The 283,490-nt window shown below is 48.2% G+C and overlaps 10 protein-coding genes and 1 long non-coding RNA gene across 12 annotated transcripts in view; 8 read left to right on the top strand and 3 right to left on the bottom strand.

The window, feature by feature from the left end:
- LOC117058274 overlaps positions 1–16,842 on the bottom strand; it is a 23,317-nt gene extending 6,475 nt beyond the window's left edge. The window contains exon 1 of one of the 2 annotated variants that reach the window (XR_004427847.1): positions 16,795–16,842. This is a non-coding gene — a long non-coding RNA (uncharacterized LOC117058274). Of the gene's footprint in view, positions 1–16,782 lie in introns of both variants that reach the window. The other variant, XR_004427849.1, reaches the window with a different exon arrangement.
- Positions 16,843–70,128: 53,286 nt separating this feature from the next.
- Positions 70,129–88,097, bottom strand: PELP1 (proline, glutamate and leucine rich protein 1). Its single transcript, XM_033169317.1, has 18 exons — positions 88,014–88,097; positions 87,582–87,646; positions 86,461–86,566; positions 86,103–86,252; positions 85,278–85,349; positions 85,120–85,179; positions 84,436–84,586; positions 81,601–81,730; positions 81,414–81,501; positions 80,236–80,324; positions 80,027–80,143; positions 79,338–79,488; positions 78,703–78,844; positions 77,414–77,469; positions 76,469–76,675; positions 74,190–74,999; positions 72,603–73,307; positions 70,129–70,402 (listed from the first exon to the last, which is right to left on the bottom strand). Exons 4-18 carry the CDS (start codon positions 86,229–86,231, stop codon positions 70,310–70,312), a joined length of 3,000 nt encoding a protein of 999 aa, XP_033025208.1. The 5' UTR covers positions 86,232–86,252; positions 86,461–86,566; positions 87,582–87,646; positions 88,014–88,097; the 3' UTR covers positions 70,129–70,309.
- Positions 88,098–88,581: 484 nt separating this feature from the next.
- On the top strand, positions 88,582–107,021 carry ARRB2 (arrestin beta 2). Its single transcript, XM_033169320.1, has 15 exons — positions 88,582–88,659; positions 91,348–91,378; positions 93,658–93,718; positions 95,451–95,495; positions 98,589–98,785; positions 99,167–99,226; positions 99,416–99,483; positions 100,128–100,263; positions 101,453–101,537; positions 101,731–101,803; positions 102,401–102,538; positions 103,861–103,944; positions 104,960–105,042; positions 105,188–105,242; positions 106,031–107,021. The coding sequence occupies exons 1-15, from the start codon at positions 88,637–88,639 to the stop codon at positions 106,125–106,127; spliced, it is 1,236 nt and encodes a 411-aa protein (XP_033025211.1). The 5' UTR covers positions 88,582–88,636; the 3' UTR covers positions 106,128–107,021.
- A 398-nt stretch (positions 107,022–107,419) lies between these two features.
- LOC117058267 (golgin subfamily A member 8M-like) lies at positions 107,420–113,219 on the bottom strand. The gene is made up of 9 exons (XM_033169325.1): positions 113,084–113,219; positions 111,614–111,704; positions 111,451–111,526; positions 111,140–111,213; positions 110,784–111,047; positions 110,210–110,272; positions 108,708–108,795; positions 107,626–107,698; positions 107,420–107,538 (listed from the first exon to the last, which is right to left on the bottom strand). The coding sequence occupies exons 1-9, from the start codon at positions 113,172–113,174 to the stop codon at positions 107,507–107,509; spliced, it is 852 nt and encodes a 283-aa protein (XP_033025216.1). The 5' UTR covers positions 113,175–113,219; the 3' UTR covers positions 107,420–107,506.
- A 239-nt stretch (positions 113,220–113,458) lies between these two features.
- Positions 113,459–116,936, top strand: MED11 (mediator complex subunit 11). The gene is made up of 3 exons (XM_033169330.1): positions 113,459–113,626; positions 113,973–114,103; positions 116,448–116,936. The coding sequence occupies exons 1-3, from the start codon at positions 113,494–113,496 to the stop codon at positions 116,583–116,585; spliced, it is 402 nt and encodes a 133-aa protein (XP_033025221.1). The 5' UTR covers positions 113,459–113,493; the 3' UTR covers positions 116,586–116,936.
- A 7,447-nt stretch (positions 116,937–124,383) lies between these two features.
- On the top strand, positions 124,384–130,579 carry LOC117058798 (gastrula zinc finger protein XlCGF57.1-like). The gene is made up of 3 exons (XM_033170166.1): positions 124,384–124,530; positions 125,105–125,231; positions 127,897–130,579. The coding sequence occupies exons 1-3, from the start codon at positions 124,384–124,386 to the stop codon at positions 129,546–129,548; spliced, it is 1,926 nt and encodes a 641-aa protein (XP_033026057.1). The 3' UTR covers positions 129,549–130,579.
- Positions 130,580–150,617: 20,038 nt separating this feature from the next.
- On the top strand, positions 150,618–171,574 carry LOC117058795 (zinc finger protein 250-like). Its single transcript, XM_033170164.1, has 7 exons — positions 150,618–150,684; positions 156,263–157,401; positions 161,250–161,384; positions 166,393–166,474; positions 166,691–166,773; positions 167,973–168,099; positions 170,128–171,574. Exons 1-7 carry the CDS (start codon positions 150,651–150,653, stop codon positions 171,288–171,290), a joined length of 2,763 nt encoding a protein of 920 aa, XP_033026055.1. The 5' UTR covers positions 150,618–150,650; the 3' UTR covers positions 171,291–171,574.
- On the top strand, positions 165,755–166,293 carry LOC117058271 (zinc finger and SCAN domain-containing protein 16-like). Its single transcript, XM_033169328.1, has one exon. The coding sequence runs from the start codon at positions 165,822–165,824 to the stop codon at positions 166,287–166,289; it is 468 nt and encodes a 155-aa protein (XP_033025219.1). The 5' UTR covers positions 165,755–165,821; the 3' UTR covers positions 166,290–166,293.
- A 9,372-nt stretch (positions 171,575–180,946) lies between the features above and the next one.
- Positions 180,947–182,275, top strand: LOC117058794 (zinc finger protein 665-like). Its single transcript, XM_033170163.1, has one exon. The coding sequence runs from the start codon at positions 180,947–180,949 to the stop codon at positions 182,273–182,275; it is 1,329 nt and encodes a 442-aa protein (XP_033026054.1).
- A 9,410-nt stretch (positions 182,276–191,685) lies between these two features.
- LOC117058793 (zinc finger protein 665-like) lies at positions 191,686–193,244 on the top strand. The gene is made up of 3 exons (XM_033170162.1): positions 191,686–191,733; positions 191,772–192,117; positions 192,370–193,244. Exons 1-3 carry the CDS (start codon positions 191,686–191,688, stop codon positions 193,242–193,244), a joined length of 1,269 nt encoding a protein of 422 aa, XP_033026053.1.
- Positions 193,245–203,518: 10,274 nt separating this feature from the next.
- LOC117058791 (zinc finger protein 850-like) lies at positions 203,519–210,970 on the top strand (the record flags this gene model as incomplete). Its single annotated transcript, XM_033170160.1, has 3 exons — positions 203,519–203,579; positions 204,690–204,772; positions 208,802–210,970. Coding segments are annotated over exons 1-3 (2,313 nt in total), but the record flags the coding sequence as incomplete, so codon positions are not given.
- Between the last annotated feature and the right edge of the window lie 72,520 nt (positions 210,971–283,490).

The following is a 283,490-nucleotide window of genomic DNA, read 5'->3' as shown; positions in this document are numbered from 1 at the left end:
ATTTGCTGGCATATTGAGTGTAGCACCTTAACAGCATCATCTTTTAAAATTTTTAATAGTTCAGCTGGAATATCATCACTTCCACTGGCCTTGTTGTTAGCGAGGCTTTCTATTTTTTTTTTTTTATAAGATTTTATTATTTTCCAATAAAAGAAAAAGAAAAAGAAAACAAAATACAACATCAACACATGACATAGACATCAATAAAAACACAATCAACATTAAACATAATCAACAATAAACATAATCAACATTCAAAACAATAACAGCAATAAAAACATAAAAATAACATATACAAACCTTAACCAATATCTTTCTTTGTATATTTCTTGTTTCTAACTTCTCTGTTTGGGGACTTCCCCCATTCCCTCCACTGTCTTCAAAAAACATATACTTCTTCAAGGTAGCTTTATATATTGTTCAATTCACTTTTACCCAAATTTTTAATATACTTAGCTTTTACTTAGTCAAATATCTCAATAACTATGTATCTTATCTTAACAACCTATCTTAACATATTTTGACACATACATCTTTCACATAACAACAATTCCTCTTACCATTCATATCTAACACATATCTACCAAAGCCGATGTTCTGTCTAATTCTGCTCAAATATTCAGTTTAACTGATTTAACTAAATAATCTTTAAATTTTTTCCACTCCTGCGACGCCTTCCCCTCCCTCTGGTCCCGGACTCTGACGGTCAGTTCTGCGAGTTCCATGTATTCCATCATCTTCATCTGCCATTCCTCCACCGTTGGTATCTCTTCACCTTTCCATGTTCTCGCCAATAGAATTCTAGCTGCTGTTGTGGCATACATGAAAAACACTCTATCCTGACTGGGTATCTCTTCATTGGTTATGCTCAGGAGAAATGCCTCTGGTTTCTTACAAAAGGTAACTTTCATTACCTTCTTAAGCTCATTATAAATCTTATCCCAGAAAGCGCTTACCGCTGGGCACAACCTCCACATATGAAAAAAGGTACCTTTCGCATGTTTACATTTCCAACATACATCTGACATTTTGGTATTCATCTTAGCAATCTTAACTGGTGTCAAATACCATCTATAAACCATTTTCATTATGTTTTCTCTTAAACCATGACAAGCAGTAAATTTGATACCTTTTTGCCACAATCTCTCCCAGTCATCCATCATAATATTATGTCCTACATCTTTTGCCCAATCTATCATTGAGGATTTAACCAGTTCATCTTTTGTATGCCACTCTAGCAGAAGGTTATACATTTTGGAAAGGTTTTTGAAGTTCGATTCTATCAGTTCTGTTTCCAGTTTTGATTTTTCTACTTGAAAACCAACTTTTTTGTCCATTTTAAATGTTTCATAAACTTGATAATAGTGCAGCCAGTCGGGGACCTGACTTTTTACTTGATCATAGCTTTTTAGCTTAAAGGAGTCCCCTTCCTGCTGCAATATGTCCATATATCTTAACCAGTTTGCAGACATATTCGGTCTCTTATATGCCTTGGCCTCCACTGGAGAGATCCATCTAGGAGTCTTTCTCTCTAACAAGTCTTTGTATCTAGTCCAAACCTGATATAGGGATTTTCTCACAATATGAGACTTAAAAGTTCTGTGGATTTTAACCTTGTCATACCAAAGGTATGCATGCCAACCAAACATATTATCATGTCCCTCCAAGTCCAACACATCAACGTTCTCTAGTTTAAACCAATCCTTTAACCAGCAAAAGGCCGCAGCTTCAAAATAAAGCCTTAAGTCCGGCAGGGCAAAGCCTCCTCTGTCTTTAGAATCTGTTAAAATCTTGAATTTTATTCTTGGCTTTTTGCCCTGCCATATAAATTTCGATAGGTCCTTTTGCCATTTTTTAAAACAGTCTAGTTTGTCCAAAATTGGTATGGCTTGGAATAAGAACAGCATCCTTGGTAGGACATTCATTTTGACCACTGCTATTCTTCCCATTAACGACAGTTTAAGTCTTGTCCAGATCTCCATATCTTTTTTTATCTCCATCCACAATTTTTCATAGTTATCCTTATACAGGTTCAAGTTCTTGTTTGTGAGATTGATACCTAGGTATTTTACAGATTTAGCAAAATTGAGGCCTGTGGCTTCTTGAATTCTTTGGATCTGTTCTGCACTCAGATTTTTTCCTAAAACTTTGGTTTTCTGCTTATTTAGTTTAAAGCCAGCTACAAGTCCGAATTGTTCAATTAATTCCAAGGCTCTGGGGACACTGCCTTCTGGTTCTTGCAGGGATAGCATCAAATCGTCCGCGAAGGCACGTAATTTGTATTCCTTCTCTCCCACTTTAATTCCTTTTATCTGTTTATCTTTCCGAATCATATTCAGAAGGACTTCCAGGACCGTAATAAAAAGTAAAGGGGAGATAGGGCACCCTTGTCTTGTTCCTTTCTCTACTTCGATCTCCTCCGATATCACACTGTTTACAATGACTTTTGCTCTTTGTTCTGTGTAGATGGCCTTAATGCCATTTAAGAATTTTTCTCCAACTCCCATCTTTTCCAAATTCTTTTTCATAAATATCCAGGATACTTTGTCAAAAGCTTTCTCTGCATCAACAAACAATAGTGCTGCATCTGTATTTATGTCTCTCTCCAGTTTTTCTAAAATGTCCACAATGATTCTCGTATTATTGCTTATTTGCCTTCCTGGCAAGAAACCTGCTTGGTCTCTATGTATATAATCTTTCAACACTCTTTTCAACCTTGTAGCCAAAACATTTGCAAAAATTTTATAATCCACATTCAAAAGGGATATTGGACGATAGTTTTTCATTAGAGTCTTATCAGTATCTGGTTTTAAGATCAGTGTGATAAAGGCTTCTTTCCACGTCTCTGGTGCCCTATCTCCTTCTAGTATTCTATTGCAAATTTCTCTTAACGGCTGTGATAGCCAGTCTTTCAATATCTTGTAATATTTTGCTGTTAATCCATCCGGTCCTGGAGCCTTCCCCAGTTGCATGTTGTTTATTGCATCTTCTATTTCTTGTGTCATTATTGGGTGGTTGAGAATTGTTAGTTTTTCCTCTGGGACCTTTTGCAATCCATTCTTCTCCAGAAATCGGTCTATCTCTACTTCATCTATCTTCTCCTCCTTGTACAGTTGTTTATAGAATCTCTGGAAGCACCATCTGATTTCCTCCGGTTTCTCTACATTTTTTCCATTTACTACCAATTTACTGATGACATTTGCCTTTTGTCTTTTCTTTAATTGCCAAGCTAGTAGTTTTCCACATCTATTTGCAGATTCAAATGTTCTTTATTTCATCATTTTCACTTTCCATTCGATGTCTTGATTCATGATATTCGCATATTGGGATTGCAAGTATTTGATTTCTTTTTGGATTTTAACACATCTGGGATGTCCTCTTAGTTCTTTTTCCTTTTCTTTGATTAATTTCAACAGTCTCTCCATCTCTGCACTTTGTTGTTTCTTCTTTTTTGCCTTTTCACTAATGAGGAATCCTCTCATTACCGCCTTACTTGCATCCCAGGCAATCCTTTTCTCCACATCTGAATTCCAATTAATTTGAAAATATTCTTTCATCTTTTTCACCGCTCTTTCTACTAGCTTGGTATCTCTCATCAATGCATCATCCATTCTCCACCTGAAAGAATCCTTGGAAATCATTTTTAGGTTTGCCTGCACCGGATTATGGTCTGAAAGCGTTTTAGGACCGATTTCTGCTTTTTGTAATTTTGGAGCCAATTCATTCGAGATCCAGATATAATCTATCCTCGACCATGACTGCTGAGATTCGCTGAAATACGTTGCCTCTGTTTCTGTGGGATTTTTTAATCTCCAAGAATCTACCAAATTCAAATTGTCCACCATTTCAAAAAAAGTCTTTGGGAGTTTCCCATCATTTGTTAATTTTGTTCTTTGAGATCTGTCCATTAATGTGGAAACTGCCCCATTAAAGTCTCCAAGGCAAACTACCTTATAGTCCAAATAGTCCAGCAGCAAATCATGAATTTTTTTGTAGAAAATCGACTTTCCATCATTTGGTGCATAAAGTCCCAGAATCAAAAATTTTTCGCCTTGTACATTAATTTCAATTGCGATGTATCTCCCTTCTTCATCTTTAAATAGCTGTCTTGGGCTATATTTCTCCTTTGCATAAATCACTACTCCTCTCTTCTTGACCTTATCCGATGATATGAACTCTTGGCCTAATTTTTTGTTCTGTAGCAATCTTCTGTGTCGCCGAACTATGTGGGTTTCCTGTAGACATATTATATCCAAATTCTTCTTTTCTATGCTGTAAAACACTCTGCGTCTCTTTGGTCTCTGATTTAATCCCCGAACATTCCAAGTCATTAACTTGAGCGCCATTTCTTTGTTTATTCCTCTCCTCCAGTTGCCTGTCCTTTCTTATCTTGTTCTGGATCTTGGCTTGGTCCTGGTGGTCCCGGCGGTGGTGGGAATACTTCTGGAAACTTGTAAAGCTGTGCTGGATCCAATGGAGTTCCTTTGAAATGTTCCAGATGCTTGTCCAAAAACTTTTGCTTATCCGCCAAGGACCTTATTCTTATCTTTTTCCCTTCAAACGTGAATGCCAGGCCTTCTGGAAATTCCCAACTGAAGGAGATTTTTCTTCTTCTTAGCTCCGTCACCAGGTCGTTATAAGGAGCTCTTTTATCTAAAAAGAATCTGGGGATATCCTTGTAAAAAATTACTTTATTCTGCTGTACCACCAGGTTGTTTCTGTAGTGTAAGTCCAGAAAGTAATCTCTGTCGTGTCTATCGTGTAGCACAATCAAACAGTCACTAACTGTTTTAGTGCTTTTCTTTCCTCTGGAACCTCTTGGTCCAAATCTGAAGGCCTTCACTATGCGTGCTGAGACGTTTACCTCTTCTAACTCCCAAAAAGTCGAGAATAGTTCCACAATATAGGCTTTCAGGTCTTCCCCCTCCAATTCTGGAAGACCCCTTATTCTTAGGTTTCCTTCTCTCTGATGTAGTTGCAGAAAAGCAAGAGACTCTTCCACAGTCCTCTGTCGTGTTCCAATATTTTCGATCTGCTCCAAATCCAAATTGTCCAATTTTTCCTCCACCTTTTTTATTTTTTCTCTGACCACTTTAATTTCCTCCGAGTCCTTTTTTAACGTGGTCACCTCCTGCCCAATTTTATTAATTTCGTCTCTGTTCTTTCTTACGTTTTCCTCAATTTGGCCAATCGATTTTTCTAACGTTTGGGTGGAGGCTTTAATATCGGCCTTAATATCCACTTGGAGCTTTTCTATTGCAGAGTTAACTGTTGTATTCACTGATGCACCAATAGCATTCACCGATTCTTGTGTTTGCTTCAACCCTTCGGTGACACTTTTCAAGCCTTCTGCAATTTCTGCCACACTTGCAGCCAATTTCTCCATTTGTTCCTGAAGAGTTAAGGAAACAGAGCCTTTCCTTTTTTCAGAGCCAGTTCCTTTAGATCTAGTTTCCATTCCCTGTGGGCTCTGCAACTGTAATCTCAAGGTCACTCCAGTTGCTATAGTAACAATCTCAGACATTCACAGCAGAAGACCAACAGTCCCAAAAGTAAACACCAGGTGGCCTGCAGCTAGCTTTCTGAGAACAAAGAGGCTGCTGAGCCAGGAGTCCACAATAGTCCATTAATCCAACTTTTAGGCAAAGAGTTCAGATTTTTCAGAATTGTAAATTCCTTAAAGCCAAGAAGAGTCTATTTTAAATAGCCCAAGCCAGTAACTGTTTTCTCACTTGCAGTGTAACCACCAAGTCTTTAAAGTAGCTTGTATCTGGCTGTAAAAGAGTCAAAGTATCTCCACTGGTAAACAGTCACTGTAACACTAGGGTCCCAACAAAGAAAAAATGGCAACAATATATTGCAGCCCGCTACTGACCCGGAATCCTAGTCCAGAGGGGGAGCGGTGTCTTCTTTTGCCATATCAACTGTTTTTAAGTCTTTAAACAGCCTTTAAACAACTTTTAAGTAACTTTTAAAAAGTTTAGCAGAGTTCGCAAAGCTTTCCCGTTAGCCGCGGCTTTGATCCTTTAGCGCTACCAAGCTCGCGCAAACAGTTCAAAGGGAACAGGCTTCCTTTTGGAGTTTCCTCTGCAAGCAGTGCTCTTTGAACTTGTAAAATAATCCAAATTTTTAACTTACAGAGTTTCTTTGGAAGTTTCTATGTAGGAAGTGCCGGGTGCTCAGGTCTGGCGGGATCGCTGCTTTGATCCTCCGCAGGCAGCCGCTTCTTCAGTCCCGTGCTGGGGCTCCGCTCGCCCGATTCTCCCCCTTACGAGGGTAAATCAGGAGCGGAGACAGCACGTCTGGGACCCACGAAGCCGTCGGTCCACGGGACGCTCTTCCCGTGGCTTTAAGGGACCCGTGGCGCAGGCACGGAGCTCCCTATCGCCTAACGGAGGACGGAGCCGTCGGACTCCCGTCCGCCATTGACTCGGCACCTAACCGGAAGTCGTTAGCGAGGCTTTCTAAGGCCCATTTGACTTCACTCTCCAGGATGTCTGGCTCAAGGTCAGCAACCACATTACCTGGGGCGGGGGTCGGGAACCTGCGGCCCCGGAGCCGCATGCGGCTCCCCGGGACCTCTGCTGCGGCTCCCCGCGGTCGCAAAATGGTGACTCCCCGGCGAGGCTGAGAAAGGAGGGGATGGAGCCAGGAGGCGGCGACGCGGGAGGGCGATGGGCTTTGACCTGCCTCCGGCCAGGATGGGACAAAGGACAGAGGCCGGGGGCGGGGTCAAGGCCCAGGTAAAAGCGGCAGAGCCGCCAGATTTCCCCCCTTTTTGTTTCTCTCCCGCAGGTTCAGGAACATCCAGGATCCAGGAGCTCCACATTGCAGGTATGTAGTCCTGGATCGGGCCTGCTGTTGCTGGGGGGCTTCCCGCTGGGCCTGGCTGCCGGCGGGAGCCCCCGGGGATTGGGCCGCATGGCGGCCGAAGGGAGGGCGGCGGGCGCGATGCGCTGCCGCTGCTGCTGCTGCTGGGGGGCTTCCCGCTGGGCCTGGCAGGCTGCGGGAGCCCCCGGGGATCGGGCCGCTTGGTGGCTGAAGGGATGGCGGCGGGGCGCGATGCGCTGCCGCCGTCGCTTTTGCTGCTGGGGGGCTTCCCGCTGGGCCTGGTTGCCGGCGGGAGCCCCCGGGGATCGGGCCGCATGGCGGCCGAAAGGAGGGCGGCGGGCGCGATGCGCTGCCGCTGCTGCTGCTGCTGGGGGGCTTCCCGCTGGGCCTGGCAGGCTGCGGGAGCCCCCGGGGATCGGGCCGCTTGGTGGCCGAAGGGATGGCAGCGGGGCGCCACCCCCGTGGAAAGGGAGACCCCGACCCCCCTACTTTATTTCTTTTCTTTTTTTAAAAAAACTATTTTTTAAAATATTTTTTATTACTAATTCCCCCCCCCAATATCTTTTCTTTTTTTTCCTTCCCCCCCAAACCTGTTTTTTGCTTTGTGGCTTTTTGCCTTGCTCTCCCACATCCCCCCTCTCTTTTTCTTCCTCCCCTCCTTTTTTAATCCAAGGGGGGAAATCCCATTTTTAAAACAAACAAACAAACAAACGAAAAACAAACAAATACCCCCCACAGCTGCTGCAGCCACTCTATTTGAATTTTTATTATTACCCTTTTCTCCCTCTATCCCCCCTTTTTCTTTTCTCTTCCCCTTTTGTTTTTGTTTTCAAAAAAAGGAAAAAGAAAAAGATTTTCCCCCTTTATTTTTATTTTTTAAACTACTACATATTTTTAATAGATATTCTCCCCACCCCACCCCCAATTTATATTTTTTCCACCCCACTTTTCCATTCTCACCCCCATCTGTTTTCTACCCCGTCTCTTCCTTTCTCTCTTTCCCTTTGTGTCCCTCCCTCTCCCTTTCTAAACCAAATTCCCCCCCTTTTTCTTTCTTTCTTAGTTCGCTTGTCAACCTATCTTAGAGGGGGAAGCCCTCTCTCCCACCCCACCCCCAAAAACAACTTTGAGTTGAACCCCAAAAAACGGGGGTAGATCACTGCTGAAAGTAGATCACAGTTTCTTGGGAGTTGGCCACCCCGGTCTGTAACTAGAATAAAAATTTTAAAAAACCAAGCAAATAATTGTAATAAAGCACTGCTATAATTATATATAATTTCCCTTAAATTTTGGTTTCATTCGCCTTTCCGTGCTGAAATGTCACAACCTGAACGACCATGGCTTGCGCCCCCCCCCCCAGTTTTGATCCTGGGTACGCCCCTGAGTCAATGCAAAAAAGTAAGAACTTATTCTTGTTGTTTTTACTGATTATACTTTGCATTGGCTCCTATACGTTATTTATTATTATTGCATTAAGGTAAGAAACAATATATGCAGCGTTATATTTGTTTTAAATGTCGCAATGGTTTTGCGGCTCCCAGTTGTTGTTTTTTCCTTTGGAAACGGGTCCAAGTGGCTCTTTTCGTCTCAAAGGTTGCAGACCCCTGACCTGGGGTGTATGACACCTCCGTATCTTTCTGGTATAATTCCTCTGTGTATTCTTGCCACCTCTTCTTGATGTCTTCTGCTTCTGTTAGGTCCTTTCCACTTTTGTCCTTAATTGTGGTAATCTTTGTACGAAATCTTCCTTTCATATCTCCAATTTTCTTGAACAAATCTCTGGTTTTCCCCATTCTGTTATTTTCCTCTATTTCTTTGCATTGCTCGTTTAGAAAGGCCCTCTTGTCTCTCCTTGCTATTCTTTGGAAATCTGCATTCAATTTCCTGTATCTTTCACGATCTCCCTCGCATTTTGCTTGTCTTCTCTCCCCCGCTATTTGTAAGGCCTCATTGGACAGCCACTTTGCTTTCTTGCATTTCTTTTTCATTGGGATGGTTTTCGTTGCTGTCTCCTGTATAATGTTACGAGCCTCCATCCACAGTTCTTCAGGCACTCTATCCACCAAATCTAAATCCTTGAACCTGTTCTTCACTTCAACTGTGTATTCATAAGGAATTTGATTTAGATTGAATCTTACTGGCCCAGTGGTTTTTCCTACTTTCTTCAGTTTAAGCTGGAATTTTGCTATAAGAAGCTGATGATCTGAGCCACAGTCAGCTCCAGGTCTTGTTTTTGCTGAGTGTATAGAGCTTCTCCATCTTTGGCTGCAGAGAATATAATCAATCTGATTTCGATGTTGCCCATCTGGTGATGTCCATGTGTAGAGTCGTCTCTTGTGTTGTTGGAAAAGAGTGTTTGTGATGACCAGCTTGTTCTCTTGACAGAACTCTATTAGCCTTTGCCCTGCTTCATTTTGAACTCCAAGGCCAAACTTGCCAGTTGTTCCTTTTATCTCTTGACTCCCTACTTTAGCATTCCAATCCCCTATAATGAGAAGAACATCCTTCTTTGGTGTCATTTCTATAAGGTGTTGTAAGTCTTCATAGAATTGATCAATTTCAGTTTCTTCAGCACTGGTAGTTGGTGCATAAATTTGGATTACTGTGATGTTAAAAGGTCTGCCTTGGATTCGTATCGAGATCATTCTATCATTTTTGAAATTGCATCCCAGTACAGCTTTCGCCACTCTTTTGTTGACTATGAGGGCCACTCCATTTCTTTTACGCGATTCCTGCTCACAGTAGTAGATATGATAGTCATCCGAACTGAATTTGCCCATTCCCGTCCATTTTAGTTCACTGATGCCTAGGATGTCAATGTTTATTCTTGCCATCTCATTTTTTACCACATCCAGCTTTCCAAGGTTCATGGTTCTTACATTCCAGGTTCCTATGCAATACTTTTCTTTACAGCATTGGACTTTCCTTTCGCTTCCAGGCATATCAGCAACTGAGCGTCCTTTCGGCTTTGGCCCAGCCGCTTCATCAGCTCTGGATCTACTTGTACTTGTCCTCCGCTCTTCCCCAGTAGCATGTTGGACGCCTTCCGACCTGAGGGGCTCATCTTCCAGCGTCATATCTTTTATATGCCTGTTGTCTTTGTCCATGGAGTTTTCTTGGCAGGGATACTGGAGTGGGTTGCCAGTTCCTCCTCCAGGTGGATCACGTTTGGTCCAAACTCTCCACTATGACCTGTCCATCTTGACCTGCCCCTAGCTTCCCTGAGTAATTCAAGCCCCTTCGCCGCGACAAGGCAGTGATCCATGAAGGGGAAAGGATATTTACATTTCCCTATTTCCAAGCCAAGTTAATCACACCCTTTTGTCTGGCACTCAGGTATCAGGATGCCAGAGATTATCACTCAGGCAGGGGGCTGCTGAGTAGCTGGAGGGGCAAACCCCCCCTTTGTTCCTGAGACAAAGAAATACTTGGTCAGTTGGGAGTCAAAATGGAGTGAGGCCTGTCTTCCTGTGCTGTTTTTCAGACATGTGGCCTTATTTGTTTTGGTACATTAATAACAATTATTATATATAAATAAAATACCTTAAATTTCTTACAACAAAGCTGTTGCAACAGTGGTGTTTTTCAGGGGAAAAGACCGAGAACAATGCAGGCATGCTCTTATAAAGATATTTCAAAATCCCTCCTGGAGTCTAGTCCACCCCCAGAAACATCATCCAATCACATCAGAGGTGTAACCCAAGACCACCACCACCCCAGATAAATCAAGAGCTACATCAGAAAATGGGTCAGAGGAGGTAACTTGGGAATTTGCCACACCTGTACCATCTCTCCTTGACCCCTCCCAGACACACATTTCTGCAAAACAAAAGGTTTCCTGCCCTTGCCGGTAGGGCTAATGGCTGTCCTTTGTTAGGGAAATGGACCATCATCTGGCACTCAGTATGCCAGAGAATCACTCAGGCAGAGACTTCTCACCTCCTCACTGCAGATGAAAGCACTTGGCCAGCTAGGAGTCAAAATGGAGTGAGGCCTGTCCTCCTGTGCTGTTTTCAGACATGTGGCCTTATTTGTTTGGTAAACTAATAACAATTATTATATATATGAAAGACCTTAAAATTCTTACAACAGCCGCTTCTGGCGAAACAGAGCAGTGCACGGAAATGCCGTTTAGCTTCCTGCCGGAGCGGTACCTAAATCTACTTGCACTCTGACGTGCTTTCGAACTGCTAAGTTGGCTTTATGACTACCTTATATTTTGTTATAGGAATTTCCCCAAACCACCCAGTTCCACAGGCACTACACTCTCTCTCTCTCACACACACACACACTTGAGTGAAAGTATTTCTTTCTCTGTGGTGTTTCTGTTATAAATTCCTATAAATTCGGCCTTTGTTTCTCACCATGGAGGGAGAACTATCAGGGGAGGGAGACTTGGAGTGCGCGGAAGCCATGGTCTCCTAGATATGGCAGTATGTCCGCAGCGAACTCTGCTCAGGTGCCAGACTGTGGATCGTTTCACTTACAAAGAGGCACCTTTTGGGAATGGATTCAACATGAACTGAAACAAAGGGCAGTGATCAAACCTTCTCTGGAAGGGCAGGAAACTGTGAATATCTCTTTGTTCTCTGGGAGGGGTGAGAAGAGGAAGAAGGACATGTAAACTTACTCAGGTTCCCACCTTGAACCCTCCCTTTTAATGATGTATTTGTGATGTAGTTATGATGTAATTTTAGGGGTGAATCTTGGTGCAGGGAAAGTAATAAAAGACGGGGCCCTTTTGTGGTGGGGGTCTCTGCCTTACTTCACCTGGAGGAGGGTGGAGGCCCTGTCGCGACAGTTCCTTCTCAATAAAGACCAAGCCTACAGGCTGCTGTTTTGCTCTGGTATTCCTGGCTGGTGTCCTTAATTTGTCCAAGGGGCCCCTCAGATTTCTCCTTTAACAATTTCATTTATTAAATTTGTATACTGCCATCATTTGAAAATATCAGGGCAGTCCCCAGCATTAAAATTCAAAATAAAAACACAAATACCTAATAAAAACAAGAATGAAACACACCAATATCTCCACTCCCACCAAGAAACTTAAAAGGATAAAGTTTAATAAGCCAAAGGCCTGATGGTTATGTTGTACTTACTAAAACACCCTTCCAAACTCTCAGCCACTCACCCCCAAAATTGAAAACTCCCCCCTACCCCTAACATTGCCTTAATCTATTATAATATTGAACTTGACTTACTATAATTACATTAATTACTTTAATGTAGGCATATACAGCTTTAAATACAACACCAGATTATGGCACCCAAATTTTAAGCAAACACTTATGAACAATTTCTAAGAGTCTCATAGGAGAGCCAGTGTAGTATATTGCCTAGAGTATTTGACTACACCCTGGGAGACCTGGGTTCAAATCCCTACTTGGCATGAAACTCACTGGACGGCCTTGGGGAGCCAAACCCACCTCACAGTTATTCTCACGATTGAAAAGTAGGTGAAGAACCATGTAACTCACAAGAACATAACAAGAAAGGAGATCTGACTAAACATCAAGCAAATGCATTGCAGTTGGTTAGACTAGATGACCCTCAAGATCCCTCCCAAAGCTACTGTTCTATAACTCCAGGATTTCCCCCTCTGTGAGTTCTTTCATGGAAAATGAGATTTCCTTCCAGTTGAAGCTTTTTCCACATTCCAATAACTATTCGGGTTTCTCCCTTGTATGAATTCTCTGATGGGAAGTGAGACTGTCCTTCCTGGAGAAGCTCTTTCCACATTCCACACACTGATAGTGTTTCTCTCTGCTGTGAATCTTCTGGTGTCGACAGAAGTCTCTTCCTGTGGTAAAGAACTTCTCACATTCCAAGCACTGATATAGTTCCTTCCCTGTATGAATTTTTTGGTGGGAAGTAAGATGGAAGCTTTGATGAAAGTTCTTCCCACATTCCAAGCACTGATATGGTTTCTCCCCTGTATGAATTCTCTGATGGGAAGTGAGACTATTCTTCCGACTGAAGCTCTTCCCACATTCCAAGCACTGATAGGGTTTCTCCCCTGTATGAATTCTCTGATGGGAAGTGAGACTATTCTTCCGACTGAAGCTCTTCCCACATTCCAAGCACTGATAGGGTTTCTCCCCTGTATGAATTCTCTGATGGGAAGTGAGATTATCCTTCCTAGAGAAGCTCTTTCCACATTTCACGCACTGATAGGATTTCTCTCCGCTGTGAATCTTCTGATGTCGATGGAGGTCTTTTCCTGTAGTAAAGAACTTCTCACATTCCACGCACTGATATGGTTTCTCCCCACTGTGAATTCTCTTATGCTGATGGAAGTCTATTCTTGTAGTAAAGAACTTGTCACATTCCAAGCACTGAAATGGTTTCTTCCCTGTATGAATTCTCTGATGGGAAGTGAGACTGTCCTTCCTAGAGAAGCTCTTTCCACATTCCACGCACTGATAGGGTTTCTCTCTGCTGTGAATGTTCTGGTGTCGACAGAAGTCTCTTCCTGTGGTAAAGAACTTCTCACATTCCAAGCACTGATACGGTTTCTCCCCTGTATGAATTCTCTGATGGGAAGTGAGACTGTCCTTCCTAGAGAAGCTCTTCCCACATTCCAGGCACTGATAGGGTTCCTTCCCAATAGGATTTCTTTGATGGGAAGTGGCATGGGAGCTCTGACTGAAGTTCTCTCCACACTCCAAATCTTGATATGGCTTCTCCACTGTGTGGATTTTGTCATGTTGTCCCTTGTTCTTAATTTCTAATTCATCACCATCTGCAATGAAGAGAGAAACAGATCAGAGCCTAAGAAAGAAATGGAGTTCCCAGTTTTTGAATAATGCTCATGAACATTTGTGATAAAGGAAGATCTGAATGCAGTTAGATGGGAAGTTTTATTGCAGTGTTCACTGGCTTTGCTGACTGACATTCACTGACATATTTATGGAAAATTCAGATTCAAAAAGCCTGTTCTTTTCAGAGATGAAATTTCTTTGGCTCAGTCATCGAACCAACTCCATCTGCAAGGTCAGAAGTCTATTTGAATATGAATTGGATTCTCTGTCTACCAATTACTTAGAGTCCAGGGGAGAATTAAACTGCTGGGTAATGACAGAATTCTAAATGGGTCTGGAAAATATATCAAAAAGCTCAAAACTAACTACTGGTGATTTCAAAAGATTAAATGAATATATAGTTCTGAGACTTTGCCTTTAACTTCAAAGCTACTTTGTTCATAAATCTCCTTTCTCTGTTTGTTTTTCCTATGCAGAACGGACTGAAAACCGATGGTAACTTTTTATAAGTGCAGAGAAGTAGAGACGATCAAAGGAGGAGAACTAATAAATAATAAGTAGTAAATTATAGCAAAAATAACACAGAATGCCTTTTGATTTTTTGATATGGCATAACCAGCAGCTAAGAGATGAAATGTGCAGAATGGCTGGAGAGGTTTGAGAGAGTATGCAGGTCAGAGAATGGACAAAATCTGTTGAGGGGAAACCTGAGACAGCAGTAGATGAAGAAAAGTCCACAGCTTTACAACGGAAGGAAGGAAGGAAGGAAGACGAAAGGAAGGAAGGAAGGAAGGAAGGAAGGAAGGAAGGAAGGAAGGAAGAAAGGAAGCTGTTCCAAAGCTAGAAGAGATTTATTGACAATTTACGGTGGCAAAGACTGAAGGCTGAGCTGGAAATTAATACACAGGCAGAAAAAGCCTCTCATCTATTGGAAATCAGTTTGGAGAAAGACTGGAGGGCATGGCGTAAAAAGAACTTGTTTCCTTTTTCTTTGAACTGCAATGATCAATTGGAAATAGGACTGTATTTTATGGCACAAAGTTTGATTTAACGAAGACACAATAGGAAAAAGATGTGAACTATGATATTATTAAGATTTTTCAGAACCCTTGACAAGAATTCATCATAATGAACTGGAGAAAGGCCATACAGTTGTACCTCGTGTAGCGAATGCTGCGGGTTGTGTTCGGCACGGGATACGAACCTGCCGAACCCGGAAGTACTGGAACAGATTACTTTCGGGTTCGGCGGTTCACGCATGTGCAGACGCGCCAAATCGCAATCTAGATGTACCACTGTACTGCAAATTTAATGAGAAGAACCAATGAACTTTCTGACTGGATAAAGGTGAAGCCAAGAGGCCTGGAAGGGAAGATTGAGAAATATGATCTTGCAGAATGAGAAAAGAACGGATATCAATAAAGCTAGAAGTTGTTCTGGAATGACTTTAATATTTGTTACTTGTTTGTCAATTTCATCTACATGTATGTTTTATTTTTTGAAGTTTAATATCTTGGAGAAAGGAGGATACACACAGGAAGGTGATGGAGAGAAGATGAAGGGCTGAGGAAAGGGGACGAGGCTTCCAGGTGAGAGCTGGGAAGGTTCGCTATTCTCTGTGTGGAATAGGGATATAAAGAGCTTGGGCTTATTATACTCTAATTTTTGTTTTTTCTCTTTCTTTCTTTTCTTTTTCTCTTTTCTGGTAAGTTTCCTATCTTTCATTTTCAGAATAGTTTGGCTTATATGTATTTTAAGTGGAAAACATTCAATAAAAGTTTTTTTTAAAAAAATAAAAACTCCCTTTGCTCTACCAAAAAATGGACAGAAGCAAAAACCTGGCAGAAGCCACTTCCACTTCCCTGAACACTCAGAAAGCCCATCCACACCCTGATCCCTGTGCAAAAAGGCAGAAGCAGAGGAACAATATTCACAGACAAAAGAGTCCCTAGCCCTCCATGCAAGGTGAGCTGTGGGCGTGTGAGAATCTCAGGTGCTCCAGGTGGCAACAGTGGGATCCATCAAAAGATGGGAGGTTTGTCCCAGAGAAATATCTATTGAATTCCAAAACAGATATGATGACCCAACAGGGGACTTTACCCAGAGAGATCATGGTCCTACAAGTCTCCTCCATGACTTCCTGATGCAGAGCTCTCTGGGCAGGATCCAGCAACGCCCACTCCTCAGCCGTGAAACGGACAGCGACATCTTCAAAAGAAACCGAAGCCTGAAAAGAAAAATATCCTTCTCTTAGGCAGCATAAATGTGATTTCCTGCACGTTGCTCTTTTGCATCCTGCCTGGGTTGTTTTAAGCGGATTGGTCTGCTGCACATTTTGATTATTAATGCTTATTTTAATGAACTCCACGTTGTTTTATTCAGATCAATTTGTCTGTGAAGGCGTTCCAGTTTGCTAGATGGAAGATTTCCCTCTCTCCTCTCCCTGTGTGTTGTTCTGGGATGGAAATACTCTCCAGATGTCCTAAAGACAATTTATAATGAATAATGCTAGTTACATTCAGAGTTAAGGTGAAGAGACTACGCATTATCCTCAGGGCATAAACCTTCATTAATGGCATGTTCAGCCTGTTAAGGGCACCTTTGACAGAAGCAATGAGGAGGGGAGAGAAACGCCATGTCTCCCCCACCCCTCAGCCTCTTTCCCCCCAAGGCTCCTTCCCCCTACCTGATCCGGTTCCTCAGCCATGGCTTCCCCTCCACCAGGATCAAGAGATGGATGAGGAGGTCTTGTCGGCATCCTTCTTTCACCTGTGAGAGACAGAGGGAAGTGGGGAGACAGGAGTGCATGGTGCTTCTTTCAGAGGTGCATTTGGGAGTTTGCCCACATTTCATAGTTTAGTTATGTTAAAATACATCTCTTGTCCTTCCCTCAGATATTGAAAGAACCCAGAGATTAGTTCCAGTGTCAACACAATGTGGCCAGACTGAGAAAAAGCTCCTTCCTCCTTACCCAGCGGCCTCTCTCTGGTGTCCAGCGAAGTCCTCTCTGCCTCAGAGGAATCAGGACCCGTTTCTGGCAACAGATCCTTTTCCTGAAAGAAGAACAAGAGAATGTGAAGAAAGTTTTGAAAAGGAATGGCTGGGACATTCCAAAAAAGGGTGGGATTTAGGGATCTTCTCCCTCCTGTTTGGAGCCCCTTGGGAGGATCCAGAGAAAAGTCCCTCTCACCTGCTTCTCCACCTGCTTCTTCTCCTCTGCCTGACTCAGGAGGAAACCTTCAGCCAGGGCCACTGCTTGGGAACTGGTCTCTGCTCCGCATTCCCTCACCCAGCTCTCCATTTCCAGTGGAAGGACAGCCAGGAACTGCTCCAAGACCACCAGGTCCAGCATCTCAGCTTTCGTGTGCCTTTCTGGCTTCAGCCACTGGTGGCAAAGCTGGTAGAGTCGGCTGCAAACTTCTCGGGGTCCTTTGGCCTCTTGGGAGCAAAACTGCCTCAACTGCTGGCTCTGCACCTGTGAGCGAAGGGTGTCCTCCTCACCCAGCATCTTCTGCCCAGAGTTTTCCCATAATCCCTCACTGCTCCCAGTTTCCATAGCATGGCCTCTTCCTTCTCCAGGGCCAGCTGAGTCTTGCTCATCCATCTTTAGGAAGGAATCCTAAAGGTTTTTCTTTCACCAAGTTCTGACTGATTTAGAAGTGCGGGCAAATACTGCAAAGGAAATATATTGTTGTGTTATGAAAATGGCACAAGGTCAGCAGAAGAAGAAGGTCCACTGAGCAAGTATGGATGAGTCTTGCTAGGAACCAGGGCTGGTCTGTACCACAGGCCAGACTCTGATCTCTCTTGAAGAATGAAAGGAAGAAGGAAGGAGAAGAAGAAATCCTCTCACCATCCTAGGGGGAAAGTGACCAGGCCAAAAGTGGAGGCAACTGAGGGGGTTTCTGTCAGATGAATCAGCCTGGTGGCTCCTGCCTCTCAGTGTTTTCAGTCCAGGAAAGAAGTCAGAATAATCATTCATTTCTTCCAAGTGTAACCCCACACTAGGCTAGAGTGGGGTTCCTCAAGAGTTGCTCTCCCTCCCACCCCCATTTCAAGGCACTTTCCTTTTCTGATTCTGTCTCGTTTTCTAGCACTGTGCATCTCAAACGTCCTCCTGACAGAGTCCTGGGGTGGGATTCATTTTCCTCTGTTCTGGGGGCCAGATCCTGATCTGGCCAAACCTTTGAGGGCCAAGTGGGTGAGGCCAAAGTTCAAGTGGGCTGGACTAAAGGAGAGCACTAAGAAACAACTGCAATATGCAATATTGTGTTTTAATCTTGTGTTTTAATGTTGGCAGCTGCTCTGGGACCTTACAGGGAAGGGGAGGTAATGAATAATCATAAAAATAGAAATACTGTGATGTAGCTTGACCTCCACACAGCCAGATATGTCTGGGGATTCTCCTGGATCCACCATCCTCACTGGCTGCTCAGGTGGCCTCAGTGACTAGCTGGGCCCCTTTCCAGCTCTGACAGAGAGGACAAGGCCAGGGTCCTCCACGCTCTGGACCCCATGAGGCTATGGCTGTGCCCTCTAGGTGGAGCTGGCATCTCTCTCCCCTCCTTTTCTCCAAAGAGCGCCAGGTGGCATCCATGCCCCCCCTTCTCACTGAAGCCCCACAACCTTGAGAACACAACTAATTCCCCTCTCAAAACAGCTGCTTTATTCAACAATTTTCCTTCCCGAATTCAAGGGGCTCACACTTGGCACCCCAAATATAGGAACACCAGCAGGACTGGGGTGCAAGAGCCCCTCTCTCCCCCTGCACTTCCTTCCCAGCAACTGGGATTCAGAAGCATCTCTGGGGAGACAAGAGGATGAAGCCAAGCAGAGCCTCTCCTCCTCCCTGCACTGGTCCCAGCCTTGCCTCCTGGGGCAGGGAGTTCCATAGGCTTGACTCTGCACCGTAGGAAGAAGCGCTTTTTTTTATTTGCCCCCCCCTCCCAACAGTCAGGCTTTCCTTTTTATTTCTTCGGTATGCTTTATCTATGTATATATATATATAAATGGGAACATATATATGTACATTGCGTGTACGCCGGAAACCTATATTCTCTGTAACCGCTGCACCAAACAGCATCAAATTAGGACAAAGCGTAACTTGACCATTGTCAGGAAACCCCCCTCCCCCCTGCTGGAGAAAGCAAAAAAGCATTGGAAGTATGGAGATCCTCCCAAATTGTTTTCCAGCTCAGAAAGCAATGAAAGCGAAAATTCCCCCACGCATTCCTCAGGTGGTGGCGAAGGAGGGGTGGAGGCATGAAGACAATGCAGCCTCAAGGGGGGGGGGAGAGCTGGGGGGAAGGTCAGTTTCCCAGCTCAGAAGCAGGAGGGAGGGATGTCGCAGAGAGGGGAGGCGTGGGCTTCGGATCCTGCGTTTCTTTTGCTGGACAAGGAACAGGAAATAGTCATTCCTGGGATCTGCACAGTTTGGGATGGACGTGTGTTTTTAGCTCTCACTGTGCATATTTGAGCACAATAAAGAACTTAGCTTAGAAGTTCCTGCGTTTTGGCTTTACTCATGAGCAGCCACTGAACGTGCTTACAACCATCAAGGAAGGATCTGGCATAATAAAAAAATTTTTTAAAAACCACACCTGTCATACCTAAACTAAAGGATAAAGGGGGGGGGGAATTACCTCGCCAGCAAAAGGAATGAAGACTCCAACAGCATCCAATAGAAAGGCGGGTTTCCCGCTGACGTCATCAGGCCTGCGCCAAAAAGGAAACCCCGCCCACCATTTTATAACTGCCAAGGACTTCCTGACACAAACTGCTTAGTGGAAATGTGGGGAAAAGCAGGAGGGGGGGGCAGTTGCGGAAGAGAGGGGGGGGAGGGAAAAAATGCGGGAGGGAAATAAGCCCAAGGCTGCCTGAGAGGCCGCAGGGAGTAAGACCGGCTCTGAGGGGATTTTGTCGCTGGGGTGCGTAATTTTGGGACTGGGGTGGGGGGGAATGCTCTTTTGAATGGCGTAGAGCGTGGGGCCAGTTAATTGTGAGGAGGGGGGTCTTTGGGGGGGGGTTGCGCTTTTACAGTGAAAAAAAACCGCAGTAGGGCTCCACAAAGTGGCCAGTGCCCTCACTTAAAATGGCCGCCGCAACTTCGCGTGATGAACACACACACAGTGCCAAGTGATCAATACCACCGGCCCCAGCCCCTTGCTGACCCCTAGAACGAAAACAGGAGCTTCCAGAATACTTTCGGGGTCAGAATTTAAAAAAGCCAAAAAAACCCACAGCAACGCGTGGCCAGGCCAGCTAGTGCCCAAATATTTCCTTCCCCCTACAACCTCTATCAGTAAATGGGACTGACTCCTCAATCTGAAGGGGGTTTATTTGCAGGCCCTTTTCTTCCCTCCCCAAAGGGGCGAACAGCCATGGACCCAAAGGAAGACCAGAGTTGCAGGTGTTACGGAAATTACCGGGTCGAGAAGGCTCAGCTCCCGGTCCTACGGAGGAAGCCCGTGGTTCGCTGCGGAGGCAATGGAGACCAGCCGGAGATTGGAGCAAAAGCAAAGGAGTTTATTGCGCAACAAGGTTCAGGAGGATCCGAACCCCGAACAAAGGGTGTCCTGGACTTTTAAAAGTTCCCGCGATAGCCCAGAATACATAGCGAAATACATCACAGAAACGTCAGAGATGGGGAGGGGAGAGAGGAGGTTACAGTAAAATTTACATAGGGGAAAAACAAGTTTTGCATATCAGGAAGGATGGCAGGAACCGGTGAATGGATCTAGGGTGGGTGTAATACACATTGAAGGTTTCTTCTGCGTCAGGACAATAGAAAGCTCCTAGGAGGATGTCTGCTGCCATGGTAGCTGATGGATGGGTGCTTGACTGGATTATCGGGAGGGGTGTATCTCCTCCTGCGGACGTGACTCGCTGCTTAGGGGATTATGAAAGCCACTGAGTGGAGAGTCCAAAAATTATGCAGTATCGAAATAATATACTTCTGATGATCGGAGGATGGCGGGGACCGAGGGGTTAGAAAGGTTATTTTACAAGGAGCAAATAGACACCCGAACCAGGCAAATCGGACACTGCGTTCAGGAGTTGTGGATTTTTACAATAATAAATATTTCGAGCTGTCAAAATTGGGCCACCCAGCGTCTAAATTGTCCATTTGATACATTGTTGCAAGTTATAATTAATAGTTTCCCCAACTGGTTACATTTTGGTTTCGATTCCATTGTTCTCCCAGCAGGGAGCCTGTCAAAACCCACTTAGTGTTCAGTCAAGCGTGAAGGTGATGATTGAATCATAGTAGCTGATCTGAACGTTCCATTTTGCAGGCTGAGCTGAATGCATGCTCCTGATTGGTGGGTTTCCCGTTCATTGAGAAAATGGAGACCAGCGGAGCGCTGTTTGACAGAAGCGCTTCTCCGAAGGCAGATTGAGGCTTGGGGGCGCAGATCGGGACATTTAGGGGAAACCCTTTATCGCGAGGGTTTTATGTGGTGCTTGTGCGACTTGTGTGGTGAAGGGGTACCCGCTCATTGTCGGGGGGGGGCAAAGAGAAGAAAAGAGGCTTCCAGGTCCCGCATTTGGCAGCGCGGGAGTCCCGCGAGGAGGCTGCACGGTGGGGGAAGGTGGCGGCTGGAATTTTCCCTAACAGTCCCGCATTTGGAGATAAGATTTGTATCTGGTTCGCAGAACCACAAATCCTTTTCTCCACACCTACACCTTCGAGACTTGGTACTCACCTTCCCCACGCGCCTCGGCTGGTCGTATTTCAGGGAGAGCGGGCCGGTCATGGTTGGATGCCAACATCGGGTGCAGGCATGGTGGGCTGTCAAAAGCCAGCTGATCGGAGAGTATGATGAGCTGTCACACGGCTGTCAAAGTGGCAGGTAGTCACACCGGCGAGCTGTCAAAGGTGGCCAACGGGAGACAGGGTGTGCTGTCAAACAGCTGTCAAACGGCAAGCAGGTAGACCAAGGCAAGCTGTCAAAGTAGTAAGTCCGAAAATGTGGAGAACTGTCAAAAGCTGTCAAACGGCAAGCAGTCAGAATAAGGCAAGCTGTCAAAGCGGTGAGTCCGAAAATGTGGAGAACTGTCAAAAAGCTGTCAAACGGCAAGCAGTCAGAATAGGGCAAGCTGTCAAAGCGGTAGGTCCGAAAATGTGGAGAACTGTCAAACAGCTGTCAAGAGCTGTCAATAGCGGCAAGTCCGAAAATGGTCGGTGGGAGCGATGTACGGGGACTCGGGAATGGTGAAGCAGGAACTGGGGTGCGATGGACAGGAACTGGGTTGCGATGCTGGGGTGCGATGCTGGGGTGCGACGAACAGGAACTGGGGTGCGATGCTGGGGTGCGGTGATCAGGAACTGGGGTACGATGCTGGGGTGCGATGCTGGGGTACGAGGAACAGGAACTGGGGTGCGATGCTGGGGTGCGGTGCTGGGGTACGAGGAACAGGAACTGGGGTGCGATGCTGGGGTGCGGTGCTGGGGTACGAGGAACAGGAACTGGGGTGCGATGCTGGGGTGCGGTGCTGGGGTACGAGGAACAGGAACTGGGGTGCGATGCTGGGGTGCGGTGCTGGGGTACGGTGGGCTGTACCCCCGGGTATACGAGGGGTGGGAATTGAGCGCAGTCCAAAGGGGAAGGGCTTCAAGGTCCTGTTGGGGCTCTCCTTATGTTCTCAAGTCGGAAGGAGGGGCTTGAACGAATTGCGGGTCAGTTTGAGCTGGCAGAGGGGCACGGAAAGGATTTGGAGGGTGTGACTCTGCGGTTGGTTGGGCCACCGAGACCTGGGTGCCTTGGGGTGGCCAATTCCCTTGGGGATGAGGTGGCACCATTTGCTGGTTCTCATAACCCTGGGCCCAAGGGGGGTGCGAAGGAAAGGTGGAGTATGGTGAGTTTCCTCCGGGGAATGGGTAGGAGTTGGTTCCAACCCATGGGCTCCCCGGGTATAAATATGGGCAGTTTCGTCTTAGGTGCCCTGGTTGAAAACACAGGTGACAAAGGCCAGTGGATGGGCCCCAGGGTCGTGGCATGGATGGGCTTGCATTCAATCCTTCCCCTCTTCCTCGCCCCCTGCCTCCTCCCCTGGCCGGGAACCCTGGAGCTGGGAAGTAAGGGGTTTCCATACTGAGGGCAAGCACTGCCTCCTCCCCTGCCCTGGTGTCCATCCTTTTCTTTTCGTCCCGGTTGTTAAAGACGGACTTGGCGATGGACAGTATTTCGCTAAAAGTTTTCCCATCGTAGCCAACTAGGAGATTTAAGGCTTTCCTTATATCTGGCGTTGCTTGGTCTTTAAAAAAGCCTTTTACTATTATATCATGGTGCGGATTCTCGGGGTCTATTCCGCCCCAGGTTTTAATAGCCGCCACCAACCTAGAATAATAGTCCGACGGGTGTTCATTGGGACCCTGGATCACAGTCTGAACTTTAGTCCAGTTTATGGAGCGCTGCCCTGAAGCTTTAATGCCGTCTAAGATGGCCTTTTTAAACAGGTTCAGACACCAGACGCCATTAGGGGTATTGAAATCCCAAGCAGGGTTGGGTTCAATACGGAGATCCCTAGGTGTCAGGGCCTCCACCCCTTGAGGTCTTCCTTCTTGGTAGTTTTCCTGGTTTAGGGCTTCTTCAGCCTTACTGAGAATGTCAGCCTTCTCAGCCTCATTGAATAGGGCATTTAAGAGTACGTGGACATCCGTCCAAGAAGGGTGATGGGAAGAGAAGATTGTAGCGATTTGCCGGTGGCACTTGTCAGGGTCATCCCTCAAAGAGGGCATCACGTTTGCCCAGTTTACTAAGTCTGCAGTCCGGAAGGGCTGGTGGGTGTAAATCATCCGTGGGGCCCCATCCGGAGTTGCAGGAGGGATGGGGAAGGCACGTAGGGGCATCTGGTAGGAGGCCGCCTGGTGATTGATTCCCCCACTCCCTTTAGCTTTTCCCTTTACTGGCTGCCGGGAAGCAGATGGCGAGAAAGCACCCTGGATGCGGATGGCAAGGTCCTTAGCAGTCTGCACCATAGAGCGGGTGGTCATGCCCTCCACGTTCTCAAGAAGATTGGAGTGGGGCGACAGAGTATAGGCAGCGTGGTCACTGACTGGCGTTAAGACCGGGTCAGGTTCCATTTGGTCGTTGGATACTGTGGCTATCTCTTCCTGGTCCATGGGTTGAACTATTAGCTGCCCGCCTTGAGCTCCTGCCTGATTGTTCGGGTCTGCATCATTTTCGGGTCCCGGGAGATTATTTTGCCCAGGGACATCATTCTGTGCAGGGGGAGCTGTGGGGGCTTGTCTGGGTCTATTATAGTATAGCGCCATGGCCTGATCCATAGAATCATCGTCTGATGGATCCTCATAAGGGGGTGGTGCAGGACCTCCCTTGGGTTTCCTAGAGGCTTTCTTAGGAGGTTTTATCATAGGCATCTGGAGAGCTGGGGCATCCTTCAGAGTAGTAAGGATTTGATATACGACCTCGAAAGCTTTTAGGTAGTCCAACTGGCGGGGTCTTTCTTCTAGTAGGTGCTTCTTTAGAGCATTCAAACGATCCTGGTTGAAGGATCCCTCCGGTGGCCAGCGGAGTTCAGATGTCAGTTTATCAGTAAAAGATGGCCAGGTGTTTTCGCAGAGTTCTTGCAACTTCTGCCTGGATAATATTTCTGAGCCCGGAATCTCTTTCCAGTGATCTAGTACAAACTCGAGGGGGGAGTCGGGTTCCGGCTGGGTAAAAGAAGGCTTGCGAGAAGCCTTCTTCCCAGCGGAAGTACGACTGGGCTTCGAAGCCTTGGCACCCATTGTTCCTTGGGTTTTAAGAGGAACCTGGGTTTTGGAAAGGAGGAATGGGAAAGGTATCTTAGTAAGTCGGGTTTTCTTGCTAAGGGAGTGGGACAGGGGGGTTTCTTAACATAAGCAAAATACAGTACACGACGTTCCAATAATCTAGCCTGGTCCCTTGCGTTCACTAGTTCGGCTAGCGGGGCGGCTGACCAGGGGGATCTACTCTAAACTACCTCTTCCTTTCCTTTTTCTGGAGCTCCCTTTTCCTCTTCCTTTCTCTTCCGTTTCTTCTCATCTATTCCTATTTCTCAACCCCCATTTTCCACCCATTTCAGGGTACCCCCACCTGGCAACCTCCTGCCTATCGTTAACAGCTAAGGAAGGGAGCCCTACTGGACGCCTGCCACTGCAGTGCCAGATCGGGCAGCCCTTTAGATAGAGTTAAACGGTCCGGAAAAACCTCCCTTGCGTTCGGAAGCGGGCTCACGCACGACTAGCGTGTTTTACATGGCCCGACCGGGGCGGCTGAGGTTTAGGATAGTGCAGAGAAGTCCTTTGCCCCTTGGCAGCTGGCAAAGTAGAAAAAGAGCCCAGTCCCTTGCGTTCGTTAGACCAGCTAACGGGGCGGCTGACTGGGTATTGGAGAAAAAGAGATAGAGCTCAGGACTCCCCTTTCGAGTTGAGCAGCAGTCCACGGGACAGACTGAGAGACAGGCAAGAAATGATAGGCAAGAGAGCAGTAGATTGCGGTTGCCAGGCTTACCTCCCCCCTCCCCCCAATCACCAGTGCACTGGATTTATACTTACGCGTCTTCCACCGCGATCCGCTGGATCGTTGGAGACGAAGCCGGCTGAACTTTGCCTTTGCTCCCCGGTTGGCTCCCCTTGAGACCTGCAATTACCGCCCGGAGGATGGCCAGGGATCCGTCGAGTCTCCACGGGAGAAAAGGGTCCCGTTGCCGGCTGAAGGCTCGGTGGGGGTCCCCAGCCACCACGGGAGAACGCAGGTCCCGGGTTTCGGCACCAAGACTGTTACGGAAATTACCGGGTCGAGAAGGCTCAGCTCCCGGTCCTACGGAGGAAGCCCGTGGTTCGCTGCGGAGGCAATGGAGACCAGCCGGAGATTGGAGCAAAAGCAAAGGAGTTTATTGCGCAACAAGGTTCAGGAGGATCCGAACCCCGAACAAAGGGTGTCCTGGACTTTTAAAAGTTCCCGCGATAGCCCAGAATACATAGCGAAATACATCACAGAAACGTCAGAGATGGGGAGGGGAGAGAGGAGGTTACAGTAAAATTTACATAGGGGAAAAACAAGTTTTGCATATCAGGAAGGATGGCAGGAACCGGTGAATGGATCTAGGGTGGGTGTAATACACATTGAAGGTTTCTTCTGCGTCAGGACAATAGAAAGCTCCTAGGAGGATGTCTGCTGCCATGGTAGCTGATGGATGGGTGCTTGACTGGATTATCGGGAGGGGTGTATCTCCTCCTGCGGACGTGACTCGCTGCTTAGGGGATTATGAAAGCCACTGAGTGGAGAGTCCAAAAATTATGCAGTATCGAAATAATATACTTCTGATGATCGGAGGATGGCGGGGACCGAGGGGTTAGAAAGGTTATTTTACAAGGAGCAAATAGACACCCGAACCAGGCAAATCGGACACTGCGTTCAGGAGTTGTGGATTTTTACAATAATAAATATTTCGAGCTGTCAAAATTGGGCCACCCAGCGTCTAAATTGTCCATTTGATACATTGTTGCAAGTTATAATTAATAGTTTCCCCAACTGGTTACATTTTGGTTTCGATTCCATTGTTCTCCCAGCAGGGAGCCTGTCAAAACCCACTTAGTGTTCAGTCAAGCGTGAAGGTGATGATTGAATCATAGTAGCTGATCTGAACGTTCCATTTTGCAGGCTGAGCTGAATGCATGCTCCTGATTGGTGGGTTTCCCGTTCATTGAGAAAATGGAGACCAGCGGAGCGCTGTTTGACAGAAGCGCTTCTCCGAAGGCAGATTGAGGCTTGGGGGCGCAGATCGGGACATTTAGGGGAAACCCTTTATCGCGAGGGTTTTATGTGGTGCTTGTGCGACTTGTGTGGTGAAGGGGTACCCGCTCATCGTCGGGGGGGGCAAAGAGAAGAAAAGAGGCTTCCAGGTCCCGCATTTGGCAGCGCGGGAGTCCCGCGAGGAGGCTGCACGGTGGGGGAAGGTGGCGTCTGGAATTTTCCCTAACACAGGGCTCCTGTGACCTCGCCCCCCCGGGCTTTGCATAGAGGAGGGGGGCAGGAGCCTCTGCTCCTTGACTTGGGGGTCCCCCCTGCTCCCTCCCCTGCATCCCAGGGACCCCCCCTCTTTTCCCCAATGCCCCCTTTGCAAGAGGAGCAGAGACTCACCAGGGATGCAGCACGTGCAGAAGAGAGAGACAAAGGCCCCCCACCCCACCGCCTTTATTTCCTCTCCAGGAATCCCACTGAATCTCTTTTAACCCTTGGCATGCCAGCTCCCCCCTCTCTCCCTCTCCCTCTGGTGTCCATCTCTGGGTCCTGCGCTGGGGAGTTCCACAGTTTAACTCTGCCTTGCGTGGAAGAAGAGCTTAATTTTATCTGACCTGAATCTTCCAACATTCCGATTCCTCGGATGTCCTTGAATTCCACTGTCAGGAGATGGAACTCTCCATCCACTTTCTCTAGCCAGGCTTGGCTTTTGAAAATTAGGGGGGGTCTTCAGTACTGTAATTAGCTAATTGGGAACTGCTGCTCTAAACTAAAGAGCCCCAAACGCTGCCACCCCCGTGATCATTTTGGCAGCCCTTTTCTGAACCTTGTCCAACTCCTCAAATGTCCTTTATGAAGAGAGGCAACTGTACCCGTCCCCACATGAGGTTACTCCATTGATTTGTGACCAGTGGGGGGCTGCAGGGCTCTTTCCTGGGCCTGAATTGGCAAAATTAACAGCTTGTATTAGAGGCCGCTCGAATCAAGAAGTAATAAAGGAGTGGCAAGGAGTGAAAGATTACATGAAATTACAGTGCTCTGGATTTGATATTTTGATAGATATGTAATGAAACGGATGGGGGTAAACAAGATGAAATATGTAAAATAAGATAACAATTATAGTAATAAGTAACACAGTGAAAGAGATGAAAGTAAAATAGAGATTTAATGTGATCACACAGGGGTGAGGGGGAGTGGGGAGTAGGGAAAGGGGGAGCAAGACGCGGAAATTATTTTGGTGATTTAATGCTTGTATGGTTTTCATGAGGAACGGTTGAAGGAGCTGGTTGTGTTTAGCCTGGAGAAGAGGCGAGTGAGAAGAGATATCTTAAGGGCTGTTCCACAAAGGATGGAGCAAGCTTGTTTCTTCCTGCTCTGGAGGAGAGGAGCAGAACCAATGGATTCAATTACAGGTAGGTCGCCGTGTTGGTCTGCCATAGTCAAAACAAAATAAAAAATAAAAAATTCCTTCCAGTAGCACCTTAGAGACCAACTAAGTTTGTTCTTGGTATGAGCAAGAGATGGAGGGTGGGGTGCTGCTGCTGAGGCAGGGGGCACTCATTTATGCTCAGGAGGGAAGCAGGAGACGAGGAAGAAGCTGCTATGGGTTGCCAGCACTGACTGGCAGCCTTGACCCTCCAGGGGGCCAGGCGGGGAATGTTCCCAGCCCGACCCTGAGATGCCACCGGGGTGTGTGTGTGTGAAGCCTGCGTCCTTCCACATGCCAAGCAGGTGCCCTCCCAGTGATCTTTGTAGTCTTGGTCATATTATGGGGGTGTTAAGGACAGCTGGGTTAGTTTCTATGAAGCGCTTTTAATGCTTCAGGATGTGCCATGCAGAGCAGTGTAAGAAACTCAGATATATCAGCTAGGTGCCAAGGGGCACTTTAAGCCTAAGTTAGTCACCATAACGGCGCGACGGGGGCCTGCTCTCATGCAGATAAATTGCCCCCACCTCACGGAGCAACCCTTTACCAGAAGGTTTCTCTCCCTTTCCCCTTAAAAATTCTAGCCCAGAGTATCCTGCGGGGGACCTTTGTGAGGGGAGTCTCAGGCAGGTTTTCTTTAAACAAACAATAAGGATTTATTTAAGGCAAGATAGTATATAATACAAATGGATTCAACTTTGGTTACTTGAGGAGCACAATGCGATTTCAACTTTAATTCATCCTCTCTTTTTTTTTTGCGTTACAGGTTTGGTTCCTTTACGGTGATACTTTCTTTCAGTTCTCCACCCGCTTGGACAATCCTGCTCCAGAGGTACCTTAAGCAATAGACCCAAGGACTCTCCACCCCCCTCCCTTCACTGGGTTTTCCTTTGCAGAATCTCTCCCCTCCCGACTAGATTGGAGTCCCAAGGAAGCTGTTCCTTTCCAGCTCCTTCTTCTCCTGGCTCAACCTCAGCCTCTGGTCTACTCCTCCCACAGGACTCCACACTCTGTCCTTCCCAATATGCTCAGAGCAGAAGTTGTCCCCCCCCCCCCAAACAAACACTTTCTCCCATTCACTCTTCATACTCCAACCTGTCTCCCAACCTCTCCAACCTCAATTCCAACCCTCCCAACTCCCAAGTGTCTCTCTTCAAATCCTCTCCTTTTAAACTCTCCCTCCTGGAACCACAGCCAATCAGAGGCTGCCGTTCATTAACCATTTGCTGGCAGGGAAAGAAACACTTGTTGATCCAACCTGTCCACCAAAAGCAACTTTTTCGTCACACTTGACTTCAGCTTGCTCTTACAACAGTTTGCTTGTCCCAGTATGCAAAGAGAAACACAAACAGTGGAAAGGGAAATGCTATTAACTATGGACTAAGGCAGAGCTTTTAAACTGGGGTCACCAGCCTGGAGCCCAGAAATTTCCATGTAGTCACAATTGGGCCCCTGCCAGCAGCAGGTCCAGCTCCGAGGGCTTTCTAGAAGTTTCCCTCATTGCGAGAAGCGAAATTACACGGAACCAGGCAGAGGGCCTTCTCAGCAATGGCACCCGCCTTGTGGAACACCCTCCCATCAGATGTCAAGGAGATAAAGAACTACACAAGGCAGCCCTGTTTAGGGCAGTTTTTAATGTTTGATTATATATATATATATATATGTTGAAAGCCATCCATAGTGGCTAGGAAACCCAGCCAGGTGGGTGGGGTATAAATATAACAACTACAACAACAATTATTCTTATTAATTATTATTATTACTACTACTACTACTACTATTCTCAGCCATGAAGATCACTGGACGACCTTGAGGACCAGGCACTACTTCACAACAGGGGGTTGGACTAGATGACCCTCAGCGTCCCTTCCAACACTGCAGTCTTATAATTCTATTATATTCCACACTGCAAGTTATTTGATGGGAAGTGAAACTTTCATTCCAGGTGAAGCTCTTTGCACATTTCAAGCACTATTTGGGTTTCTCCGTCATATGCATTCTCTGATGTGAAGTGAGTGTTTGCTTCAAGGTGAAGCTCTTCCTGCACTCTTGGCATTGAAATGGTTCCCCCCCCCAATGTGAATTCTCTGATGTCACAGGAGTGCTTTTCTTGCAGTAATGCCCATCATGCATTCTAAGGACTGATAGAGTTTCTGTGCTGCATGAATTATTTCGTGGGAATTGAGATTAGCCTTTCTACTGAAGCTCTTTCCACATTCCAAGCACTGATAGGGTTTCTCTCCTGTGTGAATTCTTTGATGGGAAGTGAGTTTGGAGTTGCAACTGAAGCTCTTTCCACATTCCAAGCACTGATAGGGTTTCTCTCCTGTATGAATTCTTTGATGGGAATTGAGATTGTTCTTGTAAATGAAGCTCTTTCCACATTCTAAGCACTTATATGGTTTATTCCAAATGGGATTTTGATGAGACATTGAATCGGAGCTGTTAGTGAAGTTATCTTCACATTCCAAAGACTGATATGGCTTCTGCATTGTATGGACTTTTTTATGGTTTCCCTTGTTCTTCATTTCCAATTCATCACCACCTGAAATAAAGAGAGAGATGTATTTTCTCAGCCTTGATCAACAGGAAGTAATAAAATGAACACCAGTTGCAAACAGGAAACTTTTACTTAATGGCACAGGAGCCCCAGAAAACTTGAACAGTGCTTTTCCTGTGCACACAAAACAGACTTGTACTGCAACTATGTTTTATTTGAGGGGGGAATCACCACAACTCAGATCTGAAAACACACAGGAGAATTACAAAGAAATTGCTACTGTACTGCAACAATTTGACATCAGTGTCATCAGTGAACAAAAGGTGTATGAGGAATGCAAGAGCAGGCAAGGCACTGAGGGCAGGAGCACTTTGTCTGCTGCAACCCCCCCCCCCCCCACAAACCCCGACTCCTTTTCTGGAAGCAGAGGTCATCCTACGAACTGAATGTGAATTGGCAATTAAAGTAAAGGCATGTGCTGGAGGAGATGCAACTACAATCTGTGGTACATTAAGCTGCAGGGATGTAAGGTTTGAACTGAGATAACATTTCATTCTGTGCGAGAGATGGTTGCGGGAGAGAGAATCCCATGGCTGTTTATTTTGAGTTTTTCTCTTTACTTTTATGATCTTTTAGGATGGCAAGGCCAAGACTGAACTCATTTCACTATGGTGTCTGGGGAAGCTTGACCCAGTCCAAAGTGCAACCAACCAACCAGCTTTTCATACACAAAATGTAACCTCAGCGATCCTAGCGGGACTTTACAGAGTTGCTTAATAGCTTGATTTGAATTGGAACAGGAGAGTCTTGTCTAAAGCCAAGTCCTGAAACATAACTCCATTCCTGACTCACTTTTCCTGGAAATACAGTTTATCAGTTTGTAAATAAGGTGTTCTCTCATTCCACAGAATTGCAGTTTGCCAAAGTCAGCAGCAGCACAACATACAGGAAGTGCGGGGAATAAGTCCATTAACTGAAAACAGCTCTTGGGGTAGACTAGTAGGTGCTAGGCCAGGAGTAACCACTGTGGTTCCCTTCAGTTGTTGCAATACTATAGTTCCCACCATCTCAGACCATTAGTCATGTTGGTTGGGGCTGATGGAGCTGGAGCCTGAAGTTTAGAGGGACGCGCACTTGCTACTCCTGCACTGGACACGGAACATTCAGTTGTTAGTGATCTATCTGAAGACATTGAAGGCAGCCCAGTTTAGGGAAGTTTTTAATGTGTGACATTTTAATGTATTTTTAATCTTTGTTGGAAGCCGCCCAGAGTGGCTGGGGAAACCCAGCCAGGTGGGCGGGGTGCAAATAATAAATTATTATTATTATTATTATTATTATTATTATTATTATTATTATTATTATTATTATTATTATCTGGCAACCCTCTGCAGAAAGCAAGTTTAAAAAATATATGTGATTGAGGATGGAATAAGTTGGAGTAACATTAGGATCAACAAATAAGAACAGAGACTGCGTGTGATTTGAAAGGAAGAAGGGAAGAGGAAAGGGGGGGAGTTCTAGTGTTTGAATGGACTATGCTGGAAATATAGAGCCCACCCCCAACCCCCACTTTTTATAAAATAACAAGGAAAGGAAATGAAGACTGAGAGGATTCAGAACGTAATCTAAGTTGAAGGATAAGAGGCCATAAATATCAGCTGTAAGGATAAAAGGGAATTGAGCTGTGGGAAAAAGGCGACACAGAGGTCTTGTGTTGAAAAGGAGCATTAAATCACTCTCAGACCACAATTCAATGCTAGTTATATTCCAAGGAGAAAAATTAAGACAGAGAAGTTAGAGACTAAGTTAAGACATACTGAATAATAATGATATGATAGAGAAAGGCAAGAAAAATATTAAAGATTACTTTGAACTTAATTGCAACCAAGGTGTTTGGGATGCAAGCAAGGCAGTTTTACAAGGCTATTTTATTCAGCAAAGTGCATAGGTAAGGGAAGGGAAGAAACTGGATATATCTAACAAGTTAATAAAGAAAGAGAAAGAATTCTTTGCAAAAGTGGGAAATAAAGACATACTACAAGAGACAAATGCATTACAGATACAATACTCGATGCTTGCAAACCAATGCTTGTTCTCCTACCCTCAATGCTCGCCTGGTCCTGGGAGAGGGGGGGTGAAGAATGCTCTCCAAAGACACGGAGTCTGTCAGCTGTCCCTCCCCTGGTGTTTCTTCTTCCTGCTGTTCCTCTTCCAATATTTCCCAGCTTCTCCCCTCTGCAACCTATAAACTATGCCCTTCTGCAAACCACGGTTCTAAATCTAAATTGTCCTGCCCACAGGAGCGTTCAGGAGAAGGGGAGCAGCCCCCAACATTCCTCCTAGTCCAGCCCGACAATAGGAGAGGGGGCAGTGATTCCTACAATTTCCATAATTCCGTCAAGATCTTCCTGCCTCTTTCTCACCTTGCCCATATTTGGTCATCCTGCTTCCGTTTAACCAAAAGGCGAAAGACTTGTGATCGTGAGCAATGATCTGAACCTAGACATCTCTGTCTCCTACCTGCCTTTACATCCCCTTGCCATGGGGTGGGTGGATCCCACTGGGGAGCTGAGAATCCTGCAATGAGCAACCCTATATTTGCATGTGTTGATAATGTCTGATGTGTATGAATTCAGAATATTCCCGAATGCCTTTCAGGATATGGGAATAAGGCTTCCGCCAGGACACCATGGAGGCTTTCGTGTCGTATTAGAGTGATGTCAATCTTATACAGAGAGAAACCATATCATGAATTCATCTCTTGACACTCTAGGTGGCAATGTTGAGACCCATCAAAATCTGGGAGATTAGTTACAGAAAACCATTGATTGAATTCCAAAACAAGTATTATGACCAAATGGGGAAACCTTACCAGGAGAGTTCATGATCCTACAAGTCTCCTCCATGACGTCCTTATGCAGAGCTCTCTGGGCAGGATCCAGCAACGCCCACTCCTCAGCCGTGAAACAAACAGCGACATCTTCAAAAGAAACTGGACCCTAAAAGAAAAAAGGTCCTTCTTTTACACAACATAAAGATTATTTACTGCACATTGCTCTTTCTGCCTGTGTTGTATTAATCAGATTTGTTTGCTGCACATTTTGACCATGGATGCATAATTTAATGTTTTGGGAATCTTTCATACCGTTTATTAATGATGGGTATGAATCTTAGTGGAAAAGGGTGGAACTCCACGTTGATTTCTTCAAATCATTCTGTCTGTGCATGCATGCCAGTCTTCCAGATTTGACAGAAGTAAAAAGAGCAGGAGATTAATTTGCCCCCAGAAGCGCCCTGTCTCCCCCACCCCTCAGCCTCTTTCCCCCCAAGGCTCCTTCCCACTACCTGATCTGGTTCCTCAGCCACGGCTTCCCCTCCACCAGGATGAAGAGATGGATGAGGAGGTCTTGCCGGCATCCTTCTTTTACCTGCGAGAGACAAAGGGAAGTGGGGAGCCAGGAGTGCTCATTTCATATTTTAGTTATGCTAAAATACTCCTCCTCACCTTTGGGCTCTTGGCCCCAAGTGTCTCCCCCAAAATACTGAAAGAACCCACAGATTAGTTTGAGAATAACACAATGTGGCCAGACTGGAAAAAACCCTCCTTCCTCCTTACCCAGTGGCCTCTCTCTGGTGTCCAACGAAGTCTTCTCTGCCTCAGAGGAATCAGGACCCGTTTCTGCAAACAGATCCTTTTCCTGAAAGAAAAACAAGGATTCAAAACAAATAAAGAGAACTATTAGAAAAGGCATGGCAGAGGGGGGAACCTTCAGATATATCACATCTCATTACTTGCATGCTTTCCGAAAAAGGATGGTCCAATTTTTTAGCATTTGGGGATGGCTGGAACAAAAACCTGAGGGATATCCAATGTCATTCCAAAAAAAGGGTGGGATTTAGGGACCTTCTCCCTCCTGTTTGGAGCCCCTTGGGAGTATCCAAAGGAACGTCTCTCTCACCTGCTTCTCCACCTGCTTCTTCTCCTCTGCCTGACTCAGGAGGAATCCTTCAGCCAGGGCCACTGCCTGGGAACTGGTCTCTGCTCCGCATTCCCTCACCCAGCTCTCCATCTCCCGGGGGAGGACAGCCAGGAACTGCTCCAAGATCACCAGGTCCAGCATCTCAGCTTTCGTGTGCCTTTCTGGCTTCAGCCACTGGTGGCAAAGGTGGTAGAGTCGGCTGCAAACTTCTCGAGGTCCTTTGGCCTCCTGGTAGCAGAACCACCTGAACTGCCGGCTCTGCACATCTGAGCGGAGGGTGCCCTCCTCACCCAGGATCTTCTGCCCAGAGCTTTCCCAGAATCCCCCACTGCTCCCATTGTCAATGCCATGACCTCTTCCTGCTCCAAGGCCAGCTGAGTCTTGCTCATCCATCTTCACTCTCAGGAAGTCTCCAAAAGATCAGAAGGAACCCCTTGGTCCTCTTCCAAGTTCTGTCCGTCCAAACGAGAGGTGCTGGCAAAGTCTACAAAGACAGACATTGTTCTGTTATAAAACTGATACATGGGAAGGAGAAGAAAGTGGTTCCCTGGGTAAACGTAGATGAGTCTTGGTAGGAAGCAGGATTGAACTGCACCACAGCCCAGACTCTGAGCTTTCTTTAAGAAAAGAAGGAAGGAGAAGAAATCTTTAGTTCTAGTTTTAAACTGTTTTTGCTATAGTGTCTTAATGTTGAAATCTGCCCTGGGAACTTAGGGTGAAGCGCATGTAAATAACAGGATGGGTAATTACTAATTATAACAATTAAAATAACTAAAATGTTGCATAGCATAACCCCCCGCCCAACCATATCTGCTTAGAGGTTCTCAGGGGGCCTCAGTAACTGGCACTGTCCATTCCCAGCTCTGGCTAGTTTGCCAGCCCCAGTCTCTTTGGGACGAGAAGACGAGGCCATGGTATTCCATGCTCTGCATCCGATGGGATCATTGCAATGCCCTCCATGTGGAGCTGCCCTTGGAGACAACGCAGAGAGAGATTCAAAATGCAGCCGTCAGATTATGGGCTGGGCTCCGTCTCTTTATTAATTTCATTTCCTTCCCACCATTTTCTCCAAGGAACTCCCAGGTCTATTTCTCCTCCCTGAACCCCCAAAATAACTCTTGAGAACACATTCAATTCCTCTTTTGAAACAGCTGCATTGCTGGTCCATGCACTTCTGGGCCCAGTTCAAGGTACTCACAGGAGCTGTTCCTTTTGGCCCCCAAATATCTGAAGAAAGGCCTCCTATGTAGGAATCTCAACTCACACATCCTTGAGATGTGGCCATCCAAACTTTGCTTAGCAACCTTCATGGAAACAGAGAATCCTGCCTTGCAGGGGGTTGGACTAGATGACCCTCGGGCTCCCTTCCAACTCTACGATTCCATGATTCCCACAGGGGCCACCCAGGGGCCTCAATGGGCAGCCCTCCAGTAGGGCTGGGGTGCAAGAGCCCCTCTCTCCCCCTGCACTTCCTTCCCAGCAACTGGGATTCAGAAGCATCGCTGGGGAGACAAGAGCTCAGCCCTCGAGGATGAAGCCAAGCAGAGCCTCTCCTGCTCCATGCAGTGGCCCTAGCCCTGCCTCCTGGGGCAGGGAGTTCCATAGGTCTGACTCTGCACTGCACCAAGAAGCGCTTTCTTTTCTCTGCTCCCTCCTTCTTGCAACAGCCTCAATTTATTGCATGGGTCTCTCTCTTTTTTTCTTAATTGTATTTTACGTACAAATCTTCCTATCCGACTAAAACGTAGATGGCCCGGATTGCCTGGTATGGAGGGGGTTTATTTTCAGGCCCATTTCAAAGCTATGGATGCAAAGGAAGTAAAGAGTTGTAGACGTCCTTTACCCTGGTTCCCCTACCAGGCTTTGCAGAGAGGAAGAGGGCAGGAACCTCTCTCTCTCTCTCTCTGGACTTGGGGGTCCCCCCATGCATGAGCTGAGGACACACACCAGGGCCGTTGCTAGGGGGTGGTGAGGAAGGCCCCCCGACCCCTAGGAATGCAGGTGGGGGGGCTGTATGTCCATAATATGTCCCTGAGGGCTGTGCTTGGGTGGTCAGTGAGGTACAGAGTGGCAGGGAAGGAGTTGAGAAGTAGGGCCACAGGGGAGAGGGGCAAGGTGGGTGCTGAATGAATGAATAAATCTTTACTTGCATCAGCCACCAGCCATAGCCATAAAATAAAACACAGTATACAGAGGATAAAGTTAAAAAGTTGATTACATAAAATACATTTTGGGGGTAAGGGTTAATAGTCAAATGATGGATCTTATTCTAATTGAAACATTTAAAAACCTTGCAACTTTTGCTGTCACCTGTTCATCTTGATCTGCCAAGAGAATGGAGACTGCATTAATGGTTGGGCGACCCAGAATAGACAATAATAGAGGGGTAACAACCTCGCTCCTCAAATCTTGTAAAGAGGGACTCCATACTGCCATCTCCACAGGGACATAACCTTGTTTCCAGTGGGATTTTTGGGACAGCTGAAGGCAGTACCTGTATACAGTATTTGATCTTGCGAGAGTAAAAGCGTGTCTCTGTTTTGGAATTATTAAGTTATGCAAATAGGGTGGCCAAGAGTCAGAATGACAAGGCGGGCTTTGTGCGAGGGTGGGGCAGAGAAAGCTCGCCTCGCCAACGGCCCAAGTTTGCCCTCCTCTTTGGGTTGCGACCCTGCTTCTCCCAGCAGCGGGGGGGGGCTCCTTTGCCCCCTCCCTAAGAACAAGAGTTTCTCGGGGGGCTCGGTTGGGGGGGGGGTTGCTTCTCCTCGCTGAGTCTCCTGGCTTTGCCCAAGAAGGGGGGGGGGGAGAGAAAAGTGTCCCGTTTCCCCTCCCCGCCTCCCCCAGAACCAAGAAGGAGGAGCTGCTCTGAAGCCTTCGTGTTTCCAGATTGGGGGTGAAGCCTGACCCCTCCTTGTCCCCCAACCAGACTCCAATTCCTCGCCTCTGGACCCCTCAGCAAACCTTTATATATTCCCCCTCCTTCTCCCTTATATATCCCACCCCCCCCACTCTCTCCCCGCAGAAGTTTCTTGGGGGGCGAGACTTTCCCTCAAACCACCTGCAGGGATGCTGAGGTTTCGTGCTGGTGATGCTGAGAGAGGAAAGTGGGGGGGGGGGAGCCCTTGACTAGGGGGCGCCCTCTGGACGCTTCTGCCAGGGGCGCAAGCTCTGCCCCCCTTTCTCCCCCCCCCCTGCGCCCTCTGGGGGAAGAGAGAGACGACTCACCCGACGAGGCAGCCTTGGCAAAGGAGAGCACAGCCCCCACTTCCGGGGAAGGGAGGGGCTTGAGCTCCGGAGGACCTTGTCCCTTCCCTTTCCCTCCTTCCTGTTCCCCTCTAGGAACCCAGCTCCGCTCCTCTTAACCCTTGGAATGCCGGGCGCCCCATCTCTCTCTCTCTCTCTGCGCTTTCTCTCTCCAAAGCGGCCCAGGCGGATCCCAGGAGAGAGTCCTCCAGAGCGTCCCCTCTAGGAAGGCGGATCAGCTTCTTTTAACCCTTGGGGCGGGGAGGACCAGAGGGAAGGAGGAGGCGGGGGGGAGGCCACGGAGGGACGATGCTCTCCGCCCTTCTCGGAGGGACCGGGCCCGCCCTTCTGCATGCCAAGCAGGTGCCCTCAGGCCCTGAGCCAGGGTGGCCCTTCCCAGAGTATTCAAGGGGCCGAGCTGTGAGCTGGGTCTCATTCACCAAGCAGCCCTTTCATTCCAGCTGCTGCACACCCCAGAGTATTTTTTAATTTTCCTTTATGGTATAAAGGGACCCCTGACCAGTCCAGTCGCGGACGACTCTGGGGTTGCGGCGCTCATCTCTTGTTACTGGCTGAGGGAGCCGGCGTACAGCTTCTGGGTCATGTGGCCAGCATGACTAAGCCATGTAATAAGCAAAAATCTGCCCTTATTCCCTTATGGGGGTACACAAGAGCCCTTGCAAATTCCTTTGCAGGTTCTACATTGGTAGGAGTAAAAAAAAAAAAAAAAAAAGAGGCCAACCAGAGAAGATTCAGAAGCAAAGCAGCTAGTAAGCTTGATCTTTATTGAAGCTGTAATAAAAATTAGGTTCGGCCCCAGAAGGGAGTCCACGAACCCGAGGGAGAGCCTCAGCAGGGCTCCCCTCCTGTCAAGAGCACCTAAGAACAAATAGAGACGATACAGAATCTCCCAAAGCAAGGCGATAGCCCTTTATTAGAAAACTGCTGCAGCAGGGTGTCTTGCAAGCAAAATACCTCGAACAATGGCGCGCAAGCTCCTATATAGACTTTTGAAATTGCCCCCCTCCAGCTCAAGACCACCCCTCCATACATCACAAATTGGGAGGGTCTGTTAGCAGTGATCTGAGCATCCTGGATCCTGCCCCCTGCCTCCTCTTGCCCTCCACCAGAAACCCATCAAGTGAAGCAAAGGATATTTGTTGTTGTTCAGTCGTTCAGTCGTGTCCGACTCTTCGTGACCCCATGGACCAGAGCACGCCAGGCACGCCTATCCTTCACTGCCTCTCGCAGTTTGGCCAGACTCATGTTAGTAGCTTCGAGAACACTGTCCAACCATCTCATCCTCTGTCGTCCCCTTCTCCTTGTGCCCTCCATCTTTCCCAACATCAGGGTCTTTTCTAGGGAGTCTTCTCTTCTCATGAGGTGGCCAAAGTACTGGAGCCTCAACTTCAGGATCTGTCCTTCTAGTGAGCACTCAGGCCTGATTTCTTTGAGAATGGATAGGTTTGATCTTCTTGCAGTCCATGGGACTCTCAAGAGTCTCCTCCAGCACCATAATTCAAAAGCATCAATTCTTCGGCGATCAGCCTTCTTGATGGTCCAGCTCTCACTTCCGTACATTACTACTGGGAAAACCATAGCTTTAACTATACGGACCTTTGTCGGCAAGGTGATGTCTCTGCTTTTTAAGATGCTGTCTAGGTTTGTCATTGCTTTTCTCCCAAAAAGCAGGCGTCTTCTAATTTCGTGACTGCTGTCACCATCTGCAGTGATCATGGAACCCAAGAAAGTGAAATCTCTCACTGCCTCCATTTCTTCCCCTTCTATTTGCCAGGAGGTGATGGGACCAGTGGCCATGATCTTAGTTTTTTTGATGTTGAGCTTCAGACCATATTTTGCGCTCTCCTCTTTCACCCTCATTAAAAGGTTCTTTAATTCCTTCTCACTTTCTGCCATCAAGGTAGTATCATCAGCATATCTGAGGTTGTTGATATTTTTTCCAGCAATCTTAATTCCGGTTTGGGATTCATCCAGTCCAGCCTTTCGCATGATGAATTCTGCATATAAGTTAAATAAGCAGGGAGACAATATACAGCCTTGTCGTACTCCTTTCCCAATTTTGAACCAATCAGTTGTTCCATATCCAGTTCTAACTGCAGCTTCTTGTCCCACATAGAGATTTCTCAGGAGACAAATGAGGTGATCCGGCACTCCCATTTCTTTAAGAACTTGCCATAGTTTGTTGTGGTCGACACAGTCAAATGCTTTTGCGTAGTCAATGAAGCAGAAGTAGATGTTTTTCTGGAACTCTCTAGCTTTCTCCATAATCCAGCGCATGTTTGCAATTTGGTCTCTGGTTCCTCTGCCCCTTCGAAATCCAGCTTGCACTTCTGGGAGTTCTCGGTCCACATACTGCTTAAGCCTGCCTTGTAGAATTTTAAGCATAACCTTGCTAGCGTGTGAAATGAGTGCGATTGTGCGGTAGTTGGAGCATTCTTTGGCACTGCCCTTCTTTGGGATTGGGATGTAGACTGATCTTCTCCAATCCTCTGGCCACTGCTGAGTTTTCCAAATTTGCTGGCATATTGAGTGTAGCACCTTAACAGCATCATCTTTTAAAATTTTTAATAGTTCAGCTGGAATATCATCACTTCCACTGGCCTTGTTGTTAGCAAGGCTTTCTAAGGCCCATTTGACTTCACTCTCCAGGATGTCTGGCTCAAGGTCAGCAACCACATTACCTGGGGTGTATGACACCTCCGTATCTTTTTGGTATAATTCCTCTGTGTATTCTTGCCACCTCTTCTTGATGTCTTCTGCTTCTGTTAGGTCCTTTCTACTTTTGTCCTTAATTGTGGTAATCTTTGTACGAAATCTTCCTTTCATATCTCCAATTTTCTTGAACAAATCTCTGGTTTTCCCCATTCTGTTATTTTCCTCTATTTCTTTGCATTGCTCGTTTAGAAAGGCCCTCTTGTCTCTCCTTGCTATTCTTTGGAAATCTGCATTCAATTTCCTGTATCTTTCACGATCTCCCTCGCATTTTGCTTGTCTTCTCTCCCCCGCTATTTGTAAGGCCTCATTGGACAGCCACTTTGCTTTCTTGCATTTCTTTTTCATTGGGATGGTTTTCGTTGCTGTCTCCTGTATAATGTTACGAGCCTCCATCCACAGTTCTTCAGGCACTCTATCCACCAAATCTAAATCCTTGAACCTGTTCTTCACTTCAACTGTGTATTCATAAGGAATTTGATTTAGATTGAATCTTACTGGCCCAGTGGTTTTTCCTACTTTCTTCAGTTTAAGCTGGAATTTTGCTATAAGAAGCTGATGATCTGAGCCACAGTCAGCTCCAGGTCTTGTTTTTGCTGAGTGTATAGAGCTTCTCCATCTTTGGCTGCAGAGAATATAATCAATCTGATTTCGATGTTGCCCATCTGGTGATGTCCATGTGTAGAGTCGTCTCTTGTGTTGTTGGAAAAGAGTGTTTGTGATGACCAGCTTGTTCTCTTGACAGAACTCTATTAGCCTTTGCCCTGCTTCATTTTGAACTCCAAGGCCAAACTTGCCAGTTGTTCCTTTTATCTCTTGACTCCCTACTTTAGCATTCCAATCCCCTATAATGAGAAGAACATCCTTCTTTGGTGTCATTTCTATAAGGTGTTGTAAGTCTTCATAGAATTGATCAATTTCAGTTTCTTCAGCACTGGTAGTTGGTGCATAAATTTGGATTACTGTGATGTTAAAAGGTCTGCCTTGGATTCGTATCGAGATCATTCTATCATTTTTGAAATTGCATCCCAGTACAGCTTTCGCCACTCTTTTGTTGACTATGAGGGCCACTCCATTTCTTTTACGCGATTCCTGCCCACAGTAGTAGATATGATAGTCATCCGAACTGAATTCGCCCATTCCTGTCCATTTTAGTTCACTGATGCCTAGGATGTCAATGTTTATTCTTGCCATCTCATTTTTTACCACATCCAGCTTTCCAAGGTTCATGGTTCTTACATTCCAGGTTCCTATGCAATACTTTTCTTTACAGCATTGGACTTTCCTTTCGCTTCCAGGCATATCAGCAACTGAGCGTCCTTTCGGCTTTGGCCCAGCCGCTTCATCAGCTCTGGATCTACTTGTACTTGTCCTCCGCTCTTCCCCAGTAGCATGTTGGACGCCTTCCGACCTGAGGGGCTCATCTTCCAGCGTCATATCTTTTATATGCCTGTTGTCTTTGTCCATGGAGTTTTCTTGGCAGGGATACTGGAGTGGGTTGCCAGTTCCTCCTCCAGGTGGATCACGTTTGGTCCAAACTCTCCACTATGACCTGTCCATCTTGACCTGCCCCTAGCTTCCCTGAGTAATTCAAGCCCCTTCGCCGCGACAAGGGAAAGGATATTTACATTTCCCTATTTCCAAGCCAAGTTAATCACACCCTTTTGTCTGGCACTCAGGTATCAGGATGCCAGAGATTATCACTCAGGCAGGGGGCTGCTGAGTAGCTGGAGGGGCAAACCCCCCCCCTTTGTTCCTGAGACAAAGAAATACTTGGTCAGTTGGGAGTCAAAATGGAGTGAGGCCTGTCTTCCTGTGCTGTTTTTCAGACATGTGGCCTTATTTGTTTTGGTACATTAATAACAATTATTATATATAAATAAAATACCTTAAATTTCTTACAACAAAGCTGTTGCAACAGTGGTGTTTTTCAGGGCAAAAGACCGAGAACAATGCAGGCATGCTCTTATAAAGATATTTCAAAATCCCTCCTGGAGTCTAGTCCACCCCCAGAAACATCATCCAATCACATCAGAGGTGTAACCCAAGACCACCACCACCCCAGATAAATCAAGAGCTACATCAGAAAATGGGTCAGAGGAGGTAACTTGGGAATTTGCCACACCTGTACCATCTCTCCTTGACCCCTCCCAGACACACATTTCTGCAAAACAAAAGGTTTCCTGCCCTGGTAGGGCTAATGGCTGTCCTTTGTTAGGGAAATGGACCATCATCTGGCACTCAGTATGCCAGAGAATCACTCAGGCAGAGACTTCTCACCTCCTCACTGCAGATGAAAGCACTTGGCCAGCTAGGAGTCAAAATGGAGTGAGGCCTGTCCTCCTGTGCTGTTTTCAGACATGTGGCCTTATTTGTTTGGTAAACTAATAACAATTATTACATATATGAAAGACCTTAAAATTCTTACAACAGCCGCTTCTGGCGAAACAGAGCAGTGCACGGAAATGCCGTTTAGCTTCCTGCCGGAGCGGTACCTAAATCTACTTGCACTCTGACGTGCTTTTGAACTGCTAAGTTGGCTTTATGACTACCTTATATTTTGTTACAGGAATTTCCCAAACCACCCAGTTCCACAGGCACTACACTCACACACACTTGAGTGAAAGTATTTCTTTCTCTGTGGTGTTTCTGTTATAAATTCCTATAAATTCGGCCTTTGTTTCTCACCATGGAGGGAGAACTATCAGGGGAGGGAGACTTGGAGTGCGTGGAAGCCATGGTCTCCTAGATATGGCAGTATGTCCGCAGCGAACTCTGCTCAGGTGCCAGACTGTGGATCGTTTCACTTACAAAGAGGCACCTTTTGGGAATGGATTCAACATGAACTGAAACAAAGGGCAGTGATCAAACCTTCTCTGGAAGGGCAGGAAACTGTGAATATCTCTTTGTTCTCTGGGAGGGGTGAGAAGAGGAAGAAGGACATGTAAACTTACTCAGGTTCCCACCTTGAACCCTCCCTTTTAATGATGTATTTGTGATGTAGTTATGATGTAATTTTAGGGGTGAATCTTGGTGCAGGGAAAGTAATAAAAGACGGGGCCCTTTGTGGTGGGGGTCTCTGCCTTACTTCACCTGGAGGAGGGTGGAGGCCCTGTCGCGACAGTTCCTTCTCAATAAAGACCAAGCCTACAGGCTGCTGTTTTGCTCTGGTATTCCTGGCTGGTGTCCTTAATTTGTCCAAGGGGCCCCTCAGATTTCTCCTTTAACAATTTCATTTATTAAATTTGTATACTGCCATCATTTGAAAATATCAGGGCAGTCCCCAGCATTAAAATTCAAAATAAAAACACAAATACCTAATAAAAACAAGAATGAAACACACCAATATCTCCACTCCCACCAAGAAACTTAAAAGGATAAAGTTTAATAAGCCAAAGGCCTGATGGTTATGTTGTACTTACTAAAACACCCTTCCAAACTCTCAGCCACTCACCCCCAAAATTGAAAACTCCCCCCTACCCCTAACATTGCCTTAATCTATTATAATATTGAACTTGACTTACTATAATTACATTAATTACTTTAATGTAGGCATATACAGCTTTAAATACAACACCAGATTATGGCACCCAAATTTTAAGCAAACACTTATGAACAATTTCTAAGAGTCTCATGGGAGAGCCAGTGTAGTATATTGCCTAGAGTATTTGACTACACCCTGGGAGACCTGGGTTCAAATCCCTACTTGGCATGAAACTCACTGGACGGCCTTGGGGAGCCAAACCCACCTCACAGTTATTCTCACGATTGAAAAGTAGGTGAAGAACCATGTAACTCACAAGAACATAACAAGAAAGGAGATCTGACTAAACATCAAGCAAATGCATTGCAGTTGGTTAGACTAGATGACCCTCAAGATCCCTCCCAAAGCTACTGTTCTATAACTCCAGGATTTCCCCCTCTGTGAGTTCTTTCATGGAAAATGAGATTTCCTTCCAGTTGAAGCTTTTTCCACATTCCAATAACTATTCGGGTTTCTCCCTTGTATGAATTCTCTGATGGGAAGTGAGACTGTCCTTCCTAGAGAAGCTCTTTCCACATTCCATGCACTGATAGGGTTTCTCTCTGCTGTGAATCTTCTGGTGTCGACAGAAGTCTCTTCCTGTGGTAAAGAACTTCTCACATTCCAAGCACTGATATAGTTCCTTCCCTATATGAATTTTTTGGTGGGAAGTAAGATGGAAACTTTGACGAAAGTTCTTCCCACATTCCAAGCACTGATATGGTTTCTCCCCTGTATGAATTCTCTGATGGGAAGTGAGACTATTCTTCCGACTGAAGCTCTTCCCACATTCCAAGCACTGATAGGGTTTCTCCCCTGTATGAATTCTCTGATGGGAAGTGAGATTATCCTTCCTAGAGAAGCTCTTTCCACATTTCACGCACTGATAGGATTTCTCTCCGCTGTGAATCTTCTGATGTCGATGGAGGTCTTTTCCTGTAGTAAAGAACTTCTCACATTCCACGCACTGATATGGTTTCTCCCCACTGTGAATTCTCTTATGCTGATGGAAGTCTATTCTTGTAGTAAAGAACTTGTCACATTCCAAGCACTGAAATGGTTTCTCCCCTGTATGAATTCTCTGATGGGAAGTGAGACTGTCCTTCCTAGAGAAGCTCTTCCCACATTCCAGGCACTGATAGGGTTCCTTCCCAATAGGATTTCTTTGATGGGAAGTGGCATGGGAGCTCTGACTGAAGTTCTCTCCACACTCCAAATCTTGATATGGCTTCTCCACTGTGTGGATTTTGTCATGTTGTCCCTTGTTCTTAATTTCTAATTCATCACCATCTGCAATGAAGAGAGAAACAGATCAGAGCCTAAGAAAGAAATGGAGTTCCCAGTTTTTGAATAATGCTCATGAACATTTGTGATAAAGGAAGATCTGAATGCAGTTAGATGGGAAGTTTTATTGCAGTGTTCACTGGCTTTGCTGACTGACATTCACTGACATATTTATGGAAAATTCAGATTCAAAAAGCCTGTTCTTTTCAGAGATGAAATTTCTTTGGCTCAGTCATCGAACCAACTCCATCTGCAAGGTCAGAAGTCTATTTGAATATGAATTGGATTCTCTGTCTACCAATTACTTAAGAGTCCAGGGGAGAATTAAACTGCTGGGTAATGACAGAATTCTAAATGGGTCTGGAAAATATATCAAAAAGCTCAAAACTAACTACTGGTGATTTCAAAAGATTAAATGAATATATAGTTCTGAGACTTTGCCTTTAACTTCAAAGCTACTTTGTTCATAAATCTCCTTTCTCTGTTTGTTTTTCCTATGCAGAACGGACTGAAAACCGATGGTAACTTTTTATAAGTGCAGAGAAGTAGAGACGATCAAAGGAGGAGAACTAATAAATAATAAGTAGTAAATTATAGCAAAAATAACACAGAATGCCTTTTGATTTTTTGATATGGCATAACCAGCAGCTAAGAGATGAAATGTGCAGAATGGCTGGAGAGGTTTGAGAGAGTATGCAGGTCAGAGAATGGACAAAATCTGTTGAGGGGAAACCTGAGACAGCAGTAGATGAAGAAAAGTCCACAGCTTTACAACGGAAGGAAGGAAGGAAGGAAGACGAAAGGAAGGAAGGAAGGAAGGAAGGAAGGAAGGAAGAAAGAAAGGAAGAAAGAAAGCTGTTCCAAAGCTAGAAGAGATTTATTGACAATTTACGGTGGCAAAGACTGAAGGCTGAGCTGGAAATTAATACACAGGCAGAAAAAGCCTCTCATCTATTGGAAATCAGTTTGGAGAAAGACTGGAGGGCATGGCGTAAAAAGAACTTGTTTCCTTTTTCTTTGAACTGCAATGATCAATTGGAAATAGGACTGTATTTTATGGCACAAAGTTTGATTTAACGAAGACACAATAGGAAAAAGATGTGAACTATGATATTATTAAGATTTTTCAGAACCCTTGACAAGAATTCATCATAATGAACTGGAGAAAGGCCATACAGTTGTACCTCGTGTAGCGAATGCTGCGGGTTGTGTTCGGCACGGGATACGAACCCGCCGAACCCGGAAGTACTGGAACAGATTACTTTCGGGTTCGGCGGTTCACGCATGTGCAGACGCGCCAAATCGCAATCTAGATGTACCACTGTACTGCAAATTTAATGAGAAGAACCAATGAACTTTCTGACTGGATAAAGGTGAAGCCAAGAGGCCTGGAAGGGAAGATTGAGAAATATGATCTTGCAGAATGAGAAAAGAACGGATATCAATAAAGCTAGAAGTTGTTCTGGAATGACTTTAATATTTGTTACTTGTTTGTCAATTTCATCTACATGTATGTTTTATTTTTTGAAGTTTAATATCTTGGAGAAAGGAGGATACACACAGGAAGGTGATGGAGAGAAGATGAAGGGCTGAGGAAAGGGGACGAGGCTCCCAGGTGACAGCTGGGAAGGTTCGCTATTCTCTGTGTGGAATAGGGATATAAAGAGCTTGGGCTTATTATACTCTAATTTTTGTTTTTTCTCTTTCTTTCTTTTCTTTTTCTCTTTTCTGGTAAGTTTCCTATCTTTCATTTTCAGAATAGTTTGGCTTATATGTATTTTAAGTGGAAAGCATTCAATAAAAGTTTTTTTTTAAAAAATAAAAACTCCCTTTGCTCTACCAAAAAATGGACAGAAGCAAAAACCTGGCAGAAGCCACTTCCACTTCCCTGAACACTCAGAAAGCCCATCCACACCCTGTTCCCTGTGCAAAAAGGCAGAAGCGGAGGAACAATATTCACAGACAAAAGAGTCCCTAGCCCTCCATGCAAGGTGAGCTGTGGCCGTGTGAGAATCCCAGGTGCTCCAGGTGGCAACGTTGGGATCCATCAAAAGATGGGAGGTTTGTCCCAGAGAAATTTCTATTGAATTCCAAAACAGATATGGTGACCCAACAGGGAACTTTACCCAGAGAGATCATGGTCCTACAAGTCTCCTCCATGACTTCCTGATGCAGAGCTCTCTGGGCAGGATCCAGCAACGCCCACTCCTCAGCCGTGAAACGAACAGCGACATCTTCAAAGGAAACTGAAGCCTGAAAGAGAAATATCCTTCTCTTAGGCAGCATAAAGGTTACTCTTTTGCTTCCTTCCTGGGTTGTTCTAATCGGATTGGTCTGCTGCACATTTTGATTATTAATGCTTATTTTAATGAACTCCACGTTGTTTTATTCAGATCAATTTGTCTGTGAAGGCGTTCCAGTTTGCTAGATGGAAGATTTCCCTCTCTCCTCTCCCTGTGTGTTGTTCTGGGATGGAAATACTCTCCAGATGTCCTAAAGACAATTTATAATGAATAATGCTAGTTACATTCAGAGTTAAGGTGAAGAGACTACTCATTATCCCCAGGGCATGCACCTTCATTAATGGCATTGTCAGCCTGTTAAGGGCAGCTTTGACAGAAGCAATGAGGAGGGGAGAGAAACGCCATGTCTCCCCCACCCCTCAGCCTCTTTCCCCCCCCCCCCAGGCTCCTTCCCGCTACCTGATCCGGTTCCTCAGCCACGGCTTCCCCTCCACCAGGATCAAGAGATGGATGAGGAGGTCTTGCCGGCATCCTTCTTTCACCTGCGAGAGACAAAGGGAAGTGGGGAGACAGGAGTGCATGGTGCTTCTCTCAAAGGGGCATTTGGGAGTTTGCCCACATTTCATAGTTTAGTTATGTTAAAATACATCTCTTGTCCTTCCCTCAGATATTGAAAGAACCCAGAGATTAGTTCCAGTGTCAACACAATGCGGCCAGACTGAGAAAAAGCTCCTTCCTCCTTACCCAGCGGCCTCTCTCTGGTGTCCAGCAAAGTCCTCTCTGCCTCAGAGGAATCAGGACCCATTTCTGGCAACAGATCCTTTTCCTGAAAGAAGAACAAGAGAATGTGAAGAAAGGTTTGAAAAGGAATGGCTGGGACATTCCAAAAAAGGGTGGGATTTAGGGATCTTCTCCCTCCTGTTTGGAGCCCCTTGGGAGGATCCAGAGAAAAGTCCCTCTCACCTGCTTCTTCTCCTCTGCCTGACTCAGGAGGAAACCTTCAGCCAGGGCCACTGCTTGGGAACTGGTCTCTGCTCCGCATTCCCTCACCCAGCTCTCCATTTCCAGTGGAAGGACAGCCAGGAACTGCTCCAAGACCACCAGGTCCAGCATCTCAGCTTTCGTGTGCCTTTCTGGCTTCAGCCACTGGTGGCAAAGCTGGTAGAGTCGGCTGCAAACTTCTCGGGGTCCTTTGGCCTCCTGGGAGCAGAACTCCCTCAACTGCCGGCTCTGCACCTCTGAGCGAAGGGTGTCCTCCTCACCCAGGATCTTCTGCCCAGAGTTTTCCCATAATCCCTCACTGCTCCCAGTTTCCATAGCATGGCCTCTTCCTTCTCCAGGGCCAACTGAGTCTTGCTCATCCATTTTTAGGAAGGAATCCTAAAGGTTTTTCTTTCACCAAGTTCTGTCTGTCTGATTTAGTAGTGCAGGCAAATACTGAAAAGGAAATATATTATTCTGTTATGAAATTGGCACAAGGTCTGCAGAAGAAGAAGGTCCCCTGAGGAAGTGTGGATGAGTCTTGCTAGGAACCAGGGCTGGATTGCACCACAGGCCAGACTCTGATCTCTCTTGAAGAATGAAAGGAAGAAGGAAGGAGAAGAAGAAATCCTCTTGCCCTCCTAGGGGGAAAGTGACCAGGCCAAAAGTGGAGGCAACTGAGGGGGTTTCTGTCAGATGAATCAGCCTGGTGGCTCCTGCCTCTCAGTGTTTTCAGTCCAGGAAAGAAGTCAGAATAATCATTCATTTCTTCCGAGTGTAACCCCACACTAGGCTAGAGTGTTGTTCCTCAAGAGTTGCTCTCCCTCCCACCCCATTTCAGGGCACTTTCCTTTTCTGATTCTGTCTCGTTTTCTAGCACTGTGCATCTCAAACGTCCTCCTGACAGAGTCCTGGGGTGGGATTCTTTTTCCTCTGTTCTGGGGGCCAGATCCTGATCTGGCCAAACCTTTGAGGGCCAAGTGGGTGAGGCCAAAGTTCAAGTGGGCTGGACTAAAGGAGAGCACTAAGAAACAACTGCAATATTGTGTTTTAATCTTTTGTTTTAATGTTGGCAGCTGCTCTGGGACCTTACAGGGAAGGGGAGGTAATGAATACTCATAAAAATAGAAATACTGTGATGTATCTTGACCTCCACAGACCCAGATATGTCTGGGGATTCTCCTGGATCCAACATAGTCACTGGGGGCTCAGGTGGCCTCAGTGACTAGCAGGGCCCCTTTCCAGCTCTGACAGAGAGGACAAGGCCAGGGTCCTCCACACTCTGGACCCCATGAGGCTATGGCTGTGCCCTCTAGGTGGAGCTGGCATCTCTCTCCCCTCCTTTTCTCCAAAGAGCGCCAGGTGGCATCCATGCCCCCCCCCCCTCTCACTGAAGCCCCACAACCTGGAGAACACATCTAATTCCCCTCTCAAAATAGCTGATTGTTTGGCCAGTTTTCCAGGCCCAGTTCAGGGGCTCACACTTGGCACCCCAAATATAGGAACACCAGCAGGACTGGGGCGCAAGAGCCCCCCTCTCCCCCTGCCCTTCCTTCCCAGCAACTGGGATTCAGAAGCATCGCTGGGGAGACAAGAGCTCAGCCCTCGAGGATGAAGCCACCGGGAGCCTCTCCCCCTCCCTGCACTGGTCCCAGCCTTGCCTCCTGGGGCAGGGAGTTCCATAGGCTTGACTCTGTGTCGCAGCAATAAGCGCTTTCTTTTATTTGCCCCCCCCTCCAACAGTCCCAGGCTTTCCTTTTTATTTCTTCGGTATGCTATATCTATCTATCTATATATAAATGTTCCCATTGTGTGTACGCCGGAAACCTATATTCTCTGTAACCGCTGCACCAAACAGCATCAAATTAGGACAAAGCGTAACTTGACCATTGTCAGGAAACCCCCCTTCCCCCCTGCTGGAGAAAGCGAAAAAGCATTGGAAGTATGGAGATCCTCCCAAATTGTTTTCCAGCTCAGAAAGCAATGAAAGCGAAAATTCCTCCCCGCATTCCTCAGGTGGTGGCGAAGGAGGGGTGGAGGCATGAAGAAGAATGATGCAGCCTCAACGCAGGATCCCGCGTTTCTTTTGCTGGACAAGGATTCCTGGGATCTGCACAGTTTGGGATGGACGTGTGTCTTTAGCTCTCACTGTGCATATTTGAGCACAATAAAGAATTTAGCTTAGAAGTTCCTGCGTTTTGGCTTTACTCATGAACAGCCACTGAACGTCCTTACAACCATCAAGGAAGGATCTGGCATAATAAAAAATTTAAAAAAACCACACCTGTCATACCTAAACTAAAACAGTGTTTTTCAACCACTGTTCCGCGGCACACTAGTGTGCCGCGAGATGTTGCCTAGTGTGCCGCGGGAAAAATTCCAGCCAGAATATCAGCTTTGTGTTCAGCCAAACAGGCCCTGGTTGCACACTGAATAAAGTATTTTATATTTTTTCATATTTCTGTTTACTTACTATTTCATAATAAAGTAATTATAAAATACTTTCTTTGTGTTTATTTGATTCCTATTCAAGAGAATTACTTTATATATAGTCAATATAGGCACAGAGTTAAATTTTTTAACATTTTCTAATGGTGGTGTGCCTCGTGATTTTTTTCATGAAACAAGTGTGCCTTTGCCCAAAAAAGGTTGAAAAACACTGAACTAAAGGATAAAGGGGGGGGGGGAATTACCTCACCAGCAAAAGGAATGAAGACTCCAACAGCATCCAATAGAAAGGCGGGTTTCCCGCTGACGTCATCAGACCTGCGCCAAAAAGGAAGCCCCGCCCACCATTTTATAACTGCCAAGGACTTCCTGACACAAACTGCTTAGTGGAAATGTGGGGAAAAGCAGGAGGGGGGGCAGTTGCGGAAGAGAGGGGGGGGAGGGGAAAAATGCGGGAGGGAAATAAGCCCAAGGCTGCCTGAGAGGCCGCAGGGAGTAAGACCGGCTCTGAGGGGATTTTGTTGCTGGGATGGGGGAGAATGCTCTTTTGAATGGCGTAGAGCATGGGGCCAGTTAATTGTGAGGAGGGGGGGTCTTTGTGGGGGGGTTGTGCTTTTACAGTGAAAAAAAACCGCAGTAGGGCTCCACAAAGTGGCCAGTGCCCTCACTTAAAATGGCCGCCGCAACTTCGCGTGATGAACACACACAGTGCCAAGTGATCAATACCACCACCCGGCCCCTTGCTGACCCCTAGAACGAAAACAGGAGCTTCCAGAATACTTTTGGGGTCAGAATTTAAAAAAGCCAAAAAAACCCACAGCAACGCGTGGCCGGGCCAGCTAGTGCCCAAATATTTCCTTCCCCCTACAACCTCTATCAGTAAATGGGACTGACTCCTCAATCTGAAGGGGGTTTATTTGCAGGCCCTTTTCTTCCCTCCCCAAAGGGGCGAACAGCCATGGACCCAAAGGAAGACAAGAGTTGCAGAGCTCCTGTGACCTCGCCCCCCCCCGGGGCTTTGCATAGAGGAGGGGGGCAGGAGCCTCTGCTCCTTGACTTGGGGGTCCCCCCTGCTCCCTCCCCTGCATCCCAGGGACCCCCCCCCCTCTTTTCCCCAATGCACCCTTTGCAAGAGGAGCAGAGACTCACCGGATTCCCGGAGGCGCCAGGGATGCAGCACGTGCAGAAGAGAGAGACAAAGGCCCCCCACCCCACCGCCTTTATTTCCTCTCCAGGAATCCCACTGAATCTCTTTTAACCCTTGGCATGCCAGCTCCCCCCTCTCTCCCTCTCCCTCTGGTGTCCATCGCTGGGTCCTGCGCTGGGGAGTTCCACAGTTTAACTCTCCCTTGCGTGAAGAAGAGCTTAATTTTATCTGACCTGAATCTTCCAACATTCAGATTCCTCGGATGTCCTTGAATTCCACTGTTAGGAGATGGAACTCTCCATCCACTTTCTCTAGCCAGGCTTGGCTTTTGAAAATTAGGGGGGGGTCTTCAGTACTGTAATTAGCTAATTGGGAACTGCTGCTCTAAACTAAAGAGCCCCAAACGCTGCCACCCCCGTGATCATTTTGGCAGCCCTTTTCTGAACCTTGTCCAACTCCTCAAATGTCCTTTATGAAGAGAGTCAACTGTACCCGTCCCCACATGAGGTTACTCCATTGATTTGTGACCAGTGGGGGGCTGCAGGGCTCTTTCCTGGGCCTGAATTGGCAAAATTAACAGCTTGTATTAGAGGCCGCTCGAATCAAGAAGTAATAAAGGAGTGGCAAGGAGTGAAAGATTACATGAAATTACAGTGCTCTGGATTTGATATTTTGATAGATATGTAATGAAACGGATGGGGGTAAACAAGATGAAATATGTAAAATAAGATAACAATTATAGTAATAAGTAACACAGTGAAAGAGATGAAAGTAAAATAGAGATTTAATGTGATCACACAGGGGTGAGGGGGAGTGGGGAGTAGGGAAAGGGGGAACAAGACGCGGAAATTATTTTGGTGATTTAATGCTTGTATGGTTTTCATGAGGAACGGTTGAAGGAGCTGGTTGTGTTTAGCCTGGAGAAGAGGCGAGTGAGAAGAGATATCTTAAGGGCTGTTCCACAAAGGATGGAGCAAGCTTGTGTTTTCCTGCTCTGGAGGAGAGGACCAGAACCAATGGATTCAATTACAGGTAGGTCGCCCTGTTGGTCTGCCATAGTCAAAACAAAATAAAAAATAAAAAATTCCTTCCAGTAGCACCTTAGAGACCAACTAAGTTTGTTCTTGGTATGAGCAAGAGATGGAGGGTGGGGTGCTGCTGCTGAGGCAGGGGGCACTCATTTATGCTCAGGAGGGAAGCAGGAGACGAGGAAGAAGCTGCTATGGGTTGCCAGCACTGAGTGGCAGCCTTGACCCTCCAGGGGGCCAGGCGGGGAATGTTCCCAGCCCGACCCTGAGATGCCACCGGGGTGTGTGTGTGTGAAGCCTGCGTCCTTCCACATGCCAAGCAGGTGCCCTCCCAGTGATCTTTGTAGTCTTGGTCATATTATGGGGGTGTTAAGGACAGCTGGGTTAGTTTCTATGAAGCGCTTTTAATGCTTCAGGATGTGCCATGCAGAGCAGTGTAAGAAACTCAGATATATCAGCTAGGTGCCAAGGGGCACTTTAAGCCTAAGTTAGTCACCATAACGGCGCGACGGGGGCCTGCTCTCATGCAGATAAATTGCCCCCACCTCACGGAGCAACCCTTTACCAGAAGGTTTCTCTCCCTTTCCCCTTAAAAATTCTAGCCCAGAGTATCCTGCGGGGGACCTTTGTGAGGGGAGTCTCAGGCAGGTTTTCTTTAAACAAACAATAAGGATTTATTTAAGGCAAGATAGTATATAATACAAATGGATTCAACTTTGGTTACTTGAGGAGCACAATGCGATTTCAACTTTAATTCATCCTCTCTTTTTTTTTTGCGTTACAGGTGTTACGGAAATTACCGGGTCGAGAAGGCTCAGCTCCCGGTCCTACGGAGGAAGCCCGTGGTTCGCTGCGGAGGCAATGGAGACCAGCCGGAGATTGGAGCAAAAGCAAAGGAGTTTATTGCGCAACAAGGTTCAGGAGGATCCGAACCTCGAACAAAGGGTGTCACGGACTTTTAAAACTTCCCGCCATTGCCCAGAATACATAGCGAAATACATCACAGAAACGTCAGAAATGGGAGGAGGGAGAGGAGGTTCTAGTGGAATTTACATATAGGAAAAACAAGTTTTGCATAACAGGAAGGATGGCAGGAACCGGTGAATGGATCTAGGGTGGGTGTAATACACATTGAAGGTTTCCTCTGCGTCGGGACAATAGAACGCTCCTAGGAGGATGTCTGCTGCTATGGTAACTGATGGATGGGTGCTTGAATGGATTACCGGGAGGGGTGTATTTCCTCCTGAGGACGTGACTCGCTGCTTAGGGGATTATGAAAGCCACTGAGTGGAGAGTCCAAAAATTATGCAGTATCGAAATAATATACTTCTGATGATCGGAGGATGGCGGGGACCGAGGGGTTAGAAAGGTTATTTCATAAGGAGCAGATAGACACTAGAACCAAGCAGATCGGATAATGCATTGCTGAGATATTGATTTTTTATGTTATTTCACTGTCTGAGCTGTCAGACAGGCCACCCACAGTCTAAATAAGTCCACTTGCAACATTGTTGCAATTCATAATTAATAGTTTCCCAAACTAGATACATTTTGGTTTCGGTTCCATTGTTCTCGCAGCAGGGAGCCTGTCAATACCCACTTAGCGCTCAGTCAAGCGTGAAGGTGATGATTGAATCATAGTAGCTGAGCTGAACGTTCCATTTTGCAGGCTGAGCTGAATGCATGCTCCTGATTGGTGGGTTTCCCGTTCATTGAGAAAATGGAGCGTGTACGGAGCGCTGTTTGACAGGAGCGCCTTTCCGGAGGCTTTTCGGGGCGCAGATCGGGACATTTAGGGGGAACCCTTTATCGCGAGGGTTTTATGTGGTGCTTGTGCGACTTGTGTGGTGAAGGGGTACCCGCTCATCGTCGGGGGAGGGCAAAGAGTAGAAAGAGGCTTCCAGGTCCCGCATTTGGCAGCGCGGGAGTCCCGCGAGGAGGCTGCGCGGTGGGGAAGGTGGTGGCTGGAATTTTCCCTAACAGTCCCGCATTTGGAGATAAGATTTGTATCTGGTTCGCAGAACCACAAATCCTTTTCTCCACACCTACACCTTCGAGACTTGGTACTCACCTTCCCCACGCGCCTCGGCTGGTCGTATTCAGGGAGAGCGGGCCGGTCATGGTTGGATGCCAACATCGGGTGCAGGCATGGTGGGCTGTCAAAAGCCAGCTGATCGGAGAGTATGATGAGCTGTCACACGGCTGTCAAAGTGGCAGGTAGTCACACCGGCAAGCTGTCAAAGGCGGCAAACGGGGGGGGGACAGGGTGCGCTGTCAAATAGCTGTCAAACAGCTGTCAAAGTGGTGAGTCCGAAAATGTGGAGAACTGTCAAACAGCTGTCAAAAGCTGTCTATAGCGGCAAGTCCGAAAATGGTCGGTGGGAACGATGTACGGGGACTCGGGAATGGTGAAGCAGGAACTGGGGTGCGATGGACAGGAACTGGGGTGCGATGCTGGGGTGCGGTGCTGGGGTACGAGGAACAGGAACTGGGGTACGATGCTGGGGTGCGGTGCTGGGGTACGAGGAACAGGAACTGGGGTACGATGCTGGGGTGCGATGCTGGGGTACGAGGAACAGGAACTGGGGTACGATGCTGGGGTGCGATGCTGGGGTACGGTGGGCTGTACCCCCGGGTATACGAGGGGTGGGAATTGAGCGCAGTCCAAAGGGGAAGGGCTTCAAGGTCCTGTTGGGGCTCTCCTTATGTTCTCAAGTCGGAAGGAGGGGCTTGAACGAATTGCGGGTCAGTTTGAGCTGGCAGAGGGGCACGGAAAGGATTTGGAGGGTGTGACTCTGCGGTTGGTTGGGCCACCGAGACCTGGGTGCCTTGGGGTGGCCAATTCCCTTGGGGATGAGGTGGCACCATTTGCTGGTTCTCATAACCCTGGGCCCAAGGAGGGTGCGAAGGAAAGGTCGTGTATGGTGGGTTTCCTCCGGGGAATGGGTAAGAATTAGCTTCAACCCATGGGCTCCCCGGGTATAAATATGGGCAGTTTCGTCTTAGGTGCCCTGGTTGAAAACACAGGTGACAAAGGCCAGTGGATGGGCCCCAGGGTCGTGGCATGGATGGGCTTGCATTCAATCCTTCCCCTCTTCCTCGCCCCCTGCCTCCTCCCCTGGCCGGGAACCCTGGAGCTGGGAAGTAAGGGGTTTCCATACTGAGGGCAAGCACTGCCTCTTCCCCTGCCCTGGTGTCCATCCTTTTCTTTTCGTCCCGGTTGTTAAAGACGGACTTGGCGATGGACAGTATTTCGCTAAAAGTTTTCCCATCGTAGCCAACTAGGAGATTTAAGGCTTTCCTTATATCTGGCGATGCCTGGTCTTTGAAGAAGCCTTTTACTATTATCTCATGGTGCGGATTCTCGGGGTCTATTCCACCCCACGTTTTTATGGCCGCCACCAACCGAGAATAATAGTCCGAAGGGTGTTCATTCGGTCCCTGTATTACAGTCTGAACCTTAGTCCAGTTTATTGAGCGCTGCCCTGAAGCCTTGATGCCATCTAGGATGGCCCTTTTAAACAAGTTCAGGCACCAGATGCCATTAGGGGTATTGTAGTCCCAGGCAGGGTTGGGTTCAATACGGAGATCTCTAGGTGTCAGGGCCCCCACCCCTTGAGGTCTCCCTTCCTGGTAGTTCTCCTGATTTAGGGCTTCTTCAGCCTTACTGAGGATGTCAGCCTTTTCAGCCTCATTGAATAGGGCATTTAAGAGTACGTGGACATCAGTCCAAGAAGGGTGATGGGAAGAGAAAATGGTAGCAATTTGCCGGTGGCACTTGTCAGGGTCATCTCTCAAGGAGGGCATCGTGTTAGCCCAGTTGATCAGATCGGCCGTACGGAAGGGTTGATGGGTATAGATCATACGTGGGGCCCCATCTGGGTCTGTCGGTGGTATAGGAAAAGCCCTCAGTGGCATCTGGAAGGAGGTTGTTTGGTGGTCGTTTCCCCCTTTGCCTTTGGCCTTTGCCTGGACGGACTGCCGGAGAATGGATGGGGGACAGGTGCCATGGTCTCTGACAGGAGTTGGAGTAGAGTCAGGACTCATAAACCCATCGGGCACCGCTAGAATCCCTTCCTGGCCGGCGGGATGAACCAGTAATTTGTCACCTTGAGCCACTGCTTGGCTATTGGGACTAGCATCCTGTTCAGGTCCCTGTACCATGGCCTGATCCTCATAGGGGGGTGGCGCAGGACCTTCGTTTGGTCTCTTAGGATTCTTTCTAGGAGGTTTAATCACGGGCATCTGGAGCATTGGGGACGAGTTTAGAGTCATAAGGACTTGGGATACAGCCTCGAAAGTCTCCAGATAATCAAGCTGTCGAGGCCTTTCTTCTAATAAGAGCTTCTTTAGGGTTTTTAGTTGATCCTGATGGAAGGATCCCTCCGGTGGCCAGCGGAGTTCTGATGGCACTCTTTCAGTAAAAGACGGCCAGGAATTCCTACAAAGATCTTGCAGCTTCTGTCTAGACAAAATCTCATGGTCCGGAATTATCTTCCAATGCTTCATGACAATCGCGAGGGGAGAGTCGGGTTCTGGCTGGGTAAAAGAAGGCTTTCGAGAAGTCTTCTTCCCAGTGGAAGTACGACCATGCTTTGAAGCCTTGGCACCCATCGTTCCTTGGGGTTTAAGAGGAACCTGGGGTTTTTTGGAAAGGAGGGACGGGAAAGGTATCTTTGTAAGTCGGGGTTTCTTACTAAGGGAGTGGGACAGGGGGGTTTCTTAACATAAGCAAAGTACAGTACACGACGTTCCAATAATCTAGCCTGGTCCCTTGCGTTCACTAGTTCGGCTAGCGGGGCGGCTGACCAGGGGGATCTACTCTAAACTACCTCTTCCTTTCCTTTTTCCTGGAGCTCCCTTTTCCTCTTCCTTTCTCTTCCGTTTCTTCTCATCTATTCCTACTTCTTAAACCCCCATTTCCACCCATTACAGGGTACCCCCACCTGGCAACCTCCTGCCTATCGTTAACAGCTAAGGAAGGGAGCCCTACTGGACGCCTGCCACAGCAGTGCCAGATCGGGCAGCCCTTTTGATAGGGTTAAACGGTCCGGAAAAACCTCCCTTGCGTTCGGAAGCGGGCTCACGCACGACCAGCGTGTTTTACATGGCCCGACCGGGGCGGCTGAGGTTTGGGATAGTGCAGAGAAGTCCTTTGCCCCTTGGCAGCTGGCAAAGTAGAAAAAGAGCCCAGTCCCTTGCGTTCGTTAGACCAGCTAACGGGGCGGCTGACTGGGTATTTGGAGAAAAGAGATAGAGCTCAGGACTCCCCTTTCGAGTTGAGCAGCAGTCCACGGGACAGACTGAGAGACAGGCAAGAAATGATAGGCAAGAGAGCAGTAGATTGCGGTTGCCAGGCTTACCTCCCCCCTCCCCCCAATCACCAGTGCACTGGATTTATACTTACGCATCTTCCACCGCGATCCGCTGGATCGTTGGAGACAAAGCCGGCTGAACTTTGCCTTTGCTCCCCGGTTGGCTCCCCTTGAGACCTGCAATTACCGCCCGGAGGATGGCCAGGGATCCGTCGAGTCTCCACGGGAGAAAAGGGTCCCGTTGCCGGCTGAAGGCTCGGTGGGGGTCCCCAGCCACCACGGGAGAACGCAGGTCCCGGCTTTCGGCACCAAGACTGTTACGGAAATTACCGGGTCGAGAAGGCTCAGCTCCCGGTCCTACGGAGGAAGCCCGTGGTTCGCTGCGGAGGCAATGGAGACCAGCCGGAGATTGGAGCAAAAGCAAAGGAGTTTATTGCGCAACAAGGTTCAGGAGGATCCGAACCTCGAACAAAGGGTGTCACGGACTTTTAAAACTTCCCGCCATTGCCCAGAATACATAGCGAAATACATCACAGAAACGTCAGAAATGGGAGGAGGGAGAGGAGGTTCTAGTGGAATTTACATATAGGAAAAACAAGTTTTGCATAACAGGAAGGATGGCAGGAACCGGTGAATGGATCTAGGGTGGGTGTAATACACATTGAAGGTTTCCTCTGCGTCGGGACAATAGAACGCTCCTAGGAGGATGTCTGCTGCTATGGTAACTGATGGATGGGTGCTTGAATGGATTACCGGGAGGGGTGTATTTCCTCCTGAGGACGTGACTCGCTGCTTAGGGGATTATGAAAGCCACTGAGTGGAGAGTCCAAAAATTATGCAGTATCGAAATAATATACTTCTGATGATCGGAGGATGGCGGGGACCGAGGGGTTAGAAAGGTTATTTCATAAGGAGCAGATAGACACTAGAACCAAGCAGATCGGATAATGCATTGCTGAGATATTGATTTTTTATGTTATTTCACTGTCTGAGCTGTCAGACAGGCCACCCACAGTCTAAATAAGTCCACTTGCAACATTGTTGCAATTCATAATTAATAGTTTCCCAAACTAGATACATTTTGGTTTCGGTTCCATTGTTCTCGCAGCAGGGAGCCTGTCAATACCCACTTAGCGCTCAGTCAAGCGTGAAGGTGATGATTGAATCATAGTAGCTGAGCTGAACGTTCCATTTTGCAGGCTGAGCTGAATGCATGCTCCTGATTGGTGGGTTTCCCGTTCATTGAGAAAATGGAGCGTGTACGGAGCGCTGTTTGACAGGAGCGCCTTTCCGGAGGCTTTTCGGGGCGCAGATCGGGACATTTAGGGGGAACCCTTTATCGCGAGGGTTTTATGTGGTGCTTGTGCGACTTGTGTGGTGAAGGGGTACCCGCTCATCGTCGGGGGAGGGCAAAGAGTAGAAAGAGGCTTCCAGGTCCCGCATTTGGCAGCGCGGGAGTCCCGCGAGGAGGCTGCGCGGTGGGGAAGGTGGTGGCTGGAATTTTCCCTAACACAGGTTTGGTTCCTTTACGGTGATACTTTCTTTCAGTTCTCCACCCGCTTGGACAATCCTGCTCCAGAGGTACCTTAAGCAATAGACCCAAGGACTCTCCACCCCCCTCCCTTCACTGGGTTTTCCTTCGCAGAATCTCTCCCCTCCCGACTAGATTGGAGTCCCAAGGAAGCTGTTCCTTTCCAGCTCCTTCTTCTCCTGGCTCAACCTCAGCCTCTGGTCTACTCCTCCCACAGGACTCCACACTCTGTCCTTCCCAATATGCTCAGAGCAGAAGTTGTCCCCCCCCCAAACAAACACTTTCTCCCATTCACTCTTCATACTCCAACCTGTCTCCCAACCTCTCCAACCTCAATTCCAACCCTCCCAACTCCCAAGTGTCTCTCTTCAAATCCTCTCCTTTTAAACTCTCCCTCCTGGAACCACAGCCAATCAGAGGCTGCCGTTCATTAACCATTTGCTGGCAGGGAAAGAAACACTTGTTGATCCAACCTGTCCACCAAAAGCAACTTTTTCGTCACACTTGACTTCAGCTTGCTCTTACAACAGTTTGCTTGTCCCAGTATGCAAAGAGAAACACAAACAGTGGAAAGGGAAATGCTATTAACTATGGACTAAGGCAGAGCTTTTAAACTGGGGTCACCAGCCTGGAGCCCAGAAATTTCCATGTAGTCACAATTGGGCCCCTGCCAGCAGCAGGTCCAGCTCCGAGGGCTTTCTAGAAGTTTCCCTCATTGCGAGAAGCGAAATTACACGGAACCAGGCAGAGGGCCTTCTCAGCAATGGCACCCGCCTTGTGGAACACCCTCCCATCAGATGTCAAGGAGATAAAGAACTACACAAGGCAGCCCTGTTTAGGGCAGTTTTTAATGTTTGATTATATATATATATATATATGTTGAAAGCCATCCATAGTGGCTAGGAAACCCAGCCAGGTGGGTGGGGTATAAATATAACAACTACAACACAACAATTATTCTTATTAATTATTATTATTACTACTACTACTACTACTATTCTCAGCCATGAAGATCACTGGACGACCTTGAGGACCAGGCACTACTTCACAACAGGGGGTTGGACTAGATGACCCTCAGCGTCCCTTCCAACACTACAGTCTTATAATTCTATTATTATATTCCACACTGCAAGTTATTTGATGGGAAGTGAAACTTTCATTCCAGGTGAAGCTCTTTGCACATTTCAAGCACTATTTGGGTTTCTCCGTCATATGCATTCTTTGATGTGAAGTGAGTGTTTGCTTCAAGGTGAAGCTCTTCCTGCACTCTTGGCATTGAAATGGTTTCCCCCCCCCCCCATTGTGAATTCTCTGATGTCACAGGAGTGCTTTTCTTGTAGTAATGCCCATCATGCATTCTAAGGACTGATACAGTTTCTGTGCTGCATGAATTATTTCGTGGGAATTGAGATTAGCCTTTCTACTGAAGCTCTTTCCACATTCCAAGCACTGATAGGGTTTCTCTCCTGTATGAATTCTTTGATGGGAAGTGAGTTTGGAGTTGCAACTGAAGCTCTTTCCACATTCCAAGCACTGATAGGGTTTCTCTCCTGTATGAATTCTTTGATGGGAATTGAGATTGTTCTTGTAAATGAAGCTCTTTCCACATTCTAAGCACTTATATGGTTTATTCCAAATGGGATTTTGATGAGACATTGAATCGGAGCTGTTAGTGAAGTTATCTTCACATTCCAAAGACTGATATGGCTTCTGCATTGTGTGGACTTTTTTATGGTTTCCCTTGTTCTTCATTTCCAATTCATCACCACCTGAAATAAAGAGAGAGATGTATTTTCTCAGCCTTGATCAACAGGAAGTAATAAAATGAACACCAGTTGCAAACAGGAAACTTTTACTTAATGGCACAGGAGCCCCAGAAAACTTGAACAGTGCTTTTCCTGTGCACACAAAACAGACTTGTACTGCAACTATGTTTTATTTGAGGGGGGAATCACCACAACTCAGATCTGAAAACACACAGGAGAATTACAAAGAAATTGCTACTGTACTGCAACAATTTGACATCAGTGTCATCAGTGAACAAAAGGTGTATGAGGAATGCAAGAGCAGGCAAGGCACTGAGGGCAGGAGCACTTTGTCTGCTGCAACCCCCCCCCCCACAAACCCCGACTCCTTTTCTGGAAGCAGAGGTCATCCTACGAACTGAATGTGAATTGGCAATTAAAGTAAAGGCATGTGCTGGAGGAGATGCAACTACAATCTGTGGTACATTAAGCTGCAGGGATGTAAGGTTTGAACTGAGATAACATTTCATTCTGTGCGAGAGATGGTTGCGGGAGAGAGAGAATCCCATGGCTGTTTATTTTGAGTTTTTCTCTTTACTTTTATGATCTTTTAGGATGGCAAGGCCAAGACTGAACTCATTTCACTATGGTGTCTGGGGAAGCTTGACCCAGTCCAAAGTGCAACCAACCAACCAGCTTTTCATACACAAAATGTAACCTCAGCGATCCTAGCGGGACTTTACAGAGTTGCTTAATAGCTTGATTTGAATTGGAACAGGAGAGTCTTGTCTAAAGCCAAGTCCTGAAACATAACTCCATTCCTGACTCACTTTTCCTGGAAATACAGTTTATCAGTTTGTAAATAAGGTGTTCTCTCATTCCACACAATTGCAGTTTGCCAAAGTCAGCAGCAGCACAACATACAGGAAGTGTGGGGAATAAGTCCATTAACTGAAAACAGCTCTTGGGGTAGACTAGTAGGTGCTAGGCCAGGAGTAACCACTGTGGTTCCCTTCAGTTGTTGCAATACTATAGTTCCCACCATCCCCGACCATTAGTCATGTTGGTTGGGGCTGATGGAGCTGGAGCCTGAAGTTTAGAGGGACGCGCACTTGCTACTCCTGCACTGGACACGGAACATTCAGTTGTTAGTGATCTATCTGAAGACATTGAAGGCAGCCCAGTTTAGGGAAGTTTTTAATGTGTGACATTTTAATGTATTTTTAATCTTTGTTGGAAGCCGCCCGGAGTGGCTGGGGAAACCCAGCCAGGTGGGCAGGGGTGCAAATTATTATTATTATTATTATTATTATTATTATTATTATTATTATTATTATTATCGGGCAACCCTCTCCAGAACGCAAGTTTAAAAAATATATATGATTGAGGATGGAATAAGTTGGAGTAACATTAAGATTAACAAATAAGAACAGAGATTGCGTGTGATTTGAAAGGAAGAAGGGAAGAGGAAAGGGGGGGAGTTCTAGTGTTTGAATGGACTATGCTGGAAATATAGAGCCCACCCCCAACCCCCACTTTTTAAATAAAATAACAAGGAAAGGAAATGAAGACTGAGAGGATTCAGAACGTAATCTAAATTGAAGGATAAGAGGCAATAAAAATCAGCTGTAAGGATAAAAGGAAATTGAGCTGTGGGAAAAAGGCGACACAGAGGTCTTGTGTTGAAAAGGAGCATTAAATCACTCTCAGACCACAATTCAATGCTAGTTATATTCCAAGGAGAAAAATTAAGACAGAGAAGTTAGAGACTAAGTTAAGACAATAATAATGTTCTCCTACCCTCAATGCTCGCCTGGTCCTGGGGGGGGGGGACAGGAATGCTCTCCAAAGACACGGAGTCTGCCAGCTGTCCCTCCCCTGGTGTCTCTTATTCCTGCTGTTCCTCTTCCGATATTTCCCAGCTTCTCCCCTCTGCAGCCTATGAACTATGCCCTTCTGCAAACCACGGTTCTGAATCTATACCGTTCCTACAATTTCCATAATTCCGTCAAGATCTTCCTGTCTCTTTCTCACCTTGCCCATCTTTGGTCATCCTGCTTCCGTTTAACCAAAAGGCGAAAGACTTGTGATCGTGAGCAATGATCTGAACCTAGACATCTCTGTCTCCTACCTGCCTTTACATCCCCTTGCCATGGGGTGGGTGGATCCCACTGGGGAGCTGAGAATCCTGCAATGAGCAACCCTATATTTGCATGTGTTGATAATGTCTGATGTGTATGAATTCAGAATATTCCTGAATGCCTTTCAGGATGTGGGAATAAGGCTTCCGCCAGGACACCATGGAGGCTTTCGTGTCGTATTAGAGTGATGTCAATCTTATACGGAGAGAAACCATATCATGAATTCATCTCTTGACACTCTAGGTGGCAATGTTGAGACCCATCAAAATCTGGGAGATTAGTTACAGAAAACTATTGATTGAATTCCAAAACAAGTATTATGACCAAACGGGGAAACCTTACCAGGAGAGTTCATGATCCTACAAGTCTCCTCCATGACGTCCTTATGCAGAGCTCTCTGGGCAGGATCCAGCAACGCCCACTCCTCAGCCGTGAAACAAACAGCGACATCTTCAAAAGAAACTGGACCCTAAAAGAAAAAAGGTCCTTCTTTTACACAACATAAAGATTATTTACTGCACATTGCTCTTTCTGCCTGTGTTGTATTAATCGGATTTGATTGCTGCAAATTTTGACCATGGATGCATAATTTAATGTTTTGGGAATCTTTCATACTGTTTATTAATGATGGGTATGAATCTTAGGCAGTGAGAGATTTTACTTTCTTGGGCTCCATGATCACTGCAGATGGTGACAGCAGTCACAAAATTAAAAGATGCCTGCTTCTTAGGAGGAAAGCAATGACAAACCTTGACAGCATCTTAAAAAGCAGAGACATCACCTTGCCGACAAAGGTCCGTATAGTTAAAGCTATGGTTTTCCCAGTAGTGATGTACGGAAGTGAGAGCTGGACCATAAAGAAGACATGCTTTTGAATTATGGTGCTGGAGGAGACTCTTGAGAGTCCCATGGACTGCAAAAAGATCAAACTTATCCATCCTTAAAGAAATCAGCGCTGAGTGCTCACTGGAAGGACAGATCCTGAAGTTGAGGCTCCAGTACTTTGGCCACCTCATGAGAAGAGAAGTCTTCCTGGAAAAGACCCTGATGTTGGGAAAGATGGAGGGCACAAGGAGAAGGGGATGACAGAGGATGAGCTGGTTGGACAGTGTTCTCAAAGCGACTAAGCTGAGTTTGGCCAAACTGTGGGAGGCAGTGAAAGACAGGTGTGCCTGGCGTTCTCTGGTCCATGGGGTCACGAAGAGTCGGACATGACTGAACAACAAATGAATCTTAGTGAAAATGGATAGAACATTGATTTCTTCAAATCATTCTGTCTGTGCATGCATACCAGTTTTCCAGATTTGACAGAAGAGCAGGATAGAGATTCATTTGCCCCCAGAAATGCCCTGTCTCCCCCAGGCTCCTTCCCCCTACCTGATCTGGTTCCTCAGCCACGGCTTCCCCTCCACCAGGATGCAGAGATGGATGAGGAGTTCTTGCCGGCATCCTTCTTTCACCTGCCAGAGACAAAGGGAAGTGGGAGACAGGAGTGCATGGTGCTTCTCTCAGAGGTGCTTTCTGGCCTTTGTACCCATTTCATATTTTAGTTATGTTAAAATTCATATCTCCTTTGGGCTCTTGGCCTCAAGTGTCTTCCCCAAAATACCGAAAGAACCCACAGATTATTTTGAGAAGAGAATGCGGCCAGAATGAGAAAAAACTCCTTCCTCCTTACCCAGCGGCCTCTCTCTGGTGTCCAACGAAGTCTTCTCTGCCTCAGAGGAATCAGGACCCGTTTCTGCAAAAAGATCCTTTACCTGAAAGAGAACCAAGGATTCAAAACAAATAAAGACAAGAACTATTCGAAAAGGAATGGAAGAGGCAAAATCTTTAGGGATATTTGACCTCATTCCTTGGATGCTTTCCAAATAGTATGTGCAATTAGTAGAGCATTTAGGGATCTTCTCCCTCCTGTTTGGAGCCCCTTGGGAGGATCCAGAGGAAAGTCTCTCTCACCTGCTTCTTCTCCTCTGCCTGACTCAGGAGGAATCCTTCGACCAGGGCCACTGCCTGGGAACTGGTCTCCGCTCCACATTCCCTCACCCAGCTCTCCATTTCCGGTGGAAGGACAGCCAGGAACTGCTCCAAGATCACCAGGTCCAGCATCTCAGCTTTCGTGTGTCTTTCTGGCTTCAGCCACTGGTGGCAAAAGTGGTAGAGTTGGCTGCAAACCTCACGAGGTCCTTTGGCTTCCAGGTAGCTGAACCAGCTGAACTGCTGCCTCTGCGCCTCTGAGAGAATGGTGTCCTCACCCAGGATCTTCTGCACAGAGTTTTCCCAGAATCCCCCACTGCGCGCAATTTCCATGGCATGGCCTCTTCCTTGTCCAGGTCTCCTCCGGGGCTCCTGCTCATCCATCTTTGCTCTCAGGAAGTCTCCAAAAAATCAGAAGGAACCCCTTGGTCCTCTTCGAAGTTCTGTCCGTCCAAACAAGAGGTGCTGGCAAATTCTACAAACAAAGACATTGTTCTGTTATAAAAGTGATACATGGGAAGGAGAAGAAGGTGGTTACCTGAGTAAACGTAGACGAGTCTTGGTAGGAAGTAGGACTGGACTGCACCACAGTCCAGACTCTGAGCTTTCTTTAAGAAAAAAAGGAAGAAGGAAGAAGAAATATTCTAGTCCTCCCACAAGGAAAGTGACTTATCTGGCAACCCCTTGAGGGCCAAATGGGTGACGCCAAAGTTCATATGGGCGAGTTTGTCAGCCACAACCTCTATGGCAGGAGAGGCGGCGGCCATGGTATTCCATGCTCTGGATCCGATGGGATCATTGCAATGCCCTCGTATGTGGAGCTGCCCTTGAAGATTCAAAATATAGCCATCAGATTATGGGCTGGGCTCCGTTTCTTTATTAATCAATTTTCCTTCTCACCATTTTCTCCAAGGAACTCCCAGGTCTATTCCTCCTCCCTGAACCCCCAAAACAACTCTTGAGAACACATTCAATTCCTCTTTTGAAACAGCTGCATTGCTGGTCCATGCACTTCTGGGCCCAGTTCAAGGTACTCACAGGAACTGTTCCTTTTGGCCCCCAAATATCTGAAGAAAGGCCTCCTATGTAGGAATCTCAACTCACACATCCTTGAGAAGTGGCCATCCAAACTCTGCTTAGCAATCTTCATGGAAACAGAGATTGCTGCCTTGCAGGGGGTTGGACTAGATGACCCTCGGGCTCCCTTCCGACTCTACGATTCCATGATTCTCACAGGGGCCACCCAGGGGCCTCAATGGGCAGCCCTCCAGTAGGGCTGGGGCGCAAGAGCCCCTCTCCCCCCCTGCACTTCCTTCCCAGCAACTGGGATTCAGAAGCATCGCTGGGGAGACAAGAGCTCAGCCCTGGTGGATGAAGCCTAGCAGAGCCTCTCCTGCTCCATGCAGTGGCCCTAGCCCTGCCTCCTGGGGCAGGGAGTTCCATAGGTTTCACTCTGCACCGCAGGAAGAAGCGCTTTCTTTTCTCTGCCGCCTCCCCTCTTGCAACAGCCTCAATTTATTGCATGGGTATCGCTTTCCTTTTTTCCTTTAGAATATTTTACGTACAAATCTTCCTGTCCGACTGCAACATCGATGGCCCGGATTCCTCGGTATGGAGGGGGTTTATTTTCAGGTCCTCTTCTTCCCTCCCCAAAGCTATGGATGCAAAGGAAGGAAAGAGTTGCAGACGTCCCCCTACCAGGCTTTGCAGAGAGGAAGGGGGCAGGAGCCTCTCTCTCTCTCCCTGGACTTGGGGGTCCCCCTTCTCCCCACTCAACCAACCAGAAGTTGCCAAGACGAGCGGAGCCCCCCACTTCCGGGGAGGGAGGGGCTTGGGCTCGGGAGGATCTGCCCCTTCCCCATTGTTTCCTGTCCCCTCTAGGAACCCAGCTCAGTTCCTCTTAACCCTTGGAATGCCTCTGCGCTTTCTCTCCAAACCAGCCCTTGCTCTGGAGGACCTGCGCCCTCCCCCGGGATTTCCCGTCCCCTCTAGGAAGGCAGATCAGTTGCTTTTAACCCTTGTGAAGGGGAAGATTTTCTTTTATGGTTTATGAATACCTTGTTTATCATGGGTAGGCAGAATCCCATTGCTGATCAAAGCCCCAGATTGCCTAACCCATAGTAGTTTAATTCTGCAGAAGAGAAGAATGGAAGCCGGACTGAGAGAGGAGGGGGGAATTGTAGACTCTCTCAGGGAGGCGCAGCTTTAATAAGGAGATGGGAACAGCAGAATGACCTAGCAATGTCTATTATTCTGGATAGTATTTCATATAGTCAAATGGTCCGCACTGATGGATTTTATTAATAATGATTTTAAAATCGGAACATTTGCCACACTCATGGATGGCTAACCAAGGTTAAGGCTGACTGATGTCATTGGCTATCTGAGAAAAGAGCAATCTCTCACTCCAGCCAGGAATGGAAATTCCAGTGATTCAAACTACAGTCTCAGAAGAGAGCTCTTTCCATCCGAAAGAGTCGTTTGTTTCGCATATGACAAAGAGGGACACATATCCCGATTTTGTGACGCTCCAAGCCGGCAAAATCCCCTTCATTTTAGCAACCAAATCAAAATCAGAGAAGCAGAGACCTAGCTGTAAACAGATGTGATGCAAAAAGAAAGAACTCAAACAAATGGTTGCTCAATTATGGACGTTCTTCATATATGTGTTAGGATGAAGATTTACTTGGTGGCATTGACAATCTTAAACTGTCGGGAGGGGGTGGGTGGCCAAATTCCAATTGCAAATGGAGAAGCCACAAAGGTATACAGTACAGGTTCAAGAACCCGAAAATGAAAGCCAAACCGTCAATGAAGAGATAATCATGTGGAGAGAGTCATATATATGTCTCACACTTTGAATAAATTTCACCAGAAACCAACAGGCTACTATTCTAAGAGCTTATGCACCAACACTGGATGATGATGAAGACATTAAAGAACATTTTTACTCTCAGCTGGATACCATCCTACGCCTAAGGAGGATCAAATTATCCTCCTGGGTGATTTTAATGCAAGAGTTGGGCGAGATTTCGATCTGGGCCCTGGGACTATTGGGAAAGAAGGAATTGGCAACAGCAACCAGAACGGAATATGTACTAATTGTCCGAGCTGAAGATTGAATTGCAACATGGCCAATGTGTCCCCTGGGGCAGAAAAAGTTTCCTTCTACAATTTAGAAAGGGTACATGCCAAGTGACCAAAGATGGCCAGGCACGTGTGCAGAAGTTCATTTGATGAAGAGGGCCTATGAGACTAATCTCTCAGAAATCCAGACTGCAGACATGGCACACAAAAGCCAGAAGGATGAAGCAGACCCAGGACTCTGCGCTTAGGGACAACCAAGTGTGTAAGTTGCATTACTGAGTAAAGTGTGAAACCTCCTTTCCTGCCACGCACTGAAAAGAGAAGTACCAGGGTGCTAGATTTAATCTCCAGGGGGTGGGGTGTGTGGTCCACCCAGGGGTGAATGTGCCACAGGGGTTCGTAGCTCTTGGGTTATTTGCATCTTTTTTTTTAGCTCCTTGGGATTTATGTGGAAATAGTTAAGCAAGGTTTGTTTATGTTTTATTGCTTATGACTACTTTTTAGTACTTATTTAATAAATTTGTATATGACCCTTCATCTGAAGAGCTTGGGCAGCTGACAGCATAAAACTACAGAACAAAAACACAAAATACAGAATAAAAACAAGAACAAAATAAAGCAAGAATCAAAACAAAATTTATCTCAATAGGGACACTTGTCATTATTATTTTTGAGGGGGGGGGAACATGTGTAGAATTGCCTTAAAAATTCAAAGTATAAATAAAAATGGTTACAAAGTATTTGTAGTTTATATATTATTTGGTATGTACTATACATCTTTTGTATTAAATTTTGTATTACAATCACACTGGAGGCGTTTCTACTGCTGTTAACACTGGCTGGGAGGTGTGGGGGGGTGCCATGCATTGGGTAGAGGTGAAGCTTGGTCCTAGCTGATCTGGTTTGTGTCCTTCACACGAGGAGCTACCCCTGCAACACTCGATTGAAGCATTCAATGGGCGGCTGTCTGGCCGAATGCTAGAGACAGCTGGCTGCAGAATTTTAAACTGATCCTTCATTCACCAAGCTCAACTGCGGAGTGACAATATAAAAAAAAAGGATCTGTCTACTGATCAATTGTACAGGTGTTGGATCACACAGGAAAACCGGACTCCTGAGGGTCATCTAGTCCAACCCGCTGCAATGCAGGAATCTCAATGAAAGCATCCATGACCGGCAGCCATCCAACCAACCTCTGCTTAAACACCTCCAGGGAAGGAGAGCCCACCACCTTCCAAGGGAGTCTTCTTACTGTCAAGAAAGTTCTTCCTGATGTTCAGTCAGAATCTCCTTTCTCGTTCTTTCCATCTGTTCATTCAGATGCTGCCCTCCGGAGCAGCATAAATCTTCCACCTTAATCCCCCCACATGGGTCCGACTTGCCCTGCTGCCTTTGCCCCAGTTGCACCACAAACAAAAGTGAACATACAGTATAAAGAAATTTTATTGAACGTCTTTTGTATTAAAAAAAACAAACCCAAAATCTTCCTCCCCCCAAAACACAAACACATAAAAAATAGAATATGGAGGCTTCCAAGTCCAGAAGGCAGTGATGTGTACAGTGGAAAGCATCTGTTTCAGGGATCACAGTGCCCCTCTTCTCAGCCCCCATTTCGCCTACCACCATTGACCACGGCGGCTCCAGCGCCCCCTCAGGAACTGGGTTCAGACGGCACTTTCTCCTCATCTGGGGGACAGTCCACAAAGTCAGCCAACATGGCTTCTGTTTCATCCACTTCTGTGCCCTGCAGTGGAAGAGAATTAGGTGGGATCATAGAATCCTAGAGTTGGAAGAGACCCCAAGGGCCATCCAGTCCAACCCCCTGCCAAGCAGGAAACACCATCAAAGCATTCCTGACAGATGGCTGTCAAGCCTTCATTGCAGCCGGTATGCCAACTCACCCCCCGCCAAAAGCGCCCGTTAAATACATTAGGGTGCTCAGCCGAACAAAATTTAGAAGACTGGCGAAAAAGACAGCATTTCTGCACTCAATCTAAAAAAAGACGTACACACACACATACCCGGAGTAAACCCAGAATGCAGGCCCTAGAGAATCACAGAATGGTAGAGTTGGAAGGGACTTCCCAAGGGTCATCTAGTCCAACCCCCAAAATGCAGGAATCACAGCTGAAGCTTCGCTGACAGACGGCCATCCAACCTCTTAAAAAACCTCCAATGCAGGCAGGACAGCCTGTCACCTTCCGAGGGAGTCACTCTGCCGCTGATGGGCTCTTACCCTCAGAAAAGCCTAAACGTTTAGTATCTCCTTTCTTGGAATTTGAAACCATGGGTTTGGATCCTGCCCTCCAGAGCAGGAGATAACAAGCTCGCTCCATCTTCCTTGTGAAAACCCTTCAGATATTGGAAGACGGCTCTCATGTCTCCTCTTTTCTAGGCTAAACATCTCCCCCAATTGTTCCTCTTCAATAAGGCTTGGTTTCCAGGCCCTTCAAAATCCACCCAGGGCTCCAGGTGGGGTCTGACCATTGTTCTCAGCTGCCACTGCAAGGCCCCTCGCTGCTCCCTCCAAAGCTGGAGAGACTGCAGAACACACACGCACATGCACACCCCCCCCCCGCAATAAACCACCCCAGCTCCACAAGCAGGAGCCTTCCTCCTTAGGAACCTGCCCTAGACACACCCTCCCTCCAGGCTCTCCGCCGCCCCAGAGAGGACTTTTTCTGCCATCCAAAGTGTAGCCAGGATTATTTGGATTGTTCTTAATGACAATTTGTGCTCTTAAAAAACAAAAGGCCGTCAAAATATTCAACGACACGGCGGCCTGGTTGCACCCTCCTTCTGCTAAGGGTTCTCTGGGCGGGATTCCCCAACCAGAATGTTTTTAGCGGTTGCTGATAAAGAGTACAGCAAAGGCACCTGCATGATCTCAAGAGGCGGGGAGTTCCAAAGGGCAGGGGCTGCCAGAGTTCTTACAAAAGCGGAACGGGTGTCGTGCGGCGCCTGCAGCAGGGCCAGATCCGCCGGCTGAACCAGCCAAGTGGGAGCACGTGGGGCAAAGCGATCTCACAGGTAAACTGCTTTCAGACAACCACCCACATTATGCAGTTCATGAAAGTCAAAAGCCTTAATGTTGTTGCTGCAAACTTTTCTGATTGACAATTTCCCATCATCACCATCCTTTTGCAAACCACTCTGAAGTTCACTTATTTGCTTCATAAAATCTTTATGTGGTTTCACTGAGAAAACCTTTCCGGCTTCGAGGCTTTTTCCTCTACAATTGATCAGCAAAGGGATTTTGTGACGCAAAACAAACGAATGAATGAATGAATGAATGAATGAATAAATAAATACCAGCACTGTGTAGAAGTCAAACAAACAGCTTAATTTGGAAAGAGAAGAGCCAACTCTAAACTGATATTATTTCACTCCCTCTTTTGCCCTTTCTTTGGGGGGGGGGGGAATCAGACCCGGGACAGAGGACAGAACCAGAGAACTGTGAGTATCTGGAGGGGGGGGGGTCCCAAGGGATCAATCATTGTTCTTATTTTTATTATGCATTTTGCATTTATTAGACTGTAATTTTACACTGTGAATACCCTGAGATCTATGGGTCTACAAATTTACCAACCAAAACCAAACCCTTCCTCCACCTGTAATGCGTTCATACTTAGAATAATGGAATTGAGAAGTTGGAAGGGCCCACAGGGTCCCACCTAGTCCCACCCCCTGCAGTGCAGGAATCTTTTGCCCAACGCGGGGCTCGAACCCACAACCCTGAGAAGAAGAGTCTCCTGCTCTACCGAATGAGCTGTCCCAGGTTCATTTCCCCCTGGAGCTTCAACGCCACACCCTGAGCTCCACTATTGCTCCCGAGTAGAAAAAGCACCGTACAGAATTCAGATGATGAGGGAATATTATTCCCCATGTGTGCAGAGCGGGGAGACAGCTGTGCCCTCTCCTCGCACCCTAACCCTCACGCCCACCTCCTCGCCCGGTGGCGGCTCCTGCTTCTCCGACTCTCCCTGCAGCGCTGCAGCCTCGGGGACCAGCCCTCCTGGCTCTCTCCGGCCCCCTTCGTGTACCACCACTTCCTCCTCCTCCTCCTCCTCCTCTTCTTCCTCCTGCTGTTGCGGAGACGTGGTCTGGGGGGCAGCTGCAGCTACAGGGCCCTCCTCCTCCTCCTCCTCGGGGGGCTGCTTCTCACCCTGCTCCTCCTCCAGCTTCACGGAGAGCAGGGGGGCCGTGCTGGGGAGGGGGGGCTGCCCTTCGGCCGTCCGCAAAGGAGACGCCTGGCCTTCTGCCTTCCCCGGGTCCCGCTCTGGCCGGTCTCCTTCCTCTTCCTCCTCTGCCATTTCCTCTGGGGGGTGGAAGGCTTCCTCATCCACCTCCATCAGGAGTCCGGCGGCCGCCTCTTCGTCTTCCTCGCCGTCCTCTTCCTCCTCTTCCAACTTGGGGGGCTCATCCTTGACGGGCAAGAGCTCCGGCGGCTCCTCATCATTGCGGTGGGGCGGCAGTGGGGGCAGCATCCTCCGCTCCTCCTCCTCCCCCTCTTCCTCCTCCTCCTCTTCTGTCAGGCCTTCCTCCTCGTCCTCTTCCTCCTCCGTCAGGCCTTCCTCCTCGTCAAACTCCTCATCCTCTTCATCCTCCAGATCCTCCCCAAACTCGTCCTCCTCATCGTACTCTTCCTCCTGGTCAGCAGAAAAAAAGAGGGTGGTTGGGAGAGAATCAGAACGGTAGCGTTGGGAGAGGGCCACCCAGAGGCCACCCAGCCCAACCCCGGTGCGCAGGAACCACAGCCTGATGGGCACCCAGCAAAGGGCAGCCTGCAACCTTGCGAGGGACCCCACCGAGGGTCAGGCAGCCCAACCCCTTGCCACCCAGGGCGGAAAGAAACACAGCTGCAAAGGGGCCCCTCGCGGCTGCTTGCCCTCATCCTGCAACCGCTAATCGGGGCCCAGAGCAAGCCCCATCCTCACCTGTCAGGTGTGTGGCTGACAGCTGTGACTTGGGGGGGATGTAAACATTAGAGACCAAAGGCGTCTGCTTCTGATTTTAACAACAATCTTTCAATATTAACGGCATTTAACCTCAAGATGAAATCCATCAGGGAATGATTTCTGTGAGGCTCCTGTGTGCCAACATTTTACAACCCTTGTGCTCTCTAGGCCATAAACTACATCCCATGACCTGTAACCTTTCTCAATGTACATAGAAAAATGTCTGAATATCTTTTATGGCTCTTTGCGTGCGATCCGTTTGCAGCTATTATATAAGCTATGTTAAGTTGAGCTCTGTCCTACTGCAAGAGCCGATAACAAACCGGGTTCCTAACGGGGCTGCTGGACCTGAGTTTATTTCCTTGGTTCCGTGTTTTATTTAAAGGTGTTCCCTTCACCTGGGTAATGTCCTGGTGGTGGAGAAGTAAAATTCTCACCCCAGGGGGGAAAGCGGGAATGAATTTGACCCACAGGGTCATAGCACCTCCCGCCCCACAAGCCCTGCCTCTTCGCTCCCTGGCAATAATAATGAATATGCCGCCCATCTGACCGGCCCCTGCCTCCCGTGTGCACCTCTTCCTCGTCCTCCTCAAAGTATTCCTCATCCTCCGGATAGTCGTCTTCATCGTCCTCTTCCTCCTCGCTGCTGTTGATGTTGATGACCGTGGGGTCTTCCTCCACCAAGGCGGGGAATGGGGGGTCTATGGCTGCGGGGGAAGGGGAGGCGGGGAGCGCCAGGACAGCGGCCGGGGCAGGGGGCAGGGGCACACCCAGGGAGAGGGGCGGGACAGGCACCTCTGGAGGGGTCTCCTCGGAGGCCGGCGGGGGGGAAGGGGGTGCAGGCAGGGCCGGCGGAGGAGCAGGCGGGGTGGGGATCTGGGCCACGGCCGCCGCCACTACCATGGCGCTCCCCGGGCCCTTGCTGAGCTGCCCCTTGGGCACGATGACCACCGAGTCGTCGGAATCGCTCTCCAGGGAGATCTCCACGTCCTCCTCCTCCTCTTTGTCGAAGTGGATGAAGACCGGGCGGCGCAGCTTGGCGCCCAGAGCTGCCTCTGCCGCCCCGGGGGATGTGGGCAGGGAGGGCTCCTCGGGGGCCAGGCGGGGGGGCAGCTGGGCCGGCGATGCCAGGCCTGGTGGGGGCAGCCCCAGGGGGTTGGCTGCCGAGGAGGCGGGGGGAGGGAGGAGGAGGCGGGGGGCCGAGAAGGGGGCTGGGGGCGCCGGGCGGAAGGGCGAGGCCAGGGCGGGGGACAGCTCCAAGGGGCCCGGAGGGGGTGCTGGGGGACCCCCTGGAGGGGCGGCCAGCGGAAGCTGAAGGGAGGGCACCCGGGGGTGCAGGAGGGCATTGCAGACAGCCAGGGCCTCCGTGCAGAAGGAAGAGACCTGCGGAGGGGAGGAGAAGGAGGAAGAAAAGAAATGCCTTGAAGGTGGGGGGTGGGAGAGGCATTTTCCACATTATTTTCATTATTATTTTCATTCTTACATTTTATAATTATTTAATTTGCAAATTGCCTTTCAAGGCCGTTCACAACATAAAAATACAAGATGAACGCACAAAACAGAGATTACATTATATCCTTATTTATACACGATATAGTTATTTATACCTAACGGGACTCAATTTCATTTAACAGATAAAAATAAGAGCAGGCTGAAAACTTAACGGGGTTGGGGAGAAACGATAATTAAAAAATGATTAAACATCCACAGAATTAAAACTATGCACCCGCCCATTAAAACCATGCAAATAATTACAGTACTATTAGAGGTGCGATCTCCTTTCTGATGCACAGATATGGGGAAATGGACGCAGAGGACAAATGGGAAATCTATCTTCCATTTGCATAAAAGGAAGAGCTTTGGGTTGAGCTTAGACCAGAACCAGGATACAGAGAGGAGAAAATGGGGTGGGGGGTGGGGAGATTCAGGTCAGAGAAAAGCCAGGAAATTCAGGGATCTGGGGCTAAAGGAGAACGATTTCAAAACTGCCTACGAATGGTATATACCGGTAGACTGAACTCAATATGCCAGTCAAGATCAGACAAATGTTGGAGACCCGGATTAAGCAAAGCAGAGGACGCACACATCTTTCGGAATTGTTCCCAAAGAGAAATATTCCGGAAATCAGTGCAGGCCAATATATCTGATATGCCGGGACAGCCTTCACCCTCGGGACCTGCAATGTTTCCACTGCGCTATCCAAAAAATGTCATTCCGGAAAATGAACGAGAAATAACGCTCAACCTCATTGCTGCAGCTAACATATAAATGGTTCCGAATGGGAGAAAAGGCCATTTCCTACTCTAGCTGAACGGAGTGAGGAAACTGGGTTTGCGGCAACTACGACTCAACCACCTTATTGCAAAAGAAAACCGACTAAAGCAGCAGCCCAACAGGCTCAAGGATCGAGCCCAACCTTAAGCTGCTTCCAACCGACTGCAGCAGTTATTTCCTTACCTTGGCATACTTTCTAGTAATAATATTATTACCATTATGCTGCCCATTTGACTGCGCTGCCCCAGCCACTCCTGGGCAGCTTTCAACAAATATTAAAACACAAAAAACTCAAAACATTAAAAACCACCCCGTGTCATTTATGAATAAAGTAAAATAATTCTTTTAAGAAAACATTTAACAGGGCCTAGCCAGGGGGTTTATTTCCTGCGCCCAGGACTGGCGAAGCACCTTGAAACGAATCAACGGCGAAGGAGGAGAGGAGGACGGACGGACGGGCTGGCTAAGGAGAAACCTCCGGGCGGAGAGGCAGTCTACCTGCCGTGCGGAGACTAGGCCGGAGGGGTGGGGAGAGATGCCCAATGTGGGGAAGGGGGCTCACCGGCAGAGAGACTCACCTGGAGGTTGGGGTCGAGGCGCCCCTGGCTGAACAAGCGGAGGGCGCAGTGGAAAGGGGGCGGCCAGGAGGGTGGGGGGGCCAGCACCAGCGCCAGGAGGAGGCGGTGCAGCTCCCTGCGGCAGGCGGCGCTGGCATAGGGGGACCCCGGGAGGGTCTCGGCCTGGCCTAGGCGGATCAGCAGGGGGGCCACCAGCTCTTGCAGCCTCTGTGGGGAGGAAGAACATCAAGGGGAGTTGCTTTTGGGGGCGCAAGACGGTCCGGGGGATCCTCCTGGTCCTCGCGGCGGAACGGGGTCCCCTAGCGCAGGGTGGCTCCCCCATGAGGAAAAGGAGGCAGGCGGTGAACCCACAGACTCCCTGCCCTACTCATTCATCTTGTGGTTTAGGCTGGAAGCTGCCCTCTCGTCTCTCAACAAAGGGAGGGATAGAAATTTAACCAATAAAAAAGTCGCTTCAGGTTGTTGTGACCAAGAAACCCCCACAACAACGAAGCGGCTGGTCAGCTTATTTACTTAATTTCATAAAATTTATACACCACCTGACTGTGAACAAATCAACCTTGAAGCAGCTTCACAAAGAGAATAAAACAGCTATTGATTTAAGAAACTATTTAAAATATTCAACGGGACCGATATCAGCAATCACCTTACACAGATTTGAGCGTAGTAATAATGATCACATACCACACCTGAAATTTTCCTTCTCCCTCCCCTCGCCCTCCCTCCATCAAACTTCTTTGCATCATTTTCCCTCACTGCAAGCTCCTTGGGGCAGAGACGCCACAGCACTGCAAGGGGAAGGATCTCTCCGGAAACCAGGAGCTGGGCTCGGCTGCCAGGACTCGCACCCCACCCCACCCGCTTGCCTGGCAGCCCAGACCCCCAAGTCCCTCCGGGCTGCCCCCCAGCCCCCTTCCCCTCGGAGGAAGCCCACCACCCCCTCACCTTGTGGACCTGCTCCTTCATCAGGCTTCCAGTGAGGAGGACGGCACGGCTCAGGCCTGGGGGTGGGGTGGAGCGGGAAGACAGTTTAGTTGGGGGGGTGGTGAGTTCGGGATGAGTGGGACCGGAGGAAACAGAGCCCCATGCCTGGCCCCCTCTCCACCCCGCTGCTAAGCTACAGGTTTCATTTCTTTCCACAAAATACATAAACTGCTCCAGGGTGCAAAACAAGAGTCTCAAAGTGGTTTGCAGGAAGAAGGAAATTGCTGGTTAAAAACAGTTATTGAAACTTTTTTGAAACTCTAGATTGGACTGGACCAGCGGCTCCCAATTGGGGGTCCACGTAACCCCCCAGGGTGTCTGTGGCCCTGTTCACGTAATGAAAATTACTATGGATATATTGACACGTTCCAAGTTAGGGGGTCCACGGCTTGGCTTTAGAAAAACAGGGGGTCTGCGGTACTTAAGTTATTTGGGAGCCCTGGGCTAGACAACTCTGGGGGGTTCCTTCCAGCTCCGCCACGCTATGATTCTACGATAGCTCAGTGGGTAGAGCGTGAGACTCTCCATTTGAGGGTCGTGGGTTCGAGTCCCACATTGGGCAAAAAGTTGCCTGCAGGAGGTTGGACCAGACGACCCTCGTGGTCCCTTCCAACTCTGCGGTTCTATGCGGAGCTCCCTTCTAGGGCTCAGTTTGTATAAGAAACATTAAAAAGGCGGATAAACTAAAAGCAGATCAAAACCCACCCGCCTTCTACCTGTCCGGGCAGAATGCCAGAACTGCCGGCTTGGGAGGGGGCCATCCAGCCCAACCCCCGCGAGATACGTCAAGAGGCGCTGACCGACTCCCAGGTCACCCAGTGAATTTCAGAACTGAGTAGGGACTCCTCTGCTATGGGGCAGCTATATATATTAAGTCCGTAAATAAAAATGGGGGAAAGCAAAATGTCCCTTGCAGAAGGATCGGAAACACTTTCGCGGAAGATGGGATTTGTTTTATTCTGGGTTGTTTCCATGTGTTATAAATGACTTTGAGATTTCCTCTTTAAAATATAGAGCGGAGTAGCTGTGTAGAAATGAAATTTACAACAAATTCCACTGGGGGTGGGGGCAGGAAAGGCGCGTAGACCAGGGGTAGGCAACCTAAGGCCTGGATGAGGCCCAACTGCCTTCTCAGGGGGTGGGGAGGACGCAACCTCAGGATCTGCCCCTTCCCTCCTCTCCTTCCCCCCCCCCACCTTGGCAGAAGCACCAGCACCTTCCTCCAGCGCTTTGCAGGATGCGGCCCTTACCTCGCAAGGCGGCCAGGCAGGTGCTGCTGTTGGCCTGGGAGTCCTGCTTGGAGTGCAGGGACCCCAAAGTGCCCAGGTCAGACAGCTTGGGCTTCTTGGGGGCGCTGGGCTTCAGGTCCGAGCCAGGCCGGCTGTCCCGCATCTAGACAGGGGCAGAGAGAGAAAGGGGTGGGGAAGTTTTCTGATGTTTCATTATGCTTCTATAGTTGCTGCAGTCCAGTCAGATGGGTGGGGTACAAGGGATAAAACAGTAATTATTGTTGTTGCTATTTCAAAAAGAGGGAGAAGAGGCCTGAAACCGGAGGCCAGGGGGGAGAGAATGAATCAACACAGCTCCAATACTTCATTTGCATAAATTTCAATCAAGATTTCCCCCCAATACAACCAGATTACAGCTACTTAAGATGCAAAACAAGGAAAAGGAGCAGAAGAAAATAAGAGATAAAGGGAAAGGAAGAGAGAGAGAGAGAGAAGAAATGGAGAAATATTAGCAAAAATTACAAATATTTTCCATGCACTAGATGAAAACTTATTTAAAACCATCAGTCAGTGCAACGCAGCTCCACCTTCTGTTCAACAATATTTCCTACAGTGTCTCATAGGCCTTTGTTTTCTTTTCCCTTTTCAATACTCACCTTGAGGATGTCGGCAGGGGGGCTGATGTCGCTGATCAGGTGACCCAGCAGGGCCTCGCTCTGGGTCCTGGGTCCCTGCAGGATGCCACAGGCCGCCCCAGCCGTCTGGACCCACAGATCCAGGACTTCGTAGAGCCGTGTCCGCACCGCACTGAGGAGGAAGGAAGAGGAGCTGCAGGAGGGGGCAGCCTTGCAGTCCCCACACCTCACCCGGGGCTGGTTTCATGGCAATGCAGAGTTGGAAGGGGCCCCCAAGGGTCATCTAGCCCAACCCCCTGGAACGCAGAACTCGCAGCTAGACAACCCCTGACAGGTGGGCACTCGACCTCTGCTTAAAAACCTCCAAGGAGGGAGATCCTCCCACTTAGGAGAGGCCCAGAGGGAGGGAGGGAGGCCTGACTGAGGCAACCCTGCAGGGGCGTCGCTAGTGCTGGACTGAGCAGGAGAGGCGGCAGCTATGGAGGCAGCTTTCTGGAGAGACAGTGTGGCGTCACAGTGAGGAATGTCGGGGTGCAGATCCCCCAACTTGGCTGTCAAGCGCACTGGGAGACACTGGGAACAATGAAATTCCTGCCTACGGTGTGCCTGGGGGTCCCCCTACTTCTCTAGGTCCACCCCCCCCCCGTGGTGGTGCTACGCATTGGCCCAGAGCAGCAAGGGGCCCCCCTCTTCCTCGGCTCCCCCCCCACCTGTAGGGGCGCTCCTGCCCAGGGGGGAAGAGGTCTCGCCCGCTGCTCCACGTGGTCAGGACCTGGGGGAAGAGGCGGCAGAAGGTGCCCCCAAAGCGCACCAGGCGGGGGCCGCACCTGCAAACGGAAGACGAGATGGGGGGGGGGGACGTCAGAGAAGGGACAGCCAGGTGGGGTGCCCAACGCCCTCTCCCCTCCCCGGGACTTACGCCAAGATGAGCGCAGAAAGGAGGTCCAGGGCTTCCAGGTGGACGGAGGGCAAGAGGAGCATCCGCAGGGGGCCGTCGCCAAACCAGCTCTGGGAGGGAGGGGGAGGGGGGTCAGGGGGCAGAAGGGAGCAGCTTGACGGGTGGGCGGAGCATGAAAAGAAGCCAAAAACGCCCCCAATCTCCCCCCCCATTATAAAGTGACCAATGTCACTGGATGAATGGGCCCATTAACATCAATTCTACTAGGCAGCATTACTACTACTACTACTACTACTACTATTATTGTAAGCAGTAATAGTAACAGCAATAGTAATACTGTAGCAGTAAACAATTGTACTAAGTTTTGTTTTTCCTTCAATGTTAAGTTTTCAAGTGGTATTTTAAAAAAAACACCATTGCAAATGAAACTCTCATAGCAATACTTTTGATGATGTAACGTGTATATATGTATGTTTTACGTACACATAATATATGCATTATGACACCAACGTATTACAGCAACGTATCTGCTAAACTTTCTTATTCCTTAAATGTAAGCTTGTAAGTCATTTACATTTTTTTCGTAAATAAATAAAGCGTGCATCCATTTTAAGGAGCACCCCTGTTTGCTCCTGCACTGGACGCAGCTGGTCAAAGGAGAGGAATTAAAGCTACAGACGGGGTTCACCTTGCCCTGGAATTCCACTTTCCAATAACAAACAAGTCCCATTTTTCATTCCGTTTGTTTGGCGCCCTCTCCTCCAGCACCTCTTGGGTCCAGGTGACAAGCAAGGAGGTCCTTCCTGAGAGTGGAAGGGGCTCCCTTGGAGGGAGGTGGGCTCCCCTTCCTTGGCGGCTTTTCAGAAGAAGCGGGGTGCCCATCATCTTGGATGCTTCAGCCAAGGTTCCTGCACTGCAGGGGGTTGGGCTAGATGAGCCCTGGGGGGCCCTCCCAGCTCCAACACTCTCATGATTCTGGGGCCAAAGGCAGCACAGGAGCAGCAGAGAAGGGCTTTGCTGAGACAGGCACTGCCATCCTCTTGCAGGGACAGACACCGGTCACCTTTGGTACTACGGCCAACACTGGGCGCCCCCAGAAGAGATCTCTCTCCACAGTGGATCTTCTCAGCTGTGTGCCCCCTCGGCCTGGGGACCTCCCGCCCCACCCTGACGCCAACGCTTCCCCCATGGCTACTCACAATGTTCTTCGTGGAGATGTTGAGGGCGCGGCAAACAAGGTCCAGGATGTCTTGAACCGGGACGGAGACGGGAGCCACAAAGTCGTTACTGGAACGGCAAACGAAGCGCTGGGTTTAGGGGAGGGGGGGGTCGCAAGCACAGCGGCAAGGCTGGAAGGGCCGGGGGGGGGGGAGAGGGGCTCCCGACCTGAGCATCTGGCAGAGGCACTTGGCCAGTCCGGAGAAGCGATGCTTCAGGTGGAGGATGAAGTTGGCCTCCCCATCTTCGGGGGTCGGGAGCAAGATCTCCACGCCTGGCCCTTCGTAGTGCAGAGGATCTGGAGGAGAAGCAGGGGGAAGGGAGAGAAGCCGTCAGCTCTGGTTGCAGAGCTGGAAGAGGGACCCCCAAGGGTCATCTATCCCAACCCGCAGAACAAAGGACAGCTCTAAAGTGGCTTGCAAGGTGGTCCAATGTGCAGCACTTGGCAACATTCAAGAAGAAACACCTTAAAGCACTTAAACATTTGTTTTTTGTGCATATTTACTTATTAAATCTGTATTCTGACCTACACGCAAATACATCTATGTATTAGTTCAGTTGAATAGTTAAATACATAAAATCTACGAACTGCATTAAATGACATATATTTAATTAGTTATATGCGTTGCATATGTTAAATATATTGCAGGCCTTTCAATTCACAATACGGAAATTTAATTGTGTGTGGCTCACGGGTTCTGTGATCTGAGAGGTCGGACTGCCCTGGTCTAAGATGTTCACTTAAAGCGCCGATAAGGAACAAAATTAAGAACAAAATTAAGAACATTTTATTAACACAAGCTCATAGACAATACAGTAAAACTCATAAGCGCAACAGATAAAAAAGCATAGAGAAATAAGATTAAATAAAATGGAGACGCAATGGGGAGGAAGACACGGAAAACGACTGAGAATACAATACTGCACTCAACTATCAGAAATGAAAAAAAGAAAAAGAAAAGAAAAAAGAGAGGGGGGGGGGAGTCAATGCAGTTCTCAACAACATCTCTCCCCATATTTATCTGTGGACCGGCGGGTTTAGTGGGCTGTTCATGGGAGAAAACCCTATAGCACACTGAGTGGAAATTTAAGGACTCTTGTTTATATAGAATCATAGAACGAGGAGTTGGAAGGGAAGCCAGGGGTCATCTAGTCCAACCCCCCGCAATGCAGGAAGGCCTCGTGATCTGGCAGGGCAGCGTCCCAGACTTTCGCTTGCTCTTGCTCTCAGGGAGGAGCTCCTTTGGACTTCCCACTTCCGGCTGCAGCCAGATGGCCAGGAAAGGGGAATTTGGGGAAGAGAAGACATGTTGACGGGCTGAGCAACGGGGAGGAGACGAAACCATCACGCAACAGGACGGCGGTCTGGGACTTCGCCCATCTCCTCCGCTGCCAACATCCATCCCTGGTCCTGTTTCCGTCACGTGGCTTTGGCACAACACGTCAAATCGGCTCGTCAACAAAGCATTTAACTTAATTGCTCCCTCAAGGGCAGGAGACGGCCCGGCCTCAAATTTGCGGGGGGGTGTGTGTGTGTGCATTACGTGAGCAGGGTCTGCTGGGAATATGGCCGCTGCAAAACAAGAGCCTCCTCTAGCTGGGGCTTGGTTTGCTCCCCCCCTCGCTTGATCCGGAAGCTGCCATCGGTGCAGGATGCTGCAGCACGGTTGCTGATGGGAGGGAGGTTTTATCGGCAGAGGACACCTGCACTGCCTGCAAATTTGCAACTGAACCAAGTTCAGGGTGTCGCTATTGGTACAGGAGAGCCTTAGAAATCTGGGACCGGTTTACCAGCAATTTTTTTGTTTTATTAATAACTAAATAAATTCATTATTTGTTTTAACGCGCCAGGCGAAAACATTCCTCTTAAGCCAGGCCTTTGGCAGGGTAACGTTCGGCAGCTTTTTAAATGAGTCTGTGGGAAGGGGGAGGGTGCTGCTCTATTTCTACTTAACTGACTTTGTTTTTATCCTGTATTTTATTCTGCAAACTGCCCTGAGATCTTATGATGCAGAGTGGGACATAAATGCAATAAAATAATAATAACAATAACAACAATATCTATATCCCACCTTCCTCCCTTATTTTACAGGAAAAAAATAAGAACCGCTAAAAACTAGCAACAACAATAAACTATGACGTCATTAGGCTGCACAGAAAAAGCACTTTGGTTCCTGAAATTTGTTCCGATTGTGAAGATACCGTATTTTTCGCTCCATAAGACGCACTTTTTTCTTCCTAAAAAGTAAGGGGAAATGCCTGTGCGTCTTATGGAGCGAATGGTGGTCCCTGGAGCTGAATTTCCCAGGGGCCAAAAGAGGATCGTGCTTTTTATTTTACAAAGAGAAAAGGGGGTGTTGAAAGGACCCTGCTCAGCAGCTGATCAGCAAGAGATCGGGAGAGAGATAAGAGTCCCGGCTCCCCTTCAGCCCCGCCCTCCTTTGGTGAATGTGCTGCAGAGGGAGGTTGTTTGTTTCCCCAGCGACATGGGACTGGCTGATTAGATTATCTGTCTGGAAACAGTAGAAACTGCTCCCTTTCCTTAAGATTTTTCAGAAATGTGAGTTGAACCCCATAAAAATGGGGCTTTTCCTCTTTGCTTCTCCCCCTTTGCAAAAAAAGCTGCAAAACTTTTAGCTGATCCTCAAAAAAAAACAGGGCTTTTAGAGGAGGAAAACCAGAAAAATAGTTTTTCTCTTGTTTCCTCCTCTAAAAATGAGGTGCACCCTATGGTCCAGTGCGTCCTATGGAGCGAAAAATACGGTAAAATAGAACTGGGAGAACCCTACAGGCTTGCGGGGTGTGTGTGTGTCATAGAGTGTGAAAACAGCCCGGCTCCAAGGATCCCCAAGGGTGATGATGTCAAGGCACCATCCTGGCACCTTCACTTGGTCGCAAGTAGCTGACAGCCAGGTGTAAAATGTGCCTGGCGAATTCCGAGCCCTTCTCTCCCCCCCCCCCCAGTAACAGCAATATCAGCACTGAAAGTAGGAGGAGACGCACCTGTCTCGGCGCCCTCGTAGAGCGTCCCAAGCAGGCTGTGGAGCGTGGCCAGGAGGCAGTGGGCCTGCTGCCCCCAGCACTCGGTGTACTTGAGCCCCTGCGTGAAGCCGGCGCCCAGGGAGGGCAGGAGGGCGTAGCAGTCGCAGGCCAGCTGGGGGGAGGAGGAGGCAGAGCATCAGTGGGGCAGCCCACCAGGGGAAAGAGTGCCGGGATCCTCATTGCACTCAAAGTGTCCTGGATGAGGACCTGGGTTCAAATCCCCACCTCACAGAGTTTTCGTGGGGTTTCAATGAGGCCTAGGGCCTGGGAGACGCGGGTTCAACCCTCAGTGAGGGTGACCTTGGAGGCCTACCTCACAGGGTTGTTACAGGGATAAAATGGGGGAGCTGCGTACGCCAGCCTGGGGAACGAAGGCGGGCTATATAAATATGATTTATAAAATAATTGTGAAGCTGCTGACTGGGTCATTCAGGCCCTGCTGGTGGGATTCTTCCCTTTGGGGGCACCTGGTCGGCCAGGTGTGGGGAGACTGGGGTGCTGGGCCCCCCTGGCCTGATCCAACTGCTCTGGGGCTCTTCCTAGGTCCCACAAACACTCCCTGCCCCCAGGGGACTTTCCCAGTTTACACCACAAGGCAGGGGTCCCTGGGCAGCGGAACGCAAGGCAAGAGGGGCTCGTTTCTACCTGTTGTAGGTGGGGCGTCTCTGCATCCAGGCGGGCCAGGAAATAGGCTGCCAGTTTGCCCTGGGGGGCAGGGAAAAAAGGATGGGGGAGAGAGGTCAGTGGGGATTCTGCAACCCAGTGCTGCTCCTCTGCCCCCCCCCCCAAAACAGAAGACTTACCCGCAAAGAGCCACAAGCCCTGGGGTAAAACATCATGCAGGCCTTGCTTCCTTCCAGGGTGGAAATCTGGCACTAGGAAGAGTCCCGGGGGGAGGCAAGGGGGGGTCAGAAAAGAGAAAAGGGTTAGATAAGTGTTTTTACTCCCCCTCTCTTAACACCAGAGACAGTGGTGGACATCCAGAGAAGCCAGATGCGGGGAGATCCAGGGGGGATCAAAGAAAGCCTGTGGAACTCCCTGCCACAGGAGACAGAGATGGCCCCCCCTACTAGAAGAGGACTGGTCAAATTTGTGGAGGAGAAGAGGGCTGTTGGTGGCTGCCAGCCAGGGTGGCTGTGTTCTGCCTCCACGGCCAATCAATGCTTCTAAACAGCAGGTACTGGAACACGCAGGAGGGGGAGCTGCTCTCGCACTCGGATCCTGAGTCCGGGTTTCCCATAATGGGCACTTGGTTGGCTGCTGTGGCCTATGCCTGACCCAGCAGCTCTTCTGTCCTTATGGAGCCTCCAGTTGCAGAGGCAGTCTACCTCAATCCCTTGGTGCAAAGAGGTCTTTAGCCACTGTAACCTCACCCAGCCAGGCACTGACATTCTTATGAAAGGGGGGGGGAAGTCACATTATGAGGGGGGGGGGTGCATCTATTTAATTAGCACATTATGACTGTTAAATTCCATTTTGACTCTTTTTGCCATACTAAAAAATATCCATTCATTCCATTTGTGGGTTTTGTTTCATGCCTTCAAACATGTTTCGTTCCACCATTGGGGGGGGGGGATGGAGGCCACTCCCAGTTCTCCAACTAGGGTGGGCTGGGGGGGGGGTCTCACCTCGGGTTTGAGAGCCAGCAAGGAGGTGAGCAGGCCTGGGATGTGGTTGGTGCCGATGTCTCTTGCCAGTTCAGGGATCTGGCACGAATACTCAAGCAGGTCGCGGAGGATGAGGACGGCCAGCTCCATCGTGGGGGGCGGATCCTGAGACTTGGGGGGGGGGGAAGGAGGAGAAATGAGGTTAGTGGGGGGGGGAACCTTCCTCATCTAACACCACCCACCCAAAAGGAGCTTTAAGGCACCCAAAACATCCGACCCACCCAGCCTTCCTGGGCACAGAAAGGTGCAGCTGTGGAGCTCTTGGGCCTGGGGGGGGGGAGACAAAGCAGGTGGGGGGCACTGCCGCCCCCCCACTCACCTGAATGAGGTGCTGCAGGCTGCGCAGCCATCCCAGGCAGTTCTGGCTGAAGGCTTCGGTGGAGCTCTCCGTCACCAGCAGGGAGAGGAGGCAGAGGCCCTCAAACCTGGGCAGGGAGAAGAAAACGCAGGTGGCAGGGCAGAATCAGAGAAGTGTGGGGCTGGAAGGGGGGCCCCAAGGGTCATCCAGCCCAACCCCCGGCCAGACGATGATGCGTCAAGAGAAAAAGGTCCCAGCAGCCTGCGGGTGGTGGGGCTGGACTAGATGGCCCTTTGGGTCCTAATTCTGAGACACCTGTGGGTCCACCCGAGGGTGTTGGCCTCCAAGCCCCCCACCCACAGCCAGCACGGCCCACAGGCGACGGCGCTGCGCTGCTTTTGGAGCGGTGCCACAAGACCCCTGCCACCCCGTTTCCCAGAAATTGTGAAAGGGGGTGCTGGGAATTGGTTCAGTGAGAAGAGACACTGACAAGAAGTATCTGACGGATATCCAATAAGTATCCAAGAAGGATACTGACGAGCTGGAACGTGTCCAGAGGAGGGCAACCAAAATGGTCCAAGGCCTGGAAACGATGCCTTATGAGGAACGGCTTAGGGAGCTGGGTATGTTTAGCCTGGAGAAGAGAAGGTTAAGGGGTGATATGATAGCCATGTTCAAATATATCAAAGGATGTCATATGGAGGAGGGAGAAAGGTTGTTTTCTGCTGCTCCAGAGAAGCGGACACGGGGCAATGGATTCAAACTACAAGAAAGAAGATTCCACCTAAACATTAGGAAGAACTTCCTGACAGTGAGAGCTGTTTGGCAGTGGAATTTGCTGCCAAGGAGTGTGGTGGAGTCTCCTTCTTTGGAGGTCTTTAAGCGGAGGCTTGACAACCACCTGTCAGGAATGCTTTGATGGTGTTTCCTGCTTGGCAGGAGGTTGGACTGGATGGCCCTTGGGGTCTCTTCCAACTCTAGGATTCTATGACCCCCCCCAGGGTCATCTATCCCATCCCCCATGCCAGAATGCAGGACTGCCAAAAAACCTCCAAGGAGGGAGGCTGGAGTGGCTGAGGATGCTGGGAGTTGTAGTCCACATCGCCTGCGGGAGGGAGGGAAGGAGGGAGGCGGCTACTCACCGGGTTTTGATGGAGCCCAGCCGGGTGTTGCTGAGGCTGACCAGACCCCCCAGGGTGGGCGACGCCTGCAGGGAGACAGAAGGGGACCCTTTCAGAGAACAGCGCTGGGGGGGGGGGAGAGAGGGAGGCGATCCTGTGTGCCCCCCTCCCTCGCTAAGGGGGTGCTCCCCCCCCAACCAACCACACACACAGAGAGAGCAGCCTCCCTTTGGGTCACTGGGAAACAAGCCCAATGCAGTATTGGAGGGCCCCCCCCCAAGTGGAAAAGGCCCTTCCAGCGGTGTGCGTGGCTGCATGGTGGGACTGATCGTGGCGCGGGGGGGGGGGGTGCAAGTGGGGCAGCCTATAGGGAATGCTGCTGCTGCTGCTGGGGATGCCGCCCTCCCCCCCCCGAGGGTCCTTCCCTCCCTGCCCCGGGGGGGGGTCTCTCACCTGGGCGCCCCCTCCCCCGCCGGCCTCCCTGGCGCAGCGCAGCAGCCCGGCCAGGCCCCGAGGCGTCTCCGGAGGCCCCCCCGCCTGCGCGCCCCCCCGCAGCAGCCCCGCCAGGGTCTCCAGCACCAGCCGCCCCGACGACGGAGCCCCCCCGGGACACGCCGACGAGGAGGAAGACGCCGCCGCCGCCGCCGCCGCCATCGCGCGTCACCCAGGGCGCATGCGCGGGGAGAGAGCGAGGCATGTCGGGAGGCGCCGGGAGGGGGGGCCTTGAAACGCCCAGGGGAGGGGCTCCGCGAAACCGCCTCCTCCTCCTCCTCCTCCCCGCCGGAGCCTCTGAGCGCGTGCAGAGGGCGGAGGGCGGCGCTCTGCACATGCTCGGGGCCGCTCTCTCGCTCCGCCTTCCCCAGCGGGGGGGGGGAGTCTGTGTCGGCGCCCGCTGACGTCGCCCCCCTCCCCACCCCGCCTCCCGGGCCAGCCCTCCGATTGGCTGCCCAGGCTCCCACGTGACCGCGGCCCGGAGGCCAGCCATGGCTTCACTGTGGTCCGCTCCGCCTTGCAGCCCGGACTCGGGTCTGGAGCAGTAGAGGAGGAGGAGGAGGAGGAGGAGGAGGAAGGCGAGCATGGGGGAGAAGGCGGGAACCAGGTAGGGAAGGGACCCAGGCGTCCGGGCGCCCCCCCCCACCCCCGCTCACACGCATCGGCTGCTCGGGAGGGAACCCAGGAGTCCGGGCTGCCCAGCAACCGCCCGCTGCGCACGCAAGGGGAGCCCAGGCGCCCCCTCTCCCCGCCAAGGGACCCAGGAGTCCGAGACCCCCAAGTCTGACTCCCCCCTCCCAGTCCGCTCCCTGGGACTCTGGCTCCCTCCTCCGTCCCCTGACAAAAGCGCCCCAACTCTGGGGGACCCAGGCGACCGAGCGCCTCTTAAGGACTTCTCCCCCCGCCCCACCCCTCTGGGGAGCCCAGGCGTCCCGGCCCCTCGCTGGAGCCTCTGCTCGAACCCAGGACCCAGGCGTCCGGGTCCCAGATTGCACACAAGGGCTGGGGGGGGGGCGGGTAGACTTGGCTGCACAGTGGGGGACCCCGGGGCTCGCTGGCCTCCTGGGGGGCTGACGTGTCTGAGCGAGGAGGCATTAGGGTGCCAGGCGGGGGGGGGGGGGGCTGGCAGCTGCCCCAGCACCCAAAGGCTTTTCTGCAGTTTCCCTTGGGGTGGGGGAGCCCCCCTTCCACGCCCAGACTCCTGTCAGCTTGCATTTCTGTTCCAAATGGTTCTTGAGGGGGGTGTCCTTTCTTTTTCTCCCCCTTTGCCTTGGGTGGGGCAGAAAAGAGAAGTTGCCTTCCTCTCTCTCCTCTCCGTTATTTACTTTTATTAGTTGGCTATTAACCTCTTCCCGGAGCCAGGCAGGAGTTGGCACGGGAGCCCCATATGTTGTGGGGGGGGGGAGAGGGAGGGCTGGCCACGTCTGCCTGTGTACACACACAACACACGCACACGCACAACACACACGGAGCTCGGCCTCCGCACCCGGAGGTGAGAGGGTGCCAGACCCGTTTATTAGCTGCCTTCAGACCCTGCGCCTGGCAGCTGCACAACAGCCCTGCGAGGCCGAGAGGCAGACACTGGGGGGAGGACTGGAACCCTGCTCTCTCCAAGGCCCTCATCCCCATCCCACCCCCACAACAGCCCTTTGAGGTTCAATCCCCCCCCCCCGGTCTTTGGGTGGGGGGCAGTAATTGAACCCAGGTCTGAACTCTAACCACTATGCCTGCTTTTCTCAACTCACTTCCAGGCACAAAGCCCCCCCCCCACGGGATTATTTTCCAGCGCTGCACTGAGGGAGAGGGTGTTTTGCGGGGGGGGGGGGGAGAGAGAGAACGAAAACGGCCCATTTATAAGGAAGCGGTGACTCGCCTCCCCATCTTTGCGCGAAAACAGGAAGTCGTCCGCAGGGTGACATTTGGAAGAGGGTGTAAATAACTTTCTCTGCTCGGCACCCACCCAGCGTCCCTCAGGACCCGGCTCTTGTTCCACTCTGGCAGGCTCCCCCCCCCCAGCCCAGGACGGAGTTTCCTGCACCAACACGCAATAGGTTATAGCGCCGCTCCCTGCGGTGATGGCCGTGCGGAGACGCCAGCGCCCCTTGAACTTCCTAGAACGGAGGGGGAGATAGCAGGTCTCCCTGCCCCAATGAAACTCCAGCCAGGGCAGAGAAAATCCTCCATCGGGGTTCTATAGGGCGGGGAGGGAGGTGTGTGGGGGGTTTATAAGGGGGAGCCCTCTAGCTGCAGAGCTGGAAGGGACCCCCCCAACGCGCCTTGCATTGCAAGGATCCCCGGCAGGCGGCTGCCCCACCTCTGCTTAAACAACCTGCAGCGAAGGAGAGCCCAGGCAGTAGAGCATGAGACTCTTGGTCTCAGGGTTGTGGGTTCGAGTCCTGCGTTGGGCAAGGGATTCCTGCATTGCAACTGTAGATTCCGTGGTAGAAACATTGGCCTGTTCTGATCTTGGGAGGAGGTGGTTCTGGAGAGGGGTCCTGAGAGCCTGTTCCCCACCCCCTTTCTCTCCCCCTTTGGGGCAAGAGCCCCCTCCCAAGGAGAACAGGATATTTGGAATAAGTTCTGAAATTCTCCTGCATCACCATCTAGTTCCTTTTAAGGGCTCCGGGGCACTTGCACCAAAAGTTTGGATTGTGGGAAAGGAAAGAGATGGCTGGTTTATTATTATTATTATTATAGATGGGGCTTATGGGGGCTGCCAACCCTCCTGGCCTGCGATTTGTGAGCCCAGTGACACTTGCTCCAGGTGGCATTTCCAGCCCCGGGGGAGGTTCCTGGCCTGGGTCCATCCAGAGAGCAGCAGCTGCCTGCCCGTGTGGGCAGAACAGAGCTGGCGGGGAGCCCCAGCGTCGGCCGCCTGCTCCGTCTCTGCTGGGCTGGCCCTCCTCCCCCCCCCGCCATGCCCAGGCTGGAAAAGAGGTTCCCCAGCGGAGTTTGCCCTCCCCACCCCACCCTTTGACAACAGGGTGACAGCTGCTCCCGTTGCTGCGGCAACCCTCAGGCACCTGGTCCTGATGCGGTTCCCACGGCAACACATTGTACTAAGCCCTGCTGGTGGTGGATTTCTGTTCCTGGGGGAGAGAGGGAGCCGTCCTGAGCGAGAATTGGAGCAATGGATAATTTAACGGTGGGGAGAGGAGAAGGGGCTGGGGGGAGGGGAGGGACGGTGTTTCTTTTTTGGGGGGGGTCCCACTTGTAGGGTGGGGGGAGATGCTGCGCACGCCCCACTTATCCTAACTGCCTTGTCCTCTTTCTCCCTCTCTGTCTTTGAAAACAGGGTTTTCAAGAAGTCCAGCCCCAATTGCAAAGTAAGTGACTCCCTTTCACCCGGCTTCTCCCCCCCCCTGCAAAACACCCCCTTCCCAGTCCGATGGGTGCTGTACAAATAATAATATTATTATTTGCAGTAGTATTCCCTGCAAAATCCAGATTCTGCCCCCTGAGTTTGGCACCTGGGCCAAAAAGGCACGTTTAACGGTTTATTCATGTGGCCTCCTCTCTCTCTCTCTCCCCACACATCTCTCTCTCTGTGGGTTTCCTGTCAGCCCCCCTCCCCCTCCCAGCTTCCTTCCTCCCCATCAGGCAAGCACGAGTCTCGAACCCGGAACTGACTCCCGCCTGCCGCTGCCTCTCTCTTTCTCCCCGCTCTGCACTCTCTGCTTCTCACCCCCCCCACCTGTCAGTCGCCTGAGAAACGCCCCCCCCCACCCCCTTGATCTGATCACGGACCCATCTTTGCGGGGGGCGCTCCCCCTCTCCCTGCCACGTCCAGCAAAAGGGGTCTCTTGCATTAGGGTCTGGCTGGTGGATCAGGCCCACGGCCCACCTGGCCCAGCATCCTCTTCTCGCAGTGGCCAACCAGATGCAAAACACACACATCGTGGATTCGAACTCGGGAGCAGCTTCTCCCCTCTTGGGTTTCCACTTTGCTGCCTCTGGAGGCAGAGCTTATGCATATTCCATCGCATTTAATGTCCACCCACTAGCCTCCTCCATGATTTTTTTTAATCCATCCAGGTTGGTGGGCCATTGCTGCCTCCTGTGGCAGGGAGTTCCACAGTTTAACTCTGCATGAAGAAGGACTTTTCTCTTCCCTCTCCTGCGTCTTCCAACATTCACCTTCGTTGCATGTCCACAAGTGTTATGAGATAGAGAGGGAACTGCCCAGTCTGTTCTTGCCATGCATAATTTTACATTCTTTATAAATTGATTTTATAAACTTAGTTGCACAAGAACACCCCCCCACCTCACCCCCACCAAAAGAGATCTCTCTTCTTGCTGATGGGGTGTGGGAAGAGGCTTCTTGAGGGGGGGGAGGTGCAGATGGGGGGCTGGCTTTGCTGGGGGGCTGAAGGAGAAGAGTTGGGCTCCCGCACTTGGCAGGGAGGGCGCGGAGGTGATGAACTGGAAAAGTCAATTTTTGAGCTTGTTGCGGGGGTGGGGGTGGTCTTGAGTGCCTGAGAAAACCACTGTTGGTGCAAGGGAGGGGGGAAGCGCACTGGTGGGGGTGGTGGGCTTTTGTGTGGGGTGGGGGCAGCGAGTGGGTGGAATTCTGAATCTTGGGCAAGGCAGCTGAGAGGCAGGGATGGAGGCAGGCAAACACATGTCTTCTCTCTCTTTCTCTCTTGCCCCCCTTCTCTCTCCTGGTTTATTAGGGGGTTGGGCTAGATGACCACTGGGGGTCCCTTCCTCGGAGGTTCTTAAGCAGGTTCTCTGCCAGGGATTCTCTGGCTGTTATGTTGGGTGAGGAGGACGGCGCTTTGTTGACTCCCGGAGTCTCCGTGGTGATGCCGCCTCCCTCCCTGGGGGGGCAACCAACAACGCAGACTCCTGGCAGGGTAGGGCAGCCAGAAAACGCTGCAGGCCAAACAGCGTTTGGGGCTGGGGGGGGGGAGAGATCAACGGAGGAAGTGGGGAGGGCAGGATGGAGCCCCTGGAGCTGGACCGGATCTGGTGCGAGGTGCCTCCTCTGGGCGTGCGGGTTTATCGGAAGCAGCTCAGCAGCCAGGTGGGGGCCTTTGGCAGAGGGGGGGGGGGGGCCCTGCATTGCAGCTTATGGGGGACCCCTCCCCCAAAAAATTCACTTGCAGGTTATGGATTTTGGTATGGGGGGAGGATGGTGGGGCTGGAAGTGAGCTTAAGGGGGGCCAGTTCCAGGTCGGGGGGGGGGTGAGGAGAAGACGGGGGACCTTGGCTGCGTAGGGGGGGGGGGCAGACACTTGATTTCACAGGATTTGGTGTATTTCCAGCATCCTATGACCCTTCTCTGTGCCACTGATATAGAACCAGAGAGCCCTAGGTTTGGAAGGGCCCCCCAGGGGTCACGCAGCCCAACCCCCCTGCCGCGCAGGAACAGCAACCAAAGGATCCCTGACAGACGCCGTCCCCCCCCCAACCTCTGCTTAAAAATCCCCAGGGAATCCAGGAATTGTAGAGTCGGACGGGGCTCCTGAAGGCCATCTAGCCCACCCCCTGCCAGGTTGGATTGGGTGGGATGTGAGGGGAGGGGGTGCTTCCCTAGAGATGCCCCCTAGAGGGGGGTCCCCTCTCATCTCCACCTAACGAGGCTCTGCTCTCCTCCCCCCAGCTCACAGTCTACCTGGGCAAGAGGGACTTTGTGGACCACCTGGACAGAGTGGACCCCGTAGGTGAGTAGGGGGCAGAGGGTGGGGGGGAGGCAGAGAGCCCCTGGGGCAGACGGTGGTGCAAGGGGGGAGCAATGCTTGGAGAAGAGGAAAGTGAGCTATGGGGCGGTCCCTTCCAATTTATTTGGGGTGCGTCAAAGTCCCCCCCCCCCGAGGGGGAAATGCCTTTTTAAAAACTGCACTTTTAGACCACTTTATTTTCCTGCAAGGAGCTCAAGGTGGCTAAGACCCCCGGGGAGAGTCACGGCTTCCAAGTCAGAGCATTTGAACCCGGGTCTTTTTTAAAGCAAAGGGCGTTAATAGTGCTGTGCTGTTGTTGTTTTTGATTACATGTACAGGTGAAACTCGAGAAATTAGAATATCGTGGAAAGGTTCATTTCTTTCAGTAATTCAACTTACAGTAAAAGGTGAAACTAATATATGAGATAGACTCGTGACATGCAAAGCGAGATATGTCAAGCCTTTATTTCTTATAATTGTGATGATTATGGCGTACAGCTGATGAGAACCCCAAATTAACAATCTCAACTTTGGGGTTTTCATCTGCTGCACGCCATAATCATCACAATTATAACAAGCAAAGGCTTGACATATCTCGCTTGGCATGTCATGAGTCTATCTCATATATTAAACTCCAGTAGCTAATGAAAACAATTGCTTACATAAATGGACTTTTCCATGATATTCTGATTTTTCGAGTTTCACCTGTACCATATTTTAATAGGCATGGCTTTCTAATATTCTTGCAGTTCTGTTAGAGTTTGATTACATTTGTTGACAGTGATAGTAGATCATAGACAGAGGTATACCTTAATAAATTTGGATGCCCCCCAACATCCGTAGATCTTAGCGCAGTTCACAGCACAAAATTACAAGACAAAAACCCCAAATACGTATTGAAACGAATAGAAAAGGAAAACAAGAACCCCCCTCCCACAAACACACGGAAAATTGCATAGGGAATTAATCAGCTTTTAGCTTTTTGTATCTTAACTTTATTGGTTTCATTTTGTTTATTCCATGAAATTTATAGACTGCTTTATATTTATTTATTTTTAAACCCCCCCAAAATATAAACAACAAAGTTATTGATAAGTTTATTAAGTCATTCCTGTTAATCTTCTTCCTTGCAAGCCACCTTATTTAACATCAGTCACTTGTCACCCAAAGCTCTCCAGTTAGACACACACACACACACACACACACATGCCATAAACGATGCCTGCTTTTTAATTGTAAATTGTTAATTGCCTCTTTTATTTATTCACTGTCTGCCCCTCTCTGCACTCCACGGGATCCAGATTGCAACGCAATAAAACGCAGCGTCAGAAATACAGGCGGGGATGAAATTGCAATTTAAAGTCCGTGCGACTAGTTGTTTTTGTGTGTGTGTGAACCATTTTGTTTTATAATGTGGAACCAAACAGAGAGAACCATCCTAGGAACCGACGGGAATCCAAAGAGGGAAAACCGAAACTGTAAAATGGGCGCATGGAAGGAGCCCAGTTCCCCCGGGGTGAAAATGACAAAGGTCCCAAGTAAAGGCTATCAATCCGTTATCAGATCATCAAATCTAGTTCCAGGAAAGAACAGGAGCCGGGGGGGGGGGCTTTTTTTGGCTGGTGTGTGTGTGTGTGTTGCTTTTTGGGCTGTATTAATCCAGGGTGATGTGGACAGGAATGGAGGTTTGCATTCCCCCCTTACCCCCCCCCCCGTTTCTTTTCTGCCCCCTTAGATGGTGTCGTTCTGGTGGACCCCGAATACCTCAAGGACCGGAAGGGTAAGTAGGGGGGCAAGAAAAGGGGCTGCTGCATGAATTTTGGGGATACTGATTTTTACTTGTGTGCATTTTGTAGAATCGTAAGAGTTGTGGAGTTGGTAGGAACCCCCCAGGGGTCATCTACTCCAACCCCCTTCAAGGCAGGAATCCCCCCTTTTCCTCCAAGGAGCCCAAGGTGACTTATGTAGTTCTGTCTCTCTCTCTCCCCCCCCCCACCATCCAGTCCTCACAACAACCCTGCAAGGTAGGTTAGGTCTCCACCAAAGTCACACCCAGCAAGTGGGGATTTGAACCCACGTCTCTCCCGGGTCCCAGACCTCGTGGAATCCCCACAACAGCCCTGTGAGGGAGGCCAGGCCCAGAGGCAGCCAGGCCCAGGGAGCTTCATTTGTGGCCAAGCGGGAGGATTTGAACCCACGTCTCTCCCAGGTCCAACGCTCTAACTGCTGCACCACACTGTCGCTCTGGGACATTTGTTTATTTCATAAAATTTATATCCTGCTTGTGTGTAGAAAAAGAAACGCAAAGCGGTTTAGAAAAATAAAAATGGAAAATAAGTTGTTATTATTTATTTCAGGGTTCAGTATATCACTATAACAGCTAACAATTACATATATACTTACCTAATAGATATGTTATTGAAATAGTTATTTCTAATACACTTTTGAACCTACTGCATTTTGTACAAAAGCGTTCCAAATCTCATTATGCAAAGTCCACATCTCTAAGCAATCTGCTCATTGGTGGCAAGGGTGGTCACATCTTCAATCTATTGATTAATTGGAGCCGTACATTAATGATAATGATAATTTATTATTGATACCTCGCCCATCTGGCCAGGGTTCCCCAGGCCTCTGGGTGGCTCACACCTTTGCAATGCATCAAGATCCGTCTTTCGGCCCTAGTAAGGGCACAGGAAATCTAATCCCATTGCCAAATCTCACAGAGTAGGTATGTAGTTCAAGAGAATATTAGACTCTGAAAATAAATCATCGATAGGAAAAAATTAACAGCAATCATTTAAAATGTTCAAAAGGTTGAAATGGCAAAACTCTGGATGCAGGTTAAAACTCGCGTCGACTTTCTAAACGAAACTGCTTTTATCGGGCGCCAGAAAGAGTTCAGCTGAAGGCCAATATCAATAGGCAGGGAGTTCCAGAGTTCTGCCACATTTCGACAGGCAGATAGTTGCAGGAAACCCGTCTCTGTGCCATTTTAAGTCGTTTTTTGCAAGCAAAGCCCTTTGAATTCCCCAAATCCCAATTGTGCCGTCTTCAGATAGTATTCAGATGGATGAAGATTTGCTCCGTCTAATTTCCGCACCTCTGACAAGCTCAGGGAAGGCTTTTGAGAGAGAGAAAGTTAAAACCCGCAGCCCGGAGAACAGAAGTATTGTTCTCCTGCTCTCAGAAAAGAGATTTTCCTCGCTTCTGAAGCCAATGATCCTGGCAGCTGTTTTGGGCTTGGTGGGAGGCCAGCAGGGCTAATCCGGGAAGTAAAAGCAGCTGTAAACTTTACATTTATGCCTGGAAAGAAGTCTCTCTCTTTTTATAATAATAATATATAATAATAATTTATTCTTTATACCCGCCCATCTGGCTGGGTTTCCCCTGCCACTCTGGGTGGCTCCCAACAGAATTAGTGATGATGATGATGATGATGATGATGATAATAATAATGTGATAAAACATCAGAAATTAAAAACTTACCTAAACAGGGCTGCCTTCAGATGTCTTCGAAAAGTCAGATAGTTGTTTATTTCCTTGACATTTGAAGGGTGCCACTACCGAGAAGGCCCTGTGCCTGGTTTTTCAGGCTCCAGTCCTTAAGATGCTCCAAATTGCTCAGTGTCTGATCATTTGAGGAGCTGGGGGGTGGGGGGCAGCAGCAGAGGAAACTGGGTAATTCTGTGAAAAACCGGTCAACCTACAAACCCATCTTTTCCTGTTCACACGTGGTCAACACGTTCTCTACACCATCCCAAAGATCATCCAGTTCAGAGTTTGATGATCAATCATTCTGCGCAGGATTAGAGCAGATGGAAGTGTGACAGGCAAGATGACTCAGAATTTCTCTAATTTCCACTCCCCCCGCCCCAAGTCCCGCTGCAGACCTCGCCAGAGAAAACAGACAGTAGGTTAATGACCCTTGATGGTGCTGATAGTTTTGCTTCCTCCTTTGGGGAACTGATAAGGAGGGCCATTTTGGGGCGGAAATCAAATGACTGGAAATTCCGTCGCTTGAGCATGTTCTGTTGGTCACGCATACCTCCCCCTCCCCATAGCACAGGAAAAGGAAAAGGTAGGGGGTTTCTTCTCTTCTTTGAGGTTCTTAGCATTAAGATAGCGGGGTGAGATGTTACCTGAAATGGTTCATGCATTCAGCATTTCTTGTGACCAACGTAACATCACAGCAGGCAACTTATTAGAGGGCGTGACATTCTCCTTTTAGGACCGTCATCATTCCTTCCCTGAGAAGTTAATAAGCATTCGGCCTGAAGTTTGGACCATACTAACAGGGCAGGGGATGTTATAGCTCTCAGGAAGTTTGAAACATATAGGTGGGAATAGATAGATAGATAGATAGATAGATAGATAGATAGATAGAACTTTTAGAGAAAACCATTATCCAAGTTACAGGTAAATTCTTGAGGTTGTCGATCCTTTGCCACAGTCACACCTTTTCAAACACCCCTTTTAATTGCAAGAAAAAGCAATTAAGTGACAGCTTCTTAGTAATGTTTGCAGAGAAGTCCGTTGGCACGCAAAGAGGTCCGCCGGAGTTAAAACTAGCTTGGAAGAAACCAAAACATGACGTGTCGAGGAGCTTGCAGATGTTACGTTGGTCACAGCGGAGTCGCCCGCGTGGGGGGTTAAAGCGCCCCCAGATTTCCGCCGCCAAGCAGAAGTGGCAAAGCCCTTGCTTTCTGCAAAACCGCAAAATCCTAAATGCCTGGTTTGCATCTATTTGGGGGGGCGGGGGTAGAGAACAGTTTCCTGTTTCCCGTTCCCCTTTTCTGAGCTTGTCCTTCCCTCTGGCTGTGTGACCTTGGAGGGTCCTGACGGTGCCCCCCCCGCCCTTCTTGCCCCGCAGTGTTTGTGACGCTGACCTGCGCCTTCCGCTATGGCCGCGAGGACCTGGACGTCCTGGGCCTCTCCTTCCGCAAGGACCTCTTCCTGGCCTCGTGGCAGGCCTTCCCGCCCCCCGAGGAGACCGCCGAACCCCTCACCCGCCTGCAGGAGCGGCTGCTGCGGAAACTGGGGGCCAACGCCCACCCCTTCAGCTTCATCGTAAGAGAGGGAGGAAGACCACCCAACCTTTTCACCCCGAAATTCCTGCAACGCTTCACCCATTACAGATTTCCTTTCCATCCCCTGTCACAGAATCAAAGGAGTGTCGGGTTGGAGGGGAACCCAAGGGGCATCCAGCCCAACCCCCAGCTTTGAAAGGCACCTGCTGGATTTCCAGTGGCAGGCAGTTCCGCAGGGCGGGGCCGATGCAGCTGTCACCTCGGTTTCTGGTCTCTGTGCATGGGGTGGCAAGAGAGGAAAGCAGGGGAAAGGGGGCAGGGACTCAGAGGAGAAGTCCTTGGGGTGCCATGTTGGTGACCCCAAAGTTGGAGTCGAGGGGGGAAACCTTTGCACTGCTCTGTTTCTCTCTGCGCCCCACAGATCCCACAGAATCTGCCCTGCTCTGTGACACTGCAGCCGGGTCCAGAGGACACAGGAAAGGTGAGGGGGTTTCTGAAGGGGTGGGGGCACATTTTGGGGGTTCAGGGGAAAGAAAAGGATGGAGCCGTGTGGATTCTGCCCCGAAAGCAGCATTAGGGGCAGAGCTGCTTATGGGGCAGCTGGGGGGGGGACGACAGGACCACCAGTGTCACTAAGGGTCCGCCCCCCCCCGCTTTCCCCCTCCTCCAGGCTTGTGGCGTCGATTTTGAGATCCGGGCTTTTTGTGCCAAAATTCAAGATGAGAAGATTCACAAAAGGTGAGTCCACTTTGCGGGGCCCTTGTTCACAGGCAAACAAATCATTTGGCTGAGAAACTGCAAAAAACAAAGCAGATTTATTGTTATCTTTGGTGTTACGTAGCCCAGTCTTCCCTGCCAAACCTCTGGGAGTTTTCCTAGAATGGTAGAGTTGGAAGGGGACCCCCAGGGGTCATCCAGCCCAACCCCCTGCAATGCAGGAACTGCGGCTGATCAGGGAAGGTTGTGGGGCAGGTAGACAAGGCTGTGTCATTTTCTGTGAAGCCCCTTGCCCCCTTTTCCGCCTGCTTTGCCCATGGCGGGCTCTGGGTTCGGATTCAGGCCAGAAAACACCTTTGTCCTAGAAACTCTAGGGAGAAGCGTTTGGCCTGACTCCGTATTTAATTCTCTGCTATTTATTTATTTTTGCTCGATTTATATACTGCCCATTATCCTGACCCCCTTCTCGCAGGGTTGTGGTGGGGGTGAAATGGGGAAGAGAGCCACCTTGAGATTCCTGAAGGTGGGCTGCTGTTCAGGCAACTGATGAATAGGGCTTCGAACTGCCCCCTCCTCACTTGCCTTGGGGGGAACCCAGGCGTCCTGGGCCACAGCCCTCTCCTCCTTCAACCGCTCTCCCTTCTTGCCCCCCCCCCGACCCACAGGAATTCCGTCCGCCTGGTCATCCGGAAAGTTCAATATGCCCCGGAGAAGCCCGGCCCCCAGCCCATGGCCGAGACCACCCGCCACTTCCTGATGTCCGACCGCTCCTTGCACCTCGAGGCTTCGCTCGACAAGGAGGTATGTAAGGGGGGGGTTGCGGTGCACATATGTGCATTTGCGGGGTGGGTGGGTGTGAAACGTGCTTTTGACTGAGACCCCGCGGACCCTTGCCACCAGCAAGGAATCCGGGAGTCGTAGCTCAACCCCCTGCAAGGCGGGAACCGCAGCTCAAGAATCTCTTGGCGCCCGGCCTCTGCTTAAAAGCTGCCCCAGTGTAGTCCCAATCTCTTCCCCCCCCCCATGCATAATAGCTGCCCCCTCCCCACAGTCCTTAAAGCAGATTAAAACACACCCCAGTATCCTCAGGCTTGTCTGAGCAAATCAATGCTTGTAAAAAATTGGTGATAATTTTGATTTCTTTAATTGATACTTAAATTTGCTGGAAGCCACCCAGAGGGGCATAGAAACAATGTATTACTATTACTATTATTTTAGACAAAACAAAAATAAAAAAAATCCTTCCAGTAGCACCTTAGAGACCAATTTTATTTATAAGAGAAAAGAGAGAAAGAAAATATGTGAGAAAGAAGATGCAGAAATAAAATCGGAACATTTCCATACATCGGAATAAATGATTTTATATCCTTGATACAAGTGTAGCTATTCACAACCTAATACAGATATACCTTGCGTTACGGCCGCTGTGGGTTGCATTCGGCGTGGGTTACAAACGAGCCGAACCCAGAAGTACCGGAACAGGTTACTTCCAGGTTCGGCGGTTCGCACATGCGCAGATGTGCGAAATGACATCATGCGCAAAAGCACTGAATTGCGCGGGGAGCATGCGCAGAGGCGGCGCTTCAAGGTACGCGCTGCTCATGATGCGAACGGGGTTCCGGAACGGATCCTGTTCTCCTCCAGAGGTACCACTGTACACTCTTTGCAAACTCATTCCAAATATCACTATACGTATCCAAACAAAGTATCTGTTGTCCGACTGTCCAGTTCCATACAATAGGCGTCTAGTTCAAGAGAATATTCTCCCCTGAGTATTTTAGCTTTTAGGAGGCTCTGGAAAAAGGCGCCTTCCTGGCGTCCAGAGGCAGTGAGTTCCAAAGGTGGATCTCTCGCGAATGTGGAACTCAAGGTGGATGCTCCCCACTATGATTTGGGGGGACGGCGACAGGTCCAAGGGGGGTCTTGGGAGAGTGGGCTGTGTCTTCCCTTGGCCATGTACCCTGACCCCCGCCTTCTCTCCCCCCTCCAGCTCTATTACCACGGGGAGCCCATCAGCGTCAACGTTCACGTCACAAACAACTCCAGCAAAAGTGTCAAGAAAGTCAAGGTGTCCGGTAGGAAGGGGGGGGTCCCTGCGGAGCCGGGTGGGGCTGCCTTGGAGCATTTGGGGGGGGGTTCTGCTGGTTTGGAAAAAGGGGGTGTGTGGGGGCCGAGCGGCCAGCTGAGGACCCCCCCACCTGACACACTCCATGGACCTGTCTTCCTCCGGACGGCCCCTGACGCTTTCCCTTCTTCCCGACCCTGCAGTGCGGCAATATGCGGACATCTGCCTCTTCAGCACAGCCCAGTACAAGTGCCCCGTGGCCCAAATCGAGCAGGAGTAAGTGTCCGCCCGACCCTCCGGCCTTGGAATTGGGGTTGGAGCGAGGGGGGGCGCGGGGTGGGGGGTTTCGGAAAAGGCAGCCTTGCATTCGCTGTCTCCCCAAGTGTAGAAATGCTCTGGGAGACCCTTCTCTGCTTGAAACCTCCAGTGGAGACTTGCCCCCCCCCCAGGGAGAACATGCAGTGGGTGGAGCTGGGTGGGACCCCCAAGGGTCATCCAGCCCAACCCTCTGCAATGCAGGAGTTTCAGCCAATGGCCTTTTGCATTTGGGGACGGGCATGACATTATCCCCTGACCCCCAGCAACCCCCCTGCTTGCCCCTCTGTGCGTCGTGGTGGGGGTTCGTGGAAGGGTTGTCGCTCAGTGGTTAGAGCACCTGCCTTGCAGGCAGTTCCCAGGTTCGAGCCGCCCCAAGAGCTCCAGGCAGGGCTGTGGGCGGAGAGGTCTTCTGCATGACAGGGGCTGATAACAGCCTTACTCGGTAGAAAGCAGCTTGCGCCGTTCCTGCGAGGCGGGCCGTGATGGGCTGGCAGGAGCCTTGACGCCTCTCTCTCTCTGCCTCTCTCTCTGCTTGCCCTCGGCTTCCTCTGCCAGCGACCAAGTGGCGGCCAGTTCCACCTTCTGCAAGGTCTACACCCTCACGCCCCTGCTCAGCAACAACCGGGAGAAGAGGGGCCTGGCGCTGGACGGGAAGCTCAAGCACGAAGACACCAACCTGGCCTCGTCCACCATGTGAGTCCTGCCCCCCCCCCATTCCAGCAATTCAACACCGGGCGTCCCTGAACTCCCTGGCCGGCCGGCAGCAAATACACCTTGGCATCGTTCAATTGTGGAAGGGGTCCGCAGGGGTCATCCAGTCCACCCCCCGCCCTGCAGGAATCGCAGCTAAAGGTTCTTAGGATTGCAGAGGATCCAAATGGGGTTGCAGCCCCCCGGTGGGTGGGAGGGGGGGCAGGAGTTTCCTCGGGGGGGGGGGGGTTAGAGGCAAGGGGGCGGAGAATATCGGACATTGCACAGCTGCTCACCCTGGATTGCTGGATTGATTGTGCTCAATCCTGCAAGGCGCTGTCCATGGGGCTGATCCGGAAGCTGCCCTGGGTTCAGGATGCTGCCGCACGATTGCTGACAGGAGGGGAGACCCAGTCGGCATACACCACCTGTGCTTCTCGGAGATTTGCACTTATTGCCCATTTGCTCCCGGGCCAAGTTCCAGGTGTTGCTCTTAGTATATAAAGCCCTTAAAAGGGGGTTGGACTAGATGGCCGCCGGGGGCCCCTTCCAATTTGACGAGGCTGTGATTCTAACAACTTGGGACCAGCTTATCTGCGAGATCGCTTGACCGCCCTTATTTTTATGCATAAGCCACCTTGAGTCCTGTCGGGGGAAAAGGTGGGGCATAAATAAATGAATACTATTAATAATGATTGTTAATAATAAATGTGGCAGCACCGACACTTCGGAACTCCCTGCCTCTTGATATCCCGCACAGTTGCCTTCACTGTATTCTTTTTGGCACCTGCCAAACACATTCCTGTTGAGACAAGTTTGCACAAGTTTCAGTCGATTCCGCTGCAGTTTTAAATTGTGCTTGTAGTGTGTTCCATTGCGGTTTTGAAATTTTAGTGACAATTGTATTGTTTTATCTTTTTCATAAACCTCTCCGAGTCATTTCCCCCTTGCAATCAAGCAGTAAATTTTATGAAGTAAATACAGAGTTAATTTCTGTTGGATTTTGAAAAATTTGGCCATTAGCTGCTACTGCTCTGGATCTTCTTTAGGGGGTCGTGCAAAAAACAACAACACTGTTTTGAACAATGCTTTTTGGCGGGGAGGGGCCACTGGGGGCGAGTTCATGGCACTGAGGTGGCGGAAGGGACCCCAAAAAATTCGGACAACACTGGTTTGTTACGTGGCATAGGAGAAAAGCGTGGCAGGGAGAGAAAGGGTTAAAAATGTGAGCGTGGGGAAAGGGGGAGGCATTGTTCCTTGCGGGGTCCTTGGGGTGTTTCCAGGTCAGAATGGGCCCCCCCATTTCTTTTCCCTTGGCATTGCAGCGTGAAGGAGGGTGCCAACAAGGAGGTCCTGGGCATCCTGGTCTCCTACCGGGTCAAGGTCAAGCTGGTGGTGTCCCGGGGTGGGTAAGTATGAACATCGGGTGGGTTGCTCTTCTGCTCTCATCTCATCCCCCCCCCCCCAAAAAAATCCCAACTCGCCTGTTGCAAAGATATGTTTGGAAGAGAGATTCCTGCTCTCTAGTAGCAGAGTTAAGCAGAATGGCGATTGCTCCAAGCACATTTAAATTTGGTTAGATTTTGCATCGGCTCTCTCCCACTTTCAGACAAATACCTAGGCTAGAATAAATCACATTAATTAGAAAATTGGATTCCTTGGAGAATACAGGAAATAAAGTAGAAAGGTTGCAAGGACTCAGGCCAGGATGGCAATAAACAATGGTTTTCTCTATTTTTGTTGTTGAAAGTATAAAACAAATTCCAGTTACAACGATTGTTAACTCCAGGACAAGGCTGTTTCATTTATTCTTCATCAGCTATCGTTTCTTAGTTTTATGGTCAAAGTGTACCGAGTGTGCATTGCAGATAAGTGTGCATTGCAGATAAGTGGTTATTTTGGGGGGTTTTCAGAAGTTACAGCCGACAAGTCGCAACAGTAAAAAAGGGGGGAGGGGGGGTTCCAATCGACCTAAAAAGAAGAGAACAAAAAGGATCATGCAATACTGTATTTGGGGTTTGCAAAGATGCAGGCTGTAAAATCTCCCCAAGGAGTCGCAGCAAACAAAGGATTGGAAGTAGGATCCCAATGGAAGATAAGTCGGAAAGTCTGTGTAAGATTAAAGGAAGAATTGTATAGCTGCAATGTGCCAAATGAAAAATGATTAAATAACTAAATATGAACACCTAAAAAATAAAAAAGGCCACTGTGAGGACCGGATGCTGGACCAGCCTCATTCGGCAGCCAGACATTTCAGGTGACTGTATGGAGCTTCCAGGCCCAGAGGCAGTCTATCTCAATTCCCGGGTTCTATGGAGCAGTTGGCCCTTTGAGGCCAGGATGCCAGGCTAGGTGGGCCCCCTTGGGCCTGATCCAGCTGCAGGCTCTTCTCACCATCTTCTCCTGCCCCCCCCCGCCCCCCAGGGATGTTTCCGTGGAGCTGCCTTTCGTCCTCATGCACCCTAAGCCGCCCGACCAGGCCTCGCCCACGTTGCAGCCTCCGCTGGGTAAGTCTCTGAATCGGAGCGCGTGCCTTCTCCTGCCGGAGGCAGCTGTGCTCGTTCCGGGGGGGGGGGGGGAGACGTTTCACGGGGTGTCGTGGAAAGGGGAGCCTTGCCTCGGGGAACCTCACGCCTCCCGTTTCCCTTCCAGCCGCCCCCGAGACGGACGCCCCGGTCGACACCAACCTCATCGAGTTTGAAACCAAGTAAGACAAGTCTGAACCTTTCCCTGGGGGGCTCAGAGGCCAGCACCCACAAGGCCCTGCTTGGGGGGGGGGCAGGCAGGCTGTGCCCAGAGGGTCTGCCTGCCTGTCTCTCTCTCTCTCTGTGTGCCAAGTCACCCAATGGGCTTCATAGCTGGTTTGAACCAGGGTCTCCCCAGTCCTAGTCTAGAACTTGCAACACCCTGACATTTCTATTTTCTATTCCACAAGCTGGAATGGTTTGTTTTTAATATAGGGCAGGGGGGAGCACACAAACCACCTTTGAGGACTTCTGTGGGGGGGGGCTGCGTTGCCCATCCTAACACTTTTGGGGGGGGGAGTGTGTTTAATTGGGGTGGGGGTGTAAAAGTGGAGAATCTTGGTCAGGGGCTGGGCTACCCACAAGGAGGGGGGACAGCTGCAAGGGCCCCCTGTGTCCAGGGCCCCAGGAAGGGAGCTGGACCTTTGGGTCTCGCACAGGGAGCTCCCGGTGGCAGTGTGGTGCAGTGGTCGGAGCACCCGGGTTCAAATCTCTGCTTGGCTGTGCAGCTTGCCTGGTGGTTTGGAGGGGGCCGGTTTCTGCCTTTCAGCCCTAGCCTACCTGGCAGGGTTGTTGCAGAAAAACAAGCGCGCTTCACGCAGCACCTTCGAGGAAATGATGGGATGTACGAATGCAGGGAAGGGTGCAAAGGAAAAAGAAAAGCCCCCGTTTTTGTGAATATCCAAAGCAGCCTGATTGTGCCTCCCTGTTTTCTCCTTTCTTTTTTCTCCCCCCCAACCCCCCCCCCCAGCTATGGGCAGGACGACGACATTGTGTTTGAAGACTTTGCCCGCCTACGCCTGAAGGGGCTGAAGGACGACAAGGAAGACGACGACCATTTTTGCTAGGGAGGGAGAACCCCCCCCCTCTCACCAGCCAAGTTTGGGGGGGCGGAGAGAGAGGAAAGAGCCGATAAATGGCCCCCCACCCTGTACGAATGTCGCCTCGTCCTCTACTCCCCCCTCCTTTCTTATAGGAGCCATCACCCCCCCTTTGCCTTGTGTCTTCATGCTGTATTGGGGGGGGGCTTTTAATGTGACTAAAAACGGAGGGGGGGAAGGGGCCGGCTCGGGGGCCCCCCTCCAGCTTTTAATCTTTATCTGCTGCTGCGTATCTTCTCCACAGATGGATTTTAACGCCACCGTCCTCGTCCGTCCCCCTCTCCCAAATTTTTGTCTAACGCACTGGAATCATTTATTGGGCATTATCGTCTGACTGTCGTACCCCCCACCCTGAAAAAAGCACCACATTGTGTGTGTCAAATCTCTCTGGGCAACCCCCTCCCCCCCACCTGCTCTTTATATAAATGTCTTATTTTTAAATGCTGTTTTAACTGGTTAGGGAAAACAATTGGTCAGTTGAACTCTCTCCTCTTTCCCTTTTTAAAAATCAATTGGGGCTGGGAGGCACCTTCTGTCTGTCTCCGCCCCCCTTCTCTTTTTCAACAAAGCCCCCACCCACAAGGAGATGTGCCTCTGCTGGCCATGGGGAGGGTGAGCTGAGCCCCCCCCCCCCCGCCTGGGATTGGGGACCCCTCCCCATGCCCCCAAATGCAGAAGGGGGCAGGTGTGTGCCAACGCCTCTGTGCCCAGTCCCCCCCCCCGCACGTTTGCAGGGCTGCCCCTCTGTACAAACCGGGGCAGAGCAGGCAATGCGTGTGAAAAGAAACTTAAAAAGGCCATTATTATTTCCTACGTTGTCTGAGCAGAGAGCAACAAATGAATTAAAAAAACAGTTAACAGGTGCCTGGAGGTTTTTATTAAGTGGTTTGAGCATTAAAAACGGGGGGGGGGGGGGTTTGGAGAAGTGGAAAGGGGGCTCCTGTGAAAATAGCACCCCCCTGCCAGAGATTCTCAGGTCTGCAGCAAGGATACCCCTCTTGCTGCACCGCTGTGGGGCCAGACGCTCCCCCAAGTTTTGCAAGCAGGAAGACCTCCCCCCTGCAGAAGAAGAGTCATGTGGGGCTTCCCAACCTGGGGGTGGGGGCAGCTTGAGGCCACACAACCCCCCAAAACTTGTAGACTCCTGGGTTGTGGGGTGTGGCTAGCCCCATTTTCCTAAGCAGTTCACACAACCAGCACGCTCTCCGTGACATGGCCGGATTTCTCCCCCCCCCCCCCGAGGTCCAGGTAAAGAACCTGGGTGCAACTGCAAGCGTGCTGTGACCACTGAGCGAGCCCACCGACGGCGGCCGTACAGACGTTCCTCGGAAAGGGCCAGGCTGCATTCACAGGGCAGGGGCTGCCTCGGGAATCAGACCTGTGGCGAGAAAGAGAGGGGCCAAGTTAAGGACATGGAGGAAGTTTGCTGCCCCACCGACCCCCCAGGAAGGAGGGACAAGGGTACCTGCTGCCCCACGCTGACCCAGAGGGGATGAGGCCTGGGGAGGGCTGGACTCGGCTTGCCCTGCTTCTGAAACCTAGAAGGAGGGGAAGGAGGAGTTCTAGGAACTGCGGGATTGAGCAGTTGGGAGGGACCCCCAAGGGTCCTCTAGTCCAACCCCCTGCAATGCAGGAATCGCAGCTCAAGAATCGCTGACAGGCAGCCACCCAAACTGCTTGAAGGCTTCCAACCAAAGGTTCTTCTGGTGTTTAGTTGGAATCTCCTTGTCATTTGAAGCCATTGCTTCAAGTCCTCTCCTCTGGAGCAGGAGAAAACCAGCTTGCTCCATCTTCCGTGGGGCAGCCCTTCAGATATCTGATGATGGTTCTCATCTCTCCTCTTTCCCAGGCTAAACATCTCAGCTCCTTCAACCATTCCTCATAAGGCCTCGTTTCCATCTAGGTTGCCCTCCTCTGTACACATTCCAGCTTGGCAACATCCTCCTTAAATTGTGACGCCCAGAACTGGACACAGGGCTCCAGGTGTGGTCTGGCCAAGGCAGAATAAAGGGTAAAGGGACCCCTGACAGTTAGGTCCAGCCGCGGACGATACTGGGGTTGCGGCGCTCATCTTGCTTTATTGGCCGAGGGATCCGGCGTACAGCTTCCGGGTCATGTGGCCAGCATGACTAAGCTGCTTCTGGCGAACCAGAGCAGCGCACGGAAACGCCTTTAACCTTCCCGCCGGAGCGGTACCTATTTATCTACTTGCACTTTGACGTGCTTTCGAACTGCTAGGTTGACAGGAGCTGGGACTGAGCAACGGGAGCTCACCCCATCATTGCAGGGATTCGAACCGCCGACCTTCTGATCAGCAAGCCCTAGGCTCTGTGGTTTAACCCACGGCGCCACCCGTGTCCCGATCAAGGCAGAATAAAGTTCCCTTGATCGTTTTCAAGATCGCCATAAACTTATCAAATGGTACGAGAATGCAGTTTGATGCTTTCCTAGAAACCTGCCCTGGAAGAATCTATATCACCTGAAAGGTGGAGCGCACGTTACTTGAATAAATATGCCCCCTCCCCCAAGCCACAACCCCACACCCACCTGGGGGCTGCTCCCACCTTCTGCGCTGGTTTCCTCGCAAGATGTGCTGACGGTGCTGTCACTGGGGGACGATTCTGGCCGGGGAATCCTGTATGGGGAGAGAGGGGCAGAACGTGTTGGGGGGAGCCAGCTGGATGCCCCACTTCCCTAAGAAAGAGTGGGGGGTGGTGGTGCTCAGAAGGCAGGGCCACCCTCTGCAAACTGGCTCTTCTTGGACACCCTGCTTCCCCCACAGAGGGAATTAATAATAATAATAATAATAGTAATAATAATAATAATAATAATAATAATAAATTTATACCCCACCCACCTGACCATGAAAAACAAAACGTTCGATCTAGTCCAGTCTAAGACTCTCCTCCCTTGGAGGTTTTTAAGGGGATTCGATTGAGTGATTTCAATATCACTTAATATTTTAAAAACTTCTCTAAGCGGTCTACAAAAAACAGGCAACTTAAAGTATTGCAAAAATACTCAAATAAGTTAAATTTTTTTAAATTATTTTTTTACAATAACACAAAGGTTTGGTGGCCGTCTGCCATGGATGTTTTAGCTGCGATTCCTGCATTGAAGGGGCTGCACCAGAGGGCCCTCGCCGTCCTTCCAGCCCTGCAAGTCTCTGATTTATTAATTGCGTTTTTATCCTGCAACTCGTTTTATTTTTTAAGACCTAAGGACCAGACCCGGGATCAACACACACAGAGCGGTCAGTCAAGATGCAGGAACCAGCGTGACTGACACAGGCAAATTCCATTACTATTATTATAACTTATTTTATTTACTAACTGCTACAACTACTACTACTACTAATTTTAAGGGACTGGTCGATAGAGAAGGGCTGGGAAGCTTCAGGGACTGCCACCTGTTTCCCCACTGAAAAGTATAAGTGCTTTGGAATAGCACATCAGGGCCCAGAGACGGTTGGGGGAAAGTCAGGTGCCCCCCCCCCGACTCCCTGGACTGGCACCACAATAAAGGGCGAGGTGCAGAATGCCCACCTCCCTTCTCAAAGCACCCCCAACCCCAAAGCTTCCTGGAGCTGGGAATGGCTCCCCCTCCCTATAAGGCGGGCCTTGAAGCAGCTGCCCCCTCCATCACAAAGCAGGGGACAGAAAGGCACCCCCAAAACCTTGTGCCAGGACTAATAACTCCCCCCCCCATCATCCTGTTCTCCCAGGGGCCAAAAGAACCGAGGAATCGAGGTAGACTGCTTCTGGAGCTGGAGGTTCCACAAGGACACCAGGGGAGCCTGCTGGATCAGGGCAATGGGGGCCCACCTAGTCCCGCCTCCTGGCCTCGCAGTGACCATTATGGGAACCTGCAAGCAGGATCCGAGCGCAAAAGCAACTCTCTCTTCCTGTGGCTTCCGGCAACCTTCCGCCGCTGCCTCCTGTGGGAGGGAGTTCCGCAGTTCAACTACACGCTGTGTGGCCCAGGGAGCTTCAAGGCCCCTAGAGAGAGACGCCCCCTTGCCCTCCCTCAGAAAATGGAGACGGACTCACATGCCGGCCGCTTCCCTGGCCTCCTGCAGCTTCTCTCGGAGGCGCCGGACTCTCTGCTGATACCTGGGGGGGGGGGGGAAGAGAGAGAGAGAGAAGGTGTCGTGGCTGCAGTGTATTTCAGGGAAGAAAAGCCTCGTGCAAACAGAGTGCAATCTCCCCCGGGGGGGGGGGGCTGGCTGTCTTGGGAGGCTCTAGAACTCTGAATTTTGAACAGCCACCCCAATGAGCCTGTTTCCATGATCCTCATCTGAGGCTTTCTTCGTGTGCTGCCTCCATGAGAAATCCACAGGGTGGCAATACGATAACGTGGCCTTTTCTGTGGTGGCCCCTCATTGGTGGAATGCTCTCCCCAGGGTGGTTCGCCTGGCGCCTTCATTGTACGTAGGGCCTCCGTATGTCCGTATTTTCCCTGGACACGTCCGGAAATTGGGCTCTCTGTATGGCACCTCGACTATTTTCAATTGGGGCCTAAAAATGTATTCATTTTTTTGGTGGGGGGAGAGAAGTTTCCCAAAAAAAGCCTCCCCCCATTACCCATTTTTAGGCACCAGGCAGACAGAGCCCCCCTGCTCACCGGTCGTGCTGCTCGTTGGCCTGGTTCACCCGGCCGGCCTCCAGCGCCTTCTCCCGCACCCAACGCGCCTCTAGCTCCTCCCTTTTCCGCTGCGCCTCCTGCATGAGTCCCTGCGCCTCGGCCAGCTCCCGGCGCAGCCCCTCGGCCTCCTGGGAAAGCGCCCAGGCCTGGCACTCTGCCTCCTCGTGCCGCCGGGTCAGGGCAGCCAAATCCTGGGCCAGGCGCCTCATCCTGCGGAGGAGCAGAAAGCACCGGGTCCCAGAGCTGGGAGGGACACCCCGGGGTCATCCAGCCCCACCCCCGGGAATGCAATTCCCCTCCCACAACGGGGGGGCCAGAGAGACCAAGACTCCTACTTCGCCCGCTGCTCCTTGTTCTCTGCCTCCGTCTCCTTCAGGATGTCCGTCAGGAGGGCGACCCGCTGGCACAACTGCAAAGCAAGCACAGCATTTATTCATTTCTCTCCTGCATTTGCATCCCAACTTTTTTTCTCCTGGGAGCGGAGGTCGGGTGGCTGTCTGTTGGAGATGCCAACCTTGAGATTCCTGCACTGCAGGGGGGTTGGACTGGATGACCTCTGAGGATCCCCTCCCGCTCTACAATTCTATAATCTGACAAAACCACAGGAGCTGGCCCTGATCCAGGCCCTCAAGGAGCCTCAACTCACCTCCTCTCTCTCTCTCCGGAGTTCGGTCAGCTCCATCTCCTGCTGCACCCGGATGGAAGCCAGTTCCTGGGGGGGCCTAGAAAAAGCCAGAAGAGGACCCCCCCCAGTTCAGCAAACGCCCTTCCTTTCCCCCCACGCCAGCACCCCACCCTGGCGCACTCACCGGCAGGACCCCACTGCTGCCGGCCACTGCCCCTTCTCCTCTGCCGCCAGCAGGGTCTGCAGAGCATCCAGGCGGCCATGAAGCTTTTCATCTGGAAGAGCAAGAAGGAGCCTCTCAGGGGGGGGGGGGCTGGGAGGGAAGGAGGTCTCTGGGGAGGAGAGCAGGAACTTTTAGAAAGGGCAACCCCACCCCCCTAGGCCTCTCAAAAGGCTGGGGAGAGAAAGCAACTTCTTCATGCAGCATGCCGTTAACCTGCGGAACTCCCTCCCACAGGAGGAAGCAAATGGCCACCAACCTGGACGGCTTTAAAAGAGATTTGGGCAATTTCGCAGCGGAGGACAGGCCTGTCAGTGGCCACTAGCGAGGATGAAGGCCGCCTGCTGGAAATCATGGGGAGAGCTGCTCTTGTGTTCGAATCCTGACAGGTGGCTTCCCATCAGAGGCGTCTGTTTGGCTGCTGTGAGATCAGGAAGGGGCCCTACGGGTCATCCAGCCCAACCCCCTGCAGTGCAGGAATCACAGCAAAGGAAACCCACAAGCCAGTGGTTACTGTGGTTCAGCCTTCACCCACTTGGTGGCTGCTGGGAGTTGTAGTCGTTATTGCAGTTGCAGGATTCTGCACCAGGCAGAGAGCCAGGAAGACAGATGCTATTCCTACTCTATGGCAGGGAAGCGGCCCTCCAGTCCTTTCTGCCTGGCCCTTGAAACTCCTGCTAGGCAACACGCCTCTCTGCTCCTGCTTCATAGCCTCCCAGCGTTTCTGCCTAACCAGAAAACATCTTTAAGCTCCAAAAGATGTGGGTCCAGGGTGTGGCAGCCGGGGGAAAGGCCAATCCTCACACCAGGGATCCTTCGGAAAGGAATTGCAAACAAAAACATGCTGGTATAATTAATGACGTTAAACAATGATGTGACTGTATTGGAGTAACTATGTGGTTCTGGATGTCTCACCTGAAAAAGAATATTGCCAAGTTGGAAAAGGTTCAGAAAAGGGCCACCAAAACTATTGTTGTTATTTCCTAATGTTTCATGCTGCCCTTAATCTGAGGGTCACAGGGCAGCTTAAAATGATCAAGGAGCGACTCCCCTTTGGGACTTTTTAGTCAAAAGAAAAGTTGATGAAGAGGCAACATGGTGGTTTATAAAAATTATTACTGAGAGTGGAGAGAGGAAAGCTTTTCTCCCTCTTTGGTCACAAGTGGGACTTGGGGGCACCCAATGAAGCTGAATGGCGGGAGATTCTTAACCTTGCCGCGTCTAAGACGGCGGAACTCCCTCCCACAAGAGAAGGATTAACGGAGGAGAGGGCAGAGCTAGCAGGTGGTCCCCGGAAGGCAGCCCCGAGGGGAATGTGGCCCCAGCCGCGCTGCCTAGGGCCCCAGGGCGACCCCCAACCGAGGCTCCACGGCTGGCTTCGGGGCGCCTCGTGGCGGGGAGTTCCCTCGACCCCCCACGCGCGCAGGGGCTCACGTCGCTCCAGCAGCACCCGCAGGCCCCGCGCGCGCCGCTCCCGCCGCTGCAGCTCCGCGCGCACGTGCTGCCTCCAGCCCGCGCCTGGCATGGCCCCGCCCGCCTTCCGGGTCACGTGTGCACCGCCGAACGAAGTGGATGACGGGAGACGGAGTTCTAAAGGAATTTATTTTAAAGGCCCCCACCTCAGAGAAGCGCATGCGCACGCCTCCCGACGGAAAAAGGGACTTATATGGTCCCGCCCTCCCCGGATCACGTGCCGCCAATAGACCGCAGGGCACGCCGGGAGACGTAGTTGTTTACTGCTAGAAAAGGAATAACCTTCGCGAGGCGCATGCGCACGCGTCCCGGCGGAGGAGAGGGCGGGGCGCAGACCAGAAGCTCGCGGACGGGAGCCGGGAAGGAGCGAAATGGCGGCGGGCTCGTCGTCGGCGTCGGCGTCCGTGTCGGGCTCGAGCGCGTACGGGCTGGGCTTGGCCAACGAGCGGCTGCGGCTGCTGGAGGAGCTGGAGCGAGAGATCGGCGCGGCGATGCAGAGCGCGGGTGGGCGGGGCCTCTTGAGATGGGCGGGCGGGACTGCCAGGCGGGGAGGGGCGTGGTCACCAAGGGGAGGGGCCTTGAGCTGTGCTCTGAGGGAGGAGACATGGGGGCGGGGCTTCAGCTTCCATCTCCCAGCCAATGTGGATTGGGCACTGGAGGACGCCGGTGGGTGGGGTTACAAGGGGCGGGGCCTGGCGCTGTGGGCGGGTCCCTAGAGGTGCAGGAGGGGCTAGGCGGTCACATGGGCGGAGCTGGGTGCAAATCCCCCAGTGCCTGAGGGTGCAACCTGTTTGCCCCGCCCACCACTGACACCACGCCCCCCTCTTTCTCTCTCCCCCCCCCCCCGCAGGCACCGTGATCCTGGAGCTGTCGAAGGAGAAGCCCAACTGGAGCCTGCTGGAGCGCCAGACCTCCCAGTTCATGGGCTCCGTCCAGAAGGTGGAGTCGGAGCTCTCCGCCCAGATCCGCTACCTCACGCAGGTGGGTGGGGGGGGGGCTGGCACAGGAAAGGCGCTTGTGGATTGACGCTCCAGCTGTCCGCCTTCCCAGCTGGGGAAAAGTCCCCAGTTCTTTCTGGAAAGTGCAGATCGTGGCCACCTGTCATATTTGGAGAGGGATGCTCTTCCATGTGCGGCCGCTCAGAGTTTCTGCAGAGCACAAAGGGGTGAGCTCTGTCACGCTCAGGACTTGCTTGGGGCTCCTCGGCTGGCTGGCTGCTGCCGTGGCCACCAAGTGGGGTGGCTCTAAACGGTGAGGAAGCCAATTCATGGGGGGTGATAAAGGCTGTCTGTGGCTCATAGCCATGCTCTGCTTCCACAGCCAGAGGCAGCAATGGTGCTTCTGGGTACCAGTGGCTGGAAACTCACCACAGGAGGGAACATTGCTGCTCTTGGGCTCGGATCCTGCCGCCACATTTCCCACCTTGTGGGCCAGTGTGAGAACTTGAGGCTGAGCTAGAAGGTCCCCCTTTGCTCCCCTCCAGTGGTGGTGGCGGCTGCTCCTCCGAGACTATTCTGATGATTAAAAACTGACTTAGCAGAGCTAAGCCAGACCCAGTGTGGTTTCAGATGGGATGGGGGGGACGACGGCATGTTGAGATTCCTGCATTGCAGGGGGTTGGACTAGATGGCCCTCGAGATCTCTTCTAGCTCGGCGATTCTTTGAAAAGGAGACATTGTGCACAGCTTGAGGGAAGGGGAGGGAAACGGTTGCAGGGGACCAAGCAGAATGTTATATATCAATGACAGTTAGAGCTGTTGGACAGTGGGATTTGCTGCCAAGGAGTGTGGTGGAGTCTCCTTCTTTGGAGGTCTTTAAGCGGAGGCTTGACAGCCATCTGTCAATATGCTTTGATGGTGTTTCCTGCTTGGCAGGGGGCTGGACTGGATGGCCCTTGGGGTCTCTTCCAACTCTAGGATTCTAATGTTACTTCCTTGTTGCATTGCTATTCCACCTTTTCCTCCAAGGAGTGGCTTACATGCTTTCCCTGCTCTGCATTTAAACCCTATGAGGTAGGAGAGGCTGAAAGGGGCAAGGACAGCCCCCCCTCATGTCACATCCAGTGTGTTTTATCGTGGCCAGGGGGGTAATTCAAACCCTGGCTTCTCCCAGGTCCTTGTTGTTGTTCAGTCGTTCAGTCGTGTCCGACTCTTCGTGACCCCATGGACCAGAGCACGCCAGGCACGCCTATCCTTCACTGCCTCCCGCAGTTTGGCCAAACTCATGTTAGTAGCTTCGAGAACACTGTCCAACCATCTCATCCTCTGTCGTCCCCTTCTCCTTGTGCCCTCCATCTTTCCCAACATCAGGGTCTTTTCCAGGGAGTCTTCTCTTCTCATGAGGTGGCCAAAGTACTGGAGCCTCAACTTCAGGATCTGTCCTTCTAGTGAGCACTCAGGGCTGATTTCTTTGAGAATGGATAGGTTTGATCTTCTTGCAGTCCATGGGACTCTCAAGAGTCTCCTCCAGCACCATAATTCAAAAGCATCAATTCTCCCAGGTCCTAGTTCTCATTTAATCCCACACCAACCCTGCAAGCTAGGCTAGGCTGAGAGGGACAGGGGTGGACCCAGGGTCACCCAGTGAACTTCACAGCTGAGTTGTTGGCATCCGTCTGTCTCGGGAGACCATGGAGAAGGGCGCCTTCGGGGGGTGAAGTCAAACACATAGAGCGTTACATCAGCCGCTGGGCTTGCGGAGACCGATGTGTGAGAGACAGGTGTTGTGGCAGCCAGCATTATAAACTAAGGTGTATAATAAGCAGGGCGCGAAATGGTACCTTAAACCTGAGTCCGGTCACCACAACTGAATGTCTGTTTGCCTGAGGTTGGGCTGGATGACCCCCGGTGCTATGATACTTTTATTCTATTATCTGAATTGTGTTGCCTGACCTTCGCTTGCTCTTACAGCACACACAGTGGAAATGGAAACGGTGTTAACCATGGACGAAGGCAGAGGCTTTCGAACTGGGCTTGCCCAGAAATCTCCACGCAGTCTGGATAGTAGCAAAATGTGCCTGGCTAATTTTGAATGCTGGTTGCAGCCGGGGCAGGGGAAGGCGTCTGGTTGTGACGTCTGCAAGGAATTCCCACATGTCTGGTGTTGCCAGCTGTCATGTCATGTTTGCAGATGTCTTTGTAGCCAGAGTTGGTCTGTCGATGGGCCTGGTGCCTGGAGCCAGCTCCCCCTGGGGGTGGGATTTGAACCCTCGTCTCCCACTTCCTAGTCCGACACTGACCATGATGCTGCACCAGCAAGGGGCCAGGTCCTTCCTCGGAGCCACCGGCTGCCCTCTCACCTGGCCTGCTTTCCTCTTCCCCTCCAGGTGGCCACAGGGCAGCCCCACGAAGGCTCCAGCTACTCGGCCCGCAAGGACTGCCAGATGGCCCTCAAGAGGATTGACTATGCCCGAGTCAAGCTGGGAGAAGTCTCTCGGACCTGCGAGCAGATGCTGGAGCAGTGAGGCCGAGGCAAGGAGGGGAGGCCTCTCCCGGGTGGCCCCTCCTGGCCGCCAGCACTCGCCAGGTTGCTCTTTGTGGACAAAGGACTCTGAGCAGCCTACCTGGCAGGGACGGCGGTGGAAACTGCCTGCGTGGCAGACCGGAGCAACACTGCGGTGCAGAAGAGGAATAGCAACGTCTCTGTAGCCTTTTCCAGTTTCATAGCTTTACTTCCTCCTCTTTGGCTTCTTTCCTGGAACTAACTTGTGATATTTATGAAGCTTTTCCACAATTTTTTTTTTACAAAATGTTTGTTAATTTTTTGACAGATTTGCGGTATGCACATTTTCATTAAATGAGATGTGCCAGAAGGGCATCCGGTGTGGGCTCAGTTCAGTGTTGGCATACCGCATGCAATCTCTGGACTCTCCTTCTTTGGGAGGTTTTTAAGCAGAGGTTGGATGTCCATCTGCCTGGGTTTCTTTCATTGTGATTCCTGTGTTGCAGAGGGTTTGTTTGGATGACCATTGGGGTCCCTCCCGACTCTCCAATTCTCTGATTCTCCTGTCTTCCAGCCCAGACACTGATCCAACTCCAAAGGCCTTCTGGTAGTTCCCCCGCTGTAATGAAGACTTGGGGAGGGCTTAAGAGATCAGAAGGCTTGGGGGAAAATTGAAAAAAACCCAGGTTTTTTCTGTTTTTTCCCCAAAGCATTTTTTTCCAGAAAAGTTGGTAAAGTGTGTGGAATATTCAAACTATATCTCTAGGAGGGCTAGACCCTGAGAATGATAGAATGATAGGATTGTATAGAGTTGGAAGGGACCCCAAGGATCATCTAGACCAACCCCCTGCAATGCAGGAATGACAGGTGGCCACCTAACCTTTGCTTTAAAAATCTCCAAGGAAGAAGAGTCCAGCACCTTCTGAGGGAGACGGTTCCACTGCTCTTACCATTAGAAAGTTCCTTCTGATGTTTAGTTGGGATCTCCTTTCTGGTCATTTGAAAACGTTGGCTTTGGTCCTACCCTCTGGAGAAGTAGAAAACAAGCTTGCTTGCTCCATCTTCGATGTGTCAGCCCCTTTAGATGGTAGGAATGGCTGCCAGCTCTCACAACTTCCCCTGGTTTTTTCAGGCCATCAGCAAACCTCAACAGATGGGTCTGATGAGAGACTCGAGGCAGGAATTTGCCAGTTTCAATGCAGAGGTCATCAAGCATGCAAATGCATTTATGGAGAGACAGATCAGAATCCAACATACATGCATTCACCATTTTAACTGTCTGTTAAATCTCTGTAAGGAAATGCTCCTATAATGCATAGACATATACACACAAAAGATAAACATATGGTTTTAAAAGCCAACAACTCACAGACCATCTCAGAGTCGGAAAACTTTCTGTATATATACATGGGTTATATAGAGACCCCACACAATTCACTTTGGGGGTTCCTGGCCTGGCAGGGGAAGTATAAGCTCAATAGGGAAATGAACCCCGTTTGAATGCCATGGCCTCTTCCTGCTTCAGGGCCAGCTGAGTCTCGCTCATCCATCTATGCTCTCGGGAAGCCTCCAAGAGCTCAGAAGGAACCCCTTGGTCCTCTGCCAACTTCAGACTGTTTGAATTCGAGGCTCTAGCAAATTCTACAATGCAAATATATTGTTTTGTTATAAAATTGATCCACTGTCAGGAGAATAGAAAGTGTTGATAAGTCTAGCTAGGAACCAGGGCTGGACTCCACCATAGTCCAGACTCTGAGCTTTGTTTCAGGAAAGGAGAAGTAAGCCTCCAGCCCTCCTAGACGGAAAGTGACCATACAAAATGTGCAGGCAACTGGAGCGGTTTATGTGCAATGCATCAGCCTGGTTGCTTCAGTGTTTGCAATCCAAGAAGGAAGATGGATGGATGAGTCATTTATTCCAAGTAATGCAGAAAAGAGGCTACAGTGAAGGCATGAAACCACTTCGATGTCCAGAGGATTTATAGAGACTGAACAGAAAGCCCAGCTGGGATGATGGACAGCTGAGCCCGGGCAGAGCCTGGTGGCGCAATACCTCAGAAACACCACCAGGGGGCTGGAGCCTCTCTGATTGGCTACCCAGAGAGACAGACAGCCAGAGGCGGGGGCGGAGCCTGCCCTTTTGGAGGGAAAATGAGAGGAGCCTTTTCTGAGGGAGTTTTGAGGCCTGGTCTGAGATGGGAGAAAGGGATGAGGGGAGGCTTGGTCTGAGGGAGAAGTGGCTCTGGTCTGAGGAGAATCTCTGTGGCCAGAAGAAGGAGCCTGGCAGCTGAGAGAGAGAGGAAGAGGGGCTGGAGGGGCTGGGGAGTCTGTGGGGAGACAGTCTCTGTGGGAGAGGAGAGGGCGGAGGAGGGGATCCCCTGGGTCTGCCCATAAAATAAAACACCTCAGGAGGGGGAGACTGAGGGGAAAAAGGGAGCCAGAGTATTAGGCTGCGTACAAAGGAACCTGGGCTGGCTCAAAAGGATCTGACTGCTACACCTGCCATAACTAAGGAAAGGAACGAGAGAGAGAGAGAAGTAACAGAAACCGAGCGAAGCATTTCCCCACCCAGTCTAGAAACAGGAACATCTATTTACCAGAAGTGTAACAGCTCATTGTAGCAACTGAAGTTTAAGAAATGCTGTGCATATGCTACTGTGTTTAAGCCTGTGGCATTCTTATATTTAGTTTAATAAGCTAACTTCTACCTGAAAGAACGCATCTCCCGACCCAACTTTGTTTCACAAACTTCTTTTTGAAAATAAAACTTTTTTCCTTTATTAACTGTTGCCCGAGACTCCCTGAATCGACGTTTCCCTCACACAAATCCCCCACAAATAAGCCTGTGGCAAAGGGCAGACATTCATTTAACTGGTATAATGTTTGCTTGTTGTGCTATATTTCACTGGGGGCAGCTAGTGGGACGAGTCCACTACGAATTAACTGGTGGTTGGTGGTGGGATCTGCTGCATCATTAATTGATGGTAGTGCCATGATCCAAAATAAAACCCACAAGGAGAATAAATTACCACAATAATTTCTATATTTTGTGAGGGGAAAATTGATGTGAGGGGAAGGTGCCCCTACCTAGGACTCCTGAAGCGAGAGGAAATAGTCCGACAGAAGGACAAACTGAGGGGAGAGATTGTTTTTTTATATATATATTATTTTCAGTTTAACAATAATCACACATCAAACATCCATTTCGACCTCCCTCCACCCTTCTGTGGTTTCTTATAAAATCGCTTCCAAAACTGCACCTCCCACTATACACCTTTTACTTAAATTGCTCTCTTAATTTTCTTGTAACTTTGCTTGTTTTTAGATTATTCTTGTAACTTTGCTTGTTTTTAGATTATTCCAGCTAACATATTTAGTTGTTTACAATAATTTCCCCATTCTTTATGGAAAATTCTTTCTCTTCTTGATTCCTTATTCTTCCCGTTTTGTCTCATTTCTGCACAATCCATTGACTTTATCTGATATTCCTTGGTTGGGACCAAACTGAGGGGGGAAACATCTGAGGGAAGTTTCAGTCAGGAGGTGGAATGGATGAAACTAAAATCTGAACTTTTTGAAATATGGCAGCCCTAGTCTTGGGTCACTCTGGGGGTCCTGAGCCCCCCTCCCCAGTCATAGGAGCCAAGGGGGCTTCAGCGCCCCCAATGAAACATTTGAGGGGGCCGAGCTCCCCCCACCAGTTGACGAGCATTGCCATTCAAATAGTGTGCCTGCACCCATTATGTGGGGCGGCACTTACCCGCCCCCCATATTCTATTCAAGTTGGAACTCCTGCAGCCGAGAGACCCCCACCCACATCCAGAGCGCATGCGCGAAGCGGGATCCGGCGCTCACTAAAAGCGCAGGCGCAAACTGCAGGCCTCCCACCCCCCGGGGGGTCCAGGCAGGGGCTCGCCCCATAAAAGAGCCCCCCCTTCTCCTGTGCAATTTAACCCTTTGTTTCTGTGCAACCGACCTTCCCCCACAGGTGAAAACTTGGGGAAATAAAGGTAGGAAGCGAAACAAAGGGAAAGGGGGCAGGAGAAGCCACCCCCAACTGTAAAGTCAAGCTGGCTCTCAAGTGAAATCCGCCTGCTGGAGCTGAGATTCCTGCCTTGCGGGGGGTTGGGCTAGATGACCCCGGGGGAGCCCTTCCAGCGATACGATGCTCTGATTCATTGGAGGAACCCAAGTGCTCCGATCTTGCAGTGCATATAGGACCTGGGTGTGTGTTGTCTCTTCCTTCTCTTTTCGCAATTTCTTTATTGGGGGGGGGGGGTTGGGTTAGAAACAAGGATCAGCTGAGTAATGAAGGATACAAACAGTCTTCTCCTGAGTTCGGCTTGCCAAGGGTTAAAATGAACTGGGGTCGGGTTCCTAGAGAGGACCGGAAATAAAGCCGCGCGGGGGAGGGAGTTCCTCCAAAGTCCAAGCCCCTCCCTGCACATCCTTTCCTGCAAAGGGGCGTGGCTTTTGTCTCCCCTGTCAGAGAGCAGTCTACGTGGCTCCTCCTGCAAGAGGATCGGGGCTGGGGTCTCTTCTGGGATCTGGTGAGTCTCCTCTCTCTTCTTGCATAAGGTGCAATGGGGAGAAAGGGGGGTTTTGCATTCATCTCATGCATGGGGGACCCCCAAGTCAGGGAGCAGAGGGTCCTCCGTCCTCCCTCTTCCTCTCTGCAAAGCCAGAGGAAAGCCGAGTGAGAGGCACCTTGACAGAATTTAAATCTGATAGAATGACAGTATGCCTGGCCTGAAAAAGGATGAGGAAAAGGGTTTCTAGAGAAGGAGAGAGAGAGAAAAAATAAGGGCGGTTGAGATGTGCTCCTGAGCAAAACCTCTCCCTCTCAAGTGCCCTTCTGCAAGGGGAGGGGGTGGCTTTTGTCTCTCTCTGCCTAGGTGGCGCCTCCTGGGGTGTGGGGAGTCCGAGGGCTGCAGGGGAGGATGAACAGGGGGTCTTCTCAGTTCGTGCAGAGGATCATCCTGTCATCTCTGCAAAGCCCAGGAGGCGTCACAGGAAGTCTGCAAGTGCATTTTTTTTATTTGGACCCACACTGCTTGCCACTTTCGGGAGGGGTTTTGGGGTCAGGGGAAAAAGTGATGGATATTATTATTATTATTAATGCCACACCAATCTGGCTGAGCCTCCCCAGCCACTCTGGGCAGCTTACAGCATATATAAAAACATCAAGCATAAAAAGATCTCCCCAGGGCTGCCTTCAGATGTCTTTTAAATGTTGTGAAATTCTTTATCTCCTTGACCTCTGAAGGGAGGAGTGATGGATTGTTTAATTTCTATACCTCTTAATATAAAGCTCAGAGTTTGGCCTGTTGTGAAGTCCAATCCTGCTTCTTAGCAAGACGCATCCACATTTGCCCAGGGAATATTTTTCTCCTTCTGATTGTGTTCCAATCTAATAACGGAACAATGTCTTTGCTTTGCAGGATTTGCCACCATCTATAATTAGGACAGACAGCACTTGACAGAGGACCAAGGGATTCCTTCTGAACTTGTGGAAGCTTCCTAAGAGCACAGATGGATGAGCAAGACTCAGCTGGCAATGAAGGCAGTGGGGGATTCTATGAAAACTCTGTGCAGAGGATCCAAGGCGAGGAGGACAGCCTTCACTCAGATGTGCAGAGCCAACAGTTCAGGCGGTTCGGCTACCAGGAGGTCAAAGGACCCCGAGAGGTTTGCCACCGGTTCCACCACCTTGACTGTCAGTGGCTGAAGCCTGGGAGGCACACAAAAACTCAGTTGGTGGACCTGGTGATCTTGGAGCAGTTCCTGGCTGTCCTTCCCCTGGAGATGGAGAGCTGGGTGAGGGAATGTGGAGCAGAGACCAGTTCCCAGGCAGTGGCCCTGGCTGAAGGATTCCTCCTGAGTCAGGCAGAGGAGAGGAAGCAGGTGGAGAAGCAGGTGAGAGAGACTGTCCTCTGGATACCCCAAATGGCTCTGAACAGGAGATAGAAGATCCCTAAATCTCATCCTTTTGGGGAAGTATCCAAGGAGCTATATTGGACATCCCTAAAGATTTTGCCCCTGCCATTCCTTTTCTTTTCTTTTGAAGTATTTTTATTAACAAAAGTATGTGCAATGTCTCTTTCTCGTATTTTTTACATGTATCATTTTTACAAATCAGTGTCATTTGTTGAGACATTGGGGAGAAAAAGGGGGAAGGAGGTGGACAGGGGTGGGAGGATGGGTGGGGGTGGGATCGGATGGCAATGCTTCTGTTTTACTTAATATATGTAGGGTTTGATGTCAGCGTTGCTTGTGCAGGTTCTCTTTTGTTCGCTTACACCATTCCTTTTCTTTTTTTAAAAAAAATATATTTTATTCATTTTATAAGATATAAAACATAAAACACAAATACAAAAACAAACAAAACACAAACAACTCTTATATCAACTTCACATTTTCCCTTTAACATCTTAGGGTGACTTCCCCCGACCTCCCCTTCCTGGGTTTCATTACAATTCTTCTTTTAGCAGTTTCCTAAATTAATCATAAAATCATTATCATATTTAAATAACTATTAATTTATTATCCATTATATTTTCCTTCAATCATTTATGAAAATCATAATTATCCAATTTTGTACCAGAAACCCCTATTTTCTTCCCTAGAGTTTCAAAAGATTCAAACATTACAATATTTTCTCAAATAGATTTTAAATTTCTTCCAATCTTCCTGCACCATTCCCTCCCTCTGGTCATACAGTCTCGCTGTCAGCTCGGCAAGTTCCATAAAGTCTATCATTTTCAGTTGCCATTCTTCCATTGTTGGAATCTCCTGGTTCCTCCAGTTCTTTGCAATTAGTAATCTTGCTGCTGTCGTGGCATACAAAAAGAAAGTAATATCTTTTGGGGGGATTTCCTCCCCTATAATTCCCAAAAGAAAGGCTTCTGGTTTCTTCAGAAAGGTGTCTGTTAACACCTTTTTCATTTCATTATAAATCTTTTCCCATAAGTCCTTTATTTTGGGGCACGTCCACCACATATGGAAAAAGTTTCCTTCCTTCTCTTTACATTTCCAACATTTGTTATCTGATGTATGATACGTTTTAGCAAGTTTTACCGGAGTTAAATACCATCTATACATCATTTTCATCATATTTTCTCTCAAAGCAGTGCATGCAGTAAATTTTAAAGCTTTCTTCCACAACCTCTCCCAATCTTTCAACATTATATTGTGCCCCAATCTTTAGCCTAGTCGATAATAACAGATTTCACTTGTTCATCTTTCGTATGCCACTCCAACAATAGATTATACATTTTGGAAAGATTCTTATTCTTAGAGTCCAATAATTCCGTCTCCAGTCTGGATTTTTCTGTTTGAAAGCCTGTATTTTTGCTATCTACTTTAAACATTTCATTGATCTGATGGTATTGTAACTAATCAGTCAATTTATCTTTGAGCTGATCATATGGTTTTAGCTTGTATTTATTATCATCTTCCATCAATAAAACACCATTCCTTTTCTAATAGTTCTCATTATTTGTTTTGAATCCTTGTTTCTCTTTCAGGGAAAGGATCTGTTGGCAGAAACAGGTCCCGATTCCTCTGAGGAAGAGAGGACTTTGTTGGACACCAGAGAGAGGCCGCTGGGTAAGGAGGAAGGAATTTCTTCTCATTTGGGTCACATTCTGTGGACTTGGAAATTAATCCATGGGGTTGTTTCACCTTTTGGGGGAAGGCACTTGTGGCCAAGAGCCCAGAGGAGATGAGATGTATTTTTGCACAACAAAATATGAAATGGGTACAAATGCAAAAATGCACTCAACAGGGGAGACTTCTTCCAAGTCCCACCTGTGGTTAGAGATGCACTGCTTCACCTCAGAGAAGCACCATGCACCCCTGACTGCCTACTTGCCCTTGTCTCTTGCAGGTGACAGGATGCCAGCAAGACCTCCTCATCCGTCTTTTCATGGTAGTGGAGAGGAAGCTGTGGCTGTGGAGCCAGATCAGGTATTGGGAAGGAGCCTTGAGAAGAAAGAGGCCGGGGTGGGGGGGGTGGGGCAGCCAGGGTTCCTCTGGAGTCAGAACGAATCTCTCCTCTTGGTCTCTGTCAAAACTGCCTTTAACAAAGACTGACAATGCTATTCAATAAGGTTTATGTGCTGTGAATAAGGAACAGACACCTCACCTTAACTAGCCTTCTGAATGTCGCTCGTATTTATGAGTAGTTGCTCTTTTATTTGTCTATTTATTGTGAAATGCTGAAATAGGCTTCTAAGGAATTAACAAACCATAAAAAATTGTAGCCAGGATTCATCTAACCAGTCCCATCTGTAGCTCAAGGCTTTCCCCACACGCTCCTCCTTCTGTCCCCAGTGCCATAGGGCATTGAGAGGGTTCCCTCCCTACACAGAACAATGCATACAATAAAAGACACAATAAAAAATTCCACTAAATATGTGGCCAGACTATCTTATCCCATGAGAGCAACACAGCAATTAACAGGCAGGAAACAAAAGAGCAATGTGTAGTAGATCATATTCATGCTGTCGATAAGAGGAGGAACTTTTCCTTTTCTTTTTAGGGTCAAGTGTGCTTTGAAGATGTAGCTATTCGTTTCACGGCTGAGGAGTGGGCATTGCTGGATCCTGACCAGAGAGCTCTGCATGAGGAAGTCATGGAGGAGAATCGCGGGATCATAGACTTTCTCTGTAAGGCTCCCTGTTGGATGACAGTATCTGTTTTGAAATTCCATACGTATATATATATCTATGTGACGAACCTCCCAGGTTTTGATCCAGCTCAGCAATGCCACCTACAGCATCTGGGATTCTGACCCACAGCTCACCTTGAATTGGAGGGCTATCGACTGTTTTGTCTGTGAACATTCTTCCTCTGGCTATTTCTTTTAAAACAAGGATCAGGCTGATTTGAACTATTCACACCTTTCTGAATGTATGCTTCAGGGTGTTGAGGGAAGTTGAAGAAGACTCTGTCAGGTTTTTTGTTTTTGCTTCTGTCTGTTTTTGCCTGACCAAAGAGACGACTTACATTAGAGATGGAGCAGATTTCATGATTGAGTCAAATAACATCCACCCGCCCCCCAAAAGCCAGGCTTTTCGAATCTGATGTTCTCATAAAGTTGTCTGTGATGGCAAATCCCCAAAGGCAGTGAACCCTGTATTAATATTTCCCATGTAACTCCCTTCAGTTCTTCCTCTATCAGAAGCATTAATGAACATTGTTCAGTAACAGGTACTCTTTTGGCCAGGGGTGGTTCTTTGGGTCTCAATGAATGGAGAGCAGACAGACTGTTGGGTGTCAGAAGTAAGCTTCATTTAACTGATGTATGATTCAATGAAGCAAGCAAAATAACATCCACATCCCACTACAAAACAATAACTGCTGTACAATCTAAAGTGAATACAGTGGTACCTCTAGATGCGAACGGTATCCGTTCCAGAGCCCCGTTCGCATCCTGAGCAGTCCACAACCCGCAGCGCCGCTTCTGCGCACGCGCGGGTCACGATTCGGCGCGCCTGTGCATGCGCGTGACGTCATTTGGCGCATCTGCGCATGCGCGACCTGCTGAACCTGGAAGTAATCCATTCCGTTACTTCCAGGTTCGGCACGTTTGTAACCCGTGCTGTTCGCAACCCACAGCAAACGCAACACGAAGTATGACTAGTATACAAAATAACATAGCACACATGTATAAAATGGGCTAAAATACTAGAAAGAGGCCACACCAAACAGTTAAAATACCAGAAAGAGGTTATTGTTGTTGTTGTTCTATCTTATTTTTATACTCTACCTGTCAGGAGCCAGGCTGCTGTCTTGATAACACAGCACACAAGTCGTAATTAGCTTGACGATTTATTGCAATACAAACACTCAGCCTCAGGCACCTATCCGCACGTCCATGACTTATGAATCAGTTGACCCTTCTGGGGAGTGTTTCCGGGTATGGCAGAATATCCGGAACCTATGCCCTTTCCATTTCCAGCTTTGTTTTCTATCTAAGACTTTTCCCATGTGTCTGCTTCTTGGATGAATTAACTCCTCTTCCAGTGTTGAACTGCTTTCCCTCCTGCCTTCTGACATTGCCTGTGTCATTTGAGAGAGTCGGTTGCTCTCTAGCACACTCTCTGCATTCCTGTCATTCTCACAGCGAGGGGGAGTCCCTCGCAGCTGTCTGGGAAGAACACGAGCCTCTCTCTTGTTGCCTGCTTCCCAACTCCTCTGGAGCTCTTATACCTTGGGCAGAAGTGTTCATGACACCACCCATCTGGCTAGGTTTCCCTAGCCACTCTGGGCAGCTTACAGCATATATAAAAGCATAGTAAAATATCAAACTTTCAAACTTCCTGATACAAGACTGCCTTCAGATGTCTTCTAAAAGTTATGTAGTTCTTAATCTCCTTGACATCTGAAGGGAGGGCATTCCACAGGGATGGTGCCATTACCGAGAAGGCCTTCTGCCGGGTTCCCTATAACTTTGCTTTTCACAGTGAGGGAACTGCCAGAAGACCTCAATATGAAATATTAAGAAAAAGAAGCCTAGAATCTAGCAAACAGGCTTCAACAATAACATTAGTAAAAGGATATTCAAGAGATAGATATATTTACTAAATGAGGCTTGTCAGCGCGACTTCTTCCAGCTGCTGGAAATGACTGGAGTTTCAGGCTGGCAGACAGTTCCCACAGGACAGCAACACAATCCCTGAACGGTACAGTGAACAATCTCGTTCCTTTGTTAAAGTCGGGGTTTTTCATACAGTTCTTGATGGCTTGATGACCGTCAAGCCGTGTGTTCAAAACAGATGTCTAAGGACAGTCTCACAGAAGACGTCTCAAAAGTTTCATAAGTAAAGCCTCTCAATAGTTTTTCAAAAGTTTCAAAGGAAGACGCCTCAAAAGCCTCAAAAGGACAGTGTCTCCGGAATGATACTACTGTTTCGTAATAGCCGATACTTTTCAACAGAACATGTAAGGAAGATTCATGCTAAGGATCAGTGCTCTGCTTTTGAGAGACTATTGTGAGACTCTCCTTAGACATCTGTTTCGAACACACGGCTTGACGGTCCTCGCTACCACTCTGTTATATTGTATATATGAACTTTGATTGACTGACCCCTATAATTTGAATGATACCCTTATTCTATTATATATTTTCTACTAACTATTAGACTATGTGTTGTGTTTGTATTGTTGTGATTCTTCAATCAGAGCCAAATCTAATGCTGCAGCAGATATATCTATTAGAAGCGACGTGAAAAACAGCAGCACTACATAGTCCTCCTTTCTTTGCTACTACAGGAACCCCATTTCTTCCTAAAATTACAGGGACCTAATCCATTTCTCTCTTTCCTGCAGATGGTATTAAATTGGAAATGAAGAACAAGGGAAACCATGAAAAATATTGCACAGTGGAGAAGCCATATCAGTATTTGGAATGCGGAGAGAACTTTAATCAGACTTCCCAATCCACTTCCCATCAAAGAATGAAACCCTATAAGTGCCTGGAATGTGGGAAGAGCTTCAGTCACAGATCCCTTCTCTCTTACCATCAAAGAATTCATACAGGGGAGAAACCATATCAGTGCTTGGAATGTGGAAAGTGCTTCAGCCAGAGCTACAGTCTCAGTTCTCATGAAAGAATTCATACAGGGGAGAAACCATATCAGTGCTTAGAATGTGGAAAGCGCTTCAATCAGAGCTCCGGTCTCAGTTCTCATCAAAAAATTCATACAGGGGAGAAACCATATCAGTGCTTAGAATGTGGAAAGAGCTTCAGTCATAATTCCAGTCTCATCTCACATCAAAGAATTCATACAGGGGAGAAACCATATCAGTGCTTAGAATGTGGAAAGAGCTTCCGCAAGAAGGCCCATGTCACATCCCACCAGGCAATTCATACGGACGAGAAACCATATCCATGCATGGAATGTGGGAAGAACTTCAGTCAAAGGGACAAGCTCATGGCTCATCAAAGAATTCATACAGGGCATAGACCATATCGGTGCTTGGAATGTGGGGAGAGCTTCTTTAAGAGTTCTTCTCTCATTACCCATCAAACTATTCACACAGGTGTGAAACCTTTTCAGTGCTTGGAATGTGGAAAGAGCTTCAGTCAGAAGGGCCATCTCACTTCCCATCAAAGAGTTCATACAGCGGAGAAGAAATATTTGTGTTTGGAATGTGGGAAGAGATTCAGTCAGAGGGCCAAGCTCATGGCCCATCAAAGAATTCATACGGGGGAGAAACCATATCAGTGCTTGGAATGTGGAAAGAGCTTTGCCTGGAAGGACACATTCACTTCCCATCAAAGAATTCATACAGGGGAGAAACCATATCAGTGCATGGAATGTGGAAAGAGATTCAGTCGTAGGGCCTACCTCACTTCTCACCACAGAATTCATACAGGGGAGAAACCACATCAGTGCTTAGACTGTGGGAAGAGCTTCACCTGGAAGGAAAGTCTTACTTCCCATAGAATAATTCATGGGGAAGAGAAACCATATCAGTGTGTGGAATGTGGAGAGAGCTTCACTCGTAAGGAAAGTCTCTCTTGCCATCAAAGAATTCATACAGGGGAGAAACCATATCAGTGCTTGCAATGTGGAAAGAGATTCAGTGAGAGAGGCAAGCTCACTACCCATCAAAGAACTCATACAGGGGAGAAACCATATCAGTGCTTGGAATGTGGAAAGAGATTCAGTGAGAGAGGCAAGCTCACTACCCATCAAAGACTTCATACAGGGGAGAAACCCTATCAGTGCTTGGAATGTGAAAAGAGATTCAGTCAGAGGGCCCATCTCACTTCTCATCAAAGACTTCATACAGGGGAGAAACCATATAAGTGTTTGGAATGTGGAAAGAGCTTCAGTCAGAGTTCTGCTCTCACTTCCCACCAAAGAATTCATACAGGGGAGAAACCATATCAGTGCTTGCAGTGTGGAAAGAGATTCAATCAGAGTTCTGCTCTCACCACCCATCAAAGAGTACATTCGGGGAAGAAACTATAACTATGCTTGGAGAGTGGAAATAATTTAGGATGGCCAAGCTAACTTCCAATCAGATGAATGACAACACATTGGCGATCAAACAGATGGAATCTTATTCTCTGCGGGAATGGATTTGGAAGATGATCTTCTCTTTTCCTCACTATTCCATGGACAAGAAAATCAACCCACAAGGCAAGAAACGGCTAGAGTGGGTTTACTCACATGATCTTTATATCCTGCATGGGAGTCCTGTCAATGTTTTAAATGGACAGATCAGATTGTTACATAAAGGGGGGCGGGGAGTGTGATCAACTACATCATAGTGTCACCATTTCTTTTCCACTCAGTGAAATCTTTTGAGGTGTTCGAGAGAACAGAAAGCAACCATTTCGCATTATTACTTACAATCTGCCCCCTGTTATAATCCCCCACCCCGAGCCAACAGATACTTCCAGAGAGCTTGGGTGCAGAAAACCTGAAATGGTCATTGAGACTAAGTGACAACATCCAAAAGACCCTAGCCTCTGATGTGTCTACGCAAATCCCTTGAAAGAAACTCATCCAACCCAGTGGAGATTTACCAACAAATAACAGCAGAAATCAAACCCTGCTTGATTAACACCAAAGAACCTAAAAATTATCTTGTAGAACAACGACACTGGTTTAACACAGAGTGCAGAAATGCAAGGAAAAGACTGCTGGATCTATTAGAGTATTTTGAAAGAACCCTGGTGCTCTAACTTTGGGGGCACTCAATAAAGACAGGATTGCATGTAAGAACCTGCTAAAAAGCAAAAAAATAGGCTTCGGAAGACAGAAGTGGCAAGACTTGGCTCAAGCAGCAGCTGACTGAAGGGAGGACAAATTTTGGGAATTGGTGTCCAGAGGAATGAAATATGTGAAATTAACACATGATACTATAATCCCAGCCTGGAAATGGGTTGAATTACTACAGCAAGCTTTTTTGTGATCATTCAAGGCTCCCAAATAAGGCCGGTATGAACACCAACCCGTCAGATTTACTTAAACGGTGAGAAGTGTCCCCAAATGAAATAAAAAGAACTTCCTGACAGTGAGAGCTGTTCAGCAGTGGAATTTGCTACCAAGGAGTGTGGTGGAGTCTCCTTCTTTGGAGGTCTTTAAGCAGAGGCTTGACAGCCACCTGTCAGGAATGCTTTGATGGTGTTTCCTGCTTGGCAGGGGGTTGGACTGGATGGCCCTTGTGGTCTCTTCCAACTCTATGATTCTATGATTCTATGAAAACATCTCACTGAAGGCTTAAAGCCAAACAAAGCCCCAGTAAGATATGATTCCTCCAAAGCTCATCAAGACTCACTTGAAATGGTGGTTATCTATTTTGGCCAGGCTATTTACACAGCCCAAATTCCTCCCAGCTGGAAGATGAACATAATTGTTCCAATTTTCAAGAAAGGAGACAGATCTTTGCCACATAATTACCGCCCCATCAGCCTGTCCCCATCCCTTCAAATTTATATGACCAGCATTTACAAATAAAGTTGACTGACTGGCTACATACAAATAACATTCTGCATGGAGAACAAACAGGGTTTAGAGAAGGATTCAGCACCATCGGCCAATGCTTTGCGCTAAATCATATCGTCAGAAAGTATACTAGAATAAAAAGTGTAAATTGTTTGCTGCCTTTATAGATTTATCTGCTGTCTTTGACTCCATTAATTGTAGCAGATTGTGGGAGAAACTCCTAAACACCAATATTGAGCCTAGACTCCTGTTGATCTGAGAACTGTATAGTGAAATGGACACGAGAATCAGAGTGGGCCTAAATGGCTGCTTGTCTCAATCTTTCAAGTCTACTAGTCGTGTTGATAGGGAAACCGGCAGGGGGAGCGCTCTTCCCGGAGGCCTGCTGACAAGGCGGCCAGCCGGGACTCACCGGATCGCCTTTAGGACACTTCCCCTGGGCCCCGAGAACCCCTCCACATGTTTCCCCACACGGTCTCACAAGCAGCACACTGATTTTCCCCAATAACCCCCTTCAAAAGGCTGTACATAAAGCCTAAAAACCCGTACCGCTTCGCCTGTCAGAAGCGCTTCGCTACACACCATTTTCTCAATGAGCGGCAGGCCCGCCAATCAGGAGCATGCATCCAGCTCAGCCTGCAAAATGGAACGTTCAGCTCGGATACTATGATTCAATCATCACCTTCACGCTTGACTGAACGCTAAGTGGGTATTGACAGGCTCCCTGCTGGGAGAACAATGGAATCGAAACCAAAATGTATCCAGTTGGGGAAACTATTAATTATAACTTGCAACAATGTATCAAATGGACAATTTAAAGACTGGGTGGCCTGTTTTTGACAGCTCGAAATGTTTATTATTGTAAAATCCATAACTCCTGAACGCAGTGTCCAATCTGCTCAGTTCGAGTGTCTATCTTCTCCTCAGGAGATGGACTCTCCATCCCCTCGGTTCCCGCCATCCTCCGACCATCAGAAGTACACTTTCTTGAACATATATAATTTTTGGACTTTGTGTCGATGACCTTCATAATCCTTTCAGCAGGCAGTCACGTCCTCATCCAGGAAATGCACCCCTCCCAATAATCCACTCAATCCTCATCCATCAGTTACCATAGTAGCAGACATCCTCCCAAGGATCCCCTATTGTTCTTCCCCAGTGGAAACTCTCTATGTGTATTGTACCCACCCTTAAACCATTTACCTGTTCCTGCCACCTTGATCGTTATGCTAAACTTGTTTTCCCCCATATGTAGATCCTGAAAACCCCCCCTTCCTCCTGTCAATCATCTGACGTTTTCCCCATGTGATGATGACGTTCCTGAAGGGTATTCTGGGATGTTTTGTGAAGTTTTAAAAGTCCATGTCACCCCTTTCCCCGTTGAACAGTCTTGGCTGCTCCTGTTGCGCAATAAAGCTTCTTTGCTTTACTTTGCTCCTGGCTGGCTTCCTCCTTGATCTCCGCAGAACCCGTGGGCTTCTCTCATAGGGCCAGGTGGACAAGCACACTTGGGATTTTTCCGTAACAGCTGGTGCCGAAACCCGGGAGTCTTGCGGTGCTCCCGTGTGGCTGGCCGCGGGACCCCAAAACCTTCAGCCGGCACCGGGCCCTTTTGCCTGGGAAGTTTTTCCGGACCTCCGGCCATCCTCCGGGCGGTAATTGCAAGTCTCCGAGGGACCAACCAGGGAGCAAAGGGAAAGCTCGCCGGCTACCTTCTTGATCCCGGGATCACAGGACCAGAGACGTGAGTATAGGTTGAATCCCCGTGCATCGGTGGGAGAGGGGTGGTGACTCCTGGCAACCAATTCTCTGCCCTCTTACCTATCGTTATTTCTTGCCTTTCTCTTGGTCCAACGCGTGGACCCATGCTCAACTCGACAGGGGAGTCCTGAGCTCTATTTCTTTCTCTTAAACCTCTGGTCAGCCGCACCGAGACGGGACTCGAACGTAAGACGGGGAGGACGGCCTAAACAACCACCTCTCCGCTGTGGGTACCCTATCGAACGCAAGGGGCCAGAGTTCTTCTTCGTACCTCTGTCTTCCTCATTGGTGTGGAACCCGAGAAATAAGACGGGGAGGACGGCCTAAACAACCACCTCCCCGCAAACGGGTGACCTACCAGCCGAGGGGCAGGGGGACTTCCTTTCTATCGTTACCCTAGCCGCACTGGTCGGGACACGTGTACGCGCTTGTCGCGTGTGAGCCCGCTTCCAAACGCAAGGGGGGTATTCCGGAACGAAAACTCTATCCAGAGGCTACCTGATCTGGCACCACGCTAAGTGGGCGTCCAGTAGGGCCCTCTCTCTCAAGTTGTAACGTCAGGTAGGAGGTTGCCAGGAGGGAGAGCTTGGCCTGAGGGGCAAGACAAGGCAGAGTGGTGAGGAAACCCCTGGTTGTTTGGAAAGGAAGAGGTCTGGGGAAGGAACCCCGACGGAGTAAGAAATAGGCGCCAGAGTTGAAGTTGAAGTGTTAGGAATAGGAAAGGGAGGACTAAGGATATCCAATTAAGAAACCCGAACCCCTACCCCCTTTTTTCCCGTTCTTAGGAACCCGAACCCCGAAGTCGCGAGATGGGAACTAAAGCTTCGAAGCATGAGCGGGCTCCCTCTGAGAGGAAAGCTTCACGGAAGCCTTCCGTTTCTCAGCTGGACCCCGACTCCCCTCTTGAGTTCGTCTTAGCCCACTGGAAGCAAATACCAGGGCACGAACTGCTATCCAAGCAGAAGTTAGGAGACCTCTGCAGGAATCTATGGCCAAATGCTACTGCCACCTTAAAACCCGAGCTCCGCTGGCCAACGGACGGGTCTTTCAATAAAGACCGACTCAATTCTCTGAAGAAGTACTTATTAGAAGAAAAACCCCGCCAGCTAGAATACCTGGCTACCTTTGAGGCAGTCCAGCAGGTTCTGTGCTCCCTGCAGACTGCCCCATCGCTGCAACTTCCCATCATCAAGCCTAATCGGAAGCCCAGCGAGAAGAGGCGCCAAAAACCAGCCCAGTCGCTCCCTCCCCCTTACGAGGAACGTTCAAATGAAGAGCTCATAGATCGGACCTTGATCCCCTTCTACTACCAGGGCGCAACAGCACCCGTTTCAGACCTCGGGACAAGTTCAGAGGATGAGGAGTCGGAGGGGGAGGAGGGGATGGCCCTTCGTAGCGGGAATAAAACAAAAGGGAAGCAAGCGCCACCATCATCAGGCGCGGGCCCCAGCACATCTGGGAAACAGCCGCCACCATCATCAGGCGCGGACCCCAGTACATCTAAGCCTAGTGGGGAGCCAGAGATACAGATGCCCTTGAGGGCACTGCCCATACCACCGGCGGAACCAGATGGCCCACCCCGTATGATTTACACCCACCAACCGTTTCATACAGCGGACCTGGTGGCCTGGGCAAGCCAGATGCCGTCTCTAAGAGATAGCCCTGATAAATGTTATCGCCAAATAAGCGCTATCTTCTCCACACACCATCCGACTTGGGCTGACACGCATGTTCTCCTTAATGCCCTCTTCAATGAGGCGGAGAAGGCAGATATCTTGGCCAAGGCGGGAGAAGCACTAGAGCTTGAAAACTACCAGCAAAACAAACCCGACGGTATTGAACCGCTGACAGCCCAAAATCTTAGGATTGAGCCGGAGCCTGCTTGGGACTACAACACCCCTGGCGGCGTGTGGCGCCTAAAAATCTTCAAGAAAGCCATCCTAGATGGGATTAAAGCGGCTGGCCAGCGCACCGTGAATTGGACTAAAGTCCAGTCGGTTCTACAAGGACCTAATGAGCACCCCTCAGATTATTATACTAGGCTGGTATCGGCGATAAAGACCTGGGGCGGGATAGACCCCGACAATCCTCAGCACTCAGTGATAGTGAAAGGATTCTTTAAGGATCAATCCAGCCCGGACATAAGAAAGGCTCTAAGCCTCCAGATAGGATACGATGGAAAGAGTTTCAGTGAAATCCTCTCCATCGCAAAAACCATCTTCAACACTAGGGATGAGAAGAAAAGGAGAGAACCAAGGCCAGAGGACGACCATGTGCTCGCCCTCAGCATGGAACCGGCTCAGTATCAAAGCAGGGGAAGAGGACGAGGAAGAGGAAGGGGGCCACAAGTCACAAACCGACCCTGGGGCTATACAGGAGGGGGCTGCTTCCATTGCCAGGAGGAAGGGCACATACGCAAATTTTGTCCATACCTTAATCCAGTAACTAATTGGACACAAGAGAACAGGCCTCCCCACCACAGAGGAACGAGCTATGCGCCCTACCTACCTAACCAACAGGCTGCCCCAGGGTTTGGGAACCAAACCCCAGCGACTCAAGGACAGTGGCCCCAACCACCTTCCAGACCACCGCAGGCATCCCAGTCCAATATGCGCCCCCCGATTCACCAGAGTGGGGTCCAGAATCCTGCAGCACCACCGGCCACTCTACCTCCCCAGCCGCATGGAGCAAATCAGTATTGACAATCAGCCGGGGATCCCAACCAGACCCACTCCATTTGCCCAGTCCTAGCGCTCTCTCCGGAAGATCCCATCTGCACCATTGAGATCGATGGGCACCCTTATGAGTGCCTTCTCGACACCGGAGCGACCTATTCCACCTTGGCCAACAGCCATCTGGAACCTGGGCAGGAAACCAAGAAGGTCATGGGACTGGATGGGATACCCCGCACCTGCCCGCTCTCACAGCCAGCCAAGGTCACCCTGGGACCCCTATTAGCGGAACATACCTTCTTGCTAACCAGCAGCCCAGTGAATCTCTTGGGGAGGGACCTACTTTGCAAGCTGAGAGCGACTATTAAATGCTCACAGGACGGCATATATCTGCACATGCCTGAGGAATCTGTACCTGCACTCCAGGGACTTGTACAAGAAGCAGTCCAGGAGCGTCAGTTCCCAGATCTCCCCTTGGACCTTGAATTGGAACTACCCCCTTGGCTATGGGGGACAGAATCCACCTCTGTAGGGCTTTTAAAATCCGCTGTGCCTGTCAAGATCACCTATAGAGCAGATCTCCCATACCCTTGTACTAAGCAGTACCCACTGCCACAGGCTGCAATACAGGGACTTACACCCATGATAGAGGATTTCCTACAACAGGGAATTTTAGTACCTTGCGCCTCCCCGTGCAACACGCCGGTCCTCCCCATTAAGAAGGCCGCTACAGAGGGCGCCCCAACCCGTTACCGTTTTGTACAAGACTTGAGATTAGTTAACCAATTCGTGGTGCCGCGCCACCCGGTGGTGGGGAACCCAAACTCCCTACTAAATGCAATACCACCGGGCACCTCCTGGTACAGCGCTGCAGATTTATGTTCTGCATTTTTCAGCATACCCCTGGCCCCTGAAAGTCAATTTCTCTTTGCCTTCACATGGGGACCCGGCCAGCTCACTTGGACCAGGCTACCCCAGGGGTATGTGGAGTCGCCGGCCATCTTCTCTGCCATCTTGCACCAAGATCTACAGGATGTAGTACTGCCTGCTGGATCCAAGTATCTGCTTTACGTTGATGATATATTGATTTGTTCTAATAGCGAGGAGGCATGCAAATTGGACACCAAACACCTCCTTGTCGCCCTAGCCTACAAAGGACACAAAGTTTCCCCCAAAAAGCTACAATTCTGCAAGCAGGAGGTCAGATATCTTGGACACGTCCTAGGGGTGGGCACCCGGAGCCTGGCAACCGACAGAATAGATGCAGTCACGAAAATACCCCTACCTCAGACTAAACGACAATTGCGTGGGCTGCTCGGGATGGCTGGGTTCTGTAGAGAATGGGTCGCCGCCTACAGCGAAATAACGAAGCCCCTGTCGGCTATGACCCGCCAGGACCACCCCGATAAGTTAATATGGAGCGAGGAGGCTTTCGCCTGCTTTGAGCGCCTGAAGAGGGAATTACGTTCCACCCCCGCTTTAGGCCTCCCAGATTACCGCATCCCATTCAATCTATACGTCCACGAACAGATGGGGGTGGCCTCGGGAGTCCTAACTCAATCCTTTCGGGACCGGCAGAGGCCAGTGGCTTACTACAGTCTGCAGCTCGATAACACCGCCAAAGGAGCCGTAAGCTGCCTTAGGGCCATAGCCGCTGCAGCAATACTCCTCCAGAAAGCGCAGGAGACAGTACTGGGGCATGAAATTACCATCCATGTGCCCCATGCAGTCTCCACCCTCCTATCTATGAAAGGCACCCACCATTTTTCCAATCCGCGTCTAAACCGCTACGAAGCCCTCCTACTGGCTCCCTCAAACGTAGTCATCAAGAGAGTAAACTCCTTGAACCCGGCGACCCTACTTCCACTGCCGGAAGATGGCACCCCCCATCACGATTGTGCTCAAATTGTCAGACAAACTGAAAAACCTAGAGAAGATTTGGATCACCTCCCCCTGGAGAACCCAGATCTTATATTATACACAGATGGCAGCTCTAAGATAGTGAATGGAGAGAGAAAGACTGGGTATGCGGTAGCATCTGATTTCGAAGTATTAGAAGCGGGTCCCATACATGCCCAGTACAGTGCTCAGGCGGCCGAACTAGTAGCCCTCATCAGAGCCTGTGAACTTAGCGAAGGAAAGCGCACCACCATATACACCGACAGCAAATATTGCTTCGGTCTGGTCCACACTACGGGGCAGATATGGCTCCAAAGGGGCTTCCTAACGGCTGCAGGATCGCAAATCTCCCACGCCGCCCTAGTGGAAAGACTGCTGTCTGCAATTCACCTACCGGCCTCCATCGCTGTCGTCCACTGTAAGGCCCACACCAAAGGGAGGGACCCGGTCTCGAAAGGCAATAGGAGGGCGGATCGCGCCGCCCAAATGGCAGCCTTGCAAACCCCGCGGGAGGGGGCAGACTTCCAATGCATTCAAATACCTGCAGACTTCGACTTTGATCTAATGTATAGGACTGCCCCTGAAGAGGAGCAATCCTCGTGGACTACCATTGGTGCGACAAAGGTCAATGGCGTATGGACTCTTCCAGATGGGAGAGTCGTCATGCCCAGGGCTTGGACCCCTAAGTTTGTCAGAGTCCTCCACCAACAAACCCACTGGGGCAAAGGGAAGCTGATAGACTTTGTTCAAAGATCCTGGTATGCCCCTGGGACAGCCACGGCAGCAGCCGCTGCTACTAAGAACTGTGTCACTTGCCAAAATTATAACCCTAAACGTGAGCCCAGGCGGCCACCAGGGGCTAGACCATGGGCTTTTGTCCCCTTTGAAAACTTACAATTGGACTTTATTGATCTTCCCCCGTGTCAGGGCTTTCATCATGTTCTGGTTATAATTGACAAATTCTCCTCATGGACTGAGGGCTTTCCTGCTAAAAGGGCTACAGCCTCGGTTGTGGCCAGAGCCCTACTCCATGAGATCATTCCACGATTTGGAATCCCACGCAAGTTAGACTCTGACAGGGGGAGCCACTTCACAGCGGCTGTGGTCCAGCATGTGGCATCTGCTCTTGGCATTAAGTGGGAACTGCACACCCCCTACCACCCCGCTTCCTCAGGGCAAGTCGAACGCATGAATCAGGAAATAAAGGTCCAATTGGGGAAAATCTGTAGCTCCACTGGTTTGAAGTGGGTCAATGCACTGCCAATAGTCCTTCACAACATCAGGAGCGCCCCCACTGGACCCCTAAAACTCTCCCCCTTTGAACTTCTCTTCGGACGACCCCCTCCTATCTATAACACCCAGTTCCCCTTATCAGAATTGGACATTGGGGAAGCTGAACTTACCAGCTATGTGATACAACTGCAGAAACAGCTGCGCAGCCTCCATAAATATGCGGCCATAGAAGGCCAGAACCTGCCAGCAGATGCCCCCGTTCACTCATTCCAACCAGGAGACTGGGTGTTAGTGAAGGTCTATCAGAAACTCCCACTGCAGCCAGCCTGGGAGGGTCCATATCAGGTCCTCCTCGTCTCACTCACAGCTCTAAAAGTGGGGGAGAAAAATGCCTGGCTTCACCATACCAGGTGCAAGGCCACACAACCGCCACAGGAGACACAGGAAAGCGGGGGGGAGGATTATACTTTTGATAACCCACCTCCCACTGCAGCCTCCTATATAGACGACGAGGACGGAGAACATATCGCCCCACCACCGGACCAGGATCGGGACCAGGATCGGGTCCGACAGCCTTCGCCACCGGATCAGGATCGGGACCAGGATCGGGTCCGACAGCCTTCGCCACCGGATCAGGATCGGGACCAGGATCGGGTCCGACAGCCTTCGCCACCGGACCAGGATCGGGACCAGGATCGGGTCCAACAGCCTTCGCCACCGGACCAGGATCGGGACCAGGATCGGGTCCAACAGCCTTCGCCACCGGACCAGGATCGGGTCCAACAGACCGGACCGGGCGCCATCTGGACCTCCGAGATCGTTCCCGGCAACACCGGTATCAAACTACGCCTGAAACGCGACTGACAGCTCGTTGACAGCTCGCCTCGCCTTCTGACAGCTCGCTGACAGCTCGTCCTTCGCTTCGCCTCGCCTTCTGACAGCTCGCTGACAGCTCGTCCTTCGCTTCGCCTCGCCTTCTGACAGCTCGTTGACAGCTCGCCTCGCCTTCTGACAGCTCGCTGACAGCTCGTCCTTCGCTTCGCCTCGCCTTCTGACAGCTCGCCGACAGCTCGCCTCGCCTTCTGACAGCTCGCTGACAGCTCGTCCTTCGCTTCGCCTCGCCTTCTGACAGCTCGTTGACAGCTCGCCTCGCCTTCTGACAGCTCGTTGACAGCTGACAGCTATCTGACAGCTCCACCTTCAACTTCTACCATGCCGCCCCAATTTCTCTGCCCTCCCCGGACTCTATCCCTTGTTCTAACTGCTGCGACTATCACCTTCGCAGCCAACTACTGCGTGCACTTGCACACCGACTACCGTTACCTGGACTTCCATGCTGTTGACCTAGGGGGTAGGGACAACCAGGATCGAATGGGGGACTTTGACTTTTGTGTTCCTGAGTCCCGGACCCTCTTGCGTCACTCTGCAGTACCCCAACTCTCTGACTCTCAGTATTGGGAACTCTTTATCCGTACCCAATACTTCCATCGCATTGGAGCCGCTGTCCTCGCCTTGGACCATGGGCATTACCGTTTGCAATGCGTGAATGGGTCCTACCTCCTCTATGAACGAGGGGAAGTTACCAGGCTTCCCAACTGGACTGAGGTGGCGCTTGGTGGAGCCTCACACGCCTACACGGACACCCACCAACCCTCTGAGAGTCTCCTCTTTGGATTTCAATGCCTCCGTATGGCTCCGGGACCCCATAGATCCCAGTTGCAAGGCGTATGTCTCCGGAGGTTTTGTTGCCTCTGGGACCTTGGACTTACGGGAAACTGGCAGGGGAGAGAGTACTTAGAAGGGTGGCATCACCCAGTAGCCCCTTCCCATCCTCCTGCTTGGGACCATACAGGACCTATGAGATGTGGAGGCATTGCCTCCAACGTCAGCCTCCTTAATTCCACTGACCCCCTTCACCCGATAGGCACCGCTCCCCGACAATTAGGACTGAACCGGTCTGGCATAGAACCGGACCTCCTCTCCTCCTGGGAGCAGAACTCTTTCATCCAACTCCTCAGCAAGGTGGCAAAGGAGACCACTACTCGGGACTGTTGGATCTGTGCTCATGCCCCAACCCATATGAGACAAGGACTACCTCTGGTTCCGGTGGCCGTCACCCTGGAGCAGTTCCGGTCAGGGGACGTTGCCTCATGGAACCTAACCGCCTTGAATCTCACCCACCAATACCTGTACTTGACAGGTCCAACCAGGGGCCCCCTTTGCCGCCGCTTCACTGGACAAGGACCTAACGTGGGGGTCAGTGTGTGCGACATCAACCTGGAACTCCGTGAGACAGGGCAAGTTATCATCACCAGCCCGAGAGGCACACAGACTACCTCCGACCTCTCCGCCGCTTGGACTACCGTTGTTGGACCTGTGGGAAAGCCGAACCCCGCTCTCCTACAGAGTTTTGCCTCAGGCCGGATGGAGTCCTACCTCGCGGGCCTGTGGTGGATCTGTGCTCACCGCGGGTACCGGTGGGTCAGCCCCCACATGTCTGGCTCCTGTTATATCGGATATATTGTCCCGGGCATCCGAGTCACCCATGACCTGCCTACCGGGAGACAAAGGAACAAAAGAGAGGAACAGGCTCTCTCGGACCTCTCCGATGTGGCCGCTAACGGAGAGACGTGGGGGAGAGCATTGTTCCCTGCCTACGGAGCGGGTTCCAATCACGTTGACATCTTGAAACTCACGGACATCCTCCTCAAATTCATGCGAGAAACCGAACAGGTCACCGATGCTCTAACCACTGAGCTCTCCCAGGTACGACAATTATCGATCCAAAACCGGATTGCTACCGATTTTTTACTGTCATCGGAGGGCGGGACTTGTGCTCTGATTGGTTCAGAGTGCTGTACGTATGTAACCGACCAAACCCTAAACATAACGGGACACCTAAACAACATACATAGACTTGCTGGGACCCTGCGTGACATCCAGCATGAAGGACTGTCGGGGCTCGACCTGTGGGGTTGGCTGCCTGATTTGGGCTGGGCGAAGCAACTCCTGAAGGGACTAGTTGTGATTGTTTTGGTCGTTACCGTATGCATTGTGACCTTTTGTTGTGTTGCTCACTGCTGGGGACCGTGTTGTTCTTTGCTTCGTTGTCCCTCCCGGAAAGCCCCTAACGCTATATTTCCCCTTAGAGCCTATTCCCGTACCGCCATTCCCTTCCCTGAATACGTACAGATGCGGCACCTGGGGGAAGGGGAATATCAGATCACCGAACTGTGAAGGTGCGGAGAGAAGGGGTTGCTGTTCCTCCGGAACGGGCCGCAACCCTCTCTCCGAATGGGGGATATGATAGGGAAACCGGCAGGGGGAGCGCTCTTCCCGGAGGCCTGCTGACAAGGCGGCCAGCCGGGACTCACCGGATCGCCTTTAGGACACTTCCCCTGGGCCCCGAGAACCCCTCCACATGTTTCCCCACACGGTCTCACAAGCAGCACACTGATTTTCCCCAATAACCCCCTTCAAAAGGCTGTACATAAAGCCTAAAAACCCGTACCGCTTCGCCTGTCAGAAGCGCTTCGCTACACACCATTTTCTCAATGAGCGGCAGGCCCGCCAATCAGGAGCATGCATCCAGCTCAGCCTGCAAAATGGAACGTTCAGCTCGGATACTATGATTCAATCATCACCTTCACGCTTGACTGAACGCTAAGTGGGTATTGACAGGCTCCCTGCTGGGAGAACAATGGAATCGAAACCAAAATGTATCCAGTTGGGGAAACTATTAATTATAACTTGCAACAATGTATCAAATGGACAATTTAAAGACTGGGTGGCCTGTTTTTGACAGCTCGAAATGTTTATTATTGTAAAATCCATAACTCCTGAACGCAGTGTCCAATCTGCTCAGTTCGAGTGTCTATCTTCTCCTCAGGAGATGGACTCTCCATCCCCTCGGTTCCCGCCATCCTCCGACCATCAGAAGTACACTTTCTTGAACATATATAATTTTTGGACTTTGTGTCGATGACCTTCATAATCCTTTCAGCAGGCAGTCACGTCCTCATCCAGGAAATGCACCCCTCCCAATAATCCACTCAATCCTCATCCATCAGTTACCATAGTAGCAGACATCCTCCCAAGGATCCCCTATTGTTCTTCCCCAGTGGAAACTCTCTATGTGTATTGTACCCACCCTTAAACCATTTACCTGTTCCTGCCACCTTGATCGTTATGCTAAACTTGTTTTCCCCATATGTAGATCCTGAAAACCCCCCCTTCCTCCTGTCAATCATCTGACGTTTTCCCCATGTGATGATGACGTTCCTGAAGGGTATTCTGGGATGTTTTGTGAAGTTTTAAAAGTCCATGTCACCCCTTTCCCCGTTGAACAGTCTTGGCTGCTCCTGTTGCGCAATAAAGCTTCTTTGCTTTACTTTGCTCCTGGCTGGCTTCCTCCTTGATCTCCGCAGAACCCGTGGGCTTCTCTCATAGGGCCAGGTGGACAAGCACACTTGGGATTTTTCCGTAACAGTGTAAAACCAGGCTGTGTTTCAGCCCCCACGCTTTTCAACTTTTACATCAACGACATAATTCCACATTTAACCAAAGCTCACTCCCCCTCTCTGGTACTTAGAAACAGGAAGGTGTTCTGTCTGCTGTATGTGATCAGTGTCGTCCTTCTTTCTCTTCCCAGCTGGCCATAAAAACCTCCTGGAGGCTCTCAATTCATATTGTAAACAAGAAGACCTCCTGGTTGACCACTCCAAATCAAAAATCATGGTCTTCGGAAAACATAGCCCCCAATAGAAATGGACCCTTGAGCACCATGACCTAGAGCAAACCCGTGTTTTCAAATATCTTGGAGTCCTTTTTAGTGAAACATTGACTTGGAAGTGGCACATCAAGGCAGTGAAAACCAGAGTGCAGAGAGAGATTGGGGCAGTAAAGTGATCCCTCAAATGCTTTATGGGGTGAGGATGAGAGGGTTAGAAATGATGCAAAACCAGTTTCTCAAGAGACTGTTTTCCCGATGTGGCGGTCATGTGTGGGATTGCGATGAAGGATTATGAAATATGAAGCAGACGGTTGTGTCATGATGAAAGCATCACTGGTTGGGTATTGATTCATAACCTTGATTTTCTCATCTAATCCCACAAAGGCTCTGCATCTTTGCCAGCGTTGAAGTAGGTTTTGTTAATCCCTGGTTAGATATTTAGTCTCCAGCAAACAGAGTTCCAAGGAAGTTATAAATTCCTTTCATATGCATTTATTACCTCCAGAGTTTATGAGTGCATCCTTCCTGGTCTCTGTTTACTTGTCCTCAAGATGTATGCATGCCTCTAAATTGTAAAATAGCTTTGTAGTTGAGAAAGTTTCCTGCCATATATTCTGTCCCATGTGGGGATTTTTGAAATGTCCTGAGAACATTTGATTGGTTCTTACGAACTGCTGTGTGGAAATCCTTTGTTAATAAAACGACCTGGGTGCTGAGTGTGGGTTGGCACTTCTCCCCCCAGAGTCTTGCTGGCAAGTCTCTGTCTGGCTAATTACTTATTAATCTCAGGGTCCAGTTCTCCCTTTGCCTTCAGAACGCAACATCCCTACCCAAGGGAACAGCAGCCGCACTCATGCGCATGGAAAGTGGATGGCCAACGTTCACTGCAAGAGCTGATTGCACCAGATTTAATTACCTGAAAATACTGTCCTTCATGCTTTGCGAACGCTTGCCAGCCCTGTGCTATGTTGAATTGGAGAACAGCCAATGGTGGAAATCTTAACACCCAACATTATTTGAACTCATTATTTCCATAAACTAGAGGAGATTATATCCACAGACAAATGCCAATTAAGGGGTTGGTACCACTGGACAGAATCGCTATGTGATCTGCAAGCGATAAAAAACTAAATGCTCTCCTTGGTTCCCTCTTCTAAAAAGAGTCCATTTTAGAGTCAGTTACCTGTCAAATCGCCATCCAGCCTCACTTAGATATGCATTTACTGAGCTGCACTTTCAAGTTATGCCCTCTGCCGTCCTAGACGGACGATATAACAGGGTACTGTACAGACTGTATACGTGGGCATCTGCAGGTGGAAGACATCTTGCACTATTTACTATATTGCCCACTATACATTGGACCCAGGAGGCGATTTCTCACCTTACCGTCCACACAGGAAAGATGTCTCTCCCCGGCAGAGAAGGCCCTATGGCTTCTTAGTGATGCAAATGTTTCAGTGACTCATAAAGTCGCCCTTTTTGCTTTGGTGGCCAAAAAGATTAGAAAGAAGGCCCTGGACAATATAGCAGTGAACTGTAAGCGAGGCACAGAGATCTAAATAGAGACTTATTTGTGGCGCGACACCCCTTTTGCTTGTATTTGCTTTTGATTCAGGCTTGTCATGGTCAATGACTAGTACAATAAAGTTATTTGGATTGGAGAACTGACAATGAGCAGAATCATTGAATAGTAGCATTTAAATGGACCCTGCTTAAAAAACCTCCAATGAAGAAGTCTACCACTACTTGGGGTAGTTTGTTCCTCTGTCGAACAGTTCTTACTGTGAAAAGGTTCTAGGTTTTTTTTAGCTGGAATCTCCTTTATTGTACTGTAACTTGAATCCATTGGTTTTGGTTCTTCCCTCTGGAGCAGGAGAAAACCAGGGGGCAGCCCTTTAGATATTGGAAAATAGCTAACATATCTCCTCTCAGTCTCCTCTTCTCCATGATAAACACCCCCAGCTCCCTCAACTGTTCCTCATAAGGCTTGGTTTCCAAACCCTTTATCATCTTCGTCGCCCTCTTCTGCACCTGTTCCAGCTTGTAAAGGATGGAGCAGATCCAGACCTTTGGCAGCACCAAAGCCATTGTGTAGACACAACACAAGCAGCTTGCAAAAGGGATGAAGGGAATCCAAAATACAACCCACAGCAAAGTGCATAGGCTGCATTTTTAAGGAGGGTTAAACCTTGTTTCCCTTCCTGCACACAACGTAACTTTCCTGCATTGCAAGGGAAAAGACTAGAAGACCCTCAGGATTCCTTCCAGCTCTATGATTCCATCATTCCATGATTCTATGTTGATGCAGTCTAGAATAGCTTTGTTGGTGCAACACACCGTTGACTCATAAGAAGCTTGTGATCTACTAAGAGCCCAAGATCCTTTTTACTGGCAAGACAGCTGTTCCCCGTCATATATATGGATATAAGGATTCCTACAATCCTTGAATTGTCGATTTGGAAGGGCCTCGAGGATCATCTAGTCCAGCCCACTGCATCTAAAGCATCCCTGACAGGTGGCTGCCCGACCTCTTCTTAGAACCTTGCAAGGAAGGAGAGCCCACCTCCTTCCAAGGGAGACCGTTCCTCTTTCCAGCAGGGCTTCTCCTGCTTCTCCTGCATCGGATTCCTTGGATAGTGAGACCTCCAGGGCTTCTCAGCAGGGCTTTCTGTTAGTCTCAAAAGATGTTCTGGACCCCTGAGCAGCTGCATGTCTGAATGGGGGCACACGTGTCAGCCAAGAGTGTGGATAACACCCTTGTCTGATTCATGGGTGATGGTGGGGAGAGCTTTACTTCTAACTGAAGGACAATGGAGGACTTGCTTGCATCTTGATCTCAGCATCTGAGGAGGAGAGGAGCCCTGCAGGATCAGGTCAATGGGGTCCCCGTATTGAATCTAGCCTCCTGTTCTTCTGGAAAGCCCACCAGCAGGACTGGGGGAGAGAAGAGCCCCTCTCTCCACCTATGCTTCCTTCCCAAAAACAGGGGTTCAGAAGCATGGCTGCCTCGACTGGAGACAAAACGCGACTATCGGGGCCAAGAGCCACCCCGACCCTTGGCCCTCTCATCCTGCATGCATTGGCCTCATCAGGATGAGGGCATCCTGATCAAGTTTGCAGATGACACCAAATTGGGAGGGGTGGCTAATACCCCAGAGGACAGGATCACACTTCAAAATGACCTTAACAGATTAGACAACTGGGCCAAAGCAAACAAGATGAATTTTAACAGGGAGAAATGCAAAGTACTACACGTGGGCAAAAAAAATGAAAGGCACAAATACAGGATGGGTGACACCTGGCTTGAGAGCAGTACATGTGAAAAGGATCTAGGAGTCTTGGTAGACCACAAACTTGACATGAGTCAACAGTGTGATGCAGCAGCTAAAAAAGCCAATGCAATTCTGGGCTGCATCAATAGGAGTATAGCATCTAGATCAAGGGAGGTAATAGTACCACTATATTCTGCTCTGGTCAGACCTCACCTGGAATACTGTGTCCAGTTCTGGGCACCACAGTTCAAGAAGGATACTGACAAGCTGGAACGTGTCCAGAGGAGGGCAACCAAAATGGTCCAAGGCCTGGAAACGATGCCTTATGAGGAATGGCTTAGGGAGCTGGGTATGTTTAGCCTGGAGAAGAGAAGGTTAAGGGGTGATCTGATAGCCATGTTCAAATATATAAAAGGATGTCATATAGAGGAGGGTGAAAGGTTGTTTTCTGCTGCTCCAGGGAAGCGGACACAGGGCAATAGATTCAAACTACAAGAAAGAAGATTCCACCTAAACATTAGGAAGAACTTCCTGACAGTGAGAGCTGTTCAGCAGTGGAATTTGCTGCCAAGGAGTGTGGTGGAGTCTCCTTCTTTGGAGGTCTTTATTAAGCAGAGGCTTGACAGCCATCTGTCAGGAATGCTTTGATGGTGTTTCCTGCTTCGCAGGGGGTTGGACTGGATGGCCCTTGTGGTCTCTTCCAACTCTAGGATTCTATGATCCTCTTTTGAAAGCCACCAAGGTTGGCGCTCATCCCTGCCTCCTAGATCCAGAGCTTCCACTCTGCACCGTAGGAAGAAACACTTTCTCCATCTTCCAACAACCTGTGTCTCTATAGCATAGGTCAGGTTTTCGCTTTCATTCTTTGTTTATATTTTATGTCCAAATGCTTTCATCTGCTTAAAAAATGGGAATTTATGGGCTTTATGTTTTTGTAGTTATGGTTATCATTATTCCTGTTATTAGGATAGTGCTAAATGCTGTTATTATAGAACCCAGTTCTCCAGAGCAAAACTACCCCCTTCAAAGGGTTAAAATGAAGTGAGTCATAGATTCCTAGAGAGGACCGGAAATAAATGCGGGGGGGGGGGAGAGCAGGTCCTCCCAAGCAAAAGCCTTCCTGTCCTTTCCTGCGAGGGGCTGGTTTTTGTCTCCTCTGCAAGGAGAAGGGGGCTGTTGCCTCTTCTGGGGTCTGGTGAGTCTGTTCTTGCATAGGAGGCATTGGGGCAGGAGCTGCAGTGGAGGGTGCATGCAGGGGTGGGGGGCTGTTCGGCTCATGCAGGGGGAGACCCCCAAGTCAGGGAGCAGAGGGTCTTCCTCCTGCTAAGAGGTAGGGGATCCCTGGACGGTTAAGTCCAGTCAGAGGCAACTACTACGGGGTGCAGCGCTCATCTCGCTTTTCAGACCAAGGGAGCCGGCGTTTGTCCACAGACAGTTTCCGGGTCATGTGGCCAGCAGGACTAAATAATAATAATAATAATAATAATAATAATAATAATAATAATAATAATAATAATAATAAGTGTTTTTTCTGGGGAGACGCAGTGGTATGTATACGGCCTAAACGTTTTCTGAATCTAAGTTTGGCCTCATTGAGGGGCAGTATTTCAGAGAGTACCCCTAAACATTTTTTTTAGGAAAAAGCACTGATAAGAATAATAACTTATTACTTACACCCCGCCCATCTGGTTGGGCCTCCCCAGCCACTCTGGGCAATTCCCAATAGAATATTAAAAACACAATAAAACATCAAACATTAAAAACTTCCCTAAACAGGGCAGCCTTCAGATGTCTTCTGAAAATCAGATAGTTCTTTATCTCATTGACATCTGAAGGGAGGGTGTTCCACAGGGCAGGCGCCACCACTGAGAAGGCCCTCTGCCTGGTTCCCTGTAACCTCACTTCTCACAGGGATGGAACCGCCAAAAGGCCCTCAGAGGAGGACCTCGGTCTTGAGGCTGAATGATGGGGGTAGGGCCGCTTCTGGCACTTCTGATGGAAACCAGAGCGCCCAGAAACACTGTTTACCTTCCCACTGCAGCAGTACCTATTTATCTACTTGCACTGGCGTGCTTTCAGACTGCTAGGTTGGCAGAAGCTGGGACAGAGCAATGGGAGCTCACTCCGTTACAGAGATTTGAACTTCCAACCTTATGATCAGCAAGCTCAAGAGGCTCGGTAAACCCACAGCGGGAGGCCAGTTCTCAAGAGGTCTGCAAGTGTATTATTTATTTGGACCCATACACTTATTTCCACTTTGGGGAGGGGTCTTTGGGTCAGGGGAAAAAGTGATGAGTTTATGGATTATTTTATTTCTGTATTCTTCATATATTAGAAATATCTCTAAGCAGTGCACAGGAAACAAAAGCAAGCACATATGTAAACAAAAATATTGCAAAAATACACAGTTGCATATAAAAATGTTACATTGATACAAAGTTACTCATATAGATAGATAAATAATGTATAATGTAAATCAGTGAAATTAATAAATTCCATTTATTAACCAGATGGAAACATTGGGACATAAAATATACACACACCAAAAAAATGTAAACCTGACCTATGAAAAAAATGAATAAACACTGTTGGAATATGGAGGGCAGAGACACATCCACACTTAATCAGAATTTTTTCTTCTTCTCCTGACAGTGTGCAAATTTTATAACAGAACAATGTATTTGCTTTGTAGAATTTGCCAGCACCTCTCATTCAGAATCTGACAGGTGAAAAAGGGGATTCCTTGCATTCTCTTGGAGGCTTCCTGAGAGCACAGATGGATGAGCAAGACTCAGCTGGCCTTGAAGCAGGAAGAGGCCAGGCCATGGAAATTGCGAGCAGTGGGGGATTCTGGGAAAACTCCATGCAGAAGATCCTGGGTGAGGAGGACACCCTCCACTTAGAGGTGCAGAGCCAGCAGTTGAGGCAGTTTTGCTCCCAGGAGGCCAAAGGACCCCGCGAGGTTTGCAGCCGACTCTACCACCTTTGCCACCAGTGGCTGAAGCCAGAAAGGCACACGAAAGCTGAGATGCTGGACCTGGTGATCTTGCAGCAGTTCCTGGCTGTCCTTCCCCAGGAGATGGAGAGCTGGGTGAGGGAATGTGGAGCAGAGACCAGTTCCCAGGCGGTGGCCCTGGCTGAAGGTTTCCTCCTGAGTCAGGCAGAGGAGAAGAAGCAGGTGAGAGAGACTTTCCTCTGGATACTCCTAAGGGGCTCCAAACAGGAGGGAGAAAATCCTAAATGCTCTACTAATAGCCCATCCTTTTTTTGGAAAGCATCCAAGGAAGGATATCAGAAACCTCTAAAGTTTTTGCCTCTGTCATTCTTATTCTGACCCTCTTCCCTATTCTCTGTTTGGAATCCTTTTTCAGGTAAAGGGTCAGTTGGCAGAAATGGGTCCTGATTCCTCTGAGGCAGAGAGGACTTTGTTGGACACCAGAGAGAGGCCGCTGGGTAAAGAGGAAGGGTTTTTCTCAGTCTGGCCGCATTGTGTTGACACTGGGACTAATCTCTGGGTTCTTTCAATATCTGAGGGAAGGACAAGAGATGTATTTTAACATAACTAAACTATGAAATGTGGGCAAACTCCCAAATGCCCCTCTGAAAGAGGCACCATGCACTCCTGGCTGCCCACTTCCCTTTGTCTCTCACAGGTGAAAGAAGGATGCTGGCAAGACCTCCTTATCCATCTCTTCATCCTGGTGGAGGGGAAGCTGTGACTGAGGAACCAGATCAGGTAGGGCGAAGGAGCCGTGGGGGGGGGGAGGCTGAGGGGGGCATTGGAATGCAAAAAATTTAAAAATTCCACTTAGACATTAAAATAAGCACCCATAGTTAAAATGCGCAGTTAAACAAAGCCATTAAAACATCACAACAAGAAACTGGCAGAACACAACAGAACAATGTGTAGTAGATAATATTTGTGCTTTCTAAGGGGACGTCCTTTTTCTTCTTTCAGGGTCCAGTGTGTTTTGAAGATGTCGCTGTCTGTTTCACGGCTGAGGAGTGGGCGTTGCTGGATCCTGCCCAGGGAGCTCTGCATCAGGAAGTCATGGAGGAGAATCGTAGGATCTTGGCTTCTCTAGGTGAGGTTCCCTCTTGAATCATAATGCTTATTTGGAAATTCCATAAATATATCTATGTGCCAAGCCTCCCAGATTTTGATTGAGCTCAACAGCACCACCTAGAGCACCTGGGATTCTCACACCCCCACAGCTCACCTTGAATGGAGGGCTATGGACTCTTTTGTCTGTGAATAATATTTCTCCACTGATGCCTTTTCAAACCATGATCTGGCTGGTTTGAACTACCATGGACTTTTTAAATATAGACTTCAGAGTGGTTAGGGAATCATAGAATCATAGGATTATATAGTTGGAACTGACCCCAAGGGTCATCTAGCTCAACCCTCTGCACTGCAGGAATCTCATCTGAAGCATCCATGATGTATGGTCTTTCAACCTCTTCTTAAAAACCTCAAAGGAAGGAAAGTCCACAACATTCCGATGGAGACGGTTCCACTGTTCAACAGCTCTTACCCTCAGAAAGTTATTTCTGATATTTAGTTAGAATCTCATTTCTTGTAACCTGAAGCCATTGGTTTGGCTCCTGCTAGCCAGAGCAAGAGAAAGCAAGCTTGCTCCCTCTTCCATGTGGCAGCCCTTGAAATATCTGGCTCTCCTCTCTCCTCTCAGTCTCCTCTTTTCCAGGTTAAACACAGCCAGCTCCTTCAACCATTCCTCAGAAGGCTTGGTTTCCAGACCCTTGATCATCTTGGTTGCCCTCCTCTGCACACATTTCAGCTTGTCAACATCCTTCTAAAATTGTGTTGCCCAGAACTAGAAATACTATTGCAGATGTGGTCTGACCAAACCAGAATAGAGTGGTACTATGACTACCCTTGATCTGGACACTAGACTTCTGTTGATGTTGCCTAGAAGATCATTTCCCCCTTTTGCTGCTGCATCACACTGTTGACTCATATTAAGCTTGTAGTCAGCTAAGACCTCTAGATACTTTTCACATGTACTACCGTAAAGCCAGGTGTCCCCTATCTTATATTTGTGCATCTTGTTCTTCCTGAAATTTGTCCCTATTGAAATTCATTTTGTTAGTTGGGGCCTAGTTCTCCAATCTGTTAAGGTCATTTTGAATTCTGGTTCTGTCTTCTGTGACATTAACTACCCTTCCCAGTTTGGTGTCATCTGCAAATTTGATGAGCATCCCCTCAATTCCTCCATCCATGTTGTTTATAAAGGCATTGGACAACAGATTCTGACAGTTTTTTCTTTTTTCTTTTTCTGCTCTGGTCTGCTTTTTGTTGTACAAAGAGATGGCAGGCATTAGAATTGGCCCAGATTCCATGATTGAGTCAAACAAAATCTAGAAAAGAGCCAGTCTTGTCAAATCTCATGTTTCCCTAAATATGTCCCTGAATGCCAGTCAACAAAGGCAGACAATCATGTTAGAGAAATGGGAAAGATTGTGGATAAAAGACATGAAGTTTTCCCGAAATTACGTTCTAATAGAAAATATATACAAAATGCAATACAGATGGTATCTTATTGTCAAAAATGTGTAAGGTCAGTAACAATATATGTTGGAGATATAACAAAGAATTGGGTACATTTATGCATATTTGGTGGAACTGCAATGAAATAAAGAAATTTTGGGAGAAAATATTGTTGTTGTTGTTCAGTCGTTCAGTCGTGTCCGACTCTTCGTGACCCCATGGACCAGAGCACGCCAGGCACGCCTATCCTTCACTGCCTCCCGCAGTTTGGCCAAACTCATGTTAGTAGCTTCGAGAATACTGTCCAACCATCTCATCCTTTGTCGTCCCCTTCTCCTTGTGCCCTCCATCTTTCCCAACATCAGGGTCTTTTCCAAGGAGTCTTCTCTTCTCATGAGGTGGCCAAAGTACTGGAGCCTCAACTTCAGGATCTGTCCTTCTAGTGAGCACTCAGGGCCGATTTCCTTGAGAATGGATAGGTTTGATCTTCTTGCAGTCCATGGGACTCTCAAGAGTCTCCTCCAGCACCATAATTCAAAAGCATCAATTCTTCGGCGATCAGCCTTCTTGATGGTCCAGCTCTCACTTCCGTACATTACTACTGGGAAAACCATAGCTTTAACTATACGGACCTTTGTCGGCAAGGTGATGTCTTTGCTTTTTAAGATGCTGTCTAGGTTTGTCATTGCTTTTCTCCCAAGAAGCAGGCGTCTTCTAATTTCGTGACTGCTGTCACCATCTGCAGTGATCATGGAACCCAAGAAAGTGAAATCTCTCACTGCCTCCATTTCTTCCCCTTCTATTTGCCAGGAGGTGATGGGACCAGTGGCCATGATCTTAGTTTTTTGATGTTGAGCTTCAGACCATATTTTGCGCTTTCCTCTTTCACCCTCATTAAAAGGTTCTTTAATTCCTCCTCACTTTCTGCCATCAAGGTTGTATCATCAGCATATCTGAGGTTGTTGATATTTTTTCCGGCAATCTTAATTCCGGTTTGGGATTCATCCAGCCCAGCCTTTCGCATGATGAATTCTGCATATAAGTTAAATAAGCAGGGAGACAATATACAGCCTTGTCGTACTCCTTTCCCAATTTTGAACCAATCAGTTATTCCATATCCAGTTCTAACTGTAGCTTCTTGTCCCACATACAGATTTCTCAGGAGACGGATGAGGTGATCAGGCACTCCCATTTCTTTAAGAACTTTCCATAGTTTGCTGTGGTCGACACAGTCAAATGCTTTTGTGTAGTCAATGAAGCAGAAGTAGATGTTTTTCTGGAACTCTCTAGCTTTCTCCATAATCCAGCGCATGTTTGCAATTTGGTCTCTGGTTCCTCTGCCCCTTCGAAATCCAGCTTGCACTTCTGGGAGTTCTCGGTCCACGTACTGCTTAAGCCTGCCTTGTAGAATTTTAAGCATAACCTTGCTAGCGTGTGAAATGAGTGCAATTGTGCGGTAGTTAGAGCATTCTTTGGCACTGCCCTTCTTTGGGATTGGGATGTAAACTGATCTTCTCCAATCCTCTGGCCACTGCTGAGTTTTCCAAACTTGTTGGCATATTGAGTGTAGCACCTTAACAGCATCATCTTTTAGGATTTTAAATAGTTCAGCTGGAATATCATCACTTCCACTGGCCTTGTTGTTAGCAAGGCTTTCTAAGGCCCATTTGACTTCACTCTCCAGGATGTCTGGCTCAAGGTCAGCAACCACACTACCTGGGGTGTATGAGACCTCTATATCTTTCTGGTATAGTTCCTCTGTGTATTCTTGCCACCTCTTCTTGATGTCTTCTGCTTCTGTTAGGTCCTTTCCACTTTTGTCCTTAATTGTGGTAATCTTTGTACGAAATGTTCCTTTCATATCTCCAATTTTCTTGAACAGATCTCTGGTTTTTCCCATTCTGTTATTTTCCTCTATTTCTTTGCATTGCTCGTTTAGAAAGGCCCTCTTGTCTCTCCTTGCTATTCTTTGGAAATCTGCATTCAATTTCCTGTATCTTTCACTATCTCCCTCGCATTTTGCTTGCCTTCTCTCCCCCGCTATTTTTAAGGCCTCATTGGACAGCCACTTTGCTTTCTTGCATTTCTTTTTCATTGGGATGGTTTTCGTTGCTGCCTCCTGTATAATGTTACGAGCCTCCATCCACAGTTCTTCAGGCACTCTATCCACCAAATCTAAGTCCTTAAACCTGTTTTTCACTTCAACTGTGTATTCATAAGGAATTTGATTTAGATTGTATCTTACTGGCCCAGTGGTTTTTCCTACTTTCTTCAGTTTAAGCTGGAATTTTGCTATAAGAAGCTGATGATCAGAGCCACAGTCAGCTCCAGGTCTTGTTTTTGCTGAGTGTATAGAGCTTCTCCATCTTTGGCTGCAGAGAATATAATCAATCTGATTTCGATGTCGCCCATCTGGTGATGTCCATGTGTAGAGTCGTCTCTTGTGTTGCTGGAAAAGAGTGTTTGTGATGACCAGCTTGTTCTCCTGACAGAACTCTATAAGCCTTTGCCCTGCTTCATTTTGAACTCCAAGGCCAAACTTGCCAGTTGTTCCTTTTATCTCTTGACTCCCTACTTTAGCATTCCAATCCCCTATAATGAGAAGAACATCCTTCTTTGGTGTCATTTCTATAAGGTGTTGTAAGTCTTCATAGAATTGGTCAATTTCAGTTTCTTCAGCACTGGTAGTTGGTGCATAAACTTGGATTACTGTGATGTTAAAAGGACTGCCTTGGATTCGTATCGAGATCAATCTATCATTTTTGAAATTGCATCCCAGTACAGCTTTCGCCACTCTTTTGTTGACTATGAGGGCCACTCCATTTCTTTTACGGGATTCCTGCCCGCAGTAGTAGATATGATAGTCATCTGAACTGAATTCGCCCATTCCCGTCCATTTTAGTTCACTGATGCCTAGGATGTCAATGTTTATTCTTGCCATCTCATTTTTGACCACATCCAGCTTACCAAGGTTCATGGTTCTTACATTCCAGGTTCCTATGCAATACTTTTCTTTACAGCATTGGACTTTCCTTTCGCTTCCAGGCATATCCGCAACTGAGCATCCTTTCGGCTTTGGCCCAGACGCTTCATCAGCTCTGAATCTACTTGTACTTGTCCTCCGCTCTTCCCCAGTAGCATGTTGGACACCTTCCGACCTGAGGGGCTCATCTTCCAGCGTCATATCTTTTATATGCCTGTTGTCTTTGTCCATGGAGTTTTCTTGGCAGGGATACTGGAGTGGGTTGCCAGTTCCTCCTCCAGGTGGATCACGTTTGGTCCAAACTCTCCACTATGACCTGTCCATCTTGGGTGGCCCTGCACGGCATAGCTCATAGCTTCCCTGAGTAATTCAAGCCCCTTCGCCACGACAAGGCAGTGATCCATGAAGGGGGGGAGAAAATATATAACGAAATAAAAAAGATAGTCAAATATTCCTTTAAGAAAGACCCTGAAATCTTTTTGTTAGGAATGCTAGGCGATGAAGTTAAGGAAAAAGACAGATGTGTGTTAATGTATTCTACCACGGCGGCAAGGCTCCTAACTGCAAAAAATTGGAAGAGTATAACAGTACGAAATGTGGAAGACTGGCAGGGGAGCAACAAAACAGAAAACAGAGAAAGATTGGAAAGCATTCAAAGATTATATAGGGAGTTCAGTGGAAAGGGCCAGCCTTCTAATACAGTGGTGCCCCGCTAGATGAAAATAATTCGTTCTACGAGTGTCTTCGTAGAGCGAATTTTTCGTCTAGCGAAGCAGCAACGCAGCGCGGAGGTTTTCGCGCTGGAAAAAAAATTTCGTCTTGCGAGGCAGCCCCATTGACTTTTTCGTCTTGCGGGGCAGCTTTCCACTAGCGAATGCTGTTCGTCTAGCGAGTTTTTCGTCTAGCGAGGCATTCATCTAGCGGGGCACCACTATAAATGTATGTGTGGGCCCAAGTTAAACCAACAAGGAGAAATAACAAACTCAGGTATACAGAGAAACACAGTTATAGAAACCGCAATAAAAGACCAAGCTGGAAGTCAACACCAGGTGATGGGGTGTTGACTCCCCTCAGTTCTTCCTCTCTCACAAGCGTTAATGAGCATTGTTCAATAATGGGGGGCTCCATTTCTTCCTGAGGCTCTAATCCATTTCTCTCTTCATTGCAGGTGGTGATGGACTGGAAATTAAGAACGAGGGAAACCATGATAAAATCCACACAGTGGAGAAGCCACATCAGTATTTGGAGTCTGGAGAGAACTTCAGTCAGAGCTCCCATTCAGTTTCCCATGAAGGAAATCCCATTGGGAAGGAACCTTATCAGTGCTTGGAGTATGTTAAGGGCTTTCATATAAGCACAAGCGTCTGTCGACATCAGAGAATTCACAGTGGGGCGAAACCATATCTGTGCTTGGAATGTGGGAAGGGCTTTGTCTGGAAGATAAGTTTGACTTCCCATCAAAGAATTCACAGAGGGGAGAAACCATATCCGTGTTTGGAGTGTGGGAAGAGGTTCAACCAGAGAGCCCATCTCACTTCCCATCAAAAAATTCATACAGGGGAGAAACCATATGAGTGCCTAGAATGTGGGAAGAGGTTCAGTCAAAGGGCCCACCTCAGTTCCCATCGAAGAATCCATACAGGGGAGAAACCGTATCAGTGTTTGGAATGTGGAAGGGGCTTCAGTCAAAGGGCCCACCTCACTATCCATGAAAGAATCCATACAGGGGAGAAACCATATCAGTGTACGGAATGTGGGAAGAGCTTCCGTAAGAGTTCCGTTCTCACTAACCATCAAAGAATCCATACGGGGGAGAAACCATATCATTGTTTGGAATGTGGGAATAGGTTCAATGAGAAAACTAACCTAATTTCCCATCAAAGAATCCATACAGGGGAGAAACCATATCAGTGCCTGGAATGTGGGAAGAGCTTCCGTAAGAGTACTTTTCTCACTTCCCATCAAAGAATCCATACGGGGGAGAAACCGTATCAGTGTTCACAATGCGGGAAGAATTTCAGTCAGAAGGCCCACCTCACTTCACATTGGAGAACTCATACAGGTGAGAAGCCCTATCAGTGCTTGGAATATGGGAAGAGCTTCAGTCACAGCATCTCTCTCACTTCCCACAAAGAATTCATACAAGGGAGGAACTATAACTCCTTGGAATGTGGAAATACCTTTGAAGGATCAAGCCCCATCAAAGAAGTCACAGCGGGGAGAATCATAGGATCATGGAATCATAGAGTTGGAAGGGATTCTGATGGTTATCTAGCTGAACCCTCTGCAAAGCAGGATTCTCAACTAAAGCATCCATGACAGATGACCATCCAACCTCTGCCTTAAAACTTTCAATGAAGTAGAGTCCACCACCTTCTGATGGAATCTGTTCCTCAGTCAGATAGATCTTACCTTCAGAAGTTACTGCCTCATGTTTAGTCACAACCTCCTTTCTTGTAACTTGGAGCCATTGGTTGGAGTTCTATCCTGCGGAGCAGGAGAAATCGTATCTTCCATGTGACATCCCTTTAGATATTTGAAGGTGCCTATCATATCTCCACATGCTCTTCTCTGTGATAAACATCCCCAGCTCCCTCAAGCATTCCTCATGTCTCAGTATTCAAGACCTCCCTTTTTGTGATAATATTTATTTTCCATATATAAAGTTACATTTTCCAATAGAAAGTTACGTTTCTTAATCAACTATTCTAATTCAATAAAACTAGCAACTTCCCGCTTAAGGTAAGTGTTCGTGCCGCTTCCCTTGTGATTTAAGATTCAGGTTAGGCTGTGAAACAATATCTGGCCCCCAAGGTCGCCCAGTGTGGGAATTTGAACCCAGGTCTCCCAGGTCATAGTCCAGCCCTCCTTCCAGTATACTACACTGACTCTCTAATGAGACTCTTAGAAATTGTGCATGCATGTGTGTCTGCTTAAAGTTCAGTTGTAGTGTTCTGGTGTTTGTATATACGTGTAACAAAGCAATTAATATAATAAGCGCAGTATAATAGTAGATTTAAGGTAATGTTAACTAGTGAGGGGTAAAGTGTGAGTTTGGGATGTTGGGGGTGAGAGGTGATTGGCTGAGAGTTTGAAAAGGATTTTGAATAACTAAAACATACAATCAGGTCTGTGGCTTATTAAACTTTGCATATTGTCTTAAATGTGTTTGTGGGAGGGGGGGTTATTGGTTTGTTTCGTTTTATGCTGTGAACCCCCCTGAGGTTTCTGGTTGAAGGCAGTATTCAAATTTAATGAATTAAATACAAGCAATAAATAAAACATTAAAAAATACAGAACCAAACTGAACAATTTCCACATAAATCGCAAGAGCTAAAAAAAAAAGGCAGCAAAATAGCCACACAGGTACAACTCCCTATGAAACATTCGAAACCATGCACTTATGTATACAAAGTTATCTTGAAAACCTAATTTTTAAATCAGTTGTGTTCCAACACACACTTCATTCTTCACTACTTTAGGGGTGGAGTGTTCAGGGGAGAGTTCTCTGGGGTGTCACCAGGAATAAAGGGGGTCTTTGGTGGAGGACCCAGTCAAGACCCAGCTCACAGCTGTGCCCCTTGAATGCAGTGGGGAGGTGGCGCAGGGGGGGTTGGGCCCTGCCAGGCGGTGGCAGCATGAAAGCAAACCCGGCTATACAGCAATGTCTGAGCGTCTCACCAGACGCAGGAGGGCAATTAAAGGCATAACGAATAGACACCTTCCAAGACGCATGGGCCTCTTTCTTTAACTTTGTTAATGACCAAAATCAAGACCTTGTTACACCAACCGCTCAATATTCTCAGTGGAGAGATTACGCTAACCCAGAGGCGTCCAGCCTTTTTGAGTCCACGGCTCCCTTGACCAACTACATTCTTTCTGTAGCACCGCTGTGGGGCTCAGGAGCCCAGTTAGGTCCCCCCTTGCCTGCAGAGCTGGCAGCCTCTCACCCTTTTTCGAACACCCTCCCTGGTGGAGTGCTCCCTCAGACTCCTCTCCTCTCCCCTCTCCTTGGGGGTTTTCTGGGCAGCCGTTGCTGCTGCCCTGGTCTCTGAGCTGCCCCCCTCACCCCCCCAAAGGGGTGCCTCCTCACACTGCCCCACGGGGGCCTGGGACTTTTCTATCCATTCCCACCAGCAAGGGCTGGCAGACTGGCTGGCTGGGCTCCCTCGCCCCCTTGCTTGCTTGCTTCCTCCGAACCTGCTTCAACTCCTGGTAACCAGCACCCCCTGGCCAGCCCCAGAGGCACCATTCGCCAGGGGAGCTTATAGCCAGGGCTGCTGCAACAAACAGCCGTGCCAGCCTTTGAGAGGCAGAGACATGAGAGGGCATCAGAGGAGGGAGGGAAGGAAAAAAGGCCAGGGGCACCCCTGAGCATCACTCAAGGCACCCCAAGGTGCCACGGCACACTGGTTGAAAACCACTGCGTTAAGTAATATGTTTGAATGTTGCAGGTGTGTGTCTAGAGAGAATGGATAAGACAAACACCGTTAGATGTACTGCTGGGCCAGCCTCAAGAGTCCAGCGTCCCTCAGCATGCACCTAGTCAGCTCCACAACAGATCTCAGCTTTCCCTCCATGAATGAGTTTTGTTGCATGGTGTGGCTCACACACCTTCCCTTCCTCTTCTCATGTGGCTCGAGGCAAACTCATCTCCGCTGTCGCTGACCAGAGATGTGGGTTTCCTCTGAAACTTGCTGCTCACTGTGGCAAGGTATTTTCTGAACATCTCCACTGCTTCACTTTTCTCTTTTAGAAGTACCTTGAGAACAACATCCAGAAAAATTAGACCCTAAGGCAGGAACATTAAGTGTGCCACACACACTTGCGTATGCTACATTCTGGTGCTTTTCTGTTATACATGATGGAAAAGCAGCTTTAACACTCTTTTCAGTGATGCAACTGACACACTTCGTTGTGGCTGGTACCTTTTGGATTGCCTTCGTCCCTGTAGCAAGCTGCTTGCATTGCAATTCCACAGTGACTTTGATGTCTCTGTGGCCAAACCTTCTGTTCCAGAAGTTCTGGATCTGCTTCATCCTTGACAAGCTGGAACGTTTGCAGAGCAGGGCAGCCAAGATGTCCAAGGGTTTGTGCGCTCGTGTGTGCCACATTCGCAGCCTGGGGTCCTGGAAGATTTGCCTCGTAGACTGTTAATCAAATGTGCTTCTGCATACACCTGGCCATCTTTGGTCGCTTGCCATTTTCCCATTCAGAATTGTATAAGGAAACCTTTCCTATCCAAGGTAGACACTGAGAATGTTGCAATTCAGTTGTGGGACATACAGGGAATGGTTCTCTCTTAATTGGGAGTTACAGGGGAGAAACACGGCAAACTGAATGCCTTTCTGTCAGCAAGTTGCTTTTGGAAATAATGTGGTGATTGACGATAACCAAGATCTTGGCGGTTGCATTCACTCTGGATCTAAGAGTGAATCAGAATTGTAGAGTTGGGAGGGACCTAAGGGGCCATCTAGTCCAACCCCCCTGCAATGCAGGAATCTCAACTAAAGAATCCCTGACAGATGGCCATCCAACCTTTGTTTAAAAACCTCCAGTGAAAGAGTGTCCACAACCTCCTGAGGGTGACTCTTCCCCCTGGACATCCCTTGAGATATTTGAAGATGGCTCCTCTCAGTCTCCTCTTTTCCAGAAGCCTTCATTTCCAGACCCTTGATCATCTTGGTTGCCCTCCTCTGCACATGTTCCAGCTTGTCAACGTCCTTCTTAAATTGTGGTGCTCCGTATTCCAGGTGTGGTCTGACCAAGGCAGAATAGAGTGGTACTATGACTTCCCTTGCTGACTCAAGTTCAGCTATTGGTTCACTAAGACCTGTAAATCCTTTTCACATGTAAAGCCAGATGTCCTCCACCCGATTTTTGTGCCAAAGGTTCTTCCTGCTTAAGTGCAGAACCTTACATTTGTCCCCATTGAGATTCATTTTGTTAGTTTGCCTCCAGTTCTCCAGTCTGCTATGATCGTTTTGAATTCTGATTCTGTTTTCTATGGCATGAGCTGTCCCTCCCAGTTTGATGTCATCTGCAAATTTGTTGAGCATCCCCTAAATGCCTTCATCCACGTCATTTATAAAGACTTTGAACAACAACGGGCCCAGGATAGAACCCTGCGGCACCCCACTTGTCACTTTTTCTAGGATGACAAGGACCCATTATGCCAAAGCAAGACTCTTAACTTCACATACACGCTCCTGGAATCTGGAATGGAAGAGATGGACCAGGAGCCAGACCTTGGGGGTCATAGCAGGCAGCTCCATGAAGACGTAGACCCAGTGTGTGGTGGCTGTGAACAAAGACAAACTTCACACCAGGGATCCTTAGGAAAGGAGTTGAAAATAAAGCTGCAAATACCACGATGCCATCATAGAAATCTGTGGTGTGACTGCATTTGGGGCACAATCTCCAGTTCTGGTCGCCTCTCCTCAAAAAGGATATTTGTAGAGTTGGAAATACGTTTCAGCAAAGGGCCACCGAAAAGACCCGGGGGTGCCCCGGCTTTCCTATGTTGCGTTTGGGGATGTCTAGTTTAGAGGAAAGCCGAGTGAGAGGCAGCTTGATGCAATTTGACAGAATTCTGCCCGGCCTGGAGAAAGCGCACCGAGAGAAGCATTTCTCCCTGTCGCATAACGGGGCTGCGCTGGCTTGCAAAGGGTTAAAAGGAACTAAGCTGGATTCCTAGAGAGGAGAGAGGAGATACAGGCGGGGTGGGGGTGGGGGGGGTGAGCCGAAGCCTTTTCCTGCCAAGTGCCTTCTTGCAAAAGGAAGAGGGGGCGTTTGTCCCTCTCCTCTGCACGTGCTGCACCGGGGCTCTCTTGGGAATCCGGTGGGTCTCCGCTCTTCTTGCATGGGGGACATTGGGGAGAAGGGGGGGGGGGTCCCAGGGCTGCAGGGCGGGGTGCATGGGAGGGCCTGCTCAGCTCATGCATGGGGTGGGGGTGGGGACCTCCATGCCAGGGAGCAGAGGGTCCTGCCCCCTTCCTTCTCTCCTCTGCAAGAGCAGCCTGGGGGTCTCCTTCTGCAAGAGGAGGGGGGCAGTTGTCTCTCTGCTCTGCCCCTTCTGGGCTCTGGTCAGTCTCTTCTCTCTTATTGCAAAGGGTGCAACGGGGAGGAGGGGGGAGGGCTGCTCAGTTCATGCAGCGGGGGGGGGGGATCCCCAAGTCCGGGGAGCAGGGAGGATCCTGCCCCTCTCCTCTCTGCAAAGCCCGGGAGGGGTCACAGGTCTGCAACTCTCGCCCTCCTTTGGGTTCCTGCGGAGGGAAGGAGGGCCTGCAAAGGAACCCAGTTCAAAGCATTTATCCTCAGCAGGGGTTGTAGCCGAACAGAAACATTCGGACTTAAAATATACGCAAAAAATAAAAAGGGAAACCTGACCTATGCAATAAAGAAAGTCTGTTGGAAGATGGAGGGCAGAGAAGAGAAAGCGCTTCTTGGTGCGATGCAGAGTCAAGCCTATGGAACTCCCTGCCCCAGGAGGCAAGGCTGGGACCAGTGCAGGGAGGAGGAGAGGCTCTGCTGGGCTTCATCCTCTTGTCTCCCCAGAGATGCTTCTGAATCCCAGTTGCTGGGAAGGAAGCGCAGGGAGAGAGAGGGGCTCTTGTGCCCCAGTCCTGCTGGGGGGCTTCCCATTGAGGCCAATATGGGAACAGGAGGGGGGAATCCAGAGGGGCCCAATGGCCTGATCCTGCAGGGCTCCTCTCCTCATGCTGACGTAAAGTTAAGAAGCTAACCTTTATCCCCAGCCCCAACCCAAGACTCAGACACAGGTGTTATCCACACTCTTGGCTGACGCGTGTGCACCCATTCAGACATGCAGCCACTCAGGGGTCCAGACGGTCTCTTGAGACTAACAGAAAGCCCTGCTGAGAAGCCCTGGAGACCTCCCCATCCCAGGAAACTGAGGCAGGAGAAGCCCTGCTGGAAAGAGGAGTGGGATCCCTTGGAAAGACTCTCTCAGGGTTGCTTGAGTTGCATTTAAGGGGGTTGGGCTGGATGACCCTCAGGAGCCCTTTCCAGATCTACAGTTCTCTGACCCCAGAGCCATTTGAGGACAGCCCACTGTAGGGAAGTTTTTAAATGTTTGTTTATGTTTATTTATATGTTGGAAAAAGGCTCCCAGAGTGCCTGCGGGGAACCCAGTCACATGGGTGGGGTATAAATAGAACAACAACAACAACAACAACAACAACAACAACAATGGACTAGGACGGTCCTATTTTCATTAGAGAAATGTTGGAGGGTATGCAGTCAATCTTCTTTTGAAAGATCTGGACTTTCAACAATATTTTTGTCTACCACACGTAATTAAAAGCAATCCTGCCTTTGCTCTGCTAAGTACTTTGCAGCATGGAAATGATGATGATGATAATTCTTCAATAATAATAATAATAATAATAATAATAATAATAATAATTGCATCATTTTCTTTTCTTTTTTAATATTTCATTTTAAAGATTTTTTGTTTACATTTTGCATTCATACCAATTTAACAAAACAGTATATTTTGGAGGTTCTCAACCCCTGGACTTCCCCCACCCCTCCCCCTCTGCATTATTTTCTCTGTGCTCGGCTGAGGTGCCTGCGGCTCAGCTATTTATGCCTGTTGCTTGGAAATTTTAGGCCTACTCCTGGTTACTACATTTAATAATAATAATAATAATAATAATAATAATAATAATAATAATAATTTTACCTCGCCCATCTGAGTAGGTTTTCCCAGCCACTGCTGGGCTAAGTCATTACCTAGATTTTTTTTAAATTTTCATTTTTTGTTTCGACTATGGCAGACCAACACGGCTACCTACCTGTAACTCATTACCTAGAAGTATTTGCACATCTTTCTCTGCCCAGACTCCTATGGGGGGTGTTATTGGTTTTTGTTGTTTTTATTATTTATGATTTATTTTTAACATTGTGATTTTATGTTGTGAGCACCCTGAGACCTGTGGGTATAGGATGGTATACAAATTAAATTAATTTGATTAAATGAATCCTCTGATGCATGAAATCTGCCAAGTGCTGAATTGAGCCTCCTATATATTTTTATTAATGTTTTTGTAAGTTGTCCCTGCAGCTATGAATGAAAACAAATAAAGGCACTAGAGGACTAATCCGCATAATATATCATTAATAACTTATTAATGACACTAAACCAAGTCCTTTCAAGACCAAACAGAAAGGCTTCTTCTTCTCCCCCCCCCCCCGGGCATTTGGGATTAATTCCCCCCTCTTCCGTGAGGGAATTTATTTTATTTATTTCCCCCTTCTCTGCCCTCAGCTGCATCTCCTTCACTTGAGGGACATTTCTTTTTGGGCCTCTTTTCTAGATCTAACTTTCTGCATCTTCTGCCTGAATTTTAGCTCACAATATTTGTCCTTTTATTGACAGCGGAGCCTCTTTTTCCTTGTCCCCCTTTCCCCCTCGCCAACTGAATCTGTTTTCTTCAAAGCCTGAGCTTCTCTGTCAGGTTTTTTTTACCTCCATTTTGTCTCCTGACTGAAATTCCCTCAGAGGTTTTTCCCTCCGTTTCTGCTTCTGCCTGACTCTCTCCTCTCCCTTCAGGAGTCCTTCTCCCCGCAGAAACCTTTCTCTCACAAAATATCATGTCTTCTCCTCGTGGGTTATATTTCCTGTCATGACTCTTCCACCAATTGAGGCAAACCCTCCAACTCTGCATGACTCCTATAGATATATTTTCAACCACCACAAGTTATCTCTTGGTTTTTGTGTGAGGGAAACCTTAGATGCTTGGAGACTCAGGGAGACGTTGAACGAATAAGAAAGGTCTTATTTATAAAACCAAGTTGGCAAAACAAAGAAGGGTCAGGAGTTGTGTCCTTTCAGGAAACAGTGAACTTATTAATGACACTAAACCTAAAGAGGTCGCGGGCGTTAAAACAAAGTAGCAAATGCGCATCTTCTCTTAAACTTCCCTTGCTAAAAATCAAAGGTAGATGTTCAATGCTTCACTCAGTTCCTATTTCCTCCCTATCATTCCTTTACTCTGTTATGAGTAAAAACAAAATCGAAAATTCTTTCTAGTAGCACCTTAGAGACCAACTGAGTTTGTTCCTGGTATGAGCTTTCGTGTGCATGCACACTTCTTCAGATACACTGAAACAGAAGTCACCAGATCCTTAAATATAGTGGGGGAGTGGGGAGGGGTATTACTCAGAAGGGTGGTGGGAATGGGTGATAGGCTGATAAGTGTGGAAAACCTGTTGACGACTCTATTAGTCTTGCAGGGAAAGGCAAGGGGTGAGATGGCTAAAGATGGCTTTGTTATGTATAATGAGATAAGAATCCAATGTCTTTGTTCAAACCAGGTTTCTCCATGGTTTTAAGTTTGGTGATTAGTTTGGTGTTATGAGTAAATACTCAGTTATGAGTTAAATCCTTTGGGCGCAGCACGGCTGCCTTCTCTGCTTAAAACTTTGGTTCACTTTCTGTCAATTCCCCTCTCCCTTGGCAATCCCACTCCTCAGGTGTTTCCAAATAGCAACAAGAAAGCTCAGAGTTTGGCCTGTGGTGCAATCCAGCCCTGGTTCCTAGCAAGACTCATCCACACTTGCTCAGGGGAGCTTCTTCTTCTGCTGACCTTGTGCCAATTTCATAACACAACAATATATTTCCTTTGCAGTATTTGCCTGCACTTCTAAATCCGACAGTCAGAACTTGGTGAAAGAAAAACCTTTAGGATTCCTTCCTAAAGATGGATGAGCAAGACTCAGCTGGCCCTGGAGAAGGAAGAGGCCATGCTATGGAAACAGTGGGGAGTCATGGGGGATTCTGGGAAAACTCCATGCAGAAGATCCTGGGTGAGGAGGACACCCTTCGCTCAGAGGTGCAGAGCCGGCCGTCCAGCTGGTTCTGCTACCTGGAAGCCAAAGGACCTCGAGAAGTTTGCAGCCGACTCTACCACCTTTGCCACCAGTGGCTGAAGCCAGAAAGACACACGAAAGCTGAGATGCTGGACCTGGTGATCTTGGAGCAGTTCCTGGATGTCCTTCCCCCGGAGATGGAGAGCTGGGTGAGGGAATGTGGAGCAGAGACCAGTTCCCAGGCAGTGGCCCTGGCCGAAGGATTCCTCCTGAGTCAGGCAGAGGAGAGGAAGCAGGTGAGAGAGACTTTCCTCTGGATCCTCCCAAGGGGCTCCAAACAGGAGGGAGAAGATCCCTAAATCCCATCCTCTTTTTTTTGGAATGACATTGGATACCCCTCAGGTTTTTGTCCCAGCCATTCCTTTTCAAACCTTTCTTCACATTCTCTTGTTCTTCTTTCAGGAAAAGGATCTGTTGGCAGGAACGGGTGCAGATTCCTCTGAGGCAGAGAGGACTTTGTTGGACACCAGAGAGAGGCCGCTGGGTAAGGAGGAAGGAAGTTTTCCTTCTTTTGATTCCATTCTGCTGATTCTGAAACTAATCTTTTCATCCTTTGGAAGAAGACACTTGGCCAAGAGGCCAAAGGAAATGAGATATATTTTAACATAACTAAAATGTGAAATGGGGACAAACATCACAATGCACCCCTGAGAGAAGCACCATGCACTCCTGTCTCCCCACTTCCCTTTGTCTCTCGCAGGTGAAAGAAGGATGCCGGCAAGACCTCCTCACCCATCTCTTCATCCTGGTGGAGGGGAAGCCGTGGCTGAGGAACCGGATCAGGTAAAGCAAAAATGTCCAACGGGTTGACTGCCATCGACAGATACATCCCCTGGAGATCGCCGTCAATCGCTGTTGATCGCGGGATGATTATAGATCACGTGGTGGAAGAAACTGTCTCCGCCTCCTGCACCTCTCTCTCTGTTCCTCCATGGCCGACGATAGTTGAGACATTAATTAGTTGTGTAAGCGCTGTGCGCGCATGTTAGCTTTGGAATTCTCTGTGCGCTACCTCCCCCCCAAAATTCAGCAACTGTGGCATCCCCCCTAACAAACGTCCAACAACTATGGTCAATGCTCCCCTGCCTCACCGCTCCTCCTCCTTCCAATGAAATGGGTAGACCAGGGGTCAGAAAACTTTTTAGCAGGGGGCCGTTCCACTTTCCCTCAGACCTTGTGGAGGGCCAGACTATATTTTGAAAAAAAATATGAACGAATTCCTATGCCCCACAAATAACCCAGAGATGCATTTTAAATAAAAGGACACATTTTACTCATGTAAAAACACACTGATTCCCAGACAGTCTGTGGGCCAGATTTAGAAGGCGATTGGGCCGCATCTGGCCCCCGGGCCTTAGTTTGGGGACCTCTGCAGTACACCATTGCCAGTTTTTTTAATGCTGGGAGTAGATCACAGTCTCTTGGGAGTTGGACGTGTCTGAGGTAAAGGGAAGGAGCCTTGTGGGGAGAGAGTCGTAGGGGTGGGGCAGCCAGGGCATTTCTGAGCCCAAACAAATCGCCCCCCTCCTCATTGCTTCTGTCAAAGCTGCCCTTAACAAAGGCTGAAATTGCCATTAATGAAGGTTTCTGGCCTGAGGATAATGAGTAGCCTTTTCACCTTAATTCTGAATATGGCTAGTATTATTCATTATAAATTGTCTTTAAGACACCTGCAGAGTCTTTCCATCCCAGAACAACACACAGGGAGAGGAGAGAGGGAAATCTTCCATTTGGGTAACTGGAACACTTGCACAGAGAGAATGATCTGAATAAAACAAGGTGGAGTTCCACCCGTTTTCACTAAGATTCACATCATCATTAAAATGCACTGTGAAAGAATTCCATTAAAGCATTAAAATAATCATCAATAATCAAAATGTGCACCAGACCAATCCGCTTAAAACAACCCAGGCAGGATGCAAAAGAGCAACGTGCAGGAGATCACATTTATGCTGCCTAACAGAAGGATATTTTTCTTTCAGGCTTCTGTTTCTTTTGAAGATGTCGCTGTCCGTTTCACGGCTGAGGAGTGGGCGTTGCTGGATCCTGCCCAGAGAGCTCTGCATCAGGAAGTCATGGAGGAGACTTGTAGGACCATGATCTCTCTGGGTAAAGTTCCCTGTTGGGTCATCATATCTGTTTTGGAATTCAATAGATATTTCTCTGGGACAAACCTCCCATCTTTTGATGGATCCCAACGTTGCCACCTGGAGCACCTGGGATTCTCACACGCCCACAGCTCACCTTGCATGGAGGGCTAGGGACTCTTTTGCCTGTGAATATTGTTCCTCCGCTTCTGCCTTTTTGCACAGGGATCAGGGTGTGGATGGGTTTTCTGAGTGTTCAGGGAAGTGGAAGTGGCTTCTGTCAGGTTTTTGTTTCTGTCCATTTTTTGGTAGAGCAAAGGCGCATAAACTTGGATTACTCTGATGTTAAAAGGTCTGCGTTGGATTCGTATCGAGATCATTCTATCATTTTTGAGATTGCATCCCAGTACAGCTTTCGCCACTCTTTTGTTGACTATGAGGGCCACTCCATTTCTTTTACGGGATTCCTGCCCACAGTAGTAGATATGATAGTCATCCGAACTGAATTCGCCCATTCCCGTCCATTTTAGTTCACTGATGCCTAGGATGTCAATGTTTATTCTTGCCATCTCATTTTTTACCACATCCAGCTTTCCAAGGTTCATGGTTCTTACATTCCAGGTTCCTATGCAATACTTTTCTTTACAGCATTGGACTTTCCTTTCGCTTCCAGGCATATCCGCAACTGAGTGTCCTTTCGGCTTTGGCCCAGCCGCTTCATCAGCTCTGGATCTACTTGTACTTGTCCTCCGCTCTTCCCCAGTAGCATGTTGGACGCCTTCCGACCTGAGGGGCTCATCTTCCAGCGTCATAACTTTTATATGCTTGTTGTCTTTCTCCATGGAGTTTTCTTGGCAGGAATACTGGAGTGGCTTGCCGGTTCCTGCTCCAGGTGGATCACATTTAGTCAAAACTCTCCACTATGACCTGTCTGTCTTGGGTGGCCCTGCACGGCATAGTCATAGCTTTTCTGAGTAATTCAAGCCCCTTCGCCACGACAAGGCAGTGATCCATGAAGGAGAATAATAATATCATAATTCATGTCTATTGTGTCTTAGTGCCATAAAATATGGCCACATTTCCAATTGATCATTGCAGTTCAAAGAAAAAGTAAACAAGTTCTTTTTACGCCATGCCCTCCAGTCTTTTTCCAAACTGATTTCCAATAGATGATAGGCTTTCCCCCCCTGTGCATTTATTTTCAGCTTACTCCTCAGTCTTTGCCACCTCCAATCATCCATAAATCTCTTCTGGCTTTGGAACAGCTTTTTCTCTTTCTTTCATTCCTTCATACGGTTGTAAAGTTGTGGACTTTTCTTCATCTACTGCTGCCTCAGGTTTCCCCCCAACAGATTCTGTCCATTCTCTCACCTGCACTCTCTCTCAAACCTCTCCAGCCATTCTGCACATTTCATCTCTTAGCTGCTGGTTATGCCATATCAAAAATCAAAAGGCATTCAGTGTTATTTTTCCTATAATTTACTATTTATGATCTATTAGTTCTCCTCCCTTGATTGTCTCCACTTCTCTGCACTTATAATGTTACCATTGGTTTTCAGTCCGTTGCGCATAGGAAAAACAAACTGAGAAAGGAGATTTACGAACAGTGTAGCTTTGAAGTTAAAGGCAAAGTTTCAGAACTATATATTTATTGTTATCTTTTGAAATCACCAGTAGTTAGTTATGAGCTGTTTGATATATTTTCCAGACCTATTTAGAATTCTGTCATTACCTAGCAGTTTAATTCTCCCCTGGACGTTAGGTAATTGGTAGACAGAGAATCCAATAAAAAAAGACTTCTGACCTTGCATATGGAGTTGATTTGATGTTTGAGCCAAAGAAATTTCATCCCTAAAAAGAGCAGGCTTTTTGAATCTGAATTTCCCATAAATATGTCAGTGAATGTCCGTCAGTCAGTGAACTCTGCTGTAAGACTTCCCATCTAACTCCATTCAGATCTTCCTTTATAACAAATGTTCAAGAGCATTATTCAAAAACTGGGAACTCCATTTCTTTCTTGGGCTCTGATCTGTTCCTCTCTTTGTTGCAGGTGGTGATGAATTAGAAATTAAGAACAAGGGACAACACAACAAAATCCACACAGTGGAGAAGCCATATCAATATTTGGAGTGTGGGGAGAACTTAAGTCAGAGCTCCTATGCCACTTCCCATCAAATAAATCCTATTGGGAAGAAACCCTATCAGTGTTTGGAATGTGGAAAGCGCTTCAGTGACAGCAGCAATCTCGCTTCCCATCAAAGAATTCATACAGGGGAGAAACCATTTCATTGCTTGGAATGTGGAAAGAGCTTCAATCACAGCTCACATCTCAAAGCCCATAAAAGAATTCATACTGGGGAGAAACCATATCAGTGCTTGGAATGTGGAAAGAGCTTCAGTCAGAGCAGCCCTCTTACTTCACATCTAAGAATTCATACAGGGGAGAAACCATATCAATGTTTGGAGTGTGGAAAGAGCTTCAGTCGGAAGAATAGTCTTACTTCCCATCAAAGAATTCATACAGGGGAGAAACCATATCAGTGCTTGGATTGTGAGAAGTGCTTTACTACAAGAAGTGACTTTCATCAACATAAGAGAATTCACAGTGGGGAGAAACCATATCAGTGCTTGGAATGTGGGAAGAGCTTCAGTCAGAGGGCCAATCTCACATCCCATCAAAGAATTCACAGTGGGGAGAAACCATATCAGTGCTTGGAATGTGGAAAGAGCTTCAGTCGCAGCTCTTATCTCACTTCCCATCGAATAAGTCATACATGGGAGAAACCATATCAGTGCTTGGAATGTGGAAAGTTCTTCACTACAAGCAGATACTTCCGTCTACATCAGAGGATTCACAGCGGAGAGAAACCATATCAGTGCTTGGAATGTGGGAAGTTCTTCACTACAAGCAGATACTTCCATCGACATCAGAGTATTCACAGCGGAGAGAAACCATATCAGTGTGTGGAATGTGGAAAGAGCTTTTCCAGGAAGGACAGTCTTACTTCCCATCAAAGAATTCATACAGGGGAGAAGCCGTATCAGTGCTTGGAATGCACAAAGTGCTTTGCTGCAAGAAAAGAGTTATGGCGACATAAGAGAATTCACACTGGGGAGAAACCATTTCAATGCCAAGAGTGCGGAAAGAGATTCACCTTGAAGCAAACACTCACTTCCCACCAAAGAATTCATACGGCGGAGAAACCTGAATAGGACTTGGAATATGGAACGAGCTTCAGCTGAAAGGAAATCTCACTTCCCATGAAAGAACTCACAGTGGGGAAAATCCTGGAATTAATAGATTTGGGAGGGATCTTGAGTGTCATCTAGTGTAACCAATGCAATGCATCTTGATGTTTAGTCAGAATCTCCTTTCTTATTATGTTCTTGTGGGGTTACATGGTTCTTCACCTCCTCTTCAATTATGAGAATAACTCTGTTACATTAGGCTCCCCAAGATCACTCAGTGAGCTTCATGGCCAAGTAGGGATTTGAACCCACGTCTCCCAGGGTGTAGTTGAATACTCTAGGCCAGGGGTGGCCAACTTCCAAGAGACTGTGATCTACTTACAGAATTAAAAACTTGCAGTGATCTACCCCCATTTTTTAGGGGTTCAGGTCAAAGTTGAGCTTTTTCTAGGGAGGGGGAAAGCCCCATTTTTAGGGGGTTCGGGAGGCATAAGTTGCTTAGCTTTTTGGGGGTGGGGGCGCGCAACGTTTTTACATTATTTTGGGGTCAAAGAGAAACAGCAACTCACCGAAGGTTTGCTGGGGAAAAACACCCTCGGTTTGTAAACTCCGTCTTCTGTCTCCAGCAATGGAGTGTGGGGTGGGGCGGGAGGCAGGGCCGGAAGGGGGCCAGCGATCGACCGCAATCTACCAAAACCTTGCAGTTGACCTGTTGGACACCCCTGCTCTAGGCAATATACTACATTGGCTCTCCCATGAGGCTCTTAGAAATGGTTTGTGCATGTTTGTCTGCTTAAAATTTGGGTGCCATATTCTGGTGTTTGCATTTAAAGCTGTATACTCCTCTAGCAAAGTAATTAATGTAATAATAGTAAGTCAACTAATATAATAGATTTAAGGTAATATTAGCTGGGGGAGGGGCTGTTGATTGGCTGAGAGTTTGGAAGGGTATTTAAGTACTGGTAAGTACAACAGTTTGAGTTTGGCCAAACTGCGAGAGGCAGTGAAGGATAGGCGTGCCTGGCGTGCTCTGGTCCATGGGGTCACGAAGAGTTGGACACGACTGAACGACTGAACAACAACAACAACAAGTACAACATAACAATCAGGCCTTTGTCTAATTAAACTTTGTCCTTTGTCTCTTTGTGGGAGGAGAATATTGGTGTGTTTCATTTTTGTTTTTATTATGTAATTGGTGTTTTTATTTTCAATTTTAATGCTGGGGACTGCCTTGAGATTTTCAAATGAAGGCAGCATACGAATTTAGCTTAGGTTCTCAACCACCTTGGTACTCAAACAACTTGGAACCCAAACACTGCAAACCTGGAAGTAAACTTTTTCCAGAAGCTGAATGTGCTCCATTTTGAGTGTTACTCTTCTGTTTTGAGTGTTATGCTGAGGCCTGTCTGTTTTGCTATTTATTCTGCATTTTTGTTTTTGCAGCTTCTTCATTTTGTTTTTGTGACTGTGTGGAACCCAGTTCAGCTACTGATTGATTGATTGTGTGACTGCAGTACATTGTTTATTGCTTTAATTTTATGAATCGGCGGTCTTGTTAGATAGTAAAATTCATGTTAAATGGCTGTTTTGGGGTTGTTTTTAAAAGTCTGGAATTGGAACGGACTTCTGTAATGGATTGAGAACCAAGGTACCACTGCAAAATGAAAAATAAGGTTATCATAAGCCATAAAGGAAAAATTAAAAATACTGTGAGTCATGACCCAGCTCACGGCTCTGCCCCTTGAATACTCTGGGAAGGGCTACCATAGCTCAGGAGCAGGACACCTGCTTGGCATGCAGAAAGTCCCAGGCTCCATCCCTGCTGGCAGCATCTCAGGGTCAAGTGGGAACCCTGGAGGGTCAAGGCTGCTAGTCAGGTCTGGAAACCTGGAGCAGCTGGAGAGACTGGTCTGAACAAAGACATTGGATTCTTATCTCATTATACATGACAAAGCTATCTTTAGCCATGTCACCCCTTGCTTTTGAATGCCTTTGAATTATGGTGCTGGAGGAGACTCTTGAGAGTCCCATGGACTGCAAAAAGATCAAACTTATCCATCTTTAAAGAAATCAGCCCTGAGTGCTCACTGGAAGGGCAGATCCTGAAGTTGAGGCTCCAGTACTTTGGCCACCTCATGAGAAGAGAAGACTCCCTAGAAAAGACCCTGATATTGGGATGGATGGAGGGCACAAGGAGAAGGGGACAACAGAAGACAAGATGGTTGGACAGTGTTCTCGAAGCTACCAACATGAGTCTGACCAAACTGCAGGAAGCAGTGGAAGACAGGAGCGCCTTGCATGCTCTGGTCCATGGGGTCATGAAGAGTCGGATATCAATAAAGCCAGAAGTTGTTCGGGAATGCATAAGTTGAATATTTTGAATGTTATATACATACAGTAATTGGCAGACAGAGATTTTAGTTGCCATTGCCTGTTTCCATGTGGATTGAAAATCATCGTTCATAGTTAGTGGGGCAAGGCCAAGGGGAAATAAAGGTAGTTTAAGCCATTAGTTTAAGTCAGTCTCTAGTCTCAAAGCAGCATAAGAGACACATTTTGGGACTTGAAGGACTGACCTTGGAAATTTGGATTGGACAAATTCTAGTAGTGCAAAGATGGAGAAGGGGCCCAGCTGGGCACCATAGAGAAGTTGTGCTATTGGTTTGGCTTCAAATAATTTGAGTGCTGCTGGTATATATTAACCACCTATTGTTTTTTAAAGAAACAAACATATTTTTTAATTAAAGATTTCTTGGTTACAAAAGGTTGCCCTTTTCTACAAACCTTCTAGCTTATCAACATCCTCCTTGAATTGTGGCTCCCAGAACCGGACACCAGACTCCAGTTGCAGCCTGACCAAGGCAGAATAGATACGGAAGAAGTATCTGAAGAAGTGTGCATGCACACGAAAGCTCATACCAATGATAAAATTAGTTGGTCTCTAAGGTGCTTCTGGAAGATTTTTTTTTTTTGATTTTGCCTAAAATTTGACCATCTTCTAGCTGGTCAACATCCTTCTTAAATTGTTTTGCTGAGAATTGGACAAGTGCAGTCTGATCGAGTTGGAACAGAGCAGGACATACTTCCCTTGATCTGGACACTAGACTTCTGTGGACGCTGCCTAGAATAGCATTCACTTTTTCCCCAGCTGCATCACACTGTGAACTCATGTTGACCAAGACCCCTAGATCTTTTTCTCATGCACTGCTAGTAAGCCAGCTGCCCCCCCCATCCTATATCTGTGCATCTGCTTCTTCCTGCCTAAGTGCAGAACCTGACCTTTGTTCCTATGGAAATTCATTTTGTTAGCTTGCCCCCAGTTCTTCAATCTATAATGGTAATCCCGAATCCCGATTCTGTCTTCTGTGCCATTAGCTGCCCCTCCCACTTTGGTGTCATCTGCAAATTGGATGAGGATCCCCTCAATTCCTCCACCCAAGACGATTATAGACAGACTGAGCAACAACAGGCCCAGGAAAGAGCCCTGCAGCCCCCCCACTGGTCACATGTGGGGTAACCTCATGTGGGGCACAGTCACCTCTCATCAAGGACATTTGAGGAGTTGGACAAGGTTCAGAAAAGGGCCTCCCAAATGACTGGGGGGGGGGCTGACTTTCCTATGAAGAAAGGTTCCAGCGTACGGGGGTCTTTAGAGCAGTGCTTCCCAATTAGCTAATTACTGAAGACCTCCTAATTTTCAAAAACCAAGCCTGGCCTAGAGAAAGTGGATGGAGAGTTCCATCTCCTAACAGTGGAATTCAAGGACATCCTAGAAATCGGAGTGCCGGAAGATTCAGGACAGATAAAATCAAGCTCTTCTTTACGGAAGGCAGAGTTAAACTGTGGAACTCCGTCCCGCAGGACCCAGAGATGGACACCAGGGGGAGAGAGGTGGGAGCTGGCTTCCAAGGGTTAAAAGCGATTGAGTGGGATTCCCAGAGAGGTCAGGAAATAAAGGCGGTGGGGGTGGGGGTGGGGTGGGGGAGAAACTCGTGAGCAAAAGCCCCTCCCTCTCCGCCCCTGCCTACAAAAGGAGGAGGGGGCCTTTGTCTCTCTCTTCTGCACGTGCTGCATCCCTGGCGCCTCCGGGAATCTGGTGAGTCTTTGCTCCTCTTGCAAAGGGTGCATTGGGGAGAAGAGGGGGGGGTCCTGGGATGCAGGGGAGGGAGCAGGGGGACCCCCAAGTCAAGGAGCAGAGGCTCCTGTCCCCCCTCCTCAATGCAAAGCCCGGGGGGGGGGGCGAGGTCACAGGAGCCCTGCAAATATTATCTTCCTTTGGGTCCATGCGCTCCTCGCCCCTTTGGGGAGGAAAGAAAAGGGACTGAAAATAAACCCCCTTCAGACTCGGGAATCAGTCCCATTTACTGATAGAGGTTGTAGGGGGACGGAAATACTGGACATAAAACACACCGAAGAAATAAAAAGGAAAGCCTGACTGTTGGAAAAGGGGAGGGGACAAATAAAAGATAGCACCTATTCCTGCGACGCAGAGTCAAGCCTATGGAACTCCCTGCCCCAGGAAACAAGGCTGGGACCAGTGCAGGGAGGGGGAGAGGCTCTGCTCGGCTTCATCTGCGAGGGCTGAGCTCTTGTCTCCCCAGCGATGTTTCTGAATCTCAGTTGCTGGAAGGAAGCTCAGGGAGAGAGGGGCTCTTGCGCCCCAGTCCTGGTGATGTTCTGATATTTGGGGTGCCAAGTGTGAGCACCCGAACTGGGCCAGGAAATTATCTGGCCATCAAAGTAGCTGCTTTAAGAGGGGAATTAGATGTGCTGTCAAGGTTGTGGGGATTCAGGGAGGAGGGGTGGCCCCATGGATGCCACCTTGAGCTCCTTGGAGAAAAGGGGAAGATAGAAATACAACGGATAAAGAGAGGGAACCTGGCCTGCTGCATTTTGGAGTCGCCTTCTAGGGCAGCTCCGCCTAGAGGGCACAGCCATAGCCTCAGGGGGTCCAGAGCGTGGAGGACCCTGGCCTTGTCCTCTCTGTCAGAGCTGGAAAGGGATCCTGCTAGTCACTGAGGTCACCTGAGCCCCCAGTGAGGATGGTGGATCCAGGAGAACCCCCAAGCATATCTGGCTGTGTGGAGGTCAAGATACATCGCAGTATTTCTATTTTTATGAGTATTCATTACCTCCCCTTCCCTGTAAGGTCCCAGAGCAGCTGCCAACATTAAAACACAAGACTAAAACACAATATTGCAGTTGTTTCTTAGTGCTCTCCTTTAGTCCAGCCCACTTGAACTTTGGCCTCACCCACTTGGCCCTCAAAGGTTTGGCCAGATCAGGATCTGGCCCCCAGAACAGAGGAAAAAGAATCCCACCCCAGGACTCTGTCTGGAGGACGTTTGAGATGCACAGTGGTAGAAAACGAGACAGAATCAGAAAGGGAAAGTGCCCTGAAATGGGGGTGGGGGGAGGGAGAGCAACTCTTGAGGAATCCCACTCTAGCCTAGTGTCCACATTACACTCGGAACAAATGAATCATTGTTCTGACTTCATTCCTGGACTGAAAACACTGAGAGGCAGGAGCCACCAGGCTGATTCATCTGACAGAAACCCCTTCAGTTGCCTCCACTTTTGGCCTGGTCACTTTCCCCCTAGGAGGGCAAGAGGATTTCTTCTTCTCCTTCCTTCTTCCTTTCATTCTTCAAGAGAGATCACAGTCTGGCCTGTGGTACAGACCAGCCCTGGTCCCTAGCAAGACTCATCCACACTTGCTCAGGGGAGCTTCTTCTTCTGCAGACCTTGTGCCAATTTCATAACACAACAATATATTTCCTTTTCAGTATTTGGCAGCACCTCTAATTGAGACAGACAGAACTTGGTCAAAGAAAAACTGGATTCCTGAGAGCACAGATGGATGAGCAAGACTCAGCTGGCCTTGAAGCAGGACGAGGCCAGGCCATGGAAATTGCGAACAGTGGGGGATTCTGGGAAAACTCCATGCAGAAGATGCTGGGTGAGGAGGACACCCTCCATTTAGAGGTGCAGAGCCAGCAGTTGAGGCAGTTCTGCTCCCAGGAGGCCAAAGGACCCCGAGAGATTTGCAGCCGACTCTACCAGCTTTGCCACCAGTGGCTGAAGCCAGAAAGGCACACGAAAGCTGAGATGCTGGACCTGGTGCTCTTGGAGCAGTTCCTGGCTGTCCTTCCCCGGGAGATGGAGAGCTGGGTGAGGGAATGTGGAGTGGAGACCAGTTCCCAGGCGGTGGCCCTGGCTGAAGGTTTCCTCTTGAGTCAGGCAGAGGAGAGGAAGCAGGTGAGAGAGACTTTCCCCTGGATACTCCCAAGGGGCTGCAAATGGGAGGGAGAAGATCCCTAAATCCCACCCTTTTTTTGGAATGACATTGGATACCCCTCAGGTTTTTGTCCCAGCCATTCCTTTTCAAACGGTTCTCCACATTTGCTATTACAAATTCTTGTTGCTCTTTAAGGGAAAGGATCAGTTGGCAGAAACGGGTCCTGATTCCTCTGAGGCAAAGAGGACTTCGTTGGACACCAGAGAGAGGCCGCTGGGTAAGGAGGAAGGAGCTTATTCTCCGTTGGGTCACATTCTGCAGGTTTTGAAGTGATTCCATGGGTTCTTTTAATTTTTGGGGGGGAAGACAATAGGGTGTCCAGGAGCCCAGAGGAGGGGAGATGTAATTTACATAACTAAAATATGCAATGGGGAAAAACTCCCAAATGCACCTCTGAGAGAAGCACCATGCACTCCTGTCTCCCCACTTCCCTTTGTCTCTCGCAGGTGAAAGAAGGATGCCAGCAAGACCTCCTCATCCACCTCTTCATCCTGAGGAACCAGATCAGGTAGGGGGAAGGAGCCTTGGGGGGAAAGAGGTGGAGGGGTGGGGCAGCCAGGCCATTTCTGAGCCCGAACAAATCTCTTCCTTCCTCATTGCTTCTGTCAAAGCTGCCCTTAACAAAGGCTGAAAATGCCATTAATGAAGGTTTATGCCCTGAGGATAATTTGTTGCCAATTCACCTTAACTCTGAATATGGCTAGTATTATTCGTTATAAATTGTCTTTAGGACATCTGCAGAGTCTTTCCATCCCAGAACAACACACAGGGAGAGGAGAGAGGGATTCTTCCATTTGGGAAACTTGAACGCTTGCACAGAGAGAATGATCTGAAGAAATCAAGGTGGAGTTCCACCCGTTTTCACTAAGATTCATACCCATCATTAAAATGCACTATGAAAGAATTCCATTAAGGCATTAAAATAATCATCAATAATCAAAATGTGCAGCAGATCAATCCGATTAAAACAACCCAGGCAGGAAGGAAAAGAGCAACGTGCAGGAAATAATCTTTATGCTGCCTAAGAGAAGGACCTTCTTTCTTTCAGGCTTCTGTTTCCTTTGAAGATGTCGCTGTCCGTTTCACGGCTGAGGAGTGGGCGTTGCTGGATCCTGCCCAGAGAGCTCTGCATCAGGAAGTCATGGAGGAGACTTGTAGGACCATGATCTCTCTGGGTAAAGTTCCCTGTTGGGTCACCATATCTGTTTTGGAATTCAATAGATATTTCTCTGGGACAAACCTCCCATCTTTTGATGGATCTCAACGTTGCCACCTGGAGCACCTGGGATTCTCCCACGCCCACAGCTCACCTTGCATGGAGGGCTAGGGACTCTTTTGTCATTGAATCTTAGAATCATAGAAACATAGAGTTGGAAGAGACCCCAAGGGCCATCCAGTCCAACCCCCTGCCAAGCAGGAAACACCATCAAAGCATTCCTGACAGATGGCTGTCAAGCCTCTGCTTCAAGACCTCCAAAGAAGGAGACTCCACCACACTCCTTGGCAGCAAATTCCACTGCCGAACAGCTCTCCCTGTCAGGAAGTTCTTCTTAATGTTTAGGTGGAATCTTCTTTCTTGTAGTTTGAATCCATTGCTCCATGTCAGCTTCTCTGGAGCAGCAGAAAACAACCTTTCACCCTCCTCTATATGACATCCTTTTATATATTTGAACATGGCTATCATATCACCCCTTAACCTTCTCTTCTCCAGGCTAAACATACCCAGCTCCCTGAGCCGTTCCCCTTGCTTCTGCCTTTTTGCACAGGGTAGTGGGTGTGGATAGGCTTTCTTAGTATTCAGGGTAGTGGAAGTGGCTTCTGCCAGGTTTTTTTCCCTGTCCATTTTTTTGGCAGAGCGAATGGACTTTTAATTTAAAAAATATTTTTATTGAAAGTTTTCCACTTGAAATACAGTAAAATTCAAACTATTCTGAAAAAGAAAGATAGGAATGTTGCCAAAAAAGAGAAAATAAAGGAAAGGAGGAGAAAAAACATAAATTAGAGTATAATAAGCCCAAGCACTCCTCCTAACTTTCTGCCATCAAAGTTGTGTCATCTGCATATCTGAGGTTGCTGATATTTCTTCCAGCAATCTTACCATTAATTCCGGCTTGGAATTCTTCCAGTCCAGCCTCTCACATGATGAATTGTGCATATAAGTCAAATAAGCAAGGAGACAATATACAGCCTTGTCTTACTTCCTTCCAAATTTTGAACTAATCAGTTGTCCTACATCCAGTTCTAACTGTAGCTTCTGGCTTATGAATAGTTTTCCTTCCTTCCTTCCTTCCTTCCATCCATCCCTTCATACAGCTGTCGAGTTTTCTTCATCTACTGCTGTCTCAGGTCTTTCCCCCCCAACAGATTCTGTCCATTCTCTCACCTGCACTCTTTCTCAAACCTCTCCAGCCATTCTACACATTTCATCTCTTAGCTGCTGGTTATGACATATCAAAAATCAAAAGGCATTCCATGTTATTTTTGCTATGATTTACTATTTATATCTGTTTTTCTCCTCCTTTGATTGTCTCCACTTTTCTGCACTTATAAAAAGTTTTTCAGTCCGTTCCGCATAGGAAAAACAAACAGAGAAAGGAGATTTATGAACAAAGTAGCTTTGAAGTTAAAGGCAAAGTCTCAGAACTATATATTCATTTTAATCTTTTGAAATCACCAGTAGTTAGTTTTGAGCTTTTTGATCTATTTTCCAGACCTATTTAGAATTCTGTCATTACCCAGCAGTTTAATTCTCCCCTGGACTCTAAGTAATTGGTAAACAGAGAATCTAATTCATATTCAAATAGACCTCTGACCTTGCAGATGGAGTTAATTCAATGATTGAGCCAAAGAAATTTCAAACCTGAAAAGAACAGGCTTTTTGAATCTGAATTTCCCATAAATATGTCAGTGAATGTCAGTCAGCAAAGACTTCCCATCAAACTCCCTTCAGATCTTCCTTTATCACAAATGTTCTTGAGCATTATTCAAAAACTAGGAGCTCCATTTCTTTCTTGGGTTCTGATCTGTTCCTCCCTTCATTGCAGATGGTGATGAATTAGAAATTAAGAACGAGGGACAACATGATAAAATCCACACAGTGGAGAAGCCATATCAATATTTGGAGTGTGGAGAGAACTTCAGTCAGAGCTGCCATACCACTTCCCATCAAAGAAATCCTATTGGGAAGAAACCTTATCCATGTTTGGAATGTGGAAAGAGCTTCAGTTGGAAGAATAGCCTTATTTCCCATCTAAATATTCATACAGGGGAGAAACCACATAAGTACTTGGAATGTGGGAAGTGCTTTGCTGCAAGAAAAAAGTTATGGAAACATCAGAGAATTCACACTCGGGAGAAACCATTTCAATGCCAAGAGTGTGGAATGAGATTCCCCTTGAAGGAAACTCTCACTTCTCATGAAAAAATTCATTCTGGGGAGAAACCATATCCGTGCTTGGAATGTGGGAAGACCTTCAGGCAGAGGACCTATCTCATGTCCCATCGAATTGTTCATACGGGGGAGAAACCATTTCAGTGCCTGGAATGTGAGAAGTTCTTTACTACAAGAAGAGACTTGCATAAACATAAGACAATTCACAGTGGGGAGAAACCATATCAGTGCTTGGATTGTGGGAAGAGCTTCAGGCGGAGCTCATGTCTCGCTTCCCATCAGCGAATTCATACAGGGGAGAAACCCTATAAGTGCTTGGAATGTGGGGAGTCTTTTACTACAAGCAAATACTTCCGTCAACATCAGAGTATTCACAGCGGAGAGAAACCATACCAGTGTGTGGAATGTGGAAAGGGCTTCCTCAGGAAGGACAGTCTCACTTCTCACCTCAGAATCCATACAGGGGAGAAACCATATCAGTGCTTGGATTGTGGGAAGAGCTTCAGGCGGAGCTCATGTCTCACTTCCCATCAACGAATTCATACAGGGGAGAAACCCTATAAGTGCTTGGAATGTGGGGAGTCTTTTACTACAAGCAAATACTTCCGTCAACATCAGAGTATTCACAGCGGAGAGAAACCATACCAGTGTGTGGAATGTGGAAAGGGCTTCCTCAGGAAGGACACTCTCACTTCTCACCAAAGAATTCATACAGGGGAGAAACCATATCAGTGCCTGGAATGTGAGAAGTGCTTTGCTATAAGATATACGTTCCATCGACATCAGAGAATTCACAGTGAGGAGAAACTATTTCAATGTCAAGAATGTGCAAAGAGCTTCAGTTGCAAGTCCTATCTCACTTCCCACCAAAGAATTCATACAGGGGAGAAACCATATCAGTGCCAGGAATGTGGGAAGAGCTTCAGTCGGAGCTCAAGTCTCACTTCCCATCAAAGAATTCACAGTGGGGAGAAACCATATCAGTGCCTGGAATGTGAGAAGTGCTTTGCTATAAGATATACGTTCCATCGACATCAGAGAATTCACACTGAGGAGAAACCATTTCAATGTCAAGAGTGTGGAAAGAACTTCAGAGACAGGTCCCATCTCAATTCCCACCAAAGAATTCATACAGGGGAGAAGCCCTACCACTGTGTGGAATGTGGAAAGAGCTTCAGTCAGAGGGCCAATCTCACTTCCCATCAAAGGGTTCATACGGGGGAGAAACCATTTCAATGTCAAGAGTGTGGAAGGAGCTTCAGTTGCAGGTCCTATCTCACTTCCCACCAAAGAATTCATATAATGGAGAAACTCAAATAGTTCTTGGAATGTGGGAAGAGCATGAGTTGGAAGGAAATCTCACTTCCTATGAAAGAACTCACAGCGGGGAAAATCCTGGAATTATAGAATAGTAGCTTTGTGAAGGATCTTTAGGGTCATCTAGTCTAGGCAACTGCAATGCATCTTCTTGATGTTTAGTCAGAATCTTCTTTCTTGTTATGTTCTTGTGGGGCTACATGGTTCTTCACCTCCTTTTCAATTGTGGGAATAACAGTATAAAGAATAAACTGTTTCAGTATATCTGGAGAAGTGTGCATGCACACAAAAGTGTTGGAATTTCTTTCTAACATTGCTTTATTGATTAACAAACTTAACACATAACAAGGGAACATGCATCCAGACACACTCGCAATCACACACACACACACACACACACACACACACACCTTCTCTAGGTTGGCCAGACTTAGAGGGTGGCTGTCAGGCAGCTCAACTGTGCCTGACACACACCTCTGTCCGAAACAGGTATATGCTGTTCTCACTGTGCATCTAAGTCTCATGTTCCTGAGTGGCATGTTCCTGGCAGTTCTTAGCATGTTCTTGGCAGTCCTCCATCTTTAGCATGTTGTGGTCTACCACAAACTTGACATGAGTCAACAGTGTGATGCAGCAGCTAAAAAAGCCAATGCAATTCTGGGCTACATCAATAGGAGTATAGCATCTAGATCAAGGGAGGTAATAGTACCACTGTATTCCGCTCTGGTCAGACCTCACCTGGAATACTGTGTCCAGTTCTGGGCACCACAGTTCAAGAAGGATACTGACAAGCTGGAACGTGTCCAGAGGAGGGCGACCAAAATGGTCAAAGGCCTGGAAACGATGCCTTATGAGGAATGGCTTAGGGAGCTGGGTATGTTTAGCCTGCAGAAGAGAAGGTTAAGGGGTGATATGATAGCCATGTTCAAATATATCAAAGGATGTCATATAGAGGAGGGTGAAAGGTTGTTTTCTGCTGCTCCAGAGAAGCGGACACAGAGCAATGAGAGCTGTTCGGCAGTGGAATTTGCTACCAAGGAGTGTGGTAGAGTCTCCTTCTTTGGAGGTCTTTAAGCAGAGGCTTGACAGCCACCTGTCAGGAATGCTTTGATGGTGTTTCCTGCTTGGCAGGGGGTTGGACTGGATGGCCCTTGTGGTCTCTTCCAACTCTATGATTCTATGATTCTAGGCATATCACAACTCTGATTGTTTGTACCCGGTGTTCTGGCCTGGTAATCCACTCATTGTTTGGGACTAGCATTGCATGGCTTAGACTTTACGCTTCATTGTAGGTACAGGACTTTTTGCCAGAACATGAACATTCCATTCGCTTCTTTTGATCAGCACAGTTCATCAATAACACAGTTCATTCATAATAGCAACCATTATGTGTGGTGTTCTTCAGCCTAATATGTGTGGTGGTCTTCAGCCATCTTGTGGCTCATTCAAAACATGCCATTCATAACAACTGTGAGGTAGGTTAGGCTCCCCAAGGCCACCCCGTGTGCTTCATAATAATAATAATTTATTATTTATACCCGCCCATCTGGCTGGGTTTCATGGCCATGTAGGGTTTTGAGCCCAGGTCTCCCGGGGTGTAGTCAAATACTCGAGGAAATATACTACACTGACTCTCCCATGGGACTCTTAGAAATTGTTTGTGCGTGTTTGTCTGCTTAAGATTTGGGTGCCATATTCTGGTGTTGTATTTAAAGCTGTATACTCCTCTAGCAAAGTAATTAATGTAATAATAGGAAGCCTAGCTCAATATTATAATAGATTAATGGCAATGTTAGCTGGGGGGAGGGGGGAGTTTCAAATTCTGGGACGAGTGGTGATTGGCTGTGAATTTGGAAGGGTGTTTGAGTAAGTACAACATAACAATCAGGCCTTTGGCTTGCTAAACTTTCTCTAACCCATGGGTGTCAAACACAAGGTCCGCGGGCCTAATCCGGCCCGCCAGACCTCGTCATGTGGCCCGTGTAGCCGCCGCCGGCTGCCAGCCTTCACCTTTTATTCTCGTTTTTTTTTTTAAACAGCTTCAGCCGGTAGCGATTTTTAGGCCGTTCTAGGACTCCCCTTCTCTATAGACCGTCCCTTCCTCTTTCCCCCGAGTGCCGACCCCCTTTCTTCCTTGTCTCTATGATCCGCGCAACCTTTCTGAGGCGATTGGCTGAGGGCGGCTTGGCGGAGCTCTCGCGAGAGGCGCGGACTTCGAGAGGCCGGCGGCGGGTGTGTGTGTGGGGGAGCGAGAGCGGCACTGGGAGGAGGGGGGCAGAGCAGGTGACAGGGCCTGGCGTTGAAGGCCTGGCGGAGGAGGAGGCGGCAAGCTCGGTCAGTGAGTAAAATGGTGGCGCCGGTGGGGGAGAGAGGGTCACCTGTGGGTGGGGAGAAAGGCGGCGGCAACCCGTGAGGGGCATGGGGGCCTTCTCCGTGGCTGGATGCGGCAGCGGCTGAGGGGGAAGCAGCCATTTTGGGGCGGCGTGAGGTCTGCCTGGTGGCGCCGAGGGGTCCGCCCCAGCCTGGGCCTGCTCTCGGCGGGCGAAAGGAAGGAAGCCCCGAGACACGGCCGGGAGGAGCGGTGGGCGGGCAGCTCATGTCGCGGGAGACTCTGCCGACGCGGCCGCTTCTTCCTCTTCTTCCTGGGTTTTTTTTCCTTTCTTCGCTCCCCCTCCCCCCCCAATTGACACGACGCGGCCTCATCTTCGCGCCTGTTTTGGAGGCCAAGCTTTCGGGGTTTCGTTTCTTTTATTGTTGTTATTTATACACTGCTCTCCCAACATGCTCGTTTTTATTTCAAAGAAATGCAAGCTTTCGTGGAGCACTTCTTTTTTAAAAAAAAAAAAGGGGGGGGAGGAAAGGGAGAAACTGGATCCGATTCCTGCCTTGTGCGAAACGGATTGTGGCGCCTCTTCTTCGCAAGCTTTTTTTCAATAAAATCATTTTTCAATAAATTGTACAATAATTGTACATTTGAATATCTACTTGCCATTATTCTGACTATGTTTCTGCTTTCAGTGCTAGTTATTACTTACATTATTACAAAAAACAGTAATAATTGAATGCAGTGACAATAATTTATGATAATAAAGAGTGGACACATAGTCCTACAGATACAACCGGCCCTTTGAGGGTGACCAAACTGCTGATGCGGCCCCCGATGAATTTGAGTTTGACACCCCTGATCTAATGTAATTGCGTATCCGAAATCTTGTACCCATTTGATCATTACCTCTTTAACCTGTTTGTCCTTGAGTTCCCATTCGAGTAAAAAATTATACATTGTTGATATATTTTTAATTGAATTATTCAGAAATTCTGACTGGAATTTAGATTCTTCTTTTTGGAAACCTATTTTATTATCCTGGTTAAATTTGTTATTTAATTGATGGTACTATAGCCAGGTCATGCAAAACTGTGCCAATTCATTATACGGTTTCAGCTGTAATTTACTGGTACCTTGTTCTTCCCTTAAAAGTTGTTTATATGTTAATCCAGTTTTTCTGGACTTTTCCTTTATAACCGAGATCATTTCTAATGGTACTGCCCACCAGGGTATTTTTGGTTCTAGTAACCTATGATATTTTCTCCATATTTTAATTAAGGATTTTCTTATTGCCAGTGTATGGTTTGTAAATCCTTGGTGGACGCTGGTCTTATTCTCTAAGAGGTATGCATGCCAACTATACCTGTTGTCGTATCCCTCCAGATCCAGCACATCTGTGTTTTGTAATAATATCCATTCTTTGATCCAGCAAAAACAACAGGCCTCATAATATGTTTTAAAATCTGGAAGGCCAAATCCTCCTCTTTCTTTTTTATTAGTTAATAATTTGTATCTAATATGCGGTTTCTTTCCTTGCCATATGGATTTCAATAAATCACTTCTCCATTTGTCAAACCATTCCATCTTTCCAATTATAGGAATCATTTGAAATAAAAATAACATTTTTGGTAGAAACATCATTTTTATTACTTCCATTTTCTCCCAAAATAAAATTGGGGGGAAATTGGGGGTGGCAGAGTTTCCAATGAGAAAAGATTGCAGCTTGGGGCTCTTTAGTTTAGAGCAGTGGTTCCCAATTAGCTAATGATTGAGCCCCCACTAATTTTCAAAAGCCAAGCCTGGCTAGAGAAAGTGGATGGAGAGTTCCATCTCCTGACAATGCAATTCAAGGACATCCGAGGAATCGGAATGTTGGAAGATTCAGGACAGATAAAATTAAGCTCTTCTTCACGCAAGGGAGAGTTAAACTGTGGAACTCCCCAGCGCAGGACCCAGAGATGGACACCAGAGGGAGAGGGAGAGAGGGGGGAGCTGGCATGCCAAGGGTTAAAAGAGATTGAGTGGGATTCCTGGAGAGGAGAGGAAATAAAGGTGGGGGGGCGGGGGGGGGAAACTCTCAAGCAAAAGCCCCTCCCTCTCCGCCCCTGCCTACAAAAGGAGGAGGGGGCCTTTGTCTCTCTCTTCTGCACGTGCTGCATCCCTGGCGCCTCCGGGAATCTGGTGAGTCTTTGCTCCTCTTGCAAAGGGGGCATTGGGGAGAAGAGGGGGGGGGGTCCTGGGATGCAGGGGAGGGAGCAGGGGGACCCCCAAGTCAAGGAGCAGAGGCTCCTGCCGCTCTCCTCTATGCATAGCCCGGGAGGGGGGCGAGGTAACAGGAGCCCTGCAACTCTGGTCTTCCTTTGGGTCCATGCGCTGTTCGCCCCTTTGGGGAGGGAAGAAAAGGGACTGAAAATAAAAACCCCCTTCAGATTGAGGAATGAGTCCCATTTACTAGCAGAGGTTGTAGGGGGATGGAAATACTGGACATAAAGCATACCGAAGAATTAAAAAGGAAAGCCAGGCCTATACAATAAGTGAATAAAGTCTGGAAAGATGGAGGGCAGAGGAAAGAAAGTGCTTCTTCCTACGGTGCAGAGTCAAGCCTATGGAACTCCCTGCCCCAGGAGGCAAGGCATGGACCAGTGCAGGGAGGGGGAGAGGCTCCTGGTGGCTTCATCCTCGAGGGCTGAGCTCTTGTCTCCCCAGAGATGCTTCTGAATCCCAGTTGCTGGGAAGGAAGTGCAGGGGGAGAGAGGGGCTCTTGCGCCCCAGTCCTGCCGGTGTTCCTATATTTGGGGTGCCAAGTGTGAGCCCCTTGAACTGGGCCTGGAAAACTGGCCAAACAATCAGCTGTTTTGAGAGGGGAATGAGATGGGTTCTCCAGGTTGTGGGGCTTCAGTGAGAAGGGGGGGGCATGGATGCCACCTGGCGCTCTTTGGAGAAAAGGAGGGGAGAGAGATGCCAGCTCTGCCTAGAGGGCACAGCCATAGCCTCATGGGGTCCAGAGCGTGGAGGACCAACTTGAACTTTGGCCACACCCACTTGGCCCTCTGAGACTTGGCCAGATCAGGATTTGGCCCTCACAACAGAGGAAAAAGAATCCCACCCCAGGAATCTGGAGGACGTTTATGATGCACAGTGCTAGAAAATGAGAGAATCAGAAAAGGAAAGTGCCCTGAAGTGGGGGTGGGAGGGAGAGCAACTCTAGCTTAGTGTCCACATTACACTCGGAACAAATGAATCATTGTTCCGACTTCATTCCTGGACTGAAAACACTGAGAGGCAGGAGCCACCAGGCTGATTCATCTGACAAAAACCCCTCAGTTGCCTCCACTTTTGGCCTGGTCACTTTCCCCCTAGGAGGGCAAGAGGATTTCTTTTTCTCCTTCCTTCCTTCTTCCTTTCATTCTTCAAGAGAGACCAGAGACTGGCCTGTGGTGCAGTCCAGCCCTGGTTCCTAGCAAGACTCATCCACACTTGCTCAGGGGAGCTTCTTCTTCTGCAGACCTTGTGCCAATTTCATAACACAACAATATATTTCCTTTTCAGTATTTGCCTGCACTACTAAATCAGACAGACAGAACTTGGTCAAAGAAAAACCTTTGGGATTCCTTCCTAAAGATGGATGAGCAAGACTCAGCTGGCCCTGGAGAAGGAAGAGGCCATGCTATGGAAACAGTGGGGAGCAGTGGGGGATTCTGGGAAAACTCTGGGCAGAAGATCCTGGGTGAGGAGGACACCCTTCGCTCAGAGGCCAAAGGACCCCAGGAGGTTTGCAGACGGTTCTACTGCCTTGACCACCAGTGGCTGAAGCCAGAAAGGCACACGAAAGCTGAGATGCTGGACCTGGTGATCTTGGAGCAGTTCCTGGCTGTCCTTCCCCTGGAGATGGAGAGCTGGGTGAGGGAATGTGGAGCAGAGACCAGTTCCCAGGCAGTGGCCCTGGCCGAAGGATTCCTCCTGAGTAAGGCAGAGGAGAGGAAGCAGGTGGAGAAGCAGGTGAGAGGGACTTTCCTCTGGATCCTCCCAAAGGGCTCCAAACAGGAGGGAGAACATCTCTAAATCCCACCCTTTTTTTGGAATGGCATTGGATACCCCTCAAGTTTTTGTCCCAGCCATTCCTTTTCTAACCTTTCTTCATATTCTCTTGTTCTTCTTTCAGGGAAAGGATCAGTTGGCAGAAATGGGTCCTGATTCCTCTGAGGCAGAGAAGATTTTGCTGGACACCAGAGAGAGGCCGCTGGGTAAGGAGGAAGGAGCTTTTTTCTCAGTTCTGGCCATTCTCAAAATAATCTGTGGGTGCTTTCAGTGTTTTGGCGAAGACACTAGCGGCCAAAAGCCCAAAGGAGATCAGATATATTTTAACATACCGGTAACTTAAATGTGAAATGGGGACAAACTCCCAAATGCCCCTCTGAGAGAAGCACCATGCACTCCTGTCTCCCCACTTCCCTTTGTCTCTCGCAGGTGAAAGAAGGATGCCGACAAGACCTCCTCATCCACCTCTTCATCCTGAGGAACCAGATCAGGTAGGGGGAAGGAGCCTTGGGGGGAAAGAGGTGGAGGGGTGGGGCAGCCAGGCCATTTCTGAGCCCGAACAAATCTCTTCCTTCCTCATTGCTTCTGTCAAAGCTGCCCCTAACCGGCTGAAAATGCCATTAATGAAGGTGTATACGCTGAGGATAATGAGTAGTCCCTTCACCTTAACTCTGAATGTCACTAGTATTATTCATTATAAATTGTCTTTAGGACATCTGCAGAGTCTTTCCATCCCAGAACAACACACAGGGAGGGGAGAGAGGGAAATCTTCCATTTGCGAAACTGGCATGCATGCACAGACAAATTGATTTGAATAAAACAACGTGGAGTTCATTAAAATAAGCATCAATAATCAAAATGTGCACCAGACCAATCCGCTTAAAACAACCCAGGCAGGATGCAAAAGAGCAACGTGCAAGAAATAATCTTTATGCTGCCTAAGAGAAGGATGTTTTTCTTTCAGGCTTCAGTTTCTTTTCAAGGTGTCACTGTCCGTTTCACGGCTGAGGAGTGGGCGTTGCTGGATCCTGCCCAGAGAGCTCTGCATCAGGAAGTCATGGAGGAGACTTGTAGGACCATGATCTCTCTGGGTAAAGTTCCCTGTTGGGTCACCATATCTGTTTTGGAATTCAATAGATATTTCTCTGGGACAAACCTCCCATATTTTGATGGATCCCAACGTTGCCACCTGGAGCACCTGGGATTCTCACATGCCCACAGCTCACCTTGCATGGAGGGCTAGGGACTCTTTTGTCTGTGAATATTGTTCCTCCGCTTCTGCCTTTTTGCACAGGGATCAGGGTGTGGATGGGTTTTCTGAGTGTTCAGGGAAGTGGAAGTGGCTTCTGTCAGGTTTTTGTTTTTATCCATTTTTTGGTGGAGCAAAGGGACTTTTTATTTTTTAAAAAAGATTTTTCTTGAAAGTTTTCTACTTGAAATACGATAAAAGCCAATCTGCATATCTGAGGTTGTTGATATTTCTTCTGGCAATCTTATCAGTAATTCCGGTTTGGGATTCATCCAGTCCAGCCTTAGACATGATGAATTGTGCATATAAGTTAAATAAGCAGGGAGACACTATACAGCCTTGTCTTACTCCTTTCCCAATTTTGAACTTTTCAGTTGTCCTATATCCACTTCTAACTGTAGCTTCTGATTTAGGAAGTTTTCCTTCCTTCCTTCCTTCCTTCCTTCCTTCCTTCCTTCCTTCCTTCCCTTCATACAGCTGTGGACTTTTCTTCATCTACTGCTGTCTCAGGTTTCCCCCCAACAGATTCTGTCCATTCTCTCACCTGCACTCTCTCTCAAACCTCTCCAGCCATTCTGCACATTTCATCCCTCAGCTGCTGGTTATGTCATATCAAAAATCAAAAGGCATTCTGTATTATTTTTGCTACAATACAATCACCAGTACAGTGGTACCTCGGTTTACATACGCTTCAGGTTAAGAACTCCGCTAACCCAGAAATAATGCTTCAGGTTAGGAACTTTGTGTCAGGATAAGAATAGAAATCGTGTTCTGGCTGCACAGCAGCAGTGGGAGGGCCCATTAGCTAAAGTGGTGCTTCAGGTTAAGAACTTTTTCAAGTTAAGAACCGACCTCCAGAACAAATTAAGTACTTAACCAGAGGTACCACTGTAGTTAGTTTTGAGTTTTTTAAAATATATTTTCCAGACCTAGGGTATTTAGAATTCTGTCATTACCCAGCAGTTTAATTCTCCCCTGGACTCTAAGTAATTGGTAAACAGAGAAGCCAATTCATATTCAAATAGCCCTCTGACCTTGTTGATGGAGTTGGTTTGATCATTGAGCCAAAGAAATTTCATCCCAGAAAACAACAGGTTTTTTGAACCCAGGTTTCCCATAAATATGTCAGTGAATGTCAGTCAGCAAAAGGCAGTGAACTCTGCAGTGAGACTTCCCATCTAACTCCCTTCAGATCTTCCTTTATCATAAATCTTCATTTGTTTTTGTTCAATCGTTCAGTCGTGTCCGACTCTTCGTGACCCCATGGACCAGAGCACGCCAGGCACTCCTGTCTTCCACTGCTTCCTGCAGTTTGGCCAAACTCATGTTAGTAGCTTCGAGAACACTGTCCAACCATCTCATCCTCTGTCGTCCCCTTCTCCTTGTGCCCTCCATCTTTCCCAACATCAGGGTCTTTTCCAGGGAGTCTTCTCTTCTCATGAGGTGGCCAAAGTACTAGAGCCTCAACTTCAGGATCTGTCCTTCTAGTGAGCACTCAGGGCTGATTTCTTTGAGAATGGATAGGTTTGATCTTCTTGCAGTCCATGGGACTCTCAAGAGTCTCCTCCAGCACCATAATTCAAAAGCATCAATTCTTCATTAGCATTATTAGCAATCTTCATTAGCATTATTCAAAAACTGGGAACTTTATTTCTTTCTTAGGCTCTGATCTGTTCCTCTCTTCATTGCAGGTGGTGATGAATTAGAAATTAAGAATAAGGGACAACACGATAAAATCCACACAGTGGAGAAGCCATATCAAGATTTGGAATGTGGAGAGAACTTCAGTCACAGCTCCCATGCCACTTCCCATCAAAGAAATCCTATTGGGGAAAAACCCTTTCAGTGTTTGGAATGCAGAAAGACCTTCAATCACAGCTCACAGCTGAAAGCCCATCAAAGAATTCATACAGGGGAGAAACCATTTCAGTGTCAGGAATGTGGGAAGAACTTGTCCAGGAAGGATAGTCTCACTTCTCACCTCAGAATTCATACGGGGGAGAAACCATATCAGTGTCTGGAATGTGAGAAGTTCTTTACTACAAGAGGAAACTTACGTAAACACAAGAGAATACACAGTGGGGAGAAACCATATCTGTGCTTGCAATGTGGAAAGAGCTTCAGTCAGACGGCACGTCTCACTTCCCATCAAACAACTCATGCAGAGGAGAAATCATATCAGTGCTTGGAGTGTGGGAAGATCTTCAGTCAGAGCTCCTATCTCACTTCCCATGAAAAAATTCATACAGGGGAGAAACGATATAAGTGCTTGGAATGTGGGGAGTCTTTTCCTACAAACAAATACTTCCGTCGACATCAGAGTATTCACAGCGGAGAGAAACTATACCAGTGTGTGGAATGTGGAAAGAGCTTCTCCAGGAAGGACAATCTCACTTCTCACTTCAGAATGCATACAGGGGAGAAATTATTTCAGTGCTTGGATTGCACAAAGTGCTTCACTACACAAAATTTATTGCATCAACATCAGAGAATTCACACTGGGGAGAAACCATTTCAATGCCAAGAGTGTGGAAAGAGGTTCAGATGGAGAGCCCAATGCACTACCCATGAAAGAATTCATACGGGGGAGAAACCATTTCAGTGTTTGGAATGTGAGAAGTTCTTTACTACAAGAAGAGACTTGCAAAAACATAAGAGAATTCACACTGGGGAGAAACCATATCACTGCTTGGAGTGTGGGAAGAGATTCAGTCGGAACGACCATCTAACTTCCCATCAAATAATTCATACAGGGGAGAAACCATTTCAGTGTCTGGAATGTGGGAAGAATTTCATTCGGAGGTCATGTCTCACTTCCCATGAAAGAATTCATACAGGGGAGAAACCATATAAGTGCTTGGAATGTGGGGAGACTTTTGCTACAAGTAAATACTTCCGTCGACATCAGAGTATTCACAGTGGAGAGAAACCATACCAGTGCGTGGAATGTGGAAAGAGCTTCTCCAGGAAGGACAATCTCACTTCTCACCTCAGAATTCATACAGGGGAGAAACCATTTCAGTGCCTGGAATGTGAGAAGTGCTTTACTACAAGAAGTATCTTCCATCAACACAAGAGAATTCACACTGGTGAGAAACCATATCAGTGCTTGGAATGTGGAAAGAGCTTCAGTCAGAGGGCCAATCTCAATTCCCACAAAAGGATTCATACAGGGGAGAAACCATTTCAGTGCTTAGAATGCAAGAAGAGGTTTACTACAAACAGGCAATTACATAGACACCAAAGAATTCACACTGAGGAGCAACCATTTCAGTGCCAAGAGTGTGGAAAGAGCTTCAGTTGCAGGTCTCATCTTACTTCCCACCAAAGAATTCATACGACGAAGAAACTCGAATAGTGCTTGGAATGTGAAAAGAGCTTCACCTGGAATAAATGTCCCATGTCCCATGAAAGAACCCACAGTGGGGGAGATCCTGGAGTTATAGAATAGTAGCTTTGGGAAGGATCTTTAGTGTCATCTAGCCTAACCAACTGCAATGCATCTTCTTGAGGTTTAGTCAGAATCGCCTTTCTTGTTATGATCTTGTGGGGTTACATGGTTCTTCAAGGCCTTTTCAATCATGAGAATAACTGTGAGGTTTCAAATTCAAAATTTATTGCAGCTCTAAGCCCATAAAATCATGAAATATGCAATATAAAACATGAAGTTACAACAATCAAAATACACTTCAACCACCGAGTCCACTGTGAGGTAGGTTAGGCTATGAAGCAGTGTCTGGTCCCCAAGGCCGCCCAGTGAGCTTCATGGCCAAGTAGGGGTTTGAACCCAGGTCTCCCAGGGTGTATTCAAATACTCTAGGGAATATACTACACTGGCTCTCCCATGAGACTCTTAGAAGTTCTTTGTGCATGTTTAGGTGCTTTTTTCTGGTGTTTGTGTTTAAAGTTGTATACTCCTCTAGCAAAGCATTTAATGTAATAATAGTAAGTGCAGTATTATAATAGATTTAAGGCAATGTTACCTGGGGGAGAGGGGGAGTTTCAAATTCTGGGGTGAGTGGTGATTGGCTGTGATTTTGGAAGGGTGTTTGAGTAAGTACAACATAACAATCAGGCCTTTGGCTTATTAAACGTTCTCTATCCTTTTAAATGTTTTTGTGGGTGGCAGATGATTGCTTTGTTTCATTTTATCTTGTTTTTATTATGTATTTTGTGTTTTTATTTTGCATTTTAATGGTGGGAACAGTCTTGAGGTTTTCTGATGAAAGCAGTACTGTATTTTTCGCTCCATAAGACACACTTTTTTCCTCCTAAAAAGTAAGGGGAAATATCTGCGTCTTATGGGGCGAATGGCGGTCCCTGGAGCTGAATTGCCCAGGGGCCAAAAGAGGATCATGCTTTTTATTTTACAAAGAGAAAAGGGGGTGTTGAAAGGACCCCGCTCAGCAGCTGATCAGCAAGAGATTGGGAGAGAGATAAGAGTCCCTGGCTCCCTTTCAGCCTCACCCTCCTTTGTTGAATGTGCTGCAGAGGGAGGTTGCTTGTTTCCCCAGCAACATGTGACTGGCTGATTAGATTATCTGTCTGGAAACTGTAGAAAAGGCTCCCTTTCCTTTAGAAGCTGCAGAAATGTGAGTTAAACCCCATAAAAACAGAGCTTTTCCTCTTTGCTTTTCCCCCTTTGCAAAAGGAGCTTTGCTTTTCTCCCTTTGCAAAAAAAGCTGCAAAACCTTTAGCTGATCCTCAAAAAAACAGGGCTTTTAGAGGAGGAAAACCAGAAAAATATTTTTTTTCTTGTTTCCTCCTCTAAAAATGAGGTGCGCCCTCTGGAGCGAAAAATACGGTATACAGATTTCACAAACTAAATCTCGCAAGGTAGTCATAACCAATAAATGAAACATTTAAAAATACTCAAGCAAACGAAAAAATGTCCACATAAATTGCAACAACATCTAAAAAAAAGATACAAAACAACAGCACTAGCAGCTACAACCTCCCCAGGGGTCCACCTGGGCCCTGCCCTCCCTGACCTGGCAGGAAAAGGCCTGCAAGGCAGGGAGCAGGTCTTCCAGGTCTCATGGTCCAGATGGTTTTCTAGTTTCTTCAGTAGAGACAGTTGTGGACAGGGGTGGGTTAGATCCCTAGTGGAGAAACAACCTTGCCATGTCTATTGTTACCGTTGCAGTAAGGTTAAAGCAAAGAAAAGCAAAGAAAAGAAAAGGGAACATTTGAAACATTTGTATCTTCTATGTTCACAAAGTTGCATTGAACTTCTTTATTTTCTAATAAATCTGTTGTGTTGCACCACACACTCCATTCCTCAGTATGTCAGGGGTGAAGTGTCCAGGGAAGGGTTCTCTGGGGTGGCAGCGGGAGGGAAGGGGGTGAAGTTTGGTGAAAGACCCTGTCCAGACCCATCTCACAGCTGTTCCTGTTGAACCCAGAGCTGGGCAGTGCCAGAACCACTCAGAGCGAAGGAGAGAGAAACTAGCTGGGAGGTGGGGGGTGTGTGTGTCTCGCCCCTCATAGTCATCAACCAGCCCCCCCCTTCAGCACCACAGTCTCCTCAGTCTCCCTGTTCTTGTCCTTGAACCCTGTCCTCTGGGTGCTGTTTGCGGAGGCGCCATGACCACAACCAGGGTGGATTAGATTGAAATCAAATGGATTTAAATCATGTTTCTACACAAAGACTCGTTCTTGCCGGTACAATCATCCTGAAGCAAAGTTCTTAACCCAAGGAACTATTTCTGGGTTAGTGGAGTCTGTAACCTGAAGTGTCTGTAAGCCGAGGTACCACTGTATAGCATATGTATCCATTTTTATTAACTCATGTGGTTAAACATATTTTTTATAAAAAAAATTAGACTGAGTTTTAGCACACATGAAAAACTTAAAACAAACGAATGAATGCATAGCCTTTGGACTATAATGTAACTTACATAGAAAACTATATTTAGAAAGATTTTTCATCCAAAACCATTGATTTTTATCCACCCTGACCACAACCCAGCTGTTGCTCTCCCCCCCCCATCCTTCCTGCCCAGCCTTTCCCAGCCAGGCCTAGCGTTTCCCTGGTGGGGGGCTGGGAGCATTTCATCCATCTCACGGCCCCCACCTGCACTGTCCATGCATCCTCACTCACCCAGTCTGGCACCCGCAGCCCAAAACAAAGATGGCAGCCAATGGGGGTGTTTGTGGAAGAAGCAGCTCCCCACCCACAAACCCCCTTGTCTCCTGCTTCCTTTCTGGGTGCCCCCTGCCCCAGCATCAGCGTCTTTCTGAATGTGGCATGCCCCCTCCTGCTTGCATGCCCCCCTATGCAAATATCCAATCAGTGTGAAAGATTCCTGCATCGCCGGGGGTTGGGCTAGATGACTCTGTGGGTCCCTTCCCTCTCTCTCGTTCTATGACAAGCTTGTTTGGTCCTGCTCTGGAGGGAAGGACTTGAAATGAAAGTCTTCAAGTTACAGGAAAGGCCCTTCCGACTGTTATGAGGATTATAAGATCTAAGATATAAAATAAATGTTCATAACTGCAGCAGGCAAACACATACATAAATATTAATACCACATGTCTGAAACAGTACAGGAAAACACTCCTAAAGCCATTGTGACTCTTTCAGTGACCTCAAATATTCCTCTGCAGTTTGGATGGAAATGGGAAAAGCCTCCCTTTGTCTCTGTGCTCACAAATCTTGCCTTAAGGGCACATTTGGGTAAGAATAGGATGAGCCTGGACTCAGGAATTAAGTCTTTATCATCTGAAAAGACTGGCCAAGCTGTCCAGGTACACCCATTACTGCCTCCTTCTGTGATGCATGTATGATGTCTTGGGGGGGTGGTGGTGGTGGTGGTGGTCTTGAGCCACAGGGGAGGCAATTCAAATGTCTGTAAGAGCTTGGACACCATTGTTCTGGGTCCTCCTCCCTCCCAGGTGTGCTGAGTGAGCAGCCTGTTGCAACAGCTTTAATAAAGACCAGGCTTACTAGCTGCTTTGCTTCTCAATATTCTCTGGTTGGCCTCTGTTATTCTCCTACCCATAGTGAACCTCCATAAGGACTCCATAGGGGCTCTTGGGTACCCCATGAGGGAAAAGGAGCAATATTTCTCTTACAAGACGACTAAACATCAGGAAGGACTTTTTGACAATAGGAGCTGTCAGGACAGTGGAACAAACTCCATTGGGAGATGGTGGACTCTCCTTCCTTGGAGGTTTGCAAGCAGAGGTGGGGGGGCCACCTGTCAGAGGAGCTTTATCTGTGATTCCTGCATTGCAGGATGCCCCTGCCTGTTAGAAGGAGGCAGCGGTAGAACCACTCTGCAATAAAACTTCCCTGGACTTGGAAGACCTGACTACCGGCCAGCCGGTTGCTCATCTCCCTTTCCTGGGCAAGGTTCTGGAGTGGGTGGTCACGGACCAGATCTGGGCGCTTTTGGAGGAAACTGATTTTCTACACCCATTTCAATCGGGGTTTAGTCCCAGTTTTGGCACAGAAACTGCTTTGGTGTCCCTGAATGATGACTTCTCTCTCTCTCTCTCTCTCTTGCTCGCTCGCTCGCTCGAGAGAGACTGGGGAACATGTCCCTGTTAATTCTCAACCTCTCAGCCACTTCTGATACCATCTCCTGGAGCAGCTGTCAGAACTAGGGGTGGGTGGCCCTGCTTTGCAGTGGATCAGGATGGGTGACACCTGGCTTGAGAACAGTACATGTGAAAAGGATCTAGGAGTCTTGGTAGACCAGAAACTTGACATGAGTCAACAGTGTGATGCAGCAGCTAAAAAAAGCCAATGCAATTCTGGGCTGCATGGAGTATAACATCTAGATCAAGGGAAGTAATAGTACCACTGTATTCCGCTCTGGTCAGACCTCACCTGGAATACTGTGTCCAGTTCTGGGCACCACAATTCAAGAAGGATACTGACAAGCTGGAACGTGTCCAGAGGAGGGCAACCAAAATGGTCAAAGGCCTGGAAACGATGCCTTATGAGGAACGGCTTAGGGAGCTGGGTATGTTTAGCTTGGAGAAGAGAAGGTTAAGGGGTGATATGATAGCCATGTTCAAATATATCAAAGGATGTCATATAGAGGAGGGTGAAAGGTTGTTTTCTGCTGCTCCAGAGAAGCGGACACAGAGCAATGGATTCAAACTACAAGAAAGAAGATTCCACCTAAACATTAGGAAGAACTTCCTGACAGTAAGATCTGTTCGACAGTGGAATTTGCTGCCAAGGAGTGTGGTGGAGTCTCCTTCTTTGGAGGTCTTTAAGCAGAGGCTTGACAGCCATCTGTCAGGAATGCTTTGATGGTGTTTCCTGCTTGGAAGGGGGTTGGACTGGATGGCCCTTGTGGTCTCTTCCAACTCTATGATTCTAGGTCCTACTTGGGTGGCCATTCCCAGAGGGGGGGGGTGCTTGGCCAATGCTTTTCAGCCCCATGGAGCCTTCAGAGAGGAATTCCTCAGGGCTCAATCCCCCCACGTTGTTTATCCACTGGGTGGGGATACCTGGAGGTTTGGAGTCCATTGTCAGCTCTCTTTCTCCTTCTCAACTGCAGGTGAGGCGGTGGAAGTGCTGGACCAGCGTCTGGCCTCAGTAACGGACTGGATGAGAGCCAAGAAACTGAAGCTCAATCTAGCCTGGGCCCCTCAAATATATTCTTGGCTGGGCGAAGGGACCGTGGCCCCTAGGAGTTGGCTGCTATGCGTGAGAGCCACCAACTAGGATGGCTTTAAAAGAGGAGGAGAGGCCTTGGGGGGGGGGGTTATGGATGGCCCCTCCTAGCCAGGCTGGCTCTGCTCTGCCTTCCCAGCTGGAGGCAGCCATGCTTCTGGATCTCAGTTGCTGGAAACCCCAGGAGGGGAGAAGAGGGCTCTTGTCCTGAGTCCTTGCTTGTGGGTTTGCCATAATGGGCACCTGGTTGGCCGCTGTGAGGACAGGAGGCGGGGCCTGTGGGGCCCGATCCATCGGATGTCAGCCAGTCGATGGCAGGACTAAAACATCGAGAAGAGGACTTCTCCACATTGGCGTTTAGCGTGGATTTGAAGTTCCTCGTGTCTCGCCTCAAGAGAAAGGTAAAGGAAGGAAGGGTGGTGTGTTTGGATGGAGAGAACCTTTCCCCGCTTCTCTCCTCATCCTACCTAGACGGTGCGGGGAGGGGAGGGGGAGGGCCATAAATCGAAGGGCACTCAAAGGGACCCCAAGATGTGGGAGATGACCCCCAAGAGCTGGCTCCCTCCTCCACCATCCGTCCACTAGGCACACATGCCCGCGCACTCCCCTCCACACACACACACACACATACACGCACGGCAGGGTCGGTGGGCTTCTGCTCGGCCGGAGCCGCTTCTCTCCTGGCGACGCCTCCGTCTCTACACAAACACATTTTGAGGGTGCCCGGGGGGGCGCGCTCTTCCCGCAGCCTCCTCCAGTTCCCTTTCCGTCCAGCCAGTCTCCGAGCGGCTCTATTGCTGCTGCTGCTGCGCCCACCTCGAAGTGGACCAGCTGTCCGGCAATAATCGATACTCTAGTTTATAGATAGATTTATGGATATATTTTTAGCCGGTTTTGCGCCCCCCCCCCCTTGGCAGGGGCCCACCTCGCCCTACGGCCCTGCCTGCTTATCTGGGCGCGCTCGGGCTGCCCTTGCGCAGAGCTGTGTGGGCGCGCGTGTGGCTGCGGCTGAATCCCGCGCAGGGCAGGCGCCTTGCTCGCCAAGTCCGCCTCCCCTGGCTAATCGGCCGGCGCAAGAGGCGAATGCAGGATGGGAGGGGAGATGGGTCTCCGAGCTTCCCTCTCGGGGTCCCGGTCAGTGGGGAAGAAGGGGAAAGGACGGAGGGCGCGAGGGCGAAAGAAAGGCAGGCGGGAGCTCCTGAGGCGACTTCCTCGGAGGAAGCCCCGCGGGAGATTGGCAGCTGAGCCCAAGGGGAACTGGACCCCCCAGAACCGTCGCCTCCCCCCCCAGCTGCATCACACTGTGAACTCCACCGAGACCCCCAGATCCTTTTCTCATACACTGCTAGTGAGCCAGGTGTCCCCCCCTCCCATCCTATATCTGTGCATCTGCTTCTTCCTGCCTAAGTGCAGAACCTGACCTTTGTCCCTATGGAAATTCATTTTGTTAGCTTGCCCCCAGTTTACCTGGGGGAGAGACAAGGGATGGGGCTATGGACCCCCTGGGTGTGTAACCGTGTGTTCCGTGCAACAGGGGTGGCCCGACCCCAAATTGGGAACCACTGGTCGAGAGGAAAGGAAATAGATAGGAGTTTGTAAAATCCTGTCTGGCCTACAGAATGTGGATGGAGAGTTCCATCTTCCAACAGCGGAATTCAAGGACATCCGAGGAATCAGAATGTTGGAAGATTCAGGACAGATAAAATTAAGCTCTTCTTCATGCAAGGCAGAGTTAAATTGTGGGACTCCCCACCGCAGGACCCAGAGAGGGACACCAGAGGGAGAGGGAGAGAGGGGGGAGCTGGGGGCGCTGGCTTGCCAAGGGTTAAAAGGGATTGAGTGGGATTCCTGGAGAGGAGAGGAAATAACGGCGGTCGGGGTGGGGGCCGGGGGCCGGGGGAGAGAAACTCCCGAGCAAAAGTCCCTCCCTCTTCGCCCCTGCCTACAAAAGGAGGGGGGCCTTTGTCTCCCTCTTCTGCACATGCTGCATCCCTGGCGCCTCCGGGAATCTGGTGAGTCTCTGCTCCTCTTGCAAAGGGTGCATTGGGGAGAAGAGGGGGGGGGGGTCCTGGGATGCAGGGGAGGGAGCAGGGGGGACCCCCAAGTCAAGGAGCAGAGGCTCCTGCCCCTCTCATCTATGCATAGCCCGGGAGGGGGGCGAGGTCACAGGAGCCCTTCAAGTATTATCTTCCTTTGGGTCCATGCGCTGTTCGCCCCTTTGGGGAGGAAAGAAAAGGGACTGAAAATAATCCCCCTTCAGATTGAGGAATCAGTCCCATTTACTAGCAGAGGTTGTAGGGGGGCGGAAATACTGGACATAAAACACACCGAAGAAATAAAAAGGAAAGCCTGACTGTTGGAAAAGGGGAGGGGGCAAATAAAAGAAAGCACCTATTCCTGCGACGCAGAGTCAAGCCTATGGAACTCCCTGCCCCAGGAAACAAGGTTGGGACCAGTGCAGGGAGGGGGAGAGGCTCTGCTCGGCTTCATCCCCAGGGCTGAGCTCTTGTCTCCCCAGCGATGTTTCTGAATCTCAGTTGCTGGAAGGAAGCTCAGGGAGAGGGGGGCTCTTGCGCCCCAGTCCTGGTGATGTTCTCATATTTGGGGTGTCAAGTGTGAGCCCCTTGAATTGGGCCAGGAAATTATCTGGCCATCAAAGAAGCTGCTTTAAGAGGGGAATTAGATGTGCTCTCAAGGTTGTGGGGATTCAGGGAGGAGGGGTGGCCCCATGGATGCCACCTTGAGCTCCTTGGAGAAAAGGCGAAGATAGAAATACAACGGATAAAGAGAGGGAACCTGGCCTGCTGCATTTTGGAGTCGCCTTCTAGGGCAGCTCTGACTAGAGGGCACAGCCATAGCCTCATGGGGTCCAGAGCGTGGAGGACCCTGGCCTTGTCCTCTCTGTCAGAGCTGGAAAGGGATCCTGCTAGTCACTGAGGCCACCTGAGCCCCCAGTGAGGATGGTGGATCCAGGAGAACCCCCAAGCATATCTGGCTGTGTGGAGGTCAAGATACATCACAGTATTTCTATTTTTATGTTTATGCATTACCTGCCCTTCCCCGTAAGGTCCCAGAGCAGCTGCCAACATAAAAACACAAGATTAAAACACAATATTGTTCTTGCTTCTTAGTGCTGTCCTTTGGTCCAGCCCACATGAGCTTTGGCCTCGCCCACTTGGCCCTCAGGGGTTTGGCCAGATCAGGATCTGGCCCTCAGAAAATGAGGACGTTTGAGATGCACAGTGCTAGAAAATGAGACAGAATCAGAAAAGGAAAGTGCCCTGAAATGGGGGGTGGGGGGAGGGAGAGCAACTCTAGCCTAGTGTCCACATTACACTCAGAAGAAATGAATGATTATTCTGACTTCCTTCCTGGACTGAAAACACTGAGAGGCAGGAGCCACCAGACTCATTCATCTGACAGAAACCCCTTCAGTTGCCTCCACTTTTGGCCTGGTCACTTTCCCCCTAGGAGGGCAAGAGGATTCCTCATGAGTCAGGCAGAGGAGAGGAAGCAGGTGGAGAAGCAGGTGAGAGAGACTTTCCTGTGGATCCTCCCAAGGGGGTCCAAACAGGAGGGAGAAGATCCCTAAATCCCATCCTTTTTTTGGGGAATGACATTGGACACCCCTCAAGTTTTTGTCCCAGCCATTTCTAACTCTTTGCCACATTCTCTATTACAAATTATTTCAGGGAAAGGATCAGTTGCCAGAAACGGGTCCTGATTCCTCTGAGGCAGAGAAGACTTCGCTGGACACCAGAGAGAGGCCGCTGGGTAAGGAGGAAGGAGCTTTTTCTCAGTCTGGCCACATTGTGTTGACACTGGAACTAATCTCTGGGTTCTTTCAATATCTGAGGGAAGGACAAGAGATGTATTTTAACATAACTAAACTATGAAATGTGGGCAAACTCCCAAATACCCCTCTGAGAGAAGCACCATGCACTCCTGGCTCCCCACTTCCCTTTGTCTCTCGCAGGTGAAAGAAGGATGCCGGCAAGACCTCCTCATCCATCTCTTCATCCTGGTGGAGGGGAAGCCGAGGCTGAGGAACCGGATCAGGTAGGGGGAAGGAGCCTGGGGGGGAAAGAGGCTGAGGGGTGGGGGAGACATGGCGTTTCTCTCCCCTCTTTACTGCTTCTGTCTAAGCTGCCCTTAAGAAAGGCTGAAAATGCCATTAATGAAGGTGTATGCCCTGAGGATAATGAGTTGCCAATTCACCTTAACTCTGAATATCACTAGCATTATTCATTATAAATTGTCTTTAGGACATCTGCAGAGTCTTTCCATCCCAGAACAACACACAGTGAGAGGAGAGAGGGAAATCTTCCATTTGGCAAACTGAAATTCTTGCAAAGAATGATCTGAATAAAACAAGGTGGAGTTCCACCCATTTTCACTAAGATTCATACCCATAATTAAAATGCACTATGAAAGAATTCCATTAAAGCATTAAAATAAACATCAATAATCAAAATGTGCATCAGACCAATCCGCTTAAAACAATCCAGGCAGGAAGCAAAAGAGCAACGTGCAGGAAATAATCTTTATGCTGCCTAAGAGAAGGATATTTTTCTTTCAGGCTTCAGTTTCCTTTGAAGATGTCGCTGTCCGTTTCACGGCTGAGGAGTGGGCGTTGCTGGATCCTGCCCAGAGAGCTCTGCATCAGGAAGTCATGGAGGAGACTTATAGGACCATGATCTCTCTGGGTAAAGTTCCCTGTTGGCTCATCATATCTGCTTTGGAATTCAATAGATATTTTTCTGGGACAAACCCACCATATTTTGATGGATCCCAGTGTTGCCACCTGGAGCACCTGGGATTCTCACATGCCCACAGCTCACCTGGGCCGTGTCCAGAAAGTGGTGGTGGTGGGGGTGAGTGTTCAGACCCCTGGGCTCTCACTTTTGGGGTGCCTCAGGCTTCTGTCTTCTCCCCTATGCTTTTTAGCATCTATATGAAGCCGCTGGGAGAGATCCTCAGGGGGTTTGGGCTGGGTGTCCATGAATATGCGGACGATACCCAGCTCTCCCTCTTTTAAATCGAAGGCAGAGAAGTTCCTGTGTGAGTGCTTGGAGGCGGTTGGAGGATGGATGGCGGTTAATGGACTCAGGTTGAATCCTGACAAGACAGAAGTACTGTTCTTGGGGACAGAGGGTGGGCTGGTGTGGAGGACTCCCTGATCCTGAATGGGGTAACTGTACCCCTAAAGGAGCAGGTGCGCAGCCTGGGAGTCATTTTGGACTCACAGCTGTCCATGGAGGCACAGGTTAATTCTGTATCCAGGGCAGCTGTCTGCCAGCTCCATCTGGTACGCAGGCTAAGACCTACCTGCCCGCGGACTGTCTCGCCAGAGTGGTGCATGCTCTAGTTATCTCTCGCTTGGACTACTGCAATGCACTTTACATGGGGCTACCTTTGAAGGTGACCCAGAAACTACAACTAATCCAGAATGCGGCAGCCAGACTGGTGACTGCAGACGGCCGCCGACAGCACATAACACCGGTCCTGAAAGACCTACATTGGCTCCCAGTACGTTTCCGAGCACAATTCAAAGTGTTGGTGCTGACCTTGAAAGCCCTAAACAGCCTTGGTCCAGTATACCTGAAGGAGCGTCTCCACCCCCATCATTCAGCCCGGACACTGAGGTCCAGCTCCGAGGGCCTTCTGGCGGTTCCTTTGCTGCAAGAAGCCAAGTTACAGGGAACCAGGCAGAGGGCCTTCTCGGTGGTGGCACCCGCCCTGTGGAATTCCCTTCTATCTCATGTCAAAGAGATAAACAACTACCTTACATTCAGAAGACACCTGAAGGCAGCCCTGTTCAGGGAAGTTTTTAATTTGTGATATTTTCTTGTATTTTAATCTCTGTTGGAAGCCGCCCAGAGTTGCTGGGGAAACCCAGCCAGATGGGCGGGATACAAATAAATTATTATTATTATTATTATTATTATTATTATTATTATTATTATTATTATTATTATCATGGAGGGCCAGGGACTCTTTTGTCTGTGAATATTGTTCCTCCACTTCTGCCTTTTTGCACAGGGATCAGGGTGTGGATGGGCTTTTATTTTAAACATTTAACATTTTTTAAACATTTTATTTTAAAAAATTGTCTCCTCTGAGACAAGCACCATGCACTCCTGGCTCCCCACTTCCCTTTGTCTCTCGCAGGTGAAAGAAGGATGCTGGCAAGACCTCCTCACCCATCTCTTCATCCTGGTGGAGGGGAAGCCGTGGCTGAGGAACCGGATCAGGTAGGGGGAAGGAGCCTTGGGGGGGGGGAAGAGTCTGAGGGGAGGGGGAGACAGGGCAGTTCTGAGACAGAACAAATCTCTCCTCTCCTCATTGCTTCTGTCAAAGCTGCCATTAACAAAGGTTGAAAATGCCATTAATGAAGGTGTATGCCCTGAGGATAATGAGTAGTCTCTTCACCTTAACTCTGAATATCACTAGTATTATTCATTATAAATTGTCTTTAGGACACCTGCAGAGTCTTTCCATCCCAGAACAACACACAGGGGGAGGAGAGAGGGAACTCTTCCATTTGGGAAACTGGCATGCATGCACAGACAAATTGATCTGAATAAAACAAGGTGGAGTTCCACCCATTTTCACTAAGATTCATACCCATCATTAAAATGCACTATGAAATAACTCCATGAAAGCATTAAAATAAACATCAATAATCAAAATGTGCAGCAGACCAATCTGATTAAAACAACCCAGGCAGGAAGCAAAAGAGCAACGTGCAGGAAATAACATTTATGCTGCCTAAGAGAAGGACCTTCTTTCTTTCAGGCTTCTGTTTCCTTTGAAGATGTTGCTGTCCGTTTCACGGCTGAGGAGTGGGCGTTGCTGGATCCTGCCCAGAGAGCTCTGCATCAGGAAGTCATGGAGGAGACTTGTAGGACCATGATCTCTCTGGGTAAAGTTCCCTGTTGGGTCAGCATATCTGCTTTGGAATTCAGTAGATACCATATTTTTCGCTTCATAGGGCGCACCTCGATTTTAGAGGAGGAAACAAGAGAAAAAATAAGCCCTGTTTTTTTGAGAATCAGCTAAACGTTTTTCAGCTTTTTTTGCAAAGGGGGAAAAGCAAAGAGGAAAAGCCCCCTTTTATGGGGTTCAACTCACATTTCTGCAGCTTCTAAAGGAAAGGGAGCCATTTCTACAGTTTCCAGGCAGATAATCTAATCAGCCAGTCACATATCGGTGGGGAAACAAACAACCTCCCTCTGCAGCACATTCAACAATGGAAGCCTGGGCAAGAGGGCGGGGCTGAAGGGGAGCCGGGACTCTTATCTCTCTCCCAATCTCTTGCTGATCAGCTGCTGAGTGGGGTCCTTTCAACACCCCCTTTTCTCTTTGGAAAATAAAAAGCATGATCCTCTTTTGGCCCCTGGGAAATTCAGCTCCAGGGACCACCATTCGCTCCATAAGACGCACAGATATTTCCCCTTACTTTTTAGGAGGAAAAAAGTACGTCTTATGGGGTGAAAAATATGGTATTTCTCTGGGACAAACCTCCCATATTTTGATGGATCCCAATGTTGCCACCTGGAGCACCTGGGATTCTCACACGCCTACAGCTCACCTTGCATGAAGGGCTAGGGACTGTTTTGTCTGTGAATATTGTTCCTCCGCTTCTGCCTTTTTGCACAGGGATCAGGATGTGGATGGGCTTTCTGAGTGTTCAGGGAAGTGGAAGTGGCTTCTGCCAGGTTTTTTTCTGTCCGTTTTTCGGTGGAGCAAAGGGACTTTTTATTTAAAAAATTGATTTTTATTTAAAGTCTTACACTTGAAATGCAATAAAAGTCAAACTCGTCTAAAAAAGAAAGCTAGGAAAGTTACCAGAAAAGAGAAAAAGAAAGGAAGAGAAAAAACAAATATGAGAGAATAATAAGGTGAAGCTCTTTATACTGTTGTAAGAATATTAAGGTCATGTATATAATAATTGTTCATAAGTGTACAAAGCTGACACGTATACAAGTGTATGGGCCACGTGTGTGAAGCAGCACAGGAACAACAGCCCTGAAACTATTTTTCACTCCCAAACTGACAAAATGTTTGGCTGCAAGGAAGGAGGGGGTGAGGGAACATGCCCATTGTCTCAGGAATTGCAGTCATTACTATCTCAAAGGAATGGTCAGGCTACTCAGAAAAGGCAACCAGATAAGGCATTATCACATAAACCTGCAGACAGAAGGTATCTGGGGTGGGTGATGTATGTCTGATGCTTCTGCGGGTGGTCTTGGAAGGCAGCCTGGGCAATTTTGAATTTCTATATAAGGACAGGCACTCCTTTGTTCTGGGTCCTTTCCCGCTCTCCTGTGTGTGGGGAAAACACCCGGTTGCAACAGCTTTAATAAAGATCAGGCTTACTAGCTCTTTTGCTTCTCAATATTCTCTGGTTGGCCTCTGTTATTTCCTCCCACCGATGGAGAACATGCAAGGGACTCTACAAGGGCTCTTGTGTACCCCATAAGGGAATAAGAGCAGAAATCTGTTCATTACAATATCCTTATTCCCCACACAGAAGAGCGAACCCTCCCAGCTCTCACCTGGGAGCCTCTTCCCCTTTCCTCAGCCCTTCATCTTCTCACCATCACCTTCCTGTGTGTATCCTCCTTCCTCCAAGACAGGAAGCTTCAAAAAATAAAACATACATGTAGATGAAACTGACAAACAGCTAACATGAAAACAGGATAAGAAACAAGATAAAATATAAAGGAAAGGAGCGTCTTCTGCTTCTCTGTTGCCAATTATGTATAAAACAATTATTCAAAATATTCAAATTATGCATTCCAGCTTCTAGCTTTATTGATATCCGTTCTTTTCTCATTCTGCAAGATCATATTTCTCAATCTTTCCTTCCAGGCCTCTTGGCTTCACCTTTATCCAGTCAGAAAGTTCATTGGTTCTTCTCATTAAATTTCCAATATGGCCTTTTCCAGTTCATTATGATGAATTCTCGTCAAGGGTTCTGACAAATCTTAACAATATCATATTTCCTACTTATTTGCCATTTCTGCCTTCCTTAAATCAAACTTTGTGCCATGAAATACAGTCCTATTTCCAATTGATCATTGCAGTTCAAAGAAAAAGGAAACAAGTTCTTCTTACGCCAGTTCTTTCAGTCTTTCTCCAAACTGATTTCCAATAGATGAGAAGCTTTTTCTGCCTGTGTATTAATTTCCAACTCAGTATTCAGTCTTTGCCACCTCCAGTCGTCCATACAGTCATACCTTGTGTTGCATCTTTTCATGTTGCGTCCCGCGGCAACCTGGAAGTTCCTGAATGGTTTACTTCTATGTTTTGCTGCTCACGCATGCACCGAATACGGCCAGGCCTCTGGAATGGATCCCATTCGTAGCCAGAGGTACCACTGTAAATCTCTTCTGGCTTCTGAACAGCTTCCTTCCTTCCTTCCTTCCTTCCTTCCTTCCTTCCTTCCGTTGTAAAGCTGTTGACTTTTCTTCATCTACTGCTGTCTCAGGTCTTTCCCCCCAACAGATCCTGTCCATTCTCTCACCTGCACCCTCTCTCAAACCTCTCCAGCCATTCTGCACATATAATCTCTTAGCTGATGGTTATGGCATATCAAAAATCAAAAGGCATTCAGTGTTATTTTTGCTATAATTTACTAATTATTATTTATTAGTTCTCCTTTGATCATCTCCGCTTCTCTGCACTTATAAAAAGTTACCATCGGTTTTCAGTCCGTTCCGCATAGGAAAAACTAACAGAGAAAGGAGATTTACGAACAAAGTAGCTTTGAAGTTAAAAACCAAGTCTCAGAACTATATATTCATTTTAATCTTTTGAAATCACCAGTAATTAGTTTTGAGCTTTTTGATATATTTTCCAGACCCATTTAGAATTCTGTCATTACCCAGCAGTTTAATTCTCCCCTGGACTCTAAGTAATTGGTAAACAGAGAATCCAATTCATATTCAAATAGACCTCTGACCTTGCAGATGGAGTTGATTCAATGATTGAGCCAAAGAAATTTCAAACCTGAAAAGAACAGGCCTTTTGAATCTGAATTTCCCATAAATATGACAGTGAATGTCAGTCAGCAAAGGCAGTGAACTCTGCAGTAAGATTTCCCATCAAACTCCATTCAGATCTTCCTTTATCACAAATGTTCTTGAGCATTATTCAAAAACTAGGAGCTCCATTTCTTTCTTGGGTTCTGATCTGTTCCTCCCTTTGTTGCAGATGGTGATGAATTAGAAATTAAGAATAAAGGACAGTACAAAAAACCCCACACAGTGGAGAAGCCATATCAGTGCTTGGAATGTGGAAAGAGCTTTAGTCAGAAGAATAGCCTTACTTCCCATCTAAATATTCATACAGGGGAGAAACCATTTTACTGCTTGGAATGTGGGAAGACCTTCAGGAAGAGATCACGTCTCACTTCCCATCAAAGAATTCATACAGGGGAGAAACCATATAAGTGCTTGGAATGTGGAAAGAGCTTCAGTCGGAAGGATAGCCTTACTTCCCATCTAAATATTCATACAGGGGAGAAACCACATAAGTGCTTGGAATGTGGGAAGTGCTTTGCTGCAAGAAAAAGGTTATGGCGACATCAGAGAATTCACACTCGGGAGAAACCATTTCAATGCCAAGAGTGTGGAATGAGATTCCCCTTGGAGGAAACTCTCACTTCTCATGAAAGAATTCATTCCAGGGAGAAACCATATCAGTGCTTCGAATGTGGGAAGAGTTTCAGTCAAGAGGGAAGTCTCACTACCCATCAAAGAATTCATACAGGGAAGAAACCATTTCACTGCTTGGAATGTGGGAAGACCTTCAGGACGAGAGCATGTCTCACTTCCCATCAAAGAATTCATACAGGAGAGAAACCATATCAGTGCTTGGAATGTGGAAAGAGCTTTAGTCAGAGTGGTGTTCTGACTTCACATCAAAGAATTCATACAGGGGAGAAACCATTTCACTGCTTGGAATGTGGGAAGACCTTCAGTCGCAAGAATAGCCTTACTTCCCATCTAAATATTCACACAGGGGAGAAACCACATAAGTGCTTGGAATGTGGGAAGTGCTTTGCTGCAAGAAAAAAGTTATGGAAACATAAGAGAATTCACACTCGGGAGAAACCATTTCAATGCCAAGAGTGTGGAATGAGATTCCCCTTGGAGGAAACTCTCACTTCTCATGAAAGAATTCATTCCAGGGAGAAACCATATCAGTGCTTCGAATGTGGGAAGAGTTTCAGTCAAGAGGGAAGTCTCACTACCCATCAAAGAATTCATACAGGGAAGAAACCATTTCACTGCTTGGAATGTGGGAAGACCTTCAGGACGAGATCATGTCTCACTTCCCATCAAAGAATTCATACAGGGGAGAAACCATATCAGTGCTTGGAATGTGGAAAGAGCTTTAGTCAGAGTGGTGTTCTGACTTCACATCAAAGAATTCATACAGGGGAGAAACCATTTCACTGCTTGGAATGTGGGAAGACCTTCAGTCGCAAGAATAGCCTTACTTCCCATCTAAATATTCACACAGGGGAGAAACCACATAAGTGCTTGGAATGTGGGAAGTGCTTTGCTGCAAGAAAAAAGTTATGGAAACATAAGAGAATTCACACTCGGGAGAAACCATTTCAATGCCAAGAGTGTGGAATGAAATTCCCCTTGGAGGAAACTCTCACTTCTCATGAAAGAATTCATTCCGGGGAGAAACCATATCAGTGCTTGGAATGTGGGGAAAGCTTCAGTCAAAAGAAAAGTCTCACTACCCATCAAAGAATTCATACAGGGGAGAAACCATTTCACTGCTTGGAATGTGGGAAGAGCTTCAGGAAGAGATCATGTCTCACTTCCCATCAAAGAATTCATACAGGGGAGAAACCATATAAGTGCTTGGAATGTGGGAAGACCTTCAGGACGAGGACCTGTCTCATGTCCCATCGAATAATTCATACAGGGGAGAAACCATTTCAGTGTTTGGAATGTGAGAAGTTCTTTACTACAAAAAGAGACTGCCATCGACATAAGACAATTCACACTGGGGAGAAACCATATCAGTGCTTGGATTGTGGGAAGAGCTTCAGGCGGAGCTCATGTCTCGCTTCCCATCAAAGAATTCATACAGGGGAGAAACCCTATAAGTGCTTGGAATGTGGGGAGTCTTTTCCTACAAGCCAATATTTCCGTCGACATCACAGTATTCACAGTGGAGAGAAACCATACCAGTGTGTGGAATGTGGAAAGGGCTACCTCAGGAAGGACAGTCTCACTTCCCATCAAAGAATTCACAGTGGGGAGAAACCATATCAGTGCTTGGAATGCAAGAAGAGGTTTAGTACAAACAAACACTTCCATCGACACCAGAGAATTCACACTGGAGAGAAACCATTTCAATGTCAAGAGTGTGGAAAGAACTTCAGGGACAGGTCCTGTCTCACTTCCCACCAAAGAATTCATACAGGAGAAAAACCATACCACTGTGTGGAGTGTGGAAAGAGCTTCTCCAGGAAGGACACACTCACTTCTCACCTCAGAATCCATACAGGGGAGAAACCATATCAGTGCTTGGAATGCCAGAAGAGGTTTACTGCAAAAAAACACTTCCTTCGACATCAGAGAATTCACACTGGAGAGAAACCATTTCAATGTCAAGAGTGTGGAAAGAACTTCAGGGACAGGTCCCGTCTCAATTCCCACCAAAGAGTTCATATGACGGAGAAACTCGAATAGTGCTTGGAATGTGGGAAGAGCTTGAGTTGGAAGGGAATCTCACTTCCAATGAAAGAACTCACAGCGGGGGAAATCCTGGAATTATAGAATAGTAGCTTTGTGAAGGGTCGTCTAGTGTGAGCAACTGCAATGCATCTTCTTGCTGTTCAGTCAGAATCTTCTTTCTTGTTATGTTCTTGTGGTGTTACATGGATCTTCACCTCCTTTTCAATTTTTGAGAATAACTGTGTAAATAATAAACAGGTTCCTTATCTGTTTAGATGTTTAGCATGAATGAGACAAAGTGCACTCCAGAGAGAGAACACAAATAAGCAATCAGACAACCAACACGTATTTGAATTTCTATGTAACATTGCTTTATTGATTAACAAACCTAACACTTAACAGGACAAGGGAACATGCACTCAGACACACTCGCAATCACACACACACGCATACCTTCTCTAGGTTGGCCAGACCTAGAGGGTGGCTGTCAGGCAGCTCAACTGCGCCTGACACACACCTCTGTCCGAAACAGACTAATCTTATATGCTTTTCTCACTGTGCATCTAAGTCTCATGTTCCTGAGTGGCATGCTCTTAGCATGTTCTTGGCAGTCCTCCATCTTTAGCATGTTCTAGGTGTGGGATGTAAACACAGAGCAGCCAAACACAACACTCCTAGAGAGGACATGAAGGTAACTCAGTCCTCCAGGCTTAACTTCCTGTTTACCTGGACTGAGTTACAGGAACCAGAAGTAGGTGTGGTCTTACCTGGGAGGAAGATCCCAAAGAAGACTCTCCATTTTGCCTCATCCTTTGAAGAAGCAGCATGCTCTCTCTCAGCCTGCAGCTGAGAGAAGCAGAGGTGAAGCCTGTTCCCTCATGGAAGCAGCTTCACTGCATGTAAATACATTTATCTAAGTTTGTCTGCCTCCTTGAAGCATGTACTGTAACTCTTGGATGTCTGTAAGTAAACTCCTTTTAAATCTAATAATCAGTGCTGTCTTGTATCTTTACTTTTAAGAGGGAACAAGGGGAATATACCAGGAATATAGCTGGCTTAAGCAAGCCTATGCAAACGTTTTCTGCTGTGTTTTAAAAGGGAATGTAAACTCTGCTAAGTTTGGAGCTTGCTCACACAAGCTGGGATTGAGATATATAAATAATATATACTCATCCACACTCCTAAACATTCCCACACTAGGCACATCAAAACTCATATTGTTTGTACCTAGTCTTCTACCTGTTCTCATCGGATGGCAGCCAGTTGATGGGAGGACTGAAGCATCTTCTGAGAGGCGAGAGGACTTGGAAGGAGGGGCGGCTTGGGGGGGACACACATGACAGAGATGGACATTCCATCAGATGGATGTTTATCCATGTTCGCCCGGTGTGGATGGAGAGAACCTCTCCCTGTTTCTCTCCTCATCCTAGACATGGTGCGAGGAGGGAGGGGGGGGGTCATAAATCGAAGGGCACTCAAAGGGACCCAAAGATGTGGGAGATGACCCCCAGGGACAAGGATAGTGAGGGGTCTCTCTAATGTGCTTCCATTGCTGAAGCGCGCCAGGTGGGGGGAACTGGACAGCCAGGCCAGAGATAGGGAGCAACTCGGGCGGAGGAAACGTATCCTCCTTGCACCCGGGCTTTAGGGCCTTGCGGGAAAGCACTTTGTTCAATATACAGCTTGGAAGGAGACAGAGTCTGCATGGTGTCTTTAATCTCTTTTATTCCATAAAATCAGGTTTAAACAGCAACTTCAATGGGACCCCAAACTGCGTAAAAACCCACCAGAGAAAGACTGGAGAAAATATGCGAAAACTCTCTTCCTGAAACTGCCTGTTGGTGTACTTACTTCTGATTGGAGCGTTCGCCTGCCCTTACGCTTCTGTGATTGGTTAGGTCGCACCAGCAGGCGGACCCTGATTGGTGGCTGAACAGCCCCCATTGATTTCAGTCTCAATACATAATGCACTTCAAGAGTTGTTGTTGTTGTTCAGTCATGTCCGACTCTTTGTGACCCCATGGACCAGAGCACGCCTATCTTTCACTGCCTCCCACAGTTTGGTCAGTCTCATGTTGGTAGCATCGAAAACACTGTCCAACCATCTCGTACTCTGTCATCCCCTTCTCCTTGTGCCCTCAATCTTTCCCAGCATCAGGGTCTTTTCCAGGGAGTCTTCTCTCCTCATGAAGTGGCCAAAGTATTGGAGCCTCAGCTTCAGGATCTGTCCTTCCAGTGAGCACTCAGGGCTGATTTCCTTCAGAATGGATAGGTTTGATCTTTTTGCAGTCATAGAATCCTAGAGTTGGAAGAGACCCCAAGGGCCATCCAGTCCAACCCCCTGCCAAGCAGGAAACACCATCAAAGCATTCCTGACAGATGGCTGTCAAGCCTCCGCTTAAAGACCTCCAAAGAAGGAGACTCCACCACACTCCTTGGTAGCAAAGTCCACTGCCGAACAGCTCTCACTGTCAGGAAGTTCTTCTTAATGTTTAGGTGGAATCTTCTTTCTTGTAGTTTGAATCCATTGCTCCGTGTCTGCTTCTCTGGAGCAGCAGAAAACAACCTTTCTCCCTCCTCTATTTGACATCCTTTTATATATTTGAACATGGCTATCATATCACCCCTTAACCTTCTCTTCTCCAGGCTAAACATACCCAGCTCCCTAAGCCGTTCCTCATAAGGCATTGTTTCCAGGCCTTTGACCATTTTGGTTGCCCTCTTCTAGAAACGTTCCAGCTTGTCAGTATCCTTCTTGAACTGTGGTGCCCAGAACTGGACACAGTACTCCAGGTGAGGTCTGACCAGAGCAGAATATAGAGAGTCCATGGGACTCAAGTGTCTCCTCCAGCACCATAATTTAAAAGCATCAATTCTTCGGTGATCAGTCTTCTTTATGGTCCAGCTCTCACTTCCATACATCACTACTGGGAAAACCATAGCTTTAACCATATGGACCTTTGTCGGCAAGGTGATGTCTCTGCTTTTTAAAATGCTGTTTAGGTTTGTCATTGCTTTCCTCTCAAGAAGCAGGCGTCTTTTAATTTCATGACTGCTGCCACCATCTGCAGTGATCATGGAGCCCAACTCAGTTGGTCTCTAAGGTGCTACTGGAAAGAATTTTTGATTTTGTTTTGACCATGGAGCCCAAGAAAGTGAAATCTCTCACTGCCTCCATTTCTTCCCCTTCTATTTGCCAGGAGGTGATGGGACCAGAGGCCATGATCTTAATTTTTTTGATATTGAGCTTCAGACCATATTTTGCGCTCTCCTCTTTCACCCTCATTAAAAGGTTTTTTTTAATTCCTCCTCACTTTCTGCCATCAAGGTTGTGTCATCAGCATATCTGAGGTTGTTGATATTTCTTCTGACAATCTTAATTCCGGCTTGGGATTCATCCAGCCCAGCCTTTCGCATGATGAATTCTGCATATAAGTTAAATAAGCAGGGAGACAATATACAGCCTTGTCTACTCCTTTCCCAATTTTGAACCAATCAGTTATTCCATATCCAGCTCTAACTGTAGCTTCTTGTCCCACATAGAGATTTGCGTAGTCAATGAAGCAGAAGTAGATGTTTTTCTGGAACTCTCCAGCTTTCTCCATAATCCAGCGCATGTTTGCAATTTGGTCTCTGGTTCCTCTGCCCCTTCGAAGTCCAGCTTGCACTTCTGGGAGTTCTCGGTCCACGTACTGCTTCAAGAGCGGCAGGCAGGAAACCAGGGCAGAGGCTGCGCAGAGTCGATCCTGGGTCTGAAGCCAGGGATCCACTTGGCACACACATGCGTGCGCACTCCCCTACACACACACACACACACACACACACACACACACACACACACACACGGCAGGATCGGTGGGCTTCTGTTCGGCCAGAGCCGCTTCTCCTGGCGACGCCTCCGTCTCCACACAAACACATTTTGAGGGTGCCCGGGGGCGCTGCAGCCTCCTCCAGTTCCCTTTCCGTCCAGCCAGTCTCCGAGCGGCTATTGCTGCTGCTGCTGCGCCCACCTCGAAGTTGACCAGCTGTCCGGCAATAAGCGATGCTTTTGTTTATAGATATATTCATGGATATATTTTTAGCGGATTTTGCCCCCCCCCCCGTGGGAGGGGCCCACCTCTCCCCACCCCCTAGCTAGGGCCCTGCCTGCTTATCAGGCTCCTTGCTCGCCAACCCCCCTCCCCTTTGCCGGGCAAGAGAGGGCTCCGAGAGAGGCGAACGTAGGCTGGGAGGGAAGATCGGGCTCCGAGCGCCTGTTCGTCGCTTCCCTCTCGGAGTCCCGGTCAGTGGGGAAGAAGGGGAGAGGACGGAGGGCGCCAGGGCCAAATCAAGGCGGGCGGGAGCTGCCTTGCGCTGCGCTCCTGAGGGGACTTCTTCCTCGGAGGGTGCCCCGCGGGAGACTGGCGGCGGAGCCCAAGGGGGACGCTGCGCCTGAGTCCCCTCAGCAGAGAAGGAGATGCGCCAGACCCCTACCTGAAGAAGTGTGCATGCACACGAAAGCTCATACCAAGAACAAACTTAGTTGGTCTCTAAGGTGCTACTGGAAGGAATTTTTTAAATTATTTTTTATCTTGTTTTGACTGTAAACTCATGTTGAGCTTGTGGTCCACCGAGACCCCCAGATCTTTTTCACATGCACTGCTAGTAAGCCAGCTGCCCCCCCCCCCCATTCCTATATCTGTGCATCTGGTTCTTCCTGCCTAAGTTCCATAGGAACATTTGTTCCCATTAGAGATTGGAGAACTCGGGGCAAGCTAACAAAATGAATTTCCATAGGAACATTTGTTCCTATGGAAATTCATTTTGTTAGCTTGCCCCGAGTTCTCCCATCTCTAATGGTAATCTTAAATTCCAATTCTGTCTTCTGTGGCATTAGCTGCTCCTCTCAATTAGGCGTCATCTGTAAATTGGATGAGGATCCCCTCAATTCCTCCACCCAAGGCGTTTATAGACAGATTGAGCAACAACAGGCCCAGGAAAGAGCCCTGCAGCCCCCCCCCCCACTGGTCACATGTGGGGTAACCTCATGTGGGGCACAGTCGCCTCTCCTCATGAAGGACATTTGAGGAGTTGGACAAGGTTCAGAAAAGGGCTGCCAAAATGACCAAGGGGGTGGCGTGGCCGACTTTCCTGTGAAGAAAGGTTCCAGCGTTTGGGGCTCTTTAGAGAAAGCCAAGTTAGAGGCACCTTGGTGGAAGTTTCTAACTTATGAATGCCCTGGAGAAAGTGGAGAGAGAGAAAGTTTTTCTCCCCCTCTGTGAACACGGGAACTCAAGGGCACCCACTGAAAGTGAATGTCGGAAGATTCAGGACAGAAACACTTTCCGCAGTGCAGTTAAACTGTGGAACTCCCTCCCACAGGACCCAGCGATGGACACCAGATGGAGAGGGAGAGAGCGGGGAGCTGGGGGCGCTGGCTTGCCAAGGGTTAAAAGAGATTGAGTGGGATTCCTGTAGAGGAGAGGAAATAAAGGCGGTGGGGTGGGGGGCGGGGGAGAGAAACTCCCGAGCAAAAGCCCCTCCCTCTGCGCGCCTCCCTACAAAAGGAGGAGGGGGCCTTTGTCTCTCTCTTCTGCACGTGCTGCATCCCTGGCGCCTCCGGGAATCTGGTGAGTCTTTGCTCCGCTTGCAAAGGGTGCATTGGGGAGAAGAGGGGGGTCCCTGGGATGCAGGGGGGCCCCCAAGTCAAGGAGCAGAGGCTCCAGTCCTGCCCCCTCCTCTCTGAGAAGGGCTGCCAAAATGATCAAGGGGGTGGAAGACTTTGCTATGAAGAAAGGTTTCAGCGTTTGGGGCTCTTTAGTTTAGAGCAGTGGTTCCCAATTAGCTAATTATTGAGCCCCCACTAATTTTCAAAAGCCAAGCCTGGCTAGAGAAAGTGGATGGAGAGTTCCATCTCCTGACAGTGGAATTCAAGGACATCCTAGAAATCGGAATGCCGGAAGATTCAGGACAGATAAAATTAAGCTCTTCTTCACACAAGGGAGAGTTAAACTGTGGAACTCCCCAGCGCAGGACCCAGCGATGGACACCAGAGGGAGAGGGAGAGGGAGAGAGGGGGGAGCTGGCATGCCAAGGGTTAAAAGAGATTGAGTGGGATTCCTGGAGAGGAAATAAAGGCGGGGGGGGGGGGCGCATCCATCTGGTGAGTCTCTGCTCATCTTGCAAAGGGTGCATTGGGGAGAAGAAGGGGGTCCCTGGGATGCAGGGGAGGGAGCAGGGGGACCCCCAAATCAAGGAGCAGCGGCTCCTGCCCCCCTCCTCTCTGCAAAGCCCGTGGGGGGGGGAGGTCACAGGAGCCCTGCAACTCTCATCTTCCTTTGGATCCAAGCGCTGTTCGCCCCTTTGGGGAGGGAAGAAAAGGGACTGAAAATATAAAACCCCATTTACTAGCAGAGGTTGTAGGGGGACGGAAATACGGGACATAAAGCATACCGAAGAAATAAAAAGGAAAGCTAGGCCTATACAATAAGTGAATAAAGTCTGTGGAAAGATGGAGGGCATAGAAAAGAAAGCACTTCTTCCTAGGTGCAGAGTCAAGCCTATGGAACTCCCTGCCCCAGGAGGCACGGCTGGGACCAGTGCAGGGAGGAGGAGAGGCTCCTGGTGGCTTCATCTGCAAGGGCTGAGCTCTTGTCTCCCCAGAGATGCTTCTGAATCCCAGTTGCGGGGAAGGAAGGGCAGGGGGAGAGAGGGGCTCTTGCGCCCCAGTCCTGCTGGTGTTCCTATATTTGGGGTGTCAAGTGTGAGCCCCTTGAACTGGGCCTGGAAAACTGGCCAAATAAGCAGCTGTTTTGAGAGGGGAATTAGATATGCTCTCAAGGTTGTGGGGCTTCAGTGAGAAGGGGGGGGCATGGATGCCACCTGGCGCTCTTTGGAGAAAAGGAGGGGAGAGAGATGCCAGCTCCACCTAGAGGGCACAGCCATAGCCTCATGGGGTCCAGAGTGTGGAGGACCCTGGCCTTGTCCTCTCTGTCAGAGCTGGAAAGGGGCCCTGCTAGTCACTGAGGCCACCTGAGCAGCCAGTGAGGATGGTGGATCCAGGAGAATCCCCAGACATATCTGGCTGTGTGGAGGTCAAGATAAATTGTAGTATTTATATTTTTATGATTATTCATTACCTCCCCTTCCCTGTAAGGTCCCAGAGCAGGTGCCAACATAAAAACACAAGATTAAAACACAATATTGCAGTTGTTTCTTAGTGCTCTCCTTTAGTCCAGCCCACCCACTTGGCCCTCAAAGGTTTGGCCAGATCAGGATTTGGCCCTCACAACAGAGGAAAAAGAATCCCACCCCAGGACTCTGTCAGGAGGACGTTTGAGATGCACAGTGCTAGAAAATGAGAGAATCAGAAAAGGAAAGTGCCCGGAAATGGGGGTGGGAGGGAGAGCAACTCTTGAGGAATCCCACTCTAGCCTAGTGTCCACATTACACTCGGAACAAATGAATCATTGTTCTGACTTCATTCCTGGACTGAAAACACTGAGAGGCAGAAGCCACCAGACTCATTCATCTCACAGAAACCCCTTTAGTTGCCTCCACTTTTGGCCTGGTCACTTTCCCCCTAGGATGGTGAGAGGATTTCTTCTTCTTCTTCCTTCTTCCTTTCATTCTGCAAGAAAGCTCAGAGTCTGGCCTGTGGTGCAAGACTCATCCACACTTGCTCAGGGGACTTTCTTCTTCTGCTGACCTTGTGCCAATTTCATAACAGAACAATATATTTCCTTTTCGGTATTTGCCCGCACTTCTAAATCAGTCAGAACTTGGTGACAGAAAAACTTTTAGGATTCCTTCCTAAAGATGGATGAGCAAGACTCAGCTGGCCCTGGAGAAGGAAGAGGCCATGCTATGGAAAAAGTGGGGAGCAGTGGGGGATTCTGGGAAAACTCTGGGCAGAAGATCCTGGGTGAGGAGGACACCCTTCCCTCAGAGGTGCAGAGCCGGCAGTTGAGGGAGTTCTGCTCCCAGGAGGCCAAAGGACCCCGAGAAGTTTGCAGCCAACTCTACCAGCTTTGCCACCAGTGGCTGAAGCCAGAAAGGCACACGAAAGCAGAGATGCTGGACCTGGTGGTCTTGGAGCAGTTCCTGGCTGTCCTTCCCCCGGAGATGGAGAACTGGGTGAGGGAATGTGGAGCAGAGACCAGTTCCCAGGCAGTGGCCCTGGCCGAAGGATTCCTCCTGAGTCAGGCAGAGGAGAGGAAGCAGGTGGAGAAGCAGGTGAGATAGACTGTCCTCTGGATCCTCCCAAGGTGCTTCAGACAGGAGGAGGAGTATCCTAAAAAAAACTCTCTTAATTGCTCATCCTTTTTCCTTTTTTAACCCTTCTCCCCATTCTCTGATTTGAATCCTTGTTGCTCTTTTAGGAAAAGGATCTTTTGGCAGAAACGGGTCCTGATTCCTCTGAGACAGAGAAGACTTCGCTGGACACCAGAGAGAGGCCGCTGGGTAAGGAGGAAGGTTTTTTTTTCCCTCTGGGCACATTCTGTTGACACTGCAACTAATTTCTGGGTTCTTTCAATATCTGAGGGAAGCACAAGAGATTTATTGCACCATAACTAGAATATGAAATGGGCACAAAGGCTAGAATGCTCCTCTGAGAGAAGCACCATGCACTCCTGTCTCCCCACTTCCCTTTGTCTCTCGCAGGTGAAAGAAGGATGCCGGCAAGACCTCCTCATCCATCTCATCAGGTAGGGGGAAGGAGCCTGGGGGGGGGAAGAGGTTGAGGGGTGGGGGAGACAGGGTGATTCTGAGACAGAACAAATCTCTCCCCTCCTCATTGCTTCTGTCAAAGCTGCCCTTAACAAAAGTTAAAATGCCATTAATGAAGGTTTATGCCCCAAGGATAACGAGTTGCCACTTCACCTTAACTCTGAATGTCGCTAGTATTGTTGTTAAGTCGTTCAGTCGTGTCCGACTCTTCGTGACCCCATGGACCAGAGCACCAGGCACAACTGTCTTTCACTGCCTCCCACAGTTTGGTCAGACTCATGTTGGTAGCATCGAAAACACCGTCCAACCATCTCGTCCTCTGTCATCCCCTTCTCCTTGTGCCCTCCATCTTTCCCAACATCAGGGTCTTTTCTAGGGAGTCTTCTCTTCTCATGAGTTGGTCAAAGTACTGGAGCCTCAACTTCAGGATCTGTCCTTCCAGTGAGCACTCAGGGCGATCAGCCTTCTTGATGGTCCAGCTCTCACTTCCATACATTACTACTGGGAAAACCATAGCTTTAACTATACGGACCTTTGTCGGCAAGGTGATGTCTTTGCTTTTTAAGATGCTGTCTAGGTTTGTCATTGCTTTTCTCCCAAGAAGCAGGCGTCTTCTAATTTCGTGACTGCTGTCACCATCTGCAGTGATCATGGAGCCAAAGAAAGTACAATCTCTCACTGCCTCCATTTCTTCCCCTTCTATTTGCCAGGAGGTGATGGGACCAGTGGCCATGATCTTAGTTTTTTTGATGTTGAGCTTCAGACTATATTTTGCGCTCTCCTCTTTCACCCATTATTCATTATAAATTGTCTTTATATCCCAGAACAACACACAGGGAGAGGAGAGAGGGAAATCTTCCATCTAGCAAACTGCAACACTTGCACAGAGAGAATGATCTGAACAAAACAAGGTGGAGTTCCACCCGTTTTCACTAAGATTCACACCATCATTAAAATACACTCTGAAATAACTCCATTAAAGCATTAAAATAAGCATCAATAATCAAAATGTGCAGCAGACCAATCTGATTAGAACAACCCAGGCAGGAAGCGAAAGAGCAACGTGCAAGAAATAATCTTTATGCTGCCTAAGAGAAGGATGTTTTTCTTTCAGGCTTCAGTTTCTTTTCAAGGTGTCACTGTCCGTTTCACGGCTGAGGAGTGGGCGTTGCTGGATCCTGCCCAGAGAGCTCTGCATCAGGAAGTCATGGAGGAGACTTGTAGGACCATGATCTCTCTGGGTAAAGTTCCCTGTTGGGTCACCATATCTGTTTTGGAATTCAATAGATATTTCTCTGGTACAAACCTCCCATCTTTTGATGGATCCCAGTGTTGCCACCTGGAGCACCTGGGATTCTCACACGCCCACAGCTCACCTTGCATGGAGGGCTAGGGACTCTTTTGTCTGTGAATATTGTTCCTCCGCTTCTGCCTTTTTGCACAGGGATCAGGGTGTGGATGGGCTTTCTGAGTGTTCAGGGAAGTGGAAGTGGCTTCTGCTAGGTTTTTGTTTCTGTCCATTTTTTGGTGGAGCAAAAGGACTTTATTTTTTAAAAAAGATTTTTATTTAAAGTTTCCCACTTGAAATACAATAAAAGCCAAACTATTCTGAAAAGGAAAGATAGGAAAGTTACCAGAAAAGAGAAAAATAAAGGAAAGGAAGAGAAAAAACAAAAATTAGAGTATAATATGCCCAAGCGCTCCTCCTCACTTTCTGCCATCAAAGTTGTGTCATCTGCACACCTGAGGTTGTTGATATTTCTTCCGGCAATCTTACCCTATATACTTGTCTATAAGCCGACTTTTCCAGCACATTTTTTAATGCTGAAAAGGCCCCCCCGTTGGCTTATATTCAATGAGGGTCCCATTTACCTGTTCTCCGGTGCAGTGCAGGTGTTCTCCTCGGAGCAAGCTGTTTGCTGCCACCACTCTGCCAAGCGCTGTCCCTGTCCCTGCTCTTGCGAGCGGCAGAGGCTGTTGTCGGCGGAGGAGGAGGAACAAGCAGCCCGAAAGCAGCCTTCTTCCCCTGCCACTGCTGCCGCCAATGTCCTCTTCCTCTCAGCAGCACCCTAGGCAGGCAGGGGGACGGGTGGCTGGGGGGAGAGAGGAGCCCCCTCTGCCGTGTGCGCAAGTGTGCATGCACACTCACACTCCAGCCCACCAGGAGGCTTTTGGTGGGGTGACCTGGCCCACCCCCAAAAAACTTGCCGACCTCTGGTCTTACCTGTGCTTGGCCACACCCCTTTGCTCCACCCAAGCATTGCTGAATACAAGTACGGGTATAACTCTGGTCTTGGATATACAGTACGTTTATTTACAGTAGTCTGCTATTTCTTTTCTTATTAACCCCTATCTGGACTCGGTGTTGACTATGCTTACATAGATCAGCCTGTGTTAGGGCTCATAATATACACGCTGCATTTTCTTTTTTCTTTTTATCCTGTTAGATATGGATCCCAATACTTCTAATCCTGGACCAAAACAAAAACGCAGGTCATACGAAGCTGGTTTCAAACTTAAGGTTGTGTCAAGAGCGGAAGAAAGCAACAACAGTATTGCAAGTAGGGAATTTGGCGTTGACGAAAAGCAAGTGAGGGATTGGCGGAAAACGAAAGCTGACTTGGAAAAGATTCCGAAGGCAAAAAAAGCTCGGCGTGGTTTAACATCATCATATGGGGCTCTAGAGGCTGAATTGCACAAATGGGTTATGGAGCGTCGTCAAAATGGCTACTGCGTCACACGCATGGGAATTCGCTCACGTGCCCTTCAGATGGCTAAAGATGAGAAATTAAAAGCGCCAGGCATTGAAAATTTTGTTGCGTCAGCAGGATGGTGTACCAACTTCATGAACAGGTTTGCCCTATGTTTGCGGCGAAGAACAAAGATTTTACAGAAGTAGCCAAAAGACCTTTGATGAAAAAGTGATGTCATTCCATTCATTCATCATAAAACAAAGAAGGCTCCATAACTATGACCTGGGAGATATTGGGAATAGGGATGAAACACCTATGACCTTTGATCTTTCCAAGCAACAGAAGTGTGGCAAGTTTGGGAGACAAGACTATTTTACTCAGAATCACAGGAAATGAACAAAACCATGTCACAGTCGTTCTGTCATGTTTGGCTAATGGAACTAAGCTGCGGCCTGTCATTATTTTTAAAAGAGAGGCCTTGCCTAAAAAGGTCATATTCCCACAACGAATTTCAGTGCGCGCACATGTTCAAGGCTGGATGGATGAAGACGGAACAAAAAAATGGCTGGAAGGAATTTGGAACAGACAATCAGGAGCGGCCTTAAATAAAAAACCATCATTGTTAGTTTGGGAGATGTTCAGAGCCCACACATCTGGTGACATAAGAAAAAAAGGCAAAGTCTTCTCCAGTTACTTTGGCCGTTATTCCAGGTGGGCTTACATCCCTATTGCAGCCCCTAGATGTGTGTTTGAATAAACCTTTCAAAGACCGGGTGCGAAAGATGTGGCATGAATGGAGTTGGGAATCTGATTAAGCCCCACATAGAATTGACAGCAAAGTGGGTTCGTGTTGCATGGGAGGAGACTGCAGAGGACCTGGTGCAATGCGCCTTCAGGAAATGTGGGATTAGTAATGGTATATGGATGGCAGGGAAGACGGCGCTTTGTATGAGAACGACAGCAGTGACGGTGACAATGTCTGTGCTGATAACCTCACACCAGCTGCAGCTACAGCTCTTTGGGCATACAGATGAGGAGGAGGGATCCAGTTTGGAGGGATGTTTCAGCTTGGTTGCTGATTGAGCCAAGGTTTTTGTTCTTTTAAAGTTATTGTTGACCCTCTTTTCCACTTACAGAGCTAGTTTACTGTTTGAAATAAATATTCAAAAACATTTAACCTACAGATGCCTCAATTAATGTAATTTTATTGGTATCTCTTTTTATTTTTGAAATTTGAAATATTTCCAATTTGAAAATTTGAAATAACTGCTACATTTCCCACCCTAGGCTTACACTCGAGTCAATAGGTTTCCCCAGCTTTTTGTGGTAAAATTAGGTGCCTCCGCTTATAGTCGGGTCGGCTTATACTCGAGTATATGTGGTAATTCCGGCTTAAGATTCATCCACTCCAGCCTTTTGCATGAATTCTGCATATAAGTTAAATAAGCAGGGAGACAATATACAGCCTTGTCTAACTTCCTTCCCAATTTTGAACTAATCAGTTGTTCTATATCCAGTTCTAACTGTAGCTTCTGGCTTAGGAACAGTTTTCCTTCCTTCCTTCCTTTCCTTCCTTCCTTCCTTCCTTCCTTCCTTCAGTTTTTCTTCCTCAGACAGGGTGAGCTCCCGCTGCTCGGTCCCTGCTCCTGCCCACCTAGCAGTTCGAAAGCACGTCAAAGTGCAAGTAGATAAATAGGTACCGCTCCGGCGGGAAGGTAAGCGGCGTTTCTGTGAGCTGCTCTGGGTCCCTTTACCTTTATCCTTTTAAATGTATTTGTGGGAGGCAGATGATTGCTTTGTTTCATTTTATCCTGTTTCTATTATGTGTTTTGTATTTTTATTTTGCATTTAAATGGTGGGAACTGTCTTGAGGTTTTCGGATGAAAACAGTATACAGATTTATTAAACTAAATATTGGAAGGTAGTCGTAACCAATAAATGAAACATTTAAAAATACTCAACCAAATGAAACAATTTCCACATAAATCACAACAACATCTAAAAAAAAAGATACAAAACAACAACAGTGGCTACAACCCCCACTCCTGGTGTCCACCTGGGCCCAGCCCTCCCTGACCGGGCAGGAAAGGGCTTGCAAGGAAGGGATCAGATCTTCCAGGTCTCCTGGTCCAGGTGGTCTCCAGGTTCCTCAGTAGAGACAGTTGTGGAGAGGGCTGGGAGTTGTGAAGGAGGGTGGGTTAGATCCGTAGTGGAGAAACAACCTTGCCATGTCTATTGTTACCGTTGCAGTAAGGTTAAAGCAAAGAAAAGGGACCATTTGTATCTTCTAGGTTCACAAAGTTGCATTGAACTTCTTCTTTATTTTCTAATAAATCTGTTGTGTTGCACCACACACTTCATTCCTCAGTGTGTTAGGGGTGAAGTGTCCAGGGAAGGGTTCTCTGGGGTGGCAGCGGGAGGGAAGGGGGTGAAGTTTGGTGAAAGACCCTGTCCAGACCCATCTCACAGCTGTTCCTGTTGAACCCAGAGCTGGGAAGGGGGCACAGCCAGAACCGCTCAGAGCGAAGGAGAGAGAAACTAGCTGGGAGGTGGGGAGGGGGGGTCTCGCCCCTCATAGTCATCAACCAGCCCCCCCCTTCAGCGCCACAGTCTCCTCAGTCTCCCTGTTCTTGTCCTTTGAACACTGTCCTCTGGGTGATGTATGTGGAGATGCCATGACCACCACCAGGGTGGATTTGATTGAAATCAAAGGGATTTAAATCATGTTTATACACAAAGACTCGTTCTTGCTGGTACAATCTTAATATTTACAACCAGATGAAGGTTTCATTTTTGGAATAATAAATTTTCAGTGTAGTTTTTACAGTTATATCTAAAATTACTGATCAGTTTATAATATTAGAAACACATAGATAATTATGAAATTACTGTGAGGTTTAAGAAGTTAACTGTTTCTATTTGGACAAGGTTTCTGCTGTACTTTATTGGAAGGAGAAGAATAATCATTTGCTTCACAATTTAAAACTTTGTAACTAAAACAATAACATTACAGTGGTACCTCAGGTTAAGAACTTAATTCGTTCTGGAGGTCCGTTCTTAACCTGAAACTATTCTTAACCTGAAGCACCACTTTAGCTAATGGGGCCTCCCGCTGCCGCCATTCTCATCCTGAAGCAAAGTTCTTAACCCGAGGAACTATTTCTGGGTTAGCGGAGTCTGTAACCTGAAGTGTCTGTAAGCCGAGGTACCACTGTATAGCATATGTATCCATGTTTATTAACTCATGTGGTTAAACATATTTTTTAATAAAAAAAAATTAGTCTGAGTTTTAGCACACATAAAAAACTTAAACGAATAGCCTTTGAACTATAATGTAACTTACATAGAAAACTATATTTAGAAAGATTTTTCATCCAAAAGCATTTTATTTTTTTAAATCTGCTTTAATTTTTTTTTTTAATAAACAATGATTTTTATCCACCCTGACCACAACCCAGGTGTTGCTCTCTCTCCCTCCAATCCTTCCTGCACAGCCTTTCCCAGCCAGGCCTAGCGTTTCCCTGGTGGGGGCCGGGGACACTTTATCCATCTCACGGCCCCCACCTGCACTCTCCAAGCATCCTCACTCACCCAGTCTGGCACCCGCAGCCCAGAACAAAGAGGGCAGCCAACGGGGGGGGGGGAGTGTCTGGAAGAAGCAGCTCCCCACCCACAAACCCCTTGTCTCCTGCTTCCTTTCTGGGTGCCCCCTGCCTCAGCATCACCATCTCTTGCTGAAGGTGGCATGCCCCCCTCCTGCTTGCATCCCCCCACCCCTCTGATACATAGCTAATCAGTCATCACATGTGTGAAAGATTCCTGCATCGCCGGGGGTTGGGCTAGATGACTCTGTTGGTCCCTTCCCTCTCTCTCGTTCTATGACAAGCTTGTTTTGTCCTGCTCTGGGGGGAAGGACTTGAAATGAAAGGCTTCAAGTTACAGGAAAGGCCCTTCCGACTGTTATGAGAATTATAAGGTCTAAGATGTAAAATAAATGTTCATAAATGTACCAGCAAACACATACATAAATATGAATACCACATGCCTGAAACAGTATAGTGGTACCTCGGGTTACAGACGCTTCAGGTTATAGACTCCGCTAACCCAGAAATAACGCTTCAGGTTAAGAAGAGAAATTGTGCTCTGGCAGCAAAGCAGCAGCAGGAGGCCCCATTAGCTAAAGTGGTGCTTCAGGTTAAGAACAGTTTCAGGTTAAGAAGGGACCTCCGGAATGAATTAAGTTCTTATCCCAAGGTAACACTGTACAGGAAAACAGTCCTAAAGCCATTGAGACTCTTCAGTGACCTCAAATATTCCTCTGCAGTTTGGATGGAAATGGGAAAAGCCTCCCTTTGTCTCTGTGCTCACAAATCTTGCCTTAAGGGCACATTTGGGTATGAATAGGGAGAGCCTGGACTCAGGAATTAAGTCTTTATCATCTGAAAAGACTGGCCAAGCTGTCCAGGTACGGCCATTACCGCCATTACCGCCTCCTTCTGTGATGCATGTATGATGTCTTGGGGGGGGGTGGTGGTGGTGGTGGTCTTGAGCCACAGGGGAGGCAATTCAAATGTCTGTAAGAGCTTGGACACCATTGTTCTGGGTCCTCCTCCCTCCCAGGTGTGCTGAGTGAGCAGCCTGTTGCAACAGCTTTAATAAAGACCAGGCTTACTAGCTGCTTTGCTTCTCCATATTCTCTGGTTGGCCTCTGTTATTCTCCTACCCATAGTGAACCTCCATAAGGACTCTATAGGGGCTCTTGGGTACCCCATGAGGGAAAAGGAGCAATATTTCTCTTACAAGACGACTAAACATCAGGAAGGACTTTTTGACAATAGGAGCTGTCAGGACAGTGGAACAAACTCCATTGGGAGATGGTGGACTCTCCTTCCTTGGAGGTTTGCAAGCAGAGGTGGGGGGGCCACCTGTCAGAGGAGCTTTATCTGTGATTCCTGCATTGCAGGTGGCCCCTGCCTGTTAGAAGGAGGCAGTGGTAGAACCACTCTGCAATAAAACTTCCCTGGACTTGGAAGACCTGACTACCGGCTGGTTGCTCATCTCCATTTCCTGGGCAAGGTTCTGGAGTGGGTGGTCACGGACCAGATCCGGGCGCTCTTGGAGGAAACTTATTTTCTACACCCATTTCAATCGGGGGTTTTGGCACAGAAACTGCTTTAGTGTCCCTGAATGATGACTTCTCTCAAGAGAGAGGGGGGGGGAACATTTCCCTGTTAATTCTCAACCTCTCAGTCGCTTCTGATACCATCGAACATTGTCTCCTTCTGGAGTGGCTGTCTGAACTAGGGGTGGGTGGCCCTGCTTTGCAGTGGATCTGGTCCTACTTGGGTGGCCATTCCCAGAGGGGGGGGTGCTTTGCCAATGCTTTTCAGCCCCATGGAGCCTTCAGAGAGGAATTCCTCAGGGCTCAATCCCCCCACGTTGTTTATCCACTGGGTGGGGATATCTGGAGGTTTGGAGTTCATTATCAGCTCTCTTTCTCCTTGTCATCTGCAGGTGAGGCAGTCAAAATGCTGGCCCAGCGTCTTGCCCCCATAATGGACTGGTTGAGAGCCAAGAAACTGAATCTCAATCCTGCCTGGCCCCCTCAAATATTTTCTTGGTGGGGTGAAGGGACCGTGGCCCCCTAGGAGTTGGCTGCTATGCAGGAGGCCATGAGAGCCCCCAACTAGGATGGCTTTAAAAGAGGAGGAGAGACATTGGGGGGGGTGTTATAGAGAGCCAGAGTGGTGTAGTGGGTTAAGAGTGTTAGGTCATAATCAAAGGGCACTCAAAGGACCCAAAGATGTGGGAGATCACCGCCAGGGACAAGGTCTTCTATGCCATTATCTGCCCCTCTCAATTAGGCGTCATCTGTAAATTGGATGAGGATTTCCTCAATTCCCTCCACCCACAGTCCCTTTATAGACAGACTAAGAAACAACAGGCCCAGGAAAGAGCCCTGCAGCCCCCACTGGTCACAAATCAATGGAGTAACCTCATGTGGGGACGGGTACAGTCACCTCTGGAAAAGGTTCAGAAAAGGGCTGCCAAATGTTCATGGGTGTGGAAGACTTTCCTGTGAAGAATGGTTGCAGCGTTTGGGGCTCTTTAGTTTAGAGCAGTGGTTCCCAATTATCTAATTACTGAGGACCCCCTAATTTTCAAAAACTCCTAGAGAAAGTGGGTGGAGAGTCCCATCTCCTAATAGCGGAACTCAAGGGCATCCAAGGCATCGGAATGTTGGAAGATTCAGGAGTGAGAACATTAAGCTCTTCTAATCAAGGCAGAGTTAAACTGTGGAACTCCCCAGCGCAGGACCCAGCGATGGACACCAGAGGGAGAGGGAGAGAAGGGATTGAGTGGGATTCCTAGAGAGGAGAGGAAATAAAGGTGGGGGTGGGGGGGGAAACTCCCAAGCAAAAGCCCCTCCCTCTCCGCCCCGCCTACAAAAGGAGGAGGGGGCCTTTGTCTCTCTGTTCTGCACGTGCTGCATCCCTGGCGCCTCCGGGAATCCGGTGAGTCTCTGCTCCTCTTGCAAAGGGTGCATTGGGGAGAAGAGGGGGGTCCCTGGGATGCAGGGGAGGGAGCTGGGGGGACCCCCAAGTCAAGGAGCAGAGGCTCCTGCCCCCCTCCTCTCTGCAAAGCCCGGGGGGGCGAGGTCACAGGAGCCCTGCAACTCTCGTCTTCCTTTGGATCCAAGCGCTGTTCGCCCCTTTGGGGAAGGAAAAAAAGGGACTGAAAAAAAACAACCCTTCAGACTGAGGAATCAGTCCCATTTATTAGCAGAGGTTGTGGGGGGACGTGAATATTGGACATAAAACACACCGAAGAAATAAAAAGGAAAGCCAAGCCTATACAATACGTGAATAAAGTCTGTGGAAAGATGGAGGGCAGAGAAAAGAAAGCGCTTCTTCCTACGGTGCAGAGTCAAGCCTATGGAACTCCCTGCCCCAGGAGGCAGGCTGGGACCAGTGCAGGGAGGAGGAGAGGCTCCTGGTGGCTTCATCCTCGAGGGCTGAGCTCTTGTCTCCGCAGCGATGTTTCTGAATCTCAATTGCTGGGAAGGAAGGGCAGGGGGAGAGAGGGGCTCTTGCGCCCCAGTCCTGGTGGTGTTCTTATATTTGGGGTGCCAAGTGTGAGCCCCTTGAACTGGGCCTGGAAAACTGGCCAAATAAGCAGCTGTTTGAGAAGAGAATGAGATGGGTTCTCAAGATTGTGGGGCTTCAGTGAGGAGGGGGTCCCCCATGGATGCCACCTGGCGCTCCGTGGAGAAAAGGAAGCGAGAGAAAAGCCAGCTCCACCTAGAGGGCACTGCCATAGCCTCATCCGACCCTGGCCTTGTCCTCTCTGTCAGAGCTGGAAAGGGGCCCTGCTAGTCACTGAGGCCACCTGAGCCCCCAGTGAGGATGTTGGATCAGGAGAATCCCCAGACATATCTGGCTGTGTGGAGGTCAAGATACATCACGGTATTTCTATTTTTATGAATATTCATTACCTCCCTTCCCTGTAAGGTCCCAGAGCAGCTGCCAACATTAAAACACAAGATTGTTGTTGTTCAGTCGTTCAGTCGTGTCCGACTCTTTGTGACCCCATGGACCAGAGCCCGCCAGGCACGCCTATCCTTCACTGCCTCCCGCAGTTTGGCCAAACTCATGTTAGTAGCTTCGAGAACACTGTCCAACCATCTCATCCTCTGTCGTCCCCTCCTCCTGTGCCCTCCATCTTTCCCAACATCAGGGTCTTTTCTAGGGAGTCTTCTCTTCTCATGAGGTGGCCAAAGTACTGGAGCCTCAACTTCAGGATCTGTCCTTCTAGTGAGCACTCAGGGCTGATTTCTTTGGAAATGGATAGGTTTGATCTTCTTGCAGTCCATGGGACTCTCAAGCGTCTCCTCCAGCACCATAATTCAAAAGCATCAATTCTTCGCTGATCAGCCTTCTTTATGGTCCAGCTCTCACTTCCGTACATCACTACTGGGAAAACCATAGCTTTAACTATACGGACCTTTGTCGGCAAGGTGATGTCTTTGCTTTTTAAGATGCTGTCTAGGTTTGTCATTGCTTTTCTCCCAAGAAGCAGGCGTCTTCTAATTTCGTGACTGCTGTCACCATCTGCAGTGATCGTGGAACCCAAAAAAGTGAAATCTCTCACTGCCTCCATTTCTTCCCCTTCTATTTGCCAGGAGGTGATGGGACCAGTGGCCATGATCTTAGTTTTTTTGATGTGGAGCTTCAGACATATTTTGCGCTCTCCTCTTTCAACCTCATTAAAAGGTTCTTTAATTCCTCCTCACTTTCTGCCATCAAGGTTGTGTCATCTGCATATCTGAGATGGTTGATATTTCTTCCGGCAATCTTAATTCCGGCTTGGGATTCATCCAGCCCAGCCTTTCGCATGATGAATTCTGCATATAAGTTAAATAAGCAGGGAGACAATATACAGCCTTGTCGTACTCCTTTCCCAATTTTGAACCAATCAGTTGTTCCATATCCAGTTCTAACTGTTGCTTCTTGTCCCACATAGAGATTTCTCAGGAGAAAAAACACAAGATTAAAACACAATATTGCAGTTGTTTCTTAGTGCTCTCCTTGAACTTTGGCCTCACCCACTTGGCCCTCTGAGACTTGGCCAGATCAGGATTTGGCCCTCACAACAGAGGAAAAAGAATCCCACCCCAGGACTCTGTCTGGAGGACGTTTGAGATGCACAGTGCTAGAAACCGAGACAGAAGCAGAAAAGGAAAGTGCCTTGAAATGGGGGTGGGAGGGAGAGCAACTCTTGAGGAATCCCACTCTAGCCTAGTGTCCACATTACACTCGGAACAAATGAATCATTGTTCTGACTTCATTCCTGGACTGGAAACACTGAGAGGCAGGAGCCACCAGATCATCATCTGACAGAAACCCCTTTAGTTGCCTCCACTTTTGGCCTGGTCACTTTCCCCCTAGGATGGTGAGAGGATTTCTTCTTCTTCTTCCTTCTTCCTTTCATTCTTCAAGAAAGCTCAGAGTCTGGCCTGTGGTGCAAGACTCATCCACACTTGCTCAGGGGACTTAGTTGGTCTCTAAGGTGTTACTGGAAGGATTTATTTTATTTTTTATTTTGTTTTGACCATAGCAGACTAACACAGCTACCTACCTGTAACTAATCTGTGGGTTCTTTCATTGTTTTGGGGAAGACAATTGGGGCCAAGAGCCCAAAGGAGAGGAGATGTATTTTAGCATAACTAATATATGAAATGGACACAAAGGCCAGAATGCCCCTTTGAGAGAAGCACCATGCACTCCTGTCCCCCCACTTCCCTTTGTCTCTCGCAGGTGAAAGAAAGATGCCGGCAAGACCTCCTCATCCATCTCTTCATCCTGGTGGAGGGGAAGCCGTGGCTGAGGAACCGGATCAGGTAGGGGGAAGGAGCCTTGGGGGGAAAAGAGGCTGAGGGGTGGGGGAGACAGGGCGTTTCTCTCCCCTCCTCATTGCTTCTGTCAAAGGTGCCCTTAACAGGCTGAACATGCCATTAATGAAGGTTTATGCGCTGAGGATAATGCGTAGTCTCTTCACCTTAACTCTGAATGTAACTAGTATTATTCATTATAAATTGTCTTTAGGACATCTGCAGAGTCTTTCCATGCTGCCTAAGAGAAGGATATTTCTCTTTCAGGCTTCAGTTTCCTTTGAAGATGTCACTGTTCGTTTCACGGCTGAGGAGTGGGCGTTGCTGGATCCTGCCCAGAGAGCTCTGCATCAGGAAGTCATGGAGGAGACTTGTAGGACCATGATCTCTCTGGGTAAAGTTCCCTGTTGGGTCATCATATCTGCTTTGGAATTCAATAGATATTTCTCTGGGACAAACCTCCCATCTCTTGATGGATCCCAGTGTTGCCACCTGGAGCACCTGGGATTCTCACACGCCCACAGCTCACCTTGCATGGAGGGCTAGGGACTCTTTTGCCTGTGAATATTGTTCCTCCGCTTCTGCCTTTTTGCACAGGGATCAGGGTGTGGATGGGCTTTCTGAGTGTTCAGGGAAGTGGAAGTCGCTTCTGCCAGGTTTTTGTTTCTGTCCATTTTTTTGGTAGAGCAAAGCAACTATTTATTAAAAAAATATTTTTATTGAATGTTTTCCACTTAAAATACATATAAGCCAAACTATTATGAAAATGAAAGATAGGAAAGTTACCAGAAAAGAGAAAAAGAAAGGAAAGGAAGAGAAAAAACAAAAATTAGAGTATAATAATCCTAAGCTCTCCTCCTCTCTTTCTGCCTTCAAAGTTTTGCCATCTGCATATCTGAGGTTGTTGATATTTCTTCGAGGAATCTTACCGGTAATTCTGGCATGGGATTAATCCAGTCCAGCCTTTTGCATGATGAATTCTGCATATAAGTTAAATAAACAGGGAGAAAATATACCGCCTTGTCGTACTCCTTTCGAGTTTGAGAAAGGCACACATCTGTATATGCACACACACTTATATTCACAGTTCTCTTTTCTGCCCCTGTTTAAAAACATTTTTATTTAGGCACACCTACCCAGATACTTAGGGATGCGGGTGTTTAAAAGGTTGGTGGTTCAAATCCCCGCGATGGGGTGAGCTCCCGTTGCTCGGTCCCAGCTCCTGCCAACCTAGCAGTTCGAAAGCATGTCAAAGTGCAAGTAGATAAATAGTTACCGCTCCGTCGGGAAGGTAAACGGCGTTTCCGTGCGCTGCTCTGGTTTGCCAGGAGTGGCTTTGTCATGCTGTCCACATGACCCGGAAGCTGTATGCCGGCTCCCTTGGCCAGTAAAGCGAGATGAGCGTCGTAACCCCAGAGTTGGAAACGACTGGACCTAATGGTCAGGGGTCCCTTTACCTTTATCCTTTTAAATGTTTTTGTGGGAGGCCGATGACTGCTTTGTTTCATTTTATCTTGTTTGTATTATGTGTTTTGTATTTTTATTTTGCATTTAAATGGTGGGAACCTTCTTGAGGTTTTCTGATGAAAGCAGTATACAGGTTTAATAAACTAAATATTGGAAGGTAGTCGTAACCAATAAAAGAAACATTTAAAAATACTCAACCAAATGAAACAATTTCCACATAAATGACAACAACTACTTAAAAAAGACACAAAACAACAGCAACAGCAGCTACAACACCCCCCCCCCCCAGGAGCCCCTCTGGGTCCAGCCCTCTCAGACCCGGCGGGAAAAGGTCTGCAAGGCAGGGGCAGATCTTCCAGGCAAGGGTGGCAATGCGGGTGGGGTGGGTGGGTGGAGAGAAGACAAGGGGCGTGGTGCCCAGCAGACAGGGGGGGACAGCCACGATGGCACCCCACCGTGATCGCACTGCTGTGTGTGGTACGCTCCCCCCCCCCCGCACTCTTCTTCCTCCACCAGTGCTTCCAGGTCTCCTGGTCCAGGTGGTCTCCAGTTTCCTCAGTAGAGACGGTTGTGGAGAGGGCTGGGAGTTGTGAAGGAGGGTGGGTTAGATCCGTAGTGGAGAAACAACCTTACCATGTCTATTGTTACCGTTGCAGTAAGGTTAAAGGAAAGAAAAGGGAACATTTGAAACATTTGTATCTTCTACGTTCACAATGTTGCCTTGAACTTCTTCTTTATTTTCTAATAAATCTGTTGTGTTGCACCACACACTTCATTCCTCAGTATGTCAGGGGTGAAGTGTCCAGGGAAGGGTTCTCTGGGGTGGCAGCGGGAGGGAAGGGGGTGAAGTTCGCTGAAAGACCCTGTCCAGACCCATCTCACAGCTGTTCCTGTTGAACCCAGAACTGGGAAAGGGGGCACAGCCAGAACCGCTCAGAGCGAAGATGGGAGATGGGGGTTCTCGCCCCTCATTGTCATCAACCACCCCCCCTTCAGTGCCAGAGTTTCCTCTGAGAGAAGCACCATGCGCTCCTGTCTCCCCATTTCCCTTTGTCTCTCGCAGGTGAAAGAAGGATGCCGGCAAGACCTCCTCACCCATCTCTTCATCCTGGTGGAGGGGAAGCCGTGGCTGAGGAACCGGATCAGGTAGGGGGAAGGAGCCTTGGGGGGAAACAGGCTGAGGGGTGGGGGAGACAGAGTCCCTCTGGACCTCAACAAGTATCTCCCCTCCTCATTGCGTCTTTCAAAGCTGCCCTTAAGAAAGGCTGAAAATGCCATTAATGAAGGTTTATGCCCTGAGGATAATGAGTAGTCCCTTCACCTTAACTCTGAATGTGGCTAGTATTATTCGTTATAAATTGTCTTTAGGGCATCTGCAGTGTCTTTCTATCCCAGAACAACACACAGGGAGAGGAGAGGGAAATCTTCCATCTAGCAAACTGGAACGCTTTCACAGACAAATTGATCTGAATAAAACAAGGCGGAGTTCCACCTATTTTCACTAAGATTCATACCCATCATTAAAATACAGTATGAAAGAACTCCATTAAAGCATTAAAATAAACACCAATAATCAAAATGTGCACCAGATCAATCCGATTAAAACAATCCAGGCAGGAATCAAAAGAGCAACGTGCAGGAAATAACATTTATGCTGCCTAAGAGAAGGATATTTTTCTTTCAGGCTTCAGTTTCCTTTGAAGATGTCACTGTTCGTTTCACGGCTGAGGAGTGGGCGTTGCTGGATCCTGCCCAGAGAGCTCTGCATCAGGAAGTCATGGAGGAGACTTGTAGGACCATGATCTCTCTGGGTAAAGTTCCCTGTTGGGTAATCATATCTGTTTTGGAATTCAATAGATATTTCTCTGGGACAAACCTCCCATCTTTTGATGGATCCCAACGTTGCCACCTGGAGCACCTGGGATTCTCACACGGCCACAGCTCACCTTGCATGGAGGGCTAGGGACTCTTTTGTCTGTGAATATTGTTCCCGCTTCTGCCTTTTTGCACAGGGATCAGGGGTGGATGGGCTTTCTGAGTGTTCAGGGAAGTGGATGTGGCTTCTGCCAGGTTTTTGCTTCTGTCCATTTTTTTGGTAGAGCAAAGCAACTATTTATTTTAAAAAAAAAATTTATTGAATGTTTCCCACTTAAAATACATATAAGCCAAACTATTCTGAAAATGAAAGATAGGAAAGTTACCAGAAAAGAGAAAAAGAAAGAAAAGGAAGAGAAAAAAAAAAATCAGAGTATAATAAGCCCAAGCTCTCCTCCTCACTTTCTGCCAGCACAGTTTTGCCATTTGCATATCTGAGGTTGCTGGTATTTCTTCCAGCAATCTTATCAGTAATTCCGGCTTGGGATTCATCCAGTCCAGCCTTTTGCATGATGAATTCTGCATATAAGTTAAATAAGCTGGGAGACAATATACAAATTACTTCCTTCCCGATTTTGAACTAATCAGTTGTCCTATATACAGTTCCAACTGTGGCATCTGGCTTACAGTCTTCCTTCCTTCCTTCCTTCCTTCCTTCCTTCCTTCCTTCCTTCCTTCCTTCCATTCCTTCATACAGCTGTTGACTTTTCTTCATCTACTGCTGTCTCAGGTCTTTCCCCCCCAACAGATTCTGTCCATTCTCTCACCTGCACCCTCTCTCAAACCTCTCCAGGGATTCTGCACATTTCATCCCTCAGCTGCTGGTTATGTCATATCAAAAATCAAAAGGCATGCTGTGTATTTTTTATGATTTACTACTTATTATTTATTAGTTCTCCTTTGATCGTCTCTACTTCTCTGCACTTATAAAAGCTACCATCAGTTTTCAGTCCGTTCCGCATAGGAAAAACAAACAGAGAAAGGAGATTTACGAACAAAGTAGTTTTGAAGTTAAAGGCAAAGTCTCAGAACTATTTATTTATTTTAATCTTTTGAATCACCAGTAGTTTCTTTGGAGCTTTTTGATCTGTTTTCCAGACCCATTTAGAATTCTGTCATTACCCAGCAGTTTAATTCTCCCCTGGATTCTTAAGTAATTGGTAAACAGAGAATCTAATCATATTCAAATAGACCTCTAACCTTGCAGATGGAGTGGTTCATGATTGAGCCAAAAAATTTCATCCTGAAAAAGAACAGGCTTTGAATCTGAATTTCATAAATATGTCAGTGCAGTGATGTCAGTCAGCAAAGCCAGGAACTCTGCAGTAAGATTTCCATCTACCGTATTTTTCCACCGTTACACACACCGGACCAAGACGCCATAGTTTTATAGGAGGAAAAGTAGAAAAAAAATATTCTGACTCAAATGTTGTACTAAACTATTAAACTACCGATATAGCAGAGTGAGAGGGAGAGGGACAGGAGCTGTATGTTTTTTTAGGCGTGTGCTCAAGGAGCCAGCAGATCAGCTGAGACACTGGGGGATCTGCGTAATTTCCCCTCTCCCTCATCCCATGCCCTCCCATCCCCAGCAGCCTTCCTATTTTACCTCCTGGTTTTCACTGCGCTTGTGGCTCAGAGCTTGAGGTTGTTGTTTTGTTTCTGCTGGTTGCTTAAATTGTATCCTTCCCAATCCATCCCCTCTTGTGCCCTGCTGTCCCTCTGCAGCCTCATTGCTCCGTTTAGGGAACTCATGGACCTTTGCTAGCTGAGTTCCTCCCCCCCCCCCATTTAACAGTTTGCAGCCTTTCCTTCTGCTGCTTGTTTTGAGGCAGGATAGATTTGAGTTCTGAGCAGGACTTGGATTGCAGGGAATTTGCCATTAGCTGTGTTAACACGCTCCCCCTAGCAGCCTTCTACTTTGTTTGTACACGTGGCTACCTAACAATAGCGAACAGTGCTTGTCTGGGTCCTAGTGCCCCTGACCTCTTTTCTACTGTAAAAGTTACGCTAGGGGGAAGGAACACTGAAGGAATGTGTTATTGATCCCCACTTGATAAACGGGAGCGAAGACGCCTATGCTCCTTACAGGGAAATTGCACTGGGAATTGGTAGTGGCTAGCGATCCCGGCTCACTCTCGCTCACCCCCCCACTCTCAAAAAACCCACCCAAGGCTAGGGAGGCTTCACACAAGCTGTAGTCAGAGTTCAGCAAAATTAAAAGCCAGCTGCAGCGAAAAGGGGGGAACCAAATTATAACGGAGAGAACCAGGGACCCGAAGGCTGAACACCCCTCAGTGCCCCTGAACGCTGCCCCGGGATAGACCTGACACAGGAACTCCAAGCAGCTTCCTCTCATGTAAGTGGCTCCTCTCCTGCTTTCCTGCTTTAAAGCAGCCACGGAGGAGGGAAGTTAGGGGAGCCCAAGGTGGCGGAGGCAAGGCCAGACTGCATGCCTAGTGGGAAGAGTGCAGCCTCTAGGCAAGTTGAAGCGCGCACAGGCTGGCCACGCCTCAACGCCTCCAGCTCAGCTGTTGAGCAGCAGGAGCCCGACTCCTGAGGCGGCGGAGGCTGCAAGGCCAGGTGTGCTCAGCCTCTGGGCTAAAACTGCAACTCGATTTCTTTCTTAGGCTCTGATCTGTTCCTCTTCATTGCAGGTGATGAATTAGAAATTAAGAACAAGGGACAACACAACAAAATCCACACAGTGGAGAAGCCATATCAATATTTGGGGTGGGGAGAGAACTTCAGTCAGAGCTCCCATGCCACTTCCCATCAAAGAAATCCTATTGGGAAGAAACTCTATCCATGTTTGGAATGTGGAAAGAGTTTCAATCACAACTCACATCTCAAAGACCATAAAAGAATTCATACTGGGGAGAAACCATATCAGTGCTTGGAATGTGGAAAGAGCTTCAGTCAAAAGGGAAGTCTCACTTCCCATCTAAGAATTCATACCGGGGAGAAACCATTTCACTGCTTGGAATGTGGAAAGAGCTTCAGTTGGAAGGGAAGTCTTACTTACCATCAAATAATTCATACAGGAAAGAAACCATATCAGTGCTTGGAATGTGAGAAATTCTTTACTAAAAAAAGTGGCTTCCATCAACATAAGAGAATTCACAGTGGGGAGAAACCATTTCTGTGCTTGGAATGTGGGAAGAGCTTCAGTAAAAAGGGAAGTCTCAGTTCCCATCTAAGAATCCATACGGGGGAGAATCCATTTCAGTGCCTGGAATGTGAGAAGTTCTTTACTACAAGAGGAAACTTACGTCAACATATGAGAATTCATACTGGGGGGAAACCATTTCTGTGCTTGGAATGTGGGAAGAGCTTCAGTTGGAAGAATAGTCTTACTTCCCATCAAAGAATTCATACGGGGGAGAAACCGTTTCAGTGCCTGGAATGTGAGAAGTTCTTTTCTAGAAAAGGAGGCTTGCATCTACATAAGAGAATTCACAGTGGGGAGAAACCATATAAGTGCTTGGAATGTGGGAAGAGCTTCAGGAAATTGAGCTATATCACTTCCCATCGAATGATTCATACAGGGGAGAAACCATTTCAGTGCCTGGAATGTAAGAAGTTCTTTACTACAAGAAGAGACTGCCGTCGACATAAGACAATTCACAGTGGGGAGAAACCATTTCAGTGCTTGGATTGTGGGAAGAGCTTCAGGCGGAGCTCATGTCTTGCTTCCCATCAAAGAATTCATACAGGGGAGAAACCCTATAAGTGCTTGGAATGTGGGGAATCTTTTCCTACAAGCAAATACTTCCGTCAACATCAGTGTATTCACAGCGGAGAGCAACCACACCAGTGTGTGGAATGTGGAAAGAGCTTCTCCAGGAAGGACAATCTCACTTCTCACCAAAGAATTCATACAGTGGAGAAGAAACGATATCAGTGCCTGGAATGTGAGAAGTGCTTTACTAGACAATATACGTTCCATCGACATCAGAGAATTCATAAGGGGAGAAACCATTTCAATGCCCAGGTGTGCAAAGAGCTTCATTGACAGGCCTCATTTAACTTCCCACCAAAGAATTCATACAGGGGAGAAGCCCTATCAATGCGTGCAATGTGGGAAGAGCTTCGGTCGGAAAGATAGTCTCACTTCCCACCAAAGAATTCATATGGCGGAGAAACCCAAATAGGGCTTGGAATGTTCAAAGAGCTTCAGCTGGAAGGAAATCTCACTTCCCATGAGAGAACTCACATGGGGGAAATCCTGGAGTTATAGAATAGTAGCTTTGTGAGGGATCTTGAGGGTCATCTAGTCTAAGCAACTGCAATGCATTCTCTTGATGTTTAGTCAGATCGCCTTTCTTGTTATGTTCTTGTGGGGTTACATGGTTCTTCACCTCCTCTTCAATCGTGAGAATAACTGTGAGGTAGGTTAGGCTCCCCAAGGCCACCCAGTATGCTTTATGGCCATGAAGGGATTTGAACCCAGGTGTCCCAGGGTGTAGTCAAATACTCTAGGCAATATACTGCACTGGCTCTCCCATGAGACCAGACTTCCTCAAACTCGGCCCTCCAGATATTTTGAGACTACAGTTCCCATTATCCCTGACCACTGGTCCTGCTAGCTAGGGATCATGGGAGTTGTAGGACAAAAACATTTGGAGGGCCGAGTTTGAGGAAGCCAGCATGAGACACTTAGAAATTCTTTATGCATGTTTCCTTAAAATTTGGGTGCCATATTCTGGTGTTGTATTTAAAGTTGTATACTCCTCTGGCAAAGTGATTAATGTAATAATAGTAAGTGTAGTATTATAATAGATATATAGCAATGTTAGCTGGGGGAGTGGGGAGTTTCAAATTCTGGGACAAGTGATGATTAGCTGTGAATTTGGAAGGATGTTTGAGTAAGTAGAACATAACAATCAGGCCTCTGGCTTACTAAACTTTCTCTAACCATTTAAATGTGTTTGTGGGAGGCAGATGATTTCTTTGTTTCATTTTCTTGTTTTTATTCTGTATTTTGTGTTTTTATTTAGCATTTTAATGGTGGGAACCGTCCTCAGGTTTTCAGATGAAAACAGTATACAAATTTAATAAACTAAATGTTGGAAGGTAGTCATAACCAATAAATGAAACATTTAAAAATACCCAACAAAACGAAACAATTTCCACATAAATCACAACGATAACTGTAAGAAAGATACAAAACAGCAACAGCAGCTACAACTCCCCCCGGAGTCCGTCTGGGCCCAGCCCTCCCTGACCAGACGGGAAAAGGCCTGCAAACCAGGGGCAGACCTTCCAGGTCTCCTGGTCCAGGGGGTCTACAGTTTCATGAGTAGAGACAGTTGGTTGTGGAGAGGGGTGAGGGTTGTGAAGGAGGGTGGGTTAAATCCATAGTAGAGAAACAACCTGGTTGTTGTTGTTGTTGTTGTTTGGTCGTTTAGTCGTGTCCGGCTCTTCGTGACCTCATGGACCAGAGCACGCCAGGCACTCCTGTCTTCCACTGCTTCCTGCAGTTGTCGGTAGCTTCAAGAACACTGTCCAACCATCTCGTCCTGTCATCCCCTTCTCCTTGCGCCCTCCATCTTTCCCAACATCAGGGTCTTTTCTAGGGAGTCTTCTCTTCTCATGAGGTGGCCAAAGTACTGGAGCCTCAACTTCAGGATCTGTCCTTCTAGTGAGCACTCAGGGCCGATTTCCTTGAGAATGGATAGGTTTGATCTTCTTGCAGTCCATGGGACTCTCAAGAGTCTCCTCCAGCACCATAATTCAAAAGCATCAATTCTTTGGCGATCAGCCTTCTTGATGGTCCAGCTCTCACTTCAATACATCACTACTGGGAAAACCATAGCTTTAACTATACGGACCTTTGTCGGCAAGGTGATGTCTCTGCTTTTTAAGATGCTGCCTAGGTTTGTCATTGCTTTCCTCCCAAGAAGCAGGCGTCTTTTAATTTCGTGACTGCTGTCACCATCTGCAGTGATCATGGAGTCCAAGAAAGTAAAATCTCTCACTGCCTTCATTTCTTCCCCTTCTATTTGCCAGGAGGTGATGGGACCAGTGGCCATGATCTTAGTTTTTTTGATGTTGAGCTTCAGACCATATTTTGCGCTTTCCTCTTTCACCCTCATTAAAAGGTTCTTTAATTCCTCCTCACTTTCTGCCATCAAGGTTGTGTCATCTGCATATCTGAGATGGTTGATATTTCTTCCGGCAATCTTAATTCCGGCTTGGGATTCATCCAGCCCAGCCTTTCGCATGATGAATTCTGCATATAAGTTAAATAAGCAGGGAGACAATATACAGCCTTGTCGTACTCCTTTCCCAATTTTGAACCAATCAGTTGTTCCATATCCAGTTCTAACTGTAGCTTCTTGTCCCACATAGAGATTTTTCAGGACACAAATGAAGTGATCCGGCACTCCCATTTCTTTAAGAACTTGCCATAGTTTGCTGTGGTCAATGAAGCAGAAGTAGATGTTTTTCTGGAACTCTCTAGCTTTCTCCATAATCCAGCACATGTTTGCAATTTGGCCTCTGGTTCCTCTGCCCCTTCGAAATCCAGCTTGCACTTCTGGGAGTTCTCGGTCCACATACTGCTTAAGCCTGCCTTGTAGAATTTTAAGCATAACCTTGCTAGCTTGTGAAATGAGTGCAATTGTGCGGTAGTTAGAGCATTCTTTGGCACTGCCCTTCTTTGGGATTGGGATGTAGACTGATCTTCTGCAGTCCTCTGGCCACTCCTGAGTTTTCCAAACTTGCTGGCATATTGAGTGTAGCACCTTAACAGCATCATCTTTTAAAATTTTAAATAGTTCAGCTGGAATATCATCACTTCCACTGGCCTTGTTACTAGCAGTGCTTTCTAAGGCCCATTTGACTTCACTCTGCAGGATGTCTGGCTCAAGGGCAGCAACCATACTACCTGGGGTGTATGAGACCTCCATATCTTTCTGGTATAATTCCTCCGTGTATTTTTTCCACCTCTTCTTGATGTCTTCTGCTTCTGTTAGGTCCTTCCCACTTTTGTCCTTTATTATGGGAATCTTCGGACGAAATGTTCCTTTCATATCTCCAATTTTCTTGAACAGATCTCTGGTTTTTCCCATTCTGTTGTTTTCCTCTATTTCTTTGCATTGCTCATTTAAGAAGGCCTCTTGTCTCTCCTTGCTATTTTTTTGGAAATCTGCATTCAGTTTCCTGTATCTTTCACTATCTCCCTCACATTTTGCTTGCCTTCTCTCCCCGCTATTTGTAAGGCCTCATTGGACAGACACTTTGCTTTCTTGCATTTCCTTTTCTTGTTGCTGCCTCCTGTATAATGTTACGAGCCTCCACCCATAGTTCTTCAGGCACTCTGTGCACCAAATCTAAATCCTTAAACCCGTTCCTCACTTCCAGTGTGTTTTCATAAGGGATTTGTTTTAGATTGTGTCTTACTGGCCCAGTGGTTTTTCATTCTTTCTTCAGTTTAAGCTGGAATTTTGCTATAAGAAGCTGATGGTCTGAGCCGCAGTCAGCTCCAGGTCTTGTTTTTGCTGACTGTATAGAGCTTTTCCATCTTTGGCTGCAGAGAATATACAGTGGTGCCCCGCTAGACGAAAATAATTCGTTCTGCAAAATTTTCGTTTAGCGGGTTTTTCGTCTAGCGAAGCGGCAATGACAGCCGCGCTTTCGCTAAACAAAACAAACAAACAAAAAAGACGAAATTTTTTTGTCTTGCGAGGCAGCCCCATAGACAAATTCGCAAGTTTTTCGTCTTGCGAGGCATTCGTCTAGCGGGGCACCACTGTAATCTATCTGATTTTGATGCTGCCCATCTGGTGATGTCCATGTGTAGAGTCGTCCCTTGTGTTGTTGGCAAACAATTTTACAATGTCTATTGTTACTGTTGTAGTAAAGTTACAAGAAAGAAGACAAAAGAGATTTTAAACATTTTATTTAACTAAAACAATAACATTATAGCATATGTACCCATGTTTATTAACTCATGTGATTAAACATTTTTAAAAAAATCTTAGACTGAGTTTTAGCAAACATAAAATCTTAAAACAAACAAATGAATGAATAGCCTTTGGACTATAATGTAACTTAAATAGAAAACTATATTTAGAAAGATATTTCATCCAAGAGCATTTTATTTTTAAAAATCTGATTTAAATTTTTTAAAAAAACATTGATTTTTATCCACCCTGACCACAACCCAGCTGCCCCCCCCGAATCCTTCCAGCCTTTCCCTTCCCAGCCAGGGCTAGGGTTTCCCTGGTGGGGGCTGGGGGCATTTCCTCCATCTCAAGGCCCCCACCTGCACTCTCCAAGCATCCTCACTCACCCAGTCTGGCACCCGCAGCCCAGAACAAAGGGCAGCCAATGGGGGGGGGGCGGGAGTCTGTGGAAGAAGCAGCTCCCCACCCACAAACCCCTTGTCTCCTGCTTCCTTTCTGGGTGCCCCCTGCCTCAACATCACCCTCTTGCTGAAGGTGGCATGCCCCCCTCCTGCTTGCATGCCCCCCACCCCTCTAATACACAGCTAATTAGTCATCACATGTGTGAAAGATTCCTGCATCGCCGGGGGTTGGACTAGATGACTCTGTTGGTCCCTCTTTGAAGGGAAGCATTGGTAAAACCACTCTTCAATAAAACTTCCCTGGACTTGGAAAATCTAACTTCCGGTTTCTAATCTCCCTTTCCTGGGCAAGGTTCTGGAGCGGGTGGTCGTGGACCAGATCCAGGCACTCTTAGAGGAAACTGATTTTCTAGATCCATTTCAATCAGGCTTTTGGCCCAGAAACTGACAGACGGGAACACATCCCTGTTAATTCTCCTCAACCTCTCAGCCACTTTCGATACCATCGACCATTGTCTCCTTCTGGAGTGGCTGTCTGAACTAGTTACAGGTAGGTAGCCGTGTTGGTCTGCCATAGTAATAATAATAATAATAATAATAATAATAATAATAATAATATCCATGTATCATACATTTCAGAACTTTCCAACTAAGTTTGTTTCTTGGTATGAGCTTTCATGTGCAAGCACACTTCTTTGTATGACACCGCCAGCTACCAAGCGACAAACGTGTCTCTAAGGTCACGCCTAAGGATTTTGTTTTGTCGGACCCGGAGTGTGTGGCCCTTGCTTTGCAGTGGATCTGGTCCCATTGGGTGGTCATTCCCAGAGGGGGGTGCTTGGCAAATGCTTTTCAGCCCCATGGAGTCTTCAATGTGGGGTTCTGCAGGGCTCAATCCTATCCCCCACGTTTAACGAAACCACTGGGTGGGGATACCTGGAGGTTTGGAGTCCATTGTCAGCTCTCTTTCTCCTTCACATCTGCAGGTGAGGCAGTGGAAGTGCTGGACCAGTGTTTTGGATGAGAGCTCAATCCTGCCTAGCCCCCTCTAATATTTTCTTGGTGGGGCGAAGGGACCGTGGCCCCCTAGGAGTTGGCTGCTATGCAGGAGGCTGTGAGAGCCCCCAACTAGGATGGCTTTAAAAGAGGAGGAGGAGGGACCTTCAAGGGGGGGGGGTTATGGATGGCCCCTCCTAGCCAGGCTGGCTCTGCTCTGCCTTCCCAGCTGGAGGCAGCCATGCTTCTGAATCTTGTCGCTGGAATCCCCAGGAGGGGAGAACAGGTTCTTGTCCTGGGACCTCGTGAGGACAGGAGGCGGGGTCTGTGCGGCTGCAGGACTCTTCAATGTTCTCATCGCATGTCAGCCAGTCGATGGCAGGACTGAAGGGCCATTCCATGAAAAATGAGCCTGATAAGAATGCTAGATGAGCGCTGGACTTGGGTGAGGAAGATTCCAAACGTGCAGTCTAACCATTTTTTTAAAGCTAAAGACAAAAGAAGTTTATTTTATGGACCTTCTTTTCAAAAGTCCACCCACGTAGTCTTCACAGAAGTGTTCAAGTTTAAAGTTTTCTGATGATTGTCCCACCCGTGACAGCACTTTTTCCTTAATTTTGTATCGTTAAATTTCTTAAACTTAATTCCTGATTGCATAGTTGTAACCAATAAACATTGATTTAAATAGATATGCTGGGTTTATCATTGATTCACCTCCCAACTCACAGAGTTTTTCCATAAACTTATCTCAAGCTCCATGTCCTTTTTTTGTCCCACCCGTGACAACACTTTTAACATTTAATAAAATTGTCAAAAATATCCATAAAAATAATAAAAAATTAGTAAAATGTTCAGCATCTTATTAAGAACATAGTTTAAATTTTGGTTGTTAATTTTTATGTATATTTACATTGTTACACATGTGTGAATACCAAAAAACATGGTCAAAGTGTCCCACCCATGACAATGGAATGGCCCTGAAGCATCCAGAGGACTTCTCCACATTGGAGTTTGGTGTGGATTTGAAGCTCCTCGAGTCTCTCGCTTCCAGATGAATAAAAAGGAAGGAGGGGCGGACACATGACAGAGATGGACATTCCATCAGGTGGACATTTATCCATGTTCTCCCGGTGTGGATGGAGAGAACCTCTCCCCGCTTCTCTCCTCATCCTAGACGGGGAGGGGGGTGGTAATAAATCGAAGGGCACTCAAAGGGATCCCAAGATGTGGGAGATGACCCCCCCCCCCCCCCACCCCGGGAAATAGCGAGGCTAGTGATGCTGGGCCAATGGGCCCCCTGGATCAGGGGCAGTCTACCGGCGGCGTTCAGCTCCCGGTACCTCGGGAGTTTCTGCCCGCCCTCTCGCAGGCTCCCGGTGGCAGGCAGGGGCGACGGAGAGGCTTCCGGGCTGGAGCTGCGCTCCGCCCCCCGCCTCCTGGCGCCGGAAAGTCCCTGTGCGCCGTCCCACGGCCGGGTCCCTTTCGTTTTCGGAGGTAGAAGGAGAAGAATGGGGTGGTGGCTGCCCGTCTTGCTGCCGTTGCTCCTGGCGAGGCCAGGTAAGGCGCCCGCGGGCCGGGTTCGACGGGCTGGGGGCCGCCTCTCGGACGTCCGATGGCTGCGCGGGGCTCCGGGAATGGGCTGGAGCCAGGGAAAGGAAGACTCTGGACGGGGAGCCGGGCGGGGAGGGCGGAGGACGCCTGGGGACGGGGAAGAGAAGGCCCTTCCTTATTTGGGCAGCGCAGTTTACCTGCGGAACTCCCTCCCGCAGGAGGCAGGGATGGCAGCCATGTGGGGTGGCTTTCAAGAAGGGTCGGGCAAATTCGTGGAGGAGGAGAAGGCTATCGAGAGAGAGAGAGAGAGAGAGAGAGAGAGCGATGCTTCTGAACGCCAGTCTCTGGAAACCGTGGCTGGGGTGGGTGGGAGAAGTGACTCTTGCGCTCGTTGGCCACTGTGAGAACAGCGTGCTGGACTGCATGAAGAACCACTGGCCTGATCCAGCCGGCTCTTCTTATGGAGCCTTCATGTCCAGCGGCAGTCTATCTGGATTCTTTGGCCCTAAGGGGCATTTGGCCCCTATGAGGACGGGGTGCTGGACTAGAAGGGACATCGGACTGATCCAACTGAGGCGTTCGGAGCAGCTATTGCAAAAGCCCCCCCCCCCGTTCTGTGCTGGAGGAGCCACCCCCTCTTGGACCCTTCCTGGAGCTCCCTTGGGTGGCACCTAGAAGGCTGAACAGGGTCCTTGGGGCAAGACCCCCCCCCCACACACACTTTGCAGGCTCTCAGCCCCATGGGGGTTTTGGCTACAAAAAATCTGCTGTTAGTTTAGGGCAGCCTCTTGTCCACCAAAAAAAGAAAAACACAACCCGCCAGATGTTTTGGACCACAACTTTCCAACAGGAAAGGCTGTGATGTGTTTAGTTGCTTACCAAATCTCTATCCTGCTTCCCTCCCTCCGCACGGTGTCGGTGGCATCAGACGTCTGGACACGTGTGGTCAGTGGTGGCTCTGCTCTGCCTCCACAGAGAGGCTTCCTCAGACCAGTTTCTGGGGGGTCACTAGTGGGCAGAGCGATCCTTTTTGGTTAATGTCTGGTGCATTTGTAAAATACAAAACAGTGCAACTACAAATGCAAAATACACAAAAGTGTTACTAAAAGCAAACTCAAAACCGACCAAGTAGTGTAGAATGTTCCTGTGGCGCTTGGATCCTGCCTGTGGGCTGCGCTTTGGGGTGTCTGCTCAGCCACGGTGTGAGCAGGATGATGTTGGGCTGAGTGGACCTTTGGTCTGATCCAGCAGCCAGGCGCTTCTCATCCGCGTTAGGAATCAGCCAGGCGCCAGGCACACATCTTGCGACGGTTGTGGGTCCATCTGGGACCACATGGAGACAAAACTCTGGTCGCCAGGTTGGCAATGGACATCTCCGTCTGGCTGGCCCCTCCAGCTTTCTTAAGCAGGTCAGCAGAAGAGCAAATCCATTGCTTTTATATCCCTCCTTTTCCTCCAAGGAAGACACAGTTCTTCCCCCACCCCTGTTAATCTCTACAACGACCCTGAGAGGGAGGTGAAGAGGCTACGGTGACTCCAAAGTCACCCAGGGCCGAGTGCGGGTTCAAACCTTAATCTCCCAGGTCCTCATTTGCCACTCTCACCACCGCCCCACACTGGCGTCCTAGAGCCCTTCGGCTAGGAGGCAGCCCTAAAAATTGATTAGGTATATAAATACAGTGGTACCTCGGGTTAGTTGGCGCTGTGGGTTAAACCACAGAGCACAGGGCTTGCCGATCAGAAGATCAGCGGTTTGAGCTCCCGTTGCTCGGTCCCTGCTCCTGCCAACCTAGCAGTTCGAAAGCACGTCAAAGCGCAAGTAGATAAATAGGTACCGCTCTGGTGGGAAGGTAAACGGCGTTTTCATGTGCTGCTCTGGTTCGCCAGAAGTGGCTTAGTCACGCCAGCTCCCTCAGCCAGTAAAGTGAGATGCAGAGTCATCCGCGACTGGACCTAATGGTCAGGGGTCCCTTTACCTTTACCTTTACCTTTACCTTTACCTTTACCTTTACCTTTACCTTTACCTTTACCTTTACCTCGGGTTAAGAACTTAATTCGTTCTGGAGGTCTGGCTACATTTGTTACGGTTTCTTTCTTGTTGGAAGCCACCTTGAGCATGGCTTGAACTGTGGAAAGGAGACATAGCACTAAAATTATTTATGTATGGTTGGTTGGCCACTGGAGGAAGAGGAGGCTGAGCTGGATCCAGCGGTCAGGCTCTTCTCATGTACTTATGGTACCTCCAGGCCCAGAAGCAGTCTATCTAGATTCCTAGGTTTTGGGGGGCATTTGGATACTCAGGGGACAGGATGCTAAGTGAGATGGGTCCCCTTTGGGGCCATGAATTTGTCTAATCCTCTTTCAAAGTCATCTGGGTTGGCGGCCATTGCTGCCTCCTGTGGGAAGGGAGTCCCACCGGTTAACTAGGCAACACACCATCAATGCGGTCTCAGTGTATTGGTGGTGGGTTTACACAAGTCATTTCACTTTGTGCGCCATTGTGTGCCGCTCCCTCAATGCTCCTGCTTTTGTGCCATCTTGCGTGTGTGTGTGTGGGGGGGAGGGCTCTCTTGTGCTCCTGCGCAAAAACAGGGAGGAAAGTTCTCCCCACATTTTTGGTATGACAAATGACAGTCTATCCAAATGGAGCAATCTATCCAGTGCTGTTTTTGTAGGAAAAGAGGTGCCAGAACTCACCATGAACACCTACCTTGTTCTCTTATACAGGGGTACCTTAGGCTACATATGCTTCAGGTTACAGACTCCGCTAACCCAGAAATAATGCTTCAGGATAAGAACAGAAATTGTGCTCTGGCAGCACAGCGGCAGCGGGAGGTCTCATTAGCTAAAGTGGTGCTTCAGGTTAAGAACAGTTTCAGGTTAAGAACGGACCTCTGGAATGAATTAAGTACGTAACCAGAGGTACCACTGTAATGGATAATGGCACCCATCTGAGAGGGGCTGGAACTGAGTTCCAGTGAGTTCTGGGTGGAAGAAATCCCTGCATCTATTTGCCCTGAAGTTTTTGCAGGGACAACTGACACTGAACACAGGATTCTAAATTATTATTATTATTATATTATTATTATTATTATTATATTATTTCATACAATGTATGAAATAATGATTATGGAAAACCTCAAAGTAGTTAACAAAAAGGGGGGGAGTCACAACCCTCCTTTAAAACATGTTGTTGTTTAGTCGTTCAGTCGTGTCCGACTCTTCGTGACCCCATGGACCAGAGCACGCCAGGCACGCCTATCCTCCACTGCCTCCCGCAGTTTGGCCAAACTCATGTCAGTCACTTCGAGAACACTGTCCAACCATCTCATCCTCTGTCGTCCCTTCTCCTTGTGCCCTCCATCTTTCCCAACATCAGGGTCTTTTCTAGGGAGTCTTCTCTTCTCATGAGGTGGCCAAAGTACTGGAGCCTCAACTTCAGGATCTGTCCTTCCAGTGAGCACTCAGGGCTGATTTCCTTCAGAATGGATAGGTTTGATCTTCTTGCAGTCCATGGGACTCTCAAGAGTCTCCTCCAGCACCAGAATTCAAAAGCATCAATTCTTCGGCGATCAGCCTTCTTGATGGTCCAGCTCTCACTTCCGTTCATTACTACTGGGAAAACCATAGCTTTAACTATACGGACCTTTGTCGGCAAGGTGATGTCTTTGCTTTTTAAGATGCTGTCTAGGTTTGTCATTGCTTTTCTCCCAAGAAGCAGGCGTCTTCTAATTTCGTGACTGCTGTCACCATCTGCAGTGATCATGGAACCCAAGAAAGTAAAATCTCTCACTGTCCATTTCATCCCCTTCTATTTGCCTGGAGGCTTGATCTTCCATACATCACTACTGGGAAAACCATAGCTTGAACTATACGGACCTTTGTCGGCAAGGTGATGTCTCTGCTTTTTAAGATGCTGTCTAGGTTTGTCATCACCTTTAAAACACACAAAAGTTAAAATACTAAAACAGATTAGCTCAACTTTCTTTTAATAATATTTATTCTTTTAATATTATTTATTATTGTTATTTTTTCAAATTTTACCAATTCTGAACATATCTCTCATATCCTTTGACTGGTCACCCATGGGATCCTTTTGTTAAATTATAAATCTGCTATATTATATATTTATCCATTTTATGTGTTACTTCTAAATCATTAAACTACAATTTCTCCTCTGTTGCTGCACTTCAAATCCTGCTTAAGTTTTAACATAACCATAGTCAAAATTACATCAGCTTTTTGAGCCTCTGTGTTAGGCTTGCGTAAACAAGAATGCTTTCAGCAGGTGCCAAAAAGAACACAGGGAAGGCGCCTGTTTCATATCAAGCGGCAGGGAGTTCCAAAGGGCAGGCCGTACTAAATCAAGTCCTTGCAAATGTGGAACGGGCCTTTTGTGGCATCTGAGGCAGTGCCAGTTTTGCCAATCAAAGGGGCAAGGTGTTCTCATGGTTAAACTGGTCCCAAACTTTTAAGGGCTTTGTATGCTAACAGCAACTTTAGGAATTAAGCATAACGCCGCCCTGAAAGCAAGCTCCCTCTCCTGCCCTTGTCTGCTTCTCCTCCTCTTCCTCCTCATTCATTGTGGGCCAAAACGGCCCTCTCCACTCTCGACTCTTTCCCGAAGCTCTGCTCTGTCTTTCCGCAGCTCTAGGGAACGAGGGAGCAGCTGCTGGGGCCTGTGGCTTCTGCGAGAGAAGCTCCGAAAGCCCGAGAAATTAAGGAAATACCCTCAGCGGATGAGCTGGGAGCCCTGCATGGATTTCGTCAAGTAAGTAGGCTACTCTCCCACACCCTCGCCAGCCTGGAACACGGGACGTCTCCCTGCCTGCCATCCTTCGACGGCACCGTTACGTCTCTGCCAGCCACTTGGCTCTCCACCTCCATCCCTCTGCTCCATTCTGTCCTTTTCCTTGGCAGGTTCACGTTCCCCCGAGGAGACAGTTACTGTGGCCTAAAGAGGAGCGCCTGGGTCGACGAGCTGATGAAAAAATTCCCTGGAAAAAGTGAGTGAAAAAGAGAAAAAATGGTTTGTAGGTGCTCTGGCTGGCGAGAAGTGAAGGGGCATAGGTCAGGCGAGGACATGGGAGAGACCCGAGTTCGAATCCCCACTTGGCAGCCACAAAGCTTGCAGGGTGGTGACCAGTCCCTGCCTGGCTGAACTTTCTGAGGGCAACAGCCAACTGTACACTGGGAAGGGCTTCTTGGGAAAGTAGTGGACTCGCCCTCATTGGAGGCTTTCAGACAGAAATTGCACGGCCAGCCGTCAGGGAACCTTCAGCCATGATCCCTGGAGGCATTCAAAAGCTGTTCTTCTAATGGGAAGTTTTTAATGTTTCAAGGCTTTTGTGCTTTAATATTTTGTTGGGAGCGGCCCAGAGTGGCTGGGGCAATCCGCTCAGATGAGCGACAGATAAGTAATAAAATTGTCATTACAGCCACACCTTGGTTTTCAAACAGCCTAGTTCTCGAACACTTTGGCTCCTGAACGCCGCACCCCGGGAGTGACAGTTCTGGTTTTGGAACATTATTTTGGAAGCCAGATGTCCGACGGGGCTTCCGATTGGCTGCAGGAGCTTCCTGCATCCAATCAGAAGCCGCGCTTTGGTTTTGGAATGTTATGGAAGTCAAATGGACTTCTGGAATGGGTTCCATTCAGATTCCAAGGTACAACTGTATTTCTATTGCACGAGGCTGGGCTAGAGAACCCTCCCCCCGGTCAATCTTATGAGCCTGTGAATGGCCTAGCAGACTCAGTGTGCATTTCTCTCTCCCCGCAGAAAAGGGTGCTGTGATGCCAAGGTCTAGCCATGCGCCTCCCAAGCCGGCCCTCACCTCCGCACCCAAGCCCTCCACCTCCACCTCCCAAGCCTCCCTCTCAGCTCAGCCCCCCACGGTTTCGCTGAGACTATCCTCAACGAGACTCCTCTGCCATGCATCCAGCTCCAGAGTGTCCCAAGGACGTGACACAGCCCCCCGTATCAACCAGAAGCCCTGCGACCACCCAGCCACGGTGAGTGTGTGGTGTGGGGAGGACTGGGGCCCCTGAAAAGGGACTTCCCGCCCACTTTTGAGACCCTCGACTGTGCTTCGAAATTCTTTGTTTTCCTTGCAGATCCCCTGGCAGCCGCGCCTGCTAGCCAGGCCCCCCCAGATGGCAGGAAGGGGGGTCTCACCGACAGCCGTGCTTTCGCTGTTGGCTGTCACTCTGGTTGCCGTGGCCGATCGCCACCATCGTGGTGTGCCGGAGGAGACATCGGCGGCGGGTGACCCTCGTTCCTCACGGAGACCCAGGTGGGAAAGAGGGGGGGGGCAGTGGGAACAGAACAGCCTTTGGCACCTGGCACCCTCCAGAGGTTGTGGGCTGCACCTCGAATCATCCTAACGAACCCCTCTTTCCCCTTTCAACAGAGGAGCAAATACACCTGCCGCATCGCGAGGAGACCTGAAGCCAGCCTGCAGCCGCCTGGTGGTGGATTTTGCCAGAGTTTCCACCAAGTCTGCTGCGTCACTTTGTTCCAAGAGTTGCGGGACGGCATCATGCATGAAAGGACTTTGAGCCAAGGGGGTGGGGGACACAAGTGGGAAATGCAGTTACTGGAATCCTGTTTTGTGCAAAAGGGTGTCCCTTGAAATCTCCCTCCTGTTCTTAAAGGGCTTTTTAGGGGGGGGGGGTGTCTGGCAGCCACCCCCCAAAGCTGCCCCCCCTCATTTGCACTTTACCCCCTGTGTCTTTCCCTCTGCCCCCTTATTTTTGTAAAAAAGCATAGAAATCACAGAACTGTAGAGCTGGGAGGGACCCTGGGGGTCATCTAGTCCAATCCCCTGCAGTGCAGGAAACTCAGCTAGTCATCCATCTTCCATGGGACAGCCCTTGAGATATTTGGAGACAGCTATCCTATCTCCTCTCAGCCTCCAAAAGAGGAAGAGTCCCTCGACCTTCCGAGGGCCAGAAGACCAAATGATATGTCATAATAATATGTAAATAGAAATGTTTTTTTTAAAAAAATAATAATTTTGCACAAAGGAGGATCCTCCTGCCCTCGGTATCTTTGCTTGCTCTCTGTGTGCTTACTTTGAGTCGAAAGCGAATCCGGAAGGCCAGAGTCTGCTTTCACTTCTCGGTTTGCAAAGCTTCCTTGTGAGTCACGTCTGGGGATCCAGCATGCCCCCCCCACTCCTCCTCTCGCTTCCTCCTCCTCCGTGACCTCATGGGGTTTTCCACCCCCTGTTTCTCAAGAGGGAAATTTTCAAGGATGGGCGAGGGTGTCTGTCGCCCACAGGTGCTGCACTGCCTCGGCCAGGGGGCAGGATGGTGCCCCCCCTACATTTCCCAGCAGCTATATCTATCCCCAAACACACCACAATGCCTTTTGAAGGGCTTGCACCAATGAAATTCCTGCCCAGGGAAAGAAAGGGCTGCTGGGCGGAAGACAAAACTCTCTGTGCAGAGATAAGGGGAAAGTAAATAAATAGGAACCGAGTTTGCCATTTCAGGGGACTGGCCTGCGCAATCTGGGCTGGGAGGGACTGTGGTTCTGTGGGGGTTGTGCAGGTTGCGACATGACTCAGAAGAACCCTGCACAGACGACCTTTAGGAAATTTCTGTTTCATAGACTTGTATAGGTGGGGAAAGGGACCCCCGGGGGTGTCTAGCCCCACCCCCTGCAGTGCAGGAATCTCCACTCAGTGTGACAGGTGGCCACCCAGGCACTGCTTTTAAAATCCCCAATGAATCATAGAACAGTAGAGTTGGATGGGTCTCCTGAGGGTCATCTAGTCCAACCCCCTGCAATGCAGAAATTACAGCTGGAGAATTCCTGACAGGTGGCTGTCCAACCTATTTAAAACCCTCCAGCGAAGGTGAGGCCACCACCTCCCAACGTCACAGAATCCAATAAATGTAGAGAGGTGGAAGGGGCCCCCCAGGTTTCATCCAGTCCATCTTCCAGAGAAGGAAGGAATCGCCAGCTGTTTAATTGTGGGAGGCTTTTCCTGAGACCTTTCAATAAACTCTCAATAAACAGAGAAGCAACTTTTAAACTCAAGAGCTGCGGTCCCATTCCCACCTCCCCGCGAGCCCCCCACCCCTGGAGCCCCCTAAGCAACAGCAGAAGCGGATACCTGGGAGCTGCACGCACTCGCGTCTGGAAGATGCAGGCGGGGCAGCGGCTTCTCCACGAGCCCCCCTGCCCCCAGCCCTCCAGGGCACCTGCAGCCTCTCGCCAGACTCCCTCTCCATCCGGAGGTTTGTTGGCGGCTGTGGCATCCAGCCTCTCTCACGGCGGCTCCGCCTGCAGCTGAAGGAGACCAGGCGGCCCCGCCAACACCACCGGGTTTTGCTCCAGCTGCCCAAACTGTGAGGGCAGCAGCATACGGGAGAGGCTGGGAGAGGGAGAAGCAGAAAGCTCAGGGTTACACTGCGGAACTCCCTGCCATGAGAGGCAGCCAGGGCCACCAGCTTGGACGACTTTAAAAAGAGGCTTGGCCAATTCTGGGAGGAGGGAGGCTATGGAGGGCTACTAGCCAGGAGGGCTCAGCTCTGCCCTCCGCAGTCGGAGGCAGAAAACGTTCTGAATGCCGGTTGCTGGAAGCCTCGAGGGGGAGAGACCCTGTAAAGTTTATGCCACTGCCCAACTACTGAAAAAGCAAAACAAAACAATCCCCCAAAACATTTTTTTGCAGAAGAGGATGAAAAAAGTATAAGGTGGATTTTAGACTGTGCAAAAGTTTAAGCAAGCCTGAGGCTAAAAATGGATTACAACTTGCGTCAGGTTTGGACAGGCTTTGCCTAAATGGTAACGGTTTTAGCAGGTGCTGGAAAGCAAGCGGCGAGGGAGTCTGCAATAGGTCAATGCGCAGGCAGTTCCAAAGACCCGCTGTACAATGAGGCAGTCAGTCCCAAGCTGCTCCGGTACTTGGAGCGGCGCCCCTGGGGGAGGGGCTAGCCACCCACGGGGGCGGGCTAGCTGCCCGTGGCAAGTGTCGGGGTGTGTTGTGTGGCGGCACGGCACTGTCACCCCCTGTCAGGATGGCACCCACAGCGTGCCATCCCGCCTCCGTACGCCACTGATGGGCCAGATCCGCTGCCTCTGTCACTGCTCACCTGTGCCCACCTAATTGGGGGGGTGAGCTCTCTTTTCCCTTTCTCTTGCTTTTGCACCCCTTTATAAGGCAGGTGGAGCTCTTTCGCCTGGGAAGGAAGCCCATCTAGGAGAGGAAAACTCTTGATCCTATCCCTCCGCTGCTTTGCAGGAGATTTTCAGGAGAAGAAAAGGCTCGGGAGTAAGCCCTATCCCAAGTGGAGTCCCTAAGGGGGTTGGGTGGCGCCTTGTACTTCTCCTTCCGGCAACTCCTGCAGCTAAGCCCGTTCCAAATGTATTGCACTGTTTTCTTTTCAACCCCCCCCCCGGTGAGACCAAGGGGGGGGGTTTCCTTGTCTTCTGGCCACCCCAGGACCTCCAGACACACTGCCTCTTGGGATGCTGCTAAGGCCGTGGTCCCCTTCATGGATCACTGCCTTGTCGCGGCGAAGGGGCTTGAATTACTCAGGGAAGCTATGGACAGGTCAAGATGGACAGGTCATAGTGGAGAGTTTGGACCAAACGTGATCCACCTGGAGGAGGAACTGGCAAGCCACTCCAGTATCCCTGCCAAGAAAACTCCATGGACGAAGACAACAGGCATATAAAAGATATGACACTGGAAGATGAGCCCCTCAGGACATCACCAGATGGGCAACATCGAAATCAGATTGATTATATTCTCTGCAGCCAAAGATGGAGAAGCTCTATTGTAGTGTCGGACCAAAATCCTTGGTTCTGGAGCAAGGATTTCTGGGAAAACAGAATCATGGGTATTGTACTATGCATGGGAAACTGACCTAAAAGTGCCCTGCTTGGAATGTAAAAGGGATGTCTTTGAAGGGTTTTACAACTAGGAGATTGCTGGGGGTGTGAAGGTCCCAGCTCCAGGGAGACATCCTGGCTCCTGATAAGAACTAGGATGGGGCCAGCTGGTGTTTATCAAGCGGATGAGAAAATTAGGGAGGTAACGGCTCAGAGACATGCAGCTGCCTCTCATCTTGACAGGTGAGAATAATGACCTGGGGGTATTGATTGGCTAAGGGGATTAAGAACTTAAGTTTCTATAGGATGCTGATTGGGACCCCACGTGGGAGAATGTCTTATCAACTCTGGGCTTTGAAATGCAAAGGGGCTGCTGAGAGCTGAGGGGTTAGAGGGCTCTTTGACACCTGACTCAGCCAGCCACGGCTTGGAAAGAACATCTGAGGATGGGAGCCTAACGAGAACTTTGAAGGCGGCTTTGGTTTAGCCAGCCTGAGGACTTTGCCAGCTCGTTCGAATGCAAATGCAGTTAAGTATCAGTCCTTGCCTTAGGGAGAGGGAATAAGAGGGAAAGTTTCTAGACTAGTCTAGCAAGTATGTTTTTATTTTATGCATGTACCTTGTGTTTTGGAAATTATGCCTTTTGTATTTCGTTAACTTTTGAATAATGTTTAAAAGAACTTTTGTTCTGGTTTTCTGTTCACCCTGGGGGTTTGCTTGGCTAATTTCAGGTCTACCGCTTGGTCATACTACTGTTAAGGGTTAATCATCTGTGGCTCTGTTTGAGCTGGGAAGGCTGATTGCCGGTACGCAGGAAAAGCGGCCCTTGCGTTTTGTCCTGTGGGGTCAGCCAGGTTCCAAATTTCAGGGGGTGGTGGCAGCGAAAGACCTGTCTCTGCTCAGCCGGAGGGTTGAGTAGAGGCAAAGAAAAGAGGATTTTGCGCGCCCTGGACGCCGGTGGCTGGAAAAGCCTGGAGGCGGGGGTGCGGAAATCCTACATCTATACAGTCAGCAAACACAAGACCTGGAGCTGACTGTGGCTCAGATCATCAGCTTCTTATAGCAAAATTCCAGCTTAAACTGAAGAAAGTAGGAAAACCACTGGGCCAGTAAAATACAATCTAAATCAAATTCGTTATGAATACACAGTTGAAGTGAAGAACAGGTTTAAGGATTTAGATTTGGTGGATAGAGTGCCTGAAGAACTGTGGATGGAGGCTCGTAACATTATACAGGAGACAGCAACGAAAACCACCCCAATGAAAAAGAAATGCAAGAAAGCAAAGTGTCTGTCCAATGAGGCCTTACAAATAGCGGGGGAGAGAAGACAAGCAAAATGCGAAGGAGATCGTGAAAGATACAGGAAATTGAATGCAGATTTCCAAAGAATAGCAAGGAGAGACAAGAGGGCCTTTCTAAACGAGCAATGCAAAGAAATAGAGGAAAATAACAGAATGGGAAAAACCAGAGATCTGTTCAAGAAAATTGGAGATATGAAAGGAACATTTCGTACAAAGATTACCACAATTAAGGACAAAAGTGCATCAGACTCTCGGGGTTCCCAGCGTGCACAGCGGGAGGATGGCGGGACCGTAACATCTCTGCTATCTATCACGAGTTAATTTGGCGGCTGCGATGGGAGTAAAACAGCCCCCTGACCTCCCCGGGATGACGGGAGGGCTGCCTTGCCCGCGGTATTTTAATGAACTGTTTTATGTTTTTGTTGTGATTTTATTGGTGTTAGCCGCCCTGAGCCTGGTTTGGCGGGGAAGGGCGGGGTATAAATAAAAATTTATTATTATTATTATTATTATTATTATTATTATTATTATTATTATATAGGAATGAACGAATTCTTATGCCCCACAAATAACTCAGAGATGCATTTTAAATAAAAGGACACATTCTACTCATGTAAAAACACTGTGATTCCCAGACCGTCTGTGGGCCGGATTGAGAAGGCAGTTTTCATGGCTGAGGTTGAGGGAGAAGGTCAAGGACTATTTCAGAAGAAGAAGAAGAAGAGTTTGGATTTGATATCCCGCTTTTCACTACCCGAGGGAGTCTCAAAGTGGCTCACATTCTCCTTTCCCTTCCTCCCCCACAACAAACACTCTGTGAGGTGAGTGGGGCTGAGACACTTCAGAGAAGTGGGACTAGCCCAAGGTCACCAGCAGCTGCATGTGGAGGAGCGGAGACGCGAACCCGGTTCCCCAGATTACAAGTCCACCACTCTTAACCACTACACCATACAGACTTGCCAGTGGGCAAAGAGACCCGGGGAAGCACCGGCAGGATTGCTCCAACTGCTCTCTACACCGCTGGGGACTGTCGGAAGCTATAGCTATTCTTTGGCAGACCAGCTTCTCTCTGATGGAGAGCTGGAGGGGAAAGAGATGCGTGTTCAGAAGCACAGAGAGAGACAGAAGCTGAACAGATAAGGGGGGGAGTTATGAGATCATGACAACAGAACCAGAAGGGAGGGGCAGCTAGTTGAGATGTCACTTGAGAGTGTGGGGGGACCCCCCTCACCACAGACTCAGAGGTCAAAACGTATCAGAGAGCAGAGGGAGGGAGGAACGTCCCGTTGGCGCCCCAAATGCTGTGGAAGTCGGAAGTCGGATTAGACTAGCCAACTGTCAGGGAGGATTTGGAGGAGCAATGGACAGAGGAGGCGGAACAGGAGCTCGGGGATGTTGAAGAGCTTTGCAAAACCCAGAGGCTTGGGAAGGGAGCTCAGACTCAGGAAGGGAGGGGGCTTTCAAATCATCACAGACAAGACTTCCGGCGGCGACGCCATTGCGGGTGGTCGTGGGCTGCTTCGGCTGCGAAGCGCCCAGTCCATCCCGGGGGTTAGGAGCCCTGCAGCCGCATAGCGGGGCTCCGGTTGGGGTGCGGGAAGAGCGTCCCGCACCCTGGGCTCCCCGGCTGTGCCCGTTGTGGCTCCGAACCCTTCCCCCGCTCCCCCTGTAAAGGGGGAGTGGGGGTGAAGGGACGACGGAGCCGGGCTATAGGGGACATGCCCCAACCGGGATGTAAATGCGGCGACAAAGCCTGTGATGAGCGTCTAAGTTCTACCTGTCTTTAACGAGCTGATAAGAACCCAGTGGCTGTGAGTACTTGACTGACTTTTTTAATCTTGGAACGATCTGGGGGAAAGAGGAAAGGCAGCCCGCCTCCCTTCCCTTCGGGAGATGAAAGAAACTAACCAGTTTAAGTGACTGCTGCTACAATAATCGATAGAAAGTATCTGGAATTTGAAAACTGAGACTGCTGAGATTTCCCTTTGGGGATTAATTGGGGAAAAAATATCTCCATTTGAAGTTTTGGTCTTTACACTCCGGCTTCGGAAAAATGGCGACGATTTGGACTGTCGTGGGAAAAATTGAAACAAAGGAAGGAAGAGACAGGAGCTGAAATTTGATACCCACCCTCCCTTCCAAAATGCTGGACTTTGTGTTCGCACTTGTATTGAACTCTGGTTTAAAAGATGAGGAAATGCTCACTGTCTTGAAGCTGGAACTGCTTGATCGGAAATTACAAGTCTTGTGTGGGATTCTAAAGAAAATGGATTTAACTTCCACAGAGGAGGCTTTTCAAAAGTTTTATACAATGGAATCGAACCTTGGCAAAGAGCTGGGAGGGGTGCTTGAAGGATGGTTTGAAATGGCTGGGCAACTCCGGGAAAAGGAACCGATTTCTGGGGTGGCAGCCCTGGAACGGAAAAATTTATAATATCCAGACCCCGAGGTGGGAGCTCGGGGGCAAGGGACATGGAATTAAGATTTCTACAAGAAGAAGAAGTATGGTACAAAGAAACGGAGGAGCCCAAAAAAGAAGTGATGGACACCCTGAAGCTTGATGCAAGGTCGGTTGTGAATGCCGCCTGGATCTGTGGACATTTAGAAGAAGAGAATTGGAGATCCGGTTCTGGTGAAAGACAGAGAAAGACAATGGACAGAGGGGGAGTGGGTTGAAGTATTAAATGTATACTCCAAATGGTCTGTCATGGTATCTGAAATCGGAGAGTGAAGTCTGTTAATTATAAGTTTATTTAAACAAGTAGGGAGATATTGAGTTTTAAGTTAAAAGCAGCATGATAAAGGACAGAAGAAATAAGTTTAGTCTTTATAAGAGTATTTGGCTAAGATTTTTGTTATAATAGAAAGATCAAGATAATTGTGTTATCTTTAATTAAAGTTAAATTTTTTTTAATAGAGAAAAGATGTTAAGAAAGTAGTATATCGACTTAAAACCGAAGGTGAAAAGGCGGGGGAAGTCAAAAGTCAAGATTCAGAACTAGGAATTTTTTTTTATGTAAGGTATACAAACAAGAAGAAGAATCCTGGCATTATGTGTATTTGTATTTGTTTTTGTATTTGTAGGTGTGGGTTGGGGTTTGTGTTATATTATGAAAATGCTAATAAACTCTGTTTAAAAAAACAAAAACAAATCATCACAGACAAGGCGGGAAATGAAACATAAGGATCAACGATGTCTCGCGCGGGAATCATAGGAAGCTTCTCGCTGAATCTGACTCAGCGGGTTCTGACACGTAATTCTGAACTGTAGCTGTTTCTTGTATATATGTAATAGACTGTAAATATCCACATTGATTGTGCCGGGTGTTACTGCGAATGGGAAACACCAACTGCTTTTTGAAATTGCCCTTAAAGCCCAGAGTGCATGTCCGACTATGCTCAGTTTCCCCTTGCTCCTGTATCCTGAAACCCAGGAGAACTTGATCACTTCCTCCCAAGTTTCTGAGAACTTCCACTTCATCAATCAGTTCCTCCCTGTTGGTGAAGACCAGGTCCAAGATAGATGATCTCCTTGTTGGTTCTTCCACCTTCTGGGAATGAAATGGTCAGTGAGGCAATGGAGGAATTTGTCAGACGTTACACACTTGGCAGAGTTTGAGTCTCAACAGATACTGGGGAAGTTGAAGTCCCCCATGATAACTTTTTCTTTCCTTTTTGAATGTTTGGTAATTTGCTCTAGTAAGGCATCAGCCAAGTCCGCTGACCCCCCCTAGCCCCCCTCTGACCCCTTGGGAAAGTGTGGCCATCCGCATCCAGCCCCTCCTGCCCTGCTTGGGGGCTTCCCAGAGATTTCCCCCCCCCCCGGAGAGACAGGGTTCAGGATGAGATGGGACTGGGGTCGGATCCAGCTGCTGGGCTCTCCTTAGTCAGGATCTTGTGAGAAAAGCTCCCCCCTCCCCATCTCATCTCAAACTTGGGAGGTGTGTATTGCAAACATGTTTTTCTCCAGCTCTGCACCTGCTGCTTGAATGATTCAAGTCTTCAGGAAGTTTCAGAAGTGAAACTCCTTCACCTGTTATTATCAAAATCATAGTGATTTATTCGTGCAAAAGCTCAAGAGATACTTCTGGAGAGTCAACAACAGCATGGAGTTATCAGCTGCACTCTCCTGGCAGAACTTTTTTTTGGGGGGGGGGGAGTTTCTGCAGAGAGTTTTCCCTGTGTCAGAGACCAGCGGAGTCAAGATTCAGAGCTGCTGGGAGGAGGGAGGAGGTCATTGCATGATTGTGAAGCCAGAAGAGGGAGAGGTAGCGCAGTTCTGGTCTTGCAAGAGTCTTCCGGTTCTCCTGCTTAGCCAGCTCTGGGGGTGAGAAGGACCAGGGACAAGAGGCACCATGACATCCCCGCTGCTTCTTTCTCTCCTTCTGCTGCCACTGATGCCCCATGGAGTCTGTGGGAAGCAGAAGGCAAAATGCCTCTTGAATGACATCATGGAGCAAAAGACAGTTTCAATCACCACAAGCCTGGAGATTTTCTCATTGGTTCAATTGTAACTACAACTTATTTTAAGAACGTCACTCCTTATGACTTTTCCAAAAACCCAGGAACAAGGCAAATACGGTAAGTGATTTCTTCAGATGGATGCCATTTCTCCCCCCCCCCAGTGTTTCCTATTTAGTAGGAAAACAGTGGCAAACTGAGGCCCAAGGATCCCCCATCTCTCCAGATACCTCTGAAGTACAATTCCCATCTTCCCTTGCTGGCTGGGGCTGAGGGGAGCTGGAGTCCAGAAAAAAGACCCACCCCCCACCCCTCTCCTTTTACCTCATTCCCTGAGCTGAGGATGACTTGAACCTCAGGCCATTTCCAGGGTGCCAATATTCTGATTTCTCTTTATTATTTGGCCTCATTTGTAAGCAAATCGATAATGATGGATTTGGTGCTTCCTTACCTAAACTCCAATTGCTCTTCACTACAAGTTTTCTAGCCCAGGGGTCACGGTTGACAATGTAAGAAAACCACGGGGGCCTCATTGGAATAGTAAATGTGGGCTCCCTGGTAACCTTCCATGCGTGGTCAGTTTAGGAGGTCAGGGAAGAGGGACCAACTGCGTCCTTTTGTTAATTCCCTCGTGGGGTTGTTTTAGTTTCTCTCAGACATTCTTTGGCTACACTTTTCTCTCAGTTTAGCTTTTTTTCCATTTACGTGAGCCACTTATCTTTCTCAAAGAAAAAATAAACTCTGCTGAAGAATGAGGGAATATCCTAACCTTGGGTGAGTGAGGGGATATTCCCAGTTTGCCAGGAGGATGGGATTTTGATAATCTCCCCCCACCTACAAAACAGGCAAAACTCTCCTCCTAATTGACTCCCCCTTTTTCCATCTGATGAAGGAAAAACAGGCCCCTTTTAATGGATTCATTTATTGCAGTCAAGTGTTGGAATCGTACCACTACACCTTGTCCTTCCTGTTCACCATCCGAGAGATCAACCAGGATCCCAAGCTCTTGCCCAACATCACCCTGGGCTACGACCTCTATGAAAACCATCGGGATGCAAGGCTGACTTCAGATGACACGATAGAGCTGCTTGGAGGCAGTGGAAGGAATATTCCTAATTACAACTGCGGAGAAAAGAGTCACCTGCTGGCAGTTCTTGAAATGGCTAGAAAAGACATCTCAAAAGTGATTTCCACAATGTCAGGGATCTTCAAAATCCCACAGGTACGTAGTGGATGGAGGGACAGATGATTTCAGCTCCGAAACATTCCACATTCGCTTTAGGATAAGAAAGGAAGGATGTAAAAAACAACAACAAAGGATCCTGAGTTAGGGATCCAGCACTCATTTTTCACCAAGAAGCCATCCCCAATTGGCACCCTCCAGATGTTTCAGACTCAAGCTCCCTTCAGCCCCAGGCGGAACAAGCTTTCTTAGATAGCAATCATTTCAAATTCCTAAATATTTCTTTCCTGTCCTGACACCAAAGCAAAACATTAACCTTTTCCTTTCCTCACTAGATCAGTTATGGCTTAACTGCCCAGATTCCTGAAGATAAAACCCAGTTCCCTTTTGTCTACCAGATGTTCCCCAAAGAGGAATCGCAGTACCAGGGGATTGCCGAGTTGCTCCTGTATTTCGGATGGAACTGGATTGGGCTCTTTTATCCAGACAGTGAAAGTGGAGAAAGTTTCCGGAGAGTTTTGACATCTCTGTTGCTCAGCAGAGGGATTTGCATTGCTGTATCACAATCATTTCCAGATACAGATTGGTACACTGAGCTAACCCAGAAAGAAACTTTTTGGAGACAAGTTGGTGTAGTTGTTGTCTATGCACATGTAGCATATGGAATGAATTGGATCTGGTGGATGTATAAAGAGGAAATGGGGACAAAGGTCTGGATCACAACAGCTTTTCAGGAAATCAACATTGCAATGTATGTTTTTTCTGAGGAATTGAACGGTTCTCTCTCCTTTGCAATTAATACTAGAATAAGAAACCGCAAGCGTTATTATGATGCCCCAGATTCCAAACTTCTTTCAGATTTTAGGAGAAAAACATTTCGGTATTCCACTTCAAAGCATGTGTTCTCCCTGAAACGCAAGTTTAGATGGATCGAGAAGAAGAAACTGGAAGCTGTGCCCCCAATGGAGGTGGAAAAAGTCTTGTCTCATGACAGCTACAGCACTTACCTCGGTATCCAAGCTGTGGCTCATGCCTTAGATGCTGCATTTTCATCCAGATCACGGCGGATGCTGATGGTGGGCAAAGGAGGACAATGGGATTTTGGGAGGCTACAGGCCTGGCAGGTATCTCTTTCTTTCCCCTTGTTGCAAATCCATTGCCCTGATTGTGGGATACAATTGACTAGTGAGACAAAGAACAATGACCCTCATCTTCATGTAGGAACCGGTGTGGGAGAAAGGCCCCTTCCCTTCAGATTTTTGAAGAAGGCAGAGAAGGTCTTTGGCAAACCTGCATGACCCACACATATGCTGATCTGGACTGTGGATGGACTTGGGCGAAATTGTCGCTTTCCTAAAATTTGTATTCCACCCTACATCCAAATATCACCGGGCAGTTTAAGGCAACAGCACAACACAAAATACGCAACAAAACAGCAAAACACACAAACCCATAACAGGCACATTCTTGAGGAACGATAGGAAGGACTGTCTCTGTTACACATTTCTGATATATCTTTGTGGAGTTGTTGTTTTTTTTAAAAAAAGTTTCTTGTCTTTTGTATTAGCCTTATTCTGAAAAGCTCCTTGTTATTCTATATGCAAATGATATAATTTGCCAATTAATTTGCCAAGTGCTGGAGTAGGGCTTTCTGTCTACATGAGATACACACCCAATTCATCGGAGCTCAAAGTGAGTAGCACTGACATACTCTACAATTCTTTCACGGTTTCTGAACGCTGCTATTTCCCCTGTCCTTCCAGCTTCACCCATTCTTAAGAGAAATCCGTTGTGTGAATACTTCCAGGGGCCCAATGTGTTTGGATGAGAATTGGAGGCTGCCTCCTGACTTTCATATTGTGAATTGGCTCAGATATCCCAATAGGTCTGGTTACCTGGTGAAAATTGGGAATGTGAGGAGAGAGGAGTCTGTGGGCATGAAATTCACCATTAACCCAAAAGCCATTCAGTGGCCAAAGAAGTTTAACAAGGTAAGGGATGTAAAGGGGGGGGGGGGAGAGAGAGAGCCTGTTTATGCTGCTTGTTGAGCATCTGCTGCAAAAGAGCCTTATGAGGCAGACCAGGAACAGCTGCAACCACCTCTGCTTCTTGCCACAGCAGCTGAGATGGGAAGAGGGGGAATCTGGGATGCTCAGGATTGTGATGGAGTGTGTCCTGTGGGCACGGGGTACGAAGAATGGATGATGAGGATGAGGATGATGGGGGGGGTAAGGGATTGATCACCTTGTGAGAGTGGAGATGTGACAGAAGCTTCTAGCACAGGCAGATGATGGTTCTGGCTTGCGAGAAATGGCAACTGGGATTTCTCACATTTCCCTTCCTGGCAGCCTGTCTCCAGCACTTACAGATTGAGGAGACGGACGGATAGCATTCTGCCCTCACTCAGAAATAATTGAGGCAAATCACTGCTTTTCCTGACTGGCAACTCCAACTCCTGCCATGATTTCCTGCCTTTTCCCTTTGGGGCTTTGCCCACAGTTTGGGGCTGGAACTGGAAGCCCCCGGGATTTCCCCTTGGTCTAGTAATTGTGTAAAGTCGGAAGCATCCTATCTCCATGGAGGGTCCCCTCACATGATGGACGACAGGAGATTTGGGGTTCACAGCAGGTCCAGAGTGAGAGGTTGGCCACTGGCCCCAGCAGCTCAGAAGGGCCCCTCACCCCCCTGAACCTTTGAATATTGCCTTGACCAGCCTCCGCCTTGGAAACCCAGCAGGGTTGTGGCAGTAGCAAAAGGGAGGGAGAAATGCCAGGAAGCCACCTTGAGATGCTTGGAGGAGGAGAAGGAGGAGGAGGAAGATTGCCAGAGGGGAGACTTCTTTACTATAGAGGAGAGTCTCTCCTACAAGAGTTAATCTCTCCCCTTCTTTCCCAGCACTCAAAGCTCCTTTCAGCAATAATCGAGGAATACTTTTTTCCATTAGTCTTCAGGTGACAGGATGCTAAGGCAATAATCTTCACCCCTTTTTCTTATCTCTGCTGTTTTCTTTCTCCCGTGTTTCTATTTTGTTTGTTTCTGTCATGTACTCTGCCATGAGCATATCTTTATAAGAATGAAGGGGAGAGGAGCTATTAGACACACAAAGGGTCATTGGGACTAGAGACCCTCTTGGGTCATTTCCATAGTCAAAAATACTCCTAACATTTCCCCCTTTCTGCACCTTTCCCCTGTATGCCTAGTCCGTCCCTCGTTCCAGGTGTAATGAAAGATGTCGACCTGGATATGTCAAGAAGGTGAAACCAGGAAAACCTTCTTGCTGCTACGCTTGTGTTCTGTGTGTGGAAGGGACCATCTCCACCCAGAAAGGTGGGTGACTCCATGGGAGAGGGCATCCCGGGGGGCGGGAATAGAAATAAGGTATGGACTCCCCCAGATACACTCCTTGAGAAGGGTAGAAAGACATTTGGAATGTGGCTCCTGTATTCGCTTCTCTATTTTTCATCACATTGTTACTTGCGGGAAGCTAGGAGACTTCACAAGGTTGGTGTGGGAGCAGGAGGGAAAAGCACAGCCACCAACGTGAGCTCCTTGGTGATGAGGGCTATGCAAATGCAGCCAATAAATAAGAATAGAAGAATAAGGGAATTGGCACAGGTCAAAGGAAATATATATATATAAGGGTCTGGTGACTTCTGTTTCAGTGTATCTGAAGAAGTGTGCATGCACACGAAAGCTCATACCAAGAGCAAACATAGTTGGTCTCTAAGGTGCTACTGGAAGGATTTTTTAATTTTTTAATTTTTGTTTTGTTTTGTCAAAGGACATATTAATGAGGCAAGAAGGATGCAATGCAGTTGACAGATGTGGAGCTGTCATTCTCTCTGACCTCATCCTAGATCACAAGGCTGCTTGGATGATTAAACATTTGGGGGAGGGGAGGGAAACCTCTAAATGCACACTGGAAAGGTGGGCCTACAAGTGTGGACATTTTTTAAAAAACAGACACACCATTTTATACCTCTTGTGACCTCGTGACCCACAACAGCCAAGATGTTCAAAATGGTGCAGAGCACAGGTGGTCATGGATATGCAGTAAGTGATGTTGAAGCCACTCTTTTCTCTTCCTCAGATGCCAAGAATTGCATCAAATGCCCGGACGACCAGCATGCAAATGAGGACAGAGATCAGTGTGTCCCCACGACGACCACCTTTCTGTCTTATGAAGAACTTTTGGGGTTCCTATTAGCTTCCATTGCTCTGCTCTTGTTCATAACAGGCGGGATTGTGTTGGCAATCTTCATTAAATACAAAGACACCCCACTAGTCAAGCCAACAACCGGGACCTCTCCTACATCCTCCTCGTCTCCCTTCTGCTCTCCTTCTTGTCCTGCTTCCTCTTCATCGGGCGGCCAAGAATAGCCACCTGCTTTGTCCGGCAAACGGCCTTCAGCATCATCTTCTCCGTGGCCATTTCTTCTCTCTTGGCCAAGACCATCGTTGTGGTGCTGGCCTTCCTGGCCACAAAGCCAGGGAACAGGGCGAGGAGATGGCTGGGCAAGAGTCTGGCCAACTCCATTGTGCTCTCCTGTTCCAGTGTCCAGCTTGTCATCTCCACTACCTGGCTGGGGATTGCTCCCCCATTCCCAGAGTCCCACCACGAGGTGGTCGAGATCATCCTGCAATGCAACGAAGGCTCTGTGGCCATGTTTTATGGTGCCCTCGGCTACATGGGCTTCCTGGCTGCCACCTGCTTCACGGTGGCGTTCCTAGCCAGGAAGCTGCCTGGCTCCTTCAACGAAGCCAAGCTGATCACCTTCAGCATGCTGCTCTTCTGCAGTGTTTGGGTCTCTTTTGTGCCCACCTACCTGAGCACCAAGGGCAAGTACATGGTGGCCGTGCAGGTCTTCTCCATGCTGGCCTCCAGTGCTGGGCTCCTGGGCTGCATCTTCCTTCCCAAGTGCTACATTATTGTGCTGCGGCCTGATCTGAACACGAAGGAGCACCTGGGAACAAAAGCTTAAGATTTTGGCCATCCTGTGGAAATTCCCTGCTGTCAAAAAGGGTTATTTGGTCCCAAACAAAGAAGGGTGGCAACTGAAACAGATGGAATATATACAGCCTGCAGATTTAACATATAGAATAAGAGAACAAGAAGAACACACATTTCAAGAAGAGTGGAAAATGTGTGTTGAATATATGGGTGAAAATTGTGTTTGCTTGAAAATTCTGGTAACCTTACGATAAATTCAACCATGTAAATAACTCTTTCGGTGTTAAATATGTATTTCTGTGTTAAATATGTATTCTGTAGATTTTGAAATCTTTCAGATAATATGTATTTCTGTGTTAAATATATATTCTGTAGATTTTGAAATCTTTCAGATAATATTTTAGTTTCCTGTTTATTATGTTGCTTTGACTGTATGCTTTATATTTGACTTTCTTCAGAAATGTTTGATTCTGGATTGTTTAATTAATGTTTTAATATGCTGTTAACCGCTTTGAGGTTTTTCTTAAAAATATAAAGCAGTATAGAAATGAAATGAAGAAGAGGAAGAGGAAGAGGAAGAGGAAGAAGAAGAAGAAGAAGAAGTTGTTTTGATGGATGTAATATTGTGATACTGAATGGTTTGGATTATGTAAAATATGCAGGGATGTATGGTATGAAAACTGAACCATGGTAGGAGAAGAAGGGAAGTCAATGATGTAAAATCTTTTTAAAAGAATATTTTAAAATGTAAATTTGAAAATTAATAAAAACTCTTATAGAAAAAAAGATTTTGGCCATCCTGTTCTCTGTTTGGTTCCACAATTGGACTTTCGGGGGGGGGGTATTAGGGGCCTTTTGACCAAACCTTGGTACACTTGCCGTTGGGATTCGTGGGGAAACCCTGGGCCCCTGACAATGCGTAAGAACATAAAACAAGGAGAGCCGGTGGGATCCAGCCAGTGGCCCAATAAGTCATAGAATCATAGAATCCTAGAGTTGGAAGAGACCCCAAGGGCCATCCAGTCCAACCCCCTGCCAAGCAGGAAACACCATCAAGCATTCCTGACAGGTGGCTGTCAAGCCTCCGCTTAAAGACCAGCATCCTGTTCTCACAGTGGCCAGCCAGATGTTTTTGGGAAACCCATGAGCAGGATCAGAGCGCAAGAGGACTCTTCCCTCCTGCGGCCTCCAACTTTGGAGACAGAGGTGAAGCATCTTGACTAGTAGCCGTCAAGGGCTTTACGCTCTGTCCATTGGCCAGTCCTCTTTTAATTCAGTCTGAGTTGGTGGCCATCATTGAAGAAGAGTTTGGATTTGATATCCCGCTTTATCACTACCCGAAGGAGTCTCAAAGCGGCTCACATTCTCCTTTCCCTTCCTCCCCCACAACAAACACTCTGTGAGGTGAGTGGGGCTGAGAGACTTCAGAGAAGTGTGACTAGCCCAAGGTCACCCAGCAGCTGCATGTGGAGGAGCGGAGACGCGAACCCGGTTCCCCAGATAACGAGTCTACCGCTCTTAACCACTACACCACACTGGCTTCAGGGGCCTGCCAGTTCCATAGTTAACTCTGCCTGACCATTCCAGCTCATCGGAGTAAAATACTGCAAGGGAGGGAGGGTCGCCTCATCGAGGGCAGACAGGCCTCCCACCCATCCAGTCCAGGGAACCACCCAGGAACTGCGCCTCCGTCTGATCTGGATGGAGCTTCTTTTTGTTGGCTCTCATCCAGGCCATTAGTGAGGGAAGACAGAGATTCAAGGCACCCACAGCCAGATCTGCAGAGGTACAGGGGAAGCCGAGCTTTGTGTTGTCATCATATTGCTCACAACATTCTCCAAAACTCTGGATAGTATTATGGTATCTCTACGATGGTATTTTCCTTGATGCTTGCCAGATTCCAAAAGTTTGAGGGAAAGGATGCTCCTCTATTCTTCCTTTTCAGTCCTAAGAAACAGAGAGAAAGCAGTGGCTCCTGTTAAGGGCAGGGTTTGTTGGGGTTCAGTTGAATGAGATGACCATGGTATGATTTTTCACATAGGCGCTGGGGGCCCACAAATGATTGAGCGGGGGCCATGCGTGCCGGGGACGTGTGTGCGCCTGACGTCAGCATGCTGTTGGGGTCCCAGCCACCCACGGTCCTGGGAACAAGCTGGCGGGCCTGATTTTTCAGCAATCAATATGATCTGTTCTTTTTTTTAAAAAAAAATAAAATAAAATTGATTTTTCAATTACTTAATCATGTACATATTCCATTTCTTTCCATACATGTAATATACATCTAAATACATACAATAAACCCATATCTTCCCACCAGCTCATTACAACTTCTTTTATTCTCTCTCTTTCCTCCACTACTGTATGTTGTTTCTCTTATTTCTTCTTTATTACAACATGCATCCTTTCTATCTGTTCTTTTACATTGCAAAATTTAACTTAAACATATCAAGGATTCCCATTGAGGACAGCATTTCTCCAAATATTCCTTTACACATTCCCATTCTTTTTGGATTTTTTGTTTCTGATCTTTCCCAATTGCCTCTGTCATTTTAGCTAACTCCAGATACTCACACAATTCGACTTGCCAGTCCTCCTTTGTTGGTGTCTTTCCCCATTTCCTATTTCTTGCTGCTGCTGCTGCATAAATAAACACCTTTTTATTATTTGTATTATTAATTGTCACGACACCCGAGAGGAAGGCATCCGGTTTTTTCTTAAATGTATATCTGAACCTATTTTTTAATTCTTCATATACCATGTTCCAATTTTATTTTATTTTCACATCCCCGCCACATATGCTGTAGTGTCCCTTCCCCTTTGTTACACCTCCAGCAAATATTTGATTGTCCTTTGTATATTTTAGCCAGCTTACTGGTGATCATATACCACCTGTATAGCATTTTCAGAAATCTTTCTTTCAATGTGTAACAGGCCGTGAATTTTATATCTTTTTGCCACAATCTTTCCCAGTCTCCCATCTGAATCAACTACCCAAAGCCTTTGCCCATTTTACCATCACATCTTTAATCTCTTTGTCTTTAATTCCCAATCCAGCAATAATCTATACATTTTTGATAATATTTCCTTTTATTTTGTATTAAATCTTTTTCCAATTTCAATATCTCCTTTTCAAACCCATTTTTTTTTGTCTAATTGAACATCTCATTCAATTGGTGGTACTGTAGCCATCTGTACACACATGTCTTACCACTTCAATTCCCCCCCCTCCCAATTTAAGCTGATTATGTTTTTCAAACAGGATTTCTTTGTAAATTGCCCAATTTGATTCCATTTTTTTCTTTATCAAGAAGGCCTCCAATGGTGACAGCCAGCAAGTTGCCTTTGGTTCCAGCAAACTTCTTTATCTTTCCCATTCCATATACAACGATTTCTGAATTATATGATTTAAGAATCCCCTGTGTAGCTTCACTTTTGTGGTTGTTGTTAAGTCGTTTAGTCGTGTCCGACTCTTCATGACCCCATTGACCAGAGCACGCCAGGCACTCCTGTCTTCCACTGCCTCCCGCAGTTTGGTCAGACTCATGTTGGTAGCTTCGAAAACACTGTCCAACCATCTCATCCTCTGTCGTCCCCTTCTCCTAGTGCCCTCAATCTTTCCCAGCATCAGGGTCTTTTCCAGGGAGTCTTCTCTTCTCATGAGGTGGCCAAAAAGTATTGGAGCCTCAGCTTCACTTTATTATAACTCAAATATGCATGCCATCCATAGCTGTTATCCCATCCTCCTATATCTAATATATCCATGTTTTTCAGGATCACCCACTCTTTAAACCAGCAGAAACATGATGCCTCGTAATACACCTTTAAATCTGGCAAGGTGAAACCCCCTCTTTCCCTTTCATCTGTGCACTCATTTGAAATAGGAATAACATTTTATTTAGCACATTCATTTTTATAGTAGAGATCTTCCACTTCATCAGTCAGTTCCTCCCTATTGATGAAGACCAGGTCCAAGATAGATGATCCCCTTCTTGGTTCTTCCACCTTCTGGGAAATGAAATTGTCAGCGAGGAAATGGAGAAATTTGTCAGACTTTACTCTCTTGGCAAAGTCTGAGTCCCAAGCAGATATTGGGAAGTTGAAGTCCCCCATGATAACTTTTTCTTTCCCTTTTGAATGTTTGGTAATCTGCTCTAGTAAGGCATCAGCCAAGTCAACAGTTTGCTCATGGATTTCTTCACAAGTGTACACATCCCTTTATATACAATTCTACTCCACCTCACTTCCTGTTGGTCTATTCCTTTTGAAAACATGATACCCCCTCAATTCCCACATTCCAGTCATGAGTCTCATCCCACCAGGTTGTATTTGCCATCCTGTATTAAAAGTTCCAGTTCATCTTGTTTGTTTCCCATACTCTGGGCATTTGTGTAGAGACAACTGAAACCACGAGTCATTCCCTCCAGCTGATTCCTTCCTGTAGTTTCCTGCCCTTTAGCAGGTTTCTGGAGCACCACCTCAGTTTCCTGTGCATTAATGAAGCAATTATTCCCCCAGGGCTGAGTTCTCTTTTATTATTCGTATTGTTTTCTCCCTCCCCTTCAAGATCTAGTTTAAAGCTCTCCTGATCAGATTCTCAAGATTTTTAGCAAACACATTCTTGCCAACCACTGTGAAGTGCAGCCCATGACCTTCAACAGGAAGGAGTTATGAAAAGACTACCTGTCCTCCAAGTCTCTTCAGCTCCCTGCCCAGTGTCTCATAGTCCCTGGCAAAGTGTTGCAGGCTGTGTGGGGCAGGATATTTGTACCCCCATGAATCAGTAAGAAGGGGTAGTGGTCAGTGGGCTTTATAAGACTTGGGGACTTCTCCGTCATATCCTGAATCTTTGCACCCAGAAGACAGCACACTTCCCGTGACATCCTGTTTCCCTCCGCATAGAGTCCCCTACCACCCAGACTCATCTCCTCCTCTGGGGAGTAGCAGAAATCATCCAAAGGCTGCTTGGAGACTTCTGAGGTCTGCTTCTGTTGTTCTCGAGTCTTCCCCTCTTGTTTACTGGAGCTTATTTGATATTGTTGGGATAAGTTACAAAGGCCGGAAACCTATGGTGTGTGGATTTCCAACTTGTCCTCCCAGCTTGTCATATCTGGGCTGCAGTTCCCTTTCTCCAATTCCATTGCTAACTGGGCAAAGGCCGGTTCATGGCTGTAGCCAGAGCCGTCTCAAGGGGATCTGCCGCCTGGCGCGGCTATCCCTCCGGCGCCCCTGCCATGCCGCCTCTCCGCCGCCTCCCTCCCACGCTTGCCGCCCCTTGGGAGGGGGTTGGGCAAGCGGGGGATGAGGGGCGTGGCGCTGGAGCGGCGCGGGGCTCTGCGCGCCCTTCCAGCGCTTCCGGGTGGGAGGCGAGGGGCGGCCGGCTCGCGCTCGCACCGCGCGCAGCCGGGCAATTCGCGCTCCGCGCGCAGCCGGACGGCGCGGCGCGGCTGGCAGCTCGCGCTGCATCGGGCGGGCGGCCGGCTGCGCGCGGGGCGCGAGGCTGCGCGCGGGGCGCGAGCTGGCCGGCTGTGCCGCGTCATCTGGCGCGCGCGGGAGCGCGAGCCGGCTGCCCTCGCCTCCCGTCCCGGAAGCGCTGGAAGGGCGCGCAGAGCTCCTGTGCTCTCTTGGCAGCCAGAGGGGCGTGGCGTGGCCGGCCAGCTCCCTTGCCGGGAGGCAGAGGGCGCTCCGGCAGGCGCTGCCAGCGGGGCGGAGGACGGAGGTCGCCCTCCAGGCCATTGCGCCCTGGCGCAACCGCGCCACCAGCCCAATGGATGAGACGGCTCTGGCTGTAGCTTGCCATTTAAGGACCACCATTGGCAACACATTGTCTAGCTAATAGTTGTGAGTCAGAGAGGTTAAGCGCCACAATCCTGGCCTCACAGGTGGGCCTTCCACCACATCCCTCACCTGGCTGCTATAACCTGGCTGGTATATCGAAGGACGAGAGCCAGGGAAGTTGTGTGAGAGCTGAGCTGAGAGGAGGCTGCAGGGGGGAAGCTGAGAGTCAGAGAAAGGCGCTTGATTCCTTTGCTAGAATCCAAGACAATGAATAAGAACACAGCATGACCCTTTGGGGTCTCAGTGTTTGATCCCCTCCATCACTGGCTCAGGTTTTGTATAAAGGTAAAGGTAAAGGGACCCCTGACCGTTAGGTCCAGTCGTGTCCTCCTCTGGGTTGTGGCGCTCATCTTGCTTTACTGGCTGAGGGAACCAGCGTACAGCTTCCGGGTCTTGTGGCCCACATGACTAAGCCACTTCTGGCGAACTGTAAATATCTCTCTGAGTGAGCAGAGGGTGATTATTGTGAAGAGCAGACACCACCTGGACATGCATCCGCATCCAGCCCCTCCTGCCCTGCTTGTGGGCTTCCCAGAGATTCCCCCCCCCCCGGAGAGACAGGGTTCAGGATGAGATGGGACTGGGGTCGGATCCAGCTGCTGGGCTCTCCTTAGTCAGGATCTTGTGAGAAAAGCTCCCCCCTCCCCATCTCATCTCAAACGTGGGAGGTGTGTATTGCAAACATGTTTTTCTCCAGCTCTGCACCTGCTGCCTGAGTGATTCAAGTCTTCAGAAAGTTTCAGAAGTGAAACTCCTTCACCTGTTATTATCAAAATCATAGTGATTGTATTCGTGCAAAGCTCAAGAGATACTTCTGGAGAGTCAACAACAGCATGGAGTTATCAGCTGCACTCTCCTGGCCGGCCTTTTTTTTTGGGGGGGGGGAGTTTCTGCAGAGAATTTTCCCTGTGTCAGAGACCAGCGGAGTCAAGATTCAGAGCTGCTGGGGAGGAGGAGGAGGTCATTGCATGATTGTGAAGCCAGAAGAGGGAGAGGTAGCGCAGTTCTGGTCTTGCAAGAGTCTTCCGGTTCTCCTGCTTAGCCAGCTCTGGGGAGTGAGAAGGACCAGGGACAAGAGGCACCATGACATCCCCGCTGCTTCTTTCTCTCCTTCTGCTGCCACTGATGCCCCATGGAGTCTGTGGGAAGCAGAGGGCAAAATGCCTCTTGAATGACATCGCAGAGCAAATAACAATTTTCAATTACCACAAGCCTGGAGATTTTATCTTGGTGCAATTGTATCTTCAACTCTTTTTAATGAAGTTGTTTCTTATAACTTTTCCACGAACCCAGGAGAAAGGCCAGTACTGTAAGTGATTTCTTCCGATGGATGCCATTTGTCTCCCCCTCTCCTTTTACCTCATTCCCTGAGCAGAGGATGCCTTGAACCTCAGACCATTTCCAGGGTGCAATATTTTGTTTTGTTTTTATTATTTGGCCTCATTTGTAAGAAATAGATAGTGATGGGTTTGGTCCTTCCTCACCTGACTCCAGTTGCTCTTCACTACAAGTTTTCGTGTATGGGACGCGGGTGGCGCTGTGGTCTAAACCACAGAGCCTAGGGCTTGCGATCAGAAAGTTCACCGGTTCGAATCCCTGTGATGAGGTGAGCTCCCATTGCTCGGGTCCCAGCTCCTGCCAACCTAGCAGTTTGAAAGCACGTCAAGTGCAAGTAGATAAATAGGAACCGCTGCGGCGGGAAGGTAAACGGCGTTTCCGTGCGCTGCTCTGGTTCGCCAGAAGTGCTTAGTCATGCTGGCCACATGACCCGGAGCTGTATGCCGGCTCCCTCGGCCAGAAAAGCGAGAATGAGCGCTGCAACCCCAGAGTCGTCTGCGATGGACCTAACGGTCAGGGGTCCATTTACCTTTTCTCTCAGTTTACCTTTTTTCCATTTACGTGAGACACTTATCTTTCTCAAAGAAAAGTAAACTCTGCTGAACAATGAGGGAATATCCACTGGCGGAGGAAGCCGTGTGGTTTCGCTCCGTGGCACGCATGCACAGTGTTGCTGCATATGACGCATGCGCCGTGATGCTGTGAATGCACGTTGTAGAGCGGCACGCCCTGCCAGCTTGCGGGCCCCAGATGGGCTGAAGGCGGGGCTGCCCCACTCCGCGGCTTGCTTGCAGGCCAACGAGAAGGCAGCCTCTTTGCGCGACTTGCTTGGGGTTTGCTGCGGCCCACACTGCTCCGTGGCAGACATGCTCAGCATCGTGATGCATACGCCGTCCGCAGCGACGCTGAGAATGCGCACTGCGGAGCGCCAGCACCGGCAAACCCCCAGGCAAGCAGTCAGCGTGACCTTTTACTGGGCAGCAGGGCTCGGCTTGGGCGTTGAGGGGCGGTGGGCGTGCCAAGTGTCGCCCCCCTTCCAAGGTGGAACCCAGGGCTCCTGCCCTCAATGCCCCACCTTGCTACACGACTGGGAATATCCTAACCTTGGGTGTGTGGGGGATATTCCCAGCTTGGCCAGAGGATGGGAATTTGTTAATCTCTCCCCACCTACAGAACAGGCAAAACTCTCCTCCTAATTGACTCCCCATTTTTCCATCTGAAGAAGGAAAAAAGGCTCCTCGGAAGCAGCCAAAACAATTGTAGCAAAAGCTAACTTCACAGAATTTCACAACCTTAGAGGGCAGGGGGTAACAACAACCAACAACAACAACAACAACAACAACAACAACAACAAGTGTATCCCACCCATCTGACTGGGGCGCCTCAGCTAATCTGGATACAAGCTTATTCAGTTTCATTCTGTGAAGAATGTGTGCAGCTACACTCTTCTAATCAGCCATGGATCTCCCAATCTTAATTGGATTCATTCTTTTTAATGGATTCATTATTGCAGTCAAACTGTTTAATACGCACCACTACACCTTGCCTTTCCTGTTCACCATCCGAGAGATCACCAGGATCCCAGGCTCTTGCCCAACATCACCCTGGGCTACGACCTCTATGAAAACCATCGGGAGCAAGGCTGACTTCAGATGACACGATAGAGCTGCTTGGAGGCAATGCATGGAATATTCCTAATTACAGCTGTGGAGAAGAGAGTGAGCTGCTAGCAGTTTCTTGAAAGAGCTAGAACAGTCATCTCAAAAGTGATTTCCACAATGTCAGGCATCTTCAAAATCCACAGGTACGTAGTTGATGGCAGGACAGAGGATTTCAGCTCCGGAACATTCCACATTCGCTTTAGGATAATAAAGAAGGGATGTAAAAAATGGATCCTGAGTTAGGGATCCAGCACTCATTTTTTCACCAAGAAGCCACCCCCAAATTGGCACCCTCCAGATGTTTCAGACTCAAGCTCCCTTCAGCCCAGGCAGAACAAGCTTTCTTAGATAGCAGGTCATTTCAATTCCTAAATATTTCTTTCCTGTCCTGACACCAAAGCAAAACATTAACCTTTTCCTTTCCTCACTAGATCAGTTATGGCTTAACTGCCCAGATTCCTGAAGATAAAACCCAGTTCCCTTTTGTCTACCAGATGTCCCCAAAGAGGAAACGCAGGAGTACCAGGGGATTGCCGGAGTGCTCCTGTATTTCGGATGGAACTGGATTGGGCTCTTTTATCCAGACAGTGAAAGCGGAGAACGTTTCCAGAGAGCTTTGACATCTCTGTTGCTCAGCAGAGGGATTTGCATTGCTGTATCACAACCATTTCCAGATATAGATTGGTACACTGAGCTAACCCAGAAGAACTTTTCCACTCTGGAGACAAGTTGGGGTAGTTGTTGTCCATGTACTGCAGTGTATAGAATGAGTTGGATCTTCTGGTTTTATAAAGAGGAAATGGGGGCAAAAGTCTGGGTCTCAACAGCTTTTCACGAACTCAACATGCATTGCATGTTTAACTGAGGGAATTGAACTGTTCTCTATCCTTTGCAATTATACTAGAATAAGCAACCAAAAATCTATTACGCTGACCCGAATTCCGAACTTTCGATGATAGGAGAGAAAAATTTCAGGTTTCCTATTCACAGCATGTGTTCTCCCTGAAACCCAGGTTTAGATGGAGCGAGAAGAAGAAACTGGAAGCTGTGCCCCCAACGGACGGTGGAAAATTCCTTTCTTTGGACAGCTACAGCACTTACCTCAGTATCCAAGCTGTGGCTCACGCCTTAGATGCTGCATTTTCATCCAGATCACGGCGGATGCTGATGGTGGGGCAAAGGAGGACAATGGGATTTTTGGAGGCTACAGGCCTGGCAGGTATCTCTTTCTTTCCCCTTGTTGCAACTACAGTTTAGTAGTGAGAGAACAGAACAATGGCCCTCATCTTCATGTAGGAACCGGTGTGGGAGAAAGACCCTTCCCTTCAGTTGTTTGCAGAAGGCAGAGAAGGTCTTTGGCAAACCTGCATGGACCACAATCTGCTGATCTGGACTGTGGATGCACATGGGCGAAATTGTTGCTTTAATAAAATTTGTATTCCACCCTACATCCAAATATCCCCAGGCAATTTAAGGCAAGAGAGTGCAACAGCACAACACAAAATATACCACAAAACAGCAAAACACACCAAACCATAACAGGCACATTCCTGCGGAACGATAGGAAGGACTTCTCTGTTAGACATTTTTGATATCTCTGGTCTTTGTGGGGTTTTTTTTAAAAGAAGATTCTTATTGTCTTTTGCATTAGTCTTATCTGAAAACTGCCTTGTTATTCTATATGCAAATGATATAATTTTGCCAATTAATTTGCCAAGTGCTGGAGTAGGGCTTTCTGTCTACATGGATTCACACCCAATTCATCGGAGCTCAAAGTGAGTAGCACTGAGATACTCTACAATTCTGTGTTGTCCAGGATTCAAGATGGGTTCACGGTTTTCTGAACGCTGCTATTTCCCCTGTCATTCCAGCTTCACCCATTCTTAAGAGAAATCCGTTGTGTGAATACTTCCAGGGGCACAATGTGTTTGGATGAGAATTGGAGGCTGCCTCCTGACTTTCATATTGTGAATTGGCTCAGATATCCCATAGGTCTGGTTATCTGGTGAAAATGGGAGTGTGAGGATGAGAGGAGTCTGTGGGCATGAAATTCACCATTAACCCAAAAGCCATCAGTGGCCAAAGAAGTTTAACAAGGTAAGGGATAGGTGGGTAGCCGTGTGGTCTGCCATAGTCAAAACAAAATCGAAAATTCTTTCTAGTAGCACCTTAGAGACCAACTGAGTTTGTTCCTGGTATGAGCTTTCGTGTGCATGCACACTTCTTCAGATACGAAGAAGTGTGCATGCACACGAAAGCTCATACCAGGAACAAACTCAGTTGGTCTCTAAGGTGCTACTAGAAAGGTAAGGATGTAAAGGGGGGGGGAGAGAGAGAGCCTGTTTATGCTGCTGTTGAGCATCTGCTGCAAAAGAGCCTTATGAGGCACGACCAGGAACAGCTGCACCACCTCTGCTTCTTGCCACAGCAGCTGAGATGGGAAGAGGGGGGGAATCTGGGATGCTCAGGATTGTGATGGAGTGTGTCCTGTGGGTAGGGGTACATATAATGGATGATGGATGATGATGATGGGGGGGGGGGGTAAGGGATTGAGCACCTTGCGAGAGTGGAGATGTGACAGAAGCTTCTAGCGCAGGCAGATGATGGTTCTGGCTTGCTAGAAATGGCAACTGGGATTTCTCACATTTCCCTTCCTGGCAGCCTGTCTCCAGCACTTACAGATTGAGGAGACGGACGGATAGCATTCTGGCCCTCACTTCAGAAATAATTGAGGCAAATCACTGCTTTTCCCGACTAGGCAGCGCCGACTCCTGCCATGATTTCCTGCCTTTTCCCTTTGGGGCTTTGACTGCAATCCATTGCCCAGATACAGTGGTGCCCCGCTAGATGAAGGCCTCGCTAGATGAAAAATTCGCTAGACGAAGGCATTCGTCTAGCAGAAGGCAGCCCTGCAAGATGAAAAAGTCTATGGGGCAGCCTCGCAAGATGAAAATTTTTGTCTTTTTTCCGTCTAGCGAAAGCGCGGCTTGCATTGCCACTTAGCTAGACGAAAAACCCGCTAGACGAAAATTTTCGCAGGATGAATACTTTCGTCTAGTGGGGCACCACTGTACTGGGACCCTCTTGGGTCATTTCCAAACTCTATGAGTGAACCCCATTGTCAAAGATACTCCTAACAACATTTCCCCCTCTCTGCACCTTTCCCCTGTATGCTTAGTCCGTCCCTCGTTCCAGGTGTAATGAAAGATGTCGACCTGGATATGTCAAGAAGGGTGAAACCAGGAAAACCTTCTTGCTGCTACGCTTGTGTTCCGTGTGTGGAAGGGACCATCCTCCACCCAGAAAGGTGGGTGACTTCCATGGGAGAGGGCATTCCTGGGGGGGGAATAGAAATAAGGTATGGACTCCCCCAGATACACTTTTTGAGAAGAGTAGAAAGACATTTGGAATGTGGATCCTGTACTCGCTTCTCTATTTTTCACCACATTGTTACTTGCAGGAAGCTAGGGGACCTCACAAGGTTGGTGTGGGAGCAAAAGGGAAAACCACAGCCACCAACGTGAGCTCCTTGGTGATGAGGATTATGCAACTGCAGCCAATAAATAAGAATAGAAGAATAAGGGAATTGGCACAGGTCAAAGGATATATATATATATAAGGGTCTGGTGACTTCTGTTTCAGTGTATCTGAAGAAGTGTGCATGCACACGAAAGCTCATACCAAGAGCAAACATAGTTGGTCTCTAAGGTGCTACTGGAAAGATTTTTTAATTTTTTAATTTTGTTTTGTTTTGTCAAAGGACATATTAATGAGGCAGAAGGTTGCAATGCAGTTGACAGATGTGGAGCTCTCATTCTCTCTGACCTCATCCTAGATCACAAGGCTGCTTGGATGATTAAACATTTGGGGGAGGGTGAGGGAAACCTCTAAATCCACACTGGAAAGGTGGGCCTACAAGTGTGAACATTTTTTAAAAAACAGACACACCATTTATACCTCTTGTGACCTCGTGACCCACAACAGCCGAGATGTTCAAAATGGTGCAGAGCATAGGTGGTCATGGATATGCAGTAAGTGATGTTGAAGCCACTCTTTTCTCTTCCTCAGATGCCAAGAATTGCATCAAATGCCCGGACGACCAGCATGCAAATGAGGACAGAGATCAGTGTGTCCCCACGACGACCACCTTTCTGTCTTATGAAGAACTTTTGGGGTTCCTATTAGCTTCCATTGCTCTGCTCTTGTTCATAACAGGCGGGATTGTGTTGGCAATCTTCATAAATACAAAGACACCCCACTAGTCAAAGCCAACAACCGGGACCTCTCCTACATCCTCCTCGTCTCCCTTCTGCTCTCCTTCTTGTCCTGCTTCCTCTTCATCGGGCGGCCAAGAATAGCCACCTGCCTTCTCCGGCAAACGGCCTTCAGCATCATCTTCTCCGTGGCCATTTCTTCTCTCTTGGCCAAGACCATCGTTGTGGTGCTGGCCTTCCTGGCCACAAAGCCAGGGAACAGGGCGAGGAGATGGCTGGGCAAGAGTCTGGCCAACTCCATTGTGGTCTCCTGTTCCAGTGTCCAGCTTGTCATCTCCACTACCTGGCTGGGGATTGCTCCCCCATTCCCAGAGTCCCACCACGAGGTGGTCGAGATCATCCTGCAATGCAACGAAGCTCTGTGGCCATGTTTTATGGTGCCCTCGGCTACATGGGCTTCCTGGCTGCCACCTGCTTCACGGTGGCGTTCCTAGCCAGGAAGCTGCCTGGCTCCTTCAACGAAGCCAAGCTGATCACCTTCAGCATGCTGCTCTTCTGCAGTGTTTGGGTCTCTTTTGTGCCCACCTACCTGAGCACCAAGGGCAAGTACATGGTGGCCGTGCAGGTCTTCTCCATGCTGGCCTCCAGTGCTGGCTCCTGGGCTGCATCTTCATCCCAAAGTGCTACATTATTGTGCTGCGGCCTGATCTGAACACGAAGGAGCACCTGGGAACAAAAGCTTAAGATTTTGGCCATCCTGTGGAAATTCCCAGCTGTCAAAAAGGGTTATTTGGTCCCAACAAAGAAGGGTGGCAACTGAAACAGATGGAACATATACAGCCTGCAGATTTAACATATAGAATAAGAGAACAAGAAGAACACACATTTCAAGAAGAGTGGAAATGTGTGTTGAATATATGGGTGAAAATTGTGTTTTGCTTGAAAATTCTGGTAACCTTACGATAAATTCAACCATGTAAATAACTCTTTCGGTGTTAAATATGTATTTCTGTGTTAAATATGTATTCTGTAGATTTGAAATCTTTCAGATAATATTTTAGTTTCCTGTTAAATATGTTGCTTTGACTGTAGCTTTATATTTTACTTTCTTCAGAAATGTTTGATTCTGGATTGTTAATTAATGTTTTAATATGCTGTTAACCGCTTTGAGGTTTTTCTTAAAAAATATAAGCAGTAAAAAATGAAATTAAAATGAAGAAGAGGAGGAAGAAGAAGAAGTTGTATTTATGAATGTAATACTGGCATACTTAATGGTTTGGATTATTTAAAAATATGCAGGGATGTATGGTATGGAAACTGAACCATGGTAGAAGGAGGGAAGTCATTGATTTTAGTTTTTTTAAAGAATATTTTTAAATATAAATTTGAAAGTTAATAAAAATTAACTATATTAATATACTCCTATATTTAAGGATCTGGTGACTTCTGTTTCAGTGTATCTGACGACGTGTGCATGCACATGAGAGCTCATACCAAGAACAAACTTAGTTGGTCTCTAAGGTGCTACTGAAAGATTTTTTTTTTATTTTTTTTTGACTATGGCAGACCAAACACGGCTACCCACCTGTAACTGTATATAAAAAGGTTTTGTCCATCCTGTTTTCTGTTTGGTTCCACAATTGGACTTTTGGGGGGATATTAGTGGGATATTAGTGGCCTTTTGAGCAAACTTTGGTTCATTTGCTGTCTATCATGGTCATGGAAACATTAGCAACAAATATAAGAAATGATTCTGAAATAAAAGGATTACAGTAGGAAAAAAAGCCTTCAAATTAAAAGCCTTTGTGGATGATCTAGTTATAACGGTTATAATGGTGGAAAACCCCTTAGAAAGCATCCCAAAAGCCTTGGAAAGAATGAATGAATGATTTTGGCCAGGTTTCAGGATTTAAATTGAAGAAAACCAAAACAAAATTTTTCGTTAAAAAATATGGGGCAACGAGGAAAAGTAGTAGTAGTAGTAGTAGTAGTAATAATAATAATAATAATAATAATAATAATAATAAATAATAATAAACAATAACAATATTTATACCCCGCCCATCTGGTTGGTTTCCCCAGCCACTCTGGGCAGCTTCCAACAGTATATTAAAATACATAGAAAGCCTGGTCTAATGATAATGTGAAAAATAAAATACATAGCAATTTGGATCATGGCAAAAATATTAATTTATTTAAGGAGAAGATATGGAAAGAAATTAGGAAAAATATGGAAAGAAATTAGGAAAAATATGGAAATTTGGAGCAAATTAAATTTGTCATTATCTCTACTATAAAATTGAATGTGCTACCTAAAATGTTATTCCTATTTCAATGATTCCAATTATATGGTGGACTAGCTTCATTAAAAATTGCTTATAGGGTGGACTAGCTGCTTTAGAAATTGGCAGAAAGACCCATCTAAATTTATCTGGCAAGGTAAGAAACACCAAATTAGATATAAATTACTA

Source organism: Lacerta agilis, chromosome 14, assembly GCF_009819535.1.
Source record: "Lacerta agilis isolate rLacAgi1 chromosome 14, rLacAgi1.pri, whole genome shotgun sequence".
Taxonomy (NCBI): domain Eukaryota; kingdom Metazoa; phylum Chordata; class Lepidosauria; order Squamata; family Lacertidae; genus Lacerta; species Lacerta agilis.
The sequence above is the reverse complement of the archived record's forward strand: the minus strand, read 5'-3'. Positions and strand labels throughout refer to the sequence as shown.

Coding starts and splice junctions, on each gene's coding strand:
- LOC117058795 (XM_033170164.1), top strand. CDS start 150,651: ATGGAGGAGAATCGTAGGATCTTGGCTTCTCTAG. Junction 166,774..167,972: donor TGGCTGAGGAACCGGATCAG/GTAAAGCAAAAA, acceptor TTTTTCTTTCAG/GCTTCTGTTTCTTTTGAAGA. Junction 168,100..170,127: donor TAGGACCATGATCTCTCTGG/GTAAAGTTCCCT, acceptor TCTTTGTTGCAG/GTGGTGATGAATTAGAAATT.
- MED11 (XM_033169330.1), top strand. CDS start 113,494: ATGGCGGCGGGCTCGTCGTCGGCGTCGGCGTCCGTGTCGGGCTCGAGC. Junction 113,627..113,972: donor CGCGGCGATGCAGAGCGCGG/GTGGGCGGGGCC, acceptor CCCCCCCCGCAG/GCACCGTGATCCTGGAGCTG. Junction 114,104..116,447: donor AGATCCGCTACCTCACGCAG/GTGGGTGGGGGG, acceptor CTTCCCCTCCAG/GTGGCCACAGGGCAGCCCCA.
- ARRB2 (XM_033169320.1), top strand. CDS start 88,637: ATGGGGGAGAAGGCGGGAACCAG. Junction 88,660..91,347: donor GGGGAGAAGGCGGGAACCAG/GTAGGGAAGGGA, acceptor CTTTGAAAACAG/GGTTTTCAAGAAGTCCAGCC. Junction 98,786..99,166: donor CCCACCCCTTCAGCTTCATC/GTAAGAGAGGGA, acceptor TGCGCCCCACAG/ATCCCACAGAATCTGCCCTG.
- LOC117058794 (XM_033170163.1), top strand. CDS start 180,947: ATGAGATTCCCCTTGAAGGAAACTCTCACTTCTCATGAAAAAATTCAT.
- LOC117058793 (XM_033170162.1), top strand. CDS start 191,686: ATGCCACTTCCCATCAAAGAAATCCTATTGGGGAAAAACCCTTTCAGT. Junction 191,734..191,771: donor TGGGGAAAAACCCTTTCAGT/GTTTGGAATGCA, acceptor CACAGCTCACAG/CTGAAAGCCCATCAAAGAAT. Junction 192,118..192,369: donor GAGCTCCTATCTCACTTCCC/ATGAAAAAATTC, acceptor TATTGCATCAAC/ATCAGAGAATTCACACTGGG.
- PELP1 (XM_033169317.1), bottom strand. CDS start 86,231: ATGGAGCTGGCCGTCCTCATCCTCCGCGACCTGCTTGAGTATTCGTGC. Junction 78,845..79,337: donor CCCCTGCCGACATCCTCAAG/GTGAGTATTGAA, acceptor GCCCCTGTCTAG/ATGCGGGACAGCCGGCCTGG. Junction 70,403..72,602: donor AGCCGCCACCGGGCGAGGAG/GTGGGCGTGAGG, acceptor CTTCCACTGCAG/GGCACAGAAGTGGATGAAAC.
- LOC117058798 (XM_033170166.1), top strand. CDS start 124,384: ATGCACTGCTTCACCTCAGAGAAGCACCATGCACCCCTGACTGCCTAC. Junction 124,531..125,104: donor TGGCTGTGGAGCCAGATCAG/GTATTGGGAAGG, acceptor TTTTCTTTTTAG/GGTCAAGTGTGCTTTGAAGA. Junction 125,232..127,896: donor CGGGATCATAGACTTTCTCT/GTAAGGCTCCCT, acceptor TCTTTCCTGCAG/ATGGTATTAAATTGGAAATG.
- LOC117058271 (XM_033169328.1), top strand. CDS start 165,822: ATGGATGAGCAAGACTCAGCTGGCCCTGGAGAAGGAAGAGGCCATGCT.
- LOC117058267 (XM_033169325.1), bottom strand. CDS start 113,174: ATGCCAGGCGCGGGCTGGAGGCAGCACGTGCGCGCGGAGCTGCAGCGG. Junction 111,705..113,083: donor GCGGGTGCTGCTGGAGCGAC/GTGAGCCCCTGC, acceptor TTGCTCTTCCAG/ATGAAAAGCTTCATGGCCGC. Junction 107,539..107,625: donor GGGTCAGCGTGGGGCAGCAG/GTACCCTTGTCC, acceptor TTCTCGCCACAG/GTCTGATTCCCGAGGCAGCC.